The sequence below is a fragment of the Anolis carolinensis genome, chromosome 1 (genome assembly GCF_035594765.1).
Source record: "Anolis carolinensis isolate JA03-04 chromosome 1, rAnoCar3.1.pri, whole genome shotgun sequence".
NCBI lineage: Eukaryota > Metazoa > Chordata > Lepidosauria > Squamata > Dactyloidae > Anolis > Anolis carolinensis.
Genome location: NC_085841.1, coordinates 74,819,021 through 75,107,378, shown reverse-complemented (window position 1 = coordinate 75,107,378; position 288,358 = coordinate 74,819,021). Strand labels below are relative to the sequence as shown.

The window sequence follows — 288,358 nt, the reverse complement described above, 5'->3', positions numbered from 1 at the left end:
GTTGGTTTTGTTCCCTGCATTTTTCTTGGAGCTGTCAAGCAGTGAAGATCATGTCCATTATTCCTCTGGAGCGACGGAAGCCATTCTGGGATTCTGGGAGGGTGTCTTCTGAGACAGGGAGAAGGCAGTTTGCAAGGATTCTTGAGAGGATTTTCCCAATGGAGGTTAGAAGGGAGATACCGTGATAGTTCCCGCAGTCTGTTCTATCCCCTTTCTTGAAAAGGGTGATGATGGTGGCATCCTTGAAGTCTGCTGGGATTTTCGCAGTCACCCACACCTTTTCAATGAGCTGGTGGAGTTGTTGTATCAGCTCAGATCCACCCGTTTTGAAGATTTCGGCAGGGATCCCATCAGGTCCGCTGGCTTTGTTGTTTTTGTGTTGGCTGATGGCATTGCTAACTTCTTCCAAACTAGGCAGTGCTGCAAGCTCATCCCTGGTTTGTTGTTGCGGGATTTGTGAGAGGGTCTCTTCGGCCACATTGGAGCTGCGATTCAGCAGGTTCTGGTAGTGCTCTTTCCAACGTAGTGCAATTGAAGTTTTGTCCTTCAGAATTTTGGTTCCATCTGATGAGCGTAGGGGCTATATGCCATGGTTTCTTGGTCCGTAAATGATCTTTGTGACTTTGAAAAATCCCTGAGCATCATGGGTATCTGCAAAGTGTTGGATTTCTTCAGCCTTCTTTGTCCACCAGATGTTCTTGAGTTCTCTGGTCCTTCTTTGGACCTCAGCTTTTGCACTGGCATAGATCTTTTTCTTGGCAGCACAGTTGGTGTCTCTCTGCCATGTTTGGAAAGCTTTCCTTTTGTTATCAATTAGCTGTTGGATCTCTTTGTCATTATCATCAAACCAGTCTTGATGTTTCTTAGTTTGGTAACCAATGGTTTCTTCGCAGGCTGTGATGATGGAGGTCTTCAGTTTGTTCCAATGTTCCTCAACATATTTGGGGTGTTCTGTGGGTAGATGATCTTTGAGTGTTGTTTGGAGAAGGGCTCGTTTGGAGGGCTCCTGAAGGGCTTGGGTGTTCATTTTACGCCTTGTTTTTCTTCCTTGGAGTCTGCGTTTGGGGACGATCTTGATAGCCATCGTGGATCGGATTAACCTGTGGTCTGTCCAGCAGTCATCAGTACCTGTCATGGCTCTTGTGAGAAGCACATCGCTGCGGTCTCTAATAACATAGTCCAAGAGGTGCCAATGCTTTGACCGGCAGTGCTTCCATAATGTCTTGAGCTTGTTTTTCTGGCGGAAGAGCGTGTTGGTGATGACAAGGTTGTGCTCTCCGCATTTGGTGAGAAGCAAGATGCCATTCAAGTTGCTGTTTCCGACCCCGTCTTTTCCTATGATCACTGGCCACAGGTTGGAGTTCCATCTGACTCTGGCATTAAAGTCCCCCAGGATGATGATTTTGTCCTCCTTAGGTATCTCCGATAGGATGGTGTCCAGCTGATAATAATATTTTTCCTTGATGTCTTCGTCAGCATCTTGAGTTGGTGCATAGGCACATATGATGGTTGCCTGTTGGTTTTTGGCAAGGTTAATTTGGAGGGTTGAGAGTCATTCATTGATGCCAGTGGGTGCTTCAGTCAGGTGCTTCACCAGGTCATTTCTGATAGCAAAGCCAACTCTGTGTATTCTTTGCTCTTTTTCAGGCAGTCCCTTCCAGAAGAAGGAGAAGATGGGGTGATGGCGACAGGGGACAGGGAAAAGGCAGAACTGCTTAATGCCTTCTTTGCCTCGGTCTTCTCACAAAAAGAAAGCCATCTTCAACCTTAGCAACACGAAATGGACGAAGGATTCGGGGAAATCCAACCCCAAATAGGGTGTTGTCCAGGAACACCTGGCCACTCTAAATGAATTCAAGTCCCCAGGGCCAGATCAGCTACATCCAAGAGTATTGAAGGAACTAGCTGAGGTTATTTCAGAACCACTGAAAATTATCTTCGAGAGTTCTTGGAGAACAGGAGAAGTCCCAGAAGATTGGAGGAGGGCAAATGTGGTCCCTATCTTCAAGAAGGGAAAAAAGAACGACCCAAACAATTACCATCTGGTCAGTCTCACGTCGATACCAGGCAAGATTCTGGAAAAGATCATTAAGGAAGTGGTCTGCAAACACTTAGAAACAAATGCGGTCATTGCTAATAGTCAACACGGATTTACCAAAAACAAGTCATGCCAGACTAATCTGATCTCTTTTTTCGATAGAGTTACGAGTTGGGTAGATACAGGGAATGCCGTGGATGTAGAGTACCTAGATTTCAGTAATGCCTTCGACAAAGTCCCTCACGACCTTCTGGCAAACAAACTAGTAAAATGTAGGCTAGACAAAACTACAGTTAGGTGGATCTGTAATTGGCTAAGCAAACGAACCCAAAGGGTGCTCACCAATGCGTCATCTTCATCTTGGAAAGAAGTCACGAGTGGAGTGCTGCAGGGTTCCATCCTGGGACCGGTTTTGTTTAACATCTTTATTAACGACTTAGACAAAGGGTTAGAAGGCACGATCATCAAGTTTGCAGATGACACCAAACTGGGAGGGATAACCAACACTCCAGAAGAGAGGAGCAGAATTCAAAATGATCTTGACAGACTAGAGAGATGGGCCGAAACTAACAAAATGAAGTTCAACAGGGATAAGTGCAAGATACTTCATGTCAGCAGAAAAAAATGGAATGTAAAGATACAGAATGGGGGACGCCTGGCTAGACAGCAGTACATGTGAAAAAGATCTTGGAGTCCTTGTGGACAACAAGTTAAACATGAGCCAGCAATGTGATGCGGCTGCTAAGAAAGCCAATGGGATTTTGGCCTGCATCAATAGGGGTATAGCATCTAGATCCAGGGAAGTCATGCTCCCCCTCTATTCTGCCTTGGTCAGGCCACACCTGGAATACTGTGTCCAATTCTGGGCACCTCAATTAATGGGAGATGTTGACAAGCTGGAATGTGTCCAGAGGAGGGCAACTAAAATGATCAAAGGTCTGGAGAACAAGCCCTATGAGGAGAGGCTTAAAGAACTGGGCATGTTTAGCCTGCAGAAGAGAAGGCTGAGAGGAGACATGATAGCCATGTACAAATATGTGAGGGGAACTCATAGGGAGGAGGGAGCAAGCTTGCTTTCTGCTGCCTTGCAGACTAGGACGCGGAACAATGGCTTCAAACTACAGGAAAGGAGATTCCACCTGAACATCAGGAAGAACTTCCTCACTGTGAAAGCTGTTTGGCAGTGGAACTCTCTGCCCCAGACTGTGGTGGAGGCTCCTTTTTTGGAGGCTTTTAAATAGAGGCTGGATGGCCATCTGTCAAGGGTGCTTTGAATGCGATTCCTGCTACTTGGCAGGGGGTTGGACTGGATGGCCCATGAGGTCTCTACTAATCTATGATTCTATGACATGTTCGCAGTATCATTTATACATGTAGTTCCTCACACAGGACCTTACAACTCTACAACTCCATGTTACTGGGCTGTGAAGTGATTATAGCACCCACCTTTAATGCATATGCTGTAGAATGCAAGTGATACCCTTTTTCACACTGTTCTGGAAACGTAATTCTTCTGGATGTGATGCATAAAAAAACAAATCATCTTCTCTTTATTTCTAACTAGCTTGGGAACCTGGCGGTGCCCGGGTTATTAGAAGAAGGCACTATTTGTTTTGGAATGTTAGGAAATATCACTGAAGTTTGGTCCAGATCCGTCGTTGGCTGGTTTCAGTGCTGTCTAGATATGGGTGAACTACAACTTCCAGATTCCCAGGACAATGACCCCCAAAGCAGAATTGGCCATGTTGGGTCTGTGTGCCAAATGTGGTCCACATCTGATGTCAGCAGGGTTCAGTACTGTCTGGATGCAGGTGAACTATAACTCCCAAAATCAAGGTCCATTCCCCTAAACCCCTGCAGTATGTTTAGTTGGTTATGGGGTGTCTCTGTGGCAAGTTTGGTCCAGATCTGTCATGGCCGGGTTCAATTCTATCTAGATAAGGGTGAGCTACAACTCCCAGAGCAAAGGTCAAGCACCCCAAAACCAGGCCTGTAGGCATAGTTGGCCATGTTGGGGCTGTGTGGTAAGTTTGGTCCAGATCCAAAGTCAGCTGGGTGGGTGCGGGTAAACTACAACTCCCATATGCAAGTGTCATCATCCATGGTCCATCCTCCTCCAAACAATGCCAGGATGTAGGGTGGGTCAGGGGTGGTCTGTGTGCCAAGTCTGGTCAAGATCTGGCGTCAGCTGGGTCACATGCTGTCTGGATAAGGGTGAACTACAACTCCCAGATCTGAGATAAATCACCCCAAACCAGGTGTGTATGCACAGTTGGCCATGTTGGGTCTTTGTGACAAGTTTGGTCAAGATCTGATGTCAGCTGGGTTCAGTGCTTTCTGGATGCAGGTGAACTATAACTCCCAAAATCAAGGTCCATTCCCACTACCCCCTGTAGTATGTTCAGTTGGTCATGGGGCTTCTCTGTGCCAAGTTTGGTCCCAATCAATTGTCAGTGGGGGTCATAGTACCAGTGAAGGTACTGCAAGTCCCATCATCCGTGGCAAGTGTGGTCCAGATGCATCGTTGGTTGGGTGAACAGTACTCTCTGGATGTAGGTCAAGTACAAGTCTTATAAATCATGGTGTGAATTCTCCCCTAACCTCTTGTTCAGTTGCTGATCAATTCCTCTGTTCATTGTGTGGCAGGAAAAGGTATGAAAGGGTTAAGGTAGAGGCGGTGGGCGGGGTCAGGCAAATGAAGGAACCCTGGGATGTCCATTGTGGAGGAAAAACAGAACATCTAGGATGAAATGGGTCCCACATGAAAGCCTTCACTTGGGTGGGGGGCAGAATGGTGTTTGTGGAGGACACTGGCAGGGTTTGGGCTGCATGATTGTGGTGCTCACTATAACCTGCAAAGTCAGGTGGGGGAGTGACTTGGTGGCTCCACAGCACTGGAAACTATAGCCTGTTTGTGGAGGCCGGAGGCTGGCTATGTGAGCGGACCCCCGTGCCACATACACACATACAGATTTTTCACTTTTATTATAGATATAGAAAGAATATAGAATAGATATAGATTTCTTTTTGAATATTATTTTCTGCCTTCCTTTGTCTACTGTAATTACAAGAACAGAAATATTTTAATCTTCAAAACTCTTGCACTCCCTAGGAATCTCCCCGCTGCCCTCATGCCCCCCAGTCAAAAATGAAATCATCATCATTTTATCACTGCTATACTATTACTTTTTTCAAAAAATGAATATTTAATACTTTCCTTAATTACAGGATCTGTATGCTATCAGTTAGCAGTGAATATAGAAAAGCAGTAACTAAAAATATTTCCCTCCCCAAAGATTGGCTTCATAACTGAAGTTAAATAATTTATCTCTTCCCCCACCACCTTAATTTTAGTCAAGAACCCAAGTATTTCAGATAATTAAAATTTATCCCCTAGGATAATCCATCTAAAGCATAGTTTTCAGAATGTTAAGGTTTAGAAGCGTTTTTAAACTGGTCAATTCCATTTATCTGTTTGTACTGGAAACAGCATAAACACTGTTTTCTTTGAAAAGCGTCAGAGGATTTGTACCTAAACTGTAAATTATCTGCTTGTGTCTAAAGTTGGAAATTCTGTACATATACATATACTTTGTATTTTATAGGTGGCTGTCACTCAATCTGCTTTTTAACATCATTTGCACCCTCCTGGCCCATTAGGTCAGAATTAAAATTAACTTTTTGGGAAACTCAAACTCTCACAATCAGCTGTCATCTTTTGTTCAGTTACATCTACGGTTTCCTCTTTCAGAGCTCAGAATTGTGATTTTTTTTAAAGGGACAACTACTCCCTTAATCAGACTGACCACAAGCAATTAGCATGCAAAATAGTAACATTTCCCAATTTGGAATTTTTAGACATTTATATTTGGCTTGACTAGTTAATAGAATAATTTCTGGTTGCAATTGGAACTCCCCTACAGCAGTGGTTCTCAACCTGGGGTCCCCAGATGTTTGCGGCCTACAACTCCCAGAAATCCCAGCCAGTTTACCAGCTGCCAGGATTTCTGGGAGTTGAAGGCCAAAAACATCTGGGGACCACAGGTTGAGAACCACTGCCCTACAGTTATAGTTCAAAAGGATGAACTGTCCTCCTCCCCATCAGCATCATAGGTGATGTATGATTCGTGGCCAGGTATTATTGTCTTCCAAGGGTAGAGTCTTGGTGGTGGGTCCATAAGTGACTGTGTAGACCAATTCTGGATCTACATGATCTTTCACAATGAGGAGATAGATTTCCAGATGGAAGGTGGTTACAACAAAAGTTTGCTTGATGTGCCTTCCTCTTGGCATGTTTCATCCTTTTGCCCTGTATTTCTGCCTCTTTAAAATTCATTTCTTTGTAATGGCTTTTTTATGATCAGTTTATATTATATTAAACAGTCAGTGTGCTGTAGTGCTGTAGAGCTAGAGAATGGGACTTCAAAATTGTCTAGTAAGGGTTCACACTCAAACAACATACTAGACAGGTACCTAGTTTCACTATACTAAGATTTCTCATATAATGATACAATTGAAAGAGCTTCTAGAAGCCCTGTAGAGTACCTCCCAGTTGTTTCTATACATAAGAGGGGTAAATAAATTTCTACAGGGGTAGCTCAGTAGGGTTGTGCCAGAAGGGCATCAGAGCTAGCTTAGTAGTTCATATTGATCTTCTAGGTTGTCTAAATAGAATTATTCCTTCCATATGAGTTAGCAAAGGTATGTTTTAGGTAATGTTCTTTTAATGAAGTTGTGACCTGTTTAACCCAATGAATTTGTATGTGCCTCATTATACTTCTTTCCCCACCTCCATGCTTCACAACAAGTTCACAGTATATTTCTGTAGTTATGCAAGCTAAAATGTAAAAAGCTGAAGAAATAAGGCTTGCGTGGGTGATAACTGCATATTGATAGCTTAGATGCCCCCACTGCTTGCCTAGATTGAATAAATATAATTTCTGCATCAAAGCAATAAAATAGCAATGAAGAGGGATTAATTTTTAACACAACTGTGTTAGTTGCAAGTTGACATTTTGAGGGAAAACAGCAAATCAAAAATACTTGAACTGTGGTGCTTACTATTCCTAACCCAAAATGACCCATTATTGTTTGTTTAGTGCTCAGATGATTACTTTGCAATGAAAAGGTACCAATCTTCCTGCAGCCAAGACAATGAAGAACATATGGAATACACTTGGTACTGAAAAGTTTAGTTTCATTACATATTTTAATATTTGCCAAAGAATTCTTCCACTTTAAAATAATTCCTTGATATTGAAAGTTGATTTGTCTCTCCAGTTCATTTGAATCCTGAATAATTTGGCTGATTTGTGCCAGCTCCAGAAAAAATCAAATTGACCCAATTTAGTTTTGGAGCGGAACAGTACAATCCAAAACAATTTGGATCATCTGTAGATCCAGATGGCAAAAATAAGTGGGAGAATGCTAGACGGTGTGTCTCCGATATGATTACATTAAAAAATATATCAAGGTGGCATGATGTAGCTGAGCTTTGTTTATTGACAGGTTTAACACACATTTGGGGGCAAAGATCTCACCGGCATGATTTAATCACCATGCTTTAGGAGAAGGGATGATATAAAGTTAGAGACTATAAGGTATGTTATGTCACACATCTCTACATTAATTTACTATAGCTGATAATAGTATATTGATAGAACTGTGGTGCAATTTTGGGGTGTGTCATTACTGATAGTCATATAATTTTAGTCCAGCTAATTATTTAATTTCTCAATATTTTATTGTCTGGAACAGCCTAGCACCATTTCATTTGCCTTTTTTATTAATAGGACTGCTGATTTTCTAATGGTTCCATTTATATTTTAGTTAAAGAAATAAATTCCCTATCCACCACTACAGTTGCTCCTACCTGCGGTTAGTTTTATGACTGGCTTTCGCATTGTGATTTAAAAAAAATAATCCCTTTGTAAGCTGCTGGCTGCCACATACAACCAGCCCATTTGGTCGGGAGAAGCTTCTCCTCTCTATGTTCATCCCCCAATGTTTCTCTAACTATATCCAATTTCAATAGACAAAGGAGTTCTCACTGAGAGGTTATGCTATTATGCTGGCTCTGTGTTTGTTGCCTTAGTAGTAGCCCAGAGTAGCTCTCTTGGATTGCTGTTTGTGGCTATTGAACCTCAATTCTTCTGTCCCCACTTTCCTCATGCTAGTCTAAATATTTGAAGTTCTTTCTTTCGTGTCTAAGGGACATATTGATTATGCTATTAGCAAAAGGTAATGAAGACACACCTGGCTGGAATAATATTATTTTTATTAATTTTTAGAGAATGAAATCTGTAAATTGCCATTTTGAAATGTTGATTCACTAACACAGCAGAGATGGGAGGGGGAGTTGATGAGAGTAGGATGGAGAAGTGAAGAGTAGATACCCACAGCAACAAAGCCATTCTGAACCAGGAGATACGATAGCGGGAACTGAAAAACAATTACTTTATTGAACAGAGAATGAACAAGAAGGAGGTGGTCTTGGAGGAGGGACAAGAGCAGGAGGTGGAATTGGGTGGAGCTGGGTGTGGACAGGAGGTGGGGCTGGGAGGAACATCCGGTGGAGTGAGCAATGTTTGTGTGCAATGTGTAACTAGGGATCTCTTCACAAAGGGCATTTTAACCCCGTTTTGCCTCTTTTATTCACAGCAAGGACAGGGCCTGCCATGTGCCATCACACAGCACATGGAAAGACCTGCCCCCATCCCTCCCAAAGTGGAGGGGAAGCACTGAAAGATGCTTCTTCCACCATTGTAGGAGGAAAGTGTATTTTGAGTAGCTCCGAAAGAGCTACCCACACTTTCCTCCCCTTGTCCCCATATGATGGGGAAAAGGGTGGTGGGGCAACACATGTTGCCACACATTGCCACCCTTTCTCCCATTTGATGGGAACAGGGACAGGGGGCCAGCCCACTCTGTCCCAACCCCAATTTATGATGGGGGAAGGAGGGAGTGTACACAGGGCATCCAAGAGCCACCCTGCACACCTTACCTTTTGCTGGCAATTTCCAGTGAAACGGTATGGCCCAAAAGGGCCATGTGAAGAGTTCCCAAGAGAAATTTGTGTAAAAGAGCTCCATTTTGTAAATGGGTGTGGTGTTCTGGTATTACAGACTCACCATGAATTTTGCTTCTGCAGAAATAAAACTTCTGTGTTTATAATCTCCTCGTTCTTGGTCTTAATTGGGAAAGAAGGCTAGGAATACATTTAAGGGAAGGACTGTCATTTTCATCATATACAAATATCATTCTTCTTTAGCTTCTTTACCACCTTATCACATTGAGGCTTTTTGCCCCTTTGAAGTACTTTTTTGCCTCTTTGAAGTGGCTCTGCCGATTTACCCCCCAAGTGCTGAGGAAGTGTTGCAAGATGCTTCCTCGGCAACTACGGAACGTTATGTGTGTTTTGGGTAGTTCCAATGGAGCTACTCACATTTTTGCCCTTTTATCCATGTGATGGGGTAAAGGGCAATGTGCGTTGCCGTCCTTTCCCCATCTGATGGGGACAGGGCTCCAACGCACCTTGCCCCGTCCCTACCATGTGATGGGGGAAGGAGTGAGGGCTTTTGGGGCACCATGAGCTGTCCTGTGCAACTGCCGTTTCACCGGTGACTGCCTGCAAAATGGAACAGGGCCAGGGACACTTTATTCATTTCTTAATTTCACTTATAGTAGAGCAGTGTTTCTCAATCTGTGGGTCCCCAGATGTTTTTGGCCTACAACTCCCAGAAATCCCAGCCAGTTTACCAGTTGTTAGGATTTCTGGGAGTTAAAGATCAAAAACATCTGGGGACCACAGGTTGAGAACTACTACAGTAGAGTCTTGCTTATCCAACATAAACGGGCCAGCAGAACATTGGAAAAGAGAAAATGTTGGATAATATAGAGGGGTTAAGGAAAAGCTGCCTGTTGCATTGCTGCCTAGAGAAACAGCAGATTGAAATGCTGTCCCCACCTCTCGAATTTGGGGCTGCCGTGTGAACATTGTCCCCAAAAGGTGAGCAAGGGCGCTGTTTGGGAGGGGTAATGTGTTTGCTTTGCTGAGCACTTTCCTTCCTTTGCCCAGCTGTAACATACAGCATTATAGTTAAGAGGAGGAGCTAGTTTTGTGAGGCATCCGCCAGGAGGGGCAAGACGCAGCCAGTGCATACTTTCCCACCTTCCCGGCAGGCACCCGGCAGAACTAGCTCGTCCTCTTACCTACACTCAGCAAAACAAACACATTACCCCTCCCAAACAGCCCCCTTGCTCACCTCCTGTGGACAATGTTCACATGGCAGCCCCAACTTCAGAAGGTGGGGACAGCATTTCAAACAGCTGTTTCTCTAGACAGACTGTGTTAGATAATACAGAATGTCAGATGAGCAAAGGTTGGATAAATGACACTCTACTGTATTTCTTTTTTGTTTTCCCCTGTATCCTTTTATGAAGTTTGTGGCTAAATGTTTTTCTTTCCCTTCTCTTATTTTTCTTCTCTCACACCTTTAACCTCTCATACCCTTGCCTACTTTTATCTTCTTCCTTATTTCCCAGTCCTACTCTTCCTCCTGTTTTTCTTTCCTATTTCACTTTCTATCCCCCTGAATACTTAAACTTCTTTTCTTTCTTTTATCACTTTCTCCCTTTTCCTGGCCTCAATTTCCTAGTTACAATTTATTGGTCCCATTCCCTTGTTTCCTTGCTTGTTTTCTTCTTCCTTCTCCTTGTCTCAGTTTTCCTATATATACTTCTTTTCTTCTTCCTTCTCCATCAGTATCTTTCTCTTTCACCCCTCTTTCACCTGATACATCCAGGAGAACCTCTAAAATTGTGGGACATAGAAAACTACATCTAATAAAGCTGGGAGGTTCCTAGGATTTGATATGGGTTTAAAATCTCACTGATTTAACTTCAAAAGGGTCACATGGGGTGTTATTGAAGATGGCTGATTAAAAGCACTTAAAATTTCTTCAGGGGAAGAGCAAACATTGAACAATAATTAACACCAACCAAGGAATCAGATGAGAATTGTGATCAGCATGTGAACTTGTGAATGCTTTCTAATATGAATGTGGCAATTTTCATTTCCCAAAGAGGTCGAGAAAAACAAAGGCTCAGAATGTTTTTCAACAGTATATTTACAAAATATATATTTTTGATCTTCAGTCTCTACATGGAAAGAACTCTATATTTTTCATATAAGATAAAGCCCATAGCTTTACATAAATTCTCACCTTGAATGCTTAAACTTTCAAAATGGTCTATTCATTGTGCAAATTAAATGATTAATCCCTACTAGTGAAGATTCACTGAATCATAGGAAGGTTGGTAAGTGAAGACTTATAGAAATCCCATTGATTTGATGGGTCTACACAAGTTTGGACTAAGAATTAGATTTAGCCCATATGTGTAAGTGCATAATTAATAAAAGACAGATAAGCTCTACAACAAATGACAGCTGTGCTGGCTGCAGAAACATAATGAAGACAATTTAATAGACTGAAACAGAAGAAAAATATACCCTAGCCTGTATTTCAGCTGAAGAAAATCAATTAACTTTTCAATGGAAATCTGTTTAACCTGTCATTGTAGCTTACACATATGGAACACTCTACCCACAGTTTCTCAAAATTCCTCTTTGGGGACATGGGATGCACTATAAGATAATTTATTAACAAGTGTTCAATATAAAATAAAATCACTACCCAGTGAGTCAGAGAAAACAGTGAACAGAAAGCTTTGAAGTTCATAAAACCATCAAATCATTTAAGTTTGTATCACTAAGAAAAATACTTATAAAGCAGTTAACTATCTTGATGTTGTCTATTGACACCAATACATTCGACAGTGGCTCTCTCTCTACACACAAACACACACACACACACAGAGAGAGAGAGAGAGAGAGAGAGAGAGAGAGAGAGAGAGAGAGAGAGAGAGAGAGTTAGCATTCTTCTTGTATTAAGTTTTCCATTTTTATTTTATCAGATGAAGAACTGAGTCTGACAAATTGTATTTATTTGGATAAATTTATTTGGACTCCGATTGTGGCTTGATTCCCCACTCACCCACCAACTTGGGCAAGTCACACACTCTCAGCCCCAGAAAAGCCAATGAAACAGTAAATAGCACTTTCAAACCAAGAACTGATTTCCTTATTCAGAGGCTAATGGCCATCTGTCAGGAATGATTTGATGATGTACTATGATTTCTGTTCCTGGGTGATAAATGTCATTTCCTAATTGGTTCTGTCATAGAAACATGGCAAAACATATAACACTGCCAAAACTTTGTCTTTGCACAAGGGACATGGTACTATCATAGCACATTATGGTTTGTTGGGACACTGTCCACCAATTTCACTTTCAGCCACAAAAACAAATTTCTGAAGTAGAAAAATGACTTTCAAAGTAAAGACAACCCAATTAAACAGGAAATAAGACTTTAAAACCAGTAACAGATTTCTGCAATTATTAAAAATGGTTTATTATAAAAGCTATGAAAATTCGCCAAAAATCAGAGGATAAGGGAAACGTTCTGAATTTTGGTGAGCTAGCAGTGTTAAATGGGTTCTACGACTGTACAAATTTTGAAGAATATAGCTCAAAAAATGAGGGTGGGAGAGTCCTGTAAATTCCCATCCGCCATTAACGAATTAATTTTGAATATTCTGAATATTCTTAAGTTTTGAAACTTTTCTGGGCCAAATTTTGGAAGTAGTTTCAGAAACGAAGCGCCTGCGCCCCCTACTTTAGAAGCAAGTTTAGAATCATTTTTTTCATGGATCACTCATGCCTAGTGCACATCTCTCTGCCTGTTTCTAAAAGATTGTTGACATGTTGCAGACTACTGAAAATGTCCATATATACTCTTTGTAATGTTTTGCTAAGCTGAAGGGATGATGACAGAAGCTTTCTTAGGATGTGTATGGTTACTACAAATTCAGCATTCAGAACATCTAAAAGAAGGTATACAGCTTGGAAAGAAGTCTCACTGTTGTATGGAGGACAAACTTTTAGTTCTTCATGCGTTCTCAGCACCACACTGTACAGTTTAACAAAATGTAAAACCGCAACATGTCGCTCAACCCAAAAAGTTTCACAAAGTGGCAATGGGCTGTTTGCTCTTGATTCAGAAAAACAGACTTTTGTATATTTTTCAACATTTCCAGTCTGATGAATGATGCTCTGAAGAAATTGCACATAAATGATATTTTTCCTTGGCAGTTTCTAACAGGTGGAATGCTGCAAGTCTTTGCTTTTATTTATTTTGTGTAAAAAGCATTGCATAATAAGTTTAAAAGTGATAAAATAAAGGAATCACAAGCAGCTAAATAGTTTTAGATCAAAAGTGGGCAACAGTGACCACATTGTCTGTAGCTTTAAACAACTCTTACTCTGTACATGAGCGGGACATTATGGGCAAGCATACATATGCAGAGTTGTTTGTTCAGCTCCACAGTCACACAAGGTGGAGGATTCCTCCAGGTAGTGTCATCTTGCCAGGTTGTCTTTTGATCTGCCCACTCCACTTCTGAGTCTGTTCAGGGATTTCCAAGTTGCCCATTCTTGGTTTGCCCCTGGAGGCAGACCCTCATGGGGGGGCCATCCAGTTGGTACCCAAAAGCATTACTTTTAAATATTTTTAAGTCTTTGCTAAGGCTAGATTTAGTGAATGAGTACTGCACTGGATGAAGACTGCCATCAGATACTTTTGCGATATAATTGCCTGTGCCCCACTAATATGACCACTCATATTAGCAACTCCATCGTAACCCTGTCCATATAAATATTGCAAGTTCAGCCCATTTTTTTCCATTGGTTTCAAAATAATGCCTGCAAGACCGCCACCTGTCATATCACTTATCTTCACAAAGCCTATAAAGTCTTCTCTTATTCCTGCAACTTCAACATCAACGTATGAGAGCAATAACTGTTCTGGGATACTTATATCCAAAGTTTCATCTGCCAAAACAGAGAAACACTGTGATTCATTGCAACTATCAGCAAATGTTTATTAGTTCATTTTTTTATTTGAGGACGATCATATTGGGCATTTATAGTTGCTGTTTCAAGATGACTTTTCAGATCAGTTTCTCCTGATCTGGCACGATATCTCAACAGGGCCCAGAAATTACTATCATTTTGCAAAGGTTCTTCACAGGTAACAGGTCCTGAATTGTTGCTCTCTCTTAAAGCCAATTCTATGCTGGCCACAAAGGACAGTAGTTTCCACAATTGGCAGAAGCATCTTTCTGTTTTATTCTGCTTTCCTTTATTGTGATGATGGGTTACATCAGGACATTTTCACTCTGAATTAGCAAGAAGATTTCAGCTAAGCATAAGTTGTTCTGGTGGTACTCTGTTTTTTGGTGTTCATTGAAGACTTTTATTGCATCTTTCCATCACACAAATGGTTTAGCAACCAATACACCAAGTTGCTGATCTTTACCCCCAACTTCTCCAAACACCACAAAGTACCTACAGAGTGCACCTTGTAGATGAAATGAGTAGGTTATCCAGGGAAATCAACTGAACCATTTGGGTTAAAAACTTAGATGCCTCTTCTTATCCATAGGAAATGTATACCTTGGCAATTGAATCTATAGCTTTTGCACTAATTGAGCTTTTACTTTGTCATCAGAAACAGTCTTGTTCACATAAAGTCTAAGGTCTAACAATGATACAGTTTCTTGTCTTTGCTCCTGTTCCATGGTTTCTTTGGCAGGGCTTGGATTAGATGAACCATTGGTAGACACTGCAGTTCCCAGAGAGCCCTTAATGTTCTGAAGGGGAACTCTGGAGGGAACAATAAATGCCAAAGAAGAAATTGCTCCAACTGTAGGGTGAATCCTTGAGGCAAAGGCATAGCAATGGGAACCAAACTATCCTCCGGAAAAGGGGAAGGGAGGGAAATGCCTAATTCCCCATTAGGAATCTGCCTCCTATCTCAAACTGAAGCAAAGAGCACAGCAGGGGGGCAGAGCAGCCTTAAATAGCCTGCAGCTCCTTCCCACCAACTGCCCCACCAAGTCTGGTCTCCTTCATGAGGGCCTTCACATTCCCCCCTGCACCTTAGGCTTTGCCTGCCAGCTGTGGATGGGCCAACTTGGTTGCTTCCATTATATCGGCTATTGCTGTTATTGCCATGTACATTGGTGGAAAGATAGGTAATGACAGTGTGAATAAACTGTCAAAATTTGATTGAGATAGTGCTTGTAGTTCTGGAGGTTCTTTTAATTTTACTTCTCATAGACTCAGCATGAGGATTTGGTTAACCAGTTAAGATTCATGGGTAATCCAGATTTTTTTAAAACATGAACAATTTCAAGGGGCGGGGAGTTGAAACCCTAAACCTTGCCCCCTTGGCTACAGGTTTGGTGCTAAGGATGTTGGCAAATTCAAGAGAGACCCCAGGGAGGGGGGGTCTGATCTAGCAATAGAGGTGAAGAAACATTCCCAAAAATCAAATCAGAAAATTTCAGGAAAAACCCTGTGGCAATTCTTAAACCTATTATGTGTCTTCTCAGTGCATTGTGAAAGGATTGTGTTATCTAATGTTTGGACATTCCCTGATGTGTGAGGTGTGTGTAGTGCTTAGCTTAAAATTAGGGGAAAGGTTATCATGGACGCTCAATTGGTTTCTATAGAGCTGCAGATTCCAGGGTTCACTTCTTTGGGCCCCAGTTTTTGACAACAGTATTGTTAAGATTACAGTACAATCCCTGTTGTAGTTATCTACATCCAAAAGAAATATACCATTTAGTGCGACTGTGTATTCTTGGGTCAGAGTCCTCCATTTCAATTAAGTTCCCTATTAGCTGCAGTTTATGTATCCATATAAAACCCAATAATTCATAGTTCATATTATACTGAAATTAATTAATTTATGTTCTTTATTTAGTATTGTTTTTATTGATTTATCCAGTACAGAGGAAGACTACATAGACAGATAGATTTAGTCAAGGAAGTTGTAGGTATGTTTCCTTTTCATTATGTTTTATTTTATAACTGGGAGAACTGAGACCAAGTTGTCTAGGATTGTTCATGGGATTAGCCTATTGATTTTGGCACACCCTTATTAAAAACATCAGAAACCTTCTCTTCGCCATTTAGAAAATAAAGGTACTTGGAATTTTAATGGTATGGCAGTTTGAGCATTGGACCACAACTCTGTGGTTTGAGCAATGGCCACAAAACCTACTTGGTGACTCTCTCAACCTCAGAGGAGGCAAAGGCAAACTCATCCTGAGCAAATTTTACCAAGAAAGCCTTGTAATAAGTGACCATTCTAAATTGGAAATGACTTGAAAGCGCATAATAACAAAAACAAACCGGAAGAAGTACTATTCAAATGCAAAGAACATGGGTAAGGTGAATGGGGGAGGGATTGTCCATGAAGTAACATCAAATTAGTTCTATCCTCTTTCTTCCCTTCCCACTCCTTTATTAATCTGACATTAGCTTGATGCCCTTTACTAAATGGCCTGAGAAGATCTGAATCATAGGCTATGAGTCACAAGAACACTGGAGCATTTTTAATGAAATGGTAATTTTAAGTAAAATCAATGCAGAAATAAAAATACTTGGAAAAAGAATCCCTTTACAGTTAGTGCTATTGTCTATTATCATGCTGATGTAATCTGTGATTATTAGTTTCTTCCATGTCACTAAGATTTATTTTCCAACAAAGCTTCATGTAAGAGCTTGAGTAACCTTATTTTCAAAAATTCACTCTTAAAAGAGTCACTGTTTAAACTTGGTTCAGATCTCAATTGAATGGACCTTGAATCCTTTAAGATTTGGATGTTTCCTCTAACTTTTGTACATTTGGCTTGCAAATTGGATTCACAGAGATGTTGTTCATCATTGTAATAACAGAATTGGACATTGTTTTTTTTTTTGCAGGCTTTCATTCCAGATGTGTTAATTGAGGAAGTATTCTGAAGTAGTTGTAAACTATCTATAAGCATTGCTGAGTGGTTAGCATTATTCTGCAGTGTTAGGACAGGCTACATTGTCATGAATGAGGCATTGTTCTTGAGTAAGTTTAAAATCTCTAACATACACAATAAAGGTAGTTTTCTGTTTGGTTTACATATAGGTTCCCTCTTGTTCTGCTCAAAAAAGATGGTAATAGAACAGGACAAGGGCTTGATCGGGACATGAACAGAATCACCAGAGCAGGTTGCAACCTGCAACCTGTACAAAAAGTAAGCACCTTACTTGTTGATAAAGCTCAGCATTCAAAAGGCCCTTCCATACAGCCATATAACCCAGAATATCAAGGCAGATAATCCACAATATTTGCTTTGAAATGGGTTATCTGAGTCCACACTGCCATACAATCCAGTTCAAAGTGCATTTTATACAGCTCTGTGTGAAAGGGGCCAAAGAGAAAGGTAACATGGTTGCCATATCAGCAGTGGAAAAACATGATCTGATTATCTGATCTACTACTATATCACTTTCACCACTTTTTACTTTAGCCTAGGATTAAGAAATATATGGCATTCCACGTGTTGTTGGACTACATATTCCACTATCTGTCACTGTTTGGTATTCTAGCTGAGACTACTGTGTGTTGCAGTCCAATGCCTCTAAAGGGTCATGTTTATATCCTCTGGCTCTGTCTGTTTCTCCAATCTACTATACGTAATGAAATTAGTAATAGCCAGTTGAGAACTTCAGAGTTTGCATGAGGCATTAGATCAGCCTCATTTGCAGCATTTGTCTAATGCAGTGGTTCTCAACCTGTGGGTCCCCAGGTGTTTTGGCCTACGACTCCCAGAAATCCCAGCCAGTTTATCAGCTGTTAGGATTACTGGAAGTTGAAGGTCAAAACATCTGGGGACCCACAGGTTGAGGACCACTGGTCTAGTAAGAGGTTCTGGCCCAGTTTACCTGTCTGTACGTGTCTCCCTCTATCAACCATCTCGGAATCTAAGATCATCTGGGAAGGCCGTGCTCTCGGTTCCGCCCTCTTTGCAGACGCAATTGGTGGAGACGAGAGACAGGGCCTTTTCAATGGTGGCCCCTTGGCTGTTGAACTTCCTCCCCAGGGAGATTAGATCAACCCCCTCCCTTTTGATCTTCCGCAAGAAAATTAAAACATGGCTCTTTGACCAAGCCTTTGGAAATTTGGTGCAGTAATAGATATGAAGATAAGGAAATGACGAATGGAATGGTCGAGACCACGCTCTTGGATCATGTGATTTACTCTACTGTCAGAGTTAAATGTTTATGGTTTTAATTATGTTTAAATTGTATTCTAATGTTTATTATTATTATTATTATTATTATTTAAATGACTATTTTTGTACTTGTTTTTAAAAGGCGTTGAATTATTGCCACACTGTGAAGCCGCCTCCAGGGTGAGAAAGGTGGGGTAAAAGTATTGCAAATAAATAAATAAATAAATAAATATTTGTATGTGAGTAAAAGACAGGCCATGGGATTTTAAAGAGACATAGGAAGCTGCTACAATAAATTAATTTAGATGGCTTTTTAAAAGCTAAGGTTAGTAGTAGTGCCATTCTGTTTTGATTATATGAGGGCTTACTTGGAATACCATGTCTGGTTTTGTTCACCACAGTTCAAGAATGATTTCCATAAGCTGGAACATATCCATAGAATTATGACAAAGATAATCAAAGGTCTGGATAGCAAGATCTTTGAGAAATGTATACAGCTTGGAGGGGAGACTACATGATAGCTATCTTTAAATATCTGGAGAAAGGATGAAGCAAGCTTGTTTCCAGAGACTAGAATGGGAGTCAACAGATTCTAGTGAAATGAAAATAGATTCTACCAAAACATTTGATATAATTTCTTATTCCCACCCCCTACTATTCTAGGCAACAGTTTCAACAATTCCTGAGCACTGAGTATGTTATCTAGAGTTTGTAGCTGTTTAATCTGAAACATCTGGAAAACATCAGGTTGCCTACTCCCAAGACAGTCCTTTAGTCTGAATCAGCAGAGATCTTCTTATGTGATTGAGAGATAGGATAATCTTCCTGATAAGATTACGATGTTGAAACTGCTGGACATTGGTAATGATTCTGTAAAGTCTTGTCCTTACCTATAATATAGAAATGGGCAACTGCAGCAGGTCACAGAGCTAATTTTCCTGGTTCACAGCCTTTCAGTGGCTGCACAGACTATAAGATTAGGCATGGAAATTAGGCAACATATTTAGAAGGCCAGTTGTTGTCCCCGAGACTTCTGGGAACAGCCATTCGTTCTCTTTCTTTGGCTAGATAAAGACTGGTTTGGCAATTCTGGGAGTGTTGAAGGTCACAAAAATATTCTTGGGGGCTGCATGAGATCTCAGGTCTGCATTTTACTCATCTGTGGTGTATGAAGATCTGTAGCCCAGGGATCTGAGGATTCTCAGGAGCTGTCTGGACTTCCCTCAGCCAGTGCTGAATTGGCAGATTCTGAAGTCAGAGAGAGTCTGGTCTCTCCTCTTATCATAATAAGCCTATCTATACTATTGACTACTTTAGGATATGTTTACATAGTTTGACAGATGACTGTGTGAGATGTTCTGGGAAGAAAACTGAATCTTTTTCTCCCACTGTGGTCCTAATTTGGATCAAGCCTTTTCATCCTGATGCTGTGTCACCGGGGAAAGCTCCCATTTGCTCCAATAGTATACACACTTGAGTAAAAATATGTGTTTTTTTAATAAAAAAAACTTGCTATAGTCAAAATATTAAGCAAAAACCCAGAAAAATACATGCATTATATGAAGTCTTAAGTTAACCAAATATACACTGATGTCCATGCAAGAAGAGCCCCCGGTGGCGCAGTGTGTTAAAGCACTGAGCTGCTGAACTTGCAGACCGAAAGGTCTCAGGTTCAAATCCGGGGAGCGGAGTGAGCGCCCGCTTTTAGCTCCAGCTTCTGCCAATCTAGCAGTTCAAAAACATGGAAATGTGAGTAGATCAATAGGTACCGCTCCAGCGGGAAGGTAATGGTGCTCCATGCAGTCATGCTGGCCACATGACCTTGGAGGTGTCTACAGACAACGCCGGCTCTTCGGCTTAGAAATGGAGTTGAGCACCAACCCCCAGAGTCGGACACGACTGGACTTAACGTCAGGGGAAACCTTTACCTTTACCTTACCATGCAAGAATGGGGAGACCAATTTCTTAATCTGAAATGAAACTCAAACATGGTAGGAATATCGGGGATTTATGAGAAGCTTTATGAAAGTGGAGCTTTTCTAGGAGAGTGATGGGGAAGGAGAAACATTGTTCTGAATTTGCACACACAAGTTTTTGAGATTTGTGTAGGTGTTAGTGAAGTGCTACAAAGAAAGCTTATCAAAGCAACCCCACATCAGAGCCAATAAAAATAAATACAACTGCTTTATTCTTTGAACTGTACTATGCCACAATACTGATGTGTCAGGAATTGTTCAGGATACAGTTTCCCTTTTCCATGCAAGTGCAATCATGGCATTTTTGAACAGCTTTTTATTGATTAATGGATTTACTTTGTTTTATATTCTGCTCTCCCGCTATTGAGCAGATAACAGTTGGCAACAATTCAATGTCATTCAACATAAAAACAACATCAAATTAAAAAAAATAACACAACAAATACATAAAAATTTCACTAAAACAACAATACATGTTAAACCAGCATTAATACCCACTATATTAAAAACCACCTCCCTCACATTGCCATAGTCACAATCAATTGCCATTATCAAATCCATTGTCATTCAACCCAGTTAACCATTGTCTTCCCCAAAAGCCTCTTTCTGAAGAAAAGTTTTTATTTGTTTTCTAAAGGACAACAGGAGGGAGCCATTCTAATGCTCTCTGGGAGAGAGTTCTAGAGCCAAGGAGCCACTGCCGAGGAGGCCCTCTCTCTTGTTCCCAACAGTTGCACTTGAGACGGAGGTGGAATGGAGAGAATGGCCTCTCCAGCTGATTGCAGGGCTCATGCAGGCTTATACCAGGAGGTGCAGTTGGACAGATAGGTTGGGCCTAAACCATTCAGGGCTTTAAAGGTGAAAACCAGCACCTTGAATTATGCCTGGAAGCAAACTGGTAACCAGTGGAACTGCCATAACAAGGGGTTATTCGCTCCCTGTACAGCACTCCAGTAAGCAGCCTGGCCACAGATCTTTAGACCAGCTGAAGCTTCTGAACGGTATTCAAGGGCAGTCCTACGTAAAGCACATTGCAGTAATCCAGTTTGAATGTGACAAGGGCATGGACCACTGTGGCCAGATCTGACTTCTCAAGGTACAGGTGCAGTTGGTACAGGTGCAAGTTTTAATTGTGCGAAGGCTCCCCTGGCCACCGCTGACATCTGAGGCTCCAGGGTCAGTGTTGAATCCAGGAGAAAATCCAAACTGTAAACCTGTGTCTTTACAGGGAGTGTAATCCTGTCTAAAACAGGCTATAAACTGTTGGTTTTCCAACTGACCTGGAGGATCTCTGTCTTGTCAGGATCGAGATTCAGTTTGTTGGTCCTCATTACAGTTTAACTTGGGTCAGTCTTTGAGTGAAAAAGAAATAAAAAGGCTAATAGGTAGCAAATTTGCATTTTTGATGATGATGATGATGATGATGATGATGATGCAAAATAACCTAACACATACTGTATATATGTAGTATATCCATAAATCTGTACATCTTGTACAAAGTAATAAGCTCTATAAATTGTTTCCATATTACTGGGGCATCAAATCCACAATGGGTTTTAATCTGAATTTCAAAGTAGCAATCCAAGGTGTTGAAGCTATGTGGATGATAGGATTAGTTAGGTCCAGTTAAACTTTGAGCTAAATTTCAGAAGACTTTTACTGCCTGGCCAATCATTACTGGTAACTCTAACTTTAATTAATATAGACACTTTTGATAAGAGCTGTATAAAGACTTTTGATAAGAGCTAGGATGGAAGAAAATCATAGCCATCAAATTTCTTTTAGAGACATTATAAATATTACCAAAAATGTCACCAGAGAAAGAAATTACCTTCATACTTGTAACTAGATGATGCAGATAGTTTGGATGAACCATAACTACAAATCAATTTCTTGCTGCAAATGAAGTTGAATGATGAAACACAGACAGAATTACATATTATGCCCTCAGGAGCTAATACCACTTCTTTCCATGGGAACCTGCAACGTAAAGTAATAAAGCTCCTTGGAATGTCATTAAAAGGTCTGGTAATTAGGTTTCTGTGTAGATAGATGTTAATAGTCTTTGAATTTAGACACAACATCACTATTAGTAGGTAAGTCCAGTTAAGTCCAGTCGTGACCGACTCTGAGGGTTGGCGCTCATCTCCATTTCTAAGCCAAAAAGCTAGTGTTGTCCGAAGACACCTCCAAGGTCATGTGGCCGGCATGACTGCATGGAGCGCCATTACCTTCCCGCCGGAGCAGTACCTATTGATCTACTCACATTGGCATGTTTTCAAACTGCTAGGCTGGCAGGAGCTGGGGCTAACAGAGGGCGCTCATTCCGCTCCCGGGATTTGAACCTGGGACTTTTTGGTCTGTACGTTCAGCAGCTCAGCATTTTAACGCACTGTGCCACCAGGGGCACTATTAGAACCAGCCAAATACTGAAAACAGTAGGATGTTGTCCCCCTTTCTACTAGCACTGCAATACTGCAGAATCACAACATTCAATATTGCATACTGGAATGAAATGTATACTGTTGTTAAAATATACTCTCCAAATTTCATTGGGATTGACTCAGCCCAATAGTGTAGCCTTAATAATCCTTTCTCATTACTTTAAATCCCTGCATTGTCCATGAGTCAATGCTATCCTTTAGGAAACTACGTAGATCATGATGTCTACATAAAGTCTTTACCATCAAGTCAGCATTTTCCTACTTCTGTTCCTTCTTCTTGCCTCAGGACTGCTTTCTTTAACATCATGTTAAATGAATATATTATATGGTCTTGAATATTTGTGCTTTTTCTCAGCTTTTGATTGAAGTAATAAAGTATTACATTAATATAGATCTTGAAGTCTTGCATTCAGTCCTCACCATCCTTGTCTCTTCTTTATCTTCCTTTGTAAGATAATAATTGAGGGTTTCCCTCACTCCCGGTTTGTCTGGATTTTATCTAGAGTCTAAGCATTGTATCTGGTATCCATTTGGGCCATGATCTGACCCAGATTCCAAGCTTTTGTTGTTTAAAAAGGAAGTCTCTAGCTCTCATAGACCCAGAGACAAAATATGGAGTTACTCTTCTGATTATTATTTTTTTAAGTTCATTGTTGGGAACAGGCTGGATGCATCACTGTTTGTCATTTCACTCACCAACACTGAATAGCATTTTGAGTTGGTTTGGCTATATGACATCAAACATAAGTTTTTAGAGTCAAATTGTGAGAGGGAATGCATCTACATCTTCCACAAAAGTTATAAGCTTTTATTTTTAGGACTATAGTTTCTAGAATACCCTAATCACCACAGTAATGCTGATATCTGTAGCCTAAAAAGTAACTTTTTCAAGACTTGCAATGTTAAACAACAATTAAAATATTAAAATGAAGTTCATAATGCTTATCCAGGGCTCACATGTCCTTGGATTGCTCAGTAGATGTGTGGGAAACGGCAACAATGTGGATTTCTAAGGATTTATTTTAAATTAAATGGAAAGTATAAAACTGATTTCATTAAAAATATGTAAGCTTTTGTAAAGCTTCAATTAAAATATGGAGAATGCAACACCTGTTTTTCTTTCTCACAGATTTATTATGTTTGTCTCTAGGAAACTGAAGATAAAGGAAAGAAAGAGTCCAGAATGCATCTATTCAGTGTATCAACAATATAAGGAAATAGATAATGCAATGAAAAAGTAGACTATGGCATAAATCCAACTGTAAATGTGAAGTAAAATAGAACATAAGTGTTGATTTACGTCTTACTCAGTAGGCTTAATCTAGATAGGAAAACAACCGGAATTAAGCCTTGAGTTTATTATGCATTTGCAATGGACTTTGAATGAGCCATTCACAATGATAATTTACAATACACTTTTATTCTCAAATGCTCTAGAGTGGTTACCAGTATATATTAGCAAAACTACATGAGTATCTGTATTTCCCCTTTATTTCAATGGGAAAGAATTGATTGCATGTTCTAATTCTGTCAATGAAACCAGTAAGATTTAAGGAAGAGCTAATCTGCATTGCTTATTAATGATCAAATATACAACCACAGTACCTGCGTGAATACTCTAGATGAAAAAAGTTCAGATACAACTGGGAAACTTGTTTTGGCTTCTCCAAGCAAAAGGTAACTCCCTTCAGGAGGTTTTTTAAGTTGGGATAAGCCACCTTAAATTTTGTTTTACACTAGACTCTTGCTTTCTGCTAGGATTTGGTTTCTGGAACTGTGTGGAAAATAAAAGCTGTGGATGTTCAAGTCCCATTATATACAAGGGTTAGTGAAATTATGTCCCGAGTATAAAATGGTAAAATCAAGGTTTGCTCTTGGGATTTTAAACAAATATTTTCAAGCCATGGATTCAGAACCTGCACATACTGAATACAGGTAGTCTCTGAGTTATAAACAGCCGACTTACAAATTACTCATAGTAAAGAGCAGGGCTGAGAAAACAGGAAGTGAGAGAAATCTGCCCCTAAGAAAAGAAATTCATTCCTGAAAGAGTTCAACCCCATTGAAGTTTTATCAGCAATCCTGTGTGTGTGTGTGTGTGTGTGTGTGTGTGTGTAGATATATTTACATACATATGGGTGGAGTCAGGGGCGGCTGAAGCAATAGGCAAGATATGCATTTGCGTGTAGTGCTAATCCTCGAGGGGCACTGTTGAGGCACCCCCGGTTCAGCACTGAGAGAGAGAGGTGCGAGCCAGCAAAACCGGTGCATGCATTCCCTCTCTCACACACACACAGGCAAGGCAGGTGAGAGAGAGAGGCAAGACGTGCTGTGGATCCCTTGCTGCTGCCGCCTTTGCCTTTGCTCCTTCAACAAAGGCAATTTCTCCCATTTCCCTCCTTTGACTCCCTTGCACCTTGGAGTGTGTCTGCATGTCTCCCTCTTCTCATGGCCGAGGTCCACAGGGTCCTAACGTCTGCCCTCTCCTCCTCTTATTCCTAGTTTTTGAAAAACTAGCTTGGGTACTGGGTAATTCCTGGGTTATTTGAAATTGTTTGTTTTTTGGAAGTTAGGGTAGGTAATATCATATGTTACACTATGTCTTAGAAAAAACCTCAGTCTTTTGTTTTTTATGAATGCTCCCGTGAGAAAATGTAAAAGGATGTGGGTCAACCCTCCCAAAACTCCCCCAGGATTCACAGTTGGCTATGTTGGGTCTGTGTGCCATGCTTGGTCCAGATCCGTCACTTGCTGGGTTCAGTGTTCTTTAATACGGGTGAACTATAACTCTCTGATGCCAAGGTCAATCTCCCACAAAGCCTGCCAGGATTCACAGTTGGCCATGTTGGGTCTGTGCGCCAAGCTTGGTCCAGATCCGTCACTTGCTGGGTTCAGTGTTCTTTAATACGGGTGAACTATAACTCTCTGATGCCAAGGTCAATCTCCCACAAAGCCTGCCAGGATTCACAGTTGGCCATGTTGGGTCTGTGCGCCAAGCTTGGTCCAGATCCGTCACTTGCTGGGTTCAGTGTTCTTTAATACGGGTGAACTATAACTCTCTGATGCCAAGGTCAATCTCCCACAAAGCCTGCCAGGATTCACAGTTGGCCATGTTGGGTCTGTGCGCCAAGCTTGGTCCAGATCCGTCACTTGCTGGGTTCAGTGTTCTTTAATACGGGTGAACTATAACTCTCTGATGCCAAGGTCAATCTGATGCCAGAAAAATCTCTTTTTAATTTTAAAAGTGTTCAAGTTAATTTGTGTTAAGGAAAACTGGATATTAAAATATCCACTCAAATGAAGGGGCCAGAGGCTGGCTATGTTGCCACACCCATTGAAATGGTCCATGCTGCTGTGACACTTCTGAAGTTCGCTTCCTTAAAAAGGAGGTGTCTATTCTCCTGGAGCTGTGTTCTCCAAAACAAAACTGATTGACAGACTCAACAAGCATGGGATTGAGTTCCCGTGTTATTAGCAAGCCCAAAGTCTAAAAAATCTTCTGAAGAAACAGGAAACCTTTGTGTAGTACTTGTAGACCAAAAATAACAACAAAAACGCAAAATTGTGTCTAAGTTTAATTAATATTTGCATTCTAAAAAAGGTTAATTTGTGTTAATTCTATGTAATGTAACTATATGAACATAATGTTGTAAGTAAACTTCTGGTTTGTAAGGTTTTATTCACCTCTACCTTCTACCTTTTATTTTTCAGTGATTGGTTTGGGAAGGGGGGGGGGGTCAAAATACTGTTTGCTTACACTTGAAAATTACTAGGGCTGGCCCTGGGTGGAGTTACATTTTTAAAAAGCATCTGTTCAGACTTACATACAAATGCAACTTAAGAACAAACCTACAGAACCCATTTTTTCATAACTTTGGGGCAACCTGTAAATGTTTTTACAAAACAGTAAAAAACCCATAAAATATTGTTTATATTATTGATCGTGATATATGATAATATTCGTTGTTATATGTCTTCAAGTCAATGCCAAGTTATTGTAGGATTTTCTTTGACCACATTTATTCATAACAGATGTGCCATTTCTTTTCTTGTTTAGAGAGTTTTATTTATCTATGATCATTCAGTGGATTCCCATGGCTGAGTCCCGGGGTAATTCTACACTGACCACTGATCAGCTCAGTAGTGGCCAAATGCTGATCCAGGGTAATGTGGAGCAATGCCATCCTAACAAGGCCTTCCCTGTGTTAATCAAATTCAGGAAATGCTCCAAATCCTGGTCCAGAATTCAGAGTATCCCCCCAGCCTTGAGCCTATTTGAATATTTAAGCCAGTTCATTGCCATTCCTGGGCTCAGGCAGCCTGAGGAAATGGGATAGCACTTACTGTCCCCTTCCATTTATGTTGTGGCAATCCCTGACTGAGACATGGTCTGGGGAAATTGGGGAAGGGATGTCACTCCATCACCCAACTGACATCACTGCAATTGACAACAGACAAACAGAACTCAGTGCCATCAAACCATGTTCAGCACGACTGGGCAATCAGGGCTCTTCTTACCTTTGCAGCAGCTGGAGGAGTGCCTGTCTGACCCATTCTGTCTCCTATCCAGTTTGAGCCGTACCAGATCAGCCTTGGAAAACTAGGTAAGTGTAGATCTCCTGATCTCCCAGGGTCTTTCCACACAGCCATATAATCCAGAATATCAAGACAGATAACTTACAATATCTGCCTTGAACTGGGTTATCTGAGTCCACATTGCCATATAATTCAGTTCAATGTGGGTTTTATAGAGCTGTGTGGAAGGAGCCGCAGTTGCTCAAACCAATCCTTTATGCTGATTCTCAGTACCCTCAGTGTGAAGGCAATGGCAATAGAATAATCAACTTGTTATAAAGTCTTTTGAAAAATAAAATTAATACAATGTAGCAATGGGAAGATATTTAAGACCCCAGCAAATGATTGCAGAGAGCCAGCATGATGTCGTGGTTTGAGAATTGGATTACAATTCTGGAAAAACAGAATTTGAATATCTGATCAACAAACATGTATTTCCTTGAAGGATAATTTCCCTGCAACCTTTTGGAACATTTACGTATCAGCGAAAACTGTGCAAGTCTTGCTGCTCTAATATCCTTCCCATTTTTCAACCTGGAAATTAATAATTGAGAATATTCTTCCCATTTTTGCTTACCATACCCCATGCAGTCTTGGGGTTCTGAAAGTCTTGCTCCACTGTTGATCATAATATTATTAATCTGTCTCCTAGACTGTTGTCAGTGTCTGTGTTCTGAAGAGAAGACTAGCAGCAAAAATGAGATATGAATATATGACCTACTGACAGACCCCACCTGGACATGGAAAGCGCCTTAAATGTATATTTAAATGTATAATTATGTATATTTTAATGTATATTCTTAATTTTATTGTAATTTTTAATTTCGATGGATTTTTAAATTTGATGAAAACTGTTTTTTGATGTGTATGTTTATATTGTAAGCCGCCCTGAGTCCCCTGATGGGTGAGAAGGGCGGGGTAGAAGTGATGTAATAAATAAATAAATAAGAAGAAGAACAAAGGTAGTAATTATGAATAATACTAACTGTAACAGAACACAAAGGCCAAGAAGGTATTCTAGGTGTTACAACCTTGCTAAATATAATCTTCACAATTTTGAATAAATTTGTAGGGATATAAAAAGAGATTTCTAGAGCAAGAAGAGAATTTCCTTTTTACAGTAGGCCCTCCACTTTCATGGGCATTAGCAAGACCTCATTACAGTAGGAAGCATGAATTTTTAAAAATGTTTTTCAGAACCAGAGGATACAACTCTCTAGAAATGTCTAGATTCTCCAATGCAACTCTATCATCAATGCAACCCTATTGTCAATTTCTGGCCAATTCTATGGTCAGAAATTGACCATAGAATTGTGTGGAGAATCTACAAATGCCTAGAGAAGTGTTCTCTCTAGGAATTTCTATGCCCTCTGGCACAATATCTTAATTCTATACTTTAAATTTATGATTCTGTAGGGAACAGCCATGTCCATTAAAGTAGAATCAAAGTGCTATAACTGTGTAGTAATAAAGAAACCTAAGAAAATCAAAAACAGTAATCCGGTAAAACAGTGGCAGAAATTATTTCACAAGTTCTTGTTTCAAAATATTACGCAACCATAATGTCACATGCAATTGCCATTCCTGATGTTGTAGTGGGTTTTAAGCAACTATTTCAAATATAGGCCTCAATGTTTTGGGAACCATAACAATCCAAATCCCTCCTCAGAGAATGAAGGATCTGAATCATCCACATTCAAATGTCACTGAACTTTGGTTCTCAATTTAGACTGCTGGCCCTGTGGCTCTCGCAGTCACTGTCCAGGGAGGCACAATTCTACTGAAATGAATGAAAATAAACACTGTTGTCATTTGAATGAAGCCAACACCGATGACACCATTGGGCCAAAAGTTAATACAACTCTTTAGTCCAGCCCGTTATCATCCGTCAACATGCAAACTGAAGGAATACACACTTCCCCTGTATGGTTCAATGAAATCCCTATCCTGCATTTCAACTGATTTGGTCCATGTGCAAGCAAAATACAGCATTGGGCATTCATGCTGCACATAAAGCTGTTTTTGCGTTCCCGGACTCTGTTACTGTATCTGTCATTGTAATTGGAGGCCCAACATTTTAAAATCATGTCAGAAGGAACTTGAGAACATACTGCAAGTCGCTTCTGGTGTGAGAGAATTGGCCGTCTACAGAAGTTGCCCAAGGGACGCCTGGATGTGTTACCATCCTGCTGGGAGGTTTCTCTCATGTTCCTGCAAGCTAGAGCTGACAGATGGGAGCTCATCCCATCTCGCGAATTCGAACTGGCAACTTTCAGGTCAGCAACCCAACCTTCAGGTCAGCAGTTCAGGTGGCACAAGGGTTTATGACACCACATCTCCTAAAAAAAAATGTAATTGAAGGCCTATCTGCATTATATGGTCACTGTGTAGATGGGGTCTCGGACATGCTTTACATATCTATATATATACATGAGTAATGGTGTCCGTCCCTCCCACTAAACAACAAAAGTACAAGCCCCAGAACCTAGAAATTTGGCAGCACAATCCACCATCCTTGCCCCTAGGTTCCGACAACAAAAAGAAAAGAAAAATAAAGCCCTAATTAGAGAGAGAGGAATAATTGTTTTTAGCCAATTGCTGCCAGTTAGAAGGCTAAGATCCTCCCACTTTGTCTCCTAGCAACCTACTCTGCCCAGGGGACAGGCACAGTTAGGCCTCAGGCCTCTTCCACACTGCCTATAAAATACAGATTATTTTATTTGAACTGGATTATATGGCAGTGTAGACTCAAGGCCCTTCCACACCGCTATATAACCTATTTATAATCTTATATTATCTGCTTTGAACTGGATTATCTTGAGTCCACATTGCCATATAATCCACTTCAGTGTGCATTTTATTCAGCTGTGTAGAAGGAGCCTCATATAATCCAGTTCTACCGCGTTTCCCCAAAAATAAGACAGTGTCTTATATTAATTTTTGCTCCCAAACGCTAGGTCTTATTTTCAGGGGATGTCATACTTTTCCATGAAGAAGAATTCACATTTATTGTTGAACAAAAAAACGAACATTTATTATATACTGTATAGTAGTTGTCATCACAAACCAGTATAACCAGACAAACTGGGAATCCTATCAAGATTTCTTGTTACTACCAATATTTCCATGTACAACACTCTATGGTACCTACATTTACCGATCCTGCATGCACTGGTGTTCTGTTCGATGGGCATGCTTCCAAACACAAACTTTGCTAGGTCTTACTTTCGGGGGAGGCCTTATATTTAGCAATTCAGCAAAACCTCTACTAGGTCTTATTTTCTGGGAATGTCTTGTTTTAGGGGAAACTGGGTAAGGAGATAATATAAGATTATAAATATCCAGTAGAGTCTCACTTATCCAACATAAACACACCAGCAGAACATTGGATAACTGAATATGTTGGATAATAAGAAGGGAGTCAGGAAAAGCCTATTAAACATCACATTCCCTCACAACCCTATCTGCTGCCAAACTGCCATCCATGTCTACACCAGGTATCCTCAGAGATTAGGAGATCTGTTTGAAAACAGACAAGTGGGATGTTTATTTCTATCTTAGCAATGATATCCAGGATGGGACAACTCTTATCTGTCTGAGGCGACTGTGAATGTTCCACTTGGCCACCTTGATTACCATTGAATGCCCTTGCACCTTCAAGGCCTGCCTACTTCCTGCTTCGGAGAGGAATCCTTTGTTGGGAGATATTAGCTGGCCCTCAGTACATCATGTCTGGAATTCCCTGATTACTCAGTGCTGTTCTTTAGTTAACTGTCCTGATTTCATAGATTTTTTTTAACACTGGGAGCCACATTTTGTTCATTCCAGGCAGCAGGAACCATCCAGGCTTTGAAGCTACAAGGCTATTCAGTGCCAATGCCAACATTCACACTTGCCTAAAGTAGACAACAGTTCTTTCTTCCACCCTGGTCATTCCACAGATATATAAACCCCACTTGCTTTTGTTAAAACACATTTCACAACCTCTGCGGATGCTTGCCATACACGCAGGTGAAACATCAGGAGAGAATACATTTGGAACATGACCAGGCAGACCACAGAACTCAGAGCAAGCCAATACAAATACAAACAAAAATAATAAAATAAATACAAAAAAACCCATAAAAATAAAATACAATAATACAATAAAAATAAATAAATAAAAATAATATAATCAAATAATAAAATATAATACATACAAATAATAAAATAAAATAATAAAAATACAAATAATAATAAAAGAATAAAAAATAAAATAAATACAGATAATACAATAAAAATAATAAAAAACACTAAAAAAATTAATACAATAAAATACTATAATAACAGAAAATAACTAAAAATAATACAAGAAAATAATAAAATATAATAAATAAAAAAGATAAGTTACAATAAAATTAATTAAAAATACAAATAACGTCAAATAAAAATTCCACAACAATTTTTAATCAATACCACCACCACTTTACCACAGCAACACGTGGCTGGGCACAGCTAGTATGTTATAAAGCCACTTAATATGTAAGTAGAGAGCACTTGTGTTCTTTAAAATAATTTTCAAATGATAGGAAGTCATCAGTTGAAGGGTGGCTGGCTACATTCATTCCAAGCTGTAAAAAACACATCTACATTATGAATGAAGTAATAATGAGGTGAACTGGTTACATTAAAGGTAATAATTACATTTTTTTTCTAGAAACGTCAGTGATTGTGAGAGCAAGTTCAAAAAATTATAATGATAAGAACTGCTATGCTTTTCAATAAAAACAAAAAAGCCAAAACAAAATAGAAAATGTGAGATTAACATTCTCCGTTTAATTATAACAAAATCTCATTTGACCTTTTTCTTCAAATGCCAGATGATTTTATAGAGCTTTCCTTTTAAAAGATAATGTATAGTTTGCTGGTGTTTTTGGTATGCCAGAAGGAGAATGATCTTAATGATTATTGGGTTTAACCTGGTTTTCTGCGTGAACAGTTAGTCTTTGCATAACCTGCATTCCAGTTCAATGCATAGTGGTCAGAATTAAATTATTATTCTGCAAGTAAATTATGATACTGATTTTAAAACCTAAATTATAAACATAGATAAACTGTTTTTTTCCCTTGCTGATTTGTGGTGGTAAATATCCAATAGGCTTTTTGATGGTCAGTATGAATTGATATTCTGGTTATGCAAAGAGCTAAATATAAAGCAATTCTTTATATTCTTTCAGAAGATCAGAGCATCTGAATTACACAATGACATTTGACAACACATCTCAACAGTAGAGATTATAGTGCACTATCAAGGAAGTCAGCTAATTACTCCTGCATATTCTTTGAACTATACAATGGTTTAAATGTAGAGAGTAAAGTTATATATCAGGCCAAGTGATTTTCCTAAACCAAAGGCAGCTCTTTCATGAACTTAATTGCCCCAATGAGCATATCCTTTCAATTGCTTCCCATCTCTCTAAGAAAGGGCAAGCACAGGAAATAAATTGAACCAAGTCACAAAATTGTATTTATTTATTTATTTATTTATTTATTTGCTCCTTGTTTAGATTGGAAAAAGGAAGCCATTAAAAAGTGGAAAATGCACAGTTGGGCAATATTGTTATCTGGGCTGATTTAAAAATAGTCACAAATTAGTGAGCAAGTTTTAATCTGATGCTGATCAGGCTTTATGACCAATTAATCCAACGTAAGTGCTGTCCGTGAACTTGCAAAGGTAGGCAAAGCATGGCCCTGCATAAGATCTTGATTCATTAAACAAGAAATGCTACAGAGACTGTGTGAGTCAATAAGTATGAGTAATGAAAGAAAACTTAATAGAGGCAAGTATTGTAATAACCTTGAACTTCAAGACAATGTTGGAAGTATAAGATGCTTGAACTCTGAATTTCCGGTTTTCATTCTGATATAATATAAAAAAGCATGGTACAACCGTATGTTTGTTTATTTCATGTAGATTCAGTGGCAGTTGCAGTCTGGAATATATGAAAAAGATTCAAAGTTTGGCTCTTATGCAAATCTCCAAGCAGGAACCATGGGATGTAGGGTATTTTGAGCATTATAGTCCAAAAAGGGGGATTCTTTCAAACTCTGACAAGACAGCAGTCTAACTATAATAAAACTATTAGTGCAGTGATTCTCAACTTGTGGGCCACAGCCCGAGAATGAAAATCCAGTCCGTGAACCTCCTTCCTCTTTATTTTATTTTATTAATTTTATTTCCACTTTTTTCCACAGAGCCTACCATTGCATTAGATAGACCACATCAGCTCTAGATGATTAAATATAGTGTTCTGTGGGTGAGCAGATGGCGACTACTGGATGGCATATGTTTTGTGTCAGAAACTAGAGCTGATGTGGTCTATCCAATGCAATTTTCTGAATCACCACCCCAAATAACCGAATCAAATCTAAAGTTGACCAATAACTGATTGGTAACTCTTTTGGTACTAAAGTTGGAAGTGGTCCCTGGCCAAAGTGGTCCCCGGTCAAAAAAAGGTTGGGAACTACTATATTAGTGCATACTCATTGACATTAACAGGAAGTCTGATTTCCAAGACTTAGGAACTTCCTTTATATTTAATTATTTAATCAATCAATTAAATTCAAATATCACTACTATGCTCATATGCTTGAGTAAATTGCAGAAGATAAAAGTAAACTGGAAATCAAATTTAAAATATGAAAGTATGTCAGTTGAAACACATAAATAAACAAGAACACTCAAGAAAGGCACCATTTCACACCATCTGTTGTGCTAGGATGAGGTATATATGCAGCAGTAGTGTATAAGAAGGAGTCTGTATGTAATTATATCTTATACAATGATTCTTGATATAGAAACAGCCAACAACTAAAGCTGAGCTAATGTCTCCCCACAATAAATTAATAATTAATTAAGCTACATATTTTGCATTACCAAATCAGTTTTTCATTCAATCATAGCAATCCTGGATTTTTGCTTTAGAAAACAACAACCCGACTCTCTTTAAATCCCTCAGGTTTAAGAAGTAAAAGGTTTAAGTCACAAAAGGACAACTTAAAAGAAGAGATAAGGATGGGGAAATCAGGAAAAAGTGATAGGAAGCAACACAAGATGTCAGATTTTGGGATAAATCACAAATCTGAAGTAATCCTCCTCAAACCATATCTTATTATTACTATTATTAACCTTATTTAAATCCACCTTTCTCCCCGTGGGGACTCAAGGCGGCTAACAATCCCACACTTAGTCAAGTTTAAAAAGTGCAATGCAATAGTGAAAAAACAATTAAGTAGCAACAGTGTTGTGAAAATAGATTAAAATATAATAAATACACTTAAAATTGCCTTTAAAGCACACAGCCCTCCTCCCCAATCCCACCCACACCTCCTCAAAGCCTGCCCCTTATCCTTCCCAAATGCCTTCTGGCAGAAGGTCTTGACATTTTCTTAAATGTTATTATTAGCTTGGCCAACATTCACATTTAACATTTGTTTCCTTATCTTACATTGCTTGTTGTGCACATTAGACTACAAGAAGGAAACAGCATTTTTTAGGCATCCCTTTTTATGGAAATGCCTGCTCTAAGCAAAAAAAACAAAACAAAACCCTAGCATGCTAGGGAGAATGGTTCTTTTAGATTCATGATAGCCATGTATAATGTGGGGGGAAGTCATAGGGAGGAGGAAGTAAACTTGTTTTCTGCTGCCCTGGAGACTAGGATGCGGAACAACGGCTTCAAACTACAGGAAAGGAGATTCCACCTGAACATTAGGAAGAACTTCCTAACTCCGAGAGCTGTTCAGCAGTGGAACTCTCTGCTCCAGAGTCTGGTTTTTTGGAGGTTTTTAAACAGAGGCTTGATGGCCATCTGTCGGGGGTGCTTTGAATGAGATTTTCCTGCTTTTTGGCAGGAGGTTGGACTGGATGGCTCACGAGGTCTCTTCCAACACTATAATTCTATGATTCCATGATTCAGGATTATCCTTGTTTTAACAGTTTTGTTCTGGGATAAAAATGTTGTTACGTGGGCAAATCTTCAAAAGCCTTCAAAACCAGCAATGTACACCATTCTCACACATTCGTACACACCTGTCTAGTCCAGGACTTCTGAAATCTTTCCACTTACAACCCCCTTTGATCTGATAAATTTTTACATGGCCTTGAGTAGCTATATACAGTAAGTATAAAACACCTATTGATAAAAATAATCAGTATTTGCAAAGCTTGCTAAACAAACTAATTTTCCTTCTAATAAAGTACATCTGAAGCATCTTCTGCAAAGACCACTGTAAACATTGCACAACAGATTTGTTTAAATGCCTACAGCAGCCACTAGAGCAGTGTGGGTCCCCAGGTGTTTTGGCCTACAATTCACAGAAATCCCAGCCAGTTTACCAGCTGTTAGGATTTCTGAGAGTTGAAGGCCAAAACATCTGGGGACCCACAGGTTGAGAACCACTGCACTAGATGATGTTCAGAAAAACTTTGTCTGATTATTCATGACCCCAACATTGAGACAAATTGGGTTTGGCACCCACCATTTAAGAAGCAGTGTGCTAGTCCACTCAATTGCCTGTCAACTCATTTGTAATATATTTGCAGATTGGATCTAGGATAAAATGTGCAGTGAATTGGTCTAGAAATTAATATATAGAATGACAACAAACAGTTTGCCTTTATCTACAACTCCTTTGGAACAAGGTAAACATCATCAGAATATTTGTGTTACATTTTCTAGCACAGGCAGCACATCAGCTTTAAGACTCTCCCCTGAGTACCAAGCGGGAGCATATGGAACATTTATTTCTTCAATGGCTTTCTTCTAATTTGCTATGTATATGTATTTAAAAATATCTGAGCACCAATGTCACAGTATGACTGAATCATCCCTTTTATTTATGGCCTATAGCCTATGCATTTTTATGGACCATAAAAGATAAGAGGAACGACATGGTGTGGGATAAAAGAACTGAATGTATTAAAATAGCTTTAATTTAAATGTAAGATTAAGAGACAAGAAAAAAATTAAGTAGATTTAAAAAGTCTTTTTCATTTTAACTTTTTTACACAAAAAGGAGATAAAATAAATATTAATTATCCACAGCAAGGAACACATCTACAGCTTGTCATTTTCTTTTTCTGTTCTTAATTACTGTCATTTTAATATGATTTTAAATCTACACACCATTTGTCATGGCTGAAATGGTTCTATATTATTACTTTGTTTTGTACCCGACTCATCGCTCAACCCATACTTAGTATACTGCTTTAAAAAGTAGTACTGAGCTTATTTTCCAAGAAAAACATTTTTCTTGACATGTCCAATCTAATGATGAGTGCACTTCAATCTTTGTAATAAATTTAATTCATCCTTTTTTCTTTTTCTTTTTTTTGAAAATATGATCTCAGCTCCACAAGTACTCAGAAGGCATGCAAATTTAAATTAAGCTTTGCAAAATGTAGATTGCTTGTATTTTTATAGCAGGGCTCTGCATGGTGAATTAATGCAACCAGGATGAGAAGCACGATAAAATCCTTTGTTAATAACAAATTCTCAGAAGAAATGCCAAGAAACCCTCACAAGTGTAAGATAGAGGACTATCTCTAGCTTCAATCTGATCTTGTTTGTATGACTGACAAAAATCCCAAACAAGAGCATATTTACACTCAGTCCTTTAAAGTGGAACTAATAATTTTAAGACAGTTGCATTGACGGTTTGTATGGATGATGCCCTCTAATGAATTCAGTGGCATGCACTAAGGGATACAGTTTGAATTAAGCATTCAAGCTACCAATAGCTTGTGGTTTCAAAATAGATGATCTTTTGACTCACACAGGCGAAAGGATCTGACGTCACTAACTCAGGAGAAGTAAGGGATATTTCGGTGCAGAACCTACATATAGCAACAGCATTCATGCTTGACTAAAGGTATCTTGGAAGAAATGATGCTGGTTAGATTATCAGGAACCCTACAGGAGTTTTTCATTGAGAGGGAACAGTGTTAAACTGACATTTACTTGGCAAGAAGTGCTCCGGGTGTGCTTTGTGCTGAAGCAAAATGCCAGAGCAGAATGGGATTAGACTTTGACAGAGCAAAACAGATTATGTGGGCTGTGTTTTTATGCAATTAAGGGCATCAGTAAGTCTTCTGTGGTTTTACCAGATACTGATAGGAGCCCCTGGCAGTGCAATGGGTTAAACCAGTGATTCTCAACCTGGGGTCCCTACATGTTTTTAGCCTTCAACACCCAGAAATCCTTACAGCTGGTAAACTGGCCAAACATCTTGGGACCCCAGGTTGAGAACCACTGGGTTAAACCCTTATGCTGGCAGAACTGCTGACTGATAGGAGAGCAGGTGAGCTCCCCCTGTCAGCTCCAGTTCCCCATGTGGGGACATGAGAGAAGCATCCCACAGGATGGTAAAAAACATCAAATCTGGACATCCCCTGGACAACGTCCTTGCAGACAGTCAATTCTTTCACACCAGAAGCGACTTGCAGTTTCTCAAGTTGCTCCTGACACACACACACACACACACACACACACACAGACAAAACCAGATACAGAACACTAGCTTTGTTTTGATTTGTCCCATGTGTTCCTTACCAAGAATCTGGTTCTGTATGTTTATAATGTTTTTCTTCTTCTGAGATCTATTCCTCCACGGTATATGGTACATGGGAGGCCCTGGTGGCGCAACGGATTAAACCACTGAGCTGTTGAACTTGCAGACTGAAAGGTTGGCAGTTGGAATCCAGTGAGCGGGGTGAGCTCCTGCTCTTAGTCCCAGATTCTGCCAATCTACAGTTTGAAAACATGCAAATGTGAGATCAATAAATACCACTCCAGCGCTCCATGCAGTCATGCCAGCCACATGATCTTGGAGGTGTCTACAGACATCGTCAGCTCTTCGGCTTAGAAATAGAGATGAGCATCAACCATCAGAGTCGAACACAACTAGACTTAATGTCAAGGGAAAACCTTTACCTTTACCTTAGAGAGAAGAGCTCTTTCTTTCCCTTCCTTTCCCCTCCCTCTTCCCCATTATTACTGCAGTGCCTTATGAATCCTGTAAGTTACAACATCCCTGTAGTGTGGAGTAGGCAAAGAAATTGTGACTTGTTGAGCCACTCAGAGAATCATGGAATCACAGATTTGGGAGAGGCTGCAAGGGCCACCCAGCATAACCCCCTGCCATGTAGGAACACCCAGTCAAAGCACTCCTGAGAGATGGCAATCCAGTCATCTATATATATAAAAGAGTGATGGCATCAGGGCAGTGGACAAAACAACAAAACTACAGGCCCCCCAACCTCGAAATTTGACAACACAACCCATCATCCACGCCTCAAGGTTGATACAACAAAAAGAAAAGAAAAATAAAGTCCTAATTAGAGGGAGAGGAATAATTGTTTTTATCCAATTGCTGCCAGTTTAGAGGGCTAATCTCTGCCCACTTCGTTGCCTAGCAACCAAGGGACAGCCAGGTTTCAGTTAGGGGACAGGCCGATGTAGGCCTCACTTAGACTTCTTCCACAGGTTATCTGATTTGAACTGGATTATATGGCAGTGTAGACTCAAGGCCCTTCCACACAGCTATATAACCCATTTATAATCTTATATTATCTGCTTTGCACTGGATTATCTTGACTCCACACTGCCATATAATCCACTTCAGTGTGCATTTTATACAACTGTGAAGAAAGGGCCTCATATAATCCAGTTCTGAGCAGATAATATAAGATTAGAAATATACAGTAGAGTCTCACTTATCCAACATAAACAGGCCGGCAGGATAAGTAAATATATTGGATAATAAGAAGGGATTCAGGAAAAGCTGATTAAACATCAAATTAGGTAATCGTTATACAAATTAAGCACCAAAACATCATATTATATAACAAATTTGACAGAAAAGGTAGTTCCATGCGCAGTAATGCTATGTAGTAATTACAGTAGAGTCTCGCTTATCCAACGTTCTGGATTATCCAACGCATTTTTGTAGTCAATGTTTTCAATATATCGTGATATTTTGGTGCTAAATTCATAAATACAGTAATTACTACATAGCATTACTGCGTATTGAACTACTTTTTCTGCCAAATTTGTTGTCTAACATGATGTTTTGGTGTTTCATTTGTAAAATCATAACCTAATTTGATATTTAATAGGCTTTTCCTTAACGCCTCCTTATTATCCAACATATTCGGTTATCCAACATTTTGCCAGCCCACTTATGTTGGATAAGTGAGACTCTACTGTACTGTATTTACAAATTTACCAGTCAAATATCACAATGAATTTGAAACACTGACTACAAAAACATTGATTATGAAAAGGCAGACTGTGTTGGATAATCCAGAACATTGTATAAGCGAATGTTGGATAAGTGAGATTCTACTTTGATATGAAATAATTTCTAGGATAGAATAATGCAGAACAATATAATCTCTAAAACCAGGACAGTAATAAAGAAATAAAGAAATAAAGAAAGTAAATAAAGCAAGGAAATTGGAAATTCCACAAAGGAAACCATCAGGGCCAGCTAACGCCTCCCAAGAAAGGATTCTTCCAGAAAGGAAGCTGAGAAGGCAGTGAAGCACTATGTATTATCAAAGTCCTTATTATTACTATCATTACTATCCTTACTATTATTACTATTATTATTATTATTATTATTATTATTATTATTATTATTATTGTGTTGCGGTCAACCGTGAAAATGAATACAATCTGGCTCCAAGTATTCAAAAACACTAAACTCAGAATATAAAAAAATTAATGTGGTATAATAAAACAGAACAATACAATCTCTAAAATCAGAACACTAAATAAAGAACAACACTCTGAAAATAGGGGAATTCCACACAGAAAACAATCAGGGCCAGCTAACACCTCCCAACAAAGGATTCCCATCATCAAAGTCTGGCCAATCCTCTGTTTTCTCAGGGCCACAGACAGTAGAAGCATATACAATATCGCAAACAACACCACTCTGAAAACAAGGTAATTCCAGACAGGAAACAATCAGGGCCAGCTAACACCTCCCAACAAACAAATCACTCAGGGAGGAAACAGCTAGGCTTTAAATCTGCAAGGCCATTACATCCTAATCATTTTTCCTAATTGCAGCATTCATACTTGCCTCCAACAGACAAAAAAAACAAAACAATCAGAAATATTGCATATTCACAACCTTTAGGAAATAATGTCCCCTGATGGCACAGCATGTTAAAGCGCTGAGCTGCTGAACTTCTGGACCAAAAGGCCGCAGGTTTGAATTGGGGGAACTGACAGAGCCCCCACTGTTAGCCCCAGCTTCTGCCAACCCAGAAGTTCAAAAACATGTAAATGTGAGTGCATCAATAGGTACTGCTCCGGTGGGAAGGTAACGCCGCTCCATGTAGTCATCCCACATGACCTTGGAGGAGTCTACGGACAACGACGGCCCTTCGGCTTAGAAATGGAGATGAGCACCAACCCCCAGAATCATACATGACTGGGCTTAATGTCCGAGGAAAACGTTTACCCTTTACCTTAACTACCACCAATTCCTCAATACTTTATTTCCCAGACCACCATTCTTCGCCACAGCAACGCGTGGCCGGGCACAGCTAGTTGCTTTATAATTTCTAAGAAGGAGACTTCATCACACTCTGAGGCAACATATTCCACTGTCGAACAGCTCTTACCATCAGGAGGTTATTCCTGATGGTAATCTCTTTTCCTGCAATTTGAATAAATTGCTCCATGTATAGACCACAACAGTAGAAAACAAGCTCATCCCCTCCTTAATGTTACATCCTTTTTAATATTTAAATATAGCAACCATGTCCTCTCTCAATCGTCTCTTCTTCAAGCTAAACATCCCTAGCTTCCTAAGCTTCTAGTCAAGTTTTTTTTTTATGTTAGGAGCGACTTGAGAAATTGCAAGTCACTTCTGCAGTGAGAGAATTGTCTGCAAGGGCATTGCCCAGGGGATGCCCGGATGTTTGATGTTTTACCATCCTGTGGGAGGCATCTATCATGTCCCCACATTGGAAGCTGGAGCTGACAGAGGGAGCTCAACCCGCTCTCCCCAGATTCGGACTGCCGATAACCCATTGTGCCACAGGAGGCTCTCTCCTCAAGATAGTTTCTAGATAGATTGTTGTAGCATCAGTAGTTAAAGACAATACTTAGCAGTTATACTTTGTCTCTTTAAAGGATTCTTGTAATTAGAAAGAAATGAAAGTATATGAATTTATGTATCCCCACAGGTATTTATAAAATCCTATGAGTGAACCAAGGCCAGAAAAATCCAATGTGGAATAGCTTTATTGCTGTGTGCTAAGATAACCAATGTCCAGTCCAATATCTCTGACTATTTTTTCACAATGACTGCATATACTTTGTTTGAACAACAAGAGCTGAAAATTAAGATTACATTTGTAAATGAGTTAATTCTTTCACAAGGCATTCTACAGACTCAGTACAATAAGTCTGAGGTCCTATATCAGGATTACATTGTTTAAGTTTCCACACACAAAGCTATACATTTGTGTGCTATGCAACTCTTGTGTCAAATGATAGAATGTACTAACAAATGTGGAAGAAAATAGACAACCTAAGGAATATCCAGTGTAAAGGGGGAATTGTGACAGGGACCCTACTTCTGACAACAAAAAGAGGTCTAACCACCAGCTCAACCCCTTACCAAAATAGATCAGAGCTCAAGACAGATGGTGGAAAAGTATTTTAAAACTTTATAGGGTCAAAAACAGATACCTATTGAAACTGTTAGGTTATTTTATTTATTTATTTATTTACAGTATTTATATTCCACCCTTCTCACCCCGAAGGGGACTCGGGGCAAATCACATTATATACATATAGGGCAAACATTCAATGCCCATATACACATAGAACCGAGACAGAGACAGACGCAGAGGCAATTTAACCTTCTCCTGAGTGGATGTTCGATTCTGGTCAAAGGGGAGATCAGCTGCTTCATCATCCACTGTGACGGCACTTCCTCATTCCAATGTCATAAATTAGTTAAATTTGCCTCCCCACTTTATAAGTGGTACCTTATTTCCTACTTGATAGATGCAACTATCTTTCGGGTTGCTAGGTCAGTAATGAGCAGGTGCTATTTTTAATTTTTAATTGATGGGTGCTCACCCGCCACAGGCTGGCCTTGAACTCATGACCTCATGGTCAGAGTGATTTATTGCAGCAGGCTGCTCACCAGACTGCGCCACGGTCCGGCCCCCTTGTAATGCATAAAGCTCTAAATGGTTTGGGACCCACCTACCTTCATGACCATAACTCCTCCTATGAACCTGCACGATCTCTTCGTTCATCGGGGGAGGCCCTCCTCTCGCTTCCACCTCCGTCACAAGCGTGGTTGGTGGGGACGAGGGAGAGGGCCTTCTCTGTGGTGGCCCCCCGGCTCTGGAATTCCCTCCCCAGGGAGATTAGGCAAGCCCCCATCCTGGTAGCATTTAGGAAGAGCCTAAAACCTTGGCTCTTCCAACAAGCTTTTGGAGAGTGAATTCCCCATCCCCATGATAGACTTTGTATCTATGACCATTTCCTCATCTGTTGCACTTTATCTTGCCCTATCAGTTTGTTATAGTCACAGGGTCCACCCCACCCCAAATTACTCTCCCATTGACAGTAGCACTTAATCAACTACCTCATGCTACAATATTCACTTTGTTCAGCTTTTTTTACCCCCTCTACTTGGTTGCCAAATGTTTTACTATGTTTATTATTTTATACTTTTACTATGTTCAGAGTGTTAAATTTTAATGCCTGTGTTTGTGTTTTTTGATGTTATTTTATTTTGGGTTGCTGTTTTATCCGGGCTTGGCCCCATGTAAGCTGCCCCAAGTCCCTCTGTATTATTATTGTTGTTGTTGTTGTTGTTGTTGTTGTTGTTGTTGTTGTTGTTGTTGTTATTTTTATTATTATTATTATTATTATTATTATTATTATTATTAAAAGCAAATAAATAATATAACTAATTTATGCAAATTTGTAAGATATAATTCTGATGTTTCTTCTCATGTTGATTATCCTAAATAAGCAGGAGATTTATAGATCATAGTAAAGTTTTTGACAGTTTAACCTAAGAAAAACTATGGATTGTTGTTAAATAAATGGGTGTGCCACAACATTTAATTGTCCAGACCTATACTCAAGGGGAGAGGCTGTTAGGACAGAATATGAAGAAGCAGAATGGTTTCCAGTTGTCAAAGGCATCCATCAAGGCTGCATCTTATCAACATTTTATTTAACCTGTATGCCGAAAATATCATATGTAAAGGAAGATTAGATTCAAAGGAAGGAGGTGTGAAAATTGGAGAAAGGAATATGAACAAACAAAAAATATGCATATGATATTACATATGAGAAGAAAATAGCAAATATTTGGAATAATTACTAAAGAAAGTAAAGGAAGAAAGTGCAAAGGCAGGTTTACAGCTGAACATTAACAAAATAAAAATAATGGCAGCACATTACTTCCATCAATGGTCCTAAGTCCTTGGGAGACTTGGGAGAAAGATGAAACAAAAATAAATTAAACAAAAATAAAATGAAGTAGACAATTAATACATGGAAATTGTTCAGGATTTTTTTAATATATTGACTCAGTCATTGTTAAGAAAAAATGATAATATGATATCAGAAAAGGGAGAGGTCTTGAGAGCATATGAGGTATGTATGTAAATATGAAGGAAATACACAAGATCCATAAAGGTAAAGATATATTATTGAACACTAAAGTCAGGCTGCTCCATGCTATTGTAGTTCCCAGACTGGCCATGTTGTCCGAAAGTCTGATCTCCCAAAACAATTATTTATTCTCAGCTCAAGAATGGAAAATGGAATGTCAGTGGACAGCAAAAGAGATTTAAAGATGAGCTAACCTGAAAAATGTGGAATAAACACCAAGAACGCCTTTCAACACTGCCATTTGATTCAGAATATCAAATCAGATAATCCACATTGTCTGATTTGGATTATATAAGTCTACACTGCCATATAATCCAGTTTAGAGCAGATAAATTTGATTTTATGTGGCAGTGTGGAAGGGGCCTGGGAAGCTCTGGCACTCAAGCATGGTAACTGGAGGTCAGCTGTTACTTGTAGTGCTCTGGATTTTGAAGAGACATGAATACAGGGTGAAAGGAAGAAATGTGCCAAGAGGAAGGGAAGAAAGGTGCATCAAGCAAACCTTTTTTGAGATCACCTTCCACCTGGAAATGTATATCCTCAATGTGGATCATGAAGATCCAAAATAAGTCTTTTCTGACCTACCACCAAGACTCTTCCTTTGGAAGACAATCATACTTAGCCATAAGTGATTGCCTATGATGATACGAATGTCTGTATGAAAAAAAAGCAGTTAGGAAAAGAGTCAACTCATTTGAGATTTGGTGTAGAGAAGTGTTCTGCACATATCATGGACTAATAGAAAGAGCAATAAGTGGGTCCTAGAACAATCAAGCCTGATCTAGCTCTAGAAGTCATGCTTGCTGAACAGAAGCTGTCATATTTTGTCCTCTCATATTTTGTCATATCATAAGGTATAGCTCACTAGAAAAATTAATAACGATTGATAAGATAGAAGGCAACAGGAAAAAAGGAAGAATACATTCCAAATGGATAGACTCAAGCTAGTAAGCCACAGCACTGAGTTTGCAAGATCTGAGCATGGCTGTTGAGGATATGATTTGCAGGTCTCTCATTCATGCGGCTGCCATGTCAAAGTCAGGTAGATGGCAGTTAACAAGAACAACAAGTGGGTATAGTAGGAAATTATTTTGCCCTAAAGATGTTCCTGTAGTTCAGCTCCTTGTATTTCTCTTCATTGGGTAGGGTGGCTAGGAGTTGCTGTCCAGCAACATCTGATGGGATGCATGATTTCTATACCTGGTATCTGAGATTTCAAACATGTTTCTATAGACTGAATGCAGCTTTCTAACCAGGAATATCTCACTGTACTGATACACTAAGCAATTGTAATCACGGCAGCAATTCTGTTGGTTAGTTCTAACAAACTTAGACCCATTCAATCAATTATTTGATGGTCATAGAATCATAGAATCATAGAATAGTAGAGTTGAAAGAGACCTCATGTGCCATCCAGTCCAACCCCCTGCCAAGAAGCAGGAAATCGCATTCAAAGCGGTTTAGTTCTGTGTTGGTGAGTCAACACAGAACTAAATTCCATTGATTCTAGGATTTAAGCCAAATTCAGCACCAGAATGAATGGTAGTACATCATGCCAAAAGAAATACTTTTAGCAGTTATGAAAACTTCAGTAGTAGTATGTGTTTTCAGAGTAATATTTTCATAGAATGATGAAGAGATAGAAAATGATTCACTTCCCAACTGATTTAGGACTCTATTTCAATAAGTGATAAATAGTGTCAAGTTAGGAACAGATTGCACATGAAGTTAAAAAAAAAAGTAGGTGGTAAATGGACATAAAATATTTCTTCTCCAGAGCTGGCAACAATACACTTTTGTTAAGGCTCTAATAAGATAATTATAGCAATAGTGGATATAGGACAGAAAAGTGAAGCAGAATTATTACTTCATTCTCATTGTTGTATGAGATGGTGGATAAAAAGCAGTTGGGCAATTTTTAGATTCCGTTTGAAGATTAAAGCTTGGAAAGAATAAAATGATCCAGGTATTTTAAGTGGTTTTGAAACATGAAGAATAATTCTAATCATATGTAACCTTTACTTCTAAAGGAAAAAGAACAGATTTTTCCAATTTCTTCCTATCTCTTATTTTTTGCTTCTGTATATTACATTTCCTTCCTTTCACCCTCGTCATGTCTAATAAGTGCCGAGAAAAAAAGGGGCAGAAAGTAATATGGTGAATGGTGAAAGGGTTAAGTAATTATTACTCAAAACTACATCCGGATCTAACAAGGCACATCATTTTATTCTTTTACACACACACTCACAAACACACACACAGAGGAGGGAGGCTGGTTTTGAGGTGTGTCTATGTCTAGGATAGAATCCTACTAACAGTTTACTTTTATGTATATTTTCCCACAGAATCAGTTGGACACATGTGTCTAATGTGAAATGTTAATATTTGGTTCAAAATCACAGGTGCAGAGTTCCTCATGCGGTGTCCTTGTGTATTTGATTGTATATTTAACTGAATTGCTATTTAACGTAAGAGTTTATTAGCACAATCAACTTGTAATTCAACATGTGCAGACTAACGCTATACACTCCAAGCACAGAATCATGGCTAATATGATACAATTCACATGATATGGCATGGCTATATTGCTAAATAATTCTGGGATTTGTGTCTGAAAAGCCAATGTGGTAATAATTTGAGTGTTGGACTACAGTAGTGGTTCTCAGCCTGGGGTCTCCAGATGTTTTTGGCCTTCAACTCCCAGAAATCCCAGCCAGTTTACCAGCTGTTAGGATTTCTGGGAGTTGAAGGCCAAAAACATCTGGGTACCCCAGGTTGAGAACCGATGAACTATGGTTCAAAGTCCCACTTGGCCATGAAGCCTACTGAGAGGCCTTGTGCATGTCACACTCTCTAGCCTCAGAGGGAGGCAATGGCAAACCTCTTCTGAACAAATGTTTCCTATGATAGGTTTGTCTTAGTACTGTCATATGATGGAAATGATTTTGAAGGCACACAGCAGCTACAACAAGTGTCCAAAAATACCTTTTCTGAGGACTGATTAATGATGTATATACTCTGTTATTTCGTTGGCCAGAAGTTGTTTAATAGCCTCTTTGACGTATAATTGTGTATTCAGCCCTCTGTAGTTCAAGTAGCCAAGATTCGAATTGCCCTTTGCAAGTGCATTTCTTCCATCAAGTAGATGAGTTGCTGGTTTCCATTAAATTATATCAAAGGAAGTTATATGAACTGCTTCCAACTTCTGCAATCAGCAATCAGATCAAGTGGGGGACTAATGGAAATGATGATTCCAAGACTCCAGGATGGCATGGAACATCTTGAATGAAAAAAAATGAAAAATGCAACGATTAGAGCTAATGGAAATATAGGTTGGGCATCCTTTATATGGAATTTCAAAATCCCCAAACTTCCAAAATCCAAAATTGTCCCCAATTGTGGCTGAGATAGTGAAAACTTTGCTGTCTGATGGTTCAATGTGCATTTTCTGAACCCACTATTTTAATAATTTTGTGCATAAAACAGTTTCATGCACACAATTATTAATATATTGGGTATCAAATTACCTCCAGACTATGTGTATAATGTATATATGAAATATAAATGAATATAATCTCTAGACTTGGCTCCCATCTCCACGATATCATGATGAATGCATTTCAATATCTGAAAACATTCAAACTCCAAAACACTTATGGTTCCAAAAATTTTGGATAAGGGATACTCCACCTGTATAACAAGGGAATCCAAGACTTCTGATTATATTTCCTGTAGATTTTATCTTGAAAGGAAGAGCAGTATGCTTCAAATAAGGACTTCCATGAAAATTTGCTTTCTCTCTCTTGTTAATCAGGCACATCAGCCTAGGCTGGTTGCAAGACAGAGCAGAGGAAGAGTGGCAGGGTGGGGCTGACTGACCCCTTCCCTTTCCATTGATTTTCAGCTCAAAATTGCATTCCCCCACTGCTTTTTCACCTATAGGACTAAATAGCTTGGGATAGATAGATCCTGGGACAGACAATAGAATAGTTCCAATTAGCTATAATAAGGTTTAACTGTGGAAGATCATTTCGCCAGCATGATTGTGCCACGCCATGCCCCCAAATGTGAAAATAACAGAGAGCTTAAGGAAGATTACTTGTCTCATTTGGCTTATTTCAGGAACTTCCTAGATCTTAAGAAAAAAATGTTGAATTGAGATGTAACACAATTAACATGAGCTTTCTTGATTCTCGACTCACTTCTAAATGGAATACAAAACTGCTCTTCTTAAGCTCTCTAGATTATGGACATCTTGAAAATACATCCATTTTAATGTCAAAAGAAACAAAGATTTGAGACAAAGCTATGAGAGAAAATATGATACATATGATATTAAACAAATATTTAATAAATATTTATCGTGTCAGGAATGAAATGAGAATACAATTATAATGTATTAAAAAACCACAAACAAAAATAAAAACTTGGCATTATAGTGTTGGAAGGCATTTCTTTTATACAAGCAGGTCATTAACAGATTATTTGCATCTGTAAAGAAATGTTTCCCAACTGTTTCCTGACAGGAGGGAAAGTAGTGACATGATGTGTTAAATCCAAGGCAAAACTTTAACTAGTACCTATTGATGACCTCACCTTGCATGAGTTTATCTGAACTGCTATTTAACCATCAGAATAAGTCTTGTACATTTAAATATCATAACCCCAAACATTACATTTTCTCTGTGCAAAAACATGAAATATACAGTAGATCCTCAGTATCCACTGCTGTTTGGTTCCAGGACTTACTGTGGTCACCAAAATCTGTACATGCTCAAGTCCCATTATATACAATCACATAATAAAATGGAAAATAATGCAATTGATTGCCAGACACAGCATGAAGTAAAGTGCTCAGTGCATGGCAAAATTAACTTTTGGGTTTTTTTCTAGAATGTCTTTGAACTGTGATTAGTTGAATATGTGGATGGAGAACCCATGTATATGGAGATTCAGTTATATATGTACCGAATATTACAGGTGCAAATATTTTAGAAAATGTATAATTCTGCCAATGTTTCTTTCTGGGCCTAGTGATAAAGAGGTCTATTCTTATTGGTCTGCTCTAATTTCTACCAAACTGAAGCTTATTTCACACAAATCTCACTCAAAGGATCAGGGGATAAAAATTTCTGTGAATTGAAAACCAAGGCTCCTCTAGCTTCTAGTGTGTTGCACTACAACTCCATAACCCAACGGGTGATATTGAGTGTTGTAACCCAACATCTCTGGAGATTATCAGACAAAGGAAATCAGCTTCTTTAAATAGCTGACATTTGCTATTAGGGATGATGTATGTGGAAGAAGGAGAAAGAAACCTGTGATGATTTTATACTTGTGTGATCCATGCTGAGTTTTATATTCTGTGAGTAGAAACAAGGTCTTTAAACAGGCTGATCAAATAGCCAGATCATTGATACCTCCCATGTTTGCAGAATAATCATTGAACAGATGGTGCTTTGAGGCACCACTTCTTCCGGGCCAGCTGGTGAACAGTTTGGAAAGTTGTTTCTTGAAAGGCATTCATTATATGATTTGTTACAAAACTAGTTACTCATTATTGTTTACAATGCAAAATTGTTATATGATTTTTTTATTATATTTTGATTCCTTCTCTTGAACAAAATCCTTCTTTTCCCATTTCTCCCAGATTTTAAGAGGGAGATGCCTCCAAAAACTAATGTTTAGTCCCACAGAAGAATAATGAAAAGTAAGCTAATGTGATTTTTGTGGCTTTCAAGTTTCTAGCGTTTTTTAAAAAAATGCTGAGGAAAAGTAGCCAGTCTACTTCTCCAGGTTCCCAGGGATGGACTCAGTTATTTGAAGTCACATCCTCCCCCCTTTGTTCAAAATAGGGAATTACTATCTGTCATTTGAAAATGCTTTCTAATGTTTAGCTGGAATTAATGGAGTTTTATTCTAGTGTCAAATGCAGCAAAAAGCAAGGTTGCACCATCTTCTACATGACTTCCCCCCATTTTTTTCAAAAAACAAAACGGTCAATATGCTATCCCTCAATCTTATTATTTATTTACAAAATTTATGCCCCACCTTTCCCCACTTAAGGGCTCAAGGTGGCTTACAGAAGATAAAACATGCGTAATAAAAGTTAAAACATTTAAAATCAAATATTAGTAGTTGCTGTCACACATCCTAAAACATACATTAAACTATAATAAAATATGGATACTTTAAAACCACCCATAAATACATCATACAGTCGAGGTTCTTCCTAAGCTTTGCAAGTCCTGAGTTGACTTCCTTAGAAAGATAGGTTTTCAGGCTCCTCCTAAACTCTAACAGAGAGGGCACTGCTCTAATTTCCCCTGGGGAGGCATTCCAAAGTTGGGGTGCCACTCCCAATAAGGGTGCATCTCTGGAAATCTTTAACCCAGTGGTTCCCAACCTGTGAGTCATGTCTCAGCTGTGGGCTGTGAGAACGAAAATCTGGTCCACAAACCTCCTTCCTCTTTATTTATTTTATTTATTTTATTTCTGCTCCTTTCCACAGAGCTCACCATTGCATTAGATAGACCACATCAGCTCTAGATTATTAAATATGGTTTTTTGTGGGCGAGCAGATGGTGGCTACTGGATGGCATATGTTCTCTATCAGAAATTAGAACTGATGTTGTCTATCCAAGAGAGGTTAGATTGATTCCTTTCTTGTTATTTTTCAAAGACAAGTGAATATATTTCTTGGGGGGGGGGGGTTGCTATGATTGCTCAAAGAAATAACCTTTACATGATGGATTATATACTCTGTTCTTTAGTTTTTAATAGTAGTGCTTTTGACTCATTTGAATTTTATTGCTACTTTAATCACATTTTAAATGTTTCTATCTAGAGATTTTTTTAGTCATATTTCTTTTAACAGATATAAGCAATTTTGAATCTGGAGCTGGGGAAAAGGTGGGATATCCTTTGGTCAATCTCTTCTGGACACATTTGAGTTTGGTAAATTCTTGCTTGAACTACATTGCCCCAAACTGGACATGGTTTTCCAGATGATCTGCATGCTGTATATCTGCTTTTGTGGTCAAGAAGCACAATAGCATTCTTGGCTACTCTAAATATAGGTTGTGTAAAAGGTTGAAGAAAAATGCAAAAATAAACCCTGCATCTCAAAATTAAGTACATTGATGTGGAAACTTGCTGTTCTTCAGTGCAACAAACATACAGTAGTTCTATTCTGATGTTTTTTTTTCCTTTTGAGAAAATGCATCTGTTTTCATAAAGCAAGTGGCATATGATATTTGATTGACATTCCAAATGCAGTTGTTAAGGCTTGGGAGGTTATGCTACAAACAACAAAAGCACATTAGCTTATTATTATTTCTTGGGAAGAAATAAAAAGACGGGCTGATTGCTTTTCAGATATTCTTATAATGCCCCTAAATTACAAAGGATACAATATTTGGGCAACAAGATGTAAATGGTTTCTTCTGATTGTTATTGGCAATGAAAGTCTTTTATGCTTCCTACAATGTCATCTGCTTCAACAATGTTAAATTCCAATTTGTTGACATCTGGTCCCAAACAAATCAAATCAAAGATTTGACATTACCAGGCTGCACTCACACACTCCCAGCAAAGAATTGAATTTTAGAAAGAAATGCAACAAAAGAAATAGCTACAATTCTGAGTTTTTGTGAGGTTTTTTGAGGGAAGGGTTGGGTTGCAATTCTGGAGTCCTGGGTTTGAATCCCCTCAGCCATGAAACCCATCGGGTAGCCCAGAGATTAGTCACACTCTCACAGCCTTCGAGGAAGACAATGGCTAACCCTGTCTGAATAAATCTTACCAAGAAAGACTTCTGATCGGTTCACCTTAGGTCATAAATGACTTGAAGGCACACAGCAACAACAGGATCTAGTGCTACAGTTCTGTATACCTTTTCCTGGAGGAATGTGCCAACTGACTTAATAAGTATACTTCTGAGTCAATCTGTAGAAGACTGTACCATCAGAATGATAGGATCTGAATTTTTACAATAAGTTAAAACAAGCTATATGATTAAAACAGAATATAATACAAAATGTTTTAAACCATTAAAGAGACAAATGAGGAAATTTACAATACTTAGGAAGACATTAATAGCATAATAACAATAAAATAATAACACACCCAGAGCCGGTCCAACAATGAGGCGAATTAAGCGGTCGCTTGGGGCGCAAAACATACAGGAGCGCAGTCGAGACTGCTTTTTCTGTTGATTTGTTGTAAAACATGATGTTTTGGTGCTTAATTTGTAAAATATTAATGTAATTTGATGTTTAATAGGCTTTTCCTTAATCCCTCCTTATTATCCAACATTTTTGCTTATCCAACGCTTTTATTTTTCAGTGATTGGTTTGGGGGGGGGGGTACCAAAATTCTGTTCGCCTACACTTGAAAAATACCTAGGGCCGGCTCTGAACACACCCTATTAAATTATCATTCTACCACAACAAATTTAAAAACTTGTTTGAATAGCACCATCAAACAAGAGAACGGTGAGGATGCCAACCCAGAAAAGGGAAGTCCACAGCTGGGAAGCAGCCACCGTGAAGGCCCTCTCCAATGTATTCACCAGATGGGGTTGCCAAAGTCGTGGGGCAGAAAGAAAGCCCTGCCCCAAAAGATTGTAAGACTCAGACAGGCTTGTATGAAGAGATATCAATTCTCCTTTGACACAACGTGCAGACTCCCCATACCTTTTTAAACTTTAAAAAAGATGCTTTAAAAAACACAGCTACTTCAGGTTACTTCAGATTAAAAAAAAATAGCAATAGTTTGGCCTTCATCAGATCCTAAAGCAACACCATTGGTTGTTCCCCACTTGTAAATCTGTGGATATAGGGCTTGTAGGGAAGATTTTACAAAATAACAATTTAAAGAATAATTTGTATTTGTTTGTTTACTTCATATACACTTTATCCGCAAATTTACCTGATATTATTTTACCAAATTGTAAAGTTTTATACCACAGTTCCCTTTAATAGCACTATGACAACAATATCCAAAAGTTCCTGCAGACCTCTAATTCAGTGCTGAGGATCTGTGATGATTTAACATGGACTATAAATGTAAGCATTGTTCATATTGCAGAGAAAACTCATAGAGGGGAGATTAAAAGAAAAGACTGGTTCCAACAGATCCAGAACTCATTCACATTCCAATTAATCACAAACCCCTGCTTTGACTTTGCAGTGTATCACACTACACTTTCTTTGAATTTCTGGATGTACTGGCTGATCCTCTCTATTCAGATAAAGGAAACTGATTTTACATCTTCATTAATGCCCTCAAAACAAAATAAACTCACTTGATGACCAAAGCTGAGAATGCTAAATAAAGGGATATAGATTCTCACAATACATATGTTTAAATTATCTATCAACCAGTAAATTAAATAGCTGTCTGAGTGCTGGGCCAGCACTCTGGAAGAATAAGTTATAATCCCAGCTCAGACATGAAAAGCCACTGTGTTTCCTTGGGCAACTCACAATCTTTCAGCCTTAGAGGAAGGCAATGACAAACTGCCTCTGAATAAATCTTGCCAAGAAAAACCCATGATAAGGTTGCTGTATATCAGAACAGACATGAAGGTGCCTAACAGGAATAACAACAAACTAAAGCTGAAGCTGAAGCTGAAGCTGAAGCCTGGGGATATCTAAACCCATAAAGCTTTCCTCGTGTAGGTTATATGGTGAGATTACAGATGAACTTGATTTCCTTGGAGAAGATGTGGGTAAGGTAACTTACTGATCCCCTCATAAATAAGATCTCTGTTAATCTTAACTAACTAACTAACTAGCCACACTGAACCAATAAGAGTTTCCCTTGTGTTGACATTCAGTTAAGATGGATCTCCCCTAGCTTGGAATAAGCAACACAGTCCCAACCTCTGTGGGTATATGTGACAGAAATACAGTGGGTGGGATTTGTTTAAGATGCTTCAATGCATATCTGGTCATTCCTAGATCTTTTTACAATTGTGACTGTGTACAGTAACAATGATACATCATTATCTTGGTTGTTCCAATGAAGCAGGCAGCCCTTTCTTTGCATACAGACTGGTACCAATATTATTAACAATTTAATATTGTGTTAAATTTACTTTTCAGGGACATGTCAGCATGGTAAAATTCATTATAAGTTAGTCTCATTTTGAGAGTGCTCTCCTGAATTATTCAAAAGAATACAGGCCCAAGAAAATTACATAGAAAATTACACTTATATTCTCACTTTTTCCTTCTGCCTGGAAGAGTCTGACATTTCTAATAAAGCTCTTAACATTTTAAGCCCTGTTTATTAACCTCAACCTCCCATATTGGAGTAGTTGAAATGTCAACAGGTTCGTCAGCAGGAGGCTACTGTAAGCAAGATGCCATGAATGTTATAATTCCATCACAGAGATAGTAAGGTGAGCCTTAGCAGCATTGTGTGTTGAAACTGACAATGATCGACATAGATGCACTAGATGTGATGGAAGTACATTCCATCTGTTTTATTTATGGGTATATTTATAATTGTAAGGGATTTTATATTTCCATCTGTTTCATTTATGATAAAACCACAATTCTTGTTATGTAGTCCATCTATATATTCTCATTCTCCACCCCCCCCCCTCTCTCTTTCTCTCATTTACTTTAAACGAAGATCAAGCGGACTAGCAGATTGATGCCGAGACTTAGTTTCGACATAAAAAAAAACAATGGTTATAAAAATTAGATGACCACGCTGCAACTATTGTTATAAAAATGAGATGACCATGCCTCAACAAGATATAAAAAATGAGATGACCACGCTTCAACAAGAAAAACAGAAAATGGAAAAAGAACACAAAAATTGAAATAAAATTAGATAAATTGGAAGAATTGAATAAAAAGCTAAAAACCCAGCTGGTTAGAAGCCAGCAGCAATAAATCATCACTGACCGAGAGGTTGTTGATTCGAAGCCCGGGTTGGGAATGAGCTCCCTACCATTAATAACCCTAGTTTGCTGTCCATCTGAGCAGCTCGAAAACAGCTGTGTCTGTGATTAGAGAATTCTAGGTACCACTTAATACGGGGAGGCTAATTTAACTTAATTTATGACACCACAAACTGCCAGTGGCATGCAGAACTTGAGGAAGTACTACCATCAAAAGGGACTTGCTGTCACAGTAGATGATGAAGTGGCAGCTCCCCCTGTGGTTGGAATTGAGCATACCCCCATGAAGCCGGAAGTTGGAGAATGTTAATGGCCTCTACTTGTCTGTCTGTCTGTATATGTGATCTGTGATATGTCTGACAATGGCATTGAATGCTGTTCTGTTCTGTCCTGTCTGTCCAAACGGCATTGAATGTTTGCTGTGTATGTGTGCTGTGATCCGTTCTGAGTCCCTTTGGGGAGATAGGGTGGAATATAAATAAAGTGTTGTTGTGGTGGTTATTGTTATTGTTATTACTATTATTAGAATGGAACAAAGTCCCACGAGATGAGATAGCACACTTTGGCCTGACCACAGAAGATAAAGCCAAAGAGTTCCATAAGAAACTGAAGCAGGATATGGAAAAAGATAAATCTCAAAAACTAAAGGAAATTGATGTCAACAGCAAAAAAAAAAAATCAAAAGAATTGACAACCATGGACCAATGGATATTGAAAGTGACAGATATAATGAAAATGGACAAATAACTCAAGAAATTACTCAAGGCATGCAGAAAGAAATAGCAATGGACTGGTCAGCATGGATATACCCTATGAAACAAGAAAAAATGAATTGGACAGAAGAGATTACTTAATGAAACCAAATATGTTCCCCACAGGAAGAGATATGAAGGGGGATAGCTGCAAAGCAATAATGAGAAAACATGACAATAGAAAATCCACAGAGAAGATTGGAAGTAAATTCTACTTTTTTATTTTTATTTTTCCCTTTTTTTTCTTTACCTGCTACCTTTCACACCTTTTCTCATCTTTTTTCACTTTTTTTTACTTTTACTACTCCACCTTTGGAGTACACCCAACTCTTTTTCCCTTTCCCTGCTTTTAATATAGAAAAAAACACTATTTTACTTCTTCAATAAAAATTATATTTTTAAAAGAAACAATGGTTTTCTGTTATCAAAACAAGCCATAACAAACACTAGGATTGTACAACTTTCATTTCTTTTTCAAGATTCCAGTTTTTCTTTTAAACCATATATCCTTTGACACCAATTGCTTGATTTAAACTAAGGTTGCAAGACAAACTTGTATCTGGTCAATCACATTTTGAGGTGGCTATTCAAATAATGACAATGGTGTCTTGACCATCCGAACATGTCTTCTCAGCTGGAATGTTATCAATGCTAATTATTGTGTTACTGTGTGTGAAGCAGCCTTATTCATTCTCCTGGTCTTTCTAAAGTCTATTCAAGTGCCACAGGCTTATCTGGCCTAGATTTTTCTTTTGAAATACAGTTTCTTATTAAGGATACATTTGTGTGTGAAAGAGATCCTAAGACAGATAATAAAAGGTAAATCCACCTCCAGACCTCATATAATGCAGAACTGTGGGAGGAGGAAGTTGAAAAAAGGTTAAGGGGAAGATAAAAGACTTCCTGACTTTCAATTCATGGGAATAATGTCTCTGAAAACACCCACATTTTTGTGTTGCTATTCTGAAATCACTAGGGTAAAGACTTTGATTTGTTGCAGCAAGTCAGAACATCACCCTGAGCGTTATTTAGTCAGCCCCAGTCCTTAGAGCTTGGTGAACAGGAGACTGGCTATTAGGGGAGGCCATTGGGGATGTTTTGTATGGGTGTAATGGAAGAGACAACATAATGTGGGTTTATGTCTGTTGGGTTAAACATATTCAGCCCTGGAGAGTCTTTTGGGATAGTTTGTCGGGTTAAGCCTCTTGTATCTGTTAGGGTAAGACTGTTTCTGTGAACTAGAGGCAGACTTGCTTCCTTGTATGCTCCTAATCATTTTGTTGTTCTGTTATGCTTTGCGGAATGTATTTCTGATGGATTAAAGCTGATTATTTGTGTGAGCTGTGTGGTGATGTGTTTCTGTGATCATGTTCTTTACCTGAGTGTACAATCTCAGGCATCTGTTGAGAGAAAATGAATCAGATACTTGGTTGGAGAAGAAGCTAGCCCTCACTAACTTTTTAAATTGCTGCAGACCTGATTCCTGGATTTTGGTAAAAAAAAAAAAAAAAAAAAAAAAGGAAGGGCAACAAGAATATTTTGTATGGATGTTTACTGAGGGACTTTTGAAAGGGAAACGCAAAGTTCTCTTCCAATGCCTACTTAAAACTACTGAATATGGATATCTTGGAGGAGGAGGTCAATTCCCAAACACAGGAGGTAGACATTTGGAGAAATAAAACACATAGAAATAGAAGGATAAGATCTAGCTCTATTTTTCTTATAAATGTAGCCCTTTTTCAATCCAGTAGTACTTTGTAGCGGATTATACTTGGTCAAGCTCTAATATAGATTCTTCTTATAAACTGATTAATTCTCTTTTCATAGTCTTACATTCTTGATTGAAGCTACTCGTGTTATTATTTCTTGGGCTTTAGAAGCAATTAGCAGGAATAAATGGGTTTTTAGAGGTCTTCAATTTGTTGACAATTAACCAAGGAACTGGCAAGATATCGGTATAAGTATTCCTTGACTGAAAAATCCTATGAAATGTATGGGGTTTTTGTAACTCAAATGGGTGACCACACACAAACACACACACACACACCTCTTCACAATTTTATTCCCAAATAGCTGTACCCAGCCATGTGTTGCTGTGGCCCAGTCTGATTAAATGGAAAAGAAAGAAAAGAGAAAGATCTGGTTTCTAATATATGTAATTTCATAATGCTTGTGGATATACACTTTTTTGTTGATCCATTGTCTGTGCAGATATAGAGATTGTCTGGTTTGCTGTCTGTAGAACACACAACATATAATTGTCCATGTGAGAAGCAATCTGTGTCTTATTCCCAATTTCCCAACATGCCCCGCTGCCCTTTTCCTGCTCTTCTTCTCCCAGTTCTGCTCCAAAGGGAGGCAGGAGGTGCAGGTGTGAGGCAGTGCCGGGCAAGGCCAGGCTGGGTGTAAGGCTATAGGGGTCCAGGACTTGGGCTGAGCCTACCTCTTTGTCTGCTTCCTTCCCTCCCTCCCTCCCCTGGACCCATGCTCTGCCCCTCACCCCAGCCTGAATTTCCCTACCTGCCCCGCCACCCTTTTTCTGTTCTTATTCTCCTGGTTTTGCTCTGGAGGGAAGCAGGCAGGCAGGCTCAGTGTGGGGGACCAGGCTGTGGTGCCCAAATGGTGGCTCAGTCAGATGAGGTTCGCTTTGCCCTGAGCTGCAGCTGGGCAAGGTGGCAGCGCTGCCAGGGGGGTCTCTTCTCTTGGAAGAAGGGAGGCTGGCAAGATAAATATCTTGCACCCAGAGGCAGGGCCAGGGTGGAGGGAATCTGAGATGGAGGCTGCAAGGAGGAGAGCCAAGCGACAAGCACAGATGGCTTTAAGGAAAGCCAAGTGCCGAGCACGGGAGATTAAAGTTTTAGAACCTTAACAGTCATATGTAGTATAGCATGTGTGGTTTGGACATCCAGCAGATGGCACTGTTTGTGAAGCAAAGCATGTTTTTACCTGTCACAGGTGTGACATCTGTATAGTATTAGGTATGTGAATACATAAAAACACTTGGTAGTTCAAATGCTACAAAGTGTCAAAATTTCAAAGCAATTGGTGAAATAGTTTGGGAGATATGAGGTCATGAACAAATGGACATTTACATTTTTATTTATATAGAAAGACCAGCAAATTCTGCAAGTCTCTGCTCAAGGATTCCGACTAGTAATCCTGGGAATTATTACTGTGCTACCTCAGTAGAGTTAGATTAAGTGTATTTTACCTTGATTAAAACTCTTAATTACAAAATTAACTTTAGTTTTACTTATTATTTCCCCCTCTTAAGAGTTGCAGAACTATGACACTTATTTCATGCAAAATGGGAGTATCTCAATAGGAATATTATTTTTCATAGGAATATAAAAATTTAATTTTAAAAGTATTTCTTCAATTTACTTTTTTCCCATTTATGCCAAGATTTGAGTGAGGTAAATACCAAGGAGAGTAAGTAGGGTTAGATAAATTTGTTTGAAGTCATTTCCCCTCTTTTGTATTCATCCCCTCATGATTTCTGTAAGACCTTTCCAGAGGTCAAGTCTTCTGATTCAAAGAGCTTGAAAGCTCACAAAAGCTACTGGAAGTCCTTAAGTCTTGCCAAATGAGTGGCATGATGGGAATGAAGTGTAGGGATTAAAAGGTGCATTACAATTAATCAAAAATCTATGCTTCACAGCAACAGCTTCTACTTCACAGTCTTTATTTCGTTGAGCTGTAATATCTGAATAGGAACAAATACTTATTTGAAATCTGTTTCCTCCCTTCCTTGATACCACCCCAATTTTAAAGTGTGATTTGTAATAGAAGTATAATTGTCTCTTTATGTCCACTTGCCCATTATCCTTGGTCTTTCACCCAATTGTCCAACAAATGATTTTTCACCTGATGGCAGAGTGAAGTTTTGCCTACTCTTAGAAAGTGACATAGTAACTTTTATTATAGATCCCTAAATTTCATGCTTGTTCCTTTTCTCCTATCCTGACACATTAAGACGCAACACATATATTGCAAGTCAGTGATACAAGTACGTACCACCCATGTGCATCCAATACTGAATGCGTGTGTGTAATAAGAGTTTCTCATGTCTGCTCCCTCACTAAAAGCCAAGTATCCTTATCTGAAATCCTTGTGACCAGAAGTCTGCCCTTGTTTTAAAATGTTGATCTCTATTCTCTGTGAGCACTTAACAGTGGGAGTTCTTTTTATGTGGTGGCATGCTGACTTTGGAAAGAGTACTGCTCAAGCTGCTTTGGGTTCCATGATGGGAGAAAAGTGATTTATAAATAAAAATTTAAAAAACCCTCTCTTGGGCCCCTTCTACACTAATAATAATAAATAATAAACTTTATTTTTATATCCCGCCCCATCTCCCTGAAGGGACTCGGGGCGGCTCACAACAGGGACAAGCCCGAAACAACAACACAACATATTTTACACTGCCATAGAAAATCCAGATTATTTATTTATTTACAGTATTTATATTCTGCCCTTCTCACCCTGAAGGGGACTTAGGGCGGATCACATTATATACATATAGGGCAAACATTCAATGCCCATATACACATAGAACCGAGATAGAGACAGGCACAGAGGCAATTTAACTTTCTCCTGAGGGGATGTTCGATTCTGGCCACAGGGGGGAGCAGCTGCTTCATCATCCACTGTGATGGCACTTCCTCATTCCAATGTCATAAATTAGTTAAATTTGCCTCCCCACTTTATAAGTGGTACCTTATTTCCTACTTGATAGATGCAACTATCTTTTGGGTTGCTAGGTCAGCAACGAGCAGGGGCTATTTTTTATTTTTTAATTGATGGGTGCTCATTCCGCCATGGGCTGGCCTCGAACTCATGACCTCATGGTCAGAGTGATTTATTGCAGCAGGCTGCTCACCAGCCTGCGCTACAGCCCGGCTGGTATTTGCTTTGAACTGGATTATATGGCAATATAGACTCATATAATCCTGTTCAAAGCAGATAATGTAGATTATATGCAAGTGTAGAAGGGGCCAAGGAGAGGCGCAGAACAGTCCACTCAACCCATCGAAGTTATCAGCTGCTAGTTAAGAATGTTAGATTCTTATTTGTATTTTACACCGTATACTTTAGACACCTTTCGCATTGGAATTAATTCAGTGATTGTCCTTAAGCAATGTGGTAAATGAAAGCTGAGCATGTGCATTATTTTCATAGAAAAAAAACTGTGAATGAAAATTCTGTTTGTCACTTTAATTTTGAGTCACTACCCCATCCTTTGGAAAGACAAAATGTAGTAGTGATTTGAACATTGGACTATGACTCTGGAGACCAGGGTTTGAATCCTCTACTCAGCCATGGAAACTGACTGAGGCTGGATCTACCCTGCCATGTAATCCAGTTTCTGATCCCAAACTATCTGAAGTGTTGTGTCAGGGTCTGCAATACAGATGAAGACGAAGAGCTGCCAGGCCCAGCATCTGAGTCAGTAGAAAGCAGGGAACAACAACAGCTGCAGCCTGACACTGAGGAAGCTATCCCTGCAGTGCAAGACCAAGTCCCTCAGGCAAGTGGAAGTCCTGAGTTAACTCAGAATCAGGAGAGCAATGAGGCGGAGTTAAGTATCCCAGAAAGACTGTAACTGAGGGCTCATGCTATTCAGATGCGTAGACCTGGCCTGGTTGGCACAGAGAAGGGCCAACAGGTGAGAGCACTTGTGCTATGGAGCATAAAGAGTGGCAGTTTCTATTTGGTCTTTGCTGGGAGCAACGTTTGGAATGTGCTACAGCTTGGAGCTCTGTTGGATGACTTTGTGTGCCTTATCGTTTGTTAGACCTTGACTTCGGACCTTGGATTTGGTATAGTTTGGATGTGTTGGTGTGGACCTTTGGACTGGACTATTGACTACGCTTTCTGAATTATCCCTGCATGGTTTGTTGTTTGAATCTACTTTGGCTTTGACCCCGGACTGACTGATGACGAGCATAATGAGTGGCTGTTTATACTGAGATATGCTGTGCAGGGTTGTGACATGTAGACTCATATAATCCAGTTCAAAGCAGATAACCTGGGATCAGATCCTTGGATATGGGGCAGTGTGCATCCAGCCTCAGTGACCTTGGGCAAGTCACATTTTCTCAGGCTCAGAGGAAACCCCGAAAATGCCACAATAGGTTCACTTTAGGATAAACATCAGTGATTGAAGGCACACAATAATCCATCCATTGCCTCTAGTGAAGTTGGTTCCAGCCCACGAACACTTGGGCGTAATACACATCCCTCAATAATACTGCAGAATCAAAATGCCTTTACCAATTTTTGCTTAAAATCACATTTGCTCCCCAAAATCCATAGTTACTGCATGAGCTCTTTGTTTTGCCCAAGGGGTAGAGAGAGAAAAAACATGAAAATTAAACCTAAGTTCTATGCAAGCCTGAAAAACAAACAGATCAGCAAAATTTAAGGGAAAATGGGGGGGGGGGATCAAATCAGGAATGGTTCTCTGGAATATTGATTCTATTTTAGATAAATAGGGGATCTGAACTGCATTCAAGGGGGAATTTTTGTATCTGTGTAAAAGAGAGATTGGAAATGTAGTGCATCACACTGGGGCTGCTAAGGAAAGGAAAACTCTCTGCACGAACATGAAGGCAGGCTGCCTCCTGCTGGGCTGACCAACTGCTAAGTTATTAGCAGCAGCATTTGAGGTGTGCAAAATTATTGTTACTATTCGTATTTCATATCAAATTTGTTAACTTCATGCCTACAAATCAACATTAGAAACATGCAGGAAAGTTGGGGTGAGGGGGAATATAAGAACTGAAACTCGCAAATCATTTTTGTTACGATTCTGTAACATTCAGATGCCTCACAAGGTCAGTTTAATTTTCAGTATAAGCATTAAGCAACTTTGGTAAAGCCAAGAGAACATAAAGTGTTTTCAAAACCAAACCTGTTTTTCTTTAGCACGATCGCCAGAAGGAAAACACTGGGGTCGGGACTAGCAAACTTGGGTAGGAGATTGAGAACACAGCATTCTTAGAAATGTAGTTTGGGAAGGTGAAGACCCCTGTGGCAGAGAATGAAAAAGCCCTTGCCCAACACTACATTTCCCAGAATGCAGTGCTTAGCATCAGAACGCCACAATGGCACCAGCCATTTAGAGTCAGCCTAATAATAATAAATAAAATTATTGAATCTGCAAAGAGGACTAAAGTAAGTGATAATATAAATCTGTGCTAAGTTGCAGTTATGTGGTTGTGTGTCATAAAGACAGACAGACATTCAAAGGGATTGCTGTTGTCACTTTTGGGGGGGATAAATTGTTTTTGTCTCAACTTTTCAAAATCTCCAAAAATCTGTAGATGTGTGAATCTTTCTGAAACATTTGGGGATTAATACTCTGATTATCTTGTGCATTGTATATAAAATTCAAGAAGACCGCTCTTGTAATTTCTTTAAAAAAATGTTTACAAAAAATTTGAAAATTCACCAAAAATCTGTGGATAAATGAAACATTGTGAAATTTGGTGGGCTAACAGTGGTCGTATTGTAGCAAGTTTCACCCCAATAGCTTTAAAAATGAGAAGAAAGGAGCCCCTGAAGTTTTCCCAATTATAATAATTATGTGCAATTACTATAACGAAATAGTAACAAAATTTTGTTACTCTCATTATTGTAACAAATATTTCACTAAATATACTTTAAACACACTTTAGAAATTAAATGCCAGCGCTGCTTGGTTTTGTAATGACTTTTGAACTATTTTTAATGGATCGCACATCCCTACTGTGTAGCATTAAAGAAACTTAAGAAAATCAAACACAGTTAATATTTTATGTCTGGTAAAACAGCAGCAGAAATTATTTCACAAATTCTTGTTTCAAAATATTATCCAACCATAGCATCATGTGCAATTGCCATTCCTGATGTTTTAAGCAACTATTCTCACTGACAAAATACCAGTATTCAGTACTTAAATATTTTCAGTATTCAGGAACTTTTCAATGGTATTGGGAAAACTTGTTATTGGGCATAGAATGCGACTTCCCAATAACTTTATTTTTTCCTTATTTTAAAAAAGGGTATCTTCTGGTCCTCATGGCTGTGTGAAGATGAAAGAAGTAGAACAATATCTAGAATTTTTGAAGACAGAGAGGCAGGAGGTTTCATATCTAGGCACAGATTTTGAGATCTACTTAGCATATTTACTCTTAGGGAAGAATAAAGTATACAGAATCTAGCTACTCTGAGAGGAAAGAAATGAAGAAGTGTTCTTTTCTCTGATCTGCTAAAACATCAACCCCTCTAGCCTTTTCCTAACATATTCCCTGGCAGCATCTTTTCTTTCAAGCTTCAGCAGAGTGAGAGTTGGAAAGATGTCCCATGATATCTGGGCTGCTGCTTGCCTTTGAATTTTCTGTATTCTACCTTATAGTCATGAGAATTGATATCAGAGGGCGTATTTGCTTAATTTTCTGTTGTGTTTGAATGTTAGATATGTAATGCTTGATTGGTTATGTTCTAATTTAATTTGGCTTATCTGTGATAATTTTTACTTTTATTTTTTTATTGGAAAACGGCGAGTTTCTTTGGTGAGATGGGGGCGGCATATAAATAAAGTTTAATAAAGGTAAAGGTTTTCCCCTGACATTAACTCTAGTCATGTCCGACTCTGGGGAGCTGGTGCTCCATCTCAATTTCTAAGCCAAAGAGCCGGCGTTGTCTGTAGATGCCCCTGTTGTCCAGAGCGCTGTTACCTTCCCGCTGGAGCAGTACCTGCTGATCTACTCACATTTGCATGTTTTCGAACTGCTAGGTTGACAGAAGCTGGGGCTAACAGCAGGAGCTCACCCCACTCCCCGGATTCAAACTGCTGACCTTTTGGTCAGCAAGTTCAGCAGCTCAGCGGTTTAACCCACTGCACCACCGGGGTCTCCAAATAAAGTTTATCATTATTACTACTACTACTACTACTACTACTACTACTATTAGTTTAATGAAGCTAAAAGCTTTGTAAAAACTCCCAGGTTTCCATAGCACTGAGCCATTGCAGTTAAATTGGTGGCAGACTGTCAGAAATATTAAAAATTAACAAGGTATTTTTAATTACAAAAATAATGGGCATGCACTGAAAGGTTTAAAAGGGTGCAATGACTAAGTAAAACCAGAACGATGATATAAGCAGGGGTGCTTGTGAAGTTGTTAGGCCTTTAGCTGCATACCTGTGTGCAAGAAAAGCCAGTGTGTGAACAGAGAAGCCAAGATTAAAGAAGCAAGGAATGAAGAGCAACGAACTTTATTTGTGTTACAAGAAACTTTATTTTGTAAGTGCTGCAACTATGTTATTTTTGCTACAAGGAAAAAGCTTTTGAATGAAGTAAGAAACGGGTCTGTGAGTTTTTGTTCTGTTGTTCGTTTTATGGCGGCTGGTGCTGGGGTTACACCAATGCAAGTGAACTACTCTGCTATACATTTATGAAGAGGATCTTTTGTTTATAAGCCCACTCACCCAACACAAATTGCGTTAATTCTATAGTGTAGATGTACCCTGTATTTGCATTCTTTCTTCCTCCCTCTTGATTTGTTCTCCTTTCTGTATTATAAGCCTGAAGAAAAATAAATCACATATATCACTCATTGTAAGCCATGTTGGGGGTGTTAACTGAGGAGCAGGGTAAAAATACTATAAACAAACCAACTGACAAAGCACATATAGGCAGTTTCATACTGCCAATACAGGTAGCCCCTGAATTACAAACATTTGACTTACAAACAACTCCTAGTTAAGAATGGGACTAACATCAGGAAGTGAGAAATCTGCCCCCAGGAAGGGAAATTCACTCTTGAAAGAGTCATCATGGGAAAAAGTGTATCCACTGAAATTTACATATACATGCATACATACAGTTGGATTAACACTTAAAATGTACCTGTTCCAACTTACATACAAATTCAACTAAAGAAGAAACCTATAGAACCTATCTTGTTCATAACTTGGGGACAAGTTTTTACAATGCAACACATTAAGTTGAGATAATGCCTTATGAAATAGTCATATTGTCCCTAACAAACCTGTCATTTGCCTTAAAAATTATGCCATGTTAAGGTTCAGAAAAATTGTCTTAAATGAGAACCTCATTACTCATTTACTTCTTGAAAATCGAAGATACATGATGCCCTCTTGTGAAATCAGCTGAGAATCACACACATTCAGATCATTTGAAGATGCACCATGTTTATGCTTACATTGTATGAGCAGATATATCATGCTGATACTCCAGCGCCTCACCAGACTACAAAACCCCAGGATTCCATAGGATGCCACCACAATGGTTACAGAACAATCATACTGATACATGTGTTTGAGGTAAAAGAGCCCCAAAAGATTATCAGCTTTATTCCTTTCCTGGTGAATTTATGGAATCTAAACCTGATATGCCAGAAGGCAGGAGGAAAGAGTGACAAAAATTAAGGGTCTTGCAAAACAGCTAAAGATAAATTAGACCTAAATCCAATTGCTAGTCAACTATCACAGACCAATTGAATCAATAATATTCAGACAACTGTTGCCTTATCATCTAGCAGTTGATAAATCTAATCAAGTTGGGAGTAGCAATTGGCTTTTTGCAGGCAATCCCATAACACCCAATGGAACACAGAAAGCAGGGCCTGGCAAGATATTCTAAGTTACATGAGAAGAGAGCAGATGCTTTATTTGCCATTTTGTGATCACTCTATTTTTACTGTCATGAAACATGAATGGCATTTGTGATAATTCTTGCCTCATGTAAAGCCTGATAGGCTTTAAATAGCTTTTAACACTTGGGGATAAGGGCACCATTTGCCTCAGGCAGCAAAATGTTTGGGCCAAGGCTTAATAGTAATAGGCATAGGTCTATGCTGTAATGCAAATAAATGTGCTAAAACAGCAAGCACTTTGGAGCAGAAGTACAGACTCATATTAAATTAAGGGGTTTTTCCCCTTCAATTTAGGGTAACAGTGAACATGCTATCGAGTGCATAAAAAAGCATTCTAATTCTGCTTCTTTTGCCCTCCACATGTTGGGAGTAAATGCTTACTAGGAAGCATTTTGTATCAATGCAGTCTGCTCTCCTTATGCTGAAAGGAGAAAAACATGAAGGGAGCAATACCAAAGAGGGCTGGTGATCATTTATTTTTGTGGGATTGATAAATATAAGTGACCACGAAAAGCCAATAACAAGGGAAATTGTCTATCTAGTATACATGCAATTGCACTTTTAAATCACCCAGTAACCAAACTTCTCTGAACATGTCAAAAATATAAAATGCTTTAAGATATAACTAGAATGCAATAGTGTAAAAGCAAATTATTTTAATGGGCTTTTAAAAAAATCTGCTGGAGACTCAAAGGACCATAGTATAAATTTCAGGTAAACCTTTCTATGGAGTACATGCATTCCACACATGGGGTATATAGCTTCTATCTGGTAGCCATGAATCTCACATGGCAGGAAAACCTCAAGGAGTGCCTTGATCCCCATTACAGAAGATGTAGAGAAGACAGGGAAACATATACAGTGTTGCACTTTATTTACAATTTCGCTCTGCAGTTATATAAGCTGACAGCCTCAGCTTCGTTATAGTGACTTCCAGGAAGAGTTCAGGCTTGATTTGTTCTAGGGCTTATTTATTTGTGCATTTTTTTAGCAATCCAAAGTATAACAATGTTACATTTTAAGTCAGTATTATTGACTGTTATTTGCTGGTACTCCATAAGAATTGTTTTGATTTTTGTGGAATACACACACACACACACACACACACACACACACACACACACACAAAGCTAAAAAGCAACATATTAGTAACTACTCTTTAAACAACAATGCTTTAAAAAAGTTTTAGTCTGCGCCAAGCTCTGCAGCTGCTGTCTGGCCACCAGATAAGACGATCAACCTACCTTTGTACCAAGTTCGGAAACTCCAGTTGGTTCAAAATACAGCAACCAGATTGGTTACAGGAACATTAGGAGTGAGAGACCTATCCTAAAGTCACTCCACTGGCTGCCAATTAGTTTCCAGGCAAAGTATAAGGTACTGGTGTTGACCTTTAAAGCCCTACATGATTTGGGTCCAGGTTTCCTATAGGATTCCCTTCTCCTGTACAATCAGCCCTGAACACTGAGATGCTCTGGGGGACATCTGCTCCAGCCTGCCAGAATCCGACTGGCAACAACCACCCAGAGCACCTTTTCATCAGCTGCCCCGAGACTGTGGAAAAACCTGTCAGTAGAGCTCTGACAGCTACATAAGTGAAGACCTATCTCTTCCGGCAGGCCTACCCAGACAGTTTTAATGATAAATTTTAAACTTTCACTCTATGTCTAACCTTTGTTTTGTGTACTTCAATATGTATTTTATGGAAATATGTTTTAATGTGTGTATTTTAAGGAATGTTTTTAAATGATTATGTCTTTTGATTATGTGTTTTAGCAGTGTTGTAACCCGCCTCGAGCTGTGAGGAGGTGGGTAATAAATATTATTATTAAAAAAGAAGTACGGAATCAGGAAGTACAGACTTCATTGGCCTCATGCAATTGTTAGTACTTGTTGCATCAGCAGGGAATATATACATAGAAGACATTTTACATATACAGTAGAGTCTCGCTTATCCAACGTAAATGGGCCAGCAGAATGTTGGATAAGTGAATACATTGGATAATAAGGAGAGATTAAGGAGAAGCCTATTAAACATCAAATTAGGTTATGATTTTACAAATTAAGCACCAAAACATCACGTTATACAACAAAATTGACAGAAAAAGTAGTTCAATATGCAGGAATGCTACATAGTAATTACTGTATTTACAAATTTAGCACCAAAATATCATGATGGATTGAAAACATTGACTACAAAAATGCGTTGGATAATCCAGAACGTTGGATAAGTGAATGTTGGATAAGTGAGACTGTACTGTACTGTTGAGTTTTGTAACTGTCTTATACCTCTCGACTTAAGGATGGAGTCCTGACTTCCTGGGCAGCAGCTGTTGTGAACTACAGATGTCTGTTCTCCTGTCTTTTGGGATGCAGAAGACTGATGGTTCTCCTCCCTTGGGAAGGAATCTCTCGTGCAACAAAGAAACAGGATCCTTATTGCAATCCCTCCTCTGCTAGACTGTTTGCAGGAAGGGGGATAACAATATTAGTATTGGGGTTCTGTTCCCCAGTAAATAGGGAGCACATCACCATTACTCTCACAGCTTCTGCCTGGTCTGTCATTACTAGGGAAGTTTTATGATTCTTACTTATTCCTGACACTATTGAGTATGTCATGAATATGAATCAGTTCTGAACATGTAGTTCTAGGTTAGATACTTATAACTGTAATCAGAATTCCAGCCATAAATGGATACTATTGACTTAATTTGTTGAGTCTCCTCTACATGGGACTGATAATTGGATTTAGGGTATTCAAGAAAGTGCAGGGTGCCCTTCCTTTTTTTGTGGAATTGTATTATTTAAAAAAAATCAATAAAACAATAAACATTATATAATTCAAAGGATGACAGTAGCACAATGAGACATTAGGATCTTATTAGCATGGGTGGCTGTGATTTAATCAGTTTGTGTATTGATGTCAGGAATAAAGTTGTGGGTCAGCCCTTAATGTTGTCAGCCTGAGCAGCTTACATCAGTGAACACAGGTTTTGCTGGAACATCTTCTGAAATGGTACAACAGCACCATCATGTGGTATATTTACTTTAGAGCAAATACTTATAAAATAATTCAGTTCTGTAAATCATTGGGGGAAATTGGCACAAGGATAATAGCTAAAGAATTGAATTAAACATACTAACTGCAATTAAACTGCACTTTTAATTGCAGTTTATAATCTGAGGTTCTGTTCATGCATTATCTTTACTAACAGCTTCCTAATTGAACCATGCTTATTTTTTATAAACATTTAGAGCATCTTGTCAGCAGATTTGAAGCAAATAGGCTTGGGATCTTTGTGAAATATTGGATGAGCTTTTCTGATGTTAGATTATGTTGATTTTTAAATGGCTGTAATATTTATTATGTCTTCTTACCCCAGTTTTGAAAACATTGACTACAAAAATGGCTTGGATTATCCAGAGACTTGGATAAGTGAGGCTTGGATTAGTGAGACTCTACTGTACTTTGTTTTAGGGCAACCCTATGAATGAGACCTCCATTCAGTCATCAACTGCTCACTTCAAACTACATAAATTGATTTTGTTTAGGATCGAGTCCCATCCCCAAGATATCTCTTTATATAAATATCTGCAAATACTGATATTCCAAAATCCAAATCACTTCTAGTCCCAAACATTTCAGATAAATTATGCTTAAACTGTATTTGGGGGACGGGGTGGGGGAGTATCAAAAAAAGTAAAACCTTGATTTAACATTTTATCTAAGGGAAATCATTTCCCTACACCATTCTGTTTCATTGTACTTCTGTATCCATAGAAGGTCCTGGAAACAAAGCCTAGCAGATAACAATGGTCCACAGTGCATGTTCCTGTAATCAACCTCTGCCAGCAACCTAGCTTAGCCTCTTGGACACAATTAAGTTTCCAAAAGTGTGAGTAGGTCATTACAGTAATTCCAACAGCATGTCATTAAGGTATGCCTCACTTGAAACCTCAAAGAGTTGGCACACTAGGTTCCACTGTGAAAGCACACTCGACAACTGAAATCGGAAATCCATGCTTAGAACTGACTCCAGGAATACATAACAAATGGACCTATAATTGCATTGGTTCCCGCAGGTTACACAGATACATATTCTCACTTCATTGCAATTGTTCTTACAAAACCTTAGCTCCCAATGCTGGAAGAAAAACAAAATCTAAATGAAATAAAACATGTAAAAGATATATACAACTACTTTTAACAGTGAGGGGGTTCTTAGGACCTCAGCACACAAGGCAGGTGGGGTGGACAATAGTATCTTCCTGATCTTGAAAGAAGACAGAGAATTTACTCACCTACAGGATGTGCCTTTGCCCATTTCTAGTTAATCCATTCACTACATTCCTCATTACACATCTATCCACCGTTTAAATTTATTTTGTTATGACAACTGTGCAATTTCAAACCTGAATTTTTGCAATTGTACAATTTTTAAAAAGTGACATGGGCACACTATGGATGACAAAATGGGAAGAAGGGCTATCGCTCCCCATTCAATTGTCTGCAGACAGCCCAAATCAGATTTCCCTTTAAAAAAGAAATTGTGCAATTGCAGAATTTCAAAGGTTTGAAATTAATTACAGCAAGGATATATTTACCAGTCCTTTCTGTGCCTAATGAGTAATGGCAGCAGGAGCATCAAGGGACAGAAAATGAGTGCCCAACATCAGAAATTTGACTGAAAATGTGCAAATCTACCACTTTACGTCTCATGCAAAAATACTTGTTTCTAAGCGCAGGTAGACGAGTTGACTCCAGCCAGTCTTTCAAATCATCCCATTTCTACATCAACAACATAGCACAACCCAAAAACATTCTTGGTGTTTTAGGCCTGTTCTTGGGGTTATTTGGGGCCCTGATTCAGAACATTGCATTGGATAGACTGCATCAGCTCTAAGATATGGTCGTCGTGGGTTGCTGTGAGTTTTCCGGGCTGTGTGGCCATGTTCCAGAAGCATTCTCTCCTGACTTTTGCCCACATCTATGGCAGGCATGGAACCCCGGTGGCGAAGTGTGTTAAAGCACTGAGCTGCTGAACTTGGAGACCGAAAGGTCATAGGTTCAAATCCTGGGAGCCTTAATACAAATTAACGCTCATGCCACTGGGCAGCTATTAATGTTTGGATAGGATGCTAATAAAGATTCCAAATCCAACTTGCCTAACAGCAGAGCCAAAACCCCCGATAGACAATTACTATTATTGATTTACTATTTATATACTAAAGTTAAAGCACTGAGCTGCTGAACTTGCAGACCGAAAGGTCGCAGGTTCAAATCCTGGGAGCGGAGTGAGCGCCCGCTGTTAGCTCAAGCTCCTGCCAACCTAGCAGTTCGAAAACATGCCAATGTGAGTAGATCAATGGTGGGAAGGTAATGGCACTCCATGCAGTCATGCCTATGGCCACATGACCTTGGAGGTGTCTACAGCTTAGAAATGGAGATGAGCACCAACCCCCAGTCAGACATGACTGGACTTAACGTCAGGGAAAACCTTTACCAATCAACAGACCCAGTCTTTTGAACTTAAACACGCCCATCTGTATTTTAGAATGTGTTTATGAATGTTGATGTAAGCTAATAATTTTTAATCTGATTTATAATGTACTGTACAGTTTTTATATGTGTGTTTTAATGTAAGCCGCCCTGAGTCCCCTGTTGGGTGAGAAGGGCGGGATATAAATGTTGTAATAAAAAAATACATAAGAATCTCAGGGGCAACCCACAAAATGGGTCCTGTGTCATTTGATGGGATCTGTGGAATTGCATCTGAAAAGCGTAAACAGAGGCCACCCTCCATGTGGTGAGGTCCTTATATACTTGAATCACCATGTATTGAAGCCTGGGATAATTCAATACTATATTCATTTAACATTTAAATTACTAATATCTGATCATCTGATGAACTAGTGTTCTAGATTGCATACTAATACTGTAAGGCCCCAGTGGCATGGACAAGCCTTCAAGTTGTGGCAACTCATTTGAACTCTTCATAATCTACTCACAACTTTGTCCTTTACAAATTCTTAAATATAAAGAAACTTAAGTGACCATGCAGGCTCCGTGGAAATTCTCTCTGTTCACACACCATAACACTCTGGTCAAGGAAACCCTATGTACTTCACTTCCCAAGTCCACCTGGAAAGTTATTTGGAAGAACTCCATGGACATAATTAGTGAAGGGGGTGCATTCTTCCCATATGAAGAACAGTGCTGTGCAAGAACCAATATGACATAGATAGACCTTTTGCTTTTTATAATACTGTTTCCAGGTTATTATTTAGAAAGTTAAAATTTATTTTTCACCATAAAAAGACAAATATTTAAATATTTACAAGTATACACACTTTGAGGCAGGAGATGAAGACAAAGAAGGAGTGACCAAAGTCATCAAGATATGAAATGTGGGCATGATAACAGTACCATTTCAGCAGTAATTCCAGTCAGGAGGGACACTTATGAAAATTGGTTGCATTCAATGTGTAGAAAGCACTTAGATGAAACTGGGACAGTAAATTCTCAAAACTGCAAATTGTGTGGGTATGTGTCAAAAACATATGTTATATCCATTGTTTATGGTGGCTTCCAATATGAAATTTTGACTTCCACTCTTTTAATTTCATAAAATCCACTATTAGTCTCCATGTCAAAAGCTAGTCTGATAATTCTTCCCTCCTGCAAGTGTTTAAAAATTTGATCTCAATATCCTTTACAAAAGGGCAGATCAAAGCATCTAGGAAAGTCATTTTCTTTTTTAAAAATAATTAAAACTATATAACCACTGAATAAAGGTTCAAGATACATTTGGGTCATCCCCCAACTTTGTCAAAACAAACAAATACATTCAGATTCACTCCTTGGGCATACAAAATATAGTGATTAGCCGTAATTTTGTCCCAATTATAGCCTTCGTAAATTCTGTTTGCTTTTTTTGGAACCAGGAATGGCTTCGATTTTGGAGGATGGTTTCACAGGCTTCCCGCTTGTGCAGTCCTTGGCACTATGGTAGGAACATAAGCACTTTGTGCAAAAGTCAAAGCCGCAACCTTCACGGATGCATGTGGCTCTTTGGAGATGGGGCTGATACTTGGCAGGAGAGCCACAAAGATAACAGGCCTTCAGGCTTTCCGTATTTTTCAGTGTCTTTGCAAACTGTTGAGACAGAAAACATTGGTAGCTAGATCAAAATGAAGTCCTAAAACCATGTTTTGCCAATCTATAATGAAATCTCAACTGTCCTCTACTTTGAATATCAGTTCTGAACATGAAATCACATCATGGCAAGCAGTTTAAAATACCGCATTTCTTCAATTGTAAGACACCATTGAGTTCAGGCTATGGCGCAAGCTGGTGAGCAGCCAGCTGAGACCAATCACTCTGACCAAGAGGTCATGAGTTCGAGGCCAGCTCGGAGCCTGCATTTGTCTTGTCTTTGTTCTATGTCAAGGCATTGAATGTTTGCCTATGTGTTTAATGTGATCCGCCCCGAGTCCCCTTCGGGGTGAGAAGGGCGGAATATAAATGCTGTAAATAAATAAATAAATAAATTTCAGTATCACCACCACCAAAAATACATAAGATACACCTGTGATTCTAAGACACACCCCATTTTAGGGATGTTTATACAGGCAAAAAGTGTGTCTTAGAACTGAAGAAATACAGTACTGTATTCTCAAACCTAGTCTGACAAAATCTTATATAATTGCAATGACATGACACCATTGCATCTGAAATTACTGCCATTAATCTGCCAGCCCCCCAAACAATATAATCGGAAATTAAAGCAAATGTTACCTCAGAAAACAGTGTGTAGCGGCTGAAAGGGGAAGAGCTTGAGTTACTTCGGTTGTTTGTCTTCAATCTGGATGTTTTTTCCAAAACATTGTTTGATGCACTTCCTAGTTTCTGAACATGACTAAATACTTCTCGGTGAAGAGCATGTTGTCTTGTATCCATCAATTTGGAGGATGCAGCATTATTACTCTGATGAGAGAAAAGAGAGTGTTTAGGATATTCTGTGTTAAAATAAAGAAAGACTACATTAATATGCTATTATCCGTTAAGCTTGGAATATCTAACCCATCTGAACTCACTCCTGTATTCAGAGGAACAACAGATGAATTTTGGAATTGACGTGGCATCAGATCTGGGCTGCACCCAAAAAAGAACAGTCTGTCCAGAAGAATTATTCATGACACCTAGCATATTTCTAATATCCAATATTTATATGCTGATATTTTGAAAACACTTTAAAGTGACTTGACAAATTCAACTAGAGTTCACATGTGTAACTTTTAATCTTCTGACTCAAAGATGGGCCTTTTGGAACCAATATATCTGAGAGACCATTATTTGCATGCACTACAGTTTTTAAAGAAATCAGCCTTTTTTCAAAGGCAGATGGTTATAAAGGAAAGATTCTACTTAATCCTAGCTTAATATTTCCTTTTTAATTGTGACATTGGTTTTAATCTTTTAGATTACAATATTAATTTTCTGAAACTTGAACTGGCAACTTGCTAAAGGCCTGGCAATATTTATTCCCCATCCTATATAAAAGAAATTACTAAAATAAAATTACAGCCTTAAACTGTTCCAGGTCCCCAAAAGGAAAAAAGAAAATAAAGAAACTTACCAAAGTGAGTGTTAGTGCTTTGTTGTACATCTCTAAAGCCCAGTTATCATCCTGTATAATTTTCTTCCAGGTTGTGCTGACTTTAGCCACACTGTTGTGAAAACAAACACGAGTTATATTCAGAAGGTAACATCAATTTTTATGGCTTATGACAGTATATGTATACTGCATATGAAAGAACATACAGTAGAGTCTCATTTATCCAAGCCTCGTTTATCAAAGCCCTTTTTGTAGTCAATGTTTTCAATATATCGAGATATTTTGGTGCTAAATTCATAAATACAGTAATTACAACGTAACATTACTGCGTATTGAACTACTTTTTATGTCAAATTTGTTGTATAACATGATGTTTTGATGCTTAATTTGTAAAATCATAACCTAATTTGATGTTTAATAGGCTTTTCCTTAATCCCTCCTTATTATCCAAGATATTTGCTTATCCAAGCTTCTGCCGGCCCGTTTAGCTTGGATAAGCGAGACTCTACTGTAACTCTACTGATACTTTCAAAAAACCATTGGTAGATTTCTTCTGTTATGACACAAAAATAAGCTACAACAATGTTTTCTGTTCCCTTTTTGGGCTCATCAATACATCTATTCTTAAAATTAAGGAATTGGCAGGTTTTAGAAGTCTCCCCGTGTACTTAAAACAAAATTGAAGTGGAACAGGTTCCTACTCTATACTAAAAAACATTGTTTAAATGAAAACAAAAAAGCTATAGAACTCCTCATATATAATATCTAAAAGCATAAGCACTTCTCCATCAATGCCATCACAGCTTAACTACAATGAAAGCCATTTTAAATATCCATTAAATTATCATTAAGATTTTAGCATTGCTTGCAAATGTATGGGACAAGAACAATGTGAAGTAAATAAAAATGAACCTGCTGTTCTTTAAATGGGTCTGCAAATCTTCACATAAACTGTGTACAATTACTTTGGAAACAACTTCCCAAAATACAGCATGATTTTCCTCATGCAGTATTTTTACACAAGGAAATTGAGTATTCCAGACAGGAGCTTTAAAACACCTTTATAATTAATACATCTTAGAGTATGATCACATTTTCAAGGACATACATTAATTTTACTCACTTTATCAAGTCCATATAATCAAGGTATCTCAAGATGTTTGCTAGTAAATGTCGGAACCTCCTATGGAATAATTCACCAAGAATGTCCAACTGATCTAATCCCATGCTTTTGCCAATTAGATTTGTAAATTGCATGCTTTGCCTGGAAACCACCTTATCTAAGACTAGAGCCCATGACTTGGGATTTCTTCTACTTGTTTTTTTCAAAGTCGAACAGACAAGTTCCTCAAAACGGAGAACTGGAAGAACATTCTTTCTTTGACTGAAACTGTGGTTTGGTGAAACATTGATATTTCCTGCCAACAGTGTACTGTCTTCATGTTCAGTCAGTTCATGCTGATAGCCTAACAAGGAGGAATAGCCACTGTCCTCATGACCACTGTCATTGGCACTTCCAACATGCCTCCTTGATACTTGTTGGTTTTCTTTGTTGTGTATTGGCTTTTCTTCACTTCTGCTACTAACAATTTTAGGACTTTCATGATACAAGTTACTATGTGAAATTCTTTCCGTAGTATAATCGTGAAAAAATTCATCATAATCAGCAGTACAGAGCTCTTCTGATTTGGTCTCTCTGGCAGCTGGTTTCAATGGTGACGGTCCACAACGAACATGGTAACAATTAAGATCACGTTTCATTTTCAGTGCTTATGTTGGATTTTTAAAAATGTCTGCTTTGTACCCTAAAAACAAAACAAAAATAAGGCATTAATTAGCATTGAGCGAGTACAGTGATTGCTAGAGAAAACAATTTAAATATTTGGGGTTTTCTCGCCTGGAATTGTTACTAAAGGGTCATCTATAAATACAGTATTTCAAAAACCAAGTCAGATGAACCCAAATTGAATGTTCCTCTACTGCAATACTTTGAAATAATCATTTATTAGAGATTTGTAAACTGAGGCTATTGCAGGACAGGAATACAGTTGTGACAGATTTCCTGTACTGGTTATAGCTGAGGCTCCTTCCAACTTTATAATCAAACCATAGGAAATTGGGGTTCCCTATTCTGCAGTGAGGTCCCCTGGAATGCCATCAAGGGCTTTCTTTCACCCCATGAATGCTGCTAGGAAAGGTAAGGCAAAGAAAGCAAAGTCTAATTTATACAAGTAGATCTGAGTTCATGTCCTTTTGTTTCCTACAAAACTGATTTAAAGGGTGTATCACAGCACTTCAGAGTGTAAGAGAGAGAGATGAGTTCAGCTCTTCTCATTCCACTAATGGAAGCCTTTTGATTAGAACAGTGGTTCTCAACCTGTGAGTCCCCAGGTGTTTTGGCTCAGGGAGGTGGCCGAGGCTGTTAGGAACGGTGCGAGTTGGAATCCAAAACACCTGGAAGGCCAAAGTTTGCCTATGCCTGCTTTAATATCTTAATATTGGCCAGTTTACCAGCTGTTAGAGGATTTCTTGGAGTTGAAGGCCAAACATCTGGGAACCCAAAGGGTGAGAACCACTGGATTAGAAATGAATGAATTAATATATGCCTCATCAAGGATAGCATTAGTCTACAATAGGTCCTTAGGGGCCCCTGGTGGCACAGTGTGTTAAAGCGCTGAGCTGCTGAACTTGCAGACCGAAAGGTGCCAGGTTCAAATCCTGGGAGCAGAATGAGCGCCCGCTGTTAGCCCCAGCTCCTGCCAACCTAGCAGTTTGAAAACATGCAAATGTGAGTAGATCAATAGGTACCGCTCCGGTGGGAAGGTAACAGCGCTCCATGCAGTCATGACAGCCACATGACCTTGGAGGTGTCTAAGGACAACGCCGGCTCTTCGGCTTAGAAATGGAGATGAGCACTAACCCCCAGAGTCGGTCACGACTGGACTTAACATCAGGGGAAACCTTTACCTTTTACAGTAGGTCCTTAGTGCTTTATGGGGCTTGGTTTCAGCCTCCCCTCCCCAATAGATAAACAAGTCCTCTTATAGGCACTGATATGGTAAAATGGTGCCCCTTACACTAAATGGCAAAAACTAGGTTGCTCTGGGGATTTTTTGGAGGGGAATATTTTCAGCTCATGGATCTGTAGAAATTGAGGATTGACTGTATTTCTTAAGTGAATGCATAAACTTAGAAGGGGAGAAAAGAAGCTAGATGCCATTTGGGGCAGGAATGTATATAGATTGCACAAAAAATTATTATACAGAAAGTATATTCACTGAATAAACATATTTAGTTAACAATGTTCAGAGGCAGGACTTAAAGCATATAAACAACCCTCAAATAATATAAGACAATGAACTGAATACAGCAGAGGACTGAATATACTGATGAAATGTGGGTATAAATCTCCCCTTAAAATATGCAAGTTTTTTTCTGGAAAGGCAGGCAGAAACTAGATGGTGATCTAATAATGGATCTCTGGGTGATTTGCAACCATGCCCAGTTAGTAAATGGCCAGGAGTTTCTGATCCCCCAAATGTTCAATATAGTAAGGATTAAAAATTACCCTGCCCCCCCAAATTTAAAAAAGAAATGGGCTTTCTGTATGACTTTTAAACAGAGGCTGGATGGCCATCTGTTCGGAGTGCTTTGAATGCGATTTTCCTGTTTCTTGGCAGAGGGTTGGATTGGATGGCCCATGAGGTCTCTTCCAACTCTATGATTCTATGAGTGGCCAGGCTCAGGTCATGAGGACAAGCTCCTATGCAAGCCATGTGCTCAGACAGTCATGTTTCTTAATGCTCTCCACTTCAGCCAACAATGTGACTTGGAAGATCTCAGCGATATGGGGGGGGATAAAAGAAATCTCACAAACCATCTACTGCAAAGGGCGAGGAACAAAAATCTGTGTAACACCACTCCTATACACACATATCTATATATATAAAAGAGTGATGGCATCACAGCAGCGGACAAAACAACAAAAGTAAACACCCCACAACCTCGAAAATTGACAGCACAACCCCTCATCCATGCCTCTAGGTTGATACAACAAAAATAAAAGAAAAATAAAGTCCTAATTAGAGGGAGAGGAATAATTGTTTTTATCCAATTGCTGCCAGTTAGAAGGCTAAGCTCCGCTCACTTGGTCTCCTAGCAACCCACTCAGCCTAGGGGACCCTTTACCTTATCTACCACCAATTCCTCAATACTTTATTTCCCATACCACCATACTTTGCCACAGCAACGCGTGGCCGGGCACAGCTAGTAATATTTATATATACACACACACCCCTCTCTCTATATATATAGAGAGAGCATATATACTATATACACCACTTTCCCCACATTCTCCCCCCAGTTTAGACATTTCCTTATTTGCTGGGGAGGAGCCCCTCTTCCAATCTGACAGGAGGGGGGAAGGTGAGAGAGATCGAAGCGCGGGTGGCAGGGAAAGGGGTCAGAGAGAAGCCCGCGCATTTACTTCCAGGCCACGCAGGGGAAGGGCAAACCACACTTTAAATACTGAATATCCCTTGGGCTTTATTAAAATGGCAGCTCGGGCCCTTCCCTCGCAAAACTACTGGAGAGCCTGAGGGGCCAGATAAGGGGAGATCTGGGGAAGGGGGCACCACCCTCTCCTTCCCCAAAGGCAACACAATCCACTGAAGTCTCTCGCAAATTGGTATACATTTTCTTACAAAAAGAATCATAATATGTAGTTTAGCACAACTCCCTCCTCCCGCCAATATTAAGAGATTAAAGAAGGCCTGGGCCAACTTGGGCCCTCCCTCCAGGTGTTTTGGACTCCAACTCCCACCATTCCTAACAGCCTCAGGCCCCTTCCTTTCCCCCCTCAGCCGCATAAACAGAAGAGTTTCTCCCTTCTCCCTTTACATATTGCTATTTCTCAAGCCAAATGCACATATCCATTTATGCCAGGCGCCTTTTTCCTGCCCTGAGGCCAAGAGGCGGGAGAGAGAGAGAGCACAAGGGTTTCTCCCGCCGGCGGGACTCGCCTCCAGTGGTGGCGGCTGGGCTTCCTTTGAGAAATATAAATAAGAGAGAGCTCTAGGATTTTTCTCCTACCCTGTTAAATTCTCTCCCTTCCCCCTCAACCCATCCCCACAGCGCTCTCTCTCGTGGCCGGCCTCTCTCCCACCCGAAACCCGCGCCCAGCCTGAGGGTCCCTCTTCGGCCGCCCACCTATTACTCCTCGCCTCCCTCCAACTCGGCCTGGCTACCTGGCACTGCTCCTTTCCTTCTCTTTTTCTCCTCACGCGGTTCCTTCCTTCCCAGGCGCTCGACAAGCCTCTTGTTCCCTTTCTTTTTTCCCCGCCGAGTCCCTTCAGAGCACTTTTGAATCTGGTATCCAAAACCCAGCCACCCAATTGGAAGGAGCTCTCCAAGGCCAGCTGCCAATGAAGAAGCAAAGAGGGGCGCGGCAGCCAATCAAGGCGCGCGCGCCGCCGGGGGAGGGAGGAGCTTCAGTAGAAGGGGGATTTTTCGTTTCCCTCCTCAAATTATCTCCTCAGCGGCTATAGGGAGATTTAAAGGGTGAAGAGCGCGAGGGCGGAGAGTGGGAGGGGAGACTGACGCTGGAAAGCCGGCTGGCGCGCGCGCTCACTCGCATCTCATCTCGTGAGTCTGAAGCGAGGACGTGTATTTATGCAGCCGAACGCGGGAGAGGCTGCGGAGCTCGCGCTCTTCTCTCCGGCTCGTTGGATTGGATGGTGGAGCCCCGCGCTCCATGCTGAATTGCGAGACAGAGAGAAAGAGCGCGCGCGCAGAGGCAGGGAGGGTCCCCAACCCCCCCCCCCCCCCCACACACACACACACAGATTAAACAACTGTCGCTTGATTTGACTGCCTGGGGCAGGCTCGAGGCGGTATCGTTTTTCTCTGCTCGCCTCGCTCCAAAGCATTTATTTCCCTGTGTTGTCGAAGGCTTTCATGGCCGGAATATCACTAGGGCCCCTTCCACACAGCTGAAAGAAATTCCACATTATTTGCTTTGAATATACGGCAGAGTGGACTCAGATAACTCAGTTCAAAGCAGATATTGTGGGATTTTCTGCCTTGATATTCTGGGTTATATGGCTGCGTGGAAGGGCCCTAGGTTGCTGTGAGCTTGCCGGGCTGTATGGCCATGTTCCAGAAGCATTCTCTCCTGACTTTTCGCCTGCATCAATGGCAGACATCCTTAGAGGTGATGAGGTCTATTGGAAACTAGGCAAGTGGGGTTTATATATCTGGAATGTTCTGGGTAGGAGAAAGAATGGTGTGAATGTTTCAATTGATTAGCATTGAATAGCCTTTCAGATTCAAGATCAGCCTGGGGGGATCCTATGTTGGGAGGTGTTAGCTGGCCCTGATTGATTCATGTCTGGAATTCCAAACACAAATCTAAAAAGAAAAAAAAAGCTAAATTCAGTAAGGCACAAGAGGGATCCTCTCACCTCTGCAGGAGTCTACCCTATACTATGAAGTTGCGGACAAGTTTACATAGGGACCACCAAACATAGCATTGCCCTGGCATGAATCAAGGAGCATGAAAGGCACTGCAGACTAATTCAACCAAAGACGTTCACCATAGCAGAGCACTTGATTATCCAACCTGGACACAGCATATTATTTGAGAACACAGAATGCTGGACCACGCTAACATCCGCCATGTCAGTCTATACAGAGAAGCCATTAAAATCCACAAGCATGTGGACAGTTTCAACAGAAAGGAGGAAACCATGAAAATAAACAAAATCTGGCTACCAGTATTAAAAACTCTAAAATCGGGACAGTAAATAAAGAACAAATCCAGAATACAGGGGAATTCCTAACAAGAAACAATCAGGGCCAGCTAATCATCTCCCAACACAGGATTCCCCCAAGGCAGGAAGCATCCAAGCTCTGAGGCTTTAAGGCTATTCAATGCTGATTAAGGTGATCAATTGCAACATTCACACTTGCCTCAAACAAAAGTTCTTTCTCCCACCCTGGGCATTCCACAGATATATAAACCCAACTTGACTAGTTTCCAACAAACCTCACAACCTCTGAGGCTGCCTGGGTGAAAGGTCAGGAGAGAATGCTTCTGGAACATGGCCATACAGCCCGAAAACTCACAGCAACCCATTTATTTTCTCTTTATCAGCCTTTTAAAATTCATACTTCAAAGACCGAACTTTTGAAGGTGCCCATCAGATTTAAATGAAACATTGCATCATTAGGACTGTGATGCCTTCAATAGTACAGAAAACATTCCACTTGTGAAAGAGTAAAGTATTCGGGTGTAGATTTGAGTTCTGGGGATCAGGATTTTAACCCCCTTCATCTACACTGTAGAGTTGAATGCAGTCTGGTGCCACTTGAAGTGCCATGGGCGTTGTCGTTTTGTAAGGTCTTTCACCTTCTCTGCTGGTGTCTCATAGCCTTGAGCCATAGCAGTTAAAGAGGTGTCAAACTGCATTCATTCTACAGTATAGATGCGCCCTGAATCAGAGGAACCTTGGGGGAGTCACACACACTCAGCCGCAGAGAAAGCAAAGCCAAACCCACTCTGAACAAATCTTGCCAAGAAACCTGTAAACATGTTGAACATGCAAATTAAAAACCAGCCTGTGTGTGTGCGTGTGTATATATATGTTGGAGATCCACATGTTCATAACAAAGATATCCCACTGAATTGAGTGTGGATTCCTGATGCTCCAGCAGTGAAGATTGGGTTTTTGTATTATTTCCTCCTGAAGCATTGTGGGGTAAGCAAAGCAAAGTTTTGAGTTCATGGAATTGCAGCTCAGCTACCATTTTATATGGCTGAGGAACTCTGCCTGGATGTACCTTACAAATAATAGGTGTATGAAGAATGTGCATCAATAGTCTTTCATTTATGTTCTAAGGTACAATGAAACTCCCACTTGAAATAAACATCATTCCTTCTGTTTCCAGTGGTAGCTGTGTTCTGCCTAAATCAATCTTGGAGCATACTGAAGATTTAATAAGTTTTATGTAGCACACACTTTTGCTGATTACAAGAAGGAGGTGCTTCACACACATTCTGCATTCATGATCTGGCTACAATCGGCAGCTTGAGTTTTTACCCCTTCAAGCCCAAGAAGGCAACAGTGAGACAGCTTAATGGATTTTTATTCACCTTCTTTGCTTTGGAATCTGGTTCTTCTAGGTCCTATTGTTCAAGAAGGGACACCTGGATGTCCTGGGGGGTTGTAGGGTTCCTCCCTTAGTAATACATACTATTTCTCAAAAAGACTGACTTTTTTCTTATGCAAAACACCATGGGGCCCTGCTGGCATATGGTACATGATCAGAAGAGGAAGTACCATTGACTTGTTGAGTGTTTTTAGGTCATTATGGCAGATCTAAGGCCAAGCTATCCTGGGATTTGATAAGATTGATTCAGTGGAGGATTGTGATTGTCTTAACCCATTGTCCAAGTCTGTTTTCAGATCATCTGGCACAGTAACAAATGATTGAACCTATGATTTTTGTTACATTGTATTTTTTTGTGCTTGAACCTTCTGGACTGAAACAAATTGTTAGTTCTAGCTAAGCAGTACTCATTGAATCCCAATAACTTTTGCAGTTGTTGACTTAATATGTTACATTCATTCAGTGGCTAACACAGGAGCTGTGCTAGATGACACCAACAGGCCTAATGCACCATTCTGTTTTTAAAGTAATCACACAGTAACTGTGGGGAACCTAGAAGCAGCCCAGTTCCAAGTCTCTCTTGCATTCCTCAGCAGCTAATAGAGTGACACACATGGAGTCACACAGTACAGTGATTGTTCTTTGTAGCCACTGGTAGCCTTGCAGTGTGCCTACAAGTCATTTCTGACTTTATACCGTAGTGCCCATACCTATCACAACGTTTTCTTGGCAAGATTCACAGAGGGTTTATCTTCCTTTAAGGTAAAGTGGGCATTGAACCCTGATCTCCAGAGTCATAGTCCCAATATTCAAACCTTTACATCAAGCTGGCTCCCGTTCTTAGACTCATCCTATTTTAATCTGACTGATCTCCACTGCAGAATTAATGCAGCTTGACACCACTTTAACTGCTATGACGCAATACTACCAGAGTGATGGTGCCTCACCAAACTACAAACCCCAGGATTCCTTCCATAGCATTGAGCCATGGCAGTTAAAGTGATGTCAAGTTACATTAAATCTGCAGAGGAGATGAACCTCTAGTTTTAAAGGAATCTCCATACCCTGACAAATAATTTTGTTCCAACTACCTCCAAATGCATGGTTCTCTCTTGTCAAAGGCAAGTGGTCTGTATCATACAGACACAAAAATCATACAAGCAGGATTAGAAATAATACCATCTTAAACTTTTTCCACTCACAACCCCTTTCCACTTGAGAAAAATGTTTACATGACCCTGGGTATAAGTACAAAAACCAAATGTTTACTAAAATAAATCAGCATTTGTAAGGCTGATTTTATTTTTTGTGGAGTATATCTGAAGCATTTCCTGCAAAGTTCATTATAAGCACTGCATGTTGTTAGTAATAAATGTGTGTAAATAAATGGTGTTCAGAAAATTTCTCTTCCACTTTCAAAACAGCTCTTACTGTCAGGAAGCTGTTCCTGGCATTTTGATAGAGTCTTTCTTGTAACTTGAATTCACCACTTCAATGTTACTGTCTTAAAACACAAGAAAACTAACTCACTCTATCTTCCATGTGATGACCCTTTTGATGTTTGTAGATAGGTGTTATACCACTTTAATATTCTTTCCAGGCTAACCATGCCCAGCTAATTTTATATTCCTCATTGGGTTTGGTTTCCAGATCTTAGCCATGCTGGTGGCTTTTCTTTGGACAAGCTGCAGCTTGTAAATATCCTCCTTAAACTCTAGTATTCCAAACTGGACAAAGTACTCCTGGAAGAGTGTGATCAAAGCAAAAAATGGGTGCAATTATGTCCTATGATATAAACATGTGCATTTTTTGATACTCCATCTTACTGTTTACTCATTCGGTTTGTGGTCTGTCAAATAGAGTACTCAACAAGCTATGCTTGTCCTTTTCTTTTGTATAAAATCTAGGAGAGAATGTGGAAGAGAATAAAGTCCAAAATAATCAATTTGTTGCTTCTGCCATTTGAAAAATGAAATTGTCAACTAAGTAATTTGTTGGACATTACATTTCTGGAATAAATTGAGTTTAGAGTGATATCAGGGTACTTGAAATCACTCCTTAGTATTCTCTTTCTCTGGAATGTTTGGTAACCTTTTACAGGAAAACATTGTTTGTTGTGTCCCTTGCCTTTGGTTTTTGACCCAAGTACCCTCAACTTGCCATTTATGTATGATATTGCCCCTCCCTTCCTGTTTGGACATCCTTTTGATCAGGTTATATCTCTCAGTTGCTATACTCTTGTTCTGAGTCACAGTGTGCCATGTTTTTTTGATGCCTATTAAATCGTATCTTCTTTCCTGTGTTCAAATTCATCCAACTTATTTTGTATTGTGTGCATTCATAGGAAATCGTACATAAGCTTGCTTCAACTAATTTCTTATTGTTTTTGCCTATCCATTGGTGGATTCAATTCAAATTGATGCTTTTGTCCAAAATGACTGGGAGCAGAAGTTGTTTGGAATTTTAGTGAGGTTTTTCAGATTTTTGAATGCCAGTATTTGTATATACAGGTATAACATATATTGGAGATGGGGACCAAGTCTAAACATAAAATGTATCTATATTTCTCATACACATGATCTGAAGACAATTTTATACATACTATTTTTTAAAATAATTTTCTGCATGAAAACAGGTTTTTGTACACTGAGCTATCAGAAAGCAAAGATGTTACTATCTCAGCCATCCATGTGGATGGAATTTGGAGAAGGGTTACTCAATCTGTACGGCCAACAAGGAAGACAAAGCCTTTTTTGAACAACAGGAATGATGTTATTGAGCATGAATGATCAAACATTACCCTTTCCAAATAGATAAAAATGAAAAGTTGTTTCTGGCCTTTTTTTCACACATTACTATTACAGACCTGGAATAGAATCTATGAAGCATTATTTATACATGAAACTAGCCAGATTTACTTGTAGATTTGCACCAGCAGCTTATTTAATTTCATCTATTGACTGGCATCCATATCAGAATGTATGACCATATGATGTGTTCCCCCTGTTTTGATGGGCATGCTCCTGACTCTTATCAATATTTATAAATATTTTCTCAGGCATATTGTTAGTATCAGCAGACCACCCGGAGCCTCTGGTGGCCTAGGGGATAAAAGCCTTGTGACTTAAAGGTTGGGTTGCTGACCTGAAGGCTGCCAGGTTCAAATCCCACCCGGGGAGAGCGCGGATGAGCTCCCTCTATCAGCTCCAGCTCCATGCGAGGACATGAGTGAAGCCTCCCACAAGGATGGTAAAACATCAAAACATCCGGGCATCCCCTGGGCAACGTCCTTGCAGATGGCCAATTCTCTCACTCCAGAAGCAACTCCGGTTGCTCCTGACACGGGGGGGGGGAGGCAGATCACCCTAGTTAGATAAGGGCTTCTTCCTAATTCCCTGGTTGTACCATCCTATGGTACACAGGAGAGTAAAGAATCAAGCGCCAAAATGCACATATGCTAGAATACATGGAAATTTAAGCATGAATATGCCATCACTTCAAAATCTTTTGGTGGTTTTCCATTCAGGCTCTGACAACGTTGTTTATAATTTTTTCATAGAACTTCATATATATTGTTTGCTTAATTTTACAAACAGAATAGTTAACACTGAATAAAATACAGCAGTTAAACAAAAATCCCTGATGTTCGTCAAACTGTTCCTTTAGGACAGGTGTGAACCATAACTCCCATTAGCCTTAGATAATCAAACCAATAAGGAATTATAATTGGTAAGATGTTACTCTGGAAGTTTTTTTGGCTAAAGAGCAAGATATAAATGCTTTAAATAAATAAAATATCTATAGGCACAGTAATCTAACCACTGTGGAGCCACATGTTTTGGGTTTCTTTTATATGTAAGCAGCAAACACAAGCAAGTTCTCTGCCCTTAGGAGCACAGTTTTAAAACAGACATCAGTATTTTGAGCAGCAAACAGGCAGGATTGTGAAGTAATTTCTAGAAAACTACACTCTTATCGACCTTACTTCCGGGTAAAATACTTAGGATATTCTTGTACATTATCTACAAGAAAAATGTAATTAGATTGTTTTATTTTGAGACCTGAGCCATCTTTAGAATTAAGGTAAAATTTAAACATAGCTTCTATAAAGTAGGAAGTCAAGCCAAAATTAATTTCAAATCAAAAGAACCAAGTAAATAAATGACCACAAAGTTTTTTCATGACCACATGATTTTCATGTTTGTTAAGTTATAATTTAAAGTCTCAACTTTCATTCTGCCATTGATTTCCAACTAGGGCTACTTATTTCATATCTTGATAATATTCACAGACCTCATCCGTTCAGCAAGAATAACCACTTGGTGCCTTTCATATGCTTTAGTCTACAATTCCACAGCCTCCTAACTTTGGCTGAGTTGACTGTGGCTTATCTAACTTGAAGTCAAACCCTAAATATGTTGTCAAAGGCTTTCATGGCCGGGATCACAGGGTCTGAAACGTGGCTATACTGCCCGGAAAACACACAACATCCCTGAAACCCTAAATATCTTCATACACTAAAGTGCATGATGAAGTAATCTGACTGCAGCTGTTTTGAAGTGTTTATTAGCTTTGGGACATTCAAATAACACCATCAACATGGATCTACTCTTTGATCCTGCTAGCAGAAAAAAAGGGGGTGGGTTCAGAGTATTATGGAAGCACACTTAAATTAACAAATCTCTCAAGGTCATCTCCATTTTTCTAAATATTGTAAATCATTGCACAAGTTTTCAAACTTTGTAAAGAATTATGAATAGTTCTTTAGATATTTATGAAACATTGCAGGAGTGAGAAGAGGGATTCTTCATTATTTTAGGCATGAATAAACTTCCCCACTCTGAGCACCCTAGCAGGGAAGGAGGTTAGTCCATCATGGGAGAAAAATAGCAGCAAAGACACAAGAAAAACAACAGAATAAATATTTAGCATTATATCAAACTTTCTTGGTAGCCTGGGTTAGCAAATGTCAGCAGATCAGCAGGCCCTTCTGAGGCAGCATTGGTACTCTCCCCTCTATAATGACCCTTGATTTAACCCTGGGTCAAAATCTATACTTTTACTACCTAAGTCTGCCCTCAGCATTGTTATTGCCCTGAATATGGATGGAACTTAACTTTTGCCAAAAAGACATTCTCACTGATATGAGAAGGGGTAACTAATTGTTTTAAGCTTCCGCCTCCTCTTGCAGTCCCCTTATGCTTTCTCAAAATCAGATGTGTTTAGTTGGGACATTACCCAGAACAAGGGAAGAGAAGATAGTCAGTAACAACTCTTAGGATCCCCTCACTGTATCAATAGCCTTCTGTAAACAGAAGGAACTCTCTGATTCACATGATAATATGTCTAGATTTGTTTTTAATTATGAAGAATAAGCATTTGAAAGTTGACAAATTCTTGATTTTCCACCAGTCTTTGAAAGATGCAGTGCCACTGCTGATTCAGAAGTGGAAACCAGAATTATTTTAAAGCACTGATCTGTTTAACATCTTGCAGCTTAAACAGTATTTTTCTTTCAGAATAAACGTCCCCCTTCAAACAGCGACTTGGGAATAATTGTAATGTAATTGTAACTATTTTACTGCAAAATCAGATAGTTTCAAACAGTACAATGCAGAAATAGAGCTTGGGTGCATTTTCATACCTGTTGTGCAGGACAAGAGCTAGGTCACCTTAGCCTAGTTAGATCACTTTCCGAAATAACTTCCATCACAGCCTCAAAGTCAGCATATTCTCCCAGGGCTTGTATCATTTCATCTAGAAGTTCTTCCCCCAACATGAATTGTTCGATATGATGTACTGATCTACTTATTCTATGGTCAGTGACCCGATCCTGGGGGAAGTTGTAGGTTCTGATTTTCTCAGATCTTCCTTTGGTGCCAGTCTAAGCAAAAGAAAAAGGAAAAACGACATTTTCCACATAGTGCAATATCTAGGCTGAATATTGAGATATCAAAATTTCTCCTTGCTCAAAGTTGTATATGTATAATTTCATGGAAACAGTTTAACACAACAAAAATACAGACAGCCCTTAACATATGTCAGATAAGGAAGCAAAGCAGAAGCCATAAATGTGCAAGGCAATCCCTTTTCCCTTGTATAACTTGCAATGCAAAATGCTCCCCACACTTACAAAAATAGCAGGTCAGGCAAATCTGTCTCTCAGCAATAAAAGAACTCAGCAAAATCATCACACAAGGTTTCTGTTCTTCCATTCCAACAAAGTTAAGGGGTCTTTTTTACATCACTGTGCTTTGGAGAACCATATTTTCATGATGTGCTTTGTGTTCATCCCGTTAATGCTCCCCCTCACGTACCTAATCTTCACAGGTCTCAACACCCACCCACCCCCCAATTGCATCATCTTGATCTAACACTTCTTTATTATGTTACAGGTAGTTCCCACATAGGAATTCATACTCATTCTTCAATCTGAAGCCATAATATTGAGGAAGAATAAAATAGATATTACCTGAATCTTTCTGGCAGTTTCTCTCTTCCTTGACTCATCTTCAAGCTTCATATTGTACAGTTTGGCACGAAGGATCTGAATAGCCTTTGCTTTATTTTTTATTTGAGACCGTTCTTGTTGACATTCAGACACCACACCTAGAGCAGGTACAAGGCAAAATAAAGGAAACAGATATATCAAATGGATAACATAAACAAAACTTTCACTGAGACGCATTTTAAGAAGAACACAAATATTAATACCAGCTGTGGGAGTTTACTTCCAGTTTAACTTGCACAGCACTACAGCTCACCCTCCCAAAAAGAAAGAAAACAAAAGAAAAAGAAAGAAAAAGAAAGAAAGAAAAGACAGAAGCCCTTATCAGTTACTCCAATGCATTAAATACAGCCATAAAAATTAGTTATTTCTTTATACAGCAATGTGAGTACGGTAAGATCCCCATATCTGCAGAAGATAGTTTCCCAGCCAGATCAATTATTATTTGATACTGTGGGTATTATTGACCACTTTTAAATCACTTGACTTCTGATCCTAGTCTATCATAGAAGTATACTAGAAGACCCAAAGATTCCCAAAGAGTTATTTTCTCTAGGATTTTGCTAAGCCCCCCAGTGTGCCTATATGGGAAGCATATCATAGAATTACACTGGAAAACCTGAAAATTCCTAGACAGCCAATTTTCTCCAGGGATTAGTAAATGAAACCTTGGAAATGGGGTCTTACTGTACTTTATTTCTGCAGTGTATAGAGAAGGACACTTTATTTTATTGGGGGGGGGGGGGGGAGTTGAAAGAGGAAAACAATTTCCCTCGTTTTTGCTGGTTATTCCCCTACCCCACTTCCCATATCATGTGATGGTTGTTTCAATTACAGGGACATGGGTGGGGGGAATAACAGGAAAACAGGAGGATATTGTTTTACTACTTCAAGCCACCGTCCACCCCACAGAATGAAGTATCCTCCTCTAGCACCCCTAGTGGCCTCCGCCCAGATAATGGAACAGTACCTATTTTTTATAGGAAATGTTTACAAACAATTGAAACAAAATGTAATTTACCTGTGGGAATATGTAATATGCGTACAGCACTATCAGTGGTATTTACATGTTGACCACCAGCTCCACTGGCTCGTTTAGTTTCAATACGTAACTCTTTAGGATTAATTGTCAGGTTTATCTACAAAAGAAAAACAGGACACATTTTGTTTAATTTAATTGCACAATACATTTTCACTTAACAATCATGGGCATTTCGCAAAAATCAGGCTTCAACCTTTAAACTTGGTAAGAGCATATCAGGGGTGGAAGATCTGAGTAGCAATTTCTTGTTAACAACATTATACCTTTGACCTTTTGAGTCTCAAGTAAGAGAAAATATAAATAATAATAACAATAATACCTCATTTGGTTGTGGCAATATTGCTACAGTCATTGTGCTGGTATGAATGCGACCTTGCTTCTCTGTTTTAGGTACTCGCTGAACACGATGCACTCCTCCTTCAAACTTCATTTGCCTATAGGCTTCATGGCCTGCTATTGCGGCAGATGCGTATCTCAATCCACCTTAAGACAAAATGAAAAAAATTGTAGGATAACCACAGGACACTGGTAACCACATACTAACTGTAATCACACCAGTTGAAAGCCCATCCAATCAGTCCTACTTCAAAGCTTTTATCTTCAAAGCTTTTTTATTTATTTCATGTTGAGAAGATGACTAGGTTTATGTAAAAAAAACCATGAATACTGAATTAATTCCATTAAGACAAATGGTTTTACAAAACCACATGCCCTTAGATCTTCTGTTCGCCACTAAAGGAGGAATGTGTGCATTAACAGGCAAGAAATACTGAATAAAGATAGATGATCTGGCCCAGCCTTTAGACACTCTCATGACTAAACAGAAAATAGTTGCAAGTGCAGAGTTGTGATATCATTATACTGTAAAAGGGCAAGATGAGGGTTTATCTATGCAGTGTATAGAAAGTATGGGGAGAATAGATTTTTTAGTAGAAAGCTAGTTGCTTAATATTAAGGAGAAAGATGCTAGATAATAAATAACAGACCAATGAGCAATAATGTTGGAACAGCCTACCGATTCACATGATATTGCAAATATACATATCTTTAATATTAGGATACCAAATCTAATGTTCCCTGAATAGAAATAGTTCATTAGTTTAGAAAGGTTACTGGAAATTAAACTATTTTGAAGACAGGGACTGAACCAATTGTTGCAGAAGTATCCATCTCGCTAAGACTTGTCCATGTTTTCTTGTGTTACAACATGGAACTGAAATGGATGAAGTGGTAATTATTATGTGTAATAATAATTATACACAGCCTTAGAGCAACTAGGATTTAGTGATTTGAGCAACACAGTTCAAATCCCCATTCAGCCATGAACGTTCGACAACATGAGGATGCAATTCAACAAGTGCCAGATGAATTTTATTTACATAAAACCTATGCCACACCTCTATAATATTGACTGTCTTGTGGGCATCTAATTAAATCTTTTTCAATTCTAGAATTAAACACAAGTTGTAACAGAACAAACTGGAAAAGACAAAGGAGGAGATACTTCTGTGAGTCACATTATATATTATATTTACGTGACCAATGCACACTCTTTTGGCTAAATTACCTTGCCAAAATAGGATGTGCATTAGATTTGTAAAATGTAGTACAGCAAAACAAAAAACTACAGTAAAGTAAAAGGTGACGTGTCCTCAGGAAAGCAGCCCTGGCAGTTAAGAGGCAGCAGCAATAAGGAGGCCTGTAGATATAATTCACCTACACACTAAACACACAGAAAACCATTTTCTTCTGCTGTCCTTCTCCTTCTTCCATGATGGACAGGAGCTACACCCTGGCTCTCACCTTCACCAATATGGCTTTGACAAGCTCCTCCTCCCATCCCAGGCCCCTCCCGGCTGCTTGGGCCCTGTTCAAGCCCAGGCCTGGGGGAGGGGGGTGTCCCCTCCTACTTCCCACTGACTTTGGCAGCTTCCACCTCCCCACAACCAAGCCCTGGGTGTATGCCCTTTCATTCTCATATTTCTTCATTGGCAGGTTATTATAAGAGACATGTGTTATAGGATTGGTAGGAGGAGGGAGGGCAGATAGCATGTGAGTCTCTGGGTCAGGCACAGGGAGCAGGAGGAGGGAGGAAAGAGCTGCAGGAAAGGAAGGAGGACAAGAGCAGTAGGAAAGGGCTATGGCAACTGCTCTTTTGTAGCAGCCTTGGTGGGGTCTGTCTGTTCTTGTCACTTTTAAGCTCAGATCTACCCCATCCCTCCTCCCATTTCTGACATCCCACCCACCCACCTCAACAGCAGGAGGAATGAGCTGCAACACTTAAGTATTGTCATCCTGTTCTTTCTCCTAGAGGAGGATGGGAGGAGATTTTTTAAAATTTTGCAACAACAGTCTATTATGCAGATCCTGCACTTTTAACCTGTGCAAATGTTGATCGTATAAACACCAGATATTGCTATCTAAGAAACCAAACTGTAATGTTTATATTAGCAGTATGTGTTTTCTATCAATAAAATAGGGAGATAATCTGAGTCACTCACCTATGTCACTGGGTGCATATTCCAAAATGTCAAAATTCCAGTTTTTATATGCAGCATATTGTTGATACATATCAAACATCTCTGCTGTAAATAGCATTGCTTCTTGCCCTCCAACTCCAGAAGTCACTTCCATTATAAGATCACTTTCATCTGTTTCTTCTGAAGGGATTAAATGCAGCATTATCTGCAAAATGCAAAAAAACAAAAAAAACAAAAAAAACAAAAAACAAACAAACAATGCTTTCTTGTATTTTTAAAAAAGCCTTAATTAATCTCATCATAACGCATATCTGGCTAGAAAAGCTTATATAGTGACATAAACTGGCAAACAAAAATACCTGTTCTATGTTGGTATTTGTTTCTAAGACTAAACAATATAAATTTCCCAATCTGACCATAAATAAAAGTAGATATCATTCAATCTTCTATTATCTGAGTGATCCTACATGCATATGTTTATGCTGTAACAATTACTTATGATATTGAGAAGGCTAAATTGATTAAAGTTTAATATGTTTTCCTACTCTGTTTAATAAACTTATTCTTGTTGTTTTAAACATGCCTCCAGCTCTCTATCAAGCTTGAACTGAAGTAAGGCTACACAAATTATTTGCATTCAAGTTGTTTCTGACTTAACTGTAGACCCAAAATGAGTCTATCATAGGATTTTCTGGGGCTGAGAACATGTGACTTGCATAAGGTCACCAAGGAGGTTTTCAGGCCTGAGTAGGATACCTGGGCATCAGAATTTCAGTCCAATGCTCAAAATATTCTCCTGATTCCCAAGTGACAAACCTAAAGAATTCACACAACAAAGCAGCCTCAAATCCACATTTAAGGAGTCACCCTGAAACAGTGTAACCCAATACAGCAAGGAAATAATTGGGCAGGGTAGGTGGCAGGATTCTCAGGTGTTCGGAGTTTTGGAGCCAGCCTGGGCAAATGGTAGGATATTTTCACACTTTCTGATATAATTTATGATCTTTGCTTAAGTAGATCCCAAAACCAATTCACAAAATACAGATACTCCTCCATTAAAGAAGCAGAAGCATTGCTTCTCTAACAGAAAATACTGATAGCAGACGCAAAACTAGCATTTATTTATTTATTTACAGTATTTATATTCCGCCCTTCTCACCCCGAAGGGGACTCAGGGCGGATCACATTATACATATAAGGCAAACATTCAATGCCTTTAACATAGAACAAAGACAAGACAAACACAGGCTCCGAGCTGGCCTCGAACTCATGACCTCTTGGTCAGAGTAATTTGTTGCAGCTGGCTGGCTGCTCACCAGCCTGTGCCACAGCCCGGGCATTGAAAGAATAAGGAGAGGTTCTTATACCACAAAAAAAAATAGCAATTCCAACATGCTTCAATAAGAGCTCTGACAACTAAGTAAGCTGTCAGAATTTTAAAACCATCTAAAAACTATCTCTTCCGGCAGGCATACCCAGCCAGTTTTAAGCATGAATTTTAAACTCATGTCCTGTGTTGTAATCTCTGTCCTGTATATTTGATATGTGTTTTCATAGAAATACATTTCAATATGTGTATTTAAGGCGTTTTGCAATGTCTGTGTGTTTTAATTGTACTGTGACCCACCTTGAGCCATGAGGAGAGGCGGGTAAGAAATAAAATCATTATTCTTATTACCATTCTTATTATTAAACTCTTTTATCCCAAATTAAAAGCAGGTATGTCAAAAATGAAACAAGAAGATCAGGTACATGAACAAAACATTTTGAACATTTTACAGACTTGAAAACATCTTTCAGTCTGCACTGAGGGAAGGTTTCTTTCACCAGTCTGCACTTTTCTATTTTGGTAGCCAAATTCTTCAAGATTCACGTTTTTAAAAATCATGTATTTGGGGGGGGGGGGCAGGCTTTTCTGCTTTCCCCTATTTTCACTGTTCTGATGATCATGCATACTTTATAAGATACTCTATAGAGGCAGTTGCTATTCACTTTGTATGTTGAAGGCAAGATGACAGCTACAATACAACCAGTTTGAGCAGAATCATATTTTACAGGTCAATCTTCATTGAATGGTTTTCTGCAGATATACTTCTGTGTTTCCCAAGTCCTCCTTTACCTGCCAGTGCCTATGCTGTTAAAAGATGCCCAGCTAAACAGAGAGCAAGCAGGATAAGTGACGCAAAGTTTCTGATCTTGCAGTATAACACATGCCACCATATTTTAAAACATAGCATTCAAAGCAGCATACCTGACGTTTCAACTCTGCTATCTCTTCCTGACAAAAGACAATTTCTGTTTCTGCAAGTTTTCGCAAATCTTCATTTTCATCTAGAGAAAAAATATTTTAGTAGTATCATCGTATCATATTTATAGGAATTGTAGAAAAATGTAAGTGCAACACAAGTTACATTTTTGGCACATGGTCAGTCCAATAGACACAAAACAGAAAAGGAGTGAATATAGAAATAAATATTCAGGGACTTGTGTTGTCGAAGGATTTCATGGCCAGAATCACTGGGCTGCTGTGAGTTTTCCAGGATGTATGGCCATGTTCCAGAAGCATTCTCTCCTGGTGCTTCAGCCAGAGGAAAAGTGTTCTTACCATACATCAAGGGAACCACTGACTGCATAGGGAAGCTGATGAAGAAACACAACATGCAAACTATCTACACACCCACAAAGAAAAACCAACAAATGCTATGTTCAGCAAATAACAAGAGGAATCCCCTCACCTCTACAGGAGTCTACCCTATACCATGCAATTATGGAGAAGTATACAAAGGGACCACCAAACACAGCATTGCCCAAACGTGAATCAAGAAACATGAAAGGCACTGCAGACTAATTCAACCAGGGAAGTCAGCCATAGTAGAGCTTATGATGGACCAACCTGGAAACAGCATATCACTTGAGAACACATAAATGCTGGACCACGCTAACAATCACCATGTCAGACTACACATATAAGCCATTGAAATCCACAAGCATGTGGGCAATTTGAAAAGAAAGGAGGAAACCATGAAAATGAACAAAATCTGGCTACCAGTATTTAAAAAAACCCCTCTAAAATCAGGACAGTAAATAAAGAACAACAAGCAAAGGACAGGAGAATTCCAGACATGAAACAATCAAGGTCAGTTAACACCTCCTAATAAGGGATCCCCCCAGGCAGAACACTGCCAGGCTTTGAAGCTGCAAGGCTAGTCAATGCTAATCATGGTGATCAACTGCAACATTCACACTTGCCTCAAACAGACAAGAGTACTTTCTCCCACCCTGGACATTCCACAGATATATAAGCCCCACTTGCGTAGATTCCAACAGACCTCACAACCTCTGAGGATGCCTGCCATAGATGTGGGCCAAACGTCAAGAGAGAATGCTTCTGGAACATGGCCATACAACCCGGAAAACTCACAGCAACCCACTGATTCCGGCCTTCGACAGCACACAGGATCTGGAACTTTTAAATCCTGAGTTTATATCCTGCGTTTCTTTGTCAAGAGTGGGATTCAGGGGATTTTTAGATATTTGGGGTTGTAGCACACCTTCTTGTATGCTGCCGTGAGTCTCTTTATCAGGAGATGAATGAGACAAAAATAAAGTCAACCAAGCAAGAACGCAGCACTGAGCAGAGAGGCGAAAGCGCCCTCCTCACCTTCCCGGGCCAGGCGCTCGGTGTCGCCCAGCTCCTCCTCCTTCCTCCGCAGGCGGCGGGCCAGAGCAGCCAGCGCCGAACCTCCGCGGCGCGCCCCTGCCTCCTGCCTTTGCTCCTCCTCCTGCTGCTGATCCAGGAAGCGTTGGAGCGCCGGCAGCGCGAAGAGGTCCTGAAGGCCCGGCTGGCTGCAGAACAGGCGCCGCGTAGACTTCGGCTTCCGCCATCGCGCCAGAGAACGAGCGAAGCCCAGGCACCGCAACGAACTCCGCGCTAGACCGAACACCATTCCTAGAAGGGACTAACTTCCGCTTCCGGTCACGAGTCAAACCGGAAGCAGACGGTAGACGTCCCTTTATACTCCATATAGAGTCAAAGGGCTAAAAAAACAAAACGGAAAACACACAGTTCCGGTTCCCATTTGAAGAGGGGAAGAACCAAATACATATGCCGCGGAGAACCAAATAAAATAATACTAACAGTAATATAGTACGCCTTGGACATTTTATGTGTTCAGTTGGGAAGCCGAAGTGTAATTGTGTTGTCGAAGGCTTTCCTTGGAAGTAGACTGTTATTAAAGGGAGCTGTATGGCCATGGTGCAGAAGCATTCTCTCCTTACGTTTCGCCCATACCTATGGCAAGCATCCTCAGAGGACTGTTGAAATATAGGCAAGTGGGGTTTATATATCTGTGGAATGTACAGGGTGGGAGAAAGAACTCTTGTCTGTTGGAGGCAGATGTGAATGTTTCAATCAGCCACCTTGATTAGCACTGAATAGCCTTTCAGCTTCAAGGCCTGGCCGCTTCCTGCCTGGGGGAAATCCATTTTTGGGAGGTGTTAGCTGGCCCAGATTGATTCATGTCTGGAATTCCTCTGTTTTCTGAATGTTCTTCTTTATTTACTGTTCTGATTGTAGAGGGTTTTTTTAAATACTGGTAGCTAGATTTTGTTCATTTTCATAGCTTCTTTGTGTAGTCTGACCTGGTCTGGGTGGTAGTCTGAGTGGTCTAGAATTTCTGTGCTCTCAAATAATATTCTGTGTCCAGGTTGGTTCATCTAGTGCTCTGCTATGGCTGACTTCTCTGGTTGAATTACTCTGCAGTACCTTTCATGTTCCTTGATTCGTGTTTGGGCACTGCAGGAAGCTGCCAAGCTTTGAAACTGCAAGGCTATTCAGTGCTAATCAAGGTGATCAATTGCAACATTCACACTTTCCTCCAACAGACAAGAGTTCTTCCTCCCACCCGGGACCTTCCACAGATAGATAAACCCCACTTGCCTAGTTTCCAACAGACCTCACAACCTTTGAGGATGCCTGCCATAGATGTGGGCGAAGCGTCAGGAGAGAATGCTTCTGGAACATGACCATACCGTCCGGAAAACTCACAGCAACCCAACGAAGTTTAACGATTCTGCACAACCACAATTTTCCAGCTGTATGGCCATGTTCCGGAAGCATTCTTTCCTGACGTTTCGCCCACATCTATGGCAAGTATCCCTCAGAGGTTGTGAGGTCTGTTGGAAACTAGACGAGTGGTTTATAGATCTGTGGAAAGTCCAGGGTGGGAGAAAGAACTTTCTTTCTGTTGGAGGCAAGTGTGAATGTTGCAATTAATCACCTTGATTATTATTGAATGGCCTTGCAGGTACAAAGCCTGGCTACTTCCTGCCTGGGGGAATCCTTTGTTGGGAGGTGTTCGCTGGCCCCGATTGTTTCATTGACATATTTTGTGATGTGGCTTCATGGCTTCTCATTTTCCAAATACACTGTACTTGATGAAGTTCCCATTGCTGTGTATTGGCAATTTCCTTTGCCAGTCTTTGGAAGAAGCTTTTTGAAGTGGCACTCTACAGTTTTCAAAGGTGACCAGATAGATGGAAGAGAGGAAGGTATTGTGAGACAGCACTCCAATCTGCGCACTTCAGGTTTGGGGTGTAGTTTTGAGGGGATTAGGGGATTCTGTTCCCCAAGTGAACAAGCATCCGTCTTGCAAACAACTCAATTTTTTTTTCTGGAGGGCCAGCACAGACTGAAAAACAAACACCACAGGAGTGCTTGCCCTTTCCTATGTTATCCAAAGCACGCACGCACACACACATACACACACAAATTCAACTCACGAACAAACCTACAGAACCTATCTTGTTCTTAACTTTGTTGGAGATAGCAACCTTCTCAAGCCTCCTCATGCTAATGTTTTATCTGTTTATAATGTGTTGTTTATTTCCTGAAGTGTGTATCTTCTTTGGTTTGTAGTTTTCTTAGCTCTATGTACTTGAGGCAGTGGGAGGGGCTGCAGACCATGTGACTGGTTCAATGACTGTTTAGAAGGCAGTTTAAAAGGATGATGGTTGAGGCTTGAGTCTGTTTGAGTACAGAAGCCAGTGTTAGAAGTTAGAAGTCAGTTGAGGCTTGAGTTCCTTGGAAGTAGACTGTTATTAAAGGGAGTTGTACAGAGCAATAGTTTTGAAGAGACTGTTAAAGGTTGTAAGTTAAAGATACAAACTGAAGTGTTTTAAAGCTTAACCTGACAAGAAATGTACCTGTATATTTAAATACATGAAGTTGTGAGTAAAACATGTCATTTTAAAGAAGTCTACTTGAATCTTTGTCTGCTGAGAGCATCAAATAGAAACAAGATATTTATGCGCCCACTGATCTTCCATTACCCAATAAATTTAAGGAACAATTCTGAAACTTTGCTACCCTATAGATTTATGATCCTAACAGGTCATAATACTCAATAGATTATTATCCTAATAGGTCATAATCCAATAGTGCAATAAACTTGGGGACGGCCTGTATATTCCTTCAATCACCAAATTTCCAAAATCTCCTGGGTAGTTTTGGCTGTACCTCTTATTTGGGTGCCAAACTATATTGCTAATCACACTTCATTGCAGTTTGAAGTTACTGTAATGCTCAAAAATTGGAGACTGAGAGGAAACTTCATAGTAGGGGGCAATGTCTTCATTTTACTGCATAATCTGCAGAACATACTATTCTCTGCACTGCAACTTTCTGGACTTTGACAAGGTTCCCTATGACATTCTCTCCAAAAGGGCAGTAAAATGTGGGCTGGGCAAGGCTACTGTCGAGTGGAATGGAAATTGGGTGACTGGTTGAACCCAAAGGGTGCTCACCAATGGTCCCTCTTCATGTTGGAAAGAAGTGACAAGTGGAGTGCCACAGGGCTCGATCCTAGGCCCAGTACTGTTCAACATCTTTATTAATGACTTGGATGAAGGTTTAGCGGGCATGCTTATCAAGTTTGCAGATGACACCAAATTAGGAGGGATAGCAAATATGCCAGAGGGCAGGATCTCTATCCAAAATGACCTTAACATATTAGAAGGCTGGACCAATACTAACAAAATGAATTTCAACAACAAGAAATGTACGGTATTACACTTAGACAATAAAAATGAAATGCACAGATATAGGATGGGTGGCACCTGTAGGAAGTCAGGCCAGGAGACACTGTTTAATTAAGTAGAGAAAACCCTTGGTATCTGCTGAGGATTGATTTGAGCCTCCCTGTAGATACCAAAATCCATGGATGGGCAAATGGTGTGCCCCCCCATATAAAAAAGTGTTGCTTTTCAGAATTATTTTTTTGGGGAGGATAGGGGGCAGTATTTACAAGTTGTAGTAGATAGATAATTTTGTGGATGCTGTGAAGGATTGACTCTAGCTGATCTAGAATCTTAAACAATAATATTAATAAGAAAATATAATGGCATGTTATTAAAATAATTAACAATTACTGTTAACAGTAAATGGGTACTATAGCATCAGAGGTAGTATCTGTGATCACCTCACTGTAAGCACATAGGAATGGTCTTCACTGATGCACTGAACACTTCTAGAAAATATGAACAAAAAAACTCTTGCCTTATTTTAACCGCTGCATCAGTGAAACAGTTAAAAGTAATTAAATTAATTTTACCAAACTGAAGCCATTTCACCTTTCCCCCATTCATTTAAATTTGGCTATACTAGAAACTTTAAAACAATGTTTCTAAGCCTTGAAAGTCTCACAAATACTGAGAGGGGGACATCTGCACTATAGAAGTAATGCAGGTTGACATTTAACTAGCATTGCTCAATGCTAGGGCATCCTGGGAGTTGTAGTTTTACAAGCTCTTTTGCTTTCTCTGCTAAAGAGTGCTCATGCCTCACCAAACTACAACTCCCAGGATTCCATAGAATAGTATATATGCATTCTGATTGAGTGCTAGGAGAATCTTCAGGGATGTAAATTAAATCAACAGAAACAAAGAATCTATATTTGAAGTCAAGCCTGTGATCTCCAATGCATAAGAGGGTTAAGTTTATGTCATAAGCCACAATTCTTTGAACATTCTTATGATATTACATGAAAGAATGAGTGGGACCAGAAACAACAAAATACTTTGATGAAGGGGCGGGGGAGATGTATAAGCATTCTGTGTGACCAGACTGTACATATAATTTACTCATATTGGTTTTTTAATGAAAAGAGTTATATTTATTTTGAATATGTGTGGTCTCATGAAAATCCAAAATCAAGAAGTAAATACATTTTTATCTATTTCTGCCTTTAAATAGTAAGTATAGCTAGGCATGTCTTTGTTTTAAAATTATTGTATATAGTGCATGCACAATAATCTTTTTAGAAGTTTTATCATTGGCTGCTCACATTTTGCAAATACACTGAGCGCAATGAGATTATGTTATGGGCTGAAAGGCTGCTGATATCCATTTCAGAAAACAGATTTGTCTGAAGTTTGCAAAAGTGGCACAAAACAAATCTGTTTGGTCCTGTTGCCATAGAAGTTTCATAATAACAAGTTTCATAATAACAACCTTTTAAAAATGGCACAAAGCATAAATCTTATGAATCAAAAATATACATTCATCCCTAGGAAGAACATATCAAATATAGCGTGTCATATGGTCAATCTACCATCCTTTAAGAATGGGTGTTTAGACTGAAATTTTAACATAGTCTCATTGCAATATCATATTAACAAATTTCTGAACTGGTTTAAATGCTATCTCCCCTCTCCCACAAGTACAGATAAAAGGAAGTCCCACAGTAAGAGTCTGTGTGGTAGATTTTGGCCCTTGAACTGAGAATTTCAATTAAGTTTCTTCAGAAAAGATATTTTGTCAAACTGACAACTCATTTACTGTATGAAAAGTATCTTATAAAGATTGCTTCTGGTTTACAGGTCATCATCAAATAGTAACATCAAAAATAAGTCTACATATTGAAAGTTGTATACATGCAGTATTTTCTAATTACATAGTACCTAGTTTTGTGCACCAGAGATAATTGTGTCCTAAACACAGTTAACAAACCTGAATCTACACCATATAAATATATACATACAGAGTGCTATACCGGTATATGCAGAGTATCATAGCAAATATGAACATCACTGTGGTGCTATAGATACATAATACCACAGTTATACAATTCAAATTAGGAAAAAAACAAATATTTAAATTCATTTCATTCTGAAAATTTCACAGTTGGAGGAGGCAATTCTTTGCTGATTTTTTCCCCTACCTCCTCCTTTAGGAAAAAAAGTCTGTTTCTGTAAACATCTTCAAAGGTATTATTCTATCAATATATCTTTAACGTTTATTCATAATGGTAAATCGACCAACCAACATGAATAAAGTATATCATAACACAATACACTTTTCAGACAAAACAGGTATTTATTAAAAGAATGTCTTTTATAAATAATTTGTCTTGCATTTTTAAATGACAGTTTCATAAACAACAATATTTAAAAGTGCTGAGTATGGTAGGATAGTCAGCAACGCCAGTGTAAACAGACCATATATGTTTCCTGCTGCGCAAAATTTTCTCTCATTTTTCTTCCTTTTTTAAAACCCCATTTTGTCAGACACAACAATAGTTAAAACAGTTGCATAGGGAGTAAAGAATAGCCCTTTTAAGTCATTATCTCCTGAATTCTCTATAAATTACAAAAACTAAATGAGCTTAAGAAACTGTTAGCTAATTTGTCCACATCTCCCTCCCTCCCTATCTAAAAGCATACAGATTTCAAGTATAATGTGTAAAATAAGTAAAATTTCCCCATATCTGCCCTTTGACACGTCTTCAATAAATTAAATGTGAAGAGGTAGTGAAAGAAAGAAGAAAAGAACGACTGAACGAACCTTTCCCATAAGTAATGAACGCTCTAGCAAAGAAATATGTAAGTAGGGAGTATACAGATCTCTGTAAAGGACCACGGCAGAGATCCTGATATTATGCTGGCATGGAAGGTGAGGAGGAAATCTGGCACAAGTTGCTAGGACTCAGACGGGATGCTCCAGTTCTAAAACCTATTCTGTACCAACCAACAACTACCCAGGTACAGAATTGTTTTTGGCCACTACAACAAAATCTTGGAGAGCAAGTTATTCATCACAGCTTCGGCAGAAATCTTTCTTAAATATTTGAAGTGCAATCCTATTGGCGTGCTTAATGGATTACGTCCACCTAGGGATGACCTCAGGAGCTGTCCTTTAGAAATCATTTGCAGACAATGGCTAACACCTGAGAACCAAATTTGGCTGAGATCGCATCACAGCAATATTTGGTTTTGTTTTTCACAACAAGGTTCCTCCCTGTCAACTGGGGAAAGACTCAGGCTCACATCAATCTCACCATGCAATGGATCTAGTGTTCTTGGCAGAGCAAAATAATAATATTAATATTAAAACCCTACCAAATCACATCCATCTGTTCTGTGACCTGTTTTTTAAAAAGCTCATCAAAAGAAATAGGAACATTTAGTACTGGTTTGAATATTCATTAAGATGTGCCTTTGTTTAGAAATGAGATGTTTATTCTTATGTCAATGTACATCTTGAAATCAGGATTTTTTTCAAAAAAGAAATGTTCAGCAGCTATCTACAAAACTAAACTAGCAGCAAAGGGTATAATCCCCAAGGTATCACTCAGTTGCACTTTTACAGTGAATGGGATTTCCACAAGAGCGACAATTGCTCTTGCCTAAACCCACATTCATGTTGAGATGGCTTGTGCAAAAACGATGCCTCTTGAGAATTGAGTTCAATGTGATTGTTGGTGGTCTATGTTCCTTTCTTCGTGCCAACACTTAAAAAAATTATTACAGCAACTAAAAAAAAGGGGTGGGGGGAGGCTCAACTGACTACATCTATGTAAAATCCTTTAAGCCCATGACAACTCCTTCAAAATTACATGGGCCAGAAGATAACTACCCTCTCTCTTTTTAAGAGTGTTTCTGCCTGTACAAAACACACAAACATTCTTTTTCAAATGACAGAATGTTTAAGAAAATTAATTTACATACAAATGCTAGTCCTCAATGTGGACTGAAATGCTACATGTAGGCATTTTTATTTTATTTATTTTTAAAAAAAAACTTTTAATAGTCAAGCTTGGTTATGTGAATGTTTGAATATTTATGTATCGTTTCTTTTGACTGAATTACATAACATTACACAACAGTATTAGATAACTGGATACCCAGTCTTTAATAAATCTGGTACATTATCTGACAGCTGAAATGTACATTAATTATCTATTCTTAGAAACAATTAAAAGCAATGTCAACAAATAGATTGTGTCACCCATGTGGATCCCCTTATATAGCTTGTGCTTTGTTGTTGTTTCTTTTCTTGTTTTCAAACTCTGCAACAAAAATGTCAGTTTTGGCAGTCAACAACTGTAGGAATCCCGGCTGTGAAATTTAAATAAATGATGATAAATAACACAAACTCTTACTCACTTTCTTATACAGAAAGGTTGTCTGTCTTACATCGCAGTGTTTTTCCCTCTCGATAGAGCATTTGAAATAAAATTGCTATACCTTAGGACTCTGATTTTTGTAAATATGAGCATTTTTTTCAAAAATGTAAGTTTCTGTCTCATTCAAATGATGTGTGTGTATACTATAAGACAATATTGCACAAAATGTTCCTAAATATCAATATAATTTTTGTTGTTGAACTAAATATTGCAACAACTAAGTGGTAAGTGAAGCAATTTTGCTTTGCACATGCAGTGTGAGAATACACAAGGAAACGTTCCATAAAATGACAAGTATGTCATTGCAATCTTAACTGCAATTGTGAAAACTATGTGAAACAAATACGTTTTGGCAAATCTACTTTCCCTCTTCCAAACCCAAGCATGAAAGACCTTATAGACAAAGACCATTGTGTGTATTTGTTTTCTTCACAGTAGCCTGAGTGGTGCTAAACTGTAGTTCTCCAGGAACACAGTTCCAGATGTTTATTAAACTACTAAGGTGAAGACAGATGTAATATAAAAAAAAGAGTCCACAGCACATCCCTTGATCGTGGGGTGGACCTAGTTGCTCTCAGCTTTGCAAATGAAATGACAGCCACACATGTCAGTGGCTCAGTCTTCAGCCCTTTCTCCTTATCTCCGTTCCTTCAGGCTAGTTGTCCACCCCTTTTAAAAAGTGCTCCATGAACATAGCATGCATTTCTCTGTTCATGCACCACCATAGTCATTTTAAAAAGGAAAGTTCTCTTAAAGTGCAAAATTGCTCCAGCTATTGCGGGGAGGTTTCTTGATGAATCACGGGGGTGGGGGTGGTCTCAGGAAATCAGCACCGTGCACAGCTGGCTTCTGTGTCAAAGGGGCAGATCCAGTTTTCCCCCCGAGCTCAACCTTGGAGTGGAAATATACATTTTGGACAATGCAACGAGGATGCTTCCAGAGCAGCTCCCCTGCTTGAAAAACGTTACGTCTGTCTTCATCCTAATAGTCCTTCTCCCACCCACCCCAGAAAGCTAAATCAAGAATTTGGTGCTCAATACTAGACCTAAGTTTCAGATGTAGAGCTGGTAGTACTTTCAAGAAGAGATTTATACATCTGAGAGTTCAAAAACCTAGGGAAAGAGTCTCTGTGCATTAATGTGTAGATCTGAAGCTGGGCATCTTCATACATATGAGGATTTGGATCCAACAAATTTCTGTTTATCACTTCTCGCACCCGTGAGTCTAAACTAACCTAAAAAGAAGAAGCAAAGATGTTGATTAACTCTTCACTGAAGAAAATTATGCAAATTTATAAATATTACATGAAGACTTCAGGCACATATATGCATACATGGCACTCATCTATACATAAGAACATTCATAAACCTACCTGACATTTTTCCGAGTCTTAGGACTGATAGGAAACATCCTGTGCTTCTTCGTTTGAATGCACATCAAAATGAACAACAGAAATATATTTAGTCTGGACTATTAATACTTTGTGCCTTTGTGGGACAACAACCAGATAATGCCAGTATATATGTAGTTATTATGCAACTGCTCTTCAGGCAACACTGGATTTTCAATGACTTACAAATAAAATCTTCTAAAATTAAAGAAAATGGATGATTGCATGATCAAGATGGAGAAAATTTGGAACTCGCTGTCCAGATTCCTTTCTTCCAACCCAACCCACTTTCAGATATGCTCAGAAGGGAATTTGTATTCCCTGGTGTAAGGAGTGAATAAATAAATTTGATGAACAAATAAAAATGCCATAATAAACTTCCTGTTATTTAGAGCATAAATCTTACTAAACCTCATTTCTCCTGTTAAAATATTTCCTGTATAAGAGACAAGCTACTGCACACAACTTCTAAAGCATATTTCTTACTGAATCCATTGTCCCCAGAATTTTATTTGTTAAATGCAAGGGGGACAAAACGTCATCCGTGAAACATATATACCCAATAAGCCTGTTTTGATTACCTGCATCAAGCCCATAATTGAAAAAAAATCCCATTTGGGGGGTATTTTCATACAAAAATATCCCTTATGTAATTTAGGGGAGTAAGTCTCCTCTTTAAAGGACTCACCTGGGGCTGACCAACTCGGAGAACTTACAAATGTGGTGTGCGGCTAGCTAGCTATTGGAAAAGATTTTCTTATAAAACAATCTGTGGCTGAGATGTGGTGGCTTGTGCAGTCTCAAAGTCCTGCAGTAGACCAATGTGGACTACCAGCCCCTCACAGTTGCCCGCATCTGGTCAATGTGAGGATAATAGAAGTTCAAAGTATCTTGCTATGTCTTCTGTCTATGCTGACATTAGAGAGGCTGTTTGTTCATGTTTTCCCTTCCTTGAGAAAAGTGGCTAGGTGGCTTTATCCAATAGGAATACAAGAAGGAGTCTTTTGTCAAGTCAAATTACTGCACCTTCTAGCAATACTGGGTAAGAAGGAGCAGTAATCTGAATTTATGTAGTGCCTCTGACTGGTAGTATCTTTCATGTTTTTCATATAGGAGTCTTTTTCAAAATTAATTGCAGCTGCTAGAAGTTGAACATGGACTGTTTGCATGCAAATTATGTAATCTACCACTGAACCATGGCCCTCCACAATAGCCTACAACAGTTTTCTCAGTTGTTGACCATCAGAGGTGTTAGATTATAACTGCTGTACTATCAGCTGATATTGAAATGTATCCAACACATTGGAGGGCATCAAGGTGAAGAAGCCTGTCCTAGCAAAATATGCTGAGACTTACCACACAGCAACCTGAAATGTGAACATCTGCCAAAACTATTGAATACCAATCTGGGATTGAGAGCATCACCTCTTTTGGTGAAAGTATCGAAATGTAGTCTTCGTATATAAGCCTTGCTTTTTCTTCAACAACTTCCTTATTCTGTTCATTCTTTAGGTCTTCACATGCTAGCCAGAAGAGCAGGTTCTCCTCACTGTATTCTGTTCGTAGAAACTCTCTGAAAATATTTCTGCCGGCTGGTGTTTTCATCATCTTATCAAAGTTTTGAGCCCAGGAAATAATTTCTTCTACAGGAGGGTTTTGGCTGCAAAGCAAACAAAAAGAACAACCACCTAACTGATAATTTCATACAAATCATTTCCTCTGTTGATTGGATCCTGTCTTGATGTCTCATGCACTCCTCTGATTAGAGAAAGTTGCATGCAGCAGTGCATCTCCAAACTTAACTTTTCCAAAGGCAGACCTGCAGAGTTCAGTGGGACTTACTTCATGATTAGTAGATAGAGGATTTCTGTGTAAGTCCCACAGAAATCTACATGGCTTTAATTAGCCTCAACCAACCTGTTCCAGTGGAATAAGGATGACTCTTGTTATAGACAATCTTTTGTAAAATTAATCAGACAATAACCTGATAATATTTTTGATAGTTTATATAAGAAGCCACCATGGTATAGTGGTTTGAGTACTGAACTAGGAATCTGTGAGATCAGGGTTCACATCCACACTCTGTCATGGAAGCCCATCTTGGAGAAGTCACACTCAGCCTTCCAAGAAGGCAGTCCTTAGGGTTGTTATGAGTTGAAGCTGACTTGAAGGAACACAACAACAATAAGGTTTTGAACAACTATGGCTGGCATTCTATCAATGGTCCATCATGCATAAGCCATTGCAACTCGCTTTTTTGTTTGTTGTGGAGGCTGAAATGCTCAGACCAAACAACAACCAAACTTTTCTTCAAATGTTCAAGGTAAACAGTGCAGCCCTGCTCCTGCTTCAAAATCACCACTTTGGCGTGTTTGACAGTAGGAGAATCAGTGGGAATCTGCCCAGCTATTTTCCTGTAATTGGACATGCTGCAATGATGTCATCAGCAGGAACCTCCTCAAGAATTGCTGAGGTCACTGCAGATGTTGGTTGTAGTGTCCAGTTGCATAAAATAGTTAGATATGCTCATACAGATCTCCCTCTCTATCCAGCCATGCAAAAATAGCTGTGCTTCCGGGGACTGCACTGCTTTCCATGTGCAGTGGAGGAAACAGTATTCAAAGATCTACCTTCTCGATGCATTCATATTTCTTGATGCAGGATCTCAGCTTACATGTTGTACTACCAGTGACCCGAGTGTTATCCTTGCTGTGAATATGCAATTTGGGTTCAATGAATATTCTGCAGTCAGTTCAATTACTCATTTTTACATTTTCTGGCATGTAGTATTCAGACCTCAACAATATTTTTAGTAAATACTAGCTTTACCCGGACACGTGTTGCTGTGTCTTATGGGAATCATTTGTTGGCCAGGTGGAATAGCAGTGAATAGCCTTGCAGCCTCAAAGCCGTTTTATGGAGTAGCTGGAGTAGCATCCTCATTCAAAGAGCCGCTTTGAAGCCTGGCTACTTCCTTAGTAGGGGAATCCTTGTTTGGCCAGCTTGAATTGCACTGAATAGTCTTGCAGCTTAAAAGCCTGGCTGCTTTCTACATAGAGCATCCTTGCTAGGCCTGGTTGTATGGGACAGAGTAGCCTCGTGGCTTCAGAGCTTGGGGGTTTTCTATCTAGGAGAAATCTTAGTTGGCCAGGTTGACTAGCACTGAATAGCCTTGCTGCTTGCAAGTCTGGGCATTTTCTACCTTGCGGGATCCTTGGTTGGCCAGGTTGAATAGCAATTAATAGTCTTGATGTGGCAGGTATGAATGCTGAAATTAGGCACCTTGATTAGCATTTAATGACCTTGCAGCTTCAAAGCCTGTTTGCTTCCAGCCTGGGAGAATCCTTTGTTGGGAAGTGTTAGCTGGCCCTGATTGGTCCTTTCTGGAATTCCCAATTTCCCTGCTTTCAGAGTGTTGCTCTTTATTTACTGTCCTGGTTTTAGAGATTATATTGTTCTACCATTATATTCTTATACCACAGTAATTATTTCATATTACAGTAGAGTCTCACTTATCCAACATTTGCTTATCCAGTGTTCTGGATTATCCAACGCAGTCGGCCTTTTTAGTAATCCATGTTTTTGTAGTCAATGTTTTCAATACATTGTGATGTTTTGGTGCTAAATTCGTAAATACAGTAATTACTACATAGCATCACTAGCATTGAACTACTTTTTCTGTCAAATTTGTTGTATAACATGATGTTTTGGTGCTTAATTTGTAAAATCATAATGTAATTTGACGTTTAATAGACTTTTCCTTAATCCCTTCTTATTATCCAACATATTCACTTATCCAGCGTTCTGCCGGGGTGTTTATGTTGGATAAGTGAGTCTCTACTGTATATTTATAATCTTATATTATCTGCTTAGAACTGGATTATATGAGGCTCCTTCTACACAGCTGTATAAAATGCACACTGAAGTGGATTATATGGCAGTGTGGACTCAAGATAAACCAGTTCAAAGCAGATAATATAAGATTATAAATGGGTAATATAGCTGTGTGGAAGGAACTGCATATAATCCAGTTCAAATCAGATAATCTGTATTTTATAGGCAGTGTGGAAGAGGCCTGATTGAAGAGGCCCTGGGCGCCATTAAATGGCTGAGTGGGTTGCTAGGAGACAAAGTGGGCAGAGCTTAGCCTTCTAACTGGCAGCAGTGGGAAAAAAACAGTTATTCCTCTCCCTCTAAATAGGACTTTATTTTTTCTTGTTTTTTTAATGTAAAAACACAGACCGGATGGCTATGTCTTTGTAGCCAAATTTGGTGTGATTTGGTCGTGTAGTTTTGTTGTTTAAGTTAAGGGAAAAACTATCAGAACATTTTATATATATTATTTCTACCACTTTGTGAATGCAAGTAATGATAATCATTATAAAAGTTGAACAGACTAGAATAATACTGTAGAAAGATTTCTATTTCAGTTTTAAAGATATAGCTTTTTGCATCTTGCTTGGGATGCCATTCAGACTCATGTTACTTTTTTTTGACAGAGCATGTAATAGAAAAACTGCATGGTAGCCAAAAAAGAATACTAATGAGAGACAGGAAAACTGCTAATGAGAAGATTTGGATATTCACATGTTTTCTTTTCTATATTGTCTCCTGAGTTCTCAAAGTTTTCTTTGTCTGGTGCTATTGACCTGAATATTTTCAATTAGTATGGGGTTTTTTTTTTTTTTAGAAATACTTGATGGTAATAGGACAGAAGAAGATGATGTTGTGTGTTTGTATCTTCGTGGGAACCACTCATTCCCCATTTAAGAAGAACACTACATTCATTTTTGTTCATTTTAAACTACTAGGTTCCTAAACTAAATACTCAAAGTTCTCTTCAAATGTTTCTGTAAACATATGAAGAAGGATTGCGATGTGAAAAAGTCTGCCAATGTGCCATTTATGTTTAAGTCAGTCTGCAGAGATTTTCTCGGCCATAATGAAAATTCTCACTTCCATCAAAAGATAGAGAGACTAACTTTTTCTTTCCCATTGTGCTTTGTATAGTTTATATTAAAAGGTTTCCATCATCTTTTCTTTGTCTGAAACTAACATGTACATGGCATCAGTGCTCTGGGTCTCCAACCGCTTTCTTCAATATCTGTTTGAAAATGCATTAAACAGTCTATGCAGATGTGCCCCTAGTCCAACAATCATAAGACCACACAACACTAGTTAATGGTATATACGAGTAAGATTTCACAATTTTTTAAAAATACAAAGAATGAATATATTTTAATAAAGCTTAACATGGATTATAGCATAGGTATTACATTATTTTTCCACATAATCATCATTCAGTTCAATACATTTTGTCATCTGTGGAACTACTTTTCAATCCCGGTGTCATAGAAGTTTCCCACTGCCTTTTTCAGCCAGTTTGTCACTTTAGTGGTGTTGAAAAAGGACCAGGAGGAAGCAGCAGCAATAGAGTGGGAGTGGGCAGGGAGCTGGGAGTGGGCAGCGGAAGCGAGGCTGAGGCTGCCTCTTGGCTGGAGGGGCTCCCCAAACTGCTGACCCCTTTGATGAGCTGCTCCATGGCTGAGGCAGCCTAGGCCTCGCCTCTGCCTCCACCATCCGCTTCTAGCTCTGGCTCTGTTACTGCTGCTTATTCCTCCTCCTCTTCCACTGCCACCGAAGTGATGAACTGACTGAAAAAGGGGGCAGGAGACTTCTATGACACAGGCATCAAAAAGTCATCCCACAGATGACAAAATGTATTGAACTGAATGGCGAATATGTGGAAAAATAATGTAATACCTATGCTATAATCCATGTAAGTTTTATTAAAATATATTCATTCGTTGTATTTCTTTTAAAGTTGTAATATTACTTTCCGGACATCCCTCATACCACTATACAATGCATATCTTACCCTATGCCAAATTACAGTATAGAACCCTACACTGATGGGTTAGGTGCATAGAACAAAAGCATGGTATATAGCAGGGCGGGACACTATTTCTGCTGTAGGGTAATGTGTCTACAATGTACTCTCCATTATGAGGAGCCAATTTTTCCATGGATCTGGGATATACTGCCATATGCTTGAATACATTATTTGGCTGATCACAGAGTTTCCTGTGACTTTTTAAATGTGCTGTATATCCTTAAATGCACGCTACAGCACATATTGGCAGCATGTGTTCTATGGTTTTGAGTTGTCTCAAAGTCACATTATAGTGTCAGTGTAGATGGAGCTTATAAAACTATACAAATGCGAAAATCCAAACTAGCCAGCATTCCACTTCTGGTTTTGTAAAATATTCATATTTTAAAAAGGTAAGCAGTGTAGGAGAACTTGGAAGTCTATTTAACAAATGTGTTACTCCTCCAGGCGGCTTTCAGGAAAGGCAATTCATACTTTTTTTGGTCAGGTAAAGGATGGTCTGGAAGGATGGGAAGTAGGGACACATCTGTAGCTCCGGAGCCACACTTTTCATACCTTGTGTATTAAAATAGAGATTGTTCTCTCCCCCCTTTTTCATGTTAACACAAGCCAGAGCAGTCAAATGAAATTCAATTGCAGGAGATTCAGGATAAGCAAAAACATGTCTCCAAAGTAATCAGAGATGTAGCACAGAGTGATGGTAGTAATGGCAAAATAGGAGTATTGGCCCCATAAGACTTTCATTTGTGGCAGAATCCCTACATGGAGGAACAATTCCTTCATTTTCCCCCCACCCCATAACTACAGTTTTGCATAGCTCCTGTTAAACTATTTTCTTGTTTACATACACTTCTCTCCAATGATAAGTTTATTTCTTGACTTGAGGTAACTCGAGGTGGATGTGTTTGTGAAATAATTCAAAAAGGCATATTAGACACTATTTGTATGGACAGAATAGTCCATACAATAGACAATTGACTATTCAAACATTTTGCTAACACATATGGAGCAGAAATATGAGTCTGAGCTTAGGCAATTGATAACAATAATTGCTCTTTGAAACTAATGAGTGTTATATTGTAGAACATACCTGTCTCCACAAGATGGCATTGTGCTGAAGTGCAATGGAATGGGAAAAATAGGATTCAAAGATGTAAAGGAGTAGTAGTAATTCCTGTCTGAGGGTATCTTCCACTACACTTTAAAGAATTACCACTGCATACATATGATAGTGTATAATATGCAGTAATGCCAGGTGATATGACATGATTATGCCAATAAAAAATTCCACAGGAAGGAACATGCAAAAACAGAGTATTTGTTGCCTAAGAAACCCTATGAAATCTCCATGGAGTTGACAGGAGACTTGAAGGCACACACATACACAAAAAGATACCTATGCAACAACATTAATGAAGGCAAAAGTCTGCCATCTGATAGCAACTATTAGAGGTGCCTATGAGAGTGATGTACAACATCAGATTGTATTACATCAGATTGAGCGGGACCACCTTCCCACTTGGAAACCGATTTGCTCACTATGGAAGAACATGCGGGTCAAGAATAAGGCTCTATAGTCACATACGTATCCACCACCAGGACTCTACACCTGGAAGACAATCATACTCAGACAGCAAGGGATCACCTAAGTAAGTAAGTAAGTACATCAGATTGTGACATGAATATGTTTTTGCTCTTAGAAAAAATGGGGCTCTTCCTTGCTTACATAAAAAACCTTGACATTGAATTCTTATGTGATTCCTGTATTGATGACGCCACTGACAAACCAAGTTCAGTCTTACCTGCACAGCCATTTATCTAACAAACCAAAACATTAAGTAATGGTTTGATTCTGGCTTGATCTACTTTAATTGTAGCAATCCAGAGGTCCCTGAATCTATATTCAACATGGAAGAGTGATTTGTTTTAAAGTGAAGAGCAGATGATTTTATCCTCCTTGTCTCATTCAAAAAGGACAGGGAAGAACAATGAGTCAAAGGCTTGCTCTGATTTGTTCCTCATCAGCTAACTGTGGCTATGTTTTGGGAACACAGAAACAGTACAAAATGTGAATCTACATTCAAGACCCTATTTTCTGTTAAAAAAACAAATTTCTCGACATCATGGTTGTGAAGATAGGTTGGCAAGTGTGTGGGTGATTTCTAGTGAACTCTTAAGATTCCAGAAAAAATGTCTAAATAAGAATTGCAACAGATGGTAAGAGAGCATCAAGATTCCACATAGTTCTTCTATTCTTCATGACTAGCAAAGCCAGACTACTGTAAATTATGCAAAGGGCAACTGAAAAAAATCAATTTACAAAGTGTATACATGCTAAGGAATTCTAATTTCTTGGGTTGCCGCTACGCATAAGATCTATACATGATTCTTTTTGTATCTTTAATACATAGTATTGCATTACTTGTTACTGTAATGGTAAAGAAGGTATATTTAATCTTCCTTAGTTGTATCACAATCATATTATTTATATTCTTCCCAGATTGAGATTCAAGTTGTCGTACGAGGTACAAAATTACTGATAAATATAATGTCAAATAGGAAAAGCTAGCAGATGGGAGCCTAGCTTTCAGGTTTGTGAATGTATGATTAAGAACACAATTGCATAATTTACTCAGAAATTGATTACATACACTGTACCATATATTCACAGGTGAATGCAGTACCCGTAGGATTGCACCGCAATAACATGCTGTGAGCACAGCAAGGAAAAGTTAATTTTGGTGACAATTACTCCCAGAAGCTCTAGCCAGCACAGTTACTGGCAAAGCATTCTGGGAGAAGTCCTGAAAAGGAACTTTCCAAACTATGACTCTTGATATCAATATTAGGCAACTTGAAGAAGAGAAATAGCAAACTTACCACTCTTCTATAACCTGGATGCTCTCCATTTTGGTTGTGTGTGTTGGTCTTCCTGAATTGTCCCCTCTATCTTCATTCCTAACAGTGAGGCTGCAATGTAGCACAACACTTTATTTTGTCTAGAGAAAATTAATTTAAAATCACGAATTTGTGATACATAAAAAACAACATTGATGTTTAAAGTGAACCTACATTCTCCAGGTAACATTTCATTTTCTTGTTAGTAAATACAAGAACATATTTCCAAACCCATAAAAATGTATTGCTTTGGCTTTATCTATGTCCAGTGTTCAAAGAATCCAGGTATTTACACATATTTGAATATAAAAACTTGAAATTATAGTATTTTCATACCTTCCAACCTTTCAGAAATTAAAAGCCATGACTTGTGGTCAAGCAATATCAGAGGGTGATGAAATTATTGAGGAAGCAGAACACACTAGCTAGGGGAAGCTGAAGTGTTTTGCTTTTTGCTCAAGTCTCTGGAAAGGCAGAATTCTGCCTCATATCCTCCTCCTTGGCCCCATCTAAACAGCCCCAAAAAGCAGTTTGAAAAATGAATTAGCCTGAGGTGTCCAAAATATACGTTAGGCTAATCCAGTTTAACCCGGAGTAAACTTGGAAATACAAGTTTACGCCAGGTTAAAAAAAACTGGGAAGATGTGGACCTTCTAGAATGGTCCGTACCTTCTTAGATATGGGGTATGTGGGAGGACAGACTCTTAGGATCAAAACCTGTGATCCCGAGGTTCAGTCCCCAGAGCCATTCCACCTCTTTGGACTCTGGTAGCTCAGGGGCGGGATGGATGGCTTTGAAGTTTATTAGATAATAAATATTTTAGGTTATTTAGTGTTAAAAGTACTAATGAGAAATTAAATAATTTGCAATTCTGTAAGAGGTTTAGAGCACTGCTTCTTAAACTGTGGGTCCCGACCACAAATGGGGTCCCCTTAGTTCAATGTCAGGGTCCTGAAAAAGTCGGCAACAATAAAAGCTGGATACCAGCAAGACATTTACACAAATCTGTTGTGTAGTGTTTACAGTGGGCTCTGTAGAAGATGATTCAAGCTGTATTCCATAAAAAGGAACATAGGCCCGTTTAGCAATCCTTGAAAATTCAGATTTATTACCTGTAAATGTTTGATTTTTCTACCTATTCTATATATTTCTATACCCAAGATCACATACAACTTTCTCGATCAGAAAGCGGTTGCAGGTGGAAAAAATTAAGCTCAGGTATAGAGAATTATTGTAATGTGTTTATTAGAGAAAGTGAGGTAAGGGTTAGCCTGTATTCCTTTTTTGTGTTTTTTGGTTTATATTTGGTAGGTTAAAGTTTGCATCTGGCAAATTTGATGAGTTTTTATCATTTTATCTTTGTAGTTTGCTTATATTACCCTTTAAGTGTGATTTATGCACATTATAAAAACCTTTGTGCATGTGTGTTCAATAATCATTAAAAAATAAAAACACCAGTAAGTCAGCAAAAAAATATTGGAGAGAAATACAAGGGAAAATCCAAAAAATACTAGACACTAGATATCAGCTTAGACCTGAATACAACAGCAGCCAGAATAATATAAAAATGGAGAAAGAAAGAATTACCAACAGCAGATCAATGGATTTAAAAAATAATGGATATAATGAAAATGGACAAATTAACTCAATTACTATGTCCCAGGGGGAAAAAAACAACAGACTGGTCATCACTACTACAATAAATGAAACAAGAAAAAATAAATTTGACAGAAGGGACTAATGTATGAAACCAAAATTGCTCTCCAGAGGATGGAAAGCCAAAGAGGGAATAGCAAGAAACACAGATAGAAGAAAAGGACTATGATAACAGATGTGGGGAAGACTGGAAGTCAACTTTCCTCCCATACCTACCCCCATACTTTTTTTTTCTTTTTCTTTCTTTTTTCTTCTCTTTTACTATGATGTTTCTCCCCCCATTTTTACCTTGCTTTACTATTTTTATATATTTTATAAGATACTAGCTTTGCCTGGCCACGCGTTGCTGTGGCTCATGGGAATCCTTTGTTGGGTAGGTGGAATAGGAGTGAATAGCCTTGCATCCTCAAAGCATGGTCGTTTTCTTCTTATAGGAATCCTTTTTTGGTGAGGTGGAATGTAATGAATAGTCTTGGTGCGGAAGGTATGAATGTTGTTATTAGTCACCTTGATTAGCTGCTTCCTGTCTGGGGAAATCATTTGTTGGGAGGTGGTAGCTGGCCCTGATTGTGTCCTGCCTTGTAGTTTCAAATCCTGGTTGATTCCTGCCTGGTGGAATCTTTTGTTGGGCGGTGTTAGGTGGCAGTGATTGTTTCCTGCGTTGTATGATTGTTTTCTGTCTGTAATTGATCTGTTTTCAGAGTGTTGTTCTTTATGCGTTGCTGTGGAGAAGTGTGGTGGTGTGGAAAATGAAGTAATGATGAAGTGGTGGTATTTGGTATATGTGTTATGGTTGTATATATGTCCAAAATGGATAAGATTGTGTGTGAATTACAACTCACATCATGCCTGGTGAACCCCCAGAAACGCCATCAGCACTGAAAGTCTGAAGGAGGTAAGGTTTGATGTCATGATCATTTTTAATATGTAGAGGCTGGGTGGGCATCTGTCAGGAGTGTTTCGATTGTGTAGTTTTGTATGGTAGAAGGAAGTGGAAATGGATGTTTTTGAGGGGTGTCTCTGAACCTTAGGATGGAATTGTATTGCAGAGTTTGGATGGCCATCTGTCACGAGTGTTTGGATTGTGTTGTTTTGTATGGTAAAAGCAAGTTGAAGTGGATTTTCTTGAGGGATCTCTCAATGAAGTAGATTTTCCTGAGGGAAAACCAAGCGGGCGGTTGTTATGGTCTCCCACCCTACTTCGGGTAATGCCTGGAGAAAGCATTTCCATTTGGAGTAAATGTTGTAGGGGCTTGAAAAATGGGGATGGTATTGAATCTGGTTGCAGTTGAAAGGGAAGAGGAGGTGGAGGAGGAGGCAGGGGAGAAGCGGGGGCTTTGTTTTCCCAGGCCGTGGATTCCCCAATCTACCCTCCCTTTTCCCTTTCCCACTGGGATGGATGTAGAGAGACCCAAAAAAGGCATATTGCTGGGTGGAGAACCCAAAGGCGCCTGAATGGAAAGCCTTGACAGGTGGAAAGGGAGAGAGGGAAAAACTCTAGGAAGAGAAGAAATAGGAGGTGTGTCCATGTGTCCGAAGAGAAGGAGATAAGAAACTGCCGCTTTTCTTGTCCTCCTTTCCTCCTTGTCGGTAGGCAGGTGGGCAGTGTTATGCTGGCTTTCCTCCCTCCCTCCTCCCCTCTCTAGGGTCACTGGTCTCTGAACTGAAGGAGAGGCCGTTCTCCTTGCCTCCTTGGCGATAGTTTTTTAAAGGGGCAACCCACCTGCTCTCGGCTGTCTGTGGGAACAGAAGGAGCATGGAAAGTGGTGGTTTTGCCGTCCTCCTTCCCTGGCATTTAGGAGCATTAGGGGAAGTGGCGGGAAGGCGAGCGGTGCTGTGCCGCGGTGGTGGCCAAGATGGCGGTGGCAACGGTCGGCGGTGAGTGAGGGAGCGTGGAGGAGGATGTTGGGGCGGGTGAGTTTCGCGCACTGCGCCTGTCCCAGGCAAGCACACATGGTATTTGTGGCTTTTGGGGTTTGTGTGGGCCACAGATGTGTATCTGAAGTGTGGCTTTGTTGTTTAAACACAGCAACAAGGGTGTTATGTTGTGTTGTGTATTTTCGTGGTTCTGGGTGTTGTAGTTTCTCTGTTTACGTTAAGGTAAAAACGGTTATAACACATTTTTATATATAGATCTTAATAAAAATTACTTAATGAAAAAAATAAAAAGAAATGCATGAAACATTGTTGGGCCCTAGGATAGTGATGCAAGTCTCAGCTATTGATTTTTCCCTGAGTGAATGCCTCCCTCTGGCACACTTAAGGAATAAATCTGAAGCAATACAATATTGGGAAGGCTTATATAAATAAATCATATGCATTTTCTATATTAACATAGAGGATACTGCTATTGGCAGCTATGAACCATGATCACTACATATCTCAAGAACAGAGTTAGTATGGTGCTAAATAGTATTTTGGGGTTGAGGGGAAGAACTGGAACGTGCTGTTGTGTCCATGTCCTTGCTTTGGGTTTTTTATAGGCATCTATTGACTACCATGAGAAGAGGATGTCAGACCAGATATGGTCCAGACTCAGATTTAGTTCGTATGACCCCTTTCCCCTTTTTCACTGCCTACAGCCAGTGCAGCTTATTTATCCAATAAATGAGTTGACTATTTGTATGGGGGAAAGCAGAGTATTTTGTCTAGGAAAAACAGACAGGCGTGATGATCTGCTTGTCACTATAAATGCATTTTCCTCCAGCAAATCAAACTGATGCACAAGTCTGTACACTGAATGTAAGAACACAGCCAGAAGAACTCCATGTGTTCCGTCCATTAAATAGTTCTTAATCCAATCTGGAAAAGAATTTGAATTCCCAGAGCTGCCTTCACTTCAGTATTACAGGCATTAAGGCATTTCTTCTCTCCAGGCCATGGAATAGCCACTCAGGTAGTTGAGCCTGCCGCTAATTGAAGCTTGAGTGGCATGGCTTGGTGCCCGGGGAGCAGAATGTTAGTACTACAGTGGGCATTCAGACAGATAGGGAAGTGGGTTAGAATAGCTCATATATTAGAGCTGGGCATGACTTGAAAATAACCATAGCTATTTAATGATGGGTAAATAGGTGCCCATTTTGTTTCTTCTGCCCAACTGCAAGATGAATTATTTCATCTGTACCCCATCAAAAAGATAAACTACTTTGGGGTGGGGCCACTCTGGAATCAGAAAATCAGGAACTGCAAATGAGGGGAGAATCTCTGTTTAGATGTACATTGCTGATGAAATTAGAATGAAACGAAATCCCAGAGGCAGGGAAGGAAGTGTAAAAAAACCCAAAAAGTGTGACTGAGGAAAGAAGTCAGAGCACACATATTCAGTGAAAGCTCCCTTAAGAACGGCAGTAGAATCTCCATACGGATGAAAATGTTCTGCCAGATTTCTAAAGAGAATAAAGGCTGTTTTATCTTCTTTGCCTTCTGTCTTAAGAAAGAGCACAGCTGCCTTTAAATTGAAAGGTTCCAGCTCTTCGCGGTTTCAAGAGACAGTCTTGAAAGACTCGCTTAATTCTATGGGGTCCAGAGACTTGAGTTTACAAATTCCAGACAGTTATTCCTTGTGTAACTGACATTTTAAGCTGATGTGGAATGATACATTGCTAGAAGATAAATCCTCTTCAAGTAGAAAATTATGCCAGGAGCTAATAAATCCGGCCGAAGTTACTTCTGTCATCTTTCGCTATAGGAGGCAGATCAAAAGTTTTGGTAATTTAATGATTAAAACAATTGTGTGTGCTCAGTCCCTTAAAAAATAGTCAGGGTTGCCAAGTTTTGGAGCTCTATCTGAAGTCCTGGGGAATTCTTCTAGTTCCCTGGGTCTCAAAGCAGAGAGACAAACCTCAGACTGGATAAGAAGTAGCTGTAAAGCTTTGGTACATATCTCAAGCCATTCCTCATTGCTGTCAAGGCTCATATTAAAAGTGTTTGTCATGCTTGTCCAACATGGCATCCCACAAAGGCAAGAGTAGGGGAAGGTGTCTGGAAAGGGAGCAAGTGGCTGCCTGAACGTGTCATGCCATTTGGAGTAAGGCAGGGTCTTCAATTCTCATGATTAATTAAAGATTTCATCACAGACGTCCTGGCAACAGCAGTAGAAGACCTAAAAATCCCTTTGGGTTTGCACTATGCCTTCCAAAAAAGTAGTGAAGAGCCTAGGCATGTCTTGGCATGTCATGGGTTCTACAGTTAAGGCCATGGGTAGGCACTAGCTATACTAGGAATGGTGACAAATGCTACAGGTGCTGGGTAAGAAGAAACAGTTTATTTGTTTGCCACATTACATTGACACTACTCAATTTCACAGGTTTATGATGAATTTTTTTTTCCAGTAATGTAACTATTCTTAATCTATTTTTGGAGAGCTGAATTTGAAATACACCATTAAAATGTCATGCAACAAATACCTCTCCCATAAATTTCATTACACATTTCAATACAGAAGAGTCTCGCTTATCCAACAGAAACGGGCCAGCAGAACGTTGGATAAGTGAAAATGTTGGATAGTAAGGAGAAATTAAGGAAAAGCCTATTAAACGTCAAATTACATTGATTTTACAAATTAAGCACAAAAATATGTTTTACAACAGAAAAAGCAGTTCAATACATGATTATGTAATAATTACTGTATTTACTAATTTAGCACCAAAACTTCGCAATGTAGTGAAAATTTGACTACAAAAGGATAAGCGAGACTCTAGTGTACTAATTTCATTCAGTCACATCTTAAAATATGGTTGTCTCAAAGCAAGTTGTGGAAAACTGTATGTGATGTAACAAATCTGAAATTATACTTAGATTTTAAATATCGAATTATGATAAAACCAGCATACTTTTTGAAGTTGTTATAATCCTCCATTTTGGAGGCATCTATTATAATCCACGTTTCCAAATTTGATTATTCACAGATGTGACTGATGTGATCTCTTTAGGATTCTCTAGCTCTTCCAGCGCAACTCTATGTTCAACTTCTATCAGAAGATAACCTCAGAGCTGTGATGGAGGACATAGCTATTCCTAGAGAGGTGTTCTCTTTAGAAATTTCTAGTCCTCCAGCACAACAGCAGAATATATTAAACAGAACCATGGTAGCTAAAATGGAATAATGGTATGTGAAAGTCTATTAGCTGATTTGGAGATTCCTGAGAATTGAAAGGTTATCTTTTCCATTCTCCTGCAATTTTGGGAACTGAAGCCCAAATTATGTATCTTTTTTTTTTAAAGGGCCATTCCTAAACATAGCCACGTCTCTGTTTAATGAAGCAGACACATCCATCAAACTGAAATTTCAGTATAAAATCCAGCTATCATGAAAGGTCACAATTCAGTTCTATCAGAGAAAGAAGAGAAGACAGAAGTATATTTTCATAGAGCTCCTGAAACCAGTTTTCACTCACAATCACAGTGTATTTGAAGAGTAAATATTTGATAGGAGGGCTCCCATCAATAAGCAAACCACACCCAGGCAGCTGGTTGTTGTTCAACTGAAAGGAGATCTTAAATTGGCTCAGAATACAATAGTCATAATTCACACCTGAAATTTTTTTCCATATAGGTTCATTCTTTGTGTATATATTCTTTGTACAATTGCTGAGTAACGTGCACTCAAAGGTTATGTTATCTGTGTCTGTTGAGAGCAATGATATTTTGATCATCTCAGTTGATAAAGTGAATTATTATTAAAATATAGGGGAAACAGTGTTACAGATCTACTGCTTCAAGGGGTTTACTTTAATCACAAAATTCTGAATCAAAGAACATTAAAACATTCTAGCATGCTTCTAGTCAGGCTTACCTTTCAAACTGACATTTTTAACATAACTGTTTTGCAATTTTTTTCTGCAGGTTTGTGTTTAAATGCACACAAAGCTTGAAAGATGAACAAGATTCTGAAGTGTAAAGGTATATCATTAAAAACTAAAATTAGGATGGTTCAAGTTAAAGTATTCCATTTATGTAGGGTTGCGAAAGTTGGGCAGTGAGAAAAGATGGCAGGAAGAAAATCAAGTCATTTAAGATGTGGCTCTGAAGAAGAGTTCTAGGGATACTATATTGCCAAAAAGAAAAATAAATGAGTTGTAGAACAAATCAAGCCTGAATCTTCCCTAGAAGCCCGGGGCTGTGGCGCAGACGGGAGAGTAAACCAGCTGCAATTAACTGCAATGAATCACTCTGACCAGGAGGTCATGAGTTCGAGGCCCGCTCGGAGCTATGTTGTTTGTCTTTGTCCTATGTTAAAAGGCATTGAATGTTTGCCTATATGTGTAATGTGATCCGCCCTGAGTCCCCTTCGGGGTGAGAAGGGCGGAATATAAATGCTGTAAATAAATAAATAAATAAATATTATAAAATGGGCTTTTATGTTGGCCATATCATTAGGACAGAAAAGACAATGCTTAGAAAAGTGATGGACAGAAGGAAGGGGGAAGACTGTATTGCAAATTGATACACTCAGTCAGAAAGCCAATGGCTCTGAATCTCCAAGAACAGTGACCTCCAAGTCATCTTTTGAAGATGAGGTCTCTCATTCATAGGGCCATAAATCAAAGTCGACTTGAAGGCAATTAACAACAAAACCCCCTTCCAATAATGAAATGATACCTACATAACACTGCAATTTTAATTTAATGATTAACATTTTGCAACCAGGTATAAAAATTACACTGCAGGCAAAAGGCATAGCCAAATTCCATGCAGCAGCTTGCAGATGGGGTGTCCCAATTCCAGGCAAAAGCTTGCAAAGTGCACATCTGTATCCTATGAACATGTTTGCAAAGTACTCATCTATATTCTGTGAACAGACTTGCAAAGTGGAATCTGTATTCTATGAAAAAGCTTGCAAAGTGCACATCTAAGCTACAGCCTACACATGTCTCAAAAGTTTATACAGTGATCTCCCATCAATAATCATAGAAAACAGCAGAAAAGAAAGAAAAGGCTAAAGTGGGATGCAGAAGCATGAGAGCATCATGTCTATCTGGTAACTGAATATGTACCATCCCTTCTTACTGAGAAGCACTGAATCAGAGAAGCATGGGATCACAGAATTGGAAAGTACAGTACTGGAAAGACTATTTATTTTCATTTCTTTGCCATGCATGAATAATACACAGATAATGCACTCTTTTTAAATAATGGGTGGCCCATAAAATATAATATTGACAACTACAACTGAAAAATAGAAAAACCTAGCTCCTAATGAGGAAGAGAAGACTAGACTTGAAGATCTTTTAAAATACAGAGGCTTTTAAAATATGAATATAGCTTTCAGACATTTCACAGATTGACTGTGAAAATAATGACAAAAGCATGGCTCGTGTACCTTTTTTATAGTTCCTTTGGCTGTTCCAAGCCATACAAGGTAAATATTATTTTAAAATAAAAATAAATGTTTGTGTAACAAGGTCAGGAGGAACAGATTTCAGAATATTGTTGAAGTCTGAGGCAAATGACAAATCCAGAAAGAAGAACTTTCTTGCCAGCAGTTATGCTTCCTGGCTCCAAATACTCAGTGAACTTCCTGCAGGCTTTGGGTATCACCTGCTTCCAATTCTGGATCCCTGTCAGTGAAGGCTAAAAATATTTCTGGTCCCGAGCAGACTTTGAGAAAAATGACTTTTTCAGACTACAACTCCCCAAATCCCTATACAGCAGTCACGTTGTGCAAAACTATCAATCCATTTGATAGCCAGGAGCCTACAACTAAGACTTCAGAGTGTACTTTCCTCTCCAGGCTTTGCAAAACTTTTATGTAGACGTTTGCTTTTGTTCTCTTTCCTGTTGGGAAAATGATGGAAATAAAGTCTGTGTCCCTGGAATCCATCTGGCACACTTCTTACGGTTCCTGTTTTTAAAGGAGGAAATTATGACTGCTCAACACCTTACTGTGGGACAGGAAAAGAAAGCTGTTAAACTTTGCCATAGCTTCAAGATGAGTGGTGTAATGTAATTGTTGGAAGACAACTACACTGAGGGGATTGTGGACCAGGCTTTTATAGCTATAAAAGGTAAAATGTAAGGTAGACTATTCTGGTGCTACGTGTGGAATCAGTGACTTGAAAGTGTTGTTGTCATTTTTGTTATGTCACACTTTGAATCTTACTGGTTTGAGTGTTGGATTACAAGTCTGGAGACAGGGTTGATTCCCTTCTTGGATGGAAACCCACTGAGTGACCTTGAGCAAGCCACACACTCTTAGCCCAAGAAAACACTAGGATAAGTTTACCTTAGGGTTGCCATGATTTGGAAATTATTTGAAGACAAACAGCTACTACACTTACTAATCTCATAGATTGGTTTCTAATTTTAATGAACTAATATTTGAGGAAATGGTCAATCTTGTTACTCTCTAGGTATTAAGATAATGAGTTGAGCATTTCCAGTTGATGTGAGATAAAGATGATATGATGCCTCCAGGCTCTGATACTATTTACCAATTATTAGCTAAGATTTTATGTAGTCACACACAATACAAAAATGCCACATGTGGACTCTGCTTTGTCTTCCCTATCACTAGTCCCAAGTCTCAACATGTTGTCTTTCAATGACCATTAATTATATTGCTGGTGTAGAGTGAAGGGGATCAGAGAACAAACCCAGCCACAGGACCTTTCTACACTGGCCCTAAAATGTGGAAGAAACTGGGATAAAAGGGTGGGTGGCTAATGATGCTTGCCAAAAATGCATGCTGGATCACAACGATGACTGAAAAACACATGTTAAAAAGTGTTGTCGAAGGCTTTCATGGCCGGGATCACAGGATTGTTGTATGTCTTTCAGGCTGTGTGGCCATGTTCCAGAAGTATTCTCTCCTGACGTTTCGCCCACATCTATGGCAGGCATCCTCAGAGGTTGTGAGGTATGGATAAACTAAGTAAGGAAAGGAAAGAATATATATCTGTGTATAGTACAAGGTGTGGCAAGAGTTCTTTGTCACTGGGAGCCAGCATTAATGTTTCAGTTAATCACCCTAATTGGCATTGGAAATGTTTTGTCCCTTGCCTGGGGGCATCCTTTGTTCAGTCAAGTCCTCATTGTGTTGGTTCCCATCTACTGTTTTGATTTTGGAGTTTTGTAATACTGGTAGCCAGATTTTGTTCATTTTCATGGTTTCTTCCTTTCTGTTGAAGTTGTGGATTTCAATGGCTTCTCTGTGTAGTCTGACATAATAGTTGTTAGAATGGTCCAGCATTTTTGTGTTCTCAAATAGTATTCTGTGTCCAGGCTGGTTCATCAAATGCTCTGCTATGGCTGATTTCTCTGGTTGAATTAGTCTGCAGTGCCTTTCATGTTCTTTGACTCTTGTTTGGGCGCTGCGTTTGGTGGTCCCTATGTATACTTCTCCACAGCTGCATGGTATCCGGTAGACTCCTGCAGAGGAGAGAGGATCCCTCTTGTCCTTTGCTGACCGTAGCATTTGTTGGATTTTCTTTGTGGGTCTGTAGATAGTTTGTAGGTTGTGCTTCTTCATCACTTTGCCTATGCGGTCAGTAGTTCCCTTGATGTATGGTAAGAACACCTTTCCTCTGGGTGGATCTTTGATACAACAACCACATGTTTAAAAGGTGCGCTTAAAATCCAATTTCAGCTGAAAAATGTGCATATTTGCATCATGGTACATCCCTGCACTCAAGAAAAATGCATTGCTATACACTGGTGTGGGCTGCTGCAGTGCATGTGAACATTTTGAAATCCCAAAACAGCTGATGAGGGCTATAAACAGAGCCACGGACACACAGGTGGCTAAATGGAAGCACAAATGGAAAGCAATTCCCAAGAGAACTCTCTGCAACCATTTCTTTTTTCTCATATTCATGAAATTAAACAGAGCTAGAATTTACACAGTAGACACCAGCATGGCAAGCAAAGGACCCCAAAGGGAAATGGGATTCAAGAGGGGAAAAGGCAGTAGGAGGGTGAGGAGAGATAATGACAAGAAATCTGCTTCTGTCCACATTTGCATATCTGCATCAGCACTTATGAGGTCCAGCACATCTCGAGAGTCAATAAGAAATAAAAGTAAACTTTCAGTTGATGTCCTGTGTCCATTTTGCAGATTTCTAAAATCCACTATGACTGAACCTATCAGGATGCCAAGGGACCATTTACTGGATCTGATACCTCCATGTCTGGATTCTCCTTTAGGTCCCGCAATTTTTAAACCCACTTATATGTCTCGGATTATGACGCTTTCTGGAAGGGCCCACAGATTGAGGACATTGTCTATCAAGATCTGCTGGGCTTCTGTATAGGGGTCAGCCAAGGGTACCATCAGTATGCTTCTGGCTATGGGAAGACAGTCAAACACTTCTCTGATCCCCTCCACTCCACCAAAAATGGAATGGCCAGTATTTCTCACTATTGGCTGTGCTGGCTAAAGTTGCTGCAAGCTCTGGGGTTGAATGATTATCACAGTTTTCTCCCCATGTAGGGAAAAATACCCCAAATAGTCCTTGGTAATATTCTCCCCCTATTCAAATAGCTTAGTGTTATCCAAAGGAGTTGTTTTGTTATTATGTGCAAAATCCTGCTTTCTGTGTAGAAAAACATTGGTTTTCTGAGCAAGGTAAATTTCTATGGGACATTTCAGAATATTTGAATCTGCAGTGAGTCGAAAACGACTGAACGAGTGAGACGACGATGCAGTGAATATTGTGCAAAACTCTCAGTGGTCTCTTATTCTACCTAATGGGATTGGGAACTCAATTTTTCTGTCTGAGGATGTTCTTTACAGCCTTAATATCATATACATTTTTTTTAAAAAATGTACAAATGGTACTTAGCTATATTTTAAGAGGCCCAGACAAATCTTTCCTTACTTGAAATAGTTCTTTATAATACAATGTAAGCATCTTGATTCAGTGAAATTACTTATTTTTCCCAGCAGGAAGAAAGTAAATGAGAAGAGATATTTGTCATTTTATGAAATTACATTTTTGCTTAGTCCTTAAATTTCCATTACTAGATCTACACTGCTGGTTAAGAAATCATGGGGCATTATGAAGTATTACATTGCGTATTATTACAGTGGTTTAAAAGACAGAAGTATCACAGGCGCTTTTAAATAGATAGCTGTTTGCATGCCAGAGCTAATGCTTATACCGAGGACATAAATTTACTCCCCCATAACCAAAGATTTTTAACTCAAGATATTTTAACGATCAGTTGCTATGTAAAAAGAAGATGTTTATGTTGCTTCACTAACTCAGATGGAGATGGGCATATATCCAACAATTAATCATCACATGATATTGAACATTCCCAATCTGTTAGCTATGGCTTTAAGGAATACTTGTGCAATGAAAATGCTCAAGCTCTATGGTGCATAGGCTCTCTCTCCATATCTCCTGGGAAGGGAATCAAATCAGACCAACAGAACGACACTGTGATCCAGTATTTGACATGGATAGTGTTGCCAGGCCTCAGGGTCCATGGGACTCTTTAAAGTGTCTAGAAACAGGGGGGAGCCTGCATGTGATGATGTTCTTTCCAATCCATTTAAATTATTTTACTGTTTCGTATGCCGAGTAGGATACAAAATATTTTCATTAAATTGCCCGGCTGCCCTCTGCACTGTTCCCAGCTTACTCAATCAGAACACAGGCAATCACCCATGTTCTGAATTCTTCCTCCCAGTACTCTTTCAACATGGAGCCAGCATTGGGCCTTGCCAGAAGAAGCCCTATGTCATGTGATGGGTTCTAGCAGTTTCAATACTAACTCCATGTTGAAAGTATCCTATGACAGGGTAAAAGCCCCATATGATGAAGCCCTAAGTCATGAAACTGTGATTCTGGGCTAATTACTCTCTGCAAAGCTGGCATATAATAAGAATCAAGGAGGAAGGAAGAGTGCCATATTTGGAAGAAATGTGGGATGTAAATATAATGAACGAACAAGTAAAAATGACTGAAGTCACTCTGAATTTATGTGTGACTGACTGCAGTAGTATTCCCAGGGTTGAAAAAAAGGTATTATGGCAATTTCCCTAGCAATTGACATAGCTTAGTAACAGCCCCACTTGCTGTAATGTGGACCCTGAAGCAGTAACTTGGACTAGGCTTTCTAATTACCGGTAGTCTTTCTGTTACTTACTGGACAACAAGTCCAAGCATCCCCCTGACATCATTGCTCCTTGCTATGGGATTTTGCCATCAATAAACAACCTTCACCAAGTTCTATGTTAATCAATTTGGAGCTCTGTGTTATGTTACTGTCTGTTTGCTGGATCTTTAAAACGTTTTTAAAAAAATAAAACCTCTTTAATCTCAAAGGTTAGAGATGGAAGAGAAATCTATTAGACCATCCAATCTGTTTCTCCTTATATTCTTTTTCCATACTTTTGTCCAATCTGTTTCTAAGAACTGTCGGTAATGGCATTTCCACAACTTTAAATTTTACTTTGTTAACCTCATTTAAAAAGGCAGACAGCTGTAATTTATGCTTGCTCTAACTCTCACAATAATTTTGTTTAGTGAATTGTCAGTGTTGACAAACAACATTGCAACTCACAAATACACAGAAGAGCTGGGAAGTAATGAATACTGTTCTGTAGATTTTGAATCCTAAGAAGTTAATATATGGGCACCGTGCTGTTTTGGAGTCTTGCCAAGAGAAACATGGTTTAAAAAAATCTGAGAAGAACTGCATGCTTAAAAGTTTCCCAGAGAAGTATTATTAATGTAAATAAATTTATCTTGCTTTTAAAGACTAGAAAAAAAGATATTTTTTGAAAACCTATACTCCCTTCTGGTCCAGCATTCTACTCCTAGTGCCTCAACAAGGAATGTTCACAAACCAGCCATGAGTGCAACATGTAATCTAGCATTTCATGGATGATAACCAGGCACATGTGGCTAAGCAATATCAGAGTGTGGTCAAGATGACAAAAGGTATAAATAAGGAAGAACATACAAGTTAGGAGGCACAAGTTTTAATTGTGCAAAGGCCCTCCTGGCCACCGCAGATACTTGGGCCTCCAGGTTCTGTGCTGAGTCCAGGAGGACCCCCAAACTTTGTTCCTGTGTCTTCAGGGGGAGTGTAACCCCATCCAGCACAGGCTGGGTCCCTATCTAGGAGTGAGCCCACTGGTTGCCAATTAATTTCAGGGCAAAGTACAAAGTGTAAACCTTTGCAGTCGCTATGGTTTGGGTCCAGGTTTCCTACAGGATTGCTTTTTTCTATACAATCCACCCTGTACACTTAGGTCCTCTGGGAGACATTTACTCCAACTGGCAATTGTCACTCAGAGGACATTTTCATCGGCCGCTGCTAGACTGTGAAATGTCTTGCCAAAGAGCTTCAGCATCTAAAACTGTCAAAATTTAAGATATAATTAAAGACCTAACTCTTCCAAGGCCTACCCATTCAATTTTTTAAAATATGAATTTTATCTTTACATTTTATGAATATTGGTGTTAATCTTTGTTTAGTTTATATATCTATTTTAATAGCATAATATAACACTTTATCTGTGTGTTTTAACTATGTTACACCCTGTCTTGAGCTGTGGGGAGAGTCAGGTAACAAATAAAAAGTATAGTTATTATTGTTATTACTATTACTATTATTGCCATTATTATTATTATTATTATTATTATTATTATTATTATTATTATTATTAATCTGGGCTAAACTGAGACAGTAAGAGGATATAATATTGGGAAGCATGCTGCCTCTAATATTTGAAGGAATATATTTATACATATTTCCATAATGACTAACAGCCTCCACTTAAATATGAATTGACATCCTGGGTATGGAGTCTGCACTCATCTACACCAGATAGCATAGCCCAGTTTAAATAGACTCCCCAGTAGTGCCAGATTCATCATGTCAATGCTGAATCTGAATTGCATTCAGTTTATTCTGGAAGCATACTCCACCTCGTTGGTGGCAGCCCACATCTCAATGTCTCAGTTTTGCCACCATCTCTGTACTAATAAGTAAAGATGGAAAAGGTGTCTGGTCTTGACATCAGACTGGCTTGAATTGAAACAAATCCCACTGTTCAGACTGTTCTGAGCTGCAGAATAATCCGGTTTCTAGAAAAAACTCTGCAGTATCAAAGAGAGGCAATGTCGGTTTAAACCCAAAATAGCCATGATACTCATTGGAAACTGCTGTGTGACATAGCAACAGCCAGAGGTCCATTCCGGGTGAGTCCAGGTCAGGCTCAACAGAATCTCTGAGAACTGACAGAACAATCTGAATGCAGCACTTCCTACAAATGGGTTGCCACATTAACATAAAATTATGCAATGGCAGCCATCTCTTTACTCTGGGTGAATAATAATAATAATAATAATAATAATAATAATAATAATAATAATTATTATTATTATTATTATTATTATTATTATTATTATTATACTGGAACAAAGTAATAAGAAACTACCATCAAACATAATAAGCTAGCAAATGTTAGGATCAACTGAAATGTCACAGATATGTGTGAATTTTCAATTTCCACAGGCTAAATGGTACAAGAAAAGTAACAGGAGAGACTTTTTTATTTGTTTCTCTGTTTGATATCACCTAGCCTGATGAAGACTTCTGGAAAACTCAAAGTCTTACATATTTTAGGTGATTCTAAACATTTTAAGGTTTTTAGCCTACAATTATGAATTTTGTCTTACTTCTTCTTGTGGACTAACATGACTATATTTGTAGAACCTTTAAAAAAAAGTACAACTACTGTGTTAAGCACAAAAATTCAGCTCACATGCCAAAACCCCATGTTTAAGTGTACTCCTGGGATTGCTTTAACTGGATGAGAGAGCTTATAGTGATATATCATAGAACGAGTTTCTGAACCAAAAGAAAAATGTTACAACTGAAAGGCTGGCTTCACCCACATTTGTTCCTATCCTATATATTTTAAAAATGCAAAGAAACAGTAAAAGGTAAGCCTGTAGACTCATGCTTCCAGTGAGCATCAGCCCAGTGCCAGGGGACAGAGGTGCGGCTTTATCTCAGTTTCAACTCTATCTCCTCATGTAGCACTTTATCTTTTCTTCACAGGACAGAATAGCATCTTTTCACTTCCATAAGAAAGGTTAAAGCAAGGATCTCATTGGCATGAATTTTATCCTGGTATTACAATTTGCACAAAACTTGCTAGTTTACATGCAAGGATGCAAATTTAGAAATAAATAGAATAATTTAAAGGAAATAACATTTCACCCTAATAGGAGAAAGTCCAAGCTGCTGACTTGTGTGCAAGCTACCTCAGGCTCCAGCTACACTGCACTGAAATGTGTGGTTATGTGAAGTGAAATATTTATGATGGTTGTTATTGTTTTAAGCTACTGTCTCTGTAATTTTTGTATTTTGCATGTTTGCACCTCTGAGTGGTTGTAAGCCGCCCTGAGTTCCTCTGGGAGATGGTGGTGGGGTATAAATAAAGTTTGTTTATTTATTTTTGTGGCGGCACATTATTATGAAATTGCCATGCACAATCTCAGGAATGGTCTCCACAGCAATCCTGGGATAGCCATATCAGCCTTCCCACCCTCACCCTCTTTTCTACCTTTAAAACACTAAAAATAAGCTCCTTCCTTATCAAGTCTGGAGGCTTCTCCTTCCTCTGTTGAGCCTGTAAACAATGTAACAGAGCTGTCAAGGGGGAATTACCCCCATCCCCTCTTGAAAACTCCGTTTGTCCTTTGTAGGCACCTCAAAGGAAGGAGAAGCCTCCAGAATCAGTAGGGAGAAAGGGAGGGCAGCGGGACAGTGGCCATACTATGGGTGGGAATGCGGACACCTCCTGGCCAAAAAGGTGGGGTTCTGGCTCCCTTATGGGCACCAAATTTGCATGAAATCATCATTTTAAAGGCTGATTTCATGCAAATTCGGGCCAGTATAGAAGGGCTCCCAGACTGCTGGCCAAGTGGCAGGCATCTTCAGACAAATCTGTGATATCTTTTTTGACAGTTTTTTATCTGTAAATCCAATTTAGTCAGGATAATCTTTCAAAGACAGCAAAGCTTTTTCTTTGTAAAAACTCCTTTACTTTCTCTTACTTACAAGAGAAAGTAAAAGAATTTTTACAGAAAGCATTAGTACTCTGCTCTGTACACATCAGCAACTAAAGAGCTATAAAAATCCACCTGCACCCATTAATACTACTAGACAGCTCATATGCATATAAATCATACTGCATTGAAAGGTTTAGAGGCAGAAATCCTGGCCTTGCCTGGGATAAAGCAATCACATGATTATCTGAGGTTATTTTAAACACCAAAAATAAACATTCATTTCAGTCTCAGAATTCCCAAGCTTGATGATTCTTTTAGGAAGAGCTGAGCAGCAAAGATTTGTTGGTCTGATCCCTGTTCAGTTGAGGACGTTTTGCTAGTTGAAGGATCTCAGTGGACTCTTGAATACATCCAAATTTTAAATACATCCTACTGGTTATTCATCAATGTATCAGAAAGGAATAAACTGGATGGGTTTGCTCAAACTTGTCACTCATTGACCTATTCTCCTTTTCTCTTTAATTCCAACTCCAGCTATAGCTACAGTAAACATATTTTTGGCACACATTTGCTAGACAGGATTTTTATTATTTTCTCTTTTTTGCATTTTGAGTTTTCAAAAAAATATTTTTCAAAAACACATTATATTAGGAAAGTCACAGATGATGAAGTTTATCTGATAAAGCCCATCTTGTGATAAAGTGTTATGAGAGATCAAATTTTCTCAGGACAACTTTAGGGAAAGGCATATCTATGATTGCACATGTGTACTCTCTCCTCCTTGGTACGAATGAGGGTTTCACATTTTCCCAGGTGCATGATCATTGTTCTTTGAATTTGCAAAGGGATCTTGTAGTGGTTTGGACCATAATCATCTTGTGAGCATACCATAAAGATAGACATAAAGGCGTTAAGCACAAAAATTGAAAATAAAGAAAAAAAATTGGGACCCCTAGGACTATCTCTAGCATGGCCCTTTACCAGTGTAAGTGGACATCTAACCTCTATGCAAAAGCCTCTCATGAAAAAATTAATAAATATTGCTTTATTGCATGCAAAAGAAACCCAAAGTAGCTCAGTTATATCTGCCAGTGGATTGCTTCTGCTTATCATTTACCTGTGCTGGATATGGAACGGAACAAGACTACATGACATACCATGAGCAGCTGCAACAGCAACACCAGCAGAAGCAACATGTGTTGTTGGGCCTTTGGTTTCCAGGTGCTTGAGGCATAGCAGATGTTCCTTCATTTTGGGATTGTTGCCTTTTTCTCATGTCAGCTGCTTTAGTGGCTACAAGAATAAAATATAAAGAGAAAAATGAAGGAAATACAACAGTACTTGTGCTATTCACTGTGAAAGGGCTCTGGCTCACTTTCAACTTCAGATCTAAAACATTATCACCATGGGGTGTTTCAATATTATTACTCATTAAGGAAAGTGCCCTTAGGGGATATTCCAGAAAATCGAAGCAAGAGAAAGGGAAGGTAGGAATGGTTTATATCAGGGCTTGAAAAAAATATTCCCAGCCAGTATGGACAATAGGAATTCTGGGAGTTATATCCCAGGAGCGTAACTTCTTCAAGTTCTGGTCCCTACTGATGCTAAAAATTCACTTAACAAGTAGCAAGAGGGATGATGGAGGGATTACTCAAAGGACATTATCACAATAGTATGTTGTCTCACAGCAATTGCTTTGTTGAAGCAAGTGGGAACAAACATTGGCCCTTCTTCACTGACCATAAAATGCCGCTTGTAGCCAAAAATGCACATCGCCAATGCTTGCTACATGATACATTGAAGAGTATACAAGCATTTAAAAAAGTTTGAGATTTGCCACAAAAAAATGTGCTGTAGCAGATGCCAGGGTATCCTAGATCCAGGTCAAAATTTGCTCCTCAAAATACGGAACACATTGTAAACACTATCCCCTAGTGAAGCGCAGTGAAGAATCCCAAACGCGAGCTGCCAAAAAGTGCCTAAAAAGTGCCTCCATGTAATTGATTCCCTTCACTCCTAAGTGCCATTTTCCATTTTTTTAAAAACCAACTCACATGCCTTTGGTGCACTGAGGCGTATCCCTTCTAGAAAGGGGGGCGGGGGCGCTGTAAAACAGTTTGAGGCAAGATTCTGTGGTAAATGTCATCACGTCCCTGGGTTCTAACTAATTCCAGGCATAGCAATCTTATAACCTGCATAGGAAAACCAGTTCTTTCCAAACCATTTCCAAGTTGCATTATAATGTCAGTGTAGAAACACCCGCACTGGTTTGGAAATAATCATTATCACAATTGTTTGCAATTGCACTATTGTATCCTTATCCTCTCTCCACCTCCAGCCCTCCTTTTTGTTTTGACAATATTTACACAACAGACCATGAGATTCACGCCCCTTTGCCATGCCAGAGATAGTCCTAGGAGTCCCATACGTTTGCCAATTGGATCTTTCTACTACAAATGTTGGAGAAACATTTCTTTCTGTTCTCTAATTGCACTCCTTCCCCTGCTCTATCAGAGAGGACATGTTTGCTGGCAATTGGGGAAGATAAGGAGTCCTGGGTAATTGGCCCAAAGGGAGAGGTGTTTGGGGGAGGGGGTGAAATTGGAGCAATTTGTTCATTTATTTTGGGGATTTCTATGCTGTTGTTCTCCCAGCGGACCCAAGGCAGCTCACAACATCATTAACCACCTTAAGTCCCTTTGGGGAGATAGGTTGGTATATAATTGTTGTTGTTGTTGTTGTTGTTATTATTATTATTATTATTATTAATATTAAAATATACAAAGTAACATAAAACCATTAGCTAAAACAGACCATAAAATTTGCATAATGCTCCATCATCCTAAGCATCCTGCTCCCTCCTTAACTCTTACGTGCATAAAATGTAACCTACTTAGGAATAGCAAGCAGGAGAAGGGAGAGCAGGAAGAGAAGAGAAGCAACATGCTCACTCACTCAAGCAGTGATATTGAAGGCAATTGATGGTTTTCCCCCATCAATGAAAAGATAGTACCCAGCAATGATCAAAATGCAAAGCAGCAAGTGAGACATGACAGTCATCTTCTACCTGTTACCGACTATGATATTATTCTGTAGTAATTGCCATTTCCCAACCTTCTGTGACAATTGACTTCCCTCATACAAGTCACTTTCCCTCCCAATATTTTGGCAAATAAGAAGCTTTGGGATTCTGGCCAAGGGAACAAGAATGACAAGCAACAATGATTCCTTCCTCTTGCAGAGATATCTTTGGCAGCAAAGTATTTGCTGCTAAACAGATTTTAGTAAGAGCAGCAAGCATGGAGTTTCATAGAATCATACAGTTGGCTCCATAGTCTGTTGAGTCCAACCTCCCACTGAATGCAGGAAATCCAGCTTGAATCAGGCTGCACATGACAGGATTTAAATACCTAGAAAACCTCTATAGATTCTCTCTTGTTATATTATTATATAAGCTCTTTTTGTTATTCATCAGAACTGATATACTTCTCACAGTTTGTCTAGCACACTAAGATGTTGATGACAATGTGACAATCACAGCTTTCCTATTCTCTTTAAAGGGAAATAAAAGCATCATTGAAAGACAAAATTATTCCCTGTTTACAATGAATGGAGAATTGTACTTTCCTATCATATAAAGGTATATTCATAGGTTGGAAAAATTGTCTTTTGACTTCCCCTCCCAGAATGAACCCTGACAGATACTTGATAACATTATTGGTTTTGATGTCACAGGCAGAAGATGGCATTTATCTAGGCCTAGTGAACCTCCATATACAGATGACAGCTTACATTCAGATGGATAGCTGAGAAGATTTGCATATATTCTAACATTTCACAGATGAAAATGAGGGGCGGCACATGTGGCTAAGGAACATCAAAATGTGACTATGATGGCAAAAGTTAAAAATGAGGAAGAACACAAACTAGTAGAGGCTGCAGAAGTTTTGCCTGAGCCTATTGGGAGGGATGGGAGTCCGTCCATTCCCCCCACCTCACAAACACACATTTTCTCCCCTCTCTCCTGTTGAGTAAATACAGTGGATCCTCAGAGGATCCTCTGAAGATGCCAGCCACAGATGCAGGTGAAACGTCAGAAGAAAATATTACTAGAACACAACTATACAACACAGAAACCACACAAGATCCCAGCGATACCAGTCATGAAAGCCTTTGACAATACATACATTAGAATTACTTAAACCTGAAGGCTTCCCCATAATGAATAGGAGAATTGTAATCCAGTAGAAGAGCTACTTACATTTAACAAAGAATGGTGTACTTCCTATGGGGAGTATTTATTTATTTACTTACTTCATTTATACCCTGCCTTTCTCACTCCCCAGGGGACTCAAGGCCGCTTACAAACTCCGGCAAAAATTCAACGCCGCATATAGACATAACAATAAAAGCATAACCCATCAAACTGTAAAACAATTAAAACACACAAACAAATAAAACACATAGAACAATAAAACAGATTAAAACATATAAAGCACCAAGTTTTGATTAATTAATCCATAGTCCTTATTCAGAGTAAATTCCTAGAATTCTCCAATTTCTTTATAGAAAATTGGATTAAAACCAGTTAAATCTCAGGTGCTTTTGGTCCTTTTCAACAGTGGTATTCCAGTATCTGTACCCAATATATAATTACCAATTTTGATAACACCTCGCCATTTCTATTGTGCTTAAAGAGCTCAATAATTCTCGAGGAAATGTAAGTACTTTTCTCACTGAAATGTGTTGTTTGCTATATGGAAACCAATGCAAACTGCTCCATAAAATACCATATATTACCATATACCCAGCAGTATGACAGAAAAGAAATCAATCATGTGAAGCCCAAGTATAATGTGTGTATAGTCACAAAAAGTTATGTAGTAGCCAACAGTATTTACACCTAGAGCGAGCGTTCGACATAGGGTATATCTACAGTGTAGAATTAATGCAGTTTGACGCCACTTTAACTGCCATTGCTAAATACTATGGAATTAGGTGAGTTGTACATTTACAAGGTCTTTAGCCTTCTCTACCAAAAAGTGCCTCACAGAACTACAAATCCCAGGATTCCATAGCATTGAGCCATGCAGTTAAAGTAGTGCCAAAATGTATTAATTCTACACTGTAGATCAGGCAAAGACAAACTTGGATCTTCCAGGTGTTTTGGATTTCAACTCCCACAATCCCTAACAGCCTGGTGTAGATGCACACTATGACTCTTGATACTGGGATTTGATTCCATGCTCAGCCATCCACTGGATGATGCTGGGTGAGTTACACAAACTCAGCTCCCCCAAATCTTGTCGATAAAGTTGCCTTAAATCAGTAATTATTTGAAGGCACACAACAAAAACAACATCATCATCATCATCATCATCAACAACAACAACAACAACAGGCATCAATATGATTTGTGTCTCAAATACATAAGTCTAAAGAAAAGATAAAGATCAGCTAGTTACTTAAATATATTAATACTTAAAGCAACTAAATGTCTCTGTCGAGCAAGAAGCACAAGCCATATCATTTATTCCACCAACTCCCAGTGTTAACTTTCAATAAAAAATATTGTCTTTTCATTCTTGCTTAGGGAAGCAGTCGTTCAGATAGACACCATTAACCAGAAGCAAGCCAGGGGGAAGTATTTTTAACTCACTTTCCAAGAGAGAGTCCTATGGTCTTCTATAATAAAATAACAAACTATCCCATGAGGGTTGCTTCACAGTAAACTGTGGAAGACTGTAAAGTCTGATAGTAGCTTGCTGCCATATTGAGGATAAATTAATTACCACCATCCTCAAGTTGCCCACAGAAGTAATTAGCAGGGAAAAAGTAGCCCTGGGCTCATGGGACAATGTCTTGGGATGGAACCTGGGTCGCTTTCACATTGTATAATTATAGCAGTTTGTGGGCATGGATATATCCATTTTAACACTGGGATTTGTTACTTTGTGAGGCATTTCAAATTCTCTGTCAGCCAGCTCTCATGCTGCATCAAAGTAAAGATCACAGATTTTTATGGCATGCAGTCATAGCACTGGGGATGTGTGTCTATTTCCCAGAGAGATGTGCATCAGTGCACCAGAGGCATGTGAAGTTTTAAAAAATAAGAGAAAGTGATAGGTAGGAGCAGAAGTAATCAATTACCCTTCCCAACTATACCCTTGCTGCTCAATCATGGCCTTGAGGCATTTTTTTTAGCCCATTTGAGATTCTATACTGCGCTTCAGTGGGTGTTAGGGGCAGGTGTCTGCAATGAACTCAGACTTTCTTCTGACTTTTTTTTTGATGTGTTGCTTCTGACTGATTTGCACTGCAGCGTGGATTGGCGGTGTGCGTTTAGTGGCCACTCTTGTTTCAAGTTGGCCTGGAGCTGTCAATGTAGAGGGCTCCCCAATTAAAGTATCTTCTTGCTGTGTATGAACTTGAAATACAAGCTGTAAGCAACAGTAATTGGTACTATATATGTGTGTGTGTGTTATACTAGAGCTGTGCCCAGATCTCAGGATTTGACCCAGAAATCTCAGGGTCTGGAACAATCCTGAATAGACAACCCTACAAAGGAGTAGCTGATGACCAGAGAAAGGGCCTTCTCAATTATAGCATGCACATCACTGATAATGCCATTCTTTTTGCTTAGCTCTTCTAGCATCTTCCAGTTTATATCTCATTTTTCTCTACTGCTTTTGTTGCTGTTATGGACTTACAACATTTTGTCTGCTATATTTATTTATGAGAAAGCACCGTGTATTTTTAGTTTTTTAATTTCATATTATATTAGCAACTCTGAGAAGCTGTGTGAAGACAAGCATAACGATAAAGACTTGTAAATAAGATGAGCTTGCCTTATTGCATTTGATCTCTTAAGTTTATGTCATTTCCATTTCAGAATGCTGGGCTATTATACAGCAAGTATGAGATTCCTGGTCTTATAGATAAATGTCTTTGCTTTTTTTTTAAGACCATTGCAGGAGCCATTAGAAAGTAGCAGTGAGGTGCCTTATTATACAAAAGTATTTCCCTTTATATGTATGTGTGTATGTATAGATAGATTAGTTAGATATAGATATAGAGATACTTACTTAGGAGATCCCTCATTGTCCAAGTATGATGGCCCTCAAAGTGTAGTGTCTTGGTGGTGGGTACGTAGGTGACTGTGTAGTCCTATTCTTGACCCACATGTTCTTCCACATGTAGAGATATGTCCCAATGTCTATTCAGAAGTGAGTTCACTGTAACCTTAACTATTTTTATCAGTTCAGTATTGCAATGAAATCATTCCATCGCTATTGTTAGTGCTTTGAGTTCTGATTTTGGGGGAAAGGCAGAAAATAGATGATGATGGTGATAATGGTGATAATGATTAAGATGATATTCCAATTCAGTATCTCCACACTGCTCAGATCAAAAAGTGTGTCACAAATACTAGTGGAGGCAAAGAGAGCTCTCCTACCCAAGTATGTGTATGCATGCTGAATCTATGCACATCTGTGTGTCTTTCCACTTCCCTTTATTAATGTTTAAGGAAATTATGACTCTCCAAAGTTGCTTTCTAATGATCTAATCGAATGACTAATTCTAACTTGTTTCTATTTATTACACCACCACAAAGTAATTGAATATTCAAATATATATATTAAGAGAAATCTATCCAGAGTCAAACTTTCATCCTTTAAATCCTGTGGGCACATTCAAAGCACAGTAGATAGATATTATGCCTTGTCAGATCTATCCAATTCCCAGTTCTTTAATCTTATCCTGAGTATTAGCAAATCAAACCCTAGCTGTGTTATTATACAGCAAACTATGTAAAAGTTCTTCCAATTACAAATGCAGGAAAATACATTTGGGTCGTCTTAATTTTGATAAATAGGACCTTAAGTTGAGTAGAACAGGCCTCTTGGAATAAGATTCTCATATATTGCATCTAAATTAACTCAAAGATTTTCCTATATATGAACTTCATGTACTTGATCTGCATGTCTTTGAGCAGTGCTCATTTAAGTTGGTGTAGATGTGGATCAGCCCTTTGGTCTCCTCTCAGCCTTCTCTTCTGCAGGCTAAACATGCCCAGTTCTTTAAGCCTCTCCTCATAGGGCTTGTTCTCCAGACCTTTGATCATTTTAGTTGCCCTCCTCTGGACGCTTTCCAGCTTGTCAACATCTCCCTCCAATTCTGGACACCACAGTTGAAGGGAGATGTTGACAAGCTGGAAAGCGTCCAGAGGAGGGCAACTAAAATGATCAAGGGTCTGGAGAACAAGCCCTATGAGGAGCAGCTTAAAGAACTGGGCATGTTTAGCCTGCAGAAGAGAAGGCTGAGAGGAGACATGGTAGCCATGTACAAATATGTGAGGGGAAGTCATAGGGATGAGGGAGCAAGCTTGTTTTCTGCTGCCCTGCAGACTAGGACACGGAACAATGGCTTCAAACTACAGGAAAGGAGATTCCACCTGAACATTAGGAAGAACTTCCTCACTGTGAGAGCTGGTCGGCACTGGAACTCTCTGCTGTGAAGTGTGGTGGAGGCTCCTTCTTTAGAGGCTTTTAAGCAGAGTCTGGAATGCCATCTGTCGGGGGTGCTTTGAATGTTTTTTTCCTGCTTCTTGGCAGGGGGTTGGACTGGATGGCCCATGAGGTCTCTTCCAACTCTACTATTCTATGATTCTATGATTCTATGCACAGGATCTGGTGTAAGTGCATCTTAACACAGCCTTGTCCCGGATTACTTGAAGTCAGGGAAAAGGCTTTCCCCCAATTTAGGGACCTAAGCTGGCTGCAACTGTTCTAATTGCCATCCTGCATTCCCTAGGTCAGGTGACCTGGGGACTGGGATGGCAGCCCTCTCACCATGTCATGGGGGAGGGCATTAGGGTGACTGCCCAGCAGAGACTCATCATGTGGCCAGTAGGGACCCACCTTCGCAGAGGCAGAATTCCAGTTGGGAGTGATCTGGCATCCAGCACTCTGAATTGGACCCAAATGTAGGGTCAGTGTAAAAGTTAATACTACTATTAATACTAATAATAATAATAATAATAATAATAATAATAATAATAATACTTTATTTTTGTATCCCGCCACCATCTTCCCGAAGGGACTCGGGGCAGCTAACATGGGGCCAAGCCCAAAAGAACATAAAATGTGGAAAAGTTAAAATATAAAACAAAGCAATAAAATAAAATAGCAATAGCAATGTAACAGTCAAAACGGATTTGAGCACACGTAAACATATAAGGCCATAAAAACATAATAAAAGTTATAAAAGACAAATTCACCACCAAAAAGGATAAAATGGGGATCTAAACAAAGTGCATAATGGCTAAATTTTTGGTAAAGTGCCTTACAGCCAAACAAAATATAGCTTTCCACATGTGAATAGAGACATTAGATCTTAAATACAATACAGCATAGAATTTTTGTTTTAAAATGTAAAACAGTAGAAATAAATATGGAATCATTCTTTATATGTCACTGGGATAATCTTACTACAAGAGGAGGCGAATTTGGGGATATCATGGAATAGTAGTTGTTGTGGTACCACTAGAACTGAGTAATGAATTGCCATTTTTTATCTTTCTTTCAAGTATACACAATAACATCTGGAAATCTTATTTTCTCCTTTATAATTGTTACAAGGCTTTAGCAAACAGTATGATCACCACTAAACCACTCAAGTTTCAAAACACATAGCAAATATAATACTGTACATCTGTCTGCTCAGCAATGTCCTATCATTTCATGAATCTTTTTCTTTTTAGAAGTAATTCTGAGCCTCTTTGCTGCTTCTTTTTACTAATCAAACGCATGTTTCTCCAGATTTTATGTTTTTGTATAAAAAGATCAGAAATTGCAGGTACCCTTGCTCCCTAGGGTTGTCTGCAATGTACAGTACAACCCTTGTACCTGTAGGAGATACAAGAGTTGTACTTCCTTTTTTTAAAAAAAAAATTTTTTATTTTTTAAAACACAAAAAATACATACCGTAGACATACTAAACATTTACAATTCCCACCACCAACACGAGGATTGTTTTCTTTTTACATATTCGTTTCTTTATGAGACAATTTTTATATCTTTATCTTAATCCATTTCCAACCTATATACTATATAACATTTGTATCTTATTTCTTATGGCTTGATCTCCAGATTGATTCATGATATAGTTCTTTACCATTGTCCATCTTTCTTCCATTTCTCTTGTTCTATTTTCATTAGTTTTTATAACATTTAGTTTCACATTCATAATTTCAAATTCCATTTGCTCCACCATATATTGGTACCATTTATTTACTGTCCATTTTGATTTATCTTTCCACCCTAATACTATTACTGCTTGTGCACATTCAATTATTGCTTCTTTTATTCCCCTTTTATTTCCCATTTCCTCTCTTTTCCCTAATACCGCTATTTCCTTTGTTATGACCCACTCATTTCCTAGTATTTGATTTGACTCATTTTGTATAGTCTGCCAAAAATATTGTACATGTTCACATTCCCACATCATGTGCATAAACCGCCCTTTCTGATGACATCCATGCCAGCAGTGACTACTCCCCTTTTTATAGTAGTATGCTAATTGGCAGGGTGTACGATACCATTTGTGCAATATTTTCCTCCTCATTTCTCGTACTCTGGTATTCCTTTTCATCCCTATTGTCTCTACCACATTTCTCATCTCTTGTTCTGTGATTTGCAGCTCCGTTTCCCACATACTTTTCAGATCCCGTATTATACATCCATCAGCCTCTATGAGCATTGTATATATTTTGCTGGCCTGTGCCTTCTTTCCTTCCCCCTTTTCTCTTATTATCTTTTCAAAGGCGTTATCTTCTCTCTTAACCATATTAATATTTTCTTTTATTTTGCAATATGCACAGATTGCTCTTATCTGTAACCAATTTTCTTCTCCAAGCCATTGTTTAATTTTATTTTCTCTTACCGTTCCCTCTCTGTCATATAGTTGTTCTAGTCTCTCTATTCCTTTTTCCTTCAATGTTTGAATATTTCTATTCATATTTGATTCCTTATCCTTATTGATTATCCATACTGTTGACATTTTAGATTTTAAGCTACTTATTCTCCCTTGCCATTTCTTCCACACTTGCATTGTTCCTTTCATTGGTCCTATTAATTTATCTATATTTCTCTTATCCCATTTTCTAAAGATTATTTCTTCACAATTAACTCCATTCATTTCCTTTTCAAATCTCACCCATTTTTTATTTGTCACTTGTAATTCTATTGCTCTTTCAATTTGGAAGGCATCACTATATAGCTCTAGGCATGGACAGCCCCATCCCCCTTTCATTTCTTTTGCAATTATCAATTTTTTCCTTACTCTTGGTCTTTTCCCTCCTTCAACCCAATAATTTAGTTTCCTATCCCATTCCTTTAATTTTGCCATGGGAGGAATTCCTGGGAGAGCCTGAAATAAATACATCATTTTTGGAATTATCAATATTTTCAATGCCCTTATCCTAGACATCTGTCTCAAATTTTTATTCTTCCACCTACTCATTTGTTTTAACATTCTCTTCCATGCCATTCTATAATTTCCATCTATTATTTTATCAAGTGTCTTAAATATCCAAATTCCCAAATACTTCATCTTTTTAATACCCAATTTTAAACCTGATTCCTTCCTTATCTCTAATTGTTCCTTCGGTGGCGTATTAATAAATAATATCTCTGATTTCTCCATATTTACTGATAGCCCTGATACTTTTTTAAACTCCCTCAATATTATTTTCATTGATTTAATCATTTCCCTTGGTCTCTGTGTTAAAATTATTGCATCGTCCGCATACAGGTTCAATCTCAACTCCTCCTTCCTCCCAATCTTATACCCTTCCCATGTTTCATCCATCCTTATTTTATATGCTAGGGGTTCTATTACCAGAGCAAATAACATTGGGGATAATGGACAATCTTGTTTGGTCCCATTCTCAATTTGAATGTTTTCCGTTCTTTGTCCATTCACTCTAATACAAGCCGTATTTTCCCTATATACATTTTTAATCATTTCACAGAAATTATTCCCCAAATTTAGTTCTTTACATAATCTATACAGATATTCATGGTTTACTTTGTCGAAAGCTTTATACACATCTAACTTTAGAATTGACAATTTTCTTTTTGTTTTTGTCGCATGACAAATCACATTAACAACATTTCTTATTGGTTCACTGATACTCCGCCCTTTAACAAATCCATATTGGTCTTTTCCTATAATCTTTGGTAGAATAATTTCCAATCTATTTGCTATGATTTTCATGAATATCTTATAATCTTGGTTTACTAAACTGATCGGACGATATGATTCTGGGAGCTCCGGTTGTCTATCTGGCTTCAGAACTGGAATAATTTCAGAAAGTTTCCATGTTTCCGGGACAATACCTCTCATATATACCTCATTAAACATTTCAGCCATATATGGTACCAACTCATGCATAAAGGTCTTATAAAATTCTGCTGTATATCCATCTATACCAGGTGCCTTATATTGTTTCAGTCCTTTAATTACCTGAATTACTTCTTCCTGTGTTATTTCATCATTTAGCATAATTTTATCCTCCTCGTTTACTTTATTCCCAATTTTTATTTCTTCATTATTCGCCTGTTCTTTTTGGTACAACTCCCTGTAAAAATCTCTCATTATTTCTTCGAGTTCCTTTCTTCCATCTTTCACCAATCCATTTTTATCTTTAAGTTTTGTTATACATGACTTTTCCTTTCTCCTCTTTAAATATCTCACCATTTGTTTCATTGATTTTGTACCCCATCCATTAATTCGTTGCCTCACACTCTGTCTCATTTTGTTCCATTGCACCTCATCCATTAATTCCAATTCTTTCTTTTTCTGCCTTAATATACTATTTATATTTCTTCTCCTCGTTATTCTCAATTGTTATTGTATTGATTCAATTTCTTTTATACATTTTTCTCTTTTCTCTCTCCAACTTTTCCTTATGTAGGACTCAATACTAAAACATTGACCTCTTAATACACTTTTAAATGAGTCCCACACCACAGTTTTAGATAACTCTCCATTATCATTTATTCTATAATATTCTTTTATCTCCTCCTGAAGCTTCAATTTATATTCATCTTTTTCTGTTACCACCGAATTATATCTCCAAATTCTTTGACTAATCTCATTACTCAATCCCAAGGTTGCAATCAGAGGACTGTGGTCTGACAAAAATATTGGTTTCCTTTCTACCTTCTTTATTTGGGCTTTGCTTGCTTTATTTAGTAAGATATAATCTATACAGCTAAATTTATTGTGTCTTGCTGAATAAAAAGTATCCCTAATACTTTGATTTGCGTGTGCATCCACCATATTAAGCTTATTTACATTTATTGCTTTATTATTATTTTTAGTTAAGTCCAAATTGAAATCGCCTGCCCTAATCAATGTCCCTTCCGCATAATTATCCAGCTTCTTTTTAGTATTCAATATATACTGTTTTGTGTTTCTGTTCGGTGCATATATCACAGCTAATGTTATTTTAACCTGATTTATCTAGCCTTTCACAAAAACTGTTCTTCCTTCCCTATCTCTTTGAACATCAAGCTCCTGAAATGGAACATTTTCATTGATTAGAATTGCTAACCCTCGTGAGTTCCCTGTCCCTCGAGATTCATAAATTCTATTCCATGTTTTATCTTTAATCAATTTATCCCTCCCCCTCTTTTTATGAGTTTCCAATAACATTATCACATTTATCCTACATTCCTTTGCCATTTTCAACATCCTATAAATCTTAAGATCTGCCATTCCATTTATATTCAGTGCCAATATAGTTAAATCACCCATTTGTTTTGTATAATTCCATTTTTATCTCTCCCCCTTGTCTCTTCAGTTTCTTTTCTTCTCCTCTCCCCCTTTTTGCCCCCCTCCCTGGATCCCCATTGTGCCCCTTTCCCCTCAGAGTCCAGTCCTTTCCCTTCTCAGACTCCACTTGGCGGCTGCGTTGCCCTTCGCCAGTTCCCACACCTGCAAATTATTTTAACCCAGTTTATCAAAGTGGTTTTTTCCCTCTTACATCTTGGATCTTGTTTCCATTCTCCTTGTTTCCTCTTACAGCTTTTGCTTTTTTAGTTCTCTCAATTGTTTTTCCAAAGTTCGTATTTGGTCTAAGTCCATTTGCTTCAAATTTCTTAAGTCTATAGTCTCTTGTAAATCTTGACCATGCTCTCCTTCCCTATTCATCAAGTCTCCAATAACAGATATACTCTGAGTCGAGCACGATTCTATTTGCCCGCCTCTGTCTGCAGCTTCCAGCTCTGTTGATCTTATCTGTCCAGCTGCCTGAAGAGTGTCCTTCGCCTTCTTACTCCCCTTCTTTCTTTTGAAGCTTCTATGGACCTCTTCATTATCTGATTCCTCCGTCTCATCCGATACTCCCCCTTCTGTACAAAATCTCAGAAGTCTAAGCATGGTCTTTCCACTAGCCAAATCAGTAGCTTTATATAATTTACCATCTCTATAGACGATCAGGGTGGCAGGAAAAGCCCAAGTATATCGCTGGTTCTTCCCCTCCAGGACTTTTGTAATTTCTTTCATCTGTGCTCTTTTATCCAGTGTCTCTGATGAAAGATCCAGGAGAGGCCAGACCTTTTTACCTGCCAAGGTAAGGTCTTTTATTTTCCGAAGCTGATTATACACCTTTTCCTTCGTTGCCTCCCTTGAAAAATGGATCAAAATGTCTCTGGGTTTTTTTCTACCTCTATAAGCCCAATGCGATTGTTCTATATCGTCCGGTGAGATTTCCATCAAAGTCTGTAGCCAACTGACAATATTTTGTTTTAAATTGTCACTCATCTGAAAATCCTGCCCTGCTGTTCTCAGGCGTATATTTGCTCTTCGTGACCGATCTTCCTGGTCAGCAATCTTGTTTAGGAGTTTTTGGTTTGCACTTTCTAAATGTTTTTTTAAGTTGGCTATTTCCTCTTTCTGTTTTCTAGTCTCCACTTGCATCTCCATAAATTTACCTTCATACTGTTGCACCTTTGACTCCATTGATCCCAGCCGGGTGTTAATCATTTCAACTTGTTCTTTTAATTCATCATTCCCCTTCTTTAAGCTATCAGAGCTTATCTTTAGTTCATTCAATGTGTGTAATATTTGGTCCAGCTTCCGCCCCCATTCCACTCCCTCCGCCATTATGGCACTCATGTTCAGTTCTTTCCTTCACCCGGTCTTCTGATTTATTTTCTGAGGTTTCAAGTTTCAGACGCTCAAACTGCGATCTGCTTTGCTTCCTCTTTTTTCACGACCGGGTCCAGGTTGGAGAGAGAGATTTATGATCTTCCTGGGCTTTAAAAATAAGCTTTATTTCTTTTGCAGTTAGGGAGCTCTCTTAGGCACGTCTATCTTATCTGACGCATGCGCAGCATCCAAGAGTTGTACTTCCTATGTACTCAGGTTTCAGTCTCTGATATCTCCACTTATGCAGAGGAAGTGCTCTTCTTGGTTGTTCCAAAAAATGTGCTAAGGTCCCTTTAGCTCATCCATAAGACCTCTGTGTTCACCCATTCCATTGTTTTGTTTGCCTGGTTGTTGCAGCTTCTAGGATCTGCATTAAAGATGTTCCGTTTTTTAAAATGCAAGGTGTATCTTCCTGTGGTGGTCCTGTGGTTTGAAGAGTAAGTGGCCTTTCTTCTGATATTTAATTTAAATTTTATACCACAAAAAAAGCTGTTTCACTGACATACTACGGCACTATGACTCTGAAAGTATGTTTGTTATAAAGGAGAAAAAGGAATGAAAACAGAAGGATACTTTTTGTTCTAGTATGTTTCAGAATTAAATTGAAATCCACTCAAGGGTGGAATAAAATGTTACAGCTAATGCTGTGAACTGCCAGAAAATAGTCTGGGACAACAAAAACATTTGGATATTTAATCCCTGCATCCAAGAACTAACACAATGGCCAGACATGGTTGCCCTATATGGAGAAGCACCTCAAGCAAAAGAAAAGGTATATAGATCTTTGTCAAAGAATTTGAAAAATAAATACAGTAGGCAATACTGGTCAAATTGATAGGTAAACTGACCTGCTATAAGGCAATTTCTTGAGTTTTACCTAAATCAGAAATTGGGAATATTAGGTTCAAAGCTAACACATCACTGTTGATGTGAACATATTACTATGGCATTACTTTTGATTTTTTAATTTTTTTTAAAAAAAAGAATGAATACAAGAGATAGGAAACATTAAAGCCACAAACATTAAAAAGATTAAAATGAAAAGTTCTAATATCATGGTTAAAAATTAAAATGGATTATGGGTAATGAATTAATTGTAAATTAATTCCAGGCATAGCACTGTGGTATTGGTGCCTCACTAAGGGCACACCTGCAGCTTTCTGTCAAACTGCACATGCACATCCCAGCTGAGAGAGATGAGGAAAAAAAACACCTGCGTTCTCCATGGCTATCAAGCTGCAGATACTGCGCATCCTGGAAGTGGTTCAAGGCTAGCCTCTGAAGTTTGAAGTTTGTGCTATCACCATCTAAGTCTTTTACCAGTTCTATGGTTTCCAATGTAATAATCTGAATACTGAAACCATTTCCTACGACTATATTTACTTGAGGGCCCTTCCACACAGCCAAATAACCCAGAATATCAAGGCAGAAAATCCCACAATATCGGCTTTGAACTGGGTTATCTGAGTCCACATTGCAATATATTTCAGTTCAAAGCAGAAGATGTGGGATTTTATTCAACTGTGTGGAAGGGGCCTGAGTCTAGTGCTCATCTTTTTTTAGCTAAATTACATTGCCAAAATTAAGGTGTGCATTAGATTTGATGGTGCATTAGAATTGTGAACAAAACCCCACCTGCGTGAAAGGTCCTGGAAGAACACAGATCTCTAGAGGCTGGGTGGGGAGGCAGGGGGCACGAAGAGGCTTTTCTTGATTGTGGTGATAGCTTCAGGGCTCCCTGGTGCCTGGACAATGAGGAGGAGCACCCAGCTGGTAACCCAGTCATTTCTGCCATTCAGTCAGTCCTTGGGGTCCCTCAACCCAACCCCAGGTTCAGCCCCATGTGGTTCCCAATTGGTGTCATTCATGACGCCTTCAAACCCTCCCCCTTGATTTTGAAGGTCTCAGGAACGAGGCCAGTCAAGTATCATGTGAGGCTGGCATGGCTTCCTAAACAGCCTTATTCATGCTGCCTGCCTCCCTGATATGCCATGACTGTGCTGGTAGAGCATCACATTCAAAGGAAAATCCATCTTTTAATGTGCACCTTTAAAACTGAGACATGCATTATATTTGATGGTGCATTATACTCGAGTAAATACAGGTATATTGGTTTCAAATTGATCCAAGTACTAAATGTAGACGTGCCCTAAGGGAAGAGTTCAGGACCCTACTCTTTGTAATCCTGAGGTTGCCTACAAAAGATGATAGCTCCAGCAAAGACTCACTGTAAAAGCTAGATAGATTCTGCTGTAGAAGATATGTGACACTGCAAACAAAATGTACAACACAAAGATTCTCCTCATGCCCTAAACACAGCAACATATTCCTAATGTTTTTGTTTTGTTTTGTTTTTTCTTCTCTGGTAAAAAAATGAAACTACACCATGACCTTTTTCCACTCTACAAGCCTTAGGCAGTGCAGCAGAGTGGATTCTGGGAATTCTGGGAAACCTACCTGTGGTTATGTTATATGACATGTTTTATAGGACTTGCAATCAAAAGGGACAGAGAAAGAATATCAGATCTAGTGTTTTAAACTACCTCTATGTGTTTGATGTAAACTCACATTATGTGAAAAGATGGCACATAACTAGATGATTTCTTTCAAAATGTTTCTCAAGGTTTGTCTTATTTCAGAATAATATTTTTCATGACAACATAAACAATTAGAATTTCCTTTCTGTGCTATACAATGATAAGTCTTAAAATCCATGAATAAGGATTTGTGACATATATGTATAAATACGAAACTGACATATCACATGGGAAATAAATTATCTAACTAGACAACTGCACAGCATTGACCCCATTTGAGCACCTTTAAAATGCATTGAATAAGCTGAAGACCCGAGGCTACATAGTGACAGTTTTATTTCCTTCCTCAGCAGCTCTAGCCACAGTCCTAGCTATTTTCTTCCCTTTGCAATCATGGAAAACATTCCAATGAAAGCAAAGGACTAGTGAACATATATCTTCTCTTGTGGGGAATGAAATATATTTTACAATGGGCTCTGCTTTGAATAGTTTTCTAAGGACTAAACTGCAGAATATAACTTCTTTGTACTTTTTCTTACTCCAGATTCTTGAGCAGAGATAGAAAACTATGTGTATAGTGGGGGGGCAGTTTCGTCCCTGTGGTGCATAAACTGTTCAAACTATTCCCGCATGGCAGGGGTTTGGATTGGATGGGTCTTGTAGGATTCTATGATTCTATGGAATAGCTAGTTGAAAACTGTAAAATCATTAAGTTATATAGAAAAAGTAGCACATCTCTGTAAATATCAAATTCTAGAATAGAGTTTAAGTTTCCTTGTGGAGAGAAAAAGTGGGGTATAAATAAATATAGACATCATCATCATCATAGAAAAGTTAAGGATGTTTAAGCATGTATACATATAAAATTTCATAAAGCTAACTTTCATTTTGGACTTTTTAAGGTAATCTGGAGACTTGAAGTCTCTGAGCAGCAGACAGCTTTCAACATAGAAGCTAAATCCCAGTGGGTATCTATTAATATACAGAGTTGATTATTAATAGCTTTCCCAGCCATTTTTGCCCAAAGTGCTCATACTTCCAATTGTGGTGTTTCGCCAGGGACAGCCCTGATTAAACCTGTGTCATCTCACTTTGAAAATGTCCTGGTTTTTTTCTCTTTCTACAATTACATTCCTCCTTTTGTCCTCAGCTTACTTATTTACCTTCTAAGCAAGAATTATGTCTCCAAGTGAAAATTTCCTTCCGTTCCAAAACTTCTAGCATTTCTGAGAGTGAAACACTGAACATTGTTCACACCTAAAACTAATCTGTTATGTTTTGCATTCTCTTGGTAACATTGCCTGCCCTTTTCTTTTAGTACCTAGACTGTATTTGTAAATATACAACATATTAAGTTACTGTAAGGCCAAAGTTACATCTTTAATGTGACATCTTTGAGACTTCTAACACATTTAAACACAGAGACACACTCATCAGTGTTTTTTACCCATTCACAGTATGTGTGATCTAAACTCCTCCCTTATTGTTTCTTGATGTGCGAGAACACCAAAAAGCTACTGACTTAGATGAATGAATAATTGTAGTACTATTTTTGCTGTTAAATTACTGAATTTTCTAGGATTTGAGAAAGAAAAAACTAGAAAAGAATGTGGGAGAGGACTCAGGGAATGGATGTGCACCCCTCCCCCCCCCCCCAAAAAAAAAGTCCTGGTGCATACAATTGTCTTACAGGAGAATTCCTCTCCTATGACACCTGCAGCTACAAGGCAATATCTCATGAGTAAAATGGTTGAATTCAGAACTTTCTCTCAGTACAGATTCTAGTTTAAATTCTACACTCACAAACTACCTTTCAATACCTGAAAGTTCCTCTGGGCATATTCATGAAACATACTGAGAGTCAAGCATGCAAATATGGGCTCTTTGTCAGATGGAGTTATGGGAGAAACAGAAGATACAATATAACATGAAATTCATTACTGTTTAGGCAGATTGCTAATCTGATGCCATATCAAGACATGAAAAAAATATTTCTTCGCTATATCTAGGGACCAGTTTTTCATAATAGCATGCCAACAAAAGTATACATTATTTGATAAACCTCTGGCTCACTCTATCCATTTCAAGAGATTTTCTTCATATCTTGACTCAGCCTTGTCAGCTGCTTACACAGCGATGGTTCTGACTGCATGATCAAAGGAAAGACTATCAAAGCAGCACTTGAATCATTTGATTTAATAGTGATGGAATTACAGACTATGTGTCTTGCCATCCCTCCAGCACTGCATACTGTATTTCCTTAAGTTTTTTTGACAGCACCCATTCTTTTCTCAAACCAGCAGTGCTGATCAATAATATACCTGACTATATAGTTGATACAAAAATCATTGTAGTTATATTTGACTTCTGTCCTAAAAGCAAGCTAACATCCTCTAACATGGTTCCAGGACATCTCTATGATCAAGATGATCTCCCATGTAATTTTTTAAATTTGCAATGTTCAACATTCATAGAGTTTTTGCACTCATAACCCTACAAAATTTTTGCCTAATGTATTTCCTGCTCTCCTCAAGTACAAATGTCATAGAATCTTTCTTTCTATGCTGGAGGATGGATACTGGAGGATGGAGGGCCTGGAGGATGGAGGGCCTCGGACTGCTGGACCTTTTCTTCCAAGAGGGACACTTATGACCTTGTCACACAGGGCTAAAATTGGTAGCATGCATTGATCTAGCCCTGGTCACCCATGGAGCCGGCCAGCTCTCATCAGAAAAGATCGTGCTGGCTCAGTGAGTGAAGGAGGACAGAACCAGCATGCTCCACACATGCACCATGCTTCCCCCCATGGGATCAACAGCTGCAGGAGCTAGGCAATGCTGGGTAGAGATGACGGTTTCCATGCTCCCTGACGAAGCAAAATGAGCTTTTTTTGGTGGCCATGTGATGAGGCCATAACTTAAACTTGCTGTAGTATAGCTATCCACGTCCTCTGGCATGAACACAAACATCCCACAGCTGTTGTGGGTGTGTACATGAGTTCCCTCACCTTCCATTCTAGCAGAATTAAATAGGAAATTAAGTAGAGAAAGAAACTGAAATCTGGATCTTACCTACAAACTCCCCCACCAAACACCCACACAATCCCTAGTTTATCACACCTATTTGCCTTGTCCTGTATGCCCAACTTCTCTGCACCATGCTCCAGGAACTGCTGCTGTAGCTATACAGAGAGTTAGAGAGTTTTTTTGGGGGGGAGAGGGGGGGCTTTCAAAATGTGTGCAAACATTATTTGGCAGTATTTTCACTCTTTAGATCTTAAAGTCTGAGTTAAGGCTAAGGGAAATTAATTTTAAGTTATGCTAAGGACTCAGAGTTTGGAACAGTTACATATTTTTTTTTATCAAAATTCCCAGAATGCCCCAGTCAGCAAGGCAAGTCATTATGTTGGTTAGACCTTTCTGGAAATTGTTGTTCATATTTTTCTCCCATCCCTACTCTTAACAGTATGAATTCTTCATAAAGCATGAAAAAAGTTTCTGTGCATAAAACATGAATATTTTGCAAAATTTTGTAGAAAAAAATCATGTAAAATGAAAGTCATGTAAAAATCATGTAAAATGACGAGGCTGGGGGGGCCAATCTCACCCAGCTTTGTCCACCAGGCTATACCGTGCAGCACCAACCAAGATCTGGAGGAAGGGGAGGAGGGGTTGCAGTGGTCTATAAGGAGTCCATCCCCCTGACCAGGTGCCCCATCCCGCAGTCAACCTTGTTCGAATGTGCTCATCTGAGGGCCGGGACAGTTTAGGGATTCTGCTAGTGTACTGACCACCCCGATGCACTACAGTCTCCCTGCCTGAGCTAGCTGGGGTGGTCCCGGGCCTGGTGTTGGAGTCCCAACGGCTCATTGTGCTGGGGGACTTCAATGTCCATGCCGACACCACTCTTTCTGGGGCGGCTCAGGACTTCATGGCCACCATGGCAACCATGGGGCTGTCCCAATTAGTATCTGGCCCTACCCACAGAGCGGGGCACACACTTGACTTGGTTTTCTGCCAGGGATGAGAGGAAGGTGGCGGTGTGGAGGAGCTCACCATCGCTCCATTGCCATGGACCATCACCTGGTCAGGTTTAGACTTACTGCGCCCCCCAACTTCCGCAGGGGTGGAGGACCTGTAAAAATGGTCCGCCCCAGGAGGCTTATGGATCCAGATGGATTCCTGACGGCTCTTGGGGAGTTTCCCGCCACCTTGGCTGGTGATTCTGTCGATGCTCTGGTCGCCCTCTGGAACAAGGAGGCGACTAGGGCAATAGACACAATTGCTCCGGAACGTCCCCTCTCGAGTACCCGAGCTAAACCATCTCCTTGGTTCACTGAGGAGCTGACAGCGATGAAGCGAAAGAAGAGGGAACTAGAGGGCGTGTGGTGCTCTGAGCCGAGCGAGTCAAACCAAACACGGCTATGTTCCTATCTTAGGACATATGCCGCGGCAATAGACGCTGCAAAGAATTCTTTCTTTGCAGCTAATATTGCGTCCGCAAAGAACCGTCCGGCGGAGCTGTTCCGAGTTGTCAGAGGTTTGTTATACCCCGTCTCCCAAGACGGGATCCCTGACAACTCGGCAGCCCACTGTGAAGCATTTGCTCGGTTCTTTGCGGACAAAGTTGCTTTGATCCGTTCTGGCTTTGACACCATATTAACGGCAGCTTCCGAGGATGTAACATGAGCACCTGCTTGTCTCATTTTGATGGATTCTTTTCAATTGGTTGAGCTCGAGGATGTGGACAAGGTGCTTGGAGAGGTGAGGGCTACCACATGCATCCTAGACCCCTGCCCATCCTGGCTGGTGAGAGAAGCCAGAGGGGGATTGGTCGAGTGGGTGAAGGTGGTGGTGAATGCCTCCCTTCGGGAAGGCATTTTTCCAGCGAGCCTCAAATTGGCTGTGATCAAACCGCTGTTGAAGAAGCCATCACTGGACCCCACTCAATTGGAGAACTTTCAGCCTATTTCCAATCTCCCCTTTTTGGGCAAGGTCGTGGAACGTGTGGTGGCCGCACAACTCCAGGCATTCTTGGTTGACACTGATTTTCTAGATCCGGCGCAGTCTGGTTTCAGGCCAGGGCATGTACCGAGACAGCCTTGGTCGCCTTAGTCGATGATCTACGCCGGGAACTGGACAGGGGGAGTGTGTCCCTGCTTGTTCTGCTGGACCTCTCAGCGGCCTTCGATACCGTCGATCATGGTATCCTTCTGGGGCGCCTTGCCGGGATGGGTCTTGGAGGTACTGTTTTGCAGTGGCTCTGGTCCTTCCTGGAGGGTCGTTCCCAGATGGTGTCATTGGGGGACACCTGCTCGACCCCACAACCATTGTCTTGTGGGGTCCCGCAGGGGTCAGTACTGTCCCCCATGTTGTTCAACATATACATGAAGCCGCTGGGAGAGATCATCCGGAGTTTCGGGGTTCGGTGTCATCTGTACGCAGATGATGTCCAGCTCTGTCACTAAGGAGGCTGTTCAGGTCCTGAACCGGTGTCTGGCCGCTGTGTCGGACTGGATGAGGGCCAACAAATTGAAATTGAATCCAGACAAGACAGAGGTCCTCCTGGTCAGTAGTAAGGCTGAACAGGGAATAGGGTTACAGCCTGTGTTGGATGGGGTCGCACTCCCCCTGAAGACACAGGTTCGCAGTCTGGGTGTGATCCTGGACTCATCGCTGAGCCTGGAGCCCCAGGTCTCGGCGGTGGCCAGGGGAGCATTCGCACAACTGAGACTTGTGCGCCAGCTGTGCCCGTTCCTTGGGAGGTCTGACTTGGCCACGGTGGTCCATGCTCTGGTTACAGCTCGTTTGGATTACTGCAACACTCTCAACGTGGGGTTGCCTTTGAAGATGGCCCGGAAGCTCCAACTAGTACAACGGGTGGCAGCCAGATTAATAACGGGGGCGGCATACAGGGAGCGTACCACCCCCCTGCTAAGCCAGCTCCACTGGCTGCCGATATGCTACCGAGCCCAATTCAAAGTGCTGGTCTTGACCTATAAAGCCCTAAACGGTTCTGGCCCAATTTACTTATCCGAACGTATCTCCTCATATGAGCCAGCTAGATCCCTAAGATCATGTGGAGAGGCCCTGCTCTCGGTACCACCTGCCTCGCAGGCGCGGCTGGTGGGAACGAGGGACAGGGCCTTCTCGGTGGTGGCTCCCGGGCTGTGGAACACCCTCCCCACAAATATCCGACAAGCCCCAACTCTTCTGGGTTTCAGAAAGGCTGTGAAAACATGGCTCTGTGCACAAGCTTTTAACGAGTAATATGATAACGTCGACATGGTCCGATTGAAGGCTGAAGCATGAGGTTTTTAGACAAATGGATCTAATTTACATATGTTTTAATTTTTATAATGTATTTTAATGATGTAGTTTTATAGTTTTAATTGATTATATGTACTGTTTTTGTTTTATTATTATGTTCTTGGCATTAAATGTTGCCAACTGTGTAAGCCGCCCTGAGTCCCCCCGGGTGAGAAGGGCGGGGTATAAATTCTGGAAATAAATAAATAAATAAAGTGGTTCTTCTGTGCAGGGTCCCATATTATGGAAATATACCTACATTCACATATGTACAACACTAGAAAAAAAATCTGAATTGTGAACCACTTGCTCATTGTTTGGAACTTACACTTTTGCTCCATGAATTGAAGGAAAAGTTCATGCACAAAGGTATTCTTTCCATGGTTGGGCCTCAACTTCTATTTGCTAGGGGGAAATGGGAAGCATACCATCCAAATTAATCTTTCTAGACAGTAAGTTCCTGGCTCAGTTCTAGTGAAACAAGTTCATTCTACTTTCTGATGATTCAGGGGTGAAACCTAAGCTATAGTTATGAATGCAACTTCAGTGAGCCAAGAAACCAGCAACATTCTTGATTCTGCCAGTTCTGTGTTACTTAGTTGTTCCTATATGACTGAGGTTTTCAGTCAGTTCTATTAAAATTTAAAGTCTGTAGTGCTTATAACATAGCAACAAAACAAAACAAAGTTCAGTTCTAGTGGTCACACTGGTGTTACAGTGAGATTATAAGAGGCAGATTCACACATTTATGTAGCCATTCTCTCTCCTGGGCAATCAGTAAGGTCTGATTCTACATTTAAGGGCATTCCCTCCTACAACAGCACTCCTTCAAATGTATGCCTTCCCCATGGAGTTACCAGCAGCAATACCATTGCAGCAGAGCCAACAGATGTTTGTGGGCTCTGTTGCAGCATATGGTGAGCACTGAAATTGGGATTGGGGTCAACTATGCAGACAAAGAACCTTGTGGAGAAATATATTGGGGCAAAAATTGGGTGGTACCCCCTTAATAATTGCAGTTCTCCACATGCTTGGTGGTGATCTACATGCCTATATGGCCAGCTAAATATTGAAAGCAAAAACACTGATCCAGTATTAAGCACTGGCTTTTGTAATGGTAGAATATTACTCAGTGAATTAACCTTCCCCAAACTGAAAACTGTGATCTGTTTATGAGGGAACTTCTTGGTTCAGGAGACAAAGGTGGAACCCTCAGAATAGTAGCAGAAAATTAAAAGAATTCCAGATTCAATAGAGCTTGAAAACTCAGGTCTGAAAATTGATTTGATAGTGTTAAATGATAGATATTGGGAACTGCCAGCACTAATAATCAAAATTGCTGAATTAGTTAAATTAGCCTTCAGCCTTCTTCACTAATTCATTGTTGAAAGAGTCAGTCTCTACCAGTAGAAGGGGGAGACTTCTGGTCAGTCCGGAAAGAAGAAAGCAGCCTGTGCTGGATAGATTGACACTACCCCTGAGAACACAGATTTACACCAGGTGTATACTCCTATATTCAGTCCTGAGCATGAAGTAGTTGCAACAGGGGGGGTTGCATGTGCCATATCACCAGCTCCATTTAATAATTCATCCGTAACTTTCTGTAAGTTTTCCTTTACAGCTTGGATGTGCTTTCATTGGTATTTGTTTTGATTTTTGTAATTCAATAAATTATGCCTTGATAATCATGCTCTCTTAGTCTTACAGGAAGGCAATCACAAATCTCCTCCCAATAAATCTCACCTTATGGGAGGATCGCCATAAGTTGACTTGAATGTACATAACAATAACCTATGTAAAATAGATATCTGAAATGACAGAGTTGAGCATAAAGCTACAGCCAAAGTTGACCTGAAACGAAGGGTTGGACCTAGAGAGCAATGGGTCCAATAATGCCACCCACCCTCCAATAAGTTCACTGAGTAGCTTAGAAAAGTCATTGTATGAGTTGAGATTATCCCACAGGGTTCTTCTGAGAATGAGATGGACAACCTGCACCCATTTAGTTCAGCCTGGAAAGGCAAAATACAAATAAGAGGACCATCATATCAGCTGGTCTACTCTTTCCTGTACTTGTATGTTGCACCTGTTAATAATGAATTATGTTACATGCTAATATATATTTAATTATAAAGCATAAGTATGTTGTGCCTTTTAGAAGAAGGCTCCTGTCAGGAAAAATGTTTACCCTAGAATTGTGGCAAATTACAACATCATCCCTGTCCCCAACACCACGGGTTATCTATCACATTTAAGTGGCCTGTGCAAAGACTGGAAAATGTGTGTCTGTTGTGAGGCAATCACAAAACCTGTCCCAATTTGGCAGCATTCAAATTTGAATGTTAGCACTTATCATGTACATTCACTATAACATGTGCTTAGGAATGCAGTGAAAGAAATACAAATAAATATGGATGAAATTTAAGCCCAGCCTTGAGACAGAAAAATTGCACAATATATACTTTAAAAGTACTTCTTGGAATCATGCAAGTCTCTTGCATGAAAGAGTAGCCACAAGAACCACAAAAATAACTGGCCAAATGCTGGTTATGAATAATCCCACATAAAATTTCATACTTTTACAGTAAGTAGCAAAGCCTTGATTACTGTAAATTATATTTAACTGATTTGTTAGGTATTCTTTCCAAATTGAGGTTTAATGGTTTGCTCACTACTTCACTACTTGTTATAATACAAATTATAACAAGAGCAAATGGCTACATTTTTTTCTTTCTAATCATTTTCTTCATTGGAAGAGGAAAAGGAAGTACCAAGAGAAGAAAGAAGTGGAAGGTAAAAGAAGAGGAGCAAGAAGAAAGAGAAGACGAAGGTGTTGTTGTTTGCTGGTCAGATATTCACAAATGACCCACAGTTGTTTGAAGAGACAAAGACTGCTTCCCCCAAAACTTTTCAAATGCATTTAACAAGAGAATTACCACACCAATCGAAAGTACTTTCTAGTCTATGATGCTGTCTCTGCATGTGGCCAACAAAATGCTCCACATAATCACACACAGAGAGAATAATATGGCTTCATTCTGATACCAAGAGCACCCTAAAGAAGAAAAATAGTTGCTACTGTATTGTATGATAGAGGGAGAGTTAACACCTTCCCACAACTGCTATTTAACACATTCTCACCTCTAATATATGAAAGACACTCAACATATTATGTTGTTTGGCTGCTTGAATGTGTGTGCAGCCTGAAATACCTATTTTGACTTCTCTTAGTTTGCTACTCCATTCAACATCCATGTAAGTAAAAGGAAATACGTACAAATTGAATTGTTTTTTAGGAGGTGGGTAGAAAGGATGCTATTATCAGGTTTGTACATCATGTGGTGACAAGCTCTTCTCAAAGAGTATTTATTAATAGATTATTTCTTAATTATTAAAATAGGTCAAAGTAATCAGTCTCAGCCCAGGGCTGGTTCCTCACTTTAACAACTTGCACTTGGGGGTAAAGACGAAAATACACTTACCAAATTAATATACCGAACTGGAATGATTGCCAACACCTCTGAGGTTAGCAAGAAGGTTCATAATCATCCCGATAAACTGATAAATCATCTGAATTTTTAAAAACAGAACTTTGGCAAAAGAGAACCTCCCCAAAACCTCACAATTGGAGGCAGGGATTTCTTCTTAAGATCTCTTCTCCATTATAACCTGTTGCTTAAGATAGCCTTCCTGTTCCTTGTGTCTTTATCCAGCATAGGCTGGCATGCCAGTTTTGTCTCTTCCTAGGGGTCAGTTCCAAAAGCCAGCCCTAGTTTTAGGGATATAGACAATATTGAACAATGTAGTATTAGCTGTTCACCAGAAGTCCAGCAAAAAATGAAGCCATCCTGACTTCCTAAGGAGATAATTTTATACCAAGACTGTTCACCAATCTAGCATCTTGATACAGCAGAACACTGCTTTTTAAATGGTGGGTTCTGACCCCAAATGAGGTCCCCTTAGCTCAGTGGTTCTCAACCTGGGGTCCTCAGATGTTTTTGGACTTCAACTCCCAGAAATCCTAACAGCTGGTAAACTGGCTGGGATTTCTGAGAGTTGTAGGCCAAAAACATCTGGGGACCCCAGGGAGAGAACCACTGCCTTAGCTTAATGTGAGGTAGCAAAAACTTCAGCAACAGTAAAACATTTTTGAGTGCCACCTATTTATTATCAATGAATGTTTAATTTTACACCTATTTTATATACCTATATGCATGGGGTCATGAAAAAAGTTAACAGACAGAAAGGGATTAAGAGTGGAAAAAGTTTAAGTAACCTTGTGATAGAACATGCAACAGGCATTTCAAAGAAAACCTCAACATTCCAGGCAGGTTCATATGGGAGGAGAAAGTCTTTTGGATATCTTGGCTTGAAACACAGGATTTTGTGGGTCAAACTTAAGTACTATATTGACATGGTCTGAACTTAGGTTTATGTGCAATGGTTCTTTGGAAGAATGGTAATAAGTAACTATATGTTTTAAGCTTGACTAATGTATTTTATGGATTATTGTTAATGGTTTTAGATGTGTTGCTGTTTTTAGTGATTCGTCTGGCATGGAATTTTGCCGGTTGTTGTAAGCCGCCCTGAGTCCGCTTGGGTGAGAAGGGCGGGGTAGAAATGTTGTAAATAAATAAATAAACTTACACTTTGAGTTGAAGTTCAAAACCATTTATAAGCTAGTATACGATTATAGATAAATGATGTCTATAGTCAACATCAAACGATAGTCTGAATGCTGTATTTTTTTACTAGCTGCAGCTTCCAAACATTCTTCAACACTATATAGGACACCGTATAGTAGCTTAATTTAGAAGAAATTAGGTGTAAACCAGTATGGAAAAAATGTATCCTCCCTAAGAAGGGGGAGAGATCTGATACATCTGCCAACACTGAGCAAAGGCACTCCTACTTACAAAAGCCACATGGCCTTTCTGGAGCAACGGTGGTTCCAAGACCACTCCTACACTTGAACTTTGTCTTTCAACAGAGGTACATTCCTGTCTTGAACAAGTTGTAATTGGAAATCTACATTTTTCCTGTGTATTTTTGTTTGGATTTTGTGGAGGGGAGAGAAACCAGAATTTTCATAAAAACTGAGAGGGAGAGACAAAAATGCAATATTAACATGATTTACATTCAAATGTCACTACGTTATTTTAGGAACCAAAAAGAAATTACATATAACTTGACTTGGTATAAAACTATCATACCCAATAATTTACACATGGACTTTCCCTTTAAAAACTGATTTTCTCTGGTTACAAATGGAGCTACATGGCGATGAATGATAAAGTACAAAGAAGTCATAAAGTGGCCAAAGCAAATAATGAGAACTGAAAAAAGGATCCACATTAAAAGTATTCCATGTAGAACTCCATAGCGCCAAGGAGACATAAAACATTAATCCTCATCAAGACAACTGAGCAAAAGAAACCAAGTCCAAGAATTGCAATGATGTGAAATATTGTATAATTTGTAGTTTTACTTAAAGTCTACATGTTCCAAAGTTTTTATAATGCTGACAGAATGAATATATGTTATCTTAAATATTTTTTCATACATTTCCTCTAAAATGTACAATAAACCCACCTAGAATATCTACTCCCAGGTGATGAATGCTGAATCCAGACCAGCAAAATAATTCAGGTCCAGTATGCAGTATTCTGCTCTTCAACTGCTCCCAATCCATCCTATTAGTCATATCTATTCAAAATATATCCTGGATTAAAATTACATTGATGGCCACACATTTATCCCACCCACTTTTTTCTTTCTCCTTCTCCTAGAAGCTGCCTCTGTCCCCAACTGAGCCCAGCCATGATCAACAGTGAGAGGATTGATCAGATGACCATCTTTGCATTGACTGCATCCTTGGGTGCCTCAATCTAGATGAAGCCTTTGGGCCTCTTGGCTTAGAAGCAAGCACCTTTAACAGAGAGCTCTGCTGAGGAGAGGAGGCAACTCTAAGGAGGAAAAAAGGGGGAAAACATTTCTTTCTTCTCAGAGCTGCTCTTCCTGCCCTCTGGGATCTCTTTATCAATAAAATAATAAATGAGATCAGTGGTTCTCTTTAGTAATAAAATAATATTAATAAAATGTCAATACACACACCCAGCAATTAGTGTTTGGTTACTGAGGATAGGGCTAGAAGGATCTCAGCCTTAGTAGGATTAGAATTCAAGTTTGTTTGCCCTTTGTTCAACCAAAATAATTGCAAGAAATCACTTCAAGATTTATTAACAGCTAATCTTGAATCACCATGTGGAAATGAAAGAAAAGGTGAACTATAACAACTCAAAAAATAAGCAGGTGTTAAAAATCATGATCTATCTATCTATAAAAGTATATGTATGTATGTTCTACAAAAGCTTCTATATGGCTTGATGGATCTGGACCAAGCTTGCTACACATATCCTTCATTACCCAACTTAAAATACTGGAATGGTCAGCAGTTCAGAAATCCACTTGTATTGTTTGTAGACAAACTTTTAAAACAATACACACTGCCAGCCATTGAGCCTCACCCTGCAGTGTTCAGAATTAACCACAAGAGGGCATTAGAGTGTAACCATGGAGATGTTTTAAGACAGGCGTCCTCAGAAGGCCTACACATCAAAGTCAGCGTGACACTAGTATGAAGCAAAAAAGCACAGTCCTCTGGGCCTTTAGAATGTCTACACCAGTCAAGGAAGCAATCAATGTATTAAAATGTAGCATTGTTGTATGTTTTCCGGGCTGTATGGCCATGTTTCAGAAGTATTCTCTTCTGACGTTTTGCCCACATCTATGGCAGGCACCCTCAGAGGTTGTGAGGTTACCTCACATACAACAACCCTGTGATCCCAGCCATGAAAGCCTTCGACAACATATTAAAATGTATTTGAAAAGGGGAAGTGATGATAAAAAAATATTTGTAGCCTGTGACTTCTTGTGGCTGAGAAGAATGTGACTCAAGGTCAATAGTGTGCAACTTGCTCAAGGCAACAATTTCAAAATTTATTTTAGCAAGGATTGTCTGCACCTATCTCAGAGATGGACAGTGTGACTCGGAGAGTGTGACAACAATTTATTGCTACCTAGCTTATCTACCCAGCATTGCCTAGGTATGCATTTTCTCATGCTATTTATTAGAAAAATTCATTGGTAGCTGTGCAATTTTAGGAAAGTTCCCATTATACAAGTGTGCATTTTAATAGGATCATTCATAAAACTGAAAAGAGAACAATTAGTATTTGTAATAAACAGCATTAAAAACAACTAACATAGGCAATGCCAAGTATATGAATGAGAAAGCATATCTGTACAGTTTTGTTTTGAAAGTAGAATTACATCCATCCATTCCCCAAAATGTTACTGCACCTTGTTTACAAGGAGATGGAATAGTATACTAATGAGATTGTATGTGAAGTGCTTTGGATGCTGAGTTGTTAAGTAATATTATAATGATTTGAAATAATTGTGTGGAACAAGTGAACAAAACAACAGCATGCATGGCTTTTTAGAGACACTTCAAAATGTAGCCTTATTTTGCCAGTCACTGCCAGCTACGATAATGTTTTCCCATTTCTGAAACAAAATCAAACAGCTGAATTTTCCTCAGCAATGACTTAATATTTATGCTAAATAAATAGAGCTGAATTCGTGCACTTGCTTATATCTTTTTGCAGTGGGACTTAGCAATGGAAAAAAACACCATGTGGTGAATCTTTTCTTCAAATGGGGCAAATTAGCATCCAACCAATATCTAGTTATCCTTGCTTGAGCATTAGTGTGGTGTAAAATAAAATGGAGCAGTATGAAACCTAAAACGGACTTGCCAAGAAGAAAAATATATACATGAAACAAACTGTTCTCAAATGCAAAAGGTAACACCTAAAAAATGCCCACCGCTGGATTTTTCATCCACTTTGTCCAGGCATGCACAAAAAGGCCTAGAATTGAACTTTCTCATCTTCAGCCTTGGTGCTTTTCTCGCAAACTAACACAACAGATCTGATGTCAGAATGTTCTCTGTTTTCAGATCCCCTGCTGAGAAGTGCAAAACACATAGGCACAGCTGTGCTGCATTAAGGAAAGCATCATGACCTAGGTCTAGAATTCCTGGGGCATGTTTCCTTTTTGCAGAAGTCTGATCTTCAATATGTGCCCCAGGTACACAAAGCTCTTAGGGGACTTACAGAGGACAGCTAGCTGCATCCAACTTTTAGTTCAGTGTTGCAGCATTCAAAACATCTCTCTGAAAAGCATAGTACAAACATACCTCAGTTTAAAAAGCCTCTGGCAAAGAAGCTTTATATGAAATATTTTCAAGCTCCCAGCATCATTTCCCCTTCTTGTCCTCTGAAGCTCACTTTTAGTAGTACTGGCACTAGGAGGATGGTGACAGTGAGTGTTGAGTTGCAGAATCCTATCTACAATATAAGCTTGAACTGGGAAAGAATGAGATTCTGCTATGACTAATCTGACTGTAGCTGCATTTCCACAACAGGCAAGGTAAACAGCAGCTGCCTCCAAAACCTATTGAGCAAAAGACAAAGAAAATGGGAGCCCAGATAAGCCTATGTCACTAGCTCTTCTCTCTCTAGCCCATTAACAATGCACAGTTCCTATGTTTGGCCTCCAAAATAGAAATAAAAAAATGAGGATAGTGAAAGAGTAAGTCAGCTCTGCAAAAGTTATCTGACATGGCTATTTCATTTTGTATGGGAATATTGTGTGTATTGGATGAAATGTTTCTGGAAATATAGCAAACTGGCTAATATTTTTGCAGTGCAGAAATGTATCCCTATTATTTACATGTTATGGTACCAAATACCTCTGGTACCAAATGTTCATTGAAAGATATAAGTTATAGGTATATTTTTATTTCATTAATAAAGTATACTTATACATATTTATTGTGAGTGAAAAAAGATATGTGCAAAATGAGAGACCTCAGGCGTTGGAGCTAGAGTTATCTATCTTTGAGGATCCAGTCCAGCCCATTGTGGTTCTATAAACATCCATTCTCCCATTATTTGGCGTTTTCCAGTTTTCACATAGACGACCTCCCATTATCCCTATTGAACCATTCTCCCTGTTTTGTTAGTTTTGACCCAGCTCTCTAATCTATTAAAGTTATTCTCTGGGGCATTAGCTATCCTTCCCAATTTGTTGTCACCTGAAAAATTGATAAGCATGCCTTCCATTCCATCGCCCAAGTCATTGATAAAGATACTGAACAGCTCTGAGCCCAGAACAGACCCCTGTTCCACCCCACTGGTCACTTCTCTCCAGTATGATGATAAGCCATTGTGAAGCACATTTTGGGTTTGGCCAATCAACCAATTCTCAATCCACCTAACAGTGGCATTGTCTACCCATCATTTTATTAGCTTCTTCATGAGAATGTCACTGGGAACTTTGTCAAATGCCTTACTGAAATCAAGATATGCTATATCCACACTATCTTCTTCATCCACCAAGCTTGTATCTCTATTTAAAAAAGAGATCTATCATTTGGCAAGACTTGTTTCTAGAAACCCTTTTTATGAGTATAGCAGTACTTCCTAGGGCTTATAGCTCTATTCCAGAATCTTCCCTAGTATAGATATCAGGCTGACTGGATGGGGGGGGGGGCAACATTTGTTCCCCCCAGAAATTCTCCTGTTCTCCAGGGATTCTCAAAGATGACCACCCTTGCCCTGTAGCAACCCACTTATCCGTTCTCTCCAGGATGAAGAATTATCAATGAAACAGAAACAAGTCTATTATAAAGCACTGCAACTAAAACTGAAACCAATTACTTCTCAAAGTAACTTTTCAAGCTCTGCAGTAGCTGTGAACCATTAATCTTGATTATGCTTTAAATAGCAAGCCTAGACAACAGATAGCCTTTAAATGTTGAAATCCACAATACCTTTATTATGCCAACTAAAAAGACACAAAATATATGTATGGTTTTGAGATGCTTGCTTTGCCCTCCACCACCCAAATAAAAAGAGGAAGAGAGAAAAGGAAGCGCGAAGGGCTTGTTCTTGAAGCCAAGTTGTCTGGAGATGTTGTTTCCAGATGGAAGGTTTTTTAAGTGTGAAGTACATACATTAAACATAACAGAAGTAAAGTTTGAAGTGTTAACTCCTTGTTTTAGCAAGCAGTACAACATAAAAAGTTAATGTTTTTTTTAAAAAAAACAACAACAACAACCTCTCCTTTAAAAATATATAGAACTAAATTAGGAAGTTCCTTCTTTTATGAGCACAGTTATATCTAACTAGTTTTATTCTAGGCTGGCCATAGCTTTATTACAGCACATTTTCTTGCTAACTACATAGAATCATAGAAATCATAGAGTTGGAAGAGACCTCACGGGCCATCCAGTCCAACCCCCTACCAAGAAGCAGGAAAAAAACATTCAAAGCACCCCCGACAGATGGCCATCCAGCCTCTGCTTAAAAGCCTCCAAAGAAGGAGCCTCCACCACGGCCCAGGGGAGAGAGTTCCACTGTCGAACAGCTCTCACAGTGAGGAAGTTCTTCCTGATGTTCAGGTGGAATCTTCTTTCCTGTAGTTTGAAGCCATTGTTCCGCATCCTAGTCTCCAGGGCAGCAGAAAACAAGCTTGCTCCCTCCTCCCTATGACTTCCCCTCACATATTTATACATGGCTATCATGTCTCCTCTCAGCCTTCTCTTCTGCAGGTTAAACATGCCCAGCTCCTCATAGGGTTTGTTTTCCATACCCTTGATCATTTTAGCCACCCTCCTCTGGACACTTTCCAGCTTGTCAACATCTCCCTTCAATAGTGGTGCTCAAAACTGGACACAATATTCCAGGTGTGGTCTGACCAAGGTGGAATAGAGAGGTAGCATGACTTCCTTGGATCTAGACCAGGGGTCCTCAAACTTTTAAAGTAGAGGGCTGGTTCATTGTCCCTCAGATTGTTGAAGGGCAGAATTATCATTTGAAAAAAAAAACGAACAAATTCCTATGCACACTGCACATGTCTTATTTGTAGTGCAAATAAAAAACCCAACAACAACCATTTATTTATTTATTTGCTACATTTATACTCCACCCTCTCTCACCCCAAAGGGGACGCAGAGCGTCTTACAAGTTGTATGTACATAAAATATATTATATTATTAGCATAACACAATATTAGCATTATATATTACTATATTGTACTATACCACTATACCATATTATTATTATTACAGTAGAGTCTCACTTATCCGAGCTAAACAGGCCGGCAGAACCTTAGATAAGCAAATATCTTGGATAATAAGGAAGGATTAAAGAAAAGCCTATTAAACAGCACATTAGTTTATGATTTTACAAATTGAGCACCAAAACATCATGTTATACAACAAATCTGACAGAAAAAGTAGTTCAATACGCAGTAATGTTATGTTGTAATTACTGTATTTACAAATTTAGCACCAAAATATCATGATATATTGAAAACATTGACTAGAAAAATGCGAGTCTTGGATAAGTGAGACTCTACTATAGTAATATTACATGTAATATATAATTAATATTATTATATTATACAATATTATTACTTTGTATTATTATTATTAGCCGCCCTGAGTCTCCTACTGGTGAGAAGGGCGGGATAGAAATACTGTAATAAATAAATATTATACTGTATTACATTATAATATTATTATCAATATTATATGTATACACAATATATTATATTATTACCATAGCACATTATTAATAAATGAATGAACAATACAATATTTAAAAATAAAAACAATTTTAACCAACCTAAACCTATCAGGATTTCAATGGGAAATGTGGGCCTGCTTCTGCCCAATGAGATAGTCAAGTTAAGTAGGATTGTTGTTGTTGTGTGCCTTCAAGTCATTTCAGACTTTGGGCAAGCCTAAGTCTAAAACTGAGGGTGGGGGGCAGGTAAATGACCTTGAAGGGCCACATCTGGTCCCCGGGCCTTAGTTTGGTGACCCCTGATCTAAATACTATACTCCTATTTATGCAGGCCAAAATCTCATTGGCTTTTTTTGATGCCGCATCACATTGTAGGCTCATGTTTAATTTGTTGTCCACCAGGACTCCGAGATCTTTTTCACATGTACTGCTGTTGAGCCAGGTGTCCCCCATTCTGTATCTTTGTATTTCATTTTTTCTGCCTAAGTGGAGTATCTTACATTTGTCCCTGTTGAACTTCATTTTGTTAGTTTCGGCCCATCTCTGTAATCTGTTAAGATCGTTTTGAGTTTTGCTCCTGTCTTCTGGAGTATTGGCTATCCCTCCCAGTTCGGTGTCATCTGCAAACTTTATGATCGTGCCTTCTAACCCTTTATCTAAGTCATTAATAAAGATGTTGAACAAAACCGAGTCCAAGGCGGAACGCTGTGGCACTCCACTCGTGACTTCTTTCCAAGATGAAGAAGAGGCATTGGTGAACACCCTTTGGGTTCATTCGCTTAAACAATTACAGATCCATTTAACTGTAGTTTTGCCTAACCCACATTTTACTAGCTTGTTTGCCAGGCTGTGGGGGACCTTGTCAAAAGCCTTACTGAAATCCAGATAAGCTACATCCATGGCGTTCCCTGCATCTACTCAGCTTCTAACTCTATCGAAAAAAGAGATCAGATTATTCTGGCATGATTTGTTTTTGATAAATCTGTGTTGACTATTAGCGATGACTGCATTTGTTTCTAAGTGTTTGCAGACTACTTCCTTAACAATCTTTTCCAGAATCTTGCCTGCTATTGACATGAGGCTGACGGGAGGGTAATTGTTTGGGTCTTTCTTTTTCCCCTTCTTGAAGATAGGGACCACATTTGCCCTCCTCCAATCTGCTGGGACTTTTCCCGTTCTCCAAGAACTCTCAAGATATACTCAACATCTTTATTGTGAAATAATAATAATAATAATAATAATAATAATAAAAAATGGGTTTTCCATTTCCATAATAATGTACAAATGATTATTGTCAAGTACAGAAATGCAGAGGACAGATAGATACATCTTTCATCTTTAGAGGTAAAAAATCTAAGATGACTTGAGTGAGGAATTTGTGTTTATTTGTATACACACTCAATTCACCTTCTGGAAGACAGATTTTATTGGGTCTTGCATTTGTTTCAAACACTTGCAAAACTTTAACCTGACAGATATGGAATATATGCATTTTTAACAGAGGCCTGAATGAGAGAATCACTCATGCAATTAGCAATCTGGACTAGAACCCAGAAATACTTTCACCATTCTCTGCCACACTGTGTTTCCAATCCACATAGTGATTTCATTCCCTGTCTCCCTGCCTCTGTTATTTGCACTGTATGACAAGCACCCATTGGCACTAATATGGATTTCATTTTCAGTGCAAAGAACAGATTAGAGGGTTCAGATTTGAAACTACAAGGGGGGAAGGATCACAGTCCTGTCATTTTTGTTGTCATCCTCCCCTCCTCCATCTCCTCCTCCTCCTCCTCAATATTCTCCCCTATCATCATAGATTCAGTTAGAAGTGACCACAAGGGTCATCCAGTTCAACCATCTTGAGACTCAAGGCAGCTTACATATTGAAATTATTACAACACAGCCAAAACATCTGTATGATCAATATGAAAATAAAAACAAACCATAAAATACATTAAAATCATTTAAATTGAGTGATAAAGATACAATTAAAACATTACAGTATCCTCTTCAAAGCCCTTTCTTTAAAAAAAAATCAATTCTCAAGAGCTTGTCAACATTTTTAAAAAAATCTTTGCATGTTAACATAAAAATCGCAAAGAGAAAGCCATTCTGTCCTTGTTAAGAAGTAAGTTCTACTGCCTCATCACACCAGAGCATGGATCCACTTTAATTCCGGTTTCTGCCTCCTACAGAATTCTGGGGTTTGTAGTTTGGTGAGGCCCAGGACCTGTATGGCTAAGCTGTTTAAAGGTGAATTTGAAGTGGATCCAAACTCTAGTGTGATGAGGTCCCTAGAGAAGGCATGGGCAAACCTCAGCTCCCCAGGTGTTTTGGACTTCATCCCCCACAATCGCTAAAAGCCAGTAAGCCAGCTAGGATTTCTGTGAGTTGAAGTCCAAATCACCTGGAGGACTGAAGTTTGCCCATGTCTGTTCTAGAGCATATGTGTCAAGGCCTGCGGGCCAAATCCGTTCTGTTGCGTCATTTTATGTGGCCCTCCAGATGCTGGACTACAACGCCTGTCTTTCTCATCATGAGACATTATGACTAGAGCTGATGGGAATTTGGATACAGGAATATCTGGAAGGCTGCAATGTTCTGTTAAGTCAGGATAGTGGTGTTTGCATTGAGATAGAACACTTGTGGTTATGATGTCTGACTTTAAAATGTATTTTAACCTTTCCCTAACCACTAATGATGCTGGGTTGAAATTCCCATTATTCCAGTCCTCAAAGCAGATAATCAAATGTGATGAGAGTTGTCATTCAATAATATCTAGGGACTGAAATTGGGTAAAAACTAAAAAGCACCAACCACTATGTTAAAAAAGGATAGTTGGCCCTCTTCATCCACAGATTCTCCATCTATGAATTCAGTGGCCCTTTGAAGGCAACCATAAGGCAGATGTGGCCCTCAATGAGAATGAGTATGGCACTCCTGTTCTAGAGCCTAGGGACAGCCACTGAGAAGCCAGACTCACTCCAAGTCTTTTGCCAACATCACTCTAGTAACCACATTAGTTTAATTGGCCTTGACAACAGGGACTAGTTTAACTCTGCTCAGGAAGGAATGATCATTAGGAGCAACACTGGCTGCTGCCCTGGCATTTTTTTCATTCCAGAGATCAACCAAAGCTTTGACATCATTGTTTGTGAAATGATAAGAAAATACCCAAGAGCCATCAAAACTGTGAGTCCTTGCATAGGAAGACTTTCATCATTTGGAGGGTGTACCTCCTCCCCAAGACATATGCAGAAATAAAATGAATTTATGTGTGTGTTCACTACTAGAGGATGCCAAACAATGCTTGTACAATTAATGCCATTATGTGTAAACATGCTATTTTCAAGAACTGTGCATGTGTGTGTCCCCCCCCCCTTTGCTAACCAGGGTCAAAAGTTGAAGATAACTGAGACCAAATTTGATTATTATTCAGAAATCTTCCTTCCTCTTCCAGCTGTTCAAGCCTTCACAGGAGCTTACTAATGCTTATACAATTCAATTCTATGTTACAACAACAGTCTCAGTAATTGGGTATCTATTTACTAGAATGGCTTGTATGACACTTTCCTGACCTGTTAATAGGGTAGCCAAAGTTTAAAAAGGACAGGGCTCCTGCACCTGAAATATGTGTGTAGAACGAGGAGTATCTGCAGATATAGTTTATATATTTGGTAGATAGACCAATTTGCCTATAATGATGATAACAACATAAACCAAATCCTAGAGGCTGCTTGGGTAGGTTTAGCATAATTTGGGGCACCAAATCAAAATCCAGGTAAAGCTATGGCTAAATCTCACTTTTCTGATCCTTCCTGCTAGAAGTTCCTCCCACAATTCCAAATTTCTATTGTTTTTTTCCAGAATTTAATATCAGTGTTAAATACTGATATATTGACTTCTGAAGTATCAATCTCCCAAACATTTTTCTGCTATGAGCAGATACATATAGAAGTGGAAATAATCAGCCCCTATTATCATAAGATTCTTCAACCATCTATATATATAAAAGAGTGATGGCATCAGGGCAGCGGACAAAGCAACAAAACTACAGGCCCCCCAACCTCGAAATTTGACAACACAACCCATCACACATGCCTCAGGGTTGATACAACAAAAAGAAAAGAAAAATAAAGTCCTAATTAGAGGGAGAGCAATAATTGTTTTTATCCAATTGCTGCCAGTTTAGAGGGCTAATCTCTGCCCACTTCGTTGCCTAGCAACCAAGGGACAGCCAGGTTTCAGTTAGGGGACAGGAAAATTTAGGCCTCACTGAGGCTTCTTCCACAGATTATCTAATTTGCACTGGATTATATGGCAGTGTAGACTCAAGGCCCTTCCACACAGCTATATAACCCATTTATAATCTTATATTATCTGCTTTGCACTGGATTATCTTGACTCCACACTGCCATATAATCCACTTCAGTGTGCATTTTATACAGCTATGAAGAAGGAGCCTCATATAATCCAATTCTAAGCAGATAATATAAGATTATCAATATACAGTAGACTCTCACTTATCCAACATAAACAGGCCAGCAGGATAAGTAAATATATTGGATAATAAGGGATTCAGGAAAAGCTGATTAAACATCAAATTAGGTAATCATTATACAAATTAAGCACCAAAACATCATATTATACAACAAATTTGACAGAAAAGGTAGTTTCACGCGCAGTAATGCTATGTAGTAATTACAGTACAGTCTCACTTATCCAACACTCGCTTATCCAACATTCTGGATTATCCAACGCATTTTTGTAGTCAATGTTTTCAATATATCGTGATATTTTGGTGCTAAATTAATAAATACAGTAATTACTACATAGCATTACTGCGTATTGAACTACTTTTTCTGCCAAATTTGTTGTCTAACATGATGTTTTGGTGTTTCATTTGTAAAATCATAACCTAATTTGATATTTAATAGGCTTTTCCTTAACGTCTCCTTATTATCCAACATATTTGCTTATCCAACATTTTGCCAGCCCACTTATGTTGGATAAGTAAGACTTTACTGTACTGTATTTACAAATTTACCAGTAAAATATCACAATGAATTTAAAACACTGACTACAAAAACATTGATTATGAAAAGGTAGACTGCTTTGGATAATCCAGAACATTGTATAAGCGAATGTTGGATAAGTGAGATTCTACTTTGATATGAAATAATTTCTAGGATAGAATAATGCAGAACAATATAATCTCTAAACCAGGACAGTAATAAAGAAATAAAGAAAGTAAATAAAGCAAGGAAATTGGAAAATCCACAAAGGAAACAATCAGGGCCAGCTAACACCTCCCAAGAAAGGATTCTTCCAGAAAGGAAGCTGAGAAGGCAGTGAAGCACTATGTATTACCAAAGTCATTATTATTACTATCATTACTATCATTACTACTACTACTACTACTACTATTATTATTATTATTATTATTATTATTATTATTATTATTGTGTTGCAGTCAACCGTGAAAATGAATACAATCTGGCTCCAAGTATTCAAAAACACTAAAATCAGAATATATAAAAATTAATGTGGTATAATAAAACAGAACAATACAATCTCTAAAATCAGAACACTAAATAAAGAACAACACTCTGAAAATAGGGGAATTCCACACAGAAAACAATCAGGGCCAGCTAACACCTCCCAACAAAGTATTCCCATCATCAAAGTCTGGCCAATCCTCTGTTTTCTCAGGGCCACAGACAGTAGAAGCACATAAAATATCGCAAACAACACCACTCTGAAAACAAGGCAATTCCAGACAGGAAAGAATCAGGGCCAGCTAACACCTCCCAACCAAAAAATCACTCAGGGAGGAAACAGCTAGGCTTTAAATCTGCAAGGCCATTACATCCTAATCATTTTTCCTAATTGCAGCATTCATACTTGCTTCCAACAGACAAAAAAAAACCAAAAAACAATCAGAAATATTGTATATTCACAACCTTTAGGAAATAATATCCCCTGATGGCACAGCATGTTAAAGCGCTGAGCTGCTGAACTTCTGGACCGAAAGGCCGCAGGTTTGAATTGGGGGAGCGGAGAGAGCCCCCACTGTTAGCCCCAGCTTCTGCCAACCCAGAAGTTCAAAAACATGTAAATGTGAGTGCATCAATAGGTACTGCTCCGGCGGGAAGGTAACGCCGCTCCATGCAGTCATCCCACATGACCTTGGAGGAGTCTACAGACAACGCCGGCTCTTCGGCTTAGAAATGGAGATGAGCACCAACCCTCAGAATCAGACATGACTGGACTTAACGTCAGGGGAAAACGTTTACCCTTTACCTTAACTACCACCAATTCCTCAATACTTTATTTCCCATACCACCATTCTTCACCACAGCAACGCGTGGCCGGGCACAGCTAGTTGCAATATATATTACCAGTTTCTAAGGGCTGCTACATTGTTGCTTTTCTCCATCTAACGTAAAGTTTCATTTGCAGCATACAATGGCATTGTTGCAGCCACAGAAGCTGATAGCCCTATGCTACCTAGCATATACAATGCATGCATTATGTAACTCTTATTACATGCCTAGGGAGGGCAGTCAGTTCGTATTAATACAGAATACGATCACTCTTATTGTATTACTCACTATGATTTTATTACTCACATTTGTACACTATACAATTCATAGTCTTTCACTTTCAATCCCACAAAGACTTTGTTAGGTCTGTCAGCTTAGGAAATGACCCCACAAGCTCTTTGGCAAGCAGAGATTTAAATCCAAGATACTCTACCCGAATGCCACTAGTCTAGCCACTTTACCATTCTGCCTTTTAATTGCAGGTTGTCAGTTACAGGTTGTCAAAAGTGACAAACAGAAATCAATGTAAACAACTGTAAAGTGAGGTAAATGGAGCCCAAAATAAATAAATAAATAGTACGTTAATTCATAGATATCATCATGCATACTAATGAAGGCCTGATGATGACTGACTAGTTTTTTTTCATGTCAGGAGCGACTTGAGAAATTGCAAGTCACTTCTGGTGTGAGCGAATTGGCTGTCTGCAAGGACGTTGCCCAGGGGACACCCGGATGTTTTTTGATGTTTTTACCATCCTTGTGGGAGGCTTCTCTCATGTCCCCGCATAGAGCTGGAGCTGATAGAGGGAGCTCATCCGCACTCTCCCCTGGTTGGATTCAAACCTGGCAGCCTTCAGGTCAGCAACCCAACCTTCAAGTCCCAAAGCTTTAACCCACTGCGCCACCGGGAGCTCCTCTACGACTGACTAGTAAAGAGATACTAGAGTTCTGGTAATGAGAACATTAATCTAGTATGTGTTTGCTGTGAAAGAACAAATAAGATAACAATGAAAGGAATTAAAAATAAACTGTCAATATCCAAGAGACTTTATATAAATCTATTCTGACTACACTTAGAATACTGTGTGTGATTCTGATAAATAAATTTCAAAACTCATTAGACACCATGGTATTAGAGTCTAGGATTATCCAGTGAAGCTATATAGCAGGGGTCCCCAAACTTTTTAAACGGGGGGCCAGTTCACAATCCTTCGGACCATTGGAGGGCCAGACTATAGTTGGCCACCGAGCAATAAATAATAATAATAATAATAATAATAATAATAATAATAATAATAAAGAGGATTGGCATAGACCCTTTGGGCCATTGAGTCCAATCCCTTTCTGCCTTTGTGCACCGAAAGCACAAGCACAGCACCCCTAACAGATGGCCACCCAGCCTCAATGTTAATAATAATAATAATAGTAGTAGTAATAATAATAATAATAATAATAATTTTGTATGAAATCCAGCATATCTATCTTGTTTGCTGTGTCATAATAAAATAATAATAATAATAATAATAATAATAATAATAATAATAATAATAATAATAATAATAAGGGTTGTAAGAGAAGAAGAGACCCCTTGGGTCATTTAGCCCAACCCCCTTCTGCCCTTGTGCCATGGGGGCCGGATAAATGGCTTTGATGGGCCGCATCCGGGCCCCAGGCCTTAGTTTGGGGACCCCTGCTATATAGTAATAGAAGAGTCAGGTGATACAGAAGGAAGTTCACATATCACATATTTAAACTATGGGATTCACCACCACATGCTTGTATACTTGAGAAATGTTTAGAAGGGAATAAGACATATTCATATATAACAAAAGTATCAATGATTAGCAGGCATACATGATTTCAAGAATCAAAGGCAGAAGGATTTATTTATTTATTCTATATCCTGCCTATCTCAAAATAGGATTCAAAGTGGCTTCCAATAATTTAAAAAGATATAGCTAAAACACAATTAGAAAAGTTAAAAGGGGATTACCATTCCAATTATTAAAACATTGTTAAATATAGATACTTAAAACTTAATTAAAACTTAATTTCAAACATCAGCAACTTGAGCGTACACTAAAATTTCATATTTAGAAGTTAATGAGCCTGCCTAAATAAAACATTTTCACCTATTAGTGAAAAAAGAACTTGGAAAAGCTACCTAGATCTCCTGGGAGCACCCATGGAGAAGACTCTCTTCCAAGTCCTCACCAATGATGCCTGCAAAGCTGGTGGGACTGAGAAAAGGCGCTCTTCTATAGATGTTAATAGTGGCTTGCAATAACTTTTTGTACCCCGCCTCCATCAACCCGAAGTGACTTGGTGACAAGCCATATAATCTCAATGGGATGTGATCAAGTCATATGTCTCCATAGCCAGATCTGACTTCTCAAGGAATTGATGTAGTTTACAGACTAGTTTTAACTGTGCAAATATACTCCTGGTTATAGGTGAAACCTAGACATTCATAATCATTTCTGAGTCCAGGAGCATATCCAAGCTACACAGTGAAAGTATAACACCAGCACAGTCTGAATCCCTATTCCTGGATCAGACTTTCAACTGACCAGAAGCACATCTGTCTTATCTGGATTTTCCATTTGTCCATCATCATTCCGGGATGGGAAAGGTTATCCATATTGATGAAACTGAATCCCAGAACTCTGTATGACCTATCCCTCAAGTTTTATGTAGATATTGAACAGCATGTGGGACTGGATATGACAACTAAAGCCCTATTGTAGTCATGTTCCACTTCTCCATCAAAGGAACTAGCTGGCTGCTGTTGAAACTACCCTAAATGGCAAACTACATAAGCACCGTGATTTTCCTTATCTTCAAGTGAGAATGTACATCTCACATGCAAAAGACATGGAACTGATTGTCCAGAAGGTCATCTCAGTATTCACTCCCAGATAATGGTTGTTTCTGCCAAAAGGAGCTAAGACAGCTCCATCTCTCTTTTTCTTTTGCCTACAGGCAAATACATTTTTGTTCAGGGAGGCAAGGAATGTGGGCTCTTCCGTACTGAAGAACTTTAACTGATTCAGTGCTATCATTGTCTTCGTTTTTGATTATGGTTTAATAATTATTCAAATTCATTTGTTTTTATTAAGTGATGAATGAAAGTTTTGCTTTTAAACTAAAATTCGTTATTGGTCACTATTTTAAGTCTGGTTTTAGAGGGTATAAATAAATAAATGGCAAAGACTAAACAATTACTGCATATTGAAGGAATATTTGGAAAAAATAGTTTTCTGACAGCTGGGAAACTTAAACAAGAAAAATTATAAAGTAGCAAAAATTCCACGGAGTTTCTCCTAGTATTTATAAATTCCAAAATGATGTGGAGGAATTACTGAGCTGGGAAAAACATGTGAGTTGTTTTCCACCATTCTTTCTGTGCAAAAATGGGTTTCCTGTGCAGAAAACGTTTTTCTCTCCATAAAACATGTTTTACATACACACAAAAAAGTTTTTTGTCTGCACAATAATTCTTTGCTAACCCTTTGGGATATTCAGATATGGGGAGAGTACTAAAAGAAACTATTTGTTTTCTCCCAAAGCAAGAAGGAATCTGCAGCAAGTATTCATTCTTTTATGCAAGCTCAAAATAGTCAAGTACATAAATGCCTAAAAATACAGACTTTCATAAATTGTTAGTCCAATGTACGGTCAGGAAAATATACATTTCTCAAATGTGGAACCTATTTTTAACTCATTTCCATCCAATCAGTTCTTAGTGCCTCTCCAGATTACATATATGTATCTTTTCCTTTCTCCTAACAACACTGAGAAACAGGTCACACAGTCAGGTTGGAGCACTCATATTTGTGTCTAATAATATTAGATTCTTCTTGTATGAAATGACTACTAAGACAGCTTCCCCTGGTTTCAGACAGGATACACTTTAGGTATGGGAATGGTATCAGATGAAAAGGAATGAAGGAAGATTTGAAGTAGATTGGCAGGGAACAAGCTTTGTTTTACATAATAGTCTTCCCAAAAAGGAATATCTGCATATTTCACATGAATGATCCAATGTTGAACACACTTACTTGTACACAGGTCACCACAGTCTTTCCAAATATGTTGCTGTCCATTTGTGTTGGACAACAATATCTACCACCCCCAGCTGAGAATAACTGAAGTTGCTGTCCAGCTCATCTGGACAGCATCAGATTCAGGAAGGATGAGTTGCACTAATTTAGACTGCAATCTTATACCCACTTACTTAAGTAAGTAGTATTATTGGACTAAGTAGATTTGACTTCTCAGTAGAAATACACAGGTGCAAGCTATAAGTAAGATTTACATCAAAGTATGTGCGAGCTAGGAAACTTAATCAAAATTCAAATTTAAGATTATGCTGCATTTATATTTGGATTAATTTGCAGTTTCTAGGCATGCAAGTCAAAAATTCAAAAAAGGGAAAACAAAAATGGGAAGCTTTTATAATCCTAAATCCAACTACAAATATCTGTATGGCAAATTAATACTTACATAAATTTCATTGGTTGAATGGATCTGCTCTGGGACTAGTAATAAAATTTCGACCATAGTCTTTATTTCATACTAGTGCCATACTAGAAGACTTTCTTCTCTAATTTTTACAGAGGAAAACATGCATGGGTTTTAGTGTTGAAACTAGGAGTCTGAAAGACCAGGGTTCAATTACTAGCACATCCATGGAAACTCACCAGGTAACATTGAGGATATACACTAGTGGTTCTCAACCTGGGGTCCCCAGATGTTTTTTGGCTTTCAACTTAACAGCTGGTAAACTGGCTGGGATTTCTGGGAGTTGTAGGCCAAAGCACCTGGGGACCCACAGGTTGAGAACCACTGTCTTAGAGAAAAGCAAAGGCAACAAAAATTCTATGGCAGAGTCATCGTTACTCAGTGTCAACATGAAGACACATAATAACAATTTTATCCTGGAAGCAGATCTTGTTCAAGTGAAAGTGATTTGATTTACCCAACAAATTAAACAGGAAAAGTTTTCTCAGCCTGAAAATGTAAAAATGGAAAGTTTAATATACTGAACTGCCATTAAAACTGTGGGAGATCTAACAAAAAATACAGAATGCTAACATCATCTGAGAGCAAATGTATCAAAACACCTTCAGAAATATTGGTGAAATCACCAAGATAACTCTACCAAGGGATCCAGCCAGTCAGGGAATCCTTGACATTTTATCTACTATACTTAGTGGAAAGTAAACAGTACTGAGATGAAAAGGAAAAAGTTAGAAGAACTGAAGGAATAAGGAATGTTGTTCCTGAAATGTCTAGAGCTCTAGAATAGCCCAGTTTGGAATGGAGACAACCAAGGCTAATCCAATCATGGATATTTCAGACTATTGTTGTTTGAAAAACAAGGTTACTGAATTTTCTTTACAGATCATACAGTCACAGAATCAAAGTTGGAGGTATACTATTGGTCAGTAGGTCCAATCCCTGCTCCATGCAGGATTTCCAGCTAAGGCATCTCCAGCAGGTATCTGTCCAGCATCTTTTAGATAATATCCAAAGGAGACCTCAAGTTCTCTCCAGGGTGGCAATTGGTTACATTGCTGAACTGTTCTCACTAGCAATAAGTTCTTTTCAAATTTTGCTGTCTTGACAGAAGCTAAAGCCTGCTTTCTCCACTGTTTGCCATTTCTTCAAAAGCATCCTAGCCCCAAGGGCAGAATATACCAAGAGGCTTCAAAGGCAGCACTTTGGCCTTCTTACTGTACTTAGTTCTTCCTGCTGGAATTCAAACAGTCCCTAAAGAAAGCCATATTGAATAGTAAAAACTGCAGCAGGACAAAGTAAGAAATGAAATACTTATCTGAGTCCAGAGTTTTGACAAACAACAAATATGAATTCGGTTCTGATTGCTACCCTCTGACAGCAAAGAGAAAAACAGTTCTTATTTGTTTTTAGAAAAAGTGTGGTCTGGTCAGTAAACCAGATACCAGGCCATAGAGAGCAGCTATGGGATCTGATGAAATATTGCCCCTGTTCTACAGAAAGGCAGAGGAGTGAAGAATGTTTACATTGAATATCTGATTCATGGCACAAAATTGTAAGATATTATTTAGAACGGTATGTGCACTGAATAAACAATATTTACTGTATTTTGTTAAGACTTACTTTAAAATATGACTACATTTTATTCTTAATATATGTATGGTTAATTGTTCTTTCATTATAGTCTACATTGGTCAATAACTGACAGAATATTTTAATTATGATTTTCTTTCAAATTCTCAATTTTTACAATGGGTGTGAAAAGCTATGAGCAAATAATGAGACTAAAGAAAAAGACAAACACATACACAGCATTGTCAAGTCACAAGCCCCCATCTGGACCACTAGACACAGTAATTTGAACCATTTCCCAGCTCCTTTGTTAGCCATGCTAGTTTCTTCTGATTTTTAAAGAAAAAAGAGAATCTAAGTACGTCTTACTATAGAGATCACATCTAAATGCCTATGAGATAAACATGTGGGTATTTAACAAGAGATCCTTTAGCTAAAAGATAAAACATAGAGATAGGTGTCACTGCAATTGTGCCATCAGAATCACAGAGTCAATTTACTTGTCTCTGGCAAAGAGGGTCCAAGTCATTTCTGTATTCTAAATCAGCTTCCAATATTGGGATTAGGACTTCAGGGGACTGACACAATTGGACCATAAATTGGTGATTAAATCCACCAATCATGCTAAAATAAAATGAGCAAGAAAGTACATTTAATTTATTATTAATCTATTCCCCATTGGCAACACAAGACAACAAGATTGGTTCATAGGACTGTGGGATCTAGTATACTGTATATACGTACTTGAGTATAAGCCTTGTTTTTCAGCCCTTTTTAAGGGCTAAAAAAGCTCCCCTCAGCTTATACTCGAGTGAGGGTCCTGGCCGGCTTCTATTCAGGTCAGCTTATACTTGAGTATATAGGTATTCAGAATTGGACAGTCTTATCTTATTAAAGTCTTATTATTATTATCTTAAATTACAGTTTTATATAAATATTCAAAAACATTTAACCTACTGATGCCTCAAATAATGCAATTTTATTAATATCTATTTTTATTGTCGAATTAACCTGTAGCTGCTGCATTTCCCACCCTCGTCTTATACTCGAGTCAATAAGTTTTCCCAGTTTTTGTGGTAAAATTAGGTGCCTCGGCTTATATTCGGGTTGGCTTATACTCGAGTATATACGGTAATCACTCTAATAAGATGCATTAAAATACTTTCTACAGTTAACATCTTTTATATACTTTTATATACTTTCCTTCAACAACATTTTCCAGACTGTTCAATGGCTTCATTGTATGTATCAATTCCAGCAGTGAGGAATACATATAGTCAAGAAGAACTTGTGAGTTTGATAAATATCAAACAGGAAAATCATGTTGATTGGGTTTCCATTGTCCCCTATGGCATTCTGAGAAAAGGGCAGGGATAGAATTTAGCCTAAGACGACCTCAAGATGATTCAACTCTATTTCCAACACCAGGATATGATCACCTTTAAACATGTACAGATCACATTTTTATCATTTCTAAACTACAATAGCATGCCCAACCATATTATCAGGAAGACAAGAGGTCTATATTCAATTGTTAGTATGACCTAGAGTAAACTCACTAACAGCAATTGCTGAATAGTACACCAACATGTATATATGTCTTGTTGATTTGAAGGACCTATTTTAGTTGGGACTAGCAATTGAACTGAGGCCATTGTTGTTATTCTTGTTGTTTAAATAAGGCCTAGAATACTGTGTCTCCTAAGCTACCCCCTCCTCATCTTAAGCCCACATTTCTTTCTTTGTTTGTTTCTTTTGAGAATTATTACAGGAATCATAGAATCACAGAGTTGGAAAAGACCTCATGGGCCATGCAGTCCAACCCCTTGCTAAGAAGCAGGAAACTGCATTCAAAGCACCCCCCATAGATGGCCATCCAGCCTCTGCTTAAAAGCCTCCAAAGAAGGAGCCTCCATCACACTCTGGGGAACAGCTCGCACAGTTAGGAAGTTCTTCCTAATGTTCAGGTGTAATCTCCTTTCCTGTAGTTTAAAGATGGAGATGACACCACTTTTCAAATCCAAAATTAAGGCTGTATTTGTATGTACACTTAGTGAGAACTAAATCTCACCTAAAGAGGCTTATTTCTGAGAAAATAAGCCAAAGGATCTTGTCAGAACTGACAAGAAAAATGTGGTTAGGAAGTGGAAAGCAGTGCATAGCTTAGGTAACAGAGAATGCTGCAATCACAACCCCTTGGTAATAATTTCCTTATAATTCCCATTTAAATGTACATGGGGTGGATTATACAGAGAGAATGCATAGCAATGCAGTCATAATGAATAAATAAACTCAGAGCAAAAAAGATACTTGCCAGAGGCAAATCTAGAAAAGACCATTGCTGGGTGTTCTGCATGCATATTATTGACAAATATATTGTAACTGAAAATTGAGTTTAATGGGCATTATATGTGTGTGGGAGGAGCATCCTCAATATCCTGTGGAAACTTCCGTGATAAAATAATTTTAAATCATGCCACAAGGGAAACTAAGAAGATATGTTTACAACTCATTAGATTATAACAAAGTATTTTAAAAAAAATCAAAACCAACAATTGCTGAATTCCAGTTTAGAAAATAGTGGTTTTGCCTTCGTCGGCCTAAAATCCCTTTCAGGTTCAGGAACGAGGAAGAAACCAGGGAAGCTAAGCAGATCATCTAAACTGTAAGAACGGTTGCTTCTGTATCAGATTTTACTCCCCCCCCCCCCCCACACACACAAAAGATGGAGACAAAACAGATCACTTCCATCCAAACCAGTGATTCCATGACACACGGGCCAATAACTAAGAGTCAGCAATTCCACCAGGAAGGAGAAGACTACACATTCCACTCCTTCAGGACATTTTCCTGCCCTTCCAAGAGATACAATTGAGGGTGAAATCCCTTGGACAGAGACTGAGCATTTCCCTTCTCTTCCAGGAGATGCAATTGAGGACGAATTGCCTTGGCTAGAGCTTGGAAACTTCCCTACCCTTTCAAGAGATGCTCTGTAAGCTTTGTAAGCTCCATGTGTTGTCGAAGGCTTTCATGGCCAGAATCACTGGGTTGATGTGAGTTGTCCAGACTGTATGGCCATGTTCCAGAAGCATTCTCTCCTGACGTTTTGCTCACATCTATGGCAGGCATCCTCAGAGGTTGTGAGATCTATTGGAAACTAGGCAGGGGAGGTTTTTATATCTGTGGAAGAAATGTAAACCTCCACAGATTACACAGCATTTGACCCAGCATAATTATCTGTGCAATATAGTTGGGATTAGCTTTGGATTGATGAATATGATTATCTGGCTTTGGATCTATGCACAATGGTTGTCAAATGTTTACATATGTTGTTTTAATGTTGTTTAATTGTGGTTGTTGTTCAGGCATGGAATAATGCCACTCACGTAAGCCACTCTGAGTCCCCTTTGGGATAAAAAGGGCAGGATAAAATTTCATAAATAAATAAAAGGTAAAGATTTCCCCTGAGGTTAAGTCCAGTCATGTCTGACTCTGGGGGTTGGTGCTCATCTCCATTTCTAAGCCGAAGAGCTGGCGTTGTCCGTAGACACCTCCAAGGTCATGTGGCCGGCATGACTGCATGGAGCGCCGTTACCTTCCCGCCAGAGTGGTACCTATTGATCTACTCACATTGGCATGTTTTCAAACTTCTAGGTTGGCAGGAGCTGGAACTAACAGTGGGGTTTGAACCTGGGACCTTTCGGTCTCCAGCTCAGTGCTTTAACGTGCTTTGCCACCAGGGTTCCATAAATAGATAGGTAAAGGTAAAGGTTTTCCACTGACATTAAGTCTAGTCAAGTGCAATTCTGGGGGGTGGTGCTCATCTCCATTTCTGAGCTGAAGAGCCAGCATTGTCCATAGACGTCTCCAAGGTTGGCATGACTGCATGAAGCGCCGTTACCTTCCAACCGGAGCAGTACCTATTGATATACTCACATTTGCATATTTTTTAATGGCAGAAACTGGGGCTAATAGCAAGAGTGCACTCTGCTCCTCGGATATGAACTGCCAGCCTTTCAGTCAGCAAGTTCAGCAGCTTAGTGGTTTAACATATGTTGTTTTTATGTTGTTTTAAATTGTTGTTTAATTGCTTTCAGTTGTTGTTGTTTGGGCATGGAATAATGCCACTCACATAAGCTGCTCTGAGTCGCCTTTGGGGTGAGAAGAGTGGGATATAAATGTGGTAAGAAATAAATATATTTACATTTCTAAATCTGTTCCACAGATTGATATATCTGTTCCACAGATGGATAATCCTCCCTTGCCTAGTGCTTCATCATATTAGAGCATGAACTCACTTAAAATCTGGTTTCTGCCTCCTGTAGAATTCTGGGGTCCGTAGTTTAGTGAGGCCCAGGACCTGTCTGGCTGAGCTGTTTCAAGCCCCCTCCCTAAAGTGGACTTAAAGTGGATTGAAAGTGGATCCAAGCTCTAGTGTGATGAGGTCCTTATTAGTTTCTGAGGATGCCTGTCATAGATGTGGGTGAAACGTCTGGAGGGAATGCTTCTGGAAGATGGCCATACAGCCCGGAAAACTCACAGCAACCCTTTGTGAGCTCCCTTTCCCTGCCACCTCCAAGCCCTTCCTTCCACATCTGGAAGAAGAAAAGAGAGGGAGGACCCGGCCAAGCCCTGGAGGTGCTGCAGAAGGGAAGAAGCAGAACCCCTGGCCGGCTTGAGGCTCACCTCCCTCGCCGGCGCAAGGGAGTCTCCCATCTCATGAGGAAAACAGGAGGGAAAGGAGTGGGCCAGGTGGGCTGCCTGCCGCCCTTGCTTGTTCTTCTCTCCTGGGAAGCATCCCAGAGGAGGAGGCGGGAGGCAAAGGACGCGGGGGAACCCTCTCCGCTCACATCTGTCTTCAGCCATGTCTTCCACACACTTTCCACACACCTCCGAGGATGCTCTCTCGCCCGCTTCCTCTCCTCTCCTTTCCTATCCCTTCCTTCCTTCCATCCTCAGAGACAAGAAGCAACACCCACCTCTACTCCCCCGCTCGCTCACCGACTCTGGGTCCTTCTCTCTCTTCCTCTCTCTTTCTCTCCTTTTGGCATGCCCTCCCTCCCTCTCCCCCCGCCCTTGGGTCTCCACTATCTTCCTTTGCCGCCCCCCCCCCCCCCGGTTCCCCGCCTTGCCCTCATCCATCTTTCCCCCCTCACGCCTCTATTCCTTTCCTTTGCCACAGCAGACATTTTTGCTGCCTGCCTTGGGAAGAAGAAGAAGCGAACGCCAAAGACAAGGGATATGCGGGGAAAGAAAGAAGGAGGGCGGGTGGAGAGAGAGAGAGAGAGAGAGAGAGAGACCGCGCTGGGAAGGAAGGGAAGGAGGAGGGTCCGTCTTACCCACCCGTGCGCTTGGACGATTCCCGGCGCGGGGGAGAGCAGGCCGAGACGGAAGGCGAGGCGAGGCTCGGCTAACGGAGCTGCTGCTGCTGCTTCTCGCCTGCCATCCGCCCAACTTCAGCACCCAGCCGGCAGGGAAAGAGAGACGGAGAGAGAGAGCGAGATTGAGGGAGAAGGGAGGGAGGGAGGGAGGGAAGGAAGGAGAGGTGGGGGGAGAGGCTTCGGCGAGGCGGGCTGCGCATGCGCCTGTGGGCCCAGCATTAGCCCCGGCGGAGCAGCTGGAGTTTCCCCGCTTCTCCCCAGCGTGACTCACGGAGGACCCCCCCCCTCCTCTTCCCCTCCCCTCCCAGCGACTGAGGAGACTCCGAGGAAAGGCGGGAGCGAGTGGCTGGTGGCTAGAGAGGAGGCCGGGGGAGGCGGGGAGGCGTCAAGATGGGAGGGGGCGCCCAAAGCCCCTCAGGTGGGAGGCAGCCAGGTGAGAGGAAGGAGAAGGCCGCCGGGCACAGGCAGAGGCAGAGGCGAGCTGGAGGGAGGGAAGCACCAGGGCCAGGAGGACAGGGCTGGAGGGGCGCCTCGGGGGCCGAAGGCTGGCGTTCCCAGCCCACGGTGTGTGTCTCGGGGGACGCGGGAGGGAGACGCGTGTTCTCCTCGGGGTCCCCCTCTTCCTCCTCCGGGACTTCCCAGCTCCCCCCCTTTCTGCCAATGACAGGAACTGCCGCAGCCCAGGCAGCTCGGTTTTGCTGCCCAGGCAGCTGGCCACTTGGGGGAAGGTCGGGTATTTCAAAAAGATGGGCCCAGTTTCAAAGCAGGTATATTTCACAATAGGAACACGTTACCCTTAAAGAAAATGGGCTCTCTGGAACTACAAAGACAAATATCCACTGTTATAGTCTATATAGATAAAAGGGTAATGAAATTTCGGCCTAGGACAAAACAACAAAACCACACATCCCAGAAACACTAAACTTGGCAGCACAACCCCTCATCCATGCCTCTACGTTCATACAACAAAAAGAAAAGAAAAATAAAGTCCTAATTAGAGGAAGAGGAATAATTGTTTTTATCCAATTGCTGCCAGTTAGAAGGCTAAACTCCGTCAGGGGAAAACCTTTACCCTTTACCTTAACTACCACCAATACCTCCAAGGTCATTTACCCTCAGGTTTAGACTTAGGCTCGCCCAAAGTCTGAAAGAACTTGAAGGCACACAACAACAATCCTAATTACCTCACAACCTCTGAGGATGCCTACCATAGATGTGGGCGAAACAACAGAAGATGGCCATACAGCCTGGAAAACATTCAACAACCCTGTGATTCCAACCACAAAAGCCTTCGACAACACAAGGATAATTAAGTTGACTATCTCATTGAAATCCTGATGGGTTGATGTTGGTTAAAATTGTTCTAATTTTTAAATATTGTATTGCGGGGTGAGCTCCCACTGTAAGCCCCAGCTTCTGCCAACCTAGCAGTTTGAAAACATGCAAATGTGATTAGATCAATAGGTACTGCTCTGGTGGAAAGGTAACAGTGCTCTGGACAATTTTCCATTGCCAGATTTAGCTTGGTGAAAAATTTCAAATGGTACAGCTGAACTTGGTTTCAGAAAAAAAAGGGGGGGCACCCACAGCAAATCAGGGGAAAAAAATAGAAAGCTTTTCAACTGTAAATTTCATTCTACATTTTATTGATGTTGGTCTTTGTTCTCTGTGTTTTGGTATGTTCATTTCAATAGCCTCGTGTTTTATTTGTCTGGTACGCACAAAGAGAGTCTGGTAACAGTTACAAAACTCTCTTGGTTTTTAGGCTGTTCCTGAGGTTATTTGGAGTGCTGATTCAGAAAATTGAATCGGATAGACTGCATCAGCTCTAGTTTCTTAGATATGGTTATCATGATTTTCTATGGATGAGCACATGGCAACTGATAGATGGACTATGTTCTGTATCTCAAAAACAAGAGCTGATAGGAGAAAACTGGTGACATTTTTGGAATTAGCAGATCAATACACCCAGAAACAGATTGCATTTGAGGCAGTAAAATGTGTGTTGGTCAATGTGGTGGTGGTAGTAGTAGTAGTGGTTGTTATTATTATTTAAATGAAGTGGAATAATATAAAAATAAACATTACTGGGTGTCCCAAAAGTCGCTATACATAGGAAAAATGGAAAATAGTAGATTTATTTGCAAATATTCATTATATTTGGCTTTTTGAATACTAGCATATATGTTATGAAATATCTTGAAGAAGGGTCAAGTCCAAGTTGTAGTCCAAGGCTAAATTCAGAATTTATTCATGTTTCATATACAAATAGCCTGATTATGATTTTACACACAATATGTTTATACTTTTGTGCACAAAACAAAGTGTGTGATCATGATCCATCAGAAAGCAAAAGTGTCACTATCTGAGCCACCTGTATTGATTTTCGAATATGGGGATTCTAGATTTTGGAATTCTGGATTAGGGATATTCTTCCTGTATCAAGGGCCCACTGTATATCGTAAGTGTGTGAGGTACTTCAAGTAGATGACACACATATCTATCTCTCGACTGAACATTTTATAATCCATATGGGTGCATTCTCTTTTCTTAAATCAAAATACCAGGGATTTTAGAACTCAAGGTCAACAGAAATATTTTGCAGAAAAATCCAGACATTCCTGTTACTGTTGGTAAAAAGACAACAGTAAGCATTCAACCAGGGCCGGCCGGAGATATTTTTAAATGTTAAGCGGGGGTGCTAAAAAGCGCCCCCGCCACCGGCCCCGCCTCCCACGCCCTGGCCCCGCCCAGCGTGCCCTGGCCCCGCCTCCCACGCTGTGTGGGAGGCGGGGCCAGGGCGAATAGTGCGGGGGGCGGGGCCAGAGTTGGCCCCGCCCCCCGCCCAGCGTGCCCTGGCCGCGACCAGGAAGTAAGGCCCGAATGGCCTAGCTGTGCTGTGCGTGTGCGCACAGCACAGCTAGGCCATTTTGCCCTTAGTCAACAAACTAAGGGCAAAAATGGCCTATCTGGCAGTGCGCATGCGCACAGCCAGATAAGCCATTTTTGCCCTTAGTTTGTTGACTAAGGGCAAAATGGCCTAGCTGTGCTGTGCGCACGCGCACAGCACAGCTAGGCCATTCGGGCCTTACTTCCTGGTCGCGGCCGCCGATCGCCCGGGCGGCCGGCGGCCGCGACCAGGAAGGGCCAAATGGGCTATCTGCGCTGTGCCCGTGCGCACAGCGCAGATAGCCCATTTGGGCCTTACTTCCTGGTCGCGGCCGCCGGCCGCCCGGGCGATCGGCGGCCGCGACCAGGAAGTAAGGCCATTTTGCCCTTAGTCAACAAACTAAGGGCAAAAATGGCCTATCTGGCAGTGCGCATGCGCACAGCCAGATAAACCATTTTTGCCCTTAGTTTGTTGACTAAGGGCAAAATGGCCTAGCTGTGCTGTGCGCTCGCGCACAGCACAGCTAGGCCATTCGGGCCTTACTTCCTGGTCGCGGCCGCCGATCGCCCGGGCGGCCGGCGGCCGCGACCAGGAAGGGCCAAATGGGCTATCTGCGCTGTGTCCGTGCGCACAGCGCAGATAGCCCATTTGGGCCTTACTTCCTGGTCGCGGCCGCCGGCCGCCCGGGCGATCGGCGGCCGCGACCAGGAAGTAAGGCCATTTTGCCCTTAGTCAACAAACTAAGGGCAAAAATGGCCTATCTGGCAGTGCGCATGCGCACAGCCAGATAAACCATTTTTGCCCTTAGTTTGTTGACTAAGGGCAAAATGGCCTAGCTGTGCTGTGCGCACGTGCACAGCACAGCTAGGCCATTCGGGCCTTACTTCCTGGTCGCGGCCGCCGATCGCCCGGGCGGCCGGCGGCCGTGACCAGGAAGGGCCAAATGGGCTATCTGCGCTGTGCCCGTGCGCACAGCGCAGATAGCCCATTTGGGCCTTACTTCCTGGTCGCGGCCGCCGGCCGCCCGGGCGATCGGCGGCCGCGACCAGGAAGTAAGGCCATTTTGCCCTTAGTCAACAAACTAAGGGCAAAAATGGCTTATCTGGCTGTGCGCATGCGCACAGCACAGATAGGCCATTTTTGCCCTTAGTTTGTTGACTAAGGGCAAAATGGCCTAGCTGCTTGTCGCGGTTTGGCGTGGGCGCGGGGATTGAAGCCCCACGGGCCCGCGCCAACACCGGAGGCGTCGGTGGCGCTACGGGTCGCTGTCGACGCCTCGACAGCGCCCCTAGCGGCCAGCGCCCGAGGCGGCCGCGTCAGCGGCCTCGTAGTAACAACCGGCCCTGCATTCAACTGATATTTGCTGCCTTTCTTTGAAACCCCAAATCTTAACAGCAGCACATGGAGACAAAGTGGATAGCACTTTAGTAGGAGTGATTACTTTTTCCAAACAATTATGTCAAAATCTTAATGCCATCCATTTCATTTGGAAACACTGTGTTAGGAACATGTTAATGAAATGTTGTCATTAATTTTTAAAAGCTTCATAAAACAAAGCTAATGCTGAGCAGGCCCCCAAACAAGCCGAAAATTATGTTTTATAAATCAGTAAATATAATTTGTTCTACCAAGCAGAAAAAGGACATCATAAAAAAGTAACATAAGCCACCACGTATAATTCATTATTTCTTGGCTTAGTGTCTGAGATGGCCTCCTCTATGCCTTACAATATGGCAGCAAATCAGTAAAGCTCTAGGAGAGAATACTAAACCAAACTACAAATATCAGGGTTCCCTAGGAGAGAATTATGGCAATTAAACTGATATGAAACTGTTATCGCTATGCAATGCAAATACAGATTTAAGGGTTACTTGTTCCATTGTTTTGTATATCCTGTGGTGGCCCTAAGGCAGTGGATCCCAACCTGTGGTCCGTGGACCACCAGTGGCCTGCAGGGACAAAAATATGGTCCGGGGCCTCACCATTACTACACTGTTGCCTCGAAACTGCGACCGGTTTCAACTGGTCTCGTGAAACCCTCTTATAGTGCTGAGGCAATGGGGATGTTGGGAGGAGAGAGGCTGACTACACACGAAAGGTGTGACAACAAACCTCCTGACTGCTGCTTCTCCTCCTCCCTCCCCCTGAGCAAAGCCCTTCAATATGGCTCCTGGAAGAAGGGGCACCTGAGAGAGTGTGCACTCTACGTCCTGTTCCTCCCCATGTGCTGCCCGTGAGACGAAAGCGCTCAGGCTGTGTGGTCTGCCGCCTTTACCAGGCAGAGAAGGGCCACGTAGCCACAGTTCCTCTCTCCCCCCCTCCACGCACACGCATGCTCGCACAGACCCCTCGCAACAAGGCACAGGGAGGAGGGAGGGGCCCTGGGGGTGAAGGGATGCTGGTGGTAGCAGCTTGCACCTCTTTCCAAAAGTTAACCGAATTGGGAGGATAGGGGGAATCTCTCCACTGCTGCAGGAGTGGGGCCAAGCTCCACACGGGTCTCGCAGAGAAAGAATATTTTGAGGGGAAGGGGCTTACCTAGGTCCTCCTCCTCAGGCACTGTGGAAGGAAGGGAAATAAAAGAGGAGGAGGAGGGTGGCTGCGTGGGGAGGGCTTATCTGTGGCCCCTTGGTCTTGAGTGGGTGTTTTCTCCTCTTTTTCCCCCCTTGGAGCTGCTGTGGCATCGCCTCCTTGTCTCTTTTCCCCTCCCCCTTTAACACTTGGTATATGTGTGTCCGCATGTGTGATTCTCCTGCACGACGGGATGGGACCATGTGTGTGTCTTTTCCACACAAGGACCAGCTGACCCCCCCCCCCCCCCCAGGAATCACGGCCACCCAAGATGGGGAGGGGAGGCAGGGAGGGGCAGGCTCAAAGGAGGCATCCTCATGTGCATCGTTTCACCCTCCCCCATTGCCTCTTCCCTCTCTTCTCCCTGCACACGTGCCCCAAAATCTATGCCCCCTTCCTCATGGCCATGCGCCTGTGGTGAGGATGCGAGAGAAAGCTATTAGGGACAATTCCTTGGGTTTCACGCTCTGCTTTTTATATTTTTTTCAACCTCAGCCCCCACCACTTTTTTTTTTTACATGAGCGTTAACAAATTCCTCAAATAATAACACAGACCAAACAAAAAAAAATCCTTTGTGTCTTCGTTTTTAGGCCTGTTTCTGGGATTATTTGGGGTGCTGATTGAGAAAACTGCATTGGATAGACCACATCAGCTCTAGATTATTAAATACTAGCTGTGCCCTTCCACGCGTTGCTGTGGCATTGACAGAATGGGGCAAACGTCATGTGATGGGACCTGTTTAAAATTATTCTCAAACTGAATCCGAGATGAAGTATTTTCTAATGTGATGAGGTCCTAGAACTTACCCAAGGTTACCTAGTAGGTTTTGATGGTCAAGTAGGAGTTCAAACCCTAATGCATCACTCAAATCATTATGGTACACTGGTTCAAATGTACCTAACTAAGCACAATATATATGGAGTCATGATCACAGGACCTTGTGAATTTTTAAAGATGAACATGCTATGAAGTTGTTTCAGAGATTTCACATGATGTGAAAGGGTTTTTTCATAGCAAAGAAGGGCCCCAGAGTCATAGTCCAATTCTCAGACCTCAGTACCATAATTCACTTTTTTGATGAGTGTATAGTGCCGTGTCAGTTCCTGAGCAGTGTTTTCTTTGTTGCTGCCCCATTCACCTGCTTTTGTGGACCAAGTTATGCTAGTAAATAAGATATTTGTCTTATTCTAATACTAATACTGGTCGCATTCTAATACTGAAATGAGATATTCAGGAGAGAGGGAGAGGAGAGAGAGAGGATTGAGAGAGGATGGGGGAGTAACTTATATGTGTGTATAGACCAGCATGATGTCTATGAATGCGATTTCCTGCTTCCTGGCAGGGGGTTGGACTGGATGGCCCATGAGGTCTCTTCCAACTCTACTATTCTATGATTCTATGATTCAGTGGGAGAATTGCTTATCACACCATGTTGCTAATTTGGTTTTGATATGGAGGATGACCTTTTTTTGTTTTGTGGACTCAAATACTTATTGAGATTAAGTGGGTTCCCAATGTTGGATGTATCTGCAGTCAACTACCTGTTTATGTGATCATCTACATTATTTTCCTGTTTATTAACCTTATTCATTGTATTGAATTGTTTTATTGTTGTATTGTTTTATTTTTAAAAAATCTATATATGTGTTTGTGTGTTAAAGTTTTTTAAAAATAAAAGTGATATAAAAGTGTTTGAAAACACAATAAAACCCCTGATCCACAGGTTCACTTTCCATAGTTGCACTTACCCATGCTCCAAAAAATATTTCACCTCTGAAGTGTTTTTGGGCCACTCTAGATTTTTCAATGTGAATCTATGGTTTTTCTCCAGCCTAGGTATTGTTAAAATATAGAGCTTGCTATGATACACAGTTTTAATTATCCACGAGGGATCTTGGAACATGATCCCCCATGCATACAGAAATATTACTGTAAATAAATACGCATCTACTATAGTTTTCATGTTTGTTTTTTTTTAAAAAGGACTACTTTAAAATTCCCAGTAGCTTCAGGTAAATGTGTGCTTGCCTGTGGGTATAAAACAGTTTTTTGTGGAACTTATTCTTCAGAGCAACAAACACTATATTGGACAGTTTCTTGAGATATTTCTCAGTTTGTCCATGATTCCCAAAAATAATAGGGATTACACACACACACACACACACAGGTAATGGCAGGTCTACAATACTGTCTGAAACTCTGAATAGATGCTGATTAAACACACTGAAACATGCTATGACTGGTGCACTCCAGAATACTAGGTAGGGAATCTTTCCCAGCTTCTCAACTGGAAGTCTTGAATGAGAGATAAAGGGATTATCTTGAGGTAGAGCTACTAGTGACTTCATGCTATGCCACAGTTTATGCTGCTTCCTTGATTTTGGGCAGACCCTTAGAGGATGTTCAGTTGCTTTCAGAATTAGCACCATGGATAAAAAGTTTACATACAGATATGACTACATGAAATCAAATTCTTGGCCAAAAATGGCCTCTATGTGTTATATTTCCTCATTTTCTCCACCACTGACTGCAATGCATCATGTGGAAATATGTTGTGCTGCCCTCTTCTTAGAGTAGTGGTGTCAAACTCATTTTCATTGACATCCACATCTGCCTTATGGTTGTCTTCAAAAGGACATGGAATCCATGGACAGAGAATCCATGGATACAGAGGGCCAAATACAACTTTTTTAGTGGTCAGTGCTCTTTAGTTTTTACCCAGTTTTGGTCCCCAGATGTTACTGAAAAACAACTCCCATCTTTTTTGATTATCTTCCATGCAGGCTTGAGATATAGTAGGAACTGCAACCCAAGAGCACTTGTGGCGCTGAGGTTGGGGAAAGCTTAGGGGCATTTTAAAGTTAGATATAACCACAAGGATTGTATCTAAATTCAAACCCCACCATCCTGACTAAACAGAACAAACTGCAGCCTTCCAGATATTATTGTAGCACAACTCCAATCAGCTCTAGTCATGTCTAATGATGCAGAATACAGGAGTTGCAGTACACCACATAAAATGACATGGTATTAGGCCTGCGGGCTTTGAGTTTGACACATGTGCCTTAGAAGTTTGATCTGCAATAATGTTGGCTGTAGCCCCTTCCACACAGCTGAATAAAATCCCACATTATCTGCTTTGAACTGGAATATGCCTTGATATTCTGGGTTATATGGCTGTGTGGAAGTGCCCAAGGAAGCCATGGATGCTCTGACTTGAAGGTCTCTTATTCATAGATTGCCACAAGTCCAAGTCAACTTGATGGCAATTAACAACAGCAAAAACTGAAATATGAGAATTTTAAGATGGTTCAAAAATGTAAGTTGTAATCTCTCCTCCAACCCCCCACCCCCACATTTGGAGGAAGGTGTTTGATATCATTTCCCATGCCTCGGTTAAATTGCAAAATAGGGTGCACACATGCTGATGCAAATGAGTGAGTCACATGAACAATATGAAAAACACAGGATGCCAAAGTGCGTGGTTTTATACATAGTTCTCCTGCAGGGAAGTTTTCCTTTTCATGAATATGTATAAATGGGAGTTAAGTTTCAGTGCAAATTAAGATGAAAAATCTTAATAAGGCTGATGTAACAGCCTTACACATGCATAGTCCAGTGGCTTGAAAACCCTGGAGAGCTATCAAAGAAAGAGGGTTAAACATAAAAAGAACACAAACATTTAACCTGAAAGTAAACAGGGAAATGGCTCTGTTTGCAGTTTCACAGCAGAAAAAAAATACAATATTAAGTTTTGACTGGAGTAAAGTAATGAAATAAACTTTATTAAAAAGTCTGGAGGAAAGGAATAAGAAAGATATTTATATGGATAAAAGTTTTGAAAAGTACCCAAGTATTCAGTTCCATTAAGAATAATCTCTGTTCTTCTTGGTTTTATATATCTACCAACATCCATGAATATGACTTGTGTCTAAGTTGTCACCTAGACCTTGCACATACATCGTAGAGGTTTTTTAAGGAGGGGATACAGGATAGCCCAAAAGTATTAAATTAAAATATTAAAAAGTAATATAGCCCCCCCCCCCAAAAAAAAAGAAAAAAGAAAAAGATCTGAACATATACGGCATTAGGCCAAGACTGGACATCCTGAGAATACTTCCTGCTCTGCACATTTCTGGGGATTTGAACCAACTGTATCTTTAACAGGAAGATACTGTTAAATATTTGTCCTTGTTGTTGTGGAAAGCATAAAAACAGTAATGCTATAATAAAAACTTCAACTCTCCAATGGATACATAATAGTAAAAATATTATTTACATCACTTGAATTTAAAATCCCTGAATTAGCATTTCCAACAGAAGAGCCACCACAGCACACATCCAACAGACTGTGATTCAGATTCATCATAGGATTTTATTATCTCAGCCAAAAATCCATGACAACTACATAAAATTATAAGAAAAAAAATAATGTTATAATCTGATACAAGGCAAGGCATTCATATAAATATAGATCAAAAAGTGCTGACTTCTAATCATCATGATCAGGCATGCATTCTGCACAAAATCCTATCCAATTTTGGTAGCACAGACAGCCAAGCCATCTTGCATATGATATGGAGTCAGATCCATCCTGAAAATGGCTGATTTTAGAAATCACATTCCAAAATACAACATGTAATAGTAATATGAACTGTTCATTTCTGTGTCTGGTTTTGGATACCACAATTCAAAGGGCATTGGCAAATGAACGAAAGTGACCAAGATGGGAAAAGATTTGGAAACCAACATCGTGAGAAAGTTATAAGAGAGCTTGGTATGTTTAGCTTGGAGAACAGAAGACTGAAACGTAGCCATGGTTAAATACCTGAAGGAATGTCAGGTAGAAGATTGAGGATGTTTGTTTGCTATTGCAGCAAATGCTAGAAGACAATTCAATTCAGTTTGAAACAGTGGTAGATTTTGGATGACAGTGTGTGGTGAGTCCATGGGCCCTTTTGATGAGGTCCTTAGACTTGTGTTCAAGGAGATCAGGGTTTCAATTTCTGCTCAGTCAAGGAAACCCTTGATTGATCTTGGATTAGCCACACTCTCTTAGCCTCCAATGGTAAACCTCCTGTGGTGAAACCTTGCCAAGAATAAGGTCCCCATAAATTAGAAAAAAAACTAAAAACGTCAAAGCACATAACAACAAATACATTCTGTGTGTGATTAATGACGATTGTCATTTGAGATACAAATATATTTGTTGCCATGTGCCTTCAATTCATTTCTGACTTGTGCCAACCTTAAGGCCACCCTAACACAGGATTAGGAGCCTCCGGTGGCCTAGGGGATAAAAGCCTCGTGACTTGAAGGTTGGGTTGCTGACCTGAAAGCTGCGAGGTTCGAATCCCACCCGGGGAGAGCGCAGATGAGCTCCCTCTATCAGCTCCAGCTCCATGCGGGGACATGAGAGAAGCCTCCCACAAGTATGGTAAAACATCCAAACATCCGGGCGTCCCCTGGGCAATGTCCTTTCAGACGGCCAATTCTCTCACTCCAAAAGCAACTCCGGTTGCTCCTGACACAAAACAAAACAAAACAAAACCCACAGGATTTCCTTGGCATGATTTGTTCAGGGGCAGGTGGGCTACCTTTATCTTCCTTTAAAATGGAGAGTGTGTGACTCGCCCAAGGTGTGTCTCACCTAGTGAGTTTCCATGATAGAGCAGTGATTCCAGATTTGTTACTTAACCCATTCTTGCTTTTCCCTGATGTGGATTTAAATACTGTATTTTAAAATTATATTTTATAATAATAAATGGCTTAACTACCATATATTTTAATGGTAAAGCTTCTTGTACTTTGAGTTGTATCTTTTTTAAAGCATGGCATGAGCTGGTTTGGGTCCCAATTGTTGAAGCCAGGGAAGATATCAGATAAACAAATCTTCTTAAAGTTATGCTTGATGTGAGATTAGAATTTCCAGCTACTTCACATCACCACTCAATGCTTTCCAACTCGTGTATTCATGCATTTGCATTTCTTCTGTAGGAATGTATGTGTCATAGTGGGTTGCCGCAAGTTTTTTGTTACAGTAGCATGGCCATACAATCTGAAAAACTCACAGTAACCCAGCGATTCTGGCCATGAAAGCCTTTGACAACACATACGTTTAATATTTAGCCAACTTAGGGCCCGTCCTCACAGCCATATGACCCAGAATTTCAAGACAGAAAATCCCATAATATCTGCTTTGAACTGGGTTATCTGAGTCCGCACTGCCATATATTCCAGTTCAAAGCAGAAAATATGGGATTTTATTCAGCTTTGGATGGGGCGTAAATGAAGCTTCCTTAGAAGCAGCGACCCAATGACTGCTTCTGTGTGAGGAAAGCAGCATTTTCCTAAATATTCTTCTCACATTTGTATGTGGGTGGAGAATGAGTGTAAAGTAAACTGCAGCTCCTACAAATGTGAGAAGACAGGATCATATGAACTCCACAAATTAACAGTATGGCAATGAGCCCATCTGAGCAAATACAGCACTGCAAACAAAATGAGGCTTTCAAGCATGGTTTCTGGTTTCTTGTGCTTACAACGTACTTTACAATAAAGTATTTTATATTACAAGATTGGAATAGTCATTGTAGAACACAGGAGTTCTGTAAGAACCCAATAAATCTTAGTGAGCAATTTTTCAAGGAGATTGAGTAGCAGGACAGAAATATGCTGGGCTGGCAGACTGAGACAAACAACTCAGATGCTGTGAGTAGTACGAATAGTCATGGTAACTCCTGAATCTCTTTTTTCTCTTAAGCCCCTTCTACACTGCCCTATATCCCAGGATCTGATCCCAGATTATCTGCTTTAAACTGGGTTATATGAGTCTCCACTGCCAGATAATCTGTTATAAAAAGATAATCTGAGATCGGATCCTGGGATTTAGGGGCAGTGTGGAAGGAGCCTTAGATGGCATATTCCCAAACAGGTTCAGCATCATGAACCGTTGTTAAAACAATCAAAAACCTGGAGTGGATTCATAAACCCACTAATATGTGAGGCTGCTTCCAGACAGCAATTTATCGTGAGAGCAAATGGGTTAAAGCAACCCATTTTCTCTCACATTGCTGTCTACATGGGTGCCCAAAAGAAGTGGCTTTCCCATCTGCCGTCTCCATTGTAGCCTGGTAACAATTGTGTTACAATAGAGACAACCCAAATCCCCCCTAAAATCTTTAAAATAACATAAAATTTTTCCAGGCCGCTATTATGTGTCTCTGGAGATTCCCAGCATGTATCAATGTTACACCAGGAGTTGGGGGGGGGGGGAGGGTATGTAGGAGCAAATGGCACCAAGAAGCTCTAAAGAGGCATAATGGCAGCTCAGTACAGTTTGTGTTATTTTAAACATTATAGGGGGGATTTGGGGAGGGGGTGGGTTCCCTCTTCACTTCTCTGGGCCACGGGGCATGAAGAAGCAAATTGTGCTGTGCGGACTGACCCCTCAGTGACCCAGGACTACCTGGGGGTCAGTCTCTACAGTGCCATACTCCATTGGACCCAGGTCTTTCAGGAAGACATGGGTCTAATGGTGTATCAAATTAATTTGGGACAAAGCAGGATATTCCCCCTTTGTTTCAAATTAATTCGGTTTTACCGGAGAGGTTGTTTGGACAGATCCAGTAAAACCGCAGGAGCTCCCGCGTTAGGGGCCCTGTCTGGATGGGCCCTGAGACATCAGCTGCTACCGTACTGTTAAGGAGGATGTTATAGTCAACTAATCAGTGCTGAATTAAGATGCAGCTGCCCTCTGTCATGAAGTGGGTCATCAAAGTAACAGGGGCTGAGATGGTAATATGCTTCCTGAAATACTGTTAATTGGCAGCATGGCAGTAGAACATTGCAGTGAGAGGGCAATACAATAACAAGCATGCAAGTGGATTTTCCTGATACTTTCATTACTGTGACTAATATATTTTATACAGGACCCCTAGGGACCTATAGACTGTCACTTGATCTACTCTTTCTCTAGATCTACTTTTTGAAATAATATAAACGAATAAGCAAACCTGTTATGTATGCCAAGATCATGGCAACTACACCTATTGATAACTGGCAAATAGAAGGAGAAAACGTGGAGGCAGTGACAGACTTTATATTTCTAGGCGCGAAGATCACTGCAGATGCAGATTGTAGCCAGGAAATCAGAAGACGTTTACTTCTTGGGAGGAGAGCAATGGCCAACCTTGACAAAATAGTGAAGAGCAGAGACATCACACTGGCAACGAAGGTTCGCATAGTCAAAGCAATGGTATTCCCCATAGTAACCTATGGATGCGAGAGCTGGACCATAAGGAAGGCTGAGCAAAGGAAGACAGACGCTTTTGAACTCTGGTGCTAGAGGAAAATCCTGAGAGTGCCTTGGACCGCAAGAAGATCCAACCAGTCCATCCTCCAGGAAATAATGCCCGGCTGCTCACTGGAGTGAAGGATATTAGAGGCAAAGCTGAAGTATTTTGGCCACATCATGAGAAGACAGGAAAGCTTGGAAAAGATCACGATGCTGGGGAAAATGGAAGGAAAAAGGAAGAGAGGCCGACCAAGGGCAAGATGGACGGACGGTATCCTTGAAGTGACTGGCTTGACCTTGAAGGAACTGGGGGCGGTGACAGCCGACAGGGAGCTCTGGCGTGGACTGGTCCATGAGGTCATGAAGAGTCGGAGACGACTAAATGAATGAGCAGCAGCAGCAGTTATGTATGGTGATGATTTTATAAGTTATTGTTTCCTGACAGAGCCCCACTAAATGCATAAAGTGAACCCAGAAGCAGAACAGGTGTGGTATGGGAAGAGAACAAACAATCTAGAGAATTTTTCTCATCTCATCCTGATGCTAAGCATAACTCCTCCTTCCTTTAAACACTTTTACTTATGATAATACTTCCTAATAATGAAAAAGTCATCCAGCAACCACTAGCTTGTTGCTTGCTTGGATCCTCATCTTGATGCCACTTATCATTCTGCAACACAAATGTCCCACTTATTTGCCCTTCCTTATGCAACCTACCTCTAGAAATATCAAACAAGAGATAGCCTCTTGAAAATGGAGTCCTGACTTTGACTGAAGTCATGGAAGTTTCAGGAATGTATTGGAAGTACACACCTATGACATCATGTTATATATCTCTCTGACAACACATTCCTTTGGTTAAGATTATTTTTAAAAAGACAGAAATAAATATTAATACTGATTAAAATGACGAGAAAAAGCAACTAGTTAAATGCATTCCATTGCATAAGGCATGTTCCTCCAGTGATATAATTTCTTTCCTTGCAAGCAATTGAGAGCCTCTTCCCGCAAGAAGCAAAATAGATCCAGAAAGTTATGTATTTCAGCAATATTTGTCAAAACCCAGAAGGAATAGTTTCATCCTGAACTTTAATGGGAGCGACAGGCTAATATCAAAAGACTTTTACATATATCTACCCTATTTTGTCTTCAGTTGCACTGGTTGACAAAAACAGTTTCTAGTAAGTAAAAATTCCTCTTTACATTATCAACTTTGACTAGTCTAAAAGCAGTTCCAAAGAGAGGAAACAATATATTTACAAATAATGATAACACTGTAGTGAGCAAAATGGAGTTTCAAGTAATGCTAACAACTTCTTTTGTAAAGACCTCTCTGAGCACTAAATTCCTTTTCCACAATGAATTTTAGAACTCCCAACACCTCATGATATGATACATGAGAACAGAACTATGCAGCTCCATCCAGCTTTACTCTTCTGCACTTTTATAATGGCAGTAACTCTATCAGGTAGTAAAAGAAGGAGACTGAACCTGTTGGCCCGACTGGAACACCACTAACTTATGCCTCCTCTTCTGCTTCAGTTGGTCATTAAAAGAACATTGTAAGCATGCAAGAGTTTAGCTTTTTCCACAACAAGCCATCAGCAGTGTCCTGTTCACCTCATAAATATATGTAAACACTTGAACAGGAATGTTTGCATTTACAATGCATCTGTTTTGCCACATCAATAACAATGTGACACATCTGGGCCTATAACCACCAAATACAAGGAGGTTTACTTTTTCCCAGTTCCTCCCCAATACAGCTATTAAGTATCCAGGTATATTTCTGTTCTCTTGGCTACCAAGAAGATGGAGGGCCATGTCTAGACACATCCTGGCTGTTCTTGTTCATTCAAAAGGGAAGAAACAACCTCTGCCTCTACTACAAGCCTGCTCCCTCTTTACTGAGTGCCTGAGAGTCAGCTGGCAGGCACCCAGGCACAGCCTTAAGTCCAATCAGTGGGTAGAAGAACACAGCCAATCCTGGAGCCCCCTGCCCATTTCCTCTTACATAATGATGTTGCACAGGGAGGTACAAAATTATTATTATTATTATTATTATTATTATTATTATTATTATTATTATTATTATTATTATTATTATTTCTTACCTGCCTTTCCTCATGGCTTGAGGGAGGTCACAGCAAGATACCTCTTTGTGCAATGCCATTAACATATGTGCTATGGTACAACTGTGGGTTCTGCCAGCCCCAAGTTCTGCTTACACAATGATTGAGGAATGCACAAGAAAAACTGTAATAGCTGTTGAGCTTGAATGAAGAAAATATCAAGACCTATTGTCCTATTTAGACTTGAAGCTTGTTACTTGGCTTCGTAGTAGCATGGATATACACATGCATGTGTATCCTGGTTTTTCTACAATTTTCACTGTGATTATGGTAGAGAACATGGAGGATTAGAAGGCAAAACTGTAGGGATGATAGCTTTCTACCATCCATTGGTGGCTCATGGGTTGAGTGGGGAAAGGGCACTCCACCTCTCTCTATATCAGGTGGAGATGCCTCAATTCCTGGTCCATAAACCACAACCACATCTGCCCAATATTTTCCTTATTATTAATCTGAGGTATATAAATTGATTTCCTATTATTTCATTTGCAACAATTTTATGTATCAAAAATGAATGCTGTATAATTTTCCCTTGTGTTGTGAGGCTAACACATGTCCATAAAATACTACAGAAGAAGGTCATCTTATCCTTTCTCTTGGATCAACTACTAGAGATAAATGTTGTGCACATGCACATTCCCTATAAAAATCCCATGCAGGTGTGACCTACTGAGTTAGAATATAATGTCCCTCTTTAAAAAAACCCTTTTGGCTTATTTTTCTGGATTGTTCTGTGTCTCTGTTGGTGTTTATCATTTTTGCTCCTTTACTCACATATGTTTTTGTGTTTGTTTTATTTTTGCTGTGGTTTCTGGGTTTCTTCCTCTTGTAATAATATTGTTTTTTGTAGAGCAGAAGTCTGGTGGATGGCGGATAACAGTGTGAAACCATCTCTTTTGTTCATTGTGGGGGAAATGGCAGTGCTTTCAACCCTCACAAATTATTTGAAAGGCATGTTTTGTTCAATTAGAAGAAATATGAACCCAATTTGGTCTTGACTGCTTTTCTTTTAAATTCAATTCAGTGATAAGACGGTAGTATTCTGATATTCACAAGAAGGAAAACATTGCTGGAAGAAGAAAAGAACAAACAATTTCTGCAAAAAGAGGGCTTAAATAAGGATTAGTTTGTACAATCTTTTATGACAGAACAAGGCCTCCATGGATTGATCTTCACCAGTCCTTCTCCTGGGATGAAATCATTTTGGAAAGTTTCCCCTATTGTGTAGTTTTGATGTTTCAAGCTGCTTTAAACAACAGTAAGTTATGAAATACTTCTTTGAACTTAGTGGTGGCACCTTCATAAGAAACTTTTATCATATAGCACACTTTTATCTCCCACCATTTTCATACAGGCATCCTCACCCTATTTTTTTTAATATGCTGCAATTACAAATAGGAAATCATATCTCTATATTTGCAAGCCCTGAGCATGGCAGTTGGTGACCAACCATCTTTGGATAAATTTATTCACAGAGTGGCCATGAACTGAAGCTGACATGACAGCAGACAACAAAGGAAAGGGGGCTGGGGGGGGGGGTTACAACTCCCAGAATCCCTCTAATATCATTGTTGGAAGAAAATCAGCAAGATTTTTGCCATTCTCATGTCAGCAAGAGTCCAAAACAGAAAGTGCTTCCATCTACCTAGGTGGGGCCAACTTCTGAAAGCCTCTGTCAGGATGGTAATAGAATAAAACTGTACCGATACAAGGTTTAAGTAGTTCTTGTTTTGTAAGCCATTTTGAGTGATTTTGAAAATGAATTGCAAGCTAAATGAAAAAATCTGCCAGATAATAGAGATGTGCGCAAAATTTTTCCTTCGTTTCCTTCATACTATCATTTTGTTTCGACCATTCACCTGGTCTGGGAGTGCAGTGCCTCCCAATTACATCCAATGTGGATCCATGGGTCTTGATAATAATATTTATATTAATATTAAGAACATCTGTTATTCTGGCACTCTAAGCTGAGTATGGGAGAGCAGGGCCTCCCAATTACATCCGATGTAGATCCATGGGTCTTGATAATAATAATAATAATAATAATAATAATAATAATAATAATAACAACAACAACAACAACAACAACAACAACAATACTCTGGGGAAGACCCAAACATTTTAAAAGTTGGAGGGCTAAAAGTGTTCAAAATGCCCTCCATATGTGCCGATTTTCACCCCACTAGCCTAAAAACTGAGGTGGGGGGGGGTGAGCCTCAGAAGCCCTCCCATTGCAGCCAATGGCCCAAAATGTTTTGTCTTTTTTCATAAGCCAGATGAAAATTTGTGTTTTATAGGCAGCCCATTTTCGATAACGGGACATAAATGCGAAAATGAGACGGCACAAATGAAACTACACAAAACGAATAGCAATTCTATACGAATGCACACCTCTACCGGATGCTATTTCCTCTCCTGCCTATCAAGAGCATAGGCATTAGCGGAAATAAGTGGAAAAAACAATATGGAAGTTCAAAGAATTATCTCTGACCCCATCTACAATCCTGTATAATGCAGTTCTACTACCCTTGATGTGCAAGATAAATTGGAATCTTTATATTTAACTAAAAATTCTGCTGATATAGAACATATCAGGTGGATCACCTTTCTAAGCTTAGCCCCAACTAGCATGACCAATTCATCAGAAGCCAGACCATTTCAATATGTCACTGCAATGCATGTCTCTCAGGGCAGCTGGCTAAAAACCATAACTTTAACAAATTGAAAAAGCTCAGTTGTAAGACAAAGAAAACAACATAATGGAGAGAACAATAAAATAACATAGTAGACAATAAATAACCCATGATTAGAGTGAGATTGCATTTTTGGACAGAATACATTGGCAAATAGAAAATTTTAGCCTGATCAAATCAGGCAATTTCCTCTGAAGAGGTCATCCTCTTCTACAGTGCTGTGGCCAAGGCTGCATCTTTACTGCAGTTTGACACCACTTTAACTGTCATGGCTCAATGCTATGGAGTCCTGGGATTTGTGGTTTTGTTAGGTATTGACACTCTTGGGCAGAGAACAGTGAAGGCCTTATAAAGCTACGACTCCCATGAGACCACAGCGTTGAACGATGGCAGTTTTAATGGTGTCAAACTGTATATATTAATGAATTGATTTAGAGATTTTCCTCCACCTAACACCAGTCAGGATAGTCAAGAGAGTGGTCTCTAATAAAGAACAGATGGCAGAAGCAAACTCTAGCACAAGTTAAACACTACTATGTCTTTCAATCGATATTTTAAATATTTGTTCACTTCCTCATTTGTGAGAGGTTGTCTTTAGAGTGTATTGTATGCATTCTGGAGTTTGGCAAACAACCAGCATCAATTTGCAAATACCCAGCAGTGGTTCATCCGTACCCAGTTTATGAATAAATAGGCCTCCAGTTCATTTTGAACACAATCCCTTTGCTGCCAAGTCATCTTCTTTTAGAAGCAAAATGGGGGGCAGGGAAGGACATCTCCACATGCCAAAAGCTTCTCGTGTTTCCAGGCATTGTATTGGCACTAGAAACGGGAGCCTTGGAAATATATCTCAGTGAGGGGAAAAATATATATTTGCCTGAAGCTCAACCCAGTCAGAATGGAGGAAAATATTAAACACTATGAATAAATTATTGTTTGAACAAACACTAAATGATAGAAGCATCTAAGCTGCTTTTGTTTCATACATTCCCCTCTAAATAAATAAAATAAACCACCGTTTACATCCATAAGCAAAATGAATTATTTTTGAGGCAACATGATGGGGGCAGCTCTACACAATTTGTGGTACCCATCCTTTACAATTAGAAGGGTTTGAATATGCAGTCAACCAAGCTTTTAAATTGGCTGAACACTCTGAACCACTTTATTTATGTTCTTTCCAAGGGTTAGAAAAGACACTAGGAAGTGAACCATGATTCCAATGGAGCAGAGCCAGAAACATTCATAATTATTACTCTCTTTATTCTGTCACTGTACTTTTACATTGGCTGTTTGCTGGAAATTCCAAATTTAGAAACTTGAAAAACTAATTAGAAATCCAATTACTAACATTAGAAAGCTCTGACCTGTAAAAACACACACAGAGACTCCTGTATGCCAAAAATAGTCTCTAAATCTGTTGCATTCTTGTGAGAATTATGACAACGTGACAACAAGTTTTAGGGAACATTGAAAGCCTGTGTGTGAATAACATAAACATACACTCCAGTTTACATGCAACCCTTACAGTATGTTGTGTTATACAGCAAAAATGACCTGTGAATTATTAACAAGCAAAAACAGCATTGCAGATGGAGAAAACTTGGTTTTGCAAATTCTTGGTACTAACATTTGACAATTTGAGTATCTCCAATGTGAGAACAAGAGTCAAAGGGTTTATTTAAACGTCTTCTATAAATCTGTGCTGCTTCACCAAGCAAGGGAGTGCTTATAGTCTTCTGTGTAATGTTGGATTAAAGACGTCCATTTGCCTGCCTGAAATATTGATAAAAATTAAAAACTGGACTCTTACTATGGCTTTGTGCTGGCATTTGTTGTTCATTGTCATTAAGTTAGCTTTCAGCTATGGCAGTCCTATGAATTACTACCATAAGTGAAAACTGAGTAAATGACAATCAACATCTATTTTACATCTACAGTTGTCTTCTGTATTTTGAATTGGGAGAAGGGAGGCTTGTATTAATACATTTGAAACTGTTATCAGATTGGATTGGATTTTTTCAATTGCCTTTTGCAGGAGTATGGCTGACAAGGAGCTCTGGTGTGGGTCATGAGGTCACGAAGTGTCGGAAGTGACTGAACGAATAAACAACAAAAAGTATGTAATGCCTATAGTTTGTTTAGTCCAATACAGGTTAATTATGAATTTTACCAGTGAATGTACAATATTGTATCAGCTAATCCCTAGAGTTGCAGCACTTTCCTTTTTTATTTTATGTTGTGGGTGTGGTAACAGGCCTGAACCCATGGTTAGGAATCCTAAAAGAGAAGGGAATTCAGGATGGATGGAAGTTTCTTAAAAGTGAGATTTTGAAGGCACAATTTCAAAGAGTTTGAATGGGGAGGGCAAATGGTAGGTAATACAGAAGCAAAGAGAAAGAAAAAAGTAAAGAAAAGCCAATGCAATGTTAGGCCACATTTATAGTAGACAAATTTCTAGATCAAGAGAAATGATGGTACCACTCTATTCTGCTTTCAGATTTAAAAATAATAATGAAATGCCAATTGATCCTCAGAGTGCTCTGCCAGCCCTAACCCTCCTTAAGTTAATATGCCATTGATTCTTTATATTATTTTTCCTGTACCCTCAGTAATTTTGTAGAATTAATTTTTGGAATTATGTTTTGTTTAAAATTGCTAAGAGCTTGCCCTAATGTGTCTGTAACTCTTCGTTGCATATGCACCCATCCAAAAAATGAGAAAGGCGAGACCCCCCCTTTTTTTGCAACTGGAAAAAGAAAGAGGGCCAAAATTTGAGTCTGTATTTCCAGAGCATGTAAATAGCCATTATGGGTAGGTCCTAGGACTTGTAGTCCCCAAAGGTAACCTTTCAAAGCTCTACATGCCTTCAATAGAGATGCAATTAGGATACTATTGAGGGAGGACCAGGAATAGAAGGTTAAGGCCAGTATCACCCAGGGCTACAGCTATGGGGAGGATCAAAATGAGGGTATGGCTCCACACAGAAGAATTCTACCACTCCATGAATTTAGCTTTCAGTATCCACATTTTTAGTCCTGAAAAAATTTCTATCCTATAACTTTTTTTATTTGCTATGCTCACATTTCCATCGTAACTTTGCTTATCTATTTTCTTTGGAAACCACTTTGAGTCCCCCCAGGGGTGAGAAAAGCGGTATAGAAATGCAGATAAAATAATAATAATAATAATAATAATAATAATAATAATAATAATAATCTGAATTTCTAAATGCTCCACTGAGATTTAAGTAATTCCAATGCTTAAAATTTGGGGAGTGAAAAAAAAAATAGGCAGGTGAGGGCATAATATGTATGTCTACTCCCACTTCACATAGCTACACCCCTGGGGTCCCCATCAAGCAGCTGCTTTAATCCCACTGTCATGGCAGGGCCTAACTTCAGTTTCCAATTCATTTATATATCCTGACCTGGTGATTTGAGTAACCTTGTGTGTTGTGTTTAATTTTTGCATTCCACAAGGTAGTGTCACAGCAGGACACTGATGGAAATTAAATTGGCAGTTAGACTTAACTGCTGTTGCCTGGCACTATTGCGAGGTAAGTCCAGGACTCACTGAAGGACGAGTAGGCCAACAAAGGGAAGATTTGCCAGGTACCCTTCAAATCTGAAGCTGGCTCTGTGCAAGGGAGTGTTTAACATTCCCCAACTGATCTTTCCACCTTGGTATGCCACACAACTCAAAATAAGTCTGCCTGGACTCACTGCTGACATGAGAGAAAGGACCAGGAACTGGTTTTTAACATAATTAGTTTTAATATGCTTTATCACAGGGGTCCCCAAACTAAGGCCCGGGGGCCACATGCAGCCCATCGAAGCCATTTATCCGGCCCCCGATGCGGCGGTGGCTCCCTCCTCCTCCACTGAGGAAGGCACGGGCAGTCCGGTGTGCGCCTTCCAAAGCTTTGCTTGTTTATAATGGTATTTTAATTATTATTTAATTAATTATTAATTAATTATTAAGGGGTGCTTTGCTAGTGATTTTGGTGCACAAAGGTAGACGGGGGTTGGATTAAATGGCCCAAGGGGTCTCATCCAACCCTCTTTATTATTATTATTATTATTATTATTATTATTGACAGAAGGACACAGTATAACACAGCAAACGAGATATTATTGCTGGATTTTGTATCACAAAATCACAAGTTGAACACTTCCCAAGCATTTAGGACTGTGTGATTTTTTATTATTATTATTATTATTATTATTATTATTATTATTATTATTATTATTAAAAGCAACATTGAGGCTGGGTGGACATTTGTTGGACTAAATGGCCCAAGGGGTCTCTTCCAACCCTCTTTATTATTTTTATTATGATTATGATTACGATTAACATTAAGGCTATATTTGTTCCCATTTTGTTTGTTTTTTACTTCAAAATAAGATTTGTGCAGTGTGAATGGAAATTTATTCGTATTTTTTTTTTAAACTATTGTCCGGCCCTCCAACGGTCTGAGGGACCATGAACTGGCCTCCTGTTTAAAAGGTTTGGGGACCCCTGCTTTATCATGTATTGTTGTTTAATTTTTGCATTTTTCATTTATGTATTTATTATTTATTCATGTATTTTGAGTCAGTATTGTATTATGTCTGAATGCCATCTAATTTTTGCCAAGTGTTAGCAGCTCTACGTCCCTCAATGAGGGAGTGAGGAGCGTATCTAAAACAAAGTAAACAAATAACAGTCAGTCACTACTTTATGTCTCCTTAATGTAAACAGCTTGACCAAGATTTGCTAAAATTTGTAGAACCATAGAATCACAGAATCATAGAGTTGGAAGAGACCTCATGGGCCATCCAGTCCAAACCCCTGCCAAGAAGCAGGAAAATTGCATTCAAAGCACTCCTGACAGATGGCCATCCAGCCTCTGTTTAAAAGCCTCCAAAGAAGGAGTCTCTGCCACAGTCTGGGGCAGAGAGTTCCATAGCTGAACAGCTCTCACAGTTAGGAAGTTCTTCCTGATGTTCAGGTGGAATCTCCTTTCCTGTACCTTTAAGCCGTTGCTCTGAGTCCTAGTCTCCAGGGCAGCAGAAATAAGCCTGCTCCCTCCTCCCTATGACTTCCCCTCACATATTTATACATGGCCATCATGTCTCCTCTCAGCCTTTTCTTATCTTTAAGCTGCTCCTCACAGGGCTTGTTCTTCAGACCCTAGATCATTTTAGTTGCCTTCCTCTGGACACATTGCAGCTTGTCAACATCTCCCTTCAATTGCGGTGCCCAGAATTGGGCAAAATATTCCAGGTGTGGTCTGACTAAAGCAGAATAGAGCATTATTATTATTATTATTATTATTATTATTATTATTATTATTAACCTTATTTATATCGTGTCTTTCTCTACCCTAAGGGGGACTCAACGTGGCTTACAAAGACACTTATACAGTGCCTTAGAACATAACAGAAACATGAGAGAAAATTGAATTAAAATTAATACATACAAAATAGAATAAATACATTTGAATGTAGCATGACTTCCCTGGATCTAGACAATATACTCCTATTTATGCAGGCCAAAATCCCATTGGCTCTTTTACCTGCCGCATCACATTGTAGTCTCATGTTTAACTTGTTGTCCATGAGGACTCCAAGATCTTTTTCGCACATACTGCTGTCGAGCTAGGCGTCCCCCATTCTGTATTCCATTTTTTCTGCCTACGTGGAGTATCTTGCATTTGTCCCTGTTGGACTTCATTTTGTTAGTTTCAGCCCATCTCTATAATCTGTTAAGATCATTTTGGATTCTGCTCCTGTCTGCTAGAGTATTAGTTATCCCTCTCAATTTGGTGTCATCTGCAAACTTGATGATCATGCCTTCTAACCCTTCGTCTAAGTCATTAATAAAGATGTTGAACAGAACTGGGCCCGGGACGGAACCCTGCGGCACTCCACTCGTCACTTCTTTCCAGGATGAGGAGGAAGCGTTGGTGAGCACCCTTTAAGTTCATTCACTTAACCAATTACAGATCCACCTAGTTTTGCCTAGCCCACATTTGACTAGCTTATTTGCCAGAAGGTCATGGGGGACCTTGTTGAAGGCCTTACTGAAATCCAGATATGCTACATCCACTTCATTCCTCGCATCTACCCAACTTGTAACTCTATCAAAAAAAGAGATCAGATTAGTCTGGAATGATTTGTTTTTGATAAATCTGTGTTGATTATTAGCAATGACCACATTTGTTTCTAAGTGTTTGCAGACCACTTCCTTTATGATCTTTTCCAGAATTTTGCCTGGTATCGACGTGAGGCTGACCGGACGGTAATTGGGTCTTCCTTTTTTCCCTTCTTGAAGATAGGGACCACATTTGCCCTCCTCCAATCTGCTGGGACTTCTCCCGTTCTCCAAGAACTCTCAAAGATGATTGCCGGTGGTTCTGAAATAGCATCCACTAGTTCCTTCAATACTCTTGGATGTAGTTGATCTGGCCCTGGGGACTTGAATTCATTTCGAAGAGGATTATGAAGCTACATTCTGGTATGTCTCATTCCAAAAGCAGACATTGTACAGAATTATGGTGAGGATAGACCAGGAAGTGTAGATGCAGGGTTCTCAGATTTCAGTATCTGGCCCCTCTTCTCTGGTCTTCAGGCTGAAAGAGAGTAATATCAGGGCAAAGTGTGAAAAGAGTATGAATATATTTTCTCCATTTCTTTAGAATGTGCAGTTGATACTTAATCTATGATGCTTAATACGTAACATAATCAGAGGCTGCCTCCTTTGATATTCATAGCATTCAGGTTTTGACTATGAAATTTCAGTATCTGAGATAGCCAATGCCATGATCTGGTAAAAATACAAGGTGAGTGAAAATGTGGGTTGAATGAACTTTTGGATCATACAGATTTTCATGCTTTTCTTCTATATTGGAAAGACCAAGAGAGAAAAATGGCAATAAAAATTTGGGCATTCGGAATGCTGAGATCTCTGAGCTACTGAACTTGTGCTGATCCACTAGAACTTTATGTCATAGGGCTAGGCTGGTTAGATTTAGAGGGGGCTATAAAAGCCTCTAGGTCAGTGGTTCTCAACCTGGGGTCCCCAGTTGTTTTTGACTTTACAACCTCCAGAAATCCCAGCCAGTTTACCACCTCTTATGATTTCTGGGAATTGAAAGCCAAAAACATATGGAGACCCCAGATTGAGAATCACTGCTCTAGGTCATGCTGAGACTTTGCTTGAACATCTGGATCTAGCGGTTGGCAGCAAAAGTTTACATCTGCCCCCAAAAATAGGCTGTTTAAGACCAATCACTGATGGGGAAAGAAATGAGTTATTGGGATTATACAGATAACAATGAGCTTTCTCAGGGTCTACAAAACAAACAAACAAATTTGTACAAGTGTATCTGAAGCAAAATTCTGGTACATGTCATTTTAGGTAAAACCTGACCAATATTAGACTGTACAAGAAGAAAAAGCAGATTCACAAAGGAGATGCACCAGAGCATCTTAATGCATGAACTGGACTTAGGACATCAATTCATAAATGCAATCAATGCGATATATGACAAACAATATGCCAAGATTCAAATTAATGGACAAACCTCTGAGCTATTCGAGATTAGTAAAGGCACTAGACAAGGCTGTCCCCTATCCCCGCTTATTTTTATATTGTTGCTGGAATTATTACTAAAGAGTATTAAAGAGAGCCTTTGCGGATGATATAATAGGTATAATTGAAAATCCATGCCAGAACTTAGAAACTTGGTTACAAAAATTAGACCAATTTGGGAAATTGGCAGGCTTTAGATTGAATAAGAAAAAACCCGATGATCCTAACAAAGAACATGACAAAGATGAAACAAGCAAAAAAACAGGTTTACAAATTGCAACAAAAATAAAATATTTAGGTATATGGATCACTTTAAAAAATGGACAATTACTAACAAACAATTACGAAAGAGTGTGGAACGAAATAAGGAAAGACTTGGAAAAATGGAAAGCCCTAAATCTTTCCCTCTTGGGAAGGATATCATTGGTAAAAATGAATGTCTTACCAAGACTATTGTTCTTATTCCAAAACTTACCAATAATACGTAACAATACGTAAAGAATGGAATAAAGACCTTTTAAAATTTGTATGGAAGGGGGAAAACCCCAGAATTAAATACACGATACTAATGGATAAAAAAACAAATAGAGGTGGTTTTGGTTTCCTGGACTTAAAATTATACCATGATGCATGTGCCTTAGCCTGGATTAAGGATTGGATGAATCTAAAAAGAGAAAAATTGCTTTCCTTAGAGGTACGTGACTTGCGGGTGGGCTGGCACTCTTACGTTTGGTACGAGAGAGAGAAAAAAGAGAAAAATTTTGGGAACCACTTCATACGATCCTCACTACTTAGGATCTGGCAAAAATATAAAAACAACTTCTATTCATAGTGGATATGGCTATCCACTATGGAGGCCAATCAAAGAAGATTACTAGGCTGGTCCAAATAGCCAACATATAAGGATTTATTAACAAAGGGTTCAACAACTTTGAAATCTCATGAGGAGCTCAAACATAAGTTTACCAATATTTCCTGGCTACACTATTTGCAGATTATATAACAAAGACAGAGCAATTGGCTTTAGTCAAAGTGAGCAATTTTGGGACAAATTTTTAAAAATGGAAAATAAGACAATCACAAAAATTTATAACAAATTATTGGAGTGGTCAACAGAAGGGGAAATACAGTAGAGTCTCACTTATTCAAGACTCGCTTATCCAAGGTTCTGGATTATCTAAGGCATTTTTGTAGTCAATGTTTTCAATATATCATGATATTTTGGTGCTAAATTCGTAAATACAGTAATTACAACATAACATTACTGCGTATTTTGTTCACTTATTTGACCACAGCCACTAGAATTAGCTTTGCAAAACAGTGGAAGCAAAAGGAAATACCAAATATAGAGGAATGTATCCAGAAAATGAGAGAGATTAAAGACATGGACAAACTAACTTTCTTACTAAAGAAAAATTCAGGAAGCCCGATAAAATATACAGACTGGTCCAAGGTAGAGGAATACGAAAGGAAAAGAAAATGAATAGCACGAATAGGATGAATTTCTATGTTTCTTCTTCCTTTCTTCTCTGGGCTCTTTCTTCTCCCTATCTGTCTTTTTTCTCAGAACGGAGAAGTAAAGAATAGCTGATTTATTTTATATTGATGATAAGATCTTTTTTACCCCCGACCAAGAAACTGTTATCCAGAATTGGAATCGCAAAGGCCAAGATGGAAGTCACAACCTTTTAAAAATATATATATACTTTTTTTGTACCTACTAAAGGACACAGGAATTTGGGGGGGGGGGGGGTTGTCTTTCCTCCTTTTTCTGTTACTCTTCTAACTTTCTTTACTTTCTCAACAAAAATTGTTCTCACTCTTTCGATGTACCTTAACTTTATATATATATATCAATAAAAATATAATAAAAAAGGAGATGCACCAGAGCAGATAGGCAGTTAAGTTTCTGCTCATATTCTCTTTTTGTTACTGGAGAATATCTTTAAATCTATTTGATGTATGCTGTATATTACAAAAGGGCATCAGGCTTCATAAGGTTGCTACTACATCCAACAGAATCTGTTAATCATTTTAGTCATACTCCTTGCAATTCTTTGCACCAGCTATACAAATAATCTATTTCACATTGCTTTGAAGAGCTGTAAGAGGACTTGCATTCCTGCTATGAAACTCATTCAAGTATCATATTAACCTATGTCTGTGTGATAACTTCCAATGCCTCCTTCACCCATATGGTTCTCCTCAGATGTGCTGAACTACAAATCTCTCTGATTCCAGTCATTATAATCACTGATTGATCATATTGACTGGGAATGATAGGAATTGTAATGCAATATATTTGTAAAGAACCAGATTAAAGAAAACTGTGGTAATTAAAGATTGGGAAATATTCACAATTTGTTCATTTCTTAGCTGAATAATTTTTTTTTCATGTTAGGAATGACTTGAGAAACTGCAAGTCACTTCTGGTGTGAGGGAATTGACCGTCTGCAAGGACATTGCCCAAGGACTCCTGGATGTTTGATGTTTTTACATCCTTGTGGGAGGCTTCTCTCATGTCCCTGCATGGGGAGCTGGAGCTGACAGAAGAAGCTCATCCCCTCTCTCCCCAGATTCAAACCTGCAACCTTCAGGTCAGCTACCCAACCTTCAAGTCAGCAGTCATGCCGGCACAAGGGTTTAACTCATTGCACCACTGGCTGAATAAATGATATCATGAGACTTGGGAAACCCAGAAAGAAAGAAAGACACAGTAGTAGGAACGTTATGCAGTTTTCATCCAGTGTCCATACGTTTTGAAGTCTTTCAGGAAATGGTATTAGGCAGAAATGCACATGTAGGAATTGTGGGGTTTTGCACACACACAAACATACACAAAACACTGTTTCCAGACAGGCACAACTGTGCTGTGGCCAAGCTTGCTGTGGTTATGCAAAAAACAGCAGTACAAAATTTTTCCACCAGCACAAAAAATGGGTTCACACTTTTGTTTTGCAATATTTTTGTGTTCTGTGCAAGAGGTTTTTTTTTGTTGTGCAGTATTTTTGTTACATTGCTGGAGTTTTGTTGGCAGAAAACAACAGTGGTGCACATTTGTTCCTGCATAGAATGATTTCCTCCCTTAAAAACTACGGGAATGCTGGGCAAAAATTGTGCAGAAACATTTGATTTCTTGGCAGTGGTGAGAAAACTGGGAGAACACCTTCTCACTTGCCAAAATGAAACAGTAAAATATTATCATCCGTAAAATGTATAGAATATGTCATTGTCAATGTACAGTGTATAGCATGATTGGTAATCATGGTTTCATTTGGCTGCATCTGACAAAATGACAAAATATCTAAGAATTTCCTAAGGCCCTCCAAAAAAATCTACAGTAACCTCAACAATGTATCTCTTATAAACGGATTGCATTGTACATGAGATCTTAAATTCCACAAAGAAAAAAAATCTGTATATGTCCAGGGTTCATATGCCTGCTGAAACATTGATCTCTCTGCATATAGCAATACAGTGTTCCCTCACTACTTCGTGGTTCACTTTTCGTGGATTCGCTGTTTCGTGGTTTTTCAATAAACTCTAAAAGATTATTATAAATCATAAAAAATTACAATTTACAGCCTAAGGAAGGGAGGAAGGAGAAGCCAAAGGGAGAGAAAAGGAGCCCAAGCAGCAACAAGAGGAGAAGGAGGCGATTTACCAACACATGATTGGTTGATAAAGACTTATAATAGTATATAACTACTAAAATAATGTGTAAATATTAAAATAAATATAGTGTCCCTACTTTGCGGATTTTCACTTATTGCGGGTGGTCCTGGAACCTAACCCCCGCGATAAGTGAGGGAACACTGTAGCTAAATAAGGATTACAAATATTTTTAAATCTAAGAGGGCACCTCTTTAGGATCTCTAGGTCCTCCAACACAACTCCATGGTGAACTTTGGGAAATTGACCATATCATTGCACTGGATGATCTACAAATACCTAGATAAACTTTTTTTCTAGGAATCTCTAGGTCCTGTAGTACAACTCTATATCAATTTCTGGTGTTAGTGATTCCTAGAGTTTAGGGAATTTAGGTCCAACATTATATATTCTGGTATCTTTATTCTAGTCCAGTGATTCTCAACTTTTATTCCACCTGGTGTTTTGGACCTCAGCACTCAGAATTCTTGACTGTTGGCCAAACTGGCAGGGATTTCTGGGAATTTTCCCAATCTAACAGGTCTTTGATGCTGGCCCTAGAACCTTGGTATGCTTATGTGGGTATATGTGTTCTGCCCAGGTCTTAAATCTGTGGGATGGTTGCAAGAGTATGACTACAGAAGAGTGAGAAAATATTCTAAATCAGAACTTAAATATTAACCTTAAAATGATTGGATCATGAGTGAGAGATATGATGTTTGCTGTTAGTTTTAATTGATAGATTAGGGCTGCATGTTTGTCCCACTAACTTCAACAGAACATATTTACAATGTATGTGTGTGATTGCCTTGTTAGTTGTTAAATCTCCAAATAAAGGAAAAGAATTGAAACTTGGTAAACTTTTATGTTCAGACACACTGCTTCCAAAAAAAGGGACTGCCTTCACTGGACAACAATTACAGCAGTTGTTCACAAAGTCATTTTCTCAAGCTGTGTAAGCAACACACTCAATTTTCATGATCAATGGAGTTAATGAATATTCTTACCTGTAGAAAAAGCAAGCATTTTAAATTTCTTTAAAATGATCAATACCATATTATTACTTAAATGTAAAGGGAAGAGCTTCTACAATAGCATTCCTGCTTCCTGCCTTCTGGACCACAAGCCTGTGTTCATGTTTACATCAAGGTCGGCGGCAGTTGCTTAATCGCCAGAGCAAAGAGCAGCAAAGAACAGAAAAGGGAAGCACCACCATCAGCGCTACATTTTTAGTTACCATGAGTGGTTTGCTTTTCCATCGTGAGACAACACTTCAGTCTTCTACTAGTTAGAGCGAGGAAATGATTAGTGCTCTATTAACTGGTGGGGTCATTGTTGTATGTTGTGTATTTATGTGTGTTTTTTTCCTTTTCTTTCCCCCCTCCTTTTGTTGACACTGGAGTTGCAACAAATTAAACCTTAGAAGACAGTTGAAGAGTACGCCCTCCTGTGATGGGACAAGGATTGTTACTGACTGGTTGATGCCGCAGAGGGGTGTGTGTCCTTGTTGGTTCTCTTGGACATCTCAGTGGCTTTCAATACCATCGACCATGATATCCGTCTGAGTCGGCTCTCTGGAATAGGTATTGGGGGTGCTGCACTGCAGTGGCTCCGCTCCTTCCTAGAGGGCCGTACTCACATCGTAAAGCTGGGAGACTCCTGCTCGGACCCCTGGCCTTTGACCTGTGGGGTCCCGCAAGGTTCCATTCTTTCTCCCATGCTTTTCAACATCTACAGGAAACCGCTGGCTGAGGTCATCCAGAGTTTTGGCGTTGGGTGCCATCTCTATGCAGATGACACCCAGCTTTACTACTCTTTTCCACCAAATTCCAAGGAAGCCCCTTGCATTCTGGACCAGTGCCTGTCCGCTATGGGGGATTGGATGCGGGTGAACCAGCTGAAGCTTAATCCAGACAAGACAGAGGTCCTCCTGGTCAGTCGTATGGCTGATCAGGGTATTGGGTGGCAACCTGTGTTGGATGGGGTCACACTCCCCCTGAATACACAGGTCCGCAGCTTGGAGGTCCTCCTAGACTCTGCACTGACACTTGAAGCTCAGGTTTTGGTGGTGGCTGGGAGGGCCTTTGCACAGTTAAAACGTATGCGCCAGCTGTGACCATACCTCGAGAAACCTGACTTGGCCATTGTGGTCCATGCCTTAGTTACCCCACTCTATGTGGGACTGCCTTTGAAGGTGGCTCAGGTGGCTCCAAATAGTACAATGAGCAGTGGCCAGGTTGTTATCTGGATCAAATTATAGGGAGAGGACTACTCCTCTATTGAAACAGCTCCACTGGCTGCCGATAAATGTCCAATTCCAATTCAAAGTGCTGGTTATTACCTATAAAGTCCTAAACGGTTCAGGTCCTGCCTATCTTTGTGACCGCATCTCCTATTATGTACCAGCACGAACTTAACGATCCACTGGGGAGGCCCTTCTCTCACTCCTGTCATCGTTTCAAACACGTTTGGTGGGGACAAGGGAAAGGGCCTTTTTGGTTGTGGCTCCACAGCTCTGGAACTCCCTTCTGAAAGAAATCAGACTAGTGCCCATGCTGACCTTCAGAAAAGATCTGAAAACCTGTTTTTTTCAAACCATTTTTAATTAAGAAGAACATCAAAGTGAGCCCCTACCACTCTCTATTCCAACACTTTGCACCTTATCGCTATACCATTCCACTAGAAGTTATAATGCATTGCACCTTGTTAACCTTATTCCTCGCCCTTAGTCTGAAGATTGAAGTACCAACTATACTGCTCCAGGGCACTGAACATATTTTAATTGTTTTTAAATTGTTGTTGTTGTATGCTTTTTCTTGATATATTTATTGCTGTGTTTGGATTTGTTTTTACTGTTTTATTTTTATATTGTTTGGGCATGGTCCCTTTGTAAGCCACCCCGAATCCCCTTGGGGAGATGGGGTGGGATATAAGAATAAAGTATTATTATTATTATTATTATTATTATTATTATTATTATTATTATTATTATATGACCAGGGTGAACTAACAAATTATAGAAAACCTGGATTTTGCAGATAGAAAAATTTATCTCCAAATCTTCCAAATTCATATACAATAAGGTAGTCTCTATGAAAGACTTTTCTCCCCATCGCCTCCTTTCTGCACCCCAGCAGAAATTCCAGAATAAAAATGTGTTCTACTTAGCTATCCAAGTGATTAATTTGGTGTGACAAGTTGTATAATATAGAATACAGAGCAGGAATGTCCTCTTGTTCTGCTGCGTGGGACAGATCGAAAAGCCAGCAATATCTTGGGCAAGCCATATCTGAAGCAATTTGATATACAATTCATCCCATCTGATACAGTACTGTAATTAGTTAAATGTAAAATAATAATTTTAAAAAACCTCTTGTGAAAAGGTTCATTTGCTAGCCTAAACAATAAGAAGTTTAAATTCATTGACAATTCAAAATACTACTTTTTCTGGATTATGGTTTCTCAAAATCCCAACCACTAGGGGATTTTTGAAATCGCTGTCCAAAAAAAGGTAAACTTTCTGTGTTCTGTTTGTTGACAGGAATAGGATTCTCCGTTCAGGAGCATCCTAAGCTCAAGGCCTGAGAAACAGAAATGACTGCTGCACTACATGATATAATCAGTATCAATGATGATTTCCCAGAGCATCTAGTTCAAATAATAAACACCAAGGGTAACAAATGGGAAAATACCTATCTGGTTGGAAGTAATGTGTTCCTAGCTCTGCAGTGAATAGGAAAAAATGTATACTTAAACAAGCAATTTTTGTACAGCCTAAAAACACCAACATGTAAAGTAATGTGCAAATGGGAAAGAGTAGATTTAACAATTCACAAGTGTAAAATTAGCACAGAACTGAACAGATAGGTGCATTCATCCATCTTCGTCCACTGATGTTCACCTCTGAGGGTGAACTTTGAATTAATAGTTTCCTAATGATCCTGAAATCAGTTGAAATAATATCCCATTGGGTAATTCCTTCTATTTACATTTCCTGTCATCTTTGAGCAGCAGATGATCTTTGAGAAACTTTGCCTGTGACTCTGCAGACCTGCTGCCAAGCATGGTATACAATCATGGGTTGGTCTCATACAAAGCATCTTTATTTCTTTGGTGCCATGTCAGTACTTTGCAACACAGTTTCTCCTATTTGTAAGTTTTATAGCCAGAGCACTATATGTGAATCCAACATTTTTATTTACGTTATTCTCATAAGGTGCAATGTCTAGACTGGTTGCTACATTGGAATAACTGGGGATTATACCAGCAAAAGCCAACCACACAAGTCTGGCCTGTTCAGTCAGTCAGTCATATTATTTCGGACATGATCAATAAAAAGTTACATAAGGCTCAGATCAAAATGTGAAGGAAGAAAATTTTCAAGACCATGTAGAAGTATTAGGTGGAAGTTCTCCAAGAAAATCACACATTCTACAGTCCAAAAACCCTTTCTGCAAGCAGACATAGCATATTTTCCAATCACTTAATATATGCAACCAAGAGCTACCACTGACTAGCTTAGTTGAACATCTCCCCCTAGAGGAGATTATTGTTTAGCATTTTAACTACGGCATGGTGAGCAGTATTGCATTACAATAGCTGAGGATGATGTTTTGGGTAAACTAGTAGCATTAGGATCCTTCTAAGGAGCAACCCCAACACTCACAAGGCACTAGATCCCTAGAGACCAATCTACAGTATTGGTTGTTCATGGTCTGCTGGAAGTCAGCATTGGGGATGAGGACCAGCATTTTCCAGCAGGCTCTTTGTCCATCTAGCTAAAGGGGGGTTCTTCTTCTTCTTCTTCTTCTTCTTCTTCTTCTTCTTCTTATTATTATTATTATTATTATTTATAGCCAACCTTTCTCCCCGTGGGGACTCAAGGTGGCGAAAAACCCCACACTGTATTCAAGTTTAAAAAGTGCAATACAAAAGTTAAAAAAACAATTAAATAGTATATTAAATAGTATAATAGTAAATTTAATCTGAAAACAGATTAAAATATAATAAATACATTTAAAATAACTTTTAAAACTCACCCCCCCCCACCAGCCCACCCACAACCTCCCCAAAGCCTGCCCTCTATTTTTTTCCAAATGCCTGCTGGCAGAAGAAGGTCTTAACCTGCCTGCAAAAGGCCAGCAGGGATGGGGCCCACCTGGTCTCTCTTGGGAGAGAGTTCCACAGTCTAGGAGCAGCCACTGAAAAGGCCCTCCCCCATGTTCCCACCAAATGTGCTTGAGTGGGTGGTGGGATTGAGAGAAGGCCCACCCCAGCAGATTGTAGATGTCTCCCAGGTTCATAGAAAGAGATGTGGTCCTTTAGGTAACCTGGACCAGAGCGATAGAGAGCTTTGTAGGTCAAAACAAGCACTTTGAGTTGTGCCTGGAAATGAGTTGGCAGCCAGTGGAGCTGTTGCAATAGAGGAGTTGTCTGCTCCCTGTAGCCAGTCCCAGTCAGCTGCTGCTCTTTGGACCAACTGAAGTTTCTGAGCACTTTTCAAAGGCAGTCCCACAGAGAGTGCATTGCAGTAGTCCAACTACAGTAGGATGTAACAAAGGCATGTATCACCATGGCCAGATATGACTTCTCCAGGAACGGGTGCAGTTGGTACACTAGCTTTAACTATGCAAAAGTACTCCTGGACACTGCTTTAAAAATAATATTTAAAGGAGTATGACCCCATCTAACGCAAGCTGACTCCCTATTCCCAGATCTGTCTTCTTCTTCTTCTTCTTCTTCTTCTTCTTCTTCTTCTTCTTCTTCTTCTTCTTCTTCTTCATATTATTAACTGCATTTCTATACCACCTTTCTCACCCCTGGGGGGACTCAAAGCAGTTTACAACATAATAAATGGAAAAATTAAATGCCTCACATATAAAAATATATCACATATCTAAATCAAAAACATATAATTGTAGATTAAACCATTAAAACTATAAAAACATCAAACATAGACATACGCATGAAACATGTTATTGCAGCAATTAACGTAGATCCCTTCTCTTCCTTCCCCCACCCCACGCCCATCTCCTTCTCCCTAGAGTTTCAACCCTTCTTTTAATACCCTCCCTGCTTCCCCAGGGAGCAAGATGGCAGAGTCCATCAGAAGGTGACTCATAAGGCTCACTAATCACAAAGGACTCAATTTCTAAGAAAACATCATGGGATCAGTTTGTAAAGACTGGTGTAGTGATGCATTTTGAAGAGTAGAAATTCACTGTTATCATCTTAGCCATGCTTGCAGGGGGGTAAAATGAAGTAGTTGCATCTTTCTCTCTCCCTCCCTCTCTCATAAGGAATTAATCAGTGAGCAAAGTCTAATATCTGGTTGGCATGTTCGATTTTGGTAGAAAGATTTTTCACACACACAAATTATTGTTATAAACCCTGACATTCTCCACTATTTTTGATGAAAGTACAGTTAAAAGGTTAGTAGATGATGCAAATCAAAAAGTGAAATTGTTTCAACTTTACCAACCCACGGCAGTCTTGTCTGTAAATCATCTGGCATCTTACCTGAGAGAAAATAGTCTTCAAGCTATACATATGACTGTGGATTCACCTTCTCATACTGTTGGGCAAAATTGTGAGATAAACAGCATGCCTATAAATAGTTGACATAAAAATTGTAATAACACTATTCTTTTTAAAAACCATCCCAAGAGGCTTTTTGATCAATTCCATTTTGACTTTGTTCACCAGATAGCTTGACTGATTTGCTTACTAGAGGGTCAATGAATTCCTTGAAACATGAAATGCCCTTCTTGCTTCTTTGTTACATTGATTATGTTCTGTCAGTTATGGATTCTGCAGTGGATATATGTGGCACATTAAAAAACAACAGGAGCACATTTCAGAGATGCAGGCACTATCATGACAAACTGACATGAGTCAAATAAGAGCATTGTACCTATTATGCATATTGTTGGCAACTTATCAAAAAGTTCTTGCTGCTATGCCTTGATATGAATTGATGAACAGGTGATAATTCTGTACCTAAATAGTAAAAAAACCCTTCACTTTCAATTTATCGAGTTAATATTAAAAGCACAGTAGCAGCAGACAACTTAAAGAACAAACTAAAAAGTGACAATGGAGAGTATTTTTCCTAGCAATTCTATTTAAAATTATTGTATAAGGAAATTATTGACACTGTGGTAATTGGGGCAGAGTGTGTTGGGATGATTTGATGAAGCAGTAATATGGTGCTTCTTACACCATCATGAGGCCTTGTATAATTTACTTGCTGGTGAATTGAACCACAAACCAAATTAGGTTGCATATCAGAAATGTTTATTATTTGTCCAAGGTATGAAAGTCTTCCATAGCTTTTTTTTTAACCAGGTGCTTAAATCAAGCCTCAGGTGCATGTGATACTGGTCTAAATTCTATTGTCACTCATTGACAATAGGCACTCAAGCCTCATTGATCTGTTGAAAATGAATTGAATGATAAATCAACATGTAAGTCTCATTGATTCTTCTCTAATTCAGCTTTTTGCAGCAACAAATTGTAACAGAAGGCTGTTATCCAAACATCCAGGGACATTGCCTTCTGCCAAGGCTAAGAGAGTGCGACTTGCCCAAGGTGCCTAAGGTGGTTTTTATTCCAGAGTAAGGAACTGAATGCTACATTATGCTGGTTCTTTGAGACTCCTTCTACGCTTTCATATAATTCAGATTATCAAAGCAGACAATCTACTTTATCTGCTTTGTACTGGATATATGAGTCTACAATGACATATAATCCAGTTCAAAGCAGATAATCTGGATTTAATATGTCAGTGTAGATGGGGCCTAAGGTTCAAATCCTATGCATATTTAAAGAGGTATGGGAAGAGCCTATGTCATAAACTCTGTCAAAACATGGCTAAATAATCCCAATACTGGGATGGAAGGACCAATGATAGATTCAGCATATGACAGTTTCCATCAATGCTATGAAATTAATATGTCTACTTACTCGTACAACCAGTTATGACTGTGGGATAGCCATAGAAGGGGACGATACCACTGATGATGTTCTATACTTCAGTCAGCAAGTGACCCAGGAATCGAGTAGTTGGATAATCCATTAATTCTGTGTATGTTGAGGAGGTAATTCAGTCCATATCATAGAAGTATAGAACCATAGAGCTGGAAGGGACTACAGGAGCCATCCAGTTCACTCCTCTGCCATGTAGGACCACACCATCAAAACACCTCCACCCTCTGTTTAAAAGTTTCCAAAGCCAGAAACTCCATCACAGTCTGAGGCCCCTTCTATGCTGCTATATGACAGTGTAAAAGATGCCTGGGTTGAATACAAGGCTGCCAGGGAGTAGCTGAAAGATTTGTAGACATCTGCTTCAAGAACTTTGGTGCCTAGTTAGGCCAGCATTTCCTACTTAACTGCTGGGGATGAGGCAATATATTTTGGGGAAAGGCATCCCATGCTCCTCAGACTCAGAGAGATCACATTAGCACCAGCAGTTTCAGATTGCTGGATATCTCCCTCTCCTCTTTGTTTGAATCTTCCAGCTTCAGAGGGCAAATTACAATAGTAGATGAAGTGGTACTTCAGTCTGCTTATTTAGGGATGTCACTTCCTTAAAGAATTGGACAAGATAGATTGTGTGTGTTTTGTAATTCTAGTGGATGTTAGTTTAAAAAAGCTAAAGGGTCATAATATTAATTCACTTGGCAACTGATACTTAAATATATCACTCAGGCAACTGTTGAAGTAGCTTTGCCAAAATCATGCTGCCATCTCATTTCAAGGAATATGTTGTCTGGGATCCCATTTCTGTTTTCTTTATGAGATAAACCATTTGGCATTTGTGACAGTGCCAATCTAGATCGTCATAATGCCCATCTGATCATGTCAGGACTGCCTGTAATTATGCTGTAAAGATAGAAAACACATAAAGATTTTCCTAAAAAGCAAGAAAGAAGAGTGATGGAATATTGTGGTTTCACATCATCTGAAATGCTACCCAAAGTCTTTAACTTTTGTAGGGAAATTACATTAAGAGTCTATTTCAATGTACATTAGGTTACATTGAATCCATTGGGTTTTATGTTTAAGAAGATATGCATGTCGTCAAATGACAACTAGACAGTAAATAACAATGCAACTGAGATGCAAATCTGTATGTGATTGAAAGGAAGGGTTTAATTCAGTTAAGTACTATCTGAACAGCATTGATTTTTTAAAAAGGTAAATATCAACCATTTTAAGTTCATATAAAAGAACATTTCACTGTTGAATTTCAGAATCAACAAGCACTGGAGAACATTATCTTTTTATTATGCCTTATATCAAAAGAATGGAGTTGCTTTTGCCAGAATTCCCAGACATCAACACAAGAAGGCGCTAAAACACTGCAGTTATTTGTCTGCCACCAAAAAGAAATAGATATCTTTGTGCAAACAGCATTTTACAGATATGTGATTTAGGAATGCATTTCTCTTTTACACATACAGCAGTACCTCAAACAGGCATAACAAAAACTGTGTTTTATAATTTGCAAGGAAATATTTATCTTTTTAAAATTTAATAGAATCTTTGAGTTGGAAGAGACTGCCTCTAGTCCAACCCTCTGCTATACAGGAAAAGCACATTCAAAGTACCCCTGACAAATTGCTATCCAGCATCTGTTTAAAAGCCTCCAAAGAAGGAGCCTTTACTACATTCTGAGGCAGAGAGTTCTCAAAAGAATTTAAACTTCTGTTCTGCAAAGTAGGAAAAGTATCAGTCCTTTGACACTTCAGAAACTGTGTCAAATAATCAAGGTAGACAAATGCTGTGTTTGATCTTTACCTCAAAAGACACGTTTAAATGATGAATAGATCATACTCCTTTACAATATGGTGTTATCCTGAATTTTCAACTCCTCTCCCTTCTTCCCCCCTTCCTTTTTTAAAGGAAAGGATTCCATATTTCCCCCTATTTAAAATCATTTCCCTATGCTACCCAGCTATCTCTAGTAAGTGAAGTACATTGTAGCTATGCCCCACCTAAATATTTATTATTCCTGATACCTCTTAGAGAAATTCAGAATTCAAAACAATAATAATAAATAATAACAAAATTTTATTTATATACTGCCCTGTCTCCTCAGGAGGCCTCAGGGCAGTTTCCAACATAAAACAGTTGACAATACAATAATGTATACATAATAAAAATAATAAACACAATAAAGCCAGAACATACAATTCAAAACAATCCACAAAAATTAAAATCAAGTTTCAATATGCTCCATCAACGGGTTCAATATACCAGTGACCAGAGCTTCAGAGTGGACATGGCCACCTATGACAGGCTAGGCTAGGGCTAGTGCATCAGAATATCGTAGGGCCAGGTAGTGGCTAAGGTGCAAAGCAAGGTCCTAGTTGATAGCCGGGGGAGGGGGGGGGGTTGCGATTAATCCTGCTCGAAAACCTGCAGGAACCACCAGGTTTTCAGATCCTTGTGAAAAGAAGACTGTGTAGGGGCTTGCCTGATCTCTCTGGGGAGGGCTTTCCAGAGTAGGCATGGCCTTAGATTAGAAAGTTGGGCCAAAGCAAACAAAATGAATTTCAACAAGGAGAAATGTGGGATATCACACTTAGGCAGAAAAAAATGAAATGTTTAAGTGAAAAGGATGTCTTAGGCCCCTTCTACACTACGTAAAATCCAGATCATCTGCTTTGAACTGGATTATATGGCAGTGTAGACTCACATAATCCAGTTCAAAGTGGATAAGGTGGATTATCTGATTTGATAATCTATATTTATATGGTAGTGTTGAAGGGGCCTTATTGATACCAAGTTGAATATGGGTCAACAATGTGATGCAGCAGCTAAAAAAAGGAATTTTGGGCAGCATCAAAAGGAGTATTGTGTCTACATCAAGTGAAATAATGTTGCTCCTACTATTCTACTTTGGTCAGATTTCACCTGGCATATTGTGTCCATTTCCGAGCACCACAATTCAAGAGGGATATTGACAAGCTGGAAAATTTCCAGAGGAGTGCACGAAAATGATCCAAGGTCTGGAAACCATGCCCTATGAGGAGCAGCTTAAAGAGCTGGGTATGTTTAGTCTGCAGAACAGAAGATGAGAGGAGATGTTAGCCATGTATAAATATTTGAAAGGATATCATAAGGAAGAGGAAGCAGGCTTGTTTTTTGCTGCCCTGGAGGCCCAGGGCTTCTCTGGATGAGCAGTTTCAAGGTCTTTCCCTATACGACAAACTCCAGAATTCTGCAGAAGGCATCCACAGCATTAAAAGAGGATTGAAGTGGAAAAATGCTCAAGTGTAATGAGGCAGTAGGACTTGGAGCAATGGATTCAAACAGGAAAGGAGATTCCACCTGGACATTAAGCATCGTTCTTAAGGCAGATACCACTTCCCTGAGCTCCTTTTCTGTGGTTATTTTGAATTGTATGTTCCTGTTTCATGTTTATTATTCTTTATTATGTTTAATTGGTTGTATGGTTTCTTTGCTATGTTGGAAACTACCCCAAGTCCTCTCGAGGAGAGAGGGCAGGTATATAAATAAAGTTTATTATTATTATTTTTATTATTTCCGGCTCCTTACTCTCAATGAGACACAATGCATTGTTCTTAAGGCAAATATCACTTCTTAGGGCTGCTTTCCTTTCGCTTCCAATCTCCTTACTCTCAATTGAAGAAGTCCAACTTGGCATGGATGGGAAAAAAAATCATACCTATTAATTCCCAAATCATCAAGAAACACATTTGCATCTTGCAGGAGAAGACAAGAATGCTTTGAATGTCATATTCCCTAGAGTCACCACCTCCTTCTTTTTCCCAGAAACCCATTTTTGTTTGATTTTTTTTTTATTTGCAGGCTCTGGGAACGAGTGGTGAAATAGATAATTGGGTGCCACCAGAGTGACTGACGGTCAAGTCTGGATGAAGATGAATGCAGTCAGCCCTCCTTATTCATCTGTTCTGCATCCACAGAACCAACCACAGATGTTAAAAAATTCCAAAAAGCAAACCTTGATTTTTGCCATGCCAAAGCGACACTGCTTACCCTGCTGAAGCCTCTTATCATTTCACAGATCCTCAGACTCTCTCTGGCACTGATTTGAGTTCATCATTTTGTATAAAGGACAACATTGTCCTTTACTCCTGTATATAATGGGTCTTCTTACTTTTTACTTAAAACAGTCTTCTCAGTTTTTGTTCTTTTTTCTGCAGCAGTCCTTTAGGACTGAAGATCAAAATGCAAAGTAAAAGTAAAAGATAATAAAGTGGGAATGCATTCTCCAATGCCTCTTTAAGTTGTTATGATGCCCAGTGAAATAGCCATTATATGAATCACATTGTGTGGTGAAAAGTAGACTAAGAAAAATCACCTCCTATAGCACAGTATACACTGCCCAGAATGTCTTTTCCTATTTCCTACAGATGAGCAACAGCAAAAGTAAGAATTCTTCCTCTCCCCCAATTGCATCTTTTTCTTTAATCCCCCAAAATGTAGCATTTCAGTAACATCAACTGGACATTTAGAAATACAGTTCAGACAATCCAAACAAAAGGAGAAACCAATGGAAGGCGAACATAGCGAATAGCTAATTTATAGGTATGAATGAATTTCAGTATTTCCTACTCTGCAGAGCAGAGAAGAGAAAGAAAATGTCTTATTTGGATATATTTCTCCCCTTTTGTCTTTTGTAGCTATACCTCTAGTAGGGTCATTTCCCCATTCCCCTTCGTGGGCCACACTGTTGCAATCAACACATCTGGAAACTCAGCCCAGAAATGACTATTTTTTTTTGGTTTTGCTAGGATGTAGGACAAAGTATGGAAAATAATGGAGGAAGAGAAAGCAACCCCCTGCTGTTTTAGCATTCTGTGGAGATTCTTTTCTTTAGCATTTGGAGTGAAAATTCTATTGAATTCAGCCTAGTTCTGCAGGATTTTGTGAGGCTTTGGCTAGGGCAAAATAAATATAGATTCTGAGGTTGCAGTTTCTCGCAATGTTTCCTTTACTTACTCATTTTTGTAGCAAGTAGAATAAAACTATTTGGCTCAAATCTTAGAACTTTTTCTGCACTTTGAACTGGTGGTGTTATATTTCTCTCAAGGATTCCAGCCACCAGACTCCACCAGAACCACATCTCATGAATTTATATAACAGTTAATGGGGTGGTGTTAGTTCTTTATTAAACCAGTAGCATAATACCAATCTTCTTTTCAAAAAAGAAAAGAAAACAATTCTTTATAGGTACTAAGTGTCTTTGGATTTGCAAAGCTGCTGGGCCTCATCATTTATCACTGTCTCTTCGCAATATGTAGTAAGGCTTGGTTAGTTTTGCTTAGATGTCAGTAATCTCACAGATAATAATAATAATAATAATAATAATAATAATAATAATAATAATAATAATAATAATATAATAATTATATTAGCTGTGGCGCAGCTAGCTAGTAACCAGCTGCTATAAATCACTACTGACCGAGAGGTCATGAGTTCGAAGCCCGGGTCGGGTTAAGCCTCCGACCATAAAAAAAAAAATAAATAGCCCCGGCTTGCTGTTGACCTAGCAGCCCCGAAAGACAGTTGAATCTGTCAATTAGGGAAATTTAGGGACGCTTTATGCGGGAGGCTAATTTAACTAATCTACAACACCATAAAACTGCTCACGAGGAAAAGAAGAGGAAGAACAGCCACCAATGGACCGTGAAGCAACAGCTCCCCCTGTGGCCGGAAATCGTGAAGCTGGAAGATGTTAAAAAAAATGCCTCTGTGTCTGTCTAAAACTGAATGTTGTTTGTCTATTGGCATTGAATGTTTGCCATATATGTGTTCATTGTAATCCACCCTGAGTCCCCTTCGGGGTGCGAAGGGCGGAATATAAATACTGTAAACAAATAAATAAATAAATAATAAAACTTTATTTATACCTCGCCACCATCTCCCCAACGGGGACTTGGGGCGGCTTACATGGGGCCATGCCCAGAACAATACAATATAAACAGCATATAAAAGAACAACACATCACAACACAGTGAACAATACAATAAATAATAATATCCAATACAATACAAATCAAGGAAACAATGAAAACAAGGGCGGGCCACATGAACATTAACTTAAAACTCGGAGTGAGAAAGACATAAGAATAAAAACCATAGCGAACAGGGTCATAAGAAAGTGGTGTAGTCTAGAGGATAGATATTAGAGGGAGCAACGGAAAAGAAATTGAAATTTTATTTCCAGTCATTACAGGCACTGTTGTTATTGTTGGTGCATGCTTTGTGAGTTATGGCGATCCTAAGATTTTCTTGGTAAGATTTGTTCAGAGGGAGTTTGTCATTGCTTTTCTCTGAGGCTGAGTAATTTGCTCAAGATCACCCAATGAGTTTCCATGGAAAAGAGAGGATTCAAACGATGATCCCAAAGCCCTAGTTTAACACTCAAACTATGTGCTTCACCATTCTGTCTTTACTGATAGGCACAGCGAGGCAATGGTGCAAATGCTGGTGGGCATTGTTTTCAATGCAACATGGGAGGCATCCTGTGTTGCCACTGCCGCCATTGCCTACACTAACTTCACCCTTCTTCAGGCACAGAGCCCCGATGGAAGTAGATCAACATCATGGGATGGGAGCCAGCGGGCTCCATGCCTGAAGAGGGGTAAAATTGTCATAGAATTGGCAATTTTGCCTGTCTGACAGGTTTGTAAGCCTCTATACATGGAATGACATGGTGTCCATTTGGCATCTGGTTTAAAAGCAGGCCATTTTATTTACAGTTACTCTAAAAGGCAATATTACAACATATTTCTGTGTTAGAGAAGACAATGGACTCTCTTTGGCCCCACTGCCATATAAAATCCAGATTATCTGCTTTGATCTGGATTATACAGCAGTGTAGACTAATATAATCCAGTACAAAGCAGATAATCTGTATTGTATATGGCAGTGTAGATGGGGCCTTTCTTTGAATGTTTTAAACCAGAGATTGGGTTATAATCTTTCAGGAGTGCTTTAACTGTATATTTCTCCATGGCATGGAGATGGATCAGATGACCCTTGTGATAACTTGAAAATGTATGTTCTACTCATATGAATTTTGGGATTGCCATTTGAAAACACTATTAGGATCCTTAGGAAACTATCTCAGCTGCCTTTATCTTTGGTCAAGCACAAATGAGGTGAAATTAAAGTTCGTATATCAATAAAGCAACTCAGGAATTTCAAAGGGAGCAAAAAAGAGTTTGGTTATGCCTAATAAAATTTGTCCTAGTTTTGCGGAAAGGGTGTACCTTTTCTTCCTGACACTGATTTAGAAAGTGTTTGTCATTTTCTGTCTGCTACATGGTCAAACTAGGTGATTGTTTCCTCAGATGTGTGTTATGTGACCTACAATATGATCCCTTATCCATGGATAGTGACCAACAGTTTCATTTACCTATGGTCCAAAAATACTCCAGCATGATTCTGTGGTATGGGACTCCAGAATGAAGAAATTCTTGATAGGATTCAGTTTGTCTGGTTATGCTGGTTTGTGGTGACAGCTACTGTATAGCATAAAATAAATGTTCTTTTTTTTTTTTGTTCAACAATAAATGTGAATTCTTCTTCATGGAAAAATAAGACATTCCCTGAAAATAAGACCTAGCACATTTTTGGGAGCAAAAATTAATATAAGACACTGTCTTATTTTTGGGAAAACACAGTATACAAAACAATGTTTCAGTGATTTCTCTGGGAAAAGGTTAAAGAATTGGAAATACAAAGCAAAAGAGATGGAGAGGAAAGACAATGAATTTGGCTAGGAGAAATAAAAGGAGAAATAATAGATAACAATGCACAAATTTACTTGTTTGGGGAAAAAGCTCTCCCAGGCACTCTTTCCAGGATCTTTCATGCTAAACACTATAAAATGTGTAATTAACTCAAAATTGACTTCAGAAAAGGACCGGGGGGGGGGGGGTAGTCAGGTAAAGCAAACACAATTATTTCTTCCATTAAGAAGACACAATAGTTTTGATTCATAAAGATGGAACATGTGAAACAGAGATTAAAAATTATAGACCAATTTCACTCCTTAATACTGACTATAAGATTTTGGCGAACATCCTGGCTGAAAGAGTTAAAAAAATTTTAAGAAGATGGATTGAAGAAGACCAAACAGGATTTTTACCAAATAGATTTATGAAGGATAACATAAGGCTAGTATTAGATTTAATAGAATATTATGAACTGAACCATCAGAAAGAATTTGCCATACTGGCTTTGGATGTGGAGAAGGTGTTTGATAATTTAAATTGGGACTTTTTAAAGACATTAATACAAGAATTGGATATGGGAGAAAAATTTACCAATGCAATAAAAGCAATATATGACTTACAAAAGGCTAAACTAAGAATTAATGGACAGATGACAGAGGAGTTTGATATACTTAAGGGAACTAGATAAGGATGTCCCTTGTCACCATTGATATTTATAATGTCATTAGAGCCATTAATGAAAGCAATAAGAGAAGATCAAACGATTAAGGGATCTAAAGTTGGTAAATATGAATATAAGATAAGAGCTTTCGCAGATGATGTACTTGGGATAATGGAAGACCCAAGTAAAACTATAATAAGATGGATGCAGAAAATAAAAGAATTTGGAGCAGTTGCAGGATTTAAAGTTAATATGTCAAAAACGAAATTACTAATGAAGAATGTAGAGAAGAAAAAACAGGACATGATTAAAGAACAAACAAGCCAGGAAATAATTAAGAAATTGAAGTACTTAGGAGTATGGATAACGACTAAAAATGGACAATTGTTAAAGAATAATTATGAAGAAACCTGGAAAAAAATACAGAAGGATTTATAAAAATGGATTTATTTGAAGTTGTCACTCTTAGGCCGCATATCATTAGTTAAGATGAATATACTACCGAAACTGATGTTTCTTTTTCAAAACCTCCCGATAATTAGAAGTCAATCACTTTTTATAAAAATGGAGAAAAGAGATTCTAAAATTTGTATGGGCCAGAGGAAGGCCAAGAATAAAATACGATAATTTGATTGGTAAAAAAACAGAGGGGGTTTGGGCCTCCCAGACTTTAACGCATACCACGATGCATGTGCTATGACATGGATAAAAGACTGGATATTACTGAACAAAGAAGACTTTTTAAATATAGAAGGAAATGATTTAAGAGTAGGATGGCATGCCTATTTATGGTATGAAAGAAAAAAAAGGAAAAGAATTTTGGCAATCACTTTGTGAGAGCATCCTCACTAAGAGTATGGCAAAAATACAAAAAGCACCTTTATTCTAAAACACCTCTATGGATCTCTCCTATGGAAGCTCACCAGAGAAGACTTTTAGGATGGAGAAAATGGCCAACCTATAGAGATTTGTTAAATAAAAGTACAAATAATATTAAAACGCATGAGGAATTAAAACAAAAATTCCCTAATATTACTTGGTTACACTATATGCAAATAAAAGACTATTACAATCAAGATAAAAAGCTAGGTTTTATTTGGGAAGAAGTGATATGGGATAGGATTTTAAAATTAGAAAAGAAAGTAATATCAAATATTTATAATATATTATTTACCTGGCTGACTGAAAAGGAACAGGTCAAAAATTGCATGATAAAATGGGCCCAAAATTTAAGAAGGTCAGTTCAAATGAAAGAATGGGAACAAATGTGGAACAAAAAATTAAAATATACATATGCAATGGATTTGAAAGAGAATTGGATAAAAATGTTCCACAGATGGTATACTACACTGAAACAATTAGCCAAAATGTACAAAACAGTTTCTGATAAGTGTTGGAAATGTAAAGAACAAGTTGGCTCCTTCTATCACATAATAATAATAATAAAATAAAACTTTATTTATACCCTGCCACCATCTCCCTGTGGGGACTCGGGGTGGCTTACATGGGGCAGAGGCCCAAACAACACAAGGACAAAATATAAGCAACATAATACAATCACAATATAAAACAGATAAAACAGTAATGCAATATATCAATTAAAACAACAATACAGGATAAAAAATTACATTAAAAACACATAAAAGGCAAGGCCGTAATAAATAAAGGATAGATTATTAAAAACCCTCTGGGGCTGATTAATTAATGACTGTATCTCCGAAAGCCTGCTGAAACATCCAAGTCTTCAGTTGTTTCCTGAAGGAAGATAGAGAGGGAGCCAACCTAATCTCCCTGAGGAGGGAGTTCCAGAGTCGGGGGGCCACGGCCGAGAAGGCCCTCTCTCTCGTCCCCACCAAACGCAGTTGTGAGGAGGACGGAAGCGAGAGGAGGGCCTCCCCGGAAGATCTCAGCAACCGGGTGGGTTCATAGGGGACGACACGGTCACGAAGATAGGCAGGTCCCAAACCTGGTGGTTTTGTAAAGAAGCAACAAAGTTTTGGACGAAGATTCATGAAGAATCACAAAAGGTTTTAAAGAGAAACTTTATAAGAAAACCAGAGTAATATCTATTAGGATTTAGAGATTTAGACTTACAATTGACTGAACAAGAAGATAAACTTTTCACTTATATTACGACCACCACTAGAATTGTTTTCACTAGAGAATGGAAACAGGAATCAGCCCCACCAATTGAGGAGTGGGTGGAGAAGATAATAAAGGATATGGACGAACTGACTTTTTTGTTGAAGAAAAATACAGGCAAGATAATGAAAAGAATGAATTGGGACGATCTTCAGGACTATCTGGATAATTTGAGAAAATGAAGATTACGAGAGACAATTTTACTATTTTTTTCTTTAGTAAGAAAAAATATTATTGAATAATAAGAAAATATTATCCAAGAAGATGGAATGGAAGTCACTTTTTTGTGTATGTGTGGGTATATTTTTGTAGATTGTAGACTTTTATCTTTCTCTCTTTTTGCTACTTTTCTATACCTTGGTTGTTCTCACTCTTTTGATGTAGTATAAAAAATTTAATAAAATTCTTTAAAAGAAAAAGAAAAAAGAAGAAGACAGAAAAAACATAGCAGTAAAAATACAGGTACTAAAAAGAACCTTACTCCTGACCAAATCTTGAAAATTATAAGTGGTGCAGCTAAGCAAAAAGTGCAGCCTCACAAACACAGAGATCTTCACACCCTCTGATGTGAAGGAATGTCCAAATAAGGCAAGGAAGCAGCTTCTGGGTGAAGGGGACTTTGGAGATTTTTGCTGTTTTTGCTTGAAAAATCTGTTTCTTCTCTCCTTCCTTGTGTGGAAATCATCTTTCCTGCTGGAATCTTGCAGATTTCACTAAATAGAGAGATCATCGTCTCTGTGGAAATCTCCCAAATCTCTGGGATTTCTCCTTGTTATGGTGCCTCTGTAAAAATATCTCTTTATACTGGATTCATTTCAATTAGTTGAGCTCGAGGACGTGGACAAGATCCTTGGAGAGGTGAGACCAACCACATGCATCCTAGACCCCTGCCCATCCTGGCTGGTGAAGGAAGTCAGAGGGGGTTTGGCAGAGTGGGTGAAGGTGGTGGTGAATGCCTTCCTTTGGGATGGCAAATTTCCAGAGAGTCTCAAAACGGCTGTGATCAAACTGCTGTTGAAGAAGCCATCACTGGGCCCCACTCAATTTGTCAACTTTTGGCCAATTTCCAATTTCCCCTATTTGGGCAAGGTCATGGAACGTGTGGTTGCCTCACAACTCCAGAAATTCTTGGAAGACACTGATTTTCTAGATCCGGCACAGTCTGGCTTTAGGCCGAGGCATGGTACCGAGACAGCCTTGGTCGCCTTAGTCAATGATCTATACCGGGAACTTTACAGGGGGAATGTGTCCCTGCTGGTTCTGTTGGACCTCACAGCGGCCTTGGATACCGTTGACCACAGTATCCTTCTGGGATACCTCGCAGGAATGGGGTTTGGAGGTACTGTTTTGCAGTGACTCCACTCGTTCCTGGAGGGCCGGTCCCAGATGGTGTCACTGGGGGACACCTGCTCGGCCCTGCAACCATTGTCTTGTGGGGTCCCATAGGGGTCAGTGCGTCCTCCATGTTATTTAATATCTACATGAAGCCACTGGGAGAGATCATCAGGAGTTTCGGAGTACGGTGTCATCTGTACGCAGATGATGTCCAACTCTGTCACTCCTTCCCGCCTGTCACTAAGGAGGCTGTCTGGGTCCTGAACAGGTGCTTGGCAGCTGTGTCAGACTGGATGAGGGCCAACAAATTGAAACTAAATCCAGACAAGACAGAGGTCCTCCTGGTCAGTCATAAGGCCCAACAGGGTATAGGGTTACAGCCTGTGCTGGATGGGGTCACACTCCCCCTGAAGGCACAAGTTCACAACTTGGGGGTCATCCTAGACTCATTGTTGAGCCTGGAACTGCAGGTCTCAGCGGTGGCTAGGGGAGCCTTCACACAGTTAAAACTTGTGCACCAGTTGCACCCATACCTTGTGAAGCCGGACTTGTCCACGGTGGTCCACGTGCTTGCTACATCCCAAATAGATTACTGTAATGCACTCTATATGGAGACTGTTTGGAAGCTTCAATTAGTCCAATGGGAGGCAGCCAGGTTGATAACCGGAGCGGCATACAGGGAGCATACCACTCCTCTGTTACGTCAGCTCCACTGGCTGCCGATTAGCTACTGAGCATAATTCAAAGTGCTGTCTTTGGCCTATAAAGCACTGAACTGTTCTGGCCCAGCTTACCTGTGCAAATGTATCTCCCACTATGATCCACCGCGTAATTTAAGATCTTCGGGGGAGGCCCTGGTCATGATCCCACTAGCCTCACAGGTGCGGCTGGCGGGGACGAGAGACGGCCTTTTCAGTGGTAGCCCCCCACCTATGGAACGCCCTCCCAAATGAAATCAGGCAGGCTCCCTCTCTCCTGTCTTTTCATAAAAGAGTGAAAACTTGGTCGTGGGACCAGGCTTTTGAATGATAGAAGCAGCATCAACCACAAGTTTAATGATCTAAGATATAGTGACAGACCCGGATCGGACTCGGAATGTGCCTGAATGTATATTTATATGAATGTTTTAATGTAATTAATTTAAATTGTAATGAATTTTAACTGGAATTGTTTTATACATGTGTTTTATATTTGTAAGCCGCCCTGAGTCCCCCTTCGGGGTGAAAAGAGCGGGGTAGAAATGCTGTAATAAATAAACAAATAAATACTGAAAGGTCTTCTCCCAGAAATCCCAGCCAGTTTACCAGGTGTTAGGATTTCTAGGAGTTGAAGTCCAAAACATCTGGGGACCCACAGGTTGAGAACCACTGCTTTAGAAATCTATATACCCATCTATCTTTATGTTCCTAATTTGTGGGCTGTCTCCTGGAGTTAAGGAAATAGCTCTGGATGGGGCAAAACATAACCTTAATGTTCTCCTATGAAAAGAAAAGGCTCCTGCAATAATGAGTGGAGGAAAAAAGTGTCTGTGGGCAAAGGACAGATATGAATGGGACCTCTGTCACCCTGTGGTAATATCTTCTGTTGACCCTTAAATGATCCTCTGAGCATACAATGGATTTACCACATGGAAAAAAAATCAATAAACTATAGAGAAATTTGATGTTCAAGTCTGAACCAGTTTCAGGGAATTTCCCATTTATTAGAAGTAAGTAAATATTTAAGAGCTGGTTGTTCTCTTGAATGCAGGAATAAGACCATGTCCTTCTATCAGCAGGAGATGGTCGGGGCAAGGGGGGGGGGGGGTTCAAAGGAAAATTGCAGTTTGTCCTTTTAAAATGAGGCTTGTATTTTTCTAAGAGGTTCAGAAGGCACCTTGCCTGGCCTTTTGTGCAGAGTACGGCATCTCACTACCTAAAAGCCTACTTGCAAATCATCTTTATTGAGGATAGCTTGTATCAGAGTGGTATGAGTTGGAAGAAAGAATACAAATGTAGCTAGGTGAATTGAGGAGGGTAAAGAAAAAGAAAGAGGAAAAGAGACTGAGGGAGGAAGCTAGGAAAGGAGAGATAATGAATGCAATAGGGATATATCAGGAGAGACAAAAGGCTGAGCAAGAAAGGAAAGGTAAGAAGGCATTTACCACCTCATCAAATGGATGTTTTTTTTCCATCTCTCTGTGCTGCCAGCACACCGCCAGCATGGAGTCCACCAGAGCCCATCAAATGATGTAAGACTATTTCCAGTGGGGCTTCAATAGGCTCCGTGCTAGCAAGCATACTGGCAGTGCAGAGAGATGGAGCCCAGAGGTGTTGGGTGACAGTACGGGAGGAAGCCAGGGACAGCGAGCTCATGACCAACCACAGCAAGGGGACGAAGTATTCTGCAGTATTAATTCAGCAGTTGAAGAATCTCCATATATATATATATATATATATATATATATATATATATATATATATATACATACATACATACATACGATAAAAAAAAATCCAGCCTAGGACAAAACAACAAAACTACACATACCAGAAACACTAAACTTGGCAACACAGCCCCTCATCCATGCCTCTACATTCATACAACAAAAAGAAAAGAAAAATAAAGTTCTAATTAGAGGGAGAGGAATAATTGTTTTTTATCTAATTGCTGCCAGTTAGAAGGCTAAGCTCTGCCCACTTGGTACTCAACCCAGGGGACAGGCACAGTTAGGCCTCTGGCCTCTTCCACACTGCCTATAAGATACAGATTATCTGATTTTAACTGGATTATATGGCAGTGTAGACTCAAGGCCCTTCCACACAGCTATATTACCCATTTATAATCTTATATTATCTGCTTTGAACTGGAATATCTTGAGTCTGCGCTGCCAGATAATTCACTTCAGTGTGCATTTTATACAGCTGTGTAGAAGGGGCCTCATATAATCCAGTTCTAAGCAGATAATATACGATTATAAATATATAGTAGAGTCTCACTTATCCAACATAAACAGGCCGGCAGAACGTTGGATAAGTGAATATGTTGGATAATGAGAAGGGATTCAGAAAAAGCCTATTAAACATCAAATTTGGTAATGATTATACAAATTAAGCACCAAACATCATGTTATACAAAAAATTTGACAGAAAAAGTAGTTCAATGCTCAGTAATGCTATGCTGTAATTACTGTATTTACAAATTTAGCACCAAAATATCACAACGAATTTAAAACATTTACTACAAAAACATTGACTACTAAAAGGCAGACTGCATTGGATAATCCAGAACATTGGATAAGTGAGATTCTACTGTAATATGAAATAATTACTGTGGTAATCCAGTCCAACCCAATTCTGCCATGGAGGACACAATCCAAGCACGCCCAACAGATGGCCACTCAGCCTCTCAATAATAATAATAATAATAATAATAATAATAATAATAATAATAATAATAATAATAATAATATCATACAATCATAAGGTTAGGAGACACCCCTAAGGTTCATCCAGATCAACTTCCTTCTACCATGCAGGAGGACACAATCCAAGCACTTCTGACAGATGGCCATCCAGCCTCTACATAATAATGATGATGAAGAAGATTATGGTGATGATGATGATGATGATGATGATGATAATAATAATAATAATAATAATAATAATAATAATAATAATAATAATAATAATAATAGAAGCATAGAATCCAAGAGTCTGGAGAAACCCCTAAGGGCCATCCAGCCCAACCCTTTCTACTATTCAGCAGGACACAATCCAAGCATTCACAACACATGGACAATGTATAAATACTATACAATACTACACAGGGACATAGACCCCCTCTACCCTCACCACTTTCACAGTACACAAACAATCAAATGCCCACTAAACATAAAGACAACCATACAACAGACATTCAATACCACCACTACCTCAACAAGTTCTCACCAACACCACCAGACAACGCCACAGCAATGCGTGGCCGGGCACAACTATATATATATATACACACACACACACACACACACACACACACACACACACACATACTAGCTTGGGAAGCCAGCGGTGCCCAGGTTATTAGAAGTAAACATTGGTAATGTGTAACACTATTTAGTTTTGTTTTTTATGAATGCTCCCATTGGAAAATGCATAATGATGTGGGTGAACTGCAATTCCCAAAATCATGTGTCAATCCTCCCCAAACCCCATCTATATCCAAAGTTGGCACATGTTGGGTCTGTTTTTGGTCCAGATCCAATGTTAGCTGGGTTCAGTGCTCTCTGGATAAGGGTGAACTACAACTCCCAGAGCAAAAGCCAATCACCCCCAAACCCTGCCTGTTGGGTTTGCATGCCAAGTTTAGTCCAGATCCGAAGTTGGCTGGGTTCAGTACTCTGTGAATAAGGGTGAAGTACAACTCCTAGAGCCAAGGTCAACCGGCCCAAATGTTGTCTGTATGCACAGTTGGCCATGTTGGGGCTGTGTGTGAAGTTTTGTCCCAATGTGACATTGACTGGGTTCAGTGCATTGTGGATAAGTGTGAACTACAACTCCCAAAACCAAGGTCAATGCCCACAAACCCCTGCAATATGTTCAGTTGATCATGGGGCTTCTATGTGTAAAGTTTGGTGCTAGTCCATTGTTGGTGGAGGTCACAGTTTCTCTGGATGCAGGTGAACTACAACTCTCAAAAAGCAAGGCAAATTTCCCCCAAACGTCTCTAGTATGTTCTGTTGGCCATGGGGAGTTTGTATACAAAGTTTGGTCCAGGTCTGTCCTTCATGTGGGGGTCACAGTGGTCTGTGGAAGTTGGAGGTGAATAGGGTGAAGGTACTGTAAATCCCATCATGCATGGTCTCTCCTCTCTCAGACCATGCCAGGACATACTTATTCTGAAACATAGTATAACACAATTACAGAAGAGATTTTAACAGACAAGAATAAGTGTTTTGTACAATATGCAGCTGCTTTTCACATTAAAAGTGCTTTTGGTAGAAACGTTTGATTCCCAGGGAAAAGACATTAAAAAGTTCTAAAAGAATTTGCTCATTCCATTGCAGTAAATAGGTTCCTTTTTTGCTTCTCTCGGTAAGTACCATTTTGCCTTTTGGAAACTAATCGAATGTCTTTTTACCAGTATTAAAAGGGGCCATCACTTTTGGAAGTTAGAGGTAATGCTGCATGGTGAATCATCTGCCGCATGTGCTACAGGAGAGATATATTGTTGCTAGCTTAGAAGTGAAGCAACTAAATCAAAAGTGTAGCTGAATCATGGCGGCAGATCTGTGGTGGATTATTAGGCTTGTCTGCTGAAATAAGCAAAACTCTTGCCAATACCCTTAGGATCAAAGTGAAATCCTGATACTCAATGCATCTCTTTCATATGCCTGGATCTTTTTAGATACTCAGATTGCAACAAGGGAGAGCTTAAGACTGCAGAAGAAATGATCTTCTGCAATCCTGAGCTCTCCCTTGTTGCAATCTATCTAAAAAGATTCAGGCACATGAAAGAGATGCATTGAGTATCAGGATTTCACTTTAGTCCAAAGGTATTGGCAAGACTTTTACTTCCAATTGCAATATGATAGTTCAATCAGCCTGAAGAAGGGGTGTTATATATTGTAAAGTTCCTGAAGTCTTAGTATAGAAGTCTGTTTAAATTGCTTGGGAGAAAGAACAAAAAATGTGCAAAAAGGACAAACTTGTGTACTTGCCAACCAGAGATTTGGAAAATACAGTCAAGTCTCACTTATCCAACATTCGCTTATCCAACATTCTGGATTATCCAATGCATTTTTGTAGTCAATATTTTCAATACATCGTGATATTTTGGCGCTAAATTCGTAAATACAGTAATTACTACAAAGCATTACTGCGTATAGAACTACTTTTTCTGTCAAATTTGTTGTATAACATGATGTTTTGGTGCTTAATTTGTAAAATCATAACCTAATTTGGTGTTTAATAGGCCTCTCCTTAATCTCTCCTTATTATCCAACATATTCGCTTATCCAACGTTCTGCCAGCCCGTTTATGTTGGATAAGTGAGACTGGCAAATTCTTCCACTGTGATTCTGGTGTCTTGCCATTCTGCTGATGTTGACACATTTTTATCCACACGTACAATTATAGAAAACTGGCTGATTCTTCTGCATTCATGACCTAGAACCCCTAGGTTCTAGGTCATGCAACTGATGAAGTGAGCAACTGATGAAGTGAGCTATAGGTAGCCTCTGAACACCAGTAATTTTTATGTAATTCAAAAGACGCCTACTCTTTAATGGCATAATGTGGAGCCCCTGGTGACACAATGGGTTAAACCCTTGTGCCAGCAGAGCTGCTCCCTGGCAGTTCGAATCTGGGGAGAGTCGGTGAGTTCCCTCTGACAGCTCCAGCTCCCCATAAGAGAAGCCTCCCACAGGATGGTAAAACAATATCTGGGCATCCCCTGGGCAACATCCTTGCAGATGGCCAATTCCTTCACACCAGAAGTGACTTGCAGTTTCTCAAGCCGCTCCTGACACAAAAAAGCAAAATGCAGAATCCCTATGAGTATATAAATAAGACCAGATTATGCATTGCACTTCTGCTGTGTAAAGAAAGGACAAAGTTCTTCTGTATTATTTTTTTCCCAACTTCAAGCTGAGTGAACAGCCCTTCTTGAAGTAGTCTCAACTGCAGTAGTCCTTGAAATACTATCTGCAGAGGTAATAATTCAGCTCTATGCAGCAAGAAAAGCTCATGCCAGAATCTGCATGGATCATAAATATCTGGAGCAATCTGCATTTTAAAAAAACAGCACAGGTAAATGTCAGTCCATTAACTCAATAACTTTTAGATTTCTTTGGAAGAAAAAGAGAGAACGTAATTGCCCATTATGATTTTCTATTATAATTTTTGAATAATAATGGTAGTGCCTTTGGCGATTTGCTGTGGAAAAAAAAACTCAATTAAGAGCTCTTCCAGGTGGTTTAAAGAAGTATGGGTTCTTGGAATGGATCTTGGTCTGTTCTAATGTGTGTGTGTTTTTAGTGGAAGGTGAGTTTTTTCTTGTTTTGCTAAAGTAATCCAATGGGTGGGGGAACATATTTTCTCCCATTTTTTCCCCTTAGAGTTACAGTGTCATGGTGCAAATGTGCCTTTTAATGGATAGCAGTCTAAGAAACCTCTCCAAAATGTAAGAAAATAAAGAGAAGTCCTGAATGAAAAAGAAAATCTACTTGAGAATGGGAATGCTTTTTTCATTTAGTTGTTTAATTTATATTCTACTTTCTTCCCAATATTAGGACTGAAGGTAGCTTGCAACATGACAAAAGCAATACAGATTAAAACTATACAAAAATCAACAAAAAAGTATAAATATAACAGTTACATAAATCGAAACAACATGTAAAGCTTCGGCTTCATATACACAGTTTGACACCATTTAACTACAAAAACTCAATGCTACAGAATTATGGATGTTGTAGCTTTGTAAGGTCTTTAGCCTTCTCTATCACAGAGTGCTTGTGCCTCACCAAATTACAACTCCCTTGATTCCAGGGCCTCGAACCACGCTTACTAAATTGTTGTAAAACTGTATCGATTCTGGAGTGTACTGTACATGCATCCAAAGGAAAGGGCTCTAATAGTCTCATAAATAAATGGTTGCAGCTGGTGCTGGGGATTTCTAGGATGCAGTTCAGGATAACAGGCATAATAATGCCCTCCCTAGAGAGATCAGGCTAGTCTCTTCACTTCAAGCCTTCCATTCTAGTTTTAAAATATGGCTTTTAAGCAAGCCTTTGATCTTACATAGGTTTTTAAGGATTAGTCCGAGGACTTACTGTGGGCATCAAGTCGGCACTGAGCGGTGTCAATCGAAACAACTTGTTTTATCCGCAGCTATGATGCATTTTATGAATTTTAATGTTTTTATGTTGTAATTATGCATGTGTGTGATTGTAATTCTGTGGTTTTATCATTTTAGATTTATGTATTGTCTATTTGTGGCACTTTGCTGTATTTTGTTAGCCGCCCTGAGTCCCTTCGGGTAGATGGTGGCGGGGTAGAAATAAAGTTGTTTCTTCTTCTTCTTCTTCTTCTTCTTATTATTATTATTATTATTATTAATAATAATAATTTTGATTTTTTTAAAAGTCTTCCTTCGAGTTACAGTAATTATTATTTTTAACTTTATTTAAACCTCACCTTTCTCCCTCTGGGGACTGAAGGCAGCTAACAATCCCACAAATACTATAACCTCCTGGCACAAGTACTTTGTTTGGAGGAATCTCTTCTTCATTTTGTTTTAAAAGAGTTGTTGACCTTGAAAGAAATGAAAATCCTTAGAAAGAGTAAAGGGTTTCTCTTCCTTTTCTAGTGTTCCCTTAATCTGTTCTTCTCTGTGTAAAACAAATGCATTTTTCCAGTTATCCCTCATGGGCCTCAACTTCCAGAATCTTAATCATTCTGGTTGTTATTCTGTAGGCACACTGTAATTTCTCATTGTCCAAAGGTATGACTATACTACTAGAGAAATGAAGGTCAGGTTTTGAAGTTAGAACATAATTGCTCCCTTTAGGCCTAAAACTTTCCTTAGATCTATTTTTTAAATGGGTTTTTCAATAATAAACATATATAACAGCACACTCTACTAAAGCAGCTTGTTAAGAAGACATTGTGGTAGAGTTAAAACTGGTTTCTGTAATATTGGTTTTCCTTTTGGTGTTCAGACTGTGAATGCTATTACTGTCTTATATTTCATCAATTATAAGACACAATTGATTGTAAGATGCACCCTAATTTCAGTACGGACCACCACCAGCAAAAATATATAAGATACACCTATGATTCTAAGAACTTCATCAGACAGGCAGTTGTCATAGTTTAATTTTATAAAATCTTGAAATTTGCAGATTAGGGAGTGATATTTAGCATTCTCAGTTAGAGACTTCTGATCATCAAACTACAAAACCTAAGATTCTGTATGATCTCCTTACAGTTCGGGACAAGGCACTATGTAGACAAAATACATTCTTACTATAAAATACATTACATAAAAAAGAACATATTAAAACATATTTCAATAAAATCATCATCATAAGCAATTACTCGTGGCTGGGTATGATTGTTTTCTAAGAGTAGTGTCTTGGCAGTTTGTTTCGTAAGTGACTGTAGAGACCTATTCTGAATCCACATGTTCTTTCACAATGAGGACATAGATTTCCAGATGGACAGCGGTCCTGACAAGAGTTTGCTTGATACACCTTTCTGTCAGCACGTTTCCCCTTTTCTCCCTCTATTAATCAGCATATTGGAGTTCTATAGAAGAAGTTATTGTGACCTTAATTTTGGCTTTTGGCCTGCTGAGGATCAAGAGATTGTCATCTGACTTCTATAAAATGCACATATTAAAATACATGGAACAAAAATTAAAACACTAGAAACATAGACTGTGAATTTAACATTCATAGTTAACAATTGGCTGGGTATAGAAACTTTTGGTGATTGATATACTAGAACACTGACACATATGCTACCAAATTTTATTTTATATCCCACTTCTGTTACAGACTGAGCATTCTTTACCTGGAATTCCAAATTCCAAAATATTCTGAAATCCACATGGATAGTGGCACTTTTGCTTTCTGATGGTTTAATGCACACAAATTGTTATGATTGAGCCTCATGGCTCTGCTACTGGCAGACGTGGGCGTAAGACTCCTCGAGAGTCAGATACTCTCGAGGAGCGAGAAAGAAAGAGGCTGCGAGATATCTTTGCAGAACCATCTGACGAAGAGTCTTTTGAGGGGTTTACGGAGAGAATGGAGGAAGAGCTGGTTAGCTCGGAAGAGGATGAGATGGATTGGACTCGGGTAAGGGAGGAATTGGGTGCCACTGGCAATGATGGGATGGAAGATGATTGGGGACCTTCAGGACTAGACCCATGGACAAGCTGGAGGGATGGGACGGGATCCACAGCTGGGGATGCTGTGGGGCGTAGTCAGAGGTGTTCCAGTTCTGATGAGGAAAGTGATGAGGAAACGCCCGGGTTAAGGAGAACAGCTGATAGTGATGAGGACTTGTAACTGGCATAAAATGGGGTTTGGGAGCAATAGCAAATTGCGTTGGGCAAGGTAATCTGGACAAACGCTTGGGATCTGTGTGGGACGTTTTCCTGAAGACGGGTGTGTTTCGTGTGCTGATTACGTAAGTTGTTTTGGAATTTGGGTTCAGACGGCGGGAGGAATTGTGTGGGCTTTTGTTTGTGCAACCTCTGCTTAATCTCAATAGCTTTGACCTTCCGTCGTCTTCTTGACGGACGCCATCTGCTGCTCTGGATTTACGGACTGAACTGACTACGGGCTCGGATTCTCCTACCTGGACTTGGTGAACTACAAACGTCTGCTTCTGCCTATCGACCTTCGGAAAGAACTGGGACTACTCTACTGCTTCAATCCTCGGCTGTTGTGTTTGTATTGGGAATTTGCCTGCTGTGTGGAGGAGTGACTTCTAAGTTACTCAAAACATAGTGCTGGCAGCAGAGAGGCATCTGTTGCCAATTAGTTACATTCTTTTGAACTCTTTGTTCCCCAGCTTCTGTTTTGTTATTTCCCAGGCTGAAGCAAGCTGTTTTGATTTTACCCGGATTAAACTCCGGTTTAATCCGGTTTATCTTTTGAACGTTTTTCTTGCCCCTTTTTGCTTTTTAAGGCTAATGTTGCCTAGCCCTTGTCTTTTACGGGCATTTTGAGTTCTGTAAATCCAATAAACTCTGTTATCTTTGATCTTGTGGCGTTCTGTCCTTGACACAAATTTTGTCTCCTGCCTAAAATGTTTTGTATAAAATCATCTTCAAGCTATTATTATAAGGTATGTGTGAAAAATAAATGAATTGCATGCTTAGATTTAGGTCTCATGGCTAAGATATTATATATACATATGCAAATAAGGACATTCCAAAATCTGATTTTAAAAAACCCAAACGCTTCTGTGTGTGAGCATGTTCATATTCTAGAAAGGCACTTATGCATTGCTGGAAAAGAGGACAAAGGTAGAGACTTAGGGAAAAAATCTTAATGAGCATGAAATAGCATAGTTGGAAACAATGTCCAGAAGTTCTGGGTGTCTATTCAGTCTATAGTGGTCCAAGTGCTGACATTTTATGGGCAATTGCAGAGCTCTGCTCTTTATTCTTTCAAGTTCTTTATCTTTGAAATTGACTTGGACCTGACAGTCCTTTGTATAGTGGCTGCTACTAGTCTATATAATGTAAGACACATGGTCACCCTACTCCACTCTGCTGGCTGAAACCACTCTGCAAGTGTAAGTAGTTGTTGTTATATTTGTGCTTATTCCTTCTTTTCTCCAAAGCTGGGAGTCAAAACAGCTATCCTACAGCTGATGTTAAAGGAGACATATAAAACTAGCTGGGGTCTCTGTGTGCAGCATTCCAAATCATGCAGGGGGATACATTTGTTTGTAAGTCTCAACTAAAGCATTTTCCAGAAAATGAAAGGAACGTGTTAAGTCAATACTCATGTAAGTTCAACTCATTCAATGAATGTGCTATGATTGGGAGCAATATCTGCATGCAACCAGAAGAGTCCATTCAATTACAGCATGTTACCTGTTGCACAAATTCAGCACATGGGGCAGGACATGGGGATATGAAAAGAGCCAGAAACATAATCATACTCTCCTCCTTGACAATTAGAAACAGCCTACTCTCCTCCAAGCAACCAGAAGCGAAATGCAGTAACAGAGGTACTATGAAATGGTTTATTAATTGAAAGATCTCATTTATGATGCCCTCCCATTTTGAATTTCAGTTCAGCTTATTGTTGACTATAAAGGGATGAGCATGGAAACATGACTTTCTTTGGGCCTAGTTTGGCAGTCCACGAATCTTTAAACTACAAAAGTGTACTTTAATTGTTATATCAGCTAGAGTGAAGCTACTGAATTAATTGCTGAAAAGGACTTAAGTGAATCCCATTGATCCTATACAGGCAGGTCTCCAGTTACAAACATTCAACTTACAAATGACTCATAGTTAAGAATGGGGGATGAGACAACAGGAAGTGAGAGAAATCTACCCTAAGAAGGGAAGTTAACTCCTGGAAAAGTTATCATGGGGAAAAGGTGTCTCAACTGAAGCTTCATTACCAATCCTTGTTTCTTCAGCAAGTCAAATGTTTCAAAATCCAATTATCAGGGGGACAGAAAGTGAGGCAAAATCTTCTGGACAGGAGCACAGACAGCAAAAGAAACCCCACAGGGTGTTAACCCTTCCGTTTGCAATCCAAAGCTTATATCTATATCTATATCTGAAGTCACACTTTTAAAAGTGCTCATTTCAACTTACATACAAATTCAGCTTAAGAAAAAACCTATAGACTATCTGTAGAGCTGATTTACTTAGGCCTGCCATTTGGATTTAGATCATTTTACTTACAATTTAGAGAAGTGGGAGAGGGGTTGATTTAACAGGAAAAAGAGATTTATTTCATATGTTAGGGGATGAAAGAATAAACTTGAAATATTTTCCCAACCTGTGGATGCAAAGGCAGGTCATTTTATGGTGTCAGTCAATTCTGCGAGGAGCAAGCAGGTGCTCCTTTAAAAACAATACAGCATGGGGAAAAATGCATCACATTTGTATTTTAAGGTAGGATGTATTACAATTCTCCCATCTCTTATATGCTAATTATACTGATAATTTGTATGGGCTAAGTTATTTCTTACAATTCAGTCATGCAAACTGCAAAGTTTCAGTTGAACAATGTGATTTTTAGGCTTTGAAAGAAATCAAAATTCCCAAGGAAATACAAACATGGCAAATAGAAGAATACCAACAGTGAATGATTTTCTCTGTTTCGCTTTCTGAAATGTGAGGAGTTTGGGGTCTGAAGGAAAGTTTCATTCGGGGCAGATTGCTTATTTGAAAGGACAATACTCTCATTTCCCCATTCACTATGAGCAATCTTGGTTCACACGTTGGGAGAAAAGCTGGATAGAAATCAATTAATTACCAGTCTCAGTCTTGGGGGATGGGAAAGCTACAATTAAAATAAAACCAGTCAACTTCTGTAGGAATTGATTCGGTTTAAATACAAGCATTTAAAAGAAAACTCTGAAAATTTTCTTTGACAGGAAGAAATCCCAGTTCTTACAAGCAAATGTGATTTCTTCCTCATCTGTGCTGCTTGACTTCTTCTAAGTGCTTCATCAGTGAATGACATATTGCCAATGAGAGCAAAACAGAATCTCTTCAGCATGCTATTAATAAAGCAGAAGAACCTTAGTGACACTTCTTTTTCAATAAATATGTCTGATAAAATAATTGTCCCAGTTCAAATAATCACATTAGAGAATCCCTTCAGAACTAATGTTGTGTCTGGCTTTGAGATTTGGCTGAAGAAACATTCATTGGCTGTTGCTGATGTAAGTATTTTAAACTCAGAATTCGGGATAATTCATTTTCAGATTATTATTCTGCATAACCACTTGTCCCAGCCAGTTGCACAGTGAGCTAACAAAGTCCAGAGGGAAGAGGGATAAGAAATCTAACAAGATGACCTAACAGGTACAGTAAGGCCCCTCCCATACAGATATATAAAACTTACATTGAATTGGATTATATGGCAATGTGGACTCAAATAATCCTGTTCAAAGTAGACATTGTGGATTATCTGCCTTGATATTCTGGGTTATATGACTGTGTGGAAGGGCCCTAAGTTTTACCTGGTGTTAGGGGCACAGGCCATCACAAACTTGGAATTAAGTTCTAGATCCACAGCTGAAATATACAATACGCAGGTGCCTTTTTCTTTCCCTTTCCCCCATTTGAGATGTAATGACTTCAAGGAGAGAAGATAGAGGTGATAGATGATTTAGGCAGTGAGCAGGAAAGAAGCAGTATTATTGAATGCACTATGAGACCACATTAGTTCTGCTCAGAAAGACTCCTTCCCTATTCCTAAAGCCCTACCTTTCAAATATAATGCTCTAGTGGTTTCAGCCAAGTACTGCAAATATTTACACTGACATAAAATCTACTTAGCCCAGTTAGGGCTTCCTCCTAGGTAATTAGTGACATTTTCCCTTGATCATGATCTAGCAGAATTTTTGTGGCAGCTAAGCAATTTTGTGTGACAAATGCAATGATCCTTGAAAATAATCTCTGAGATAAATTGGAGTTAACAAATCAATATTCCTGGTCATCAAGATATCTTCAGTTACATTTTATCATTGTGCCAAATATTATCGATCACTGTAATCACTGCTTTTTTCCTGCTTTAATAGTAATGACTTTCTTTGTGTTTGTGTTGACTTGATTGGGATCCTTGCTTTGAATGGCAACCTATAGACCTGGACTGGGTAAATCTCAGGCCCAGTGTAGCCCTCTGGAGTTTCCCTCATTTGGATGCATTCACACTGTAGAATTAATGAACTTTGAAATCACTTTAACAGCCAAGGCTCAATGCTATGCAATTTTGTAGTTATGGTTTGTCAAGAAACCAGCACTCATTTGCAGAGAAATCTAAAGACTTTGTAGAATATTTTGCCCTTTATTCTGCTCCTCTCTGCCGCCCTGAGTCCCCTGTTGGGTGAGAAGGGGGGGGGGGAATATAAATGTTGTAATAAATAAATAAATAAATAAATAATTTACCTTAACTTCCTATCCCACTCCAAATCTCCTAGGGAACATGTCAGCACTTTGTTACCCAACCAAACAGTGTTTACAATTCATATCTCTGCACTTTGTTCTAGACCATTCTCCCATTTTATCTATCTATTTTGCCATTAAGTGGTGGTTTTGCTTTTATCATTTTGTATTTTATTGTTATATAGTAGTATTTTGTATTTCGTGGTTCTAATTTGTTCATTTTACCTATTTGATGATGTTGGTTATATATGCATTTTATTTTGTTTACTGTTTGTTCTTTGTTCCATGTTAGCCGCCTAAAGTCCCTGCGGGGAGATGGAGGTGGGATAGTAAAATAAAGTATTATTATTATTTATTATTATTATAGAACTACAATCCCCATGATAATAATAATAATAATAATAATAATAATAATAATAATAATAATAATAACTTTATTTTTATACCCCGCCCCATCTCCCTGAAGGGACTCGGGGATGATTCCATTGCATTGAGCCACGGCAGTTAAAGTTGTGTTAAACTGCATTCATTTTACAATGTAGATGCACTCTAAGATATGAGGAAAAAAATGACCCAAAGTTACACGTGGAGGTTGTGAGGTCACAAATGGAGGCCATTTGCATGACATCATCTTTCATAATTGGGTTAACATTTTTCCAAATATTATATTGTCATTTCCAGAAGTTTTATTTCAAAACTAAAAAAATATTTAAAATATTCAGGTTTTTTTATTGGTAATGCAATTTTTGTACCACCCTGTACATTTTTTATTCAGATCTCAGGATATAGTTCTTATATAACAGATAAAGGACCTGAATGTAGGGGAAAATACTTTCAAGGGAGCTTCAGTTACTAGAATCCTGGCTAGGGGATCTAGGGAGTTATAATTCCAAAAAAGTAATGTTTTCAAGTTCTGGAAAGGACAGAGGTGGCCACTCCCCCTTACTTGTATACTATGTTATTTGTGTTATTTTTAGATGACTTTCAATAGACCATGAGTTGCTTCCAGCTAGGCCAATTTTAGTTTACTCGTGGAGAGAAAAAAGTGCTTTTAAATAAATAAATAAATAAATAAATACTTTATTTATATCCCACCCTATCTCCCTGAGGGAAAAAACAGGAGGGGGGGGGGAGGAGGAGGCTGGTGCTTGTGGGTTTAATTAAAGATTTCTATCACATTGTTCTAGGACCTGTATTGCTGGACAAAAGGTATAGAAGTCAGGACTTCTCTGCCTTACCTAGAAATTCTAAAGGTTGAAAGAAGGACCTTTGCCCACGCAAAGCATTATGTGAGACATAGTTGCCCTCCAGTGCAGGGAGAACTGTACAATTCACGAATGGCATGAGACAGGGAGCCAGCATGGGAGAGAGTTGGGCTAGGACTTTGAGGACCAGGGTATGAATCCTCACTCAGCTATGGAAATTCATCAGGCCAGTAACATTTTCTCAGTCACAGAGGAAAGCAATGTTGGACAAATCTTGCCAATAAAACCCTGTGATAGCTTCATCTGCGGGACATGGATGCACACAATAACAGCATGGAGACATCTGGAAAAAGAAATGAACAGTACCCAAGCTAGAACTAATAAGAGAATTTTGGTTTTGGTAAAAGCTGGGAATGTGTCTGTGTAGTGTCAGTGGTCTAATCATGGTCTCATCCCCCCAAGCAAGTGCTCCATCCCATAGTTTCTAGAGGTTGTGTGTGTATATTTTAACTGGATAACTGGGATATATTAAAGATTTTGTTACCCAATCTGTTGTGGAAAACCTGTCACCATAACAACTTTCCATATATTACTTCTGCTTCCTTAATAAAGCCCCCTCCCATAACTCCACTCACTCTATAGCTATTGTTTGGTTCCCTGTTATGGGAAACAGTAAGGAATAGGTTGTATTTTATTTAACTATAAACACATCAATCTCCTAATCACATTTATTATGTTTAAGATCTATATAATTTAATAGGACTTATATTTGAGTAAGTGGTCAAAAAGCTATAAAACGTTCCTAAGCCAAGAAATGTTCCTTCCAAAAGAACTTTATAATCATTTAAATTACTAATATCACTTTCCAAAAATCTAAGAACTACAGCAAAAACCTCAAATCTCAGGATTACCTAGGATAGCATTGTGATAGTTAAAATGGAATCATACTGCCACAAATGCATTGTATTAAAAGGCTCATGGGATAATATAAAGAAAGAATAGAAAATTCTAATTGACCATTGTAAATGATTGAAGCTCTCTTCATCAGAATGGGGAATGTGGGATACTTTTAAGTGTTGCTTAACTACAGTTGCCATTGGCTGAAGCCAGCACAGGCATCACAGGATTTGCAGTCCATTTACATGTTCTCTATTTTTGTCTTGATCATGCAATATGAAGTATACAGAAAACTCATGGAATCTTTTGGGTGAGAGGGGGGACCGGAGGAGGGGGGCGCCATTCAGGTCGTGTGGGGGAGGAGACTTGCGGGTCACCAACACCCTAGGGAGAAGCGCAACAGAGTGCTTGCGACCCTTGAAAAGGTAGGAAGTGGTAGGCCCCATGGCAGTCCCCTTAGCCTTAAGGTCTTGCTGATCAACGCCAGATCCGTCAATGGCAAGACCGCTGCCATTCAGGACTTGATCCTGGATGGGGGGGGGGGGCAGATCTGGCTTGCATTACAGAGACCTGGCTGGACGAGCTGGGGGGAGTAAATCTCACTCAGCTGTGCCCACCAGGCTTCGGAGTGCATCAGCAGGCCAGGCTGGGGGGGCGCGGAGGAGGGGTCGCAGTTGTCTATCGGCAATCCAGATGCTCTGTTCCGCAAGCATCTGGGTTTGAGTGCGTCCACCTGAGGGTGGGGAACCGTGATAGCGTGGGGTTTCTGCTGGTGTACCGCTCACCCCGCGACCCAGTAGTTTCCCTGACTGAGCTAGCAGAGGTGGTCTCTAATTCGGCCTTGGTCTCCCAGCGCCTGGTGGTGCTGGGAGACTTTAACATTCATGCTGAGACCCCCTTGACTGGTACAGCTCAGGATTTCATGGCCGCCATGACGACCATGGGGCTATCACAAATTATAGCTGGTCCTAGCCATCAGGCTGGACACACACTCGACCTAGTTTTTGTGGCGGACAGTGGAATGATCAGAGTGGAAGAACAAAACACCCTTCCTGTGTCATGGTCTGATCATTATCTGGTCAGTTTTAGACTTTCGGCGACCCTAAACCTCCGCAGGGGTGAAGGACAAATTAAGATCGTCCGCCCCAGGAGACTGATGGATCCGGAGGGATTCCTGAGGAATCTTGGGGTCCTTCCTGCCATGGAGCCTAGTGATCCTGTCGACGTCCTGGTCGATCTCTATAACAGGGAAGTGACCAGGGCGATAGATACGATCGCTCCCGAACGCCCCATTACGTTGCATCATGACAAGCCGTCTCCCTGGTTCACCGGGGAGCTGGCTGTGATGAAGCATACGAGGAGGGGGCTAGAGCGCACTTGGAGGAGTTCTCGGGACGTGTCCGACTGAGCACGGGCTACAGCCTCTCTTAGGGCGTATACCGTGGCTATACGGGCAGCCAAGGAGTCCTATATGACTACCCGTATAGCGTCTGCAGCAAATAGATCATCGGAGTTGTTTCGGGTCGTTGGGGAACTCCTTCAGCCACCTGTGGTGGAGGAGACTTTTGACGACCCAGCAACTCGGTGTCGCGATTTCGCACACCATTTTGCAGACAAAGTCACTCAGATACGCCTTGAGCTCGACTCCAATTTCACCACAGTGCCAGGGGAGGTGATTGAGGCATCTGCTTGTCCGATTTTGTGGGATTGTTTTAGGCTTGTTCTTCCTGAGACTGTGGTGGAGGTCCTTGGGGCTGTGAGGGCAACCACGTCAGTTCTGGACCCTTGCTCGTCTTGGCTAATCAAATCGGCCAGGGAGGGGCTGGTTGATTGGTTTGTGTTGATCATTAATGCATCATTGGAGCATCATTGGAGAAATGTTAATAAGTCCATATCATATATTTCATCTAATTTGTCAAGCCAGTCCTCAATATTAGGAATATTTTGCAATTTCCAATATTTTGCAAATATAATTCTTGCCGCCGTATTTATATAAGTAAATAAAATATCCTCATTTCTATCAAACTTTGTGTCTTTATCAGTTATTCCCAGCAGATAGTATTCTGGTTTTAAAGGGAAGGTCTTTTTTAGTATTTTCTGAGTTTCTATGTGGATCACTTTCCAAAATCTATGTGTTTCCTCGCAAGACCACCAAACATGGAAGAAGGATCCCACTTGTTTCCTGCATTTCCAAGACTTGTTTTGTACATTTGGATACATTATCCCTAATTTTTTTGGGGTGATATACCACCTATGGAAAATTTTTAGCCAATTCTCCTTTAGGGCAATAGCATAAGTGTAATTTAATTTTTTGGTCCATACTTGTTCCCATTCCTCAAATTTAATTTGTCTACCGATGTTTCTGGCCCATTTCACCATACATACTTTTACAGTTTCAGTTTCGGTTGACCATTCTAATAGTTTGTTGTATAATAGTGTAATACTTTTCTTTCCATTTATGAGTAATTTGTCCCAAATTGTTACCGTTTCGTTAAAACCTATTTGATTATCTTTTAAATATTGCTCTTTTATCTGGGCATATTGGAACCATGATAGGTTACAATATGTCTCCCTTAATTCGTCTAATTCTTTCAACTGAAGCCGACCATATTTCTTTATTAAAATTTCTTTGTATGTGGGCCATTTTTTCCATCCAAGTATTCTCCTTTGGTTGGTCTCCAAGGGTGAAATCCATAGTGGTATTTTTGAATATATATATATATAGTGGTCTCCAAAAGTTTTTTCCACTGATCTTTTATCGTATCCAATGTATGCATGCCATCCATGACACAAGTCGAATCCTTCTAGGTCCAATAATTTCTCATTCTTTAATTTTGCCTAGTCCAGTACCCATGTTAATGCTGCAGCCTCGAAGTATAATTTCAAGTTCGGAAGGCCAAATCCTCCTCTATTTTTTAAGTCAGTTAATGTTAAATTTTTAATTCTGGGTTTTTTCCCCTTCCAGATGAATTTTGAAATTTCCCTATTCCCTTCGCACAATTGAGACTCGTGCACCAACTGCGACCGTACCTCGCGAAGGCTGATCTGGTTGGGGTGGTCCATGCCTTGGTCACCTCCAGACTGGACTACTGTAATGCGCTCTACGTGGGGCTGCCCTTGAAAACAGCTCGGAAGTTCCAACTGGGCCAACGAGCAGCAGCCAGGATGTTAACTGGGGCCCCTTACAGAGAGAGGTCAACCCTCCTGTTCAAGGAGCTCCACTGGCTGCCATTTACTTTCCGAGCCCAATTTAAGGTGCAGGTGCTTACCTACAAAGCCCTGAACGGTTTGGGACCATCCTACCTCCGTGACCACATCTCCGTCTATGAACCCACGCGCTCACTTCAGTCATCTGGAAAGGCCCTGCTCGTGATCCCGCCTGCGTCGCAAGCGCGGTTGGTGGGGACATGTCAGGACCTAGGCTGCAGAGCACCAATAACCATGCGCAGAGACCAGAATCTATCTAATATCTTTATTAAAGGAATATATAAAGTCAATAAAAACAAGTGAAGAATAAAGTTCAGAAATAGACCTTTCAGGAAAGGTCAAATATAGTCCAGGAAAATAATGTCCAATATGTGATATTAAGGTCCAAAGTTATAATCCAATAACCGAAACACACACTTTGCCGGGCAAAGTGTGGGGAAATGACAAGGTCTTTAGTCCATTGGAGCTTGACAACAAGTCTGGAAAACAAACTAGATTCTTGGCAAACAAGACTTGATACGAGGCAACAAGAAGCAAGAACAAGGTCCGTGGCGAGATCCGGGGAACAAGGCAGGCTTGGAACTTGGTCTTGGAAACAAGGAACTGGAGTTGCGTAGTCCACACACGATCTCACTCCTCAAGCTAACGAGTTGACTCCGCAAGGTTCCCCTTGTGGCAAAACACCTATATAGGATCTTGTTTTTCCGCCAAGGAACACTTTCCCTGGAGAACAAGAAGTGAAACCCAAACTGTGTCCAGATGCATGACTCCTTAAGATTTCCCAAGGGAAGCAGACCTAATCAGCTAATTGTTTGGCTGCGATTCTGGCGCTCCGGCGATTCGCCTCCCTAGTTCCTCTATCTCTATTATAATTGTCCCTACGAGAAAACGGGGGAGAATTCTGCCCAAGGCTTGTTTGGCTGACTTCTTGAGGGCAAACATCCTCCAGGTGCAGGGGCTCCGATTCTGGCTGAACCGGTGGAAATCCCATGTTTTCCTCCTCATCTGCCACAATAGTACTAGGAACGGGACTACAAGGCCCATGAGACATCACAGGACACGAGACAGGGCCTTCTCCGTGGTGGCCCCCCGACTCTGGAACACCCTCCCCAAGGATCTCAGACAGGCCCCTACATTGGCAGTCTTCAGAAAGAACTTGAAGACCTGGCTGTTCCAATGTGCCTTTCCAGATTAATAGGAAATCTCCAATTCCAAGTCCCATAAGCACTTTATTAGAACTAAGATTGTATATCGCACTCTGCACTTGCCCTATAAGCCTTATATATTACCTGTCACATCAGCACTTTTAATCTTGTACCCATTACTCTGGCCCGGCCCAGTTTTATTGTGTTTTAGCGTATTGTTTACTGCTTGTTGTTTATACTGTTTTAATTGTTTTTAATTTGCCTTTTGTTTTGTATTGTTATATTGTGTGTTGAGGCCTTGGCCTTTGTAAGCCGCATCAAGTCCTTCGGGAGATGCTAGCGGGGTACAAATAAAGTTTAATAATAATAATAATAATAATAATAATAATAATAGGAGGAGAACCTGTTTTTTGAAACATCAAATCTATAACATATATAAAGATTAAAACTTCTGGTAAGAAACTAAAGTCAAAATCTGGATAGTTACCTGATCCTGGGTTTGTTGCTCTATGAGAAAGGATCATTGTTGAGCTGCAAATGCGCTTGGTCTTTAGTCTGAAAAGCTATAAGTGAAAATTCTGCAATAAGGCAATAGAGGTGCTAAGAGAAAGCTCTATAAATCCATGCTATAAAATAAAAAAGAATGTCAGAGATAATGCTATTTTCTTTTCAGGGACATTGTTAAGAAGGTTAGATTTTGCCAAGTTTGAATACAGTCAAAAATATATTCATGCAGAGTTAATAGTCTAGAGTGGCCATGTGCCAATGGCCAAAGAAGAAACAGAAATGCATTATCGAGGATGAAAGATACTGCTTTAAAAAAAAAAGATACTGTTCTGCTAAAAACTCTGTACAGAGCAAGTCAGAAGAATGAGGATAAGCTAGTTTAGTCTTTACATAAACTTTAATTGCTCTGGGGTTAGAGGGAGGTGGAATTATATACTCCTAAAAACAAATGCATCACACACAAAAAGATGAAAGAAGGCACCAAATTACATATAATGTGAAAATGCCAGCCATTAGTGGCTTATATGTGTATATAAAGGCAAATTTGAAAATAATTACAATAATTGAAAAAAAAACACTATTCACAGTCATGGTTAAGATTTTTATCATCTCACCCATGTTTCTGTTTAGTATAGCTGGTATACCAGTATCTTTGGGCACCTTAATGATTCCTCTTATTCTTTCTTATAGTTCTTTGTGGAACCCCATGAGAGGGATGGCTGTTTCTGCAAAGTAGTTTACACATTCATGGTGGCTGGTGACTTCCATATCAATTCACTTCGAGTTTTTGCCTAAACTTTAACAGAACTATCCAAGTTCTGGAACCCAATCACACATACACAAAAGGTTTAAAACCTAACGTTAGACAGGTTCTTTGAAATTTAAATTGAAACGCAATATGGATTCACTGACCCAGTAATACACTGTTCTGCATAGAATAGTCCTAAAATGATTTTCATGTGAGGACCAAATGATCTTAAAAGAAACCCCAACACTCCACCATTTCTTGCTAGATATAATCTGCAGAAGCTGTAGCCCTCTGAATTGTAGAGTTCATAGAATCATAGAATCATAGAGTTGGAAGAGACCTCATGGGCCATCCAGTCCAACCCCCTGCCAAGAAGCAGGAAATCGCATTCAAAGCACCCCCGACAGATGGCCATCCAGCCTCTGCTTAAAAGCCTCCAAGGAAGGAGCCTCCACCACAGCCCGGGGGAGAGAGTTCCACTGTCGAACAGCTCTCACAGTGAGGAAGTTCTTCCTGACGTTCAGGTGGAATCTTGTCAAAGAAGTTACCCTGAGTTTCCTAAGGAAAGCATCCTAAACTAGAGAAACTCTTGGAAGGTTCTGGGAGTGCTTTTTGTATGATATAAAGAGGAACATATGGCATAGTTTTATGTTTTGAAGACATTTTTCACCAATGATGACCTTAAGTGAATCTATCATTTTTAAAAAAGCAAGACTGATTTAAAGTAGATTTTCCATTGCCTTCCTTTGAGGCAGTGACAGTGACTTGTTCAAAGCCACCTAATGGGTTTCCATGGTCAAGTGGGAATTTGAACCTTGGTCTTCCTGAGTTCCTGTCCAATGCTTATGCCACTATAACACACTGGCTGACACATTAGTATATGGCAGGGGTCCCCAAACTTTTTAAGCAGAGGGCCGGTCCACAATCCTTCAGACTGTTGAGGGGCCGGATTATCATTTGAAAAAAAATACAAACAAATTCCTGTGCATACTGCACATGTCTTATTTGTAGTGCAACAACAACAACAACGAAAGAATACAATATTTAAAAATGAAAACAATTTTAACCAACATAAACCTATTAGGATTTCAATGGAAAGTGTGGGCCTGCTACTGGCCAATGAGATAGTCAAGTTAATTAGGATTGTTGTTGTTGTTGTTGTTGTTGTTGTTGTTGTTGTTGTTGTTGTTGTGTGCCTTCAAGTCATGTCAGACTTTGGCCGAGCCCAAGTCTAAAATTAATTATTTATTTACTGCATTTATTTACTACATTTATATCCCACCCTTCTCACCCCGAAGGGGACTCAGAGCAGCTGTATGTACATACAATATATTATATTATTAGCATAACACAATATTAGCATTATATATTACTATATTGAACTATACCACTATACTATTATATAATATGTAATATATAACATATAATTAAAATTATTATATGGTATTACTATTAGTATTATATTGTATAACATAAGATTATTATCAATATTATATGTATATACAATATATTATATTATTAAAACGGATATAAAAATATTATATTATAAAACTGAGGGCGGGGGCCAGGTAAATGACCTTGGAGGGCCGCATCCGGCCCCCGGGCCTTAGTTTGGGGACCCCTGGTATATGGTGTCCTTTCTAGTCCCCTTTAAATAACAACATATCTCTACAGGTTTTGATAAAGATTTTCCCAGTTTACTTTGTGGAATCCTCTCCATGGAAACTCTGAGTATTCCAATTTGAGAAAGAGACTTCCACATCACTAATAAGCAAGGCCTCATTGCATGTGATTTAACTGTTTGATATTGGAGAGACTTCTAACCCAAATTACTCAGAAGAGATTAACAGAAAAGATCACATCCAAGAAAGAAAGACTGAACAAGCATATAGAATATTTTTAAATGTGGCATTTGTATGATACCTTTTTGACAGGATCACAACTCATTTCACACAAAGCTAGTCAAGGCTTCTGATGTTATTTAGGATGACTTTGGAACCAGCTTATCATGTTCGCTACATACATTAACCTCCAGTCCTGCTGTTTTCAATTCTCTCTGCTTCAGTAGCCTGATCCATCTCACAAAGAAGCCTGTGGGGTTTGGACTGAGTTGTGCACCACTAACATTTCAATTGAACATGAACTTTCCCATCACAAGAAACTAGACCTAAATATTTCAGTGCTGTGTCATCTCTAATATAAGGCAGAGAGATGTCATTTCTGATATGAAATAAATTTCCTGCAGAGTGGAAATGGTGCCTGCAACTAATCAGATAGCAAGAAGAAACGTGGTGGAAAATGCTTTAGCTTTCAGGAGCCAAGCCCTGCTGTGATCAATGTTTTTTTTTGTTGTTGTTTAGTAAGGGGACAAGTGTCATATTATGCACAATTTGGTGGATGCATTCACTTCAGGAAGGGGAACCTGAAATGTAGCTCAGATGGCATCATGTTGCCGTGGAGTGTGGTGGAGGCTCCTTCTCTGGGGGCTTTTAAACAGAGGCTGGATGGCCATCTGTCAGGGGTGCTTTGAATGCAATTTTCCTGCTTAGCAGGGGGTTGGACTGGATGGCCTGTGAGGTCTCTTCCAATTCTATGATTCTATGAATTTCCCATTTCATTTGAACAGTCTTGCTGCTGGTTCTTTATAACTGGCATGCCCTAGCCTTACTGCAGACATATAATTCCATGGCAACAACTTGGTCTGTCTATAAATATTGAATTAAATAAAAGAGAAGCTTGCAGTGGTATAAGCCCAATAGAATAATATAGTTTGGAAGGACCAAATAACAAGACTATCTGCATAACTTGTGCTTTTGTCAGATATCTCCTTCCACCTTTGGACATGTAATATGATCTGCCAATGCTTGATGCTCCATGTAACTTGCAGTCCTGAGCAAGGAACAAATCCAGATTCACTGAGCTTTTAAAAAGTGGTATAGATAACTAGTGGACTATAATTTGCTTGATGGGCTGGGAGGCCTGACCAATGACCATGTATCTGATGGATGGACTTAGGGATGTCTGGAATTTCTTTATGTTGGCATTTTAAAGTGAAGAAGTCTAATTTGACAAACTTTTACTCTGTGGATTTTGCAGTGCAGTTCTAGGCAAATAACGGAAAGGGGAAATGTGTATTTTAGAGATAATGCATTAAAATGTGTGCATCAGGGGAAATTTCAAAATGGACATTGTAGGGGGAAACACCTACAAAAATGCCAGAATATACCATGTACCAGAATATAAATCAATTTATAGCTCTGTGACACAAGAGTACTTTCAGTCAACATCTTTCTTGACACCTGTTACTATTTTTGATAAAGACAATGGGGAAAAACATCTGCAGGAATGTGGATAACAAACATTTCCAGATCCTAACATACTTCAGCTAATATATATATATATAATGTGCATCATTATTTTCAAAGAGTGATGTTCACTCCTACAATAACCTTGAGAATGCTGTATTATTTGAATACTATTTTGCAGCTGCCAGAGTGAAAAGTGGAGACAGCTTCTGCACTTTTAATGGGAGTATAGAAGAATCAACTTCAGCACAGTTTGCTTTTCATGCAAGAAGATATTGAATGACATCTGATGAATGTTCCTCTTCTACACAATCAATAAAGCAGTTCACTCCTGTTCTTACTCCAGCAATCCCAGGGTGATCTGTTCACTTCTTCTTGTAAAACATCTTTCCTGGATTTAAGATGGTCCAGAAACTCCCCCAAATATGATAAGAATGCCCCCATACCTACTAAGTGCACTTGGGGGCAAGAGCAGATACAAGAAGGAATGTGGCTCTCTAGGTTCTTCTGGTCGTCTGTTGCAGCTTCACAATTGCTTAACCCTGCTTTAGATGATAATATGAGATTTTAAAAGACTTGGTTTCAGAGGATTTCTTTCACTACAGCTCAAACATCTCAACAATGATATCCCAGCCTCTGTTTGGCTTTTTCAGGAGGTAAAAGGGCAGGCCATGTACGGTCTTTCTGCTATCTGTCCTGGCTCAGCTGTTGCACCTTGTGAGAGGGAAGGCAATTAGCTTTGCAGTCTTGATACAGTTGTAGTTAAGGCAGAAGCCATATGTGACCGTGCTAGTCTTCGATTTGTAATAAAGCAAGGTGCATTGTCTGGTTTGAGGGGTCAAGAATCAAGTAGGGTCATCAGGCAATCCAAAGTCCAAGAGTCACACAAGTCAAGAGCACTTTGAGTCAGAAAGTAGACAGTTGTTTCTAGCATCCGAGTTAGCCAAGGTGGGCTCTAAAACCGCTGCAGACAGTTGCCCATAACTGATACTCGTACTTTTTTTTTGGCAAGGAGCTTTTAACAGTCTCTGCTCTGCTCATGTCGCCACTTACTGGGTGATAGGACTTGGGGGCCGTAGTGCTTCTCTGCTGCTTCCTCTGATGAGTCAGCTGCTGGTGCGTCCTGGCTCCCTGCATCCCGATTTTGTGTTTCATGAGGGTGAGTTGCAGGGCTCTCTGCCTCAGATTCATGAGGGTGAGTTGCAGGGCTCTCTGCCTCTAGTCCTTGGGATGGCACCATCATTTATATACATGTTGTTGAATCTGAATTCAACCCAACTTCTTCACCTTTTTCAAATCATGCCAAGTGAGTCCTACTGTGTGTGAAAGTGGGTGTCTTTTGCTCTTTTTGCTGACTGAAGTCCTGGATGTTTGCCTCAAAGTCCTATTCCAATGTCATCAGAAGTGGTCCAACTACCCAGGGAGGGAGGCATTTGCCTGTGTCCCGGGGGTGCTGTCGAGCCCCTGGGAGGATGGTGCCACCCCCCACCTGCTTCTCCTTCGGGCCTGGGCCTTCCCCACCATGGTGGGTAGGCACATCCAGGCCCGAAGGAGAAGGCTCATGCAGGCTGGCTGGGCCTCCCCGCTGTGGCCCATGCGCCCTGGCCTTGCCTCCCATGCAGCGTGGCCTGGCCCAGCCAGCCACTGCGGGAAGGTCCATCCAGGTCGCAGTGAGAACACCCAGCCAGTAGGCATGGCCACGCAAAATGGAAGGTGTGGCCGCGTGATGTGGGAGGCAGGGCCAGGGCGCATGGTGCGGGAGGTGGGGCCAGGTCTGACCCTGGATGGGCTTCCCCGCTGCGGGCTGGCTCAGCCAGGCCGCGGTGGGAAGGTCAATCCAGGCCATGGTGAGAACACCCAGCCAGGCTGGTTGGACTTTCCCGCCATGGCCCACGTGCCCTTGCCCTGCCAAGAGGCATGGCCATGCAACACTGGAGACGGGGCCAGGGCACGCAGCATGGGAGGCGGGGCCAGGTCTGGCCACACCTCCCATGCCATGCCTCTCGCATCACGCAACCACGCCTCCAGCGGCGTGGGGGAGGGGGCGCCAAAAATTATTTTGCCTACTAAGGCAAAATACCTGTGGACGCCTCTGAATGTCATCACTGAGAACTTCTCTTTCAGAGTTGATTCCAAAAATGTCACCAGTTTTCCACTATCAGTTCTACTTTTTGAGATGCATAACATATGCCATATACCACTCTTCACTCTGCTTGCCCATTAAAAATCAGGATATTTTATTGTAGTATTGTTTAAATTTTTTAAGCATAAAAACCTTGTTAAAAATTAAAAGAAAAGTGTCCTACATGAAATCTACATATTTCATACCAAAAACACAGATTTATGATACAGAATTTCCAGTCATTTAACACATGTATTGAAAAAACTAGAGCTGATATGGTCTATCCAATGCAATTTTCTGAATCAGTGCCTCAAATAACCTCAGAAACAGGCCTAAGATCCAAGATACCAACAATTTTTTGTTGTTGAGCTGTGTCATGAACAGAGCACATTATATATTATTTATTTAATATAAGTCTATGTACTATCCTTCCCTCCCCTTGCCCTGATCTGCCTTGATAAAGCCTACGGCATAAATAGCAGACTGTCAAGTGGACCTATTTGTCTGAGGTGACCTTCAGCCATCGAATAATACAATCAGTTTGTCTTGATAGATGCTGAATTTCTCTGATCCTGCAACTGGTAACACTTTTAGGGGCGATGAATTCTTTGTTTGCCCTTACTGTCCCATGTATTAAGCGTAATACTTATTCACCTGTCAGGTTCATTGAATCCAGCTTTGAATTCTTTCTAATATATTTATTTATATTCTGTCTTTTTGGATGACTGAAAGTTGTCATGGAGATATTTCCCATTATAACCAAATCCAGTTTGCTTGTCAAAACCAAATATTTTTCCTTCTCTTTTTAAAAGCACTATGTGCAATTTCTAAAGCAAATGTATTCTTCCTTGTTCCAGAATAGCTTCTTAAGTATCAAAATCAGAGACTGCTGTCAATGTGTTTCTGTGCTAATATACATAATATGTCTGGGGAAAGTCCACTTTGAAAATCACTTTGCCCATTGTGGGTACATTCTGAAAGAAGCCGTAACTGATCAAAGCTTATGGTAAGATGCAAATAGAGGATGCATCTCAGTGCTTCCCAAACTCTAGTCTTTCTGGTATTTGAGACTTTACTTCCCTAAATCCCTGATCATTAACCAAGGCAGCTGATACTTCTGGGAATTGGTCCAAACTTTACAAGGTCTTTAGCCTTCTCAGTAGTTTGGTGCCTCACAAAAATTACAAATTCCATGATTTCATTAATTCTATAGATGCACCCAGAGTCTTTCATGACAGGGGATTGGATTGGCACTTATGGTATCTTCCAGCTCTGTCAGTCTATGATTATTCTGAAAAATTAAGATTTTGTAAAAAGACATTTCAGAACTTTTGAAAATTTGAAATATAATTTTTTGCACTCAGAATGTATGTGGGCATTGTCATTATATAATTTATTAATTAGATGGGACTTGAGTTAGTTGAATCTATATTGAGTCAGGCATGATTATTTGTTATTCTGTTCTGTTCCTCTTGTGTCGAGTGTCTTGGCTATATCCCCTAAGCAAGAGCAGGAGAATGTTGGTCCTTCAGATATTGACTTCAGCTTCCATCAGCTGCAACCAGCAAAAACAGTAGTAAATAATACAATGACTTGTTGTTCAACAATCTGCAGTATCTGGAGGCTCCCCAACACATTTGTAAGCTCTCTATGACAATGTCCAACTTTCAAAACAGATGTGAGTTTTGTTAAATACGAAGGACACACATAATCTAAGAAAAAGTCTCTATAAAAGCCTTTGAAGCATTGGATAGGAAAGGAGTGAACTGTCACTATTAAAAGAACACATGCCTACCTCTCTAACATTTATTTCTATGATTCCTGTTAATGGGGCACATGCACATATATGACAGTTTACAAAAAGAAGTTGTTACCATATATACTCAAAAATAAGCCGATTTTTTCAGCTCTCTTTTTGAGCTGAAAAAGCCTCCCTCAGCTTATAATGGGGTCAAGGTCAAGCCGGCCATAGCTTGCAATCTCTATATATAAAAGGATAAAAAAAATTCGGCCTCGGACAAAACAACACAACTACACATCCCAGAAACACTAAACTTGGCAACACAACCCCTCATCCATGCCTCTACGTTCATACAACAAAAAGAAAAGAAAAATAAAGTCCTAATTAGAGGGAGAGGAATAATTGTTTTTTATCCAATTGCTGCCATTTAGAAGGCTAAGCTCTGCCCACTTGGTCTCCTAGCAACCTACTCAACCCAGGGGATAGGCACAATTAGGCCTCAGGCCTCTTCCACACTGCCTATAAGATACAGATTATCTGATTTTAACTGGATTATATGGCAGTGTAGACTCAAGGCCCTTCCACACAGCTATATTACCCATTTATAATCTTATATTATCTGCTTTGAACTGGATTATCTTGAGTCCGCACTGCCAGATAATTCACTTCAGTGTGCATTTTATACAGCTGTGTAGAAGGGGCCTCATATAATCCAGTTCTAAGCAGATAATACAATCATAAAGTTAGGAGACACCCCTAAGGATCATCCAGTTCAACTTCCTTCTACCATGCAGGATGACACAAGCCAAGCACTCCTGACAGATGGCCATCCAAGATCTGCACAATAATAATACAAATCGAATCATAGAATCAGACAGTTAGGAGAGACCGCTAAAGGCCATCCAATCCAATCCAACTCTGCCATTGGACGTTACAATCCAAGCACGCCCAACAGATGGCCACCCAGCCTCTCAATAATGATAATGATGATGATGATGATGATAATAATAATAGTAATATTATTACTATTAATAATTATTGAGCCAGCCTCTCAATAATAATAAGAATAAGAATATCATACAATCCTAAGGTTAGCAGATACCCCTAAGGATCATCCAGTTCAACTTCCTTATATCATGCAGGAGGACACAATCCAACCACTCCTGACAGATGGCCATCCAATATCTGCACAATAATAATACACATATTTGTAAGCCGCCCTGAGTCCCCCTTCAGGGGTGAGAAGACTACAAAATTGACTACTAAAAGGCAGACTGCGTTGGATAATCAGACAGTTAGGAGACACCCCTAAAGGCCATCCAGTCCAACCCAATTCTGCCATGCAGGACACAATCCAAGCACTCCCAAGAGATGGCCACCCAGCCTCTCAATACTAATACTAATACTACTAATAATAATAACAACATCATACAATCCTAAGGTTTGGAGTGACCCCTAAGGATCATCCAGATCAACTTCCTTCTACCATGCAGGAGGACACAATCCAAGCACTTCTGACAGATGGCCATCCAGCCTCTACATAATAATGATGATAATAATAATAATAATAATAATAATAATAATAATAATAATAGACACGTTATTGGGCTGTAGTTTCCTGGTGCTGCAAAAGGATCCAGCAAAAGGAGCAGCACCAGGAAACTACAGGCCAATAACGTGTCTTCCCACTATGTTTAAACTACAGATTGGCATCATAGCTGACAGAATTCAAGACTATCTTGAAGAAAAAAAAATCTTGCCAGATGAACAGAAAGGCAACAAATGGAAAAGCAGGGGCACAAAAGACCAGTTATTAATTGACAAAATGATTCTGGAGAACTGTAAAAGCCAAAAAGCTAATCTTCACATGACGTGGATTAACTACAAAAAGGCCTTTGACTCACTCCCACACAGCTGGATCATCAAGTGCCTGGACACCATCGGGATTAGTAAAAACGTTGGCATCTTTATTGAAAACATGATGGAGCACTGGAAAACTGAACTGTTTGTTGGAAATGAAAGCTATGGACTTGTCAACATCAGGAGAGGAATTTTCCAGGGAGATTCATTGTCCCCTCTGCTTTTCATTATTGCCATGATCCCTCTGTCAACAATCTTACAAAAAACAAATCTTGGCTATCAAACATCTAAGAAATCTCACAAAATATCAGCATGGAGTTTGGCTTGGACAAATGTTCGACAGTGGCATTGAAGAAGGGAAAAATCATTGAAAGTGAAGGCATAAATATGCCTAATGGCCAAACAATAAAGTGTCACCAGCCAGAGGCCTATAAATATCTGGGCATATTACAGCTGGACAACATCAAGCATGAACATGTGAAGACTGTGGTCAGTAAAGAATACACACAAAGGGTCAGAAAAATTCTCAAAAGCAAGCTCAATGGAGGGAACACCATCAAGGCCATAAACACCTGGGCCATACCTGTCATAAGATATACTGCTGCCATCATAAACTGGACACAGGCGGAACTGGACAATTTGGACAGAAAAACAAAAAAACTCATGACCATTCATCATTCACTGCACCCCCGCAGTGATGTCGACCGGCTATATCTGCCTCGAAGATCAGGGGGCAGAGGACTCTTACAAGTCAAACAAGCAGTCAAAGAAGAAGAACATGCCCTGGCAGAATATGTAAAGCAAAGTGAAGAACCTGCTTTGATTGAAGTCAAAAATCAGAAACTCCTCAAAGCACAGCAGACAAAAAAAACAGTACAAGAAACCATACTACAAACTAGAGCTGACAGCTGGCACAATAAAACATTGCATGGAAAGTTCCTTGACAAAATTGAAGGAAAAGCTGATATGGCTCTGGCTCATGAATGGGACCCTGAAGAAGGAGACAGAAGGCCTGATCCTTGCAGCCCAAGAGCAAGCCATCAGGACAAATGCAATTAAGGCCAAGATCGAAAAATCAGCTGATGACCCAAAATGCAGACTGTGCAAGGAAACCGACGAAACCATTGATCATCTCCTCAGCTGCTGTAAGAAAATCGCACAGACAGACTACAAGCAGAGGCACAACTATGTGGCCCAAATGATTCATTGGAATGTATGCCTCAAGTACCACCTGCCAGCAGCAAAGAACTGGTGGGATCACAAACCTGCAAAAGTATTGGAAAATGAACATGCAAAGATACTGTGGGACTTCTGAATCCAGACTGACAATGTTCTGGAACACAACACACCAGACATCACGGTTGTGGAAAAGAAAAAGGTTTGGATCATTGATGTTGCCATCCCAGGTGACAGTCGCATTGACGAAAAACAACAGGAAAAACTCAGCCGCTATCAGGACCTCAAGACTGACCTTCAAAGACTCTGGCAGAAACCAGTGCAGGTGGTCCTGGTGGTGATCGGCACACTGGGTGCGTGCCAAAAGATCTCAGCCAGCATTTGGAAACAATAGACATTGACAAAATTACGATCTGCCAACTGTAAAAGGCCACCCTGCTGGGATCTGCGCGCATCATCCGGAAATACATCACACAGTCCTAGACACTTGGGAAGTGTTCGACTTGTGATTTTGTGATATGAAATCCAGCATATCTATCTTGTTTGCTGTGTCATAATAAAATAATAGAAGCATAGAATCCAAGAGTTTGGAGAAACCCCTAAGGGCCATCCAGCCCAACCCTTTCTACTATGCAGTAGGACACAATCCAAGCATTCACAACACATGGACAATGTATAAATACTATACAATACTACACAGGGACATAGACACCCTCTATCCTCACCACTTTCACAGTACACAAACAACCAAATGCATACTAAACATAAAGACAACCATACAACAGACATTTAATACCACCACTACCTCAATAAGTTCTCACCAACAACACCAGACAACGCCACAGCAACGCGTGGCCGGACACGGCTAGTAGATTATATATTTTTCTCTTTTATCAGGGTGTTTACTTTTCCAAAGACCCCCTCACTCTTAACCAAGGGAATGTTTTGAAAAGGGAAAGGAGGGAAAGAGAGGCCTTGCAAGTCAGAAAGAAGAAAATACATATATCCATTAATCTTATAAAAGCATTTCCCCCTGAAATATTTGTTAATCTCTCCTACAGATATATAGGCATTTCCCCTTGCAAGCATTTATTTATTTATTTATTTATTGTAAACATTTATTTAAAACATTTATATTCCTCTCTTCTCACCCTGAAGGGGACTCAGGGCGGAGCACAACATATATATGGCAAGCATTCCATGCCAGGACATAAAATAATTATAAATACACACAAACTTTAAAACATTAAAAATATTAAGCATTAAAATATTAAACATTAAAATCAGTTATATCTACTTTAAAATCAGCTGTCTAAACTAATTCAGGACACAATGCTAGCTCCGGTCAGAGGAGTAGGTTTCCTATTATTGCTTCATTGTACTGCCCCAAAGTTTTGGTCCCACAGCCAGATCTTTAACATCTTTCTAAAGGACAGGAGGGGGCTAATCTAATCTCCTCAGAAAGTTCCATAGCTGAGGAGCAATCACTGAGAAGCCCCCCCCCCCTCTCTTGTCCCTGCCAATTCCGTCTGTGACAGTGGCGGGGCCGAGAGCAGGGCCTTCCCGGAAGATCTTAATCTCCACGGTTGTTCATAGAGGGAGATGCATTCAGACAGGTAAAATGGGCTGGAGCCATTTATAGGCCAAAGCTAGCACTTTGAATTGTGCTCGGTAGCTAACTGGCAGCCAATGGAGCTGACACAACATGGAAGTTGTGTGCCTTTGCAATCCCTATGTACCAATATATCTGTATCTATTAGGCTGGTGCTCATTCAAATTTGGATCTAATTCAGATCTAAAGCACTTTTGAAGCAAGTTCCAAACCACCTGCTCACTGCCTTCCCAATATTAAGAATTTGAATCAAAAGGAGCCTTCTTTTCTTATATCTCAGATGTCTTCTGATGTAGCTGTGACCAAGCTCTGCTGAGAGGTGAAGCCAAACCAATCAGGACTGATGGAGGAGGGGGGAAATGTTGAACCTTGAAAATTCCCAAAAAAGCAGTGGATGGGTGAAACATTACAAAACTTGATAGGCAAAGAGTGATAAATATGTCATACCATTGTAGCAAGTTTCACCCAATAGCTTTAAAAATGAGGGAGAAAGGAGCCTCTGAAATTTCCCCAACAGTAACCGGAGCATGCCTGCTTTAAAACTACCCCACCCCTCTTTGTCCTCACTCTTTCCTTATTAAAAACATCAATCATCTAGACCAAACTTGGATGTTTTCATCTGTGAATTCTTGGAAGGTATGAGAAGTTTAGAGAGGGAGAGGGAGAGAGCTTTCAGAATTAGACTACAATTGTGGCTTGATTCCTCACTCAGCCATGGAAACCCACTGGGTGATCTTGGGCAAGTCACACACTCTAAACCTCAGGAAACTCAATCAAACAAGAAATAACACTTTCAATCCAGGAACAGATTTCCTTATTCAGAAACTAATGACCATCTGCAGGAAGTGGTTGGATGGTGTACTATAATTTCTGTTCCTGTGATAAATGCCATTTCCTAATTGGTTCTGTCATAAAAACATGGTAAAACTATATTACACTGCCTAAACTTTGTCTTTGCTCAAGGGACATCGTCCTATAAATAGCACATTATGCTTTGTTGAGTCTCCACCAATTTAACAAAATTTCAGCACAAAAACAAAGTTTCTGAAGTAGAACAATGACTTTCAAACTAAAGACAACCCAATGAAACAGGAAATAACACTTTCAAACCAGGAACAAATTTTTGTTGTTATTAAAAATGTTTTTTAATAAAAACTTTGAAAAATCACCAAAAATCTGAGGATAAGTCAAACGTTCTGAAATTTAGCGAACAGTGGTAGATGTGTTCTACCACTGCAACAAGTTTCATCAGGATAGCTCAAAACATGATGGAGAGAGAAGCCCCTCAAGTTTCTCCATTGACAGTAATGTTTTCCTTCATGTGCGTGTGTGTCCGCCATTAACAAGGTACATACAAATATCCAGAAGTTTCTGAAAGTTTTCAACTTTTGCCTTCAAAATTTGGAAATTACTTTAGAAAAGAAGCACCAGCGCCCCCTACTTTCTAACAGAGTTTAGAACCATTTTGTTTTCTGGATCACACATACCTAGTATCTATCTATATACATTAATTTTATATATGATTTCCCCCCTCATATGTTTGCAGGTCTTTGCAAATCCTATATACATATAGATATCTATAGATTTCCATGTACTTGTATATCTATATCTATATGTTTGCATTATTTTTATATATGAATTTTCCCCTCACATGTTTGCAAGTCTCTGCAAATCCTATATAGAAATAATTATATATATATATATATATATATATATAGAGAGAGAGAGAGAGAGAGAGAGAGAGAGAGAGATATGTCTAGATAGATAGATATGAATATAGATATATAGGGCTTGCAAATATAACAGGGTGGAAATGCATATACAAATATATATATATAGACATGTGAATATAAATATAATGGCCTTGAAAATATTGCAGGGGAAATGCACACACAGACATATATATATAGAGCGATGTCTAGATAGATATAAACATAGATATATATGGCTTGCAAATAGTGCAGGAGGGAAATGAACATATATATAGAGAGAGGTTGGGGCAGGGTGGAACCATACTGTCAGAATAGCTAAATGTGTCTCCTTTTCCTCCAAACTTAATGGATTTATAAAACATTCCCTAAAAGCTTCACAGGGATTTAAAAGCAAAGAGATTATCTGCTAGGGACTGGAAAAACAAAAGGCTTATTAAAAATAATGAGAAGTGTCCTGGACGCAGATAAATCTTAAAGCTACAACCAACAAGCTGAGAGCTGAGATAAGCAAGCTGAGATAAGCAAGAGGGAGATGCTCCAGTGGCTACCTGACTTCTTCAAACACTGACAACCATGGTGACATCTGAAGCTGGCAGGGTACTGCAAAATCCTAAAAGGGACACTTTGGAACTATATATATATATATATATATATATATATATATATATATATAGACATTATGCTTGGAATGGAATTTTCCATCCACAAATTATCTGTTCCAGTACATGAATCACAAGCTAAAATGACTGAAATTAATTTAAAATCACAACATAATGATAAATGAATTGGCGAACTGGAGCAGGAGATTAGATTCCTTAAAACCAAAACAGCTGACCAGGAGAATAGATTAAGGCATCAAAAATTAAGATTATATGGATGGCCAGAAAATGTAAAATATGGTGGTTTAAGCAAAACTTTATCAACTTGGTTGAGTGACCTTGGAATTCCTCTGACTGAATGGGACATTGAAAGAGCACATATAGTTTTCCCTCAGAGTGGCTCTAAGAGAGAACATTCAAAATCAAAACAGATAATTATGGCTTTTACAAATGAGTAAACCAAAGACTTTGTTTTCTGGAGTCTAAGGAAAATAAAGAATCTACAGTATAAAGACAATAATTTTTTTGTTTACCCAGACCTAGCCAGAGACATGATAATAGCAAGTCAATCCCTTCATCACATAGCAAGAAGATTGGCTGCAGCTGGACTGATATTTACTTGGGGCTTTCCTGCCACAGTTATTGTGTTCAAGGACAGTAGAAAATGTACAGCAACAACAACTCAAGAAGGAGAGCAAATGATAAAAGTTCTAACCAACATGGTGGGGCAGAATGACAACATACCAATCTCAGACGATGGGGAAAAATAAGCTGATCATCCAGAAGAAGATATTGAAAAAAGAGCTACAGATCTCAGGAAGAGACAAAAAACAGGGAACAGGGAAAAACAATCAGACCCAAACAGAGTTGGAACCAGAAGTAGAGATAAATAAGACAATAGAGAATACAATCAATTCACCTTACTCACCGTCTAAGGACAGTGTGTATAAACCATAATCTATATAGACACTTGGAAGAATTGGATTACAGTATAATCATAAAGAAAATTGTATAAAATATTATCTAAATCAGGGGTTCCCAAACTTCTTTGGCCTATCGTCCCCTTTCCAGAAAAAATATTACTCAATGCCCTCTGGAAAGAGGGGCGTGGCGTAGAGAGGTAGGCGTGGTTCCTGCTCAAGAGGGTGGGGCTGAGCCTCTCCCCTAGTCCAAGATGCAGGGCTGGGAGGGGGAGGGGGAGGTGGGCAGGGCCACAAATGGGTGGCCAGGACTGGGATGGGCAGAGTTATGAGCTCTGAGGCTTCTATCCCTGTCCTGTGGCACCTGCCAGGACACAGGGGGGCAGGGCTAGAGGAGGGGGTGGGGCCTCTTCCCAAGTGCCTGATGGGGCTGAACCTCTATACCCCACCCCCATGTTCTAACAAGCGCCTAAGAGGAGGTATACAGAGGCTCAGCCACGCCCCTCCCCTGGCCCCACCCCATGTCCTAATAGGTGCCATCACCGCCCCTCTGGATGAATGGGAGGAGTGGGAGAAAACAGTTAAGAATAGAGAAGGAACATCGATTAACAAAATCATGAGGACATAGCTAAAAGAACAAATCAACTATGATGGATGAGCTAAATATTATGTCACCAACTACAAATGGTCTTTCAACACTGATTAAAAGACACAAACTACCCAAATGCTAAAGGAAAATCAAATAAATAGAAAACACACACAAAAAAGGATAAATAAAAATGGAATAGAAACAATAGAAACTGAGAACTACAGTTTGAATCAAGGGGTACAAGTTAATCCAGAAGGGTGGCCATACTCATAAAGGATAACCTAAATTTTGAATTAGAAAAGGGCATTAAAGACACTGAAGGTAGATTTATAATGATAATTGGTAAAATAAACAACACCCAGGTATCCATAGCAAACGTGTATCCCCCCAATCAGAGACAAGTCAAATTCATAAACAAAATCTGCACAAAAATAGGAAAACAAGCATCAGGAGATGTAATAGTAGGTGGGGACTGAAACCTTCAATTGTACAAAAAAAAACCAAAAAAAAAAAAAACCCGAACAGCAAAGGAACAGAGAAGCCATGAGGGAATTGCAAAATAAATTTTAGAAAGTGGAATCTAATAGAGGCCAATAAAAGAATAGGGGAAATTTCAGACATCCCCACCTTTTTCTCACATAGACTTTCAACCTTCACTACTATATATTATTTTCTGGTAGGAATTAATAATGTAATGCCAATAAAAGAAATACAAGTGGGCAAATAATGGCCAGGAGATCATGTACCTCTATATTTAAAATTGGGAAGCTATACCAGAAACACAGTGAAAAAATGGAGATTCAATCCAAAAGTTGCCTATAAAGAAACAAATAGAAAAGAGATAAAAGACCAAATTACTCAATATTTCAGCCTAAATAGAACCCCGGGAATGAATGAAAATATAGTTTGGGATGCCTTTAAGGCAGTAATCAGAGGAAATGTATCACAATTGAGAAGGGCATAAATAAGAGAGAAAGATTAAGAAAATTGAGAATTGAAGAAGAAGTAGCACTTCAAATATTTCAAAAAGACCAAATGGAAGGAAAGAAAGAGAAATGGAGAGAGAAGAAAAAACAACTAGAAAACCTTGAGGAAATTGAAGCCACAAAGAAATACAAAGACAGCTGGTAAACTGGCTGGGATTTCTGGGAGTTGTAGGCCAAAAACATCTGAGGGCTCCAGGTTGAGAACCACTGTTATACAACAACAAACTTCAGTTTGTGTCTTATATTTTCTTATACAGTTGATTGTCACATATAACTAAATTCTACAATAGGTTGTGTCCCTAAATAACATTTAGCCAGAGACTGAGCATATCAACAAAGTAAACTGTTAAGAAACTAAGAAGGTTGTAATCAGTTCTAATTTGAACAAAATTTATATTGACAGCCCCTCTTCACTTTTATGTCTTTGAGTTTATCTTCAGCAAAACACAATCCGGCACTCGTTTCCACCCGTTTCTAATACTTATATCATATAATAATATTATATCATATAATCGTGTATAATAGTATAGTATACAGATATACTACACTGTCTTATACTATACTATACTTAGTATATCTTTATAATATTTATACTATAACACCGTATAATATTTATAGAAGAAACACCTATGTTACAACTTTAGCTATGTTTCCAGAAATTGTTTAAACTAAGAGATTGTTGAGCATTGCATTGTGCAGCTACTGATTTTACATGCTTCAGACTGACAAGAAATAAGGTGTTAAGTTCAACTGCACTCTTTCTTACTTTCCCTTGTGACATCATTTTCAGAGGCACCTTGATGCATGTTTATTCTCTTTTTGTACTTTGCATATTTCTATTTTTATGCAATTAACCTAATTTTCCAAGACACACTTGAGTTCTTTTATATGCAGCTGTCACTTTTTTATATATCTTTTTCAAAGAATTCTATCTATCAGCCCATGTCAACCAAAGCATAATGGTTGCTCCAGTTTTCCATTTCTAATTATATCTAAGGGAACATTAATATTATAGCATTGGTGCTTTTTGTAATTACTATGAGATATATGCTGCTTGTAGTAAACCTATAATGTAATATTGAAATATGATCGATGACACTTAATTCTTAAGACCAGGATTGAAGAAGTGGTCCTGGTTTACTAGAGATTCTCAAAGAGAAAGCTTAAAGAGATGCCTATAAATTAGCTTGCCTTATTCCAAGGTGCTTGCACAAATAGCAGATGTATTTACTTAAGATCTCACATTAGCCAATTTTAGCATCCTAAGATGCTTGAAGGAAGCTTGGAGGACGGAGCCTGCCGGATGCCATCAGATGAAACACAGCTATTTCACAGCTATGTCCTTCCTGCATCCAAGGACTGAGAGAACACAGGAAGCTTCCTGTGTTCCATTGACAAGAACAAAACCACCATGGAATGGAAAAAATGCCATGATGTGGGGTGTGGGCGATAGTTTCCCCCACTACCCACCGGATTCACCCTGCTGCATAGCAAATCCCCATGCTATCACCTTGCACCCCCTCAATGGATTATCACCTTGCCGTGGTGAGGGGGCTTGTGTATTTCAATGAACTTGCAGGCGAAGCCATGGGTGTCATGTGTTTATTGGGGGGGGGGTCTCCCTGGGCAGCAAGGCCACAGGGGAGGAACCAGATCAAGTACAATCTAAAGTCCTCAACAGTGGAGCACATGGATGACAACATGGTGCTTGTTACAACAGCTGTGAAGGTGAACCTCATTCTGTGAAGACTGTGTGTTGTTCAGTTGTGCACTGATCTCCACACATAAAATAAATTCATGCAGTTGTCTTCCAAGAAAAAAGAACATACTAACAAAAGTCCCATGGCAATCAGTGAGTGGTGAAAGGGGCAGGACTGTGAAATCTGGAATCCCCTAACTACAAACTGGCACATGGCTGGTGGATATAGATTCAGTCATTCTCCCTCAAGGTCCAAGGCAGTGTGTATGTATATATACGTATATATGTATGTGTGTGTGTGTGTGTGTGTGTGTGTGTGTATGTGTGTGTGTGTGTGTGTATGTGTATATATATATATATATATATATATATATATATATATATATATAATATATATATATAGGTTCCACTACTCTGGTTACCCCAGTTTTAAAGACAAATCTGTGTGTTGCTGCAATATCAGTAGAATATTAGGCAACTTACTTTAATTTTTGTATTCATGTTTTAATTATGAAGGGGAAGGAACTCCAAAAATGTAGTTTAAGCAGCTATTGCATAAAGTTATCCCCAGGCTATATAATAAGGAGCAGATGCATTTTAATAACTTTGTGTAGATTTCTCTCTTTCCACAGCCCAGGTTTATAGCATTAATTCTCAATGCTCAGTTATATGGCATTATGTTTAACGAGCAGCCAAATTATGTAACCTGCCACAGAGACATACCCATGAATATTTATTAGTATTAATTACTTCTGTCAGTGATTTAGAACCTGTCCAGTACTATGTAATTGGAACTATATGACATCTTGGCACAGGCTATTTTCAAAGCAAAAGCTTTCTTATTTTCAAGAGCAACCAAGTTAATATTAAATAATAAATAGAACTAAATTGGTTGGGAAGCTCTTAATCTTACTGCCTAAAGCTTTGTTAATCATGTCAAATGTTTCTCTCTTTTTCTTAAGCTCACACTTTACTACTTCTCTCCTAATACACTGAACAAGCTACTAAGCTAGACCTAATGGACTATGTCTAATTTTCCTTGCAGCAACCAAGAATGAAAGATGTTCATCCATAATGCAAATGATGTGAGACCTCAAGAAATGTGAGGGTCAAAAATCTTACATGCTTTCACTTTACTGAATTTAGCTAGACATTCAGTCATGCAAGAGATGTCTGCATGTCAACAGATGATGCTCATCTGAACTGCTTGGAACGGAGGCTTCTAATGATGCAAATAGCAAGAAGGTTTCAGGGCAACTAATTGTATCATCTGAACACAAACATTCTAGACATTGTTTAGACATTTTAGCAGTGCTGGCTTTCATGCCAGTGAAATTATGAATTGTCTGTTAATATTATCTTATACTGGAGTATAAATCATCATCATCATCATCATCATCATCATCATCATCATCATCATCATCATCATCATCATCATCATCATCATCATCATCATCCAGCATATCTATCTTGTTTGCTGTGTCATAAAATAATAATAATAATAATAATAATAATAATAATAATAATAATAATAATAACAATACTTTATTTATATACTGCTCTATCTCCCCGAAGGGTCTCAGGGCGGTTTCCAAAATAAATACAAATTCAAATACAAAATAGCATACAATAAAAATACAGTAAATAATACATCACTGAGTCACTCACAGGCTTGTGTGTATGCATTTCAGTTTCTAAGGTGTTTGTGTGTATGTGCCATCAAATCACCCCTAGACATATGGCAACCCCATTAATTTCACAAAAATTTCTTAGGCAACAGATACTTAAGTTATTTTGCCAATTTTTTCCCTCTGAAATAATGTTCACCACCTAGTGATGGTATTCCTTCCAAGTACTAACCAGGAATTACCTTGCTTAGCTTCAATATTCAATAACTTTATCTTCAGGACAAGGACAACTGAAGGACAACGGAAACTATAGATATACCTGGGAAACCAGTAGTAAACGACCATATAACCTCTGTTTTCCAAGACGTAACCAGTTTTAGCCTTCCATCAGCCATTCACCATCCGGGATTAACGATGGATCCCTTTCCATTGTTCTGGAATTCACTTTCATTATACTTTGTAAGACCTCCAGGACTATAGAGAGATTGAAACTGTTTAATTCCAATCCGTGGTTAACTTGGTTGAAATCTATAGGAAATCCTCCCAGAACTGTGGAGGCTTGTATATCTACTTGTTTGTTTTGACATATTTAGATAAATAATATTTCATTGTTAATCCTATATGATCTCAGAGGACATGGTTATGTTTTAGATAACGTGAAATGTATATGGTGCTCTAAAATACATATTGTGTATAACTCGCATATTGGACCATTATTGTTTACCATATTTTGATACATTATCTTTATTAGTGTCCGAAGCAGCTTACAGTTTAAAGCAAGTACAATAAGTAAAAAAAAACCACAAAAGCTGAACATTAAAATAGAAGTAAACTATTCGCAATATTAAAACAAATAAAAAATACTTAAAAGGCTAAAAGCCATTCAAAACAATTCATCTTAAAACAATGCAGTACCCTCTTTAAACCTGGTTTGGTTTTTTAAAAAACAGGTCTTGCCAATGGAAAGGCAACAAGAAAGTGGCCATTTTGCCCTTCCAGGGAAGCGAGTTTAAAGGAAACTACTGAGAAGACCCAATTTCACATTCTTTCCACCATGCCTATGAAGGTATTGGGACTAAAAGAAAGGCCTTCCTTGAGGATCTCAAACCCTTTTAAGCTCCACCAGAGAAGTATAGTCTATCAGATAGTTTGGACCTATGCCATATAGGGCTTTATAAGTTACAACAGCATTTTGAACACAGTGTTCAGTGCTATGGCTAGCTGACAATGGTGCACATTGGAATTCTGCCAGTGGTCCTAGAACAAGGCTGAAGAACATATGACCTACCAGGTATTGCTAGACTGCCACTTCTGTTATCTAAACAGACTTTGGGGAATACACACACACACACACACACATCTTCTCAATTCACTGGAAATTTTATTATCACCATAAAATGAACTGTGACATAGAATTAGCAATAGGAGTTCCTGGTGGCACAGCAGGTTAAACTGCTGAGCTGCTGAACTTGCTGACCAAAATTTGAATTTTGTGATTTGAATTTGGAGAGTGGATTGAGCTCCTGCTGTTAGTCCCAGCTTCTGCCAACCTAGCAGTTTAAAAACATGCAAATGTAAGTAGATCAATAGGTACCGCTCTGGCGGGAAGGTAACGGCGCTCCAAGTAGTCATGCCGGCCACATGACCTTGGAGGTGTTTATGGACAATGTCGGCTCTTCATCTTAGAAATGGAGATGAGCACCACCCCCTAGAGTTGGACATGATTAGACTTAATGTCAAGGGTAAACCTTTACCTTTACCTATGCTCTAATACCTAGATATTCATACAGTTTTGATCTCTAAATGGCAAGGGTTGGCAATACATAATCCTGGACAAAGTTGATACTCATTTTAGAACTCTCTGTTCTTGTTTTATTTATCAGGCTGCAGCACTCCTGTGCACAAAAATAAAGCAGCAAAGAAGAAGGTGGATATAAAAGTGAGGGTGGCATGAGATTGGCTTGATATCTTATTATCACCTGTGTCAAGTAATGGAATATTTTCTAAAGATTCTATTGTGGCTTCAAGGTACTGCTGAATGCCTGATTTCAATATGAGAAGTTCATAATCAAAAAACCCACTTATGCCATTTCCCTGCTTCTGCTCTCCCTAAAACAGAATTATCAGTATGGAACAAAGTAATCATGTTGCTCTAAGAACATTTCAGATAACTAAGATTAAAGGGAATGCATAGTGGAGAACTTTCCTGGGATTGAAGGCTGAATGATAAGCAATTGGTCAGAAAATGATGAATGTAATTTGGGTGTGATTTTACCTTTTGTTGAAGGGGGTGGGAGCGGTTACTTCTTGGCATGGGAAAAGAGAACATACAAGTAACTTAAAATAAGAATTTAGAAGATTAGGATCTACAGATACTAAAAAAATAAAATTAATAAAATACAGTAAAATTAAAATTAAAAGTACAAATCAAAAAAAAAAGAAAAGAAAAAGAAAAAATTGACTTCTGATCTTCCTTTCAGCAGTTATACATGCATATAGATATTCATCACATCTCTCTCTTCAAAATAATATCTTCTTTCAGTGACATAACTCGGTAATCATAAAACCCAAAAGGTCCCAGATCATTTTTTTCTTTTGATTGTGTGTGTGTGAAAAGGCTGTAAAGGTTTCCAGTTTTTAGAAATACAAGTAACTCAATGTTAAATGTTAAAGATGGCTCATTTAAAAGTAACTCATATTCATTAGGTTAATTATGTAATTCAAATGTTCATTCAACTATTTCATCTCAGGTTCTATTTGTACTTTTCATATGATTCCAAATGGACTTTCCCATTAGGCTGAGTAAGAAAGTGATCTTGGTTGGATAGTGAGGTGAGGGAGCAGCAGTAGCTGAAGGCCCACTCTTCCTCCAGAATTCCCTGCGGGTTCCCTTCTGTTGAAGTGTACATCAAAAACATTTCCAAACCCACATAAACTACCAGTCCCTCTGCTACTAATGTAGTAAAGGCTGCTCTTCATTGCCATTGTGGCTGACCTGAGCTCTCATAAGAAAGAATGTGGTGGAATGAATGAGTAAAAAAAGAAACAAGTAACATTCAGCTGCCATTCTGTAACAGAATGGAATAGAGACACCATCTTGTGTAGCCGTAATTTTCAGCCAGTCCTGATTTTGTACTTTTATTTTTGTGAACAATATAAATCAGAGACAGTGCAAACCCTCATATACAAGTAGGCCCACTGCTGAAAACTAAGTGGTTCACAATTAAATTTTTTATCCAGCCCTGCTGTAAAAAATTCAGGGGGAATGTTGCCCTTCCGCGGAGGACCCTACTGGCTCTATTGGAACCAGCAAAACAGGAGAAGCCCCTAGTGTTGTAGATGAAGCTTCCAGTGATGCTTTCACCCTGATTGGGGGCGGGGCATCTGCCGGAAGTCACACGACACCGTGTGATGGCTAGAATGGGGCTCCATCCAGAAGACAGGGTGAAATCGCCCTAGGGTGCTTTTTAGGTGAGTGTTGGACTTAAGCTTTGTTCTGATTCACTTACTCCTTGTCCACTGTCTTGAACTTGTTCTCATTAAGAATTGTTTTATCTCTTGCTTTTCAAATACTGAGTTTGCTTTGTTTAATCATCATCTTGTTCCTTTGCCCTTTTTCATCTTTTGTTTGGTCCTTTTGAGATATTTATTATGTTATTTATAAATAATAATAATAATCTTTATTTATATCCCACCACCATCTCCCCAAAGGGACTTGGGGCATCTTACAAAGCACTTTAGAGTTTAAATATAACATACAACAGGTAAAAACAGTACAAAAGTATAAAACAAGTCATGTAAAATTATAACAACCCCTGTCAACACAAATAGCATAAAATCAAAATAATACAAATTTAAAAACAACAGTAGATAAAACTACCAACGAAGACTTTATGAAGACTTTTTGCAGTCACTGATGTGTTCTTTGTCTTCCTTTAATTCTATTTATTCCTTTGAGTCAGCTATTCGTTAACTTTATCTTCAGCTCTTGATGTTTTTATGCCTTTGTCAATGTGTGTGGTCCCTGATACCAAACCTCAGCCCTGGATTACTCCATTTATTTGTGCACTCATGCAGGAGGAAGACTTGTGGAAGATGATTAGGGAATGGGGAGACTACATTCATTAAACACATTCTTTCATCTCTCTCTTATATGTTTCTTTGGCCAAACAGAAATACTGTACTTCACTGATTCATGCAATACATATTTCTTTTCTACCTTTGGGTCAAGTCAAAAGATCTACATGTAGTCTTTATTCTCTTTGATCTCACTGCAGTCTTTGACACAGTATAGCAAGCTCTTTTGTTGGATTTGTTCACACCTCCTGTCTTGATTATTTCAATCTTCTTTTGACTGTCCTCCCTTTATTTCACCTTGAACCTCTGGTTTCCATTCAACATTCTGTTGCTAGGATTATCTTTTTGGCCTGGTATTTTGTCCATGTTACCCCACTTGTGACATCTCTCCATTATCCATTCCTTATGGAATTTAATATAATCTTATGTTAATTTTCAAAGCCTTACATAACCTATCTCTCCCCTATTTTCCAGCTCTTATTTATTTTTATCAGCATGTTCAAGATCTGTGGTCCAGGGGTTCTAGACTTCTCCCCAGCTACACACATATATTTTAGATTGTATACAAATGGAGAAATAATTTTTTTGGATTGTTTTATTTGTATAATGCCATGTACATTTGATAGTACTATATAAATAAAGCACGACTATTACAAATTGTATAATATTACATTTGGTCATTCTCTACATAAGTTTTTGTTTTGGATATAAGTCATTAATCTAGTTCTGCATTTTGATATAGCCTCATGATATTTGTTATCTCCATTGGTTATAAATGTTGTTCTTATTTACAATTATTATTATATTGTGAAACATCCTTTTGTCTAGTGGTATGCTTTTGTGACTTTTTGTGGTTTATGCATTTGTTCAATAAACCATGTTTTTTAACAATGAAGATAGTATTAAAATATTAAAATTAGAAGGGGGATTTTATAGGCTACCTAATCTAACCCCTGCTGAATGCAGGAAATTCAGAACCAGATTATTTTCAACATATTACTATCAGCTTCAATATAAAAATCTCCATCCTTCCCTCTAAACTTCAGCAGTGAGCTATGATCAGTGACTTAAGTCAAATAGATTTGTACTTATCCTCAATGTCAGATTGGAAACAGTTTTTCTCCCAGATAAAATTCATTCTAGTACTTCATCTATTTTACTAAGAGCCTCATCACATTGAGGCCAAGAAGCTGGGTGACTCCGGGGAACTTTGTGCTGGCAGCGTGCCAGCAGCACAGAGAAGTGAAGAGAAGACACTTCTCAGTCTTGATGGGATTAAGTCCTAGATCTCAGCCTGCCCAAGTCTTCACCAGAAGCAAGGAGTGGCGAGATCTATATGTTCAACCAAACTGTACTACATACAGGACTGAAACAGGAAAGATTGACTCTGCTTTTCACTGAACCTGGATTTAAAGAGTATTGTGACTAGATTGTGCCGATGAATAATAGTAACAGATGTTACCTCACTATTCTTTTTAATCAGTGGCTTGGAATAATCATAAGAAAAGTATCCAACAAACATTCTTATTCATTCTGTGTGTTCAACATGAATATACAGGCAATGTTCCAACAAAGGTACAGGTTGCTTCATCTGTAAATATTTCATAAAGAGATCAAAGCTGTCTGTTTCTTGATGTTCATTTGTTATTGGGTTAGTTTGTCAATTTCAGAAGCTGTTCCTGGAATAAAACCCTCATTTTTGAGTGATTCTGATAATCTATGCCATTCACGTGAAATTTCTTCTCAGTTGGAAAATGTGATTTAAAAAAGATGGAACAAATCACTCATCCCGAGACATCCCAGAGAGGTTGGCCAGATGGATATGGAGTGCCCTTCCATGGTAGCCTGGGCTGGCATGGTCACTTCCCTGCTGCCTTTGTACCAGTTGACAAAAGCATTTTTATTTATACTTATCCTCAATGTCAGATTGGAAACAGTTTTTCTCCCAGATAAAATTCATTCTAGTACTTCATCTATTTTACTAAGAGCCTCATCACATTTTACTAAGAGCCTCATCAAATGTATTTATTGGATTGTTTTAAATTGATTGTTTTAATTGTTATGTTTTATTTTTCTACTGTATTGTGAGCCACCCTGAGTCCCTTCGGGTGAGAAGGGCAGCATATAAATGATGGAAATAAATAATAAATAAAATATTCAAGCTGGCTTTCAACATGCAAGCAGGGAAACTTTGTATAGTGATAGTTGCTTCCTCTGTTTTAAACTTGTATATTTATACTGTTTTATGTGGTTTTAATAGTTCCAAATTTTTATTGTGAATACTTTTAACTAATTATTTTGCTCCCTCCCTGTCCCCCTTTCACCCCTCCCTTGCTCCTTCCCCCCCCCCCCCCCCAAAATCCCTCAATAAAATTTTTTTTTTTTAAAACTAATTGTTTTGGGACCCATCTTGGTTTCAACACTGGGAGAAAGTAGCATACAAATGCAACCAACAAGCAAGCTAACCAAGAATAGTTGAGATATTCACTGTGATGACTGAGGAGTATCCTTCATCCTATGCTTTCCTGGTTTCTTAATAGACAAAGTGCCAAGGAAGAGGCAGAGAGAGACAAGGTAGTATAGTTTTCTGACTGTCAGTGCTAGTTTCTAATCACAACATAAGCTTTTATCAATCATGTTCAGTCCAAATTTTGGGTCAGGATAGTCTCTTGCTTTTAGAAGCAGGATTACTAAAAATATTTTTGGAGCAACTGTGGAATCTAGGTGTTTATCTGAAAGAAAATCAAATGCTCCAGTCCTTCTGTTTTGGCAACAGCTTATTGCTCCAGGAGAACTCCTGGCCCTCAGAGAAGCTCAGGCAAAGGATTCCCCCAGGCAGGAAGAAGCCAGGAGATGAAGCTTGCTAGGCAATTCTATGCTAATCAAGGTGATTAATTACAACATTCACACTGGCCTCCAACTGACAAGCGTTCTTTCTCCCACCCTGGACCTTCCACAGATATATAAACCTTCCTTTCTTAGTTTTCCTATATATCTCACAACTTCTGAAGATGCCTGCCAGGAGAGAATACTTCTGGAACGTGGCCATACAGCCTGGAAAACACACAACAACACTTTCTCAAGTTGTTTTTATATATTTAGGATGAAAGCCTTTGATACACATAAAAAGGTTAAGCAGGTTCGGGTGGAATATTGCTCTGACTTTTAACATTTGGCCATCTCACTGCCTTTTAAACATGCTCCCAATGTTGCTTTGGAGTCAGATTTACCAGTAAAAATGCCAATTGCAGCTGGTGCTTAACTTTCCGCAAGATAGATTAGAGGTGCTTTGATAGATGGATTTAAAGTGTAAGTATCCATAAGCATCTTTTAATAGAATTGCTTTTCTGTTCTCAGTTTTAAATCAAAGGGCTCCTGGAAGATTACCAGAACTTTGCAATACTAGTCTGTCTTTCTCATAACGGTGCTGTTTTTATGCTATTGAAACATAAGGATCTTTCACAGCATTGCTCTCAGAAACAGAAAGAGTAGTGATAAGAACCGGAGTTGATGGGGATATCTGTTTTTAAGGCCTAATTCTTGGGTAACACTTCAGGGCCTATGGATCTATGGCTAAAGACAAGGGATGAACAAACCGCCTGTCTGTAATTCATCCCTCAAGGAGCTGGACATTTGTAAATGTGAATGGAGAGTGGGAAAACTGGCTAAAGAAAAGGAGAAATTATTGCTGTGTTGCCACTGTAAGAGGAAAATACTATCACTGAATGTCTAGTATGTAAACCTAATGGATTTGGCTGTGGTACAAAAGCTTTATATCTTATGAAACAATGTTATCATACTGGAGCTCTTGGGAAGATACTGTTCATTCCTATTTTGCTGTTCTGTTGTTAAGGGGAAAGAAGGTTTCTTCTTTTCTTTTCATATTGTGCATTTTTTTTGTCCTATTGGTTCCATTTTTGAAAATGACTAGATATTTCTGAATCCCCCCCGCCCCGCGAATGGTTCCTAGATAGTTCGTTGCTATGCCATACATCTTTTATACAAAAACCAAATTTGTGTGAATGCTGTTTATTGGGCTATTTTACACAACTCTGGGAATATTGTCCAAACAGTAAATTGCTATTGTCCTGGCAACTTTTATAGACTTAGAATTATGGGTCTCTAACTTTCCTATTCTTTTACAAGCAATCTTGCTGGTTTCCATTGTTCATATTGCGGGGTTTTTAGAATGCAAAGTACCAGAGAAAGCAAGATACCTTTTCTCATTCTTATGCATAGGACATTTCTCACTATTCAAAAGGTGCTGAGCTGCTGTTTAGTGAGCAGCCATTTCATTATATATCAGACACATCCGCATGAATTACTTAACCACATTTAATTGATTTACAGGAATTCCTGGTATAATATGGAAAAAATGAGCAATACGTTTTCTTCAACAAGCCAGCAAACTATGCCCATTTACCTCTGGAATACAAAAATAAAAAGTATTGCATCATTTGTAAATGTCATTTAGTTTAGTCTGAAGGTATAATTTTTTGTTATGAAATTTGCCTGCATTCAGTATATGCTTGAGCATCTATCTTTAAAAGGTTGATGGACAAAGCCAATATGTTTTAAAGGTAGGGCTAGGTGGGTGACTGGGATGAGGATATTGCCCACCCAGAGCATTCTGTTCTGTTATGAATTTTTCCAAAATTCTAGCATTCTCGGGTGAGCCACTGAAAATTGTTCATACTTAGAACTTTTCTGTTTGCTGTGTTCACATTCCATTGATAGCAGGGCAGTAGCCAAGGGGGGGGGGGGGAGGGAGAGTTAGGAGTTCACCCCCCCCCCCCCCGAAATTTTTCAGGTTTAAAAAAACCTCGTTTATTAATGAATTTTAACTGGTTAACCAAATCCCCAAGAGTGTCCACTGAAGTTTATCTATCTTGATTGTCCACTGAAGTTTATCGATGGAGCCTGATTTCTAAATTATTTTGCGTTATGGAACTACTCTTCGTGATTCGCTAAAAAAAAATTCAAACTCCCCTCCCCCTCTGAATTTTTTTTCTGGCTATGGCCCTGCTTGGTAGATTTGTTTGCTTTTCTTTTTTGAATGCCAAAACTGTATTTCTAAATGGTAAAGTTTTAAGTTGATGTAATTCTAGAAATTTGGGCACTGAAAGAAAGTTTCATTAAGTAATTACAATTACTCAATGTTGTCCCATAGCCACACCCCTGTTTCAAGGACAAAAATATGTAATGCAATTAAACGTTTCTCTTGTTTTAATCCAGGATAATTTTCTAAACTCTTTGTCCTAATTAGCATTAGCTCAAAATAATAATGACATTGATAACTTTGAAAATGTCATGTACCTCAATATGGGCTGTTTCAGATTTCATGAAATTCATTAAAAACTCTAGAAATGTTTTACCAAAAAGCATACTTAAAGATTTGAGCCTTGCCTTTAACTGAGGAGAGATTGGTTTGGTAAACACATGATCGCAAAACATGCAAAATAAACTATGTAACCTATATACTCATCAACCCCTTCAAAAACCCTTAATTTATCTAATCTAGGTTTAATGTGAATACTGTACCTTCACTTGTATAAAAAAGGAACCATCCTCTTTTCTGAGTAGAGAGATGAAAGGCAAGAGCTTAGTTCATCCCAGGTAAATCTAGAAGAAGCACCAACCCCTCTCTACCGTGATGCCACTTCTGACCTTTTTGAACACCTGGGATGGGAAATGGAAACAGTGGCCAAGGATTGCTGGCCCCTTGAAGCAGCATTGGTACTTCCTCCTCTCTATTGAATAACTCAAAAACTGCCCTGATCCATGAGGGTAACCTATATATTAGTACATAGGGTAAGTAGAAAATCATGATACACAAAAGCGACGGTGATAAAACACAAAATGAACACACAAACACTAATTTAATTTGGATTTGGAAGACCTTAAGATGGTAGTGCACATACTGGTAACCTCAAGGCTGGACTTCTGCAATGTGCTCTACATTGGGCTACCTTTGTACCAAGTTGGGAAACACCAGCTGGTTCAAAATATGGCAGCCAGATTGGTTACAGGAATATCCAGAAGTGAGCATATCACACTTATTCTAAAGTCACTCCATTAGCTGCCAATTAGTTCCCAGGCAAAATAGAAGGTTTTGGTTTTGACCTTTAAAGCCCTACATGGTTTGGGTGCAGGTTACCTAAAGGATCACCATCTCCCGTATAATCTGTCCCACACACTGAGGTCTTCTGGGAGGCATCTGCTCCAACCAGCCAGAATCCAACTGGCAACCTTCACTCAGAGGACCTTTTCATTGGCCGCCCCAAGAGTGTGGAATGACCTGCCAGTAGAGCTCCCACTTATCTCTTCTGGCAGGCCTACCCAGCCAGTCTTTAAGCATGAATTTTAAACTCATGTCATGTGTTTTGGTCTCTGTCCTGTGCGATTAATGTGTATTTTACAGA

The 288,358-nt window shown here is 39.4% G+C and overlaps 2 protein-coding genes and 2 long non-coding RNA genes across 13 annotated transcripts; 2 read left to right on the top strand and 2 right to left on the bottom strand.

The window, feature by feature from the left end:
- Nucleotides 1-72,531: 72,531 nt before the first annotated feature.
- mtrf1l (mitochondrial translation release factor 1 like) lies at nucleotides 72,532-97,063 on the bottom strand. Of its 5 annotated transcripts, XM_016999112.2 has the most exons (8): nucleotides 96,733-97,063; nucleotides 95,323-95,402; nucleotides 93,093-93,276; nucleotides 90,911-91,074; nucleotides 90,571-90,688; nucleotides 89,514-89,650; nucleotides 88,686-88,925; nucleotides 76,540-76,677 (listed from the first exon to the last, which is right to left on the bottom strand). In XM_016999112.2, the coding sequence occupies exons 1-7, from the start codon at nucleotides 97,016-97,018 to the stop codon at nucleotides 88,710-88,712; spliced, it is 1,185 nt and encodes a 394-aa protein (XP_016854601.1). In that variant the 5' UTR covers nucleotides 97,019-97,063; the 3' UTR covers nucleotides 76,540-76,677; nucleotides 88,686-88,709. The 5 variants fall into 5 exon arrangements, with proteins under 5 accessions (XP_016854603.1, XP_016854605.1, XP_003215828.1 ...); XM_003215800.4 differs by lacking the exon at nucleotides 76,540-76,677 and having other exon boundaries at nucleotides 87,592-88,925; XM_016999114.2 differs by lacking the exons at nucleotides 89,514-89,650; nucleotides 90,571-90,688; nucleotides 90,911-91,074; ... (1 more) ...; nucleotides 95,323-95,402; nucleotides 96,733-97,063 and adding exons at nucleotides 72,532-73,410; nucleotides 74,053-74,241; nucleotides 74,894-74,984 and having other exon boundaries at nucleotides 75,996-76,677; nucleotides 88,686-88,823.
- A 4,152-nt stretch (nucleotides 97,064-101,215) lies between these two features.
- rgs17 (regulator of G protein signaling 17) lies at nucleotides 101,216-186,044 on the bottom strand. Of its 4 annotated transcripts, none has more exons than XM_008123745.3 (5): nucleotides 185,834-186,044; nucleotides 133,506-133,641; nucleotides 114,697-114,786; nucleotides 107,349-107,583; nucleotides 101,216-105,767 (listed from the first exon to the last, which is right to left on the bottom strand). In XM_008123745.3, the coding sequence occupies exons 2-5, from the start codon at nucleotides 133,622-133,624 to the stop codon at nucleotides 105,579-105,581; spliced, it is 633 nt and encodes a 210-aa protein (XP_008121952.1). In that variant the 5' UTR covers nucleotides 133,625-133,641; nucleotides 185,834-186,044; the 3' UTR covers nucleotides 101,216-105,578. The 4 variants fall into 4 exon arrangements, with proteins under 4 accessions (XP_008121952.1, XP_003215827.1, XP_008121948.1 ...); XM_003215779.4 differs by having other exon boundaries at nucleotides 185,838-185,976; XM_008123741.3 differs by having other exon boundaries at nucleotides 114,697-114,774; nucleotides 185,838-185,976.
- Nucleotides 186,041-217,083, top strand: LOC134297982 (uncharacterized). Of its 3 annotated transcripts, none has more exons than XR_010004938.1 (4): nucleotides 186,041-186,308; nucleotides 206,497-210,408; nucleotides 210,708-210,959; nucleotides 214,438-217,083. It is a non-coding gene; the product is annotated as an uncharacterized LOC134297982 (long non-coding RNA). The 3 variants fall into 3 exon arrangements; XR_010004941.1 differs by having other exon boundaries at nucleotides 186,051-186,308; nucleotides 206,497-206,577; nucleotides 210,316-210,959; XR_010004936.1 differs by lacking the exon at nucleotides 186,041-186,308 and having other exon boundaries at nucleotides 204,335-210,408.
- Nucleotides 217,084-245,194: 28,111 nt separating this feature from the next.
- On the top strand, nucleotides 245,195-246,317 carry LOC134297974 (uncharacterized). The gene is made up of 2 exons (XR_010004926.1): nucleotides 245,195-245,739; nucleotides 245,824-246,317. It is a non-coding gene; the product is annotated as an uncharacterized LOC134297974 (long non-coding RNA).
- The last annotated feature ends 42,041 nt before the right edge of the window (nucleotides 246,318-288,358 follow it).

Excerpts from the sequence above, each read along its gene's own strand:
- mtrf1l (XM_016999112.2), bottom strand. The coding sequence starts at position 97,018 with ATGGTGTTCGGTCTAGCGCGGAGTTCGTTGCGGTGCCTGGGCTTCGCT. Across the intron at positions 95,403-96,732 it reads CGAGCGCCTGGCCCGGGAAG|ATGAAAATGAAGATTTGCGA; the intron begins GTGAGGAGGGCG and ends TTTTTTCTCTAG. Across the intron at positions 90,689-90,910 it reads TATTGCCACAACCAAATGAG|ATAAACCTGACAATTAATCC; the intron begins GTATTATTGTTA and ends TTTCTTTTGTAG.
- rgs17 (XM_008123745.3), bottom strand. The coding sequence starts at position 133,624 with ATGAGAAAAAGGCAACAATCCCAAAATGAAGGAACATCTGCTATGCCT. Across the intron at positions 114,787-133,505 it reads TGCTGTTGCAGCTGCTCATG|CCTCACTGTTAGGAATGAAG; the intron begins GTATGTCATGTA and ends GCTACATTGCAG. Across the intron at positions 105,768-107,348 it reads CGATACTTTCACCAAAAGAG|GTTAGTTTAGACTCACGGGT; the intron begins GTGATGCTCTCA and ends TCTTCTTTTTAG.